Source organism: Hyperoodon ampullatus (genome assembly GCF_949752795.1).
Source record: "Hyperoodon ampullatus genome assembly, chromosome: 7".
Classification (NCBI taxonomy): domain Eukaryota; kingdom Metazoa; phylum Chordata; class Mammalia; order Artiodactyla; family Ziphiidae; genus Hyperoodon; species Hyperoodon ampullatus.
In genome coordinates, this window is record NC_136920.1 from 103053294 (window position 1) to 103341651 (window position 288358).

General features: G+C 39.0%; 1 protein-coding gene across 1 annotated transcript; it reads left to right on the forward strand.

Moving 5' to 3' along the window:
- Window positions 1-6863: 6863 nt before the first annotated feature.
- On the forward strand, window positions 6864-152058 carry ARHGAP20 (Rho GTPase activating protein 20; the record flags this gene model as incomplete). The annotated part of the gene is made up of 15 exons (XM_079708326.1): window positions 6864-6968; window positions 24937-25019; window positions 94125-94289; window positions 102070-102219; window positions 115294-115335; window positions 116257-116341; window positions 119366-119443; window positions 123657-123723; window positions 126085-126273; window positions 138535-138713; window positions 140108-140269; window positions 144768-144877; window positions 147645-147834; window positions 149025-149139; window positions 150209-152058. 15 exons carry the CDS (start codon window positions 6864-6866, stop codon window positions 152056-152058), a joined length of 3570 nt encoding a protein of 1189 aa, XP_079564452.1.
- Between the last annotated feature and the right edge of the window lie 136300 nt (window positions 152059-288358).

Here is a 288358-nt window from a genome sequence, read left to right on the forward strand (position 1 = left end):
AAATACAATTATAAAAAGCTCCCAAGGTGGTTTCAATGCTTGAGACCCAAGCTTAAGAACCGCAAGCTTAGGTTATGCTCCTTTCCTTCTTTGGTGACAGTTGGTAATTTTTTTAAACACCCTTTTTGCTCATTTTGTGATATGCTTTGGGAGAGAAGTTCTATGGTAAAATTTTAACCTGCCATCTTCCTAATAACTTCTTAACAGGAAATTGAATAGTTCTCAATAACTATTTGCTTACATTGTCTTTTTCCTATGTATGATACAGTCCTCTGAAATCCACTTCTGCCTTTCCCTCACTCAACACAGAACTATTTATGATGGGGGCAAAATACCTCCTCCTCATTCCATTTGTGGGTAATATAACAATCTACATTTTGAATAAAAATAACAGTATAAATGCTATAATTATATTCAGTATTAGGAAAATCATAAATTCACTTATCTGACAAACATTTGTGGGATCACAAGTCATTTGTGGGATCAAAAGTCATGACACTTCAACGGGGGGGGTGGCGGGGCGAGAAAGAGAAAGAGAGACTGCGTGTACAAGTGTATGTTGTAAAAAGAGAAATGATAGGGGCTTGGGAGATGCATATATTAAACAGATGAGTAGGAAAAGAGGATCCAGTGAAGGTGACTTAGAGAATTTAGAGAAATAGGAGAGCAACTGGAATGTAAGCTTCAGGAGAGTAGAAAGCATGTCTAAATTGTTCATTTTGTACCGTCCGTGCTTAAGATGGTAGTAAGCACAACTGGATAATTGATATAGATTTGTGAAATGAATGAATGAATGAGAAGTACAGTGTCATAGCTGCCAAGAGAAGAGTGGCCGGTTATATGCTACAAAGAGTTATCCTTGAATTGATTATAGAAGCTATTTGCATTTGATCTTTGGGAAATCATGGAAGGTATCTCATATTTACAAGGAAGGCAATGAAAAAGTGGAGGCAGTTCATACAGATTCCCTTCTCCAAAAGTTGGTAGTGAAGAAAAAAGAAAGTTAGGGGGAAGGGACCGTAGTAAGTGCTAATACACATTAGCAGTGTTTCCAATGAAACCCTTCACTATGGAACCCTTTTTTCCCTAAAAGCATCTTAAGGGACTAGTGTTGCACATAAGATACTTTGAAAAATATGCTTTAAAGTAAAAATTCTTTCAGAATGTTCATCTCTAACTTCTTTTTGACATAAGCACTATTAAAAAATAAGCTATATTTTTGTTTAATTACCAGTACCATTTTCTGTTATTTTATATTGCAAGTATGCAACAGGTGATTTTCATTTATAATTTAAATAGGATTTAAGGTTAAGAATTTAAGTCTCACAGTTTTGAGAGTAACAACTGGACTAGAATGCTGTTCCACCACTTATTAGTCGAGCAATCTTGCACAGCTTCCTGAATCTACTGAGCTCCCTAACTCTACCATATCAGCAAGACAATAATCAACTGTGCAGCAGATCTAGCAGAGAAACAGGAGTATAATTAAAAGAGCTAGTTTCCACGAATCTCCGGAGAGGATTATAACATAAACATGTAGACAGAGCTAAAAAACATTCAGTCAATTGAAATACCTAGGAAAAACAAAAAGAAACAAATTTTTAAACCCAAAGTGATTTGTGAGGGAGAGAAGTGTCACGATTGTGCTTACCTTTGAAGGACGGGCAGGAGCACGAGGCATGTGGTAGACAATAAATGATCATTAGTTAATTAACTTAGTCTGGCTTACAGAGCAACCTAAACTTCGATGGAAAACACCCTTTTCTTCCTTTTTTTGCTACTTATTAAAATATCAAGTTGCTTTGTAAAATACATTTTTTTTAATGATTAAGTTAAGCCTCTGACCAGCAAGCAAGCTTACCATGGACTAAGCAGAAGGGTTTAGGGTCATATCTAGTTTTATCTCACATGAAATTGATGCAACACAATGTATGATGCTCTTCATTCATAAGGAACAAAACTAAGACAATACCATTAAGTGTAGCAGTTAAGAACATAGGTTTGGGGGTCCTGGGTTTGATTCTGGCTCTTGGACTGAATAGCTATATAATCTTTGACAAGTAGCTTTATATCTCTGAGTATCAGGCTCTTCATTTGTATGGTGGGCATAAAGCCCTTAGTTTTGTTTCGAATATTTTGATAATGTGTAAAATGCTTAGCATAGTGGTTGGCTACCTAATCCATATTTCTACAAAGCTCTCAATGAATGGTATTTATTGTTAATAATATTATAATACTGTTCACATCATAAGCATTTGGCCTTTGGATTCAGTCAGATCTGGGTTCAAATCCTGACTCCATCACTTTTTGGTTGTGTGACTTCAGAAAATTGCTTAACAATTCTCTGAGCCTCATCTTCATATTTAAAGTGAGTATAATAATACCTACATCTTTGGTGATGGTCAAGGTTAAATGAGATAATGTATGTAAGGTATACCTAACACATGGCAGGCATTCAACAGATGCCAGTTCCCTTTCTACCACTTTCCCTAGGAAATAACCACATTTTTACCATAGAGTCTAAGGTCCTTCATGGTCTGGTCCCTAGCTCTTTTTCTAGCCTGAACTCCTAACATCCTCTATCTCTTCCTTCCTCCCTTCCCTAACTCCCACGTCTTCCACTTCATAAGCTTCCACTCTTAGAACTGGGATTATGTTCTGTAAGGAAACAGCCCCTTTTGAGATTCTAAACAAGGATGATAAAGAAAGCCCCACATCTGATCTTGATAATAAGTAAAGTCAAAAGCTCTCTTCTATCAAGGCTCCTAGTTACCTCAGAGAGGACTTGATCTCTTACAACATTAGACACTGTCAATCTTTTCTATTGTTGAAAACCTCTTATTACCTTTGCTTTAAACACACACACACACACACACACACACACACACACACACACACACGGTGTTTCTCATTTTTCTCTGCCCTGTTCTCTCCCTCTCTTGCCAGTTTTTCATTTTCCATTGCCTTACCTGTTAGTGGCTCCCCAGCATTAGGGACAGTAGTGACAGGACAATCATAGGGTTGTTGTGAGCATGAAATGTAATAACAGCTACAACTCAGTTTTAGCTGATTGTTGCCTTGCAGAAATTGAGCTGAGTGTTGCCAATATTTTCTGATTTTTATCAAGAGGACAGAGATTTTTATGTAAACTATCTTGATTTTTAAGGTTGGCAACAAGTTTGAAAAAAAGAGTGTATACGTTGAAAAACATGCCTGAATTCACTCTGTGGGCCATCTGTTTGCAGCTCGGCTCTAGGATATTTGGATACTCAATCATATTCCAAGTGCCTGGCATGGTGTCTGGCACATAGCAGGCGCACAATAAATATACATTGAATGAACACCTTGCATAGACATCTCCCTTTACAGCTAACCTTGTTCACTGTTATTCAATCTAATGGTTGGCAAAACATTTTGGTTTCATTCTTAGATTGGTTCCTGTTAAAGGTCTGCTATTGGTATTTCCCAGCTGTTAAATGTTGCTATTCTTAGTACTTTGCTTAATGGTTTGTTTCAAAATCTTCTGGATACATCCTGCTTGTGTCAGACATGGTCATCACACTCCTTCAACTGCCTTGTCATCACTTTTGTTTTTTGGCATCACCCTTTTCTACAACATAACATTCCCAGTGCAGGGAAAATGGTTTTTACTATCTAAGGGATGACAGGACTAGCCTAGGACTGTTTCTTCCCTATCAGAGCATCTTCCTTATTACTGTACAGCATAATGAAGATGGTTGTTTCTAATACTTCATTCATTCATTCCTTCAAAGGTAAGTCATTGAAAAAAAATCATTGAAAGCATACTTCTGTGCCTGGCACAAAGAAGACAAATAAATATAACCTTTAATTTCAAGGAGCTTACAGGCAAGTAAAACAGATAATAATAGTATAGTGTAATACATGGCTATAAAGAGAAGAAACCACACACAGGAGAGACAGTACAGCCAAGTGGTTAAGAGCACTGGTTCTGGAGCAGACTCTCCAGGTTCCAAGCTTGGCTTCACTACTTCACAGCTGTTTAACAAGTTATTTAACATCTCTGTGTCTCGGTTTTCCAATTTGGAAAGTACGGTGTGAGGAAATCTACCCTGCAGGATTATTATGAAGATTTAAGTAAATTAGTATGTGTAAAATGCTTAGAGTAGTGTCTGATATGAAGCAAGCACTCAATAAACAAGTAAGCACTCAATAAATGTTATCTGTTACTACTACAGAAGGTGCACTTAACCCTTTGTGTGTGATTGGTGTGTGGAGATAGCTAGGTAAAGAGTAATAAAGTCAGGAAGATTTCCCTGATTTAATTATTAACGTAAGTGTTGAAGATTTATTTCCTCAGCAAATATTTATTGGGTATTTACTATGCACCCTGCACTAGATAAGTAAGTATAAAGCAGTAGGTTGGAAAATATAGAAGGAAAATTTCCCAGGCAATGGAAACAGCAGGTTCAAAGCCATGAAGATGTGAGAGGTCAAGACAAGTTCTTGAAGTGCAAATAGTTCAATGAGAGGGAGAAAAGGGTGAGAGGTGAAAAGGGGTAAGAAATGAGAAAAGAAAGAAGTGAGGGCAAGGGTGTCAGATTGTACTGACATTTGTACTATAGCATTTGAAATTTATTCCATAGACACAAGGAGCCAAAGAAGGTTTTAAGCAGAGAAGTGATGTGATCTGATTTGTGTTCTTAAATCATTGCACTGGTAATCATATTAATCTGAGCAAACTCAGTTTTATTTAGGAAGTGAGACCTCCCTCAAAACTCCTTATAGGAGAGGGGTAGGATGGTTTTCTAAGCAAATCAGAACTAATGGATTTTGAAATAAAAGCACTTAGAAATTAAGAAGTGAAAGTGGGTTTTCCATGTATGCATTATAAATAATACTTTGATTTGGAGCATGAGGTATTTATCTCAAAAAGAAACAGCTGTTAATACACGAGGCTCTGAAATAACCAACTCTAGCCTGGCCCTTCTGCATCTATCTCATATCGTTTTTTCATGTCATTCATTCATTGAGTCAACAAATATTTATTGTGCCAGACACTGGTCTAGGCACTTGGGACGAACAACAATGATTCTTGCTCTCTGGAAGACAAAGATAATAAACCTTAAACATAATAAGTAAATTACATGAAATATTCTTAAAAAATATTGAAATTAAAAAATGAAGCAAAGCAAGAGAACTGAAATCATCCATTCATGATAGGAATCACAATAGCATGATTTCAACAAGGAATGAAAAGAGCTGCAAAGCCCTCTGCAGTGTAACATTCATGAAAAACTCTAGGGTGAGTGCAAAGACCTGTCTCTGGGCATGGATCTAAGCAGCAGAGAGTCACCCTGAAAACGTGTGTGTGTGTATATGATTTATAAAATTATATATATATATATATATATATATGTGCATGCATGATTTACAAAGCCTGTGTAAGCCTACTTTAAACAATGTGATATGGACGAGGCTTAAATTGGGCTGGAATATTTTCTCCCCACTACTTCCACAATAAACAATTCCGGGGTTTGGTGGTGGTGGTAGTGTGTGGGTGTGTTTTGGACAGCAACTTCTGCTTGGAACAGAGCTGGCCAGAACCCTATTCTTCTACAACCTGACCTGATAACAGCCCATCCCAGCAGGAGCCTCAATCTGTTATTTCTTACCAGAAAAACAAACCTCTTCCACAAGCTAGTATCATAGAGCGGTGTCCTTCATCACTAATCCGCCATACAGAGTCCTGACTCCAAGGGAAGAATGCCATCTACCGAATCATCCGCCCCAGTCAGCCAGTCCTGCAAAGTGAGGCAATACTCAACTCAGCCCAGGTTGGCTCCAAATCCCCTCCCTCTGATTATTCTTTAGCCTTTAAAAAATTTGCCACTATTTGGGCTGACAGGAAGTTATGCTCTCAGCGCAGATATCTGATAAACACTTCCACATATTGTAGCCTTCTCAATAGCTAAGCCAAATTTCAGAGTCCTCTCTCTGCCACATTTTCCTTAATTGCGCTTGCACGTCTGGAATGCCCGGGTCTCTGCAGCTCGCAGACAAACCGCCGGTGCAAATTGCGCGGGGGCTGCTGCCGGGCGGCTGCAGAGCCACCGCGGGCAAGCTAACGTGCGGGGCCGCACGACAGGTCAGGCGGCGCCGCGGGCTTCCCATGTGCGCGGCCCCGGCCCTCTGCAACATGCGACTCCGTCCCCGGCCTCCCGGGCGGGGAAGGGGCGGGGGCGGGGGACCCCTCGGCGGTCGGCCGAGAGCTAGGCAGGAATCGCTGCCACTCCTGTGTTCAGGCTGAGGTCGCCACAGCTGCGCCGCTCCACGCGCTAACGGGGCGCCTTCCCCACGGGCGCGGCACGGGAAGGGATGGGGTCGGGTGCGAGTGGGCTGGGCAGCTGGAGAGGCGCGCATCCACGCTAGAGGCCTGCGTTCGTGACACCGGCCGGTGAGCTCCTTCGGGCTGGCCCCACTCGGAGGCGCAGACTGAGAAGGTCGGTCGGGCGCCCGTGCCCTAATATATATCTAGGAGGGCGCGCCTCAGGCCGGACCGGCGCGGGGAGGGCCGCGGCCGGAGGAGGACGGCCTGGGGAGGGCCCATCGCGGGGCGCCTGGCGCCGAGGGGCGGGCCCGAGGCGGGGCGGCCGCGGCGCTGACGGGCGGTCGCCGCCGCAATCGCCTGCAGCTGCGGTGCAGAGCGCGGGCGGCGGTACATGGCCCCGACGGGAGGCGCGCGGCTCGCACCCGGAGCCCGGCTTGTCACCTGAGCTCGTCGCCCGCCTCGGCCCCGCGCGTCCTCGCCCGTCCGGCCGCCGTCCCACGGACATGCCCGCGTAGCCTCCTCCTGGGCTGGGATTTGCTTGAAAGTCCTCTTCATGGAAGCGATGTCCCCCCAGCAGGAGACTCTAGGGGGGCAGCCGGGGCGCTCCTCTTCCCTGACAGGAGTGTCTCGGATCGCGGGCGCCCCCGGAACCAAGAAGGTGAGGACGCCGAGCGGGGCCCGGCGCCCGCCGCCGCCGCGCGGGCCGGACGCCGCAGGGATTTAACACTCGAGGCCCGCGTCATTCGTCCGAGGCCATTCCCGCCTTCCCGTCTCCCAAGTCACCCCGTCACCCCCGGGTTTTTCGCGTCTAGAGTCTCAGTCGCTCTCGGAGCGGACCCGGCAGCCTCCCTCCCCGTCTCCATCCGCCGCGGGACCCGCGCCCCCTTCCTCCCTCAGGCGGGGCGCGCAGCCCGGGTTTGGGGCATCGCCCTTCCCGGCCCCTCTGGGTGCCCGGCCCCGGGGTTCCCTGAGGTCCCCCGGGAGCTCACCGTCCCTTGACGGGGTCAGCTCCGAGGTCGTCAGGGCAGCGGCGTCCGCCCGAGTGCGGCTACCGCGCTGAGGAAGGTAGGCGGCCGGGCTGCGGCGCCTGCGGGGCTCTGCGCCTCACCTGGACGCGGCCTCTCCGCGATATTTTGCTGGGGGTGGCCGGGAAGAGGTGCCTGCGCCCCACAGAACGACTCCCGGTCGACGCCCGGGGACGCGGAGGGCCGGTTCGGCTTGGAATTGGGCTGGGTGGGGCGGGTGGCCTGGGGCAGAAGGGCCTTCACCCTACGCTTGTCCCCTGGCCCTCGGGGCTCGGCAGGGCTGGAGAGGGGTCGGGTGTCGGTGTGGGCGTGCGGGCGGCGCGCGTGGCCCCTGACAAAGCTGGAGGGAGGGATGCGGGCAACAACTTGTAGCGTTCCTTTCGGATAAACACGGCCGCCGAGCGGCGTGCCGATTCCGATGGGGTCAGGTTTCTTTGGAACGGTTCCCTCATCAAGTGCACGTGGCCGCGAGCTGCCGGCCTCTGCCGCTCGGCTCTCGGAGGAATTGATTTGGGTGTTTCTAGCCGTGTCTGCTCTCGCTCCTCCCCTCCCCCAAAACCTGATATTTGGCTGTTTTTTCTCTGTGTCCTGGTGGTTCCCTTCCAGCTTCTGTGGAGAAAAATTGGGATTAAAGGGATAACCTAACTCATCCTTAAGAAATGTCTTGAGGCATTGCATTTGCATCATTGGAACCTTAAGGGGCTACGCAGGCTCCCCTGATTGTCCGGATCTTACTGCCTTTCATGACTCTTCCCAACAGGATCCTGGGTTGGCTAGAGGTCGGTGGAAGAGTGGTGAGATCGGTGCTGAGTACAGAAGTGTGTGTGAGCTCCCAAGGACCTTGACCGTGTCGCGGAGCCATCTAGGAGTGTCAGTGAACTTGATGTTGTATTGGCTGTAGTGCTGGTTCAAGCCTTTGATGTATGGAGGCTGCGGTTTGTCCTTGTCGCTTTTCCCCTTCAGAGATGCAGAGAGAGAGAGAGAGAGAGAATTTACTAGGTTAGTGCTATATGAATTTTCAGTAATTAACATAGGTTTTAAAGCAGTTTTTATTCCTGTAAACTTAAGGAATTGGGGGAAATAAAGTATTTGTATTCCAGAACAGATCTCATCCTTTTTGACTAACGGTAATTAAGCGAGAAAGCATGAGAGTAGCTTGATCAATCAAGAAGTACTTGTCCAATAAATGAAGGGTTGCTGTGCATCTCAAGCCATTGTCCTTAAGATGCTGTCCTTCATTATAAAACGTAATGATTTGTCACATTACCAATCTAGTCTTTTCCTTTGCCAGTCTGGTCTTTCTACAGCTTTTTACTCCCTTTAGGATGAGAGTGAGGTTGAAGAACTGTTTTATTTTGCTTTTAATATTTTTTGCCAGAAACGTGCATCTCTGCCTGTTTTAAATGTTAGTAGGCATATCTGTTTGATTTCAGACCTCCATAGAAAATAGAAAATAATAATAATAAAAGAATATTTACAAATTGTAGCTCACAGAATCATTGCCATTATACTCTCATGGACCACAATCTTTTTGTATCCCCAGTACTCAACAGATTGATCTTTTATGTTTCATCTTGCCTTTTTAGTGCTTGGTAGTCCTAGTGAGTCATGAGACATATTTCTTAAAAAGTCTACTATATGGTTGTACTGTTAATTACTAAGACTTGGATCAGTGTTGTTTAAACTGCCAGTTACAATCAACATTTTAAAAAATGAAATAGAACAGAAAATATTGGCACAGTGGTAAGGGTAAAGACTGCTTTGTGTAACTTTTTTCTCTGTTTCATTTATATATATGTGCATTTTGGGTAGCGATGTAAAATGTGTTTCTTACTGAACGGTCAGAATTTTTTTTTAACATCTTTATTGGAGCATAATTGCTTTACAATGGTGTGTTAGTTTCTGCTTTATAACAAAGTGAATCAGCTATACATATACATATTTCTCCATATCTCCTCCCTCTTGTGTCTCCCTCCCACCCTCCTTATCCCACCCTAGAATTTTTACAGTTTCCTATTTGTGAAATGAAAGATAACAATAGTACCTAAGTCCTCAAGATAGGAAAATTAAATGTGAAATTGAGTGAATAGTAATATATAATAGTACTTAATAAGTGATAGCTCTTATTGTTTGTACTTCCCCACCGTGTCTGTAATTCACACTACTATGTCCCAATTGTTCAAGCTAAAAATCTAGAATTTGTTTTCAACTACTGGCATATATGTCCTCAGTCTACAACAACCATCAGAAAGGCCAGTTGAATATCACTTCAAAACATATCTTGAATTTCTCCACTTTCATCTCCATTGCTGCCATTGTAGTCGAAGCCAAACCACCACCATCTCTCATTGAACATTTGCAGAAATTCCCTAACTTGTCTAACACCTTCTTTGCTTTTCCCTGACCCAGTCTCCATTTAGAAGCACCAGAATGATCTTTAAAAATTTAAATTGATCACGTTCCTCACTGCTTAAAATCTTGAGGTGGCTTTCCATCCTATTTAGAATAAACTTCAGACTCCTGTACTTAGCCCTCCCTACTTCATGCCCCTCATCTGCCTTTTCTGCTTTGTTTGTGTGTTCTCCAGCCACATGGGCCTTCCTTTTCACACACTGAGTCATCACATTCATTCTGTTCTGAGGCTTTGGTGTTACTATTCCCTGTTTTTTTTTTTTTTTTTTTTTTTTTTTGCCACACATCTTTGCAGTGTTGATTCTTTCTAATTGTTCTGATCTTAGGTTCTCCCAGAGGCCTGTCCTGACTACCTAAGTGGAAGTTGCCTCTCACTCATGTTCTGTACCTTCTGTTTTATTCTCATTTTAACATTCGGCCTTGCCTTATATATTATTATTTACTTCCTTGTTGTGTTACCTGAACTTCTCACCAGATTGTGAAAACCATGAGAATAGGGACATTATCTGTATTGTTCAAGGCAGCTGCCTCAGTGCCGAGGACAGTGCTACATATTAGGTACTCATTAAATATAAGCTGAGTTACATACGGCAGTGAACAGGGACAGATATGCCCCTGTGTTCAGAGTTTATGATTTAGGCAAGATCAGCAAACCTTTTCTTAGAGAGCCAGCTAGTGAATAATTTAGGTTTGTAGACCATAAGGTGTGTCTGTTGCAGTTACCCACTATGCAATTGTAGTACTAAAGCAGCCATAGACAATATGTAAATGAATGGGCACAGCTATGTTCCAATAAAACTTTATTTAGAAAAACAGGAGGTGAATCCCTGGTGTTGTTTGCTGACCTCTAGAGCATGGCTCTTGACTAGAACTTTCTGCAGTGAGAGAACTGCTCTTTATTTACAGTGTCCAATTTGTTGCTTTGGATAATGCATTATGGATAGAATTCTGGATAATTCTTCAGGATAACATATCCTTGAGCATATCCATGTTTGGGCAGAACAGTTTTTGTGAAATGAAATGGCAGCACATATTAGAATAATTTCAGTTAGGGATGATTTGTGTCGTTTTCAAGCCCCCGACCCTTTGGTTTCACATACTAATTGAAAAGTCTTTAAATAAGATAGGTGTTGGGGAGGGAAGAGAGACTTACAGGCATAGAAAATCAGTCAAAGCAAAAGGATTTTAAAATAGCTCCAACATTTAAAAATGTAACAGATACTATTATACACTTCATTCTGGCGTTTCTTTCTACATCCTCTGGGTCCAAGTCTGTTTATAGCAATTTATGGTACAACACCCTTGAGAGCCAACTTTAAGCCATGTGTGTGTCTTGCAATTGGGGTTTGAATGAAGCATCTTTGTGTGTAAGACTTGGTTTTATTCTTTAATACTGAGAAAAATATTATGCTCATGGTTAGGCCAGTATCCTACTGAATACTTTTCTGATGTTATTCACAAAGTGAGTGGCATAAAATCAGGTACATGAGATTGTTTTGGCTGAGAGCAGTCTGGAATTATCAAAAACTGAATTAGATCAGAAAGAGCCTGTTACCACCAGTGTGACCTCTGAACTTCTGGCTGTACTTTGTTTCTTCATTTGTAAAATGGGGGTAATAATCCATACCCTGTATATCTCACAAGGTTGTTTTTTATGGGTCAAAAGAAGAAAGAATATAAAAACACTTTCGAAAAAAGTGCAGAAGCCATTAGTAATTTTTACCAGGTGATACCTGTAAAGCAATAAAAAAAGTTTTATTTCATTGGATTTAATACAAGAACATTTACATGCAAATGAGTGAATGCTATTTGTCTTATTCAACTTGGGTTGCTGTAACAAAATACCATAAACTGGTGGCTTAAACAAAGGACATTTATTTCCTGCAGTTGTAGAGGCTATGAATTCCCATGATCCGGGTGCCAGCCAATTCAGTTCCTGGTGAGAGCCCTCTTCTTGGCTTCCAGTTCTTGCTGTGTCCTCACATGGGAGACAGAGTGAGAAGAAAGAGTGAGGGAGGTGAGGGGGAAGAAAGGGAGGGAGAGGTAGTGAGAGAGATGGAGGTGGAGTTAGATATCTTTGGTTTCTTCTCATAAAGGCACTAACCTTGTCATAGAGGCCCCATTCTCATGACCTCATCTAAGCCTAATCAACTCCCATAGACCCCACCTCTTAATACCATTACACTGGAGGTTAGGGCTTCAACATATGAATTTGGGGGGGGGACAGGTATTTGGCCCATAACACTAACCATCAAAGCAGTCAGCCTTGAATGTCATAAATATCAAATATCGTAAGGTAGAAACTTGAGGAAAAAGATAAGAGTTTACTGTTTATAATATATGGAAAAGTAAAGGAAATTTTTCAAAAACTTCTTTAAGTAAATGCCTAACTCTACATAATACACATTGATTATAATATATGGAGTAGGCATTATTAATATACTCTTAGAGAGGAAGGAACTAAGCCCTGCCAAGGCTGCATGTAGTAAGCAGCAGAGCTGGAATTTGAACCCAGATCTTCCAACTCTATTTCTCTTTCCAACTAGATTATAGATGTATTTTTTATCATTTATAACATAAGATGTAAGGGAGAGTAGATTTGAATTTTATATAAGCAGTTGAACAAGCCATATTTGAGAAGTTTTTCTCCTGAGAGATAATTTTGTTCTTCAGGGAGCAGAGTCTCTACCTTCTCCGTGTACCACAGAATATTATGTTCACGGCTGCCATTAGAAAGAGAATGTTAGGTAAATGCAGTAGTCAGGGTTCTCCAGAAAAACAGACCAGTAGGAGTCCCATGATTGCCATCTGCACAAAAGTCGGTGGTGTAATTCACCACCATCTTTTCCTGAGGACAGGAAGAAATGAGATGTTCCAGCTGGACAGTGAGGGAGGAAAAAGGGGCAAATTCCTCCTTCCTCCAATTTTGTTCTGTAAAGGTCCTCAAGGGATTGAATGATGCCCACCCACATTGGGGAGGACAACCTACTGTACTGAGTCCACCAATTCAAATGCTGATTTCATCTGGAAATGCCCTCACAGACACACCCAGAAATGATGTGTAATCTGAGCATGCCATGGACAGTCAAGTTGACACATAAAATTAACCATCATAGTAAATATTGACTAATAGTGACAATCAGTGACACAATCATTGCTATAATTTCTTTGGAAATTTGTGATCTTTATGCCTTGGTATCTGTCATCTGTCATTTTCAGGTGTTTTATATAAGGCACTCATATTTCAGGAGCTCTTTAGCCAGGCCTGCTTTCCACGTTGATGTCTCAGTCCTGCTTGCTGTTGGAAAACTTGGCATATTCTCCAAACTCATAGAAATATATTTCAAAGTTATGTGTGGGTACACAGAATCCTATGCCTCAGTTGTTTCCACCGTGGAAAACTGTGTGTGGGAAACCCAGGTGAAACTCTCGATTCAGTAAACATTTTGATATCATGAATCTTGAGTGTAGGAAAAAACTTGCTACCATAGTTATCTTCACTTAAAATGTGAACACAGCAGTGCATTTTAACGTAGCAAAAGAAAAATTAATTTTTGTGACTCTGGCATTCATATATTAGAACAGAATATTTTTTTTATGAAATGAAAGTTAAAGATACTTTATTTTTACAGATTTGTGTAAAAAGTAATTATTAACTTTGAATATTGAGTCCTCCAAGTTAAATAGAGACTTGTAACTTATAGACTGAAAATTCACAATCACAGATACATAAATGGTGCAATTGCTTTTTGGTTCTGAAATGAAATTTGTTGTGAAGCAATTTATAACTCTTTCCCTTCACCATTCTTCTGATTTAGGGTTTGATGAAAGGTCTGCGGGATAAGAGGTGGAAGATATTCAGTAGACTGGGAGAAGTGAGACAGCTGATAGCATCTTCAGAAAGTGAAAACTTGAACTTCAATAATTTGGGTGTCTGAATTCTTTCACTGTTCTTATCCTGCCATCCAGGACTTGGTGGTTCTTCTTTTCAAAGTAAAGATGTCTTGTGCCTTATAGGACCACATACAACTTAACAAACATCTGTGATTATAAAACTTGCCTTCTTAGAAGGTATCAGTAGCTGAAAATACACTGGACTTCAATTTAAGTTGCTGCTAAAACATGTTATAAACTATACAGTGTCACAAAAATAAACAGGTATATAATATCAAGGTTAGATATGTGTCTGTTTACAAACATATATACATACACTCATATACACAGTGCTTTGAGGACATATATGTACATTTTATTATTGTGATTTGATGGAGTTTCATGACTCATACCCCTTAGTCTCCAGAGTATTTGGCAAAAACCTCTGTTACAGGCTGAATGTTTGTGTCCTCCCAAAACTCAGATTTTGAGGCTGTAACCCCCAGTATGATAATATAGTTGACCCTTGAACAATGTGGGGGTTAGGGGTGCTGACCCTCCACGCAGTCAAAAATCCACTTAGAACTTTACAGTGGGCACTCTCTATCCACGGTTCTGCATCCACATATTCAACCAACCTCGTATGGTTTAGTACTATAGTATGTATTTATTGAAAAATTATTCATATGTAAGTGGACCTGCACAGTTCAGATTTGTGTCCTTCAAGGGTCAACTGTATTTGGAGCTAGGGGAAATAATTAGCTTAGAAGAGGTCATGAAGGCAGAATCCCTATGATGGGTTTACTGCCCTTATAAGAGACCAGAAAGCTTGCTCTGTGTGTACCCCATGTGAGGGTACAACAAAAAGGCAGCTGTCTGCAAAGCAGGAAGAGGGCCGTCACCAAGAACTAAATCTGCTGACACCTTGACCTTGGACTTCCTAGCCTCCAGAACCATGAGAAATAAGTTTGTGTCATTTAAATCATCCAATCTGTGTTATTTTGGTATAGTAAGTAGCCTGAGCTTGCTGACTACCTTTATTATTACTTTTTAAGATTTAGTTATTTATTTAATTTACTTTTGGGTGCATCGGGTCTTAGTTGCAGCACACGGGATCTTCGTTGAGACGTGCGAGATCTTTTGTTGCAGCGTGCAGTCTTCTCTCTAGTTGTGGCATGCGGACTCCAGAGCACATGGACTCTGTAGTTTGTGGCATGCGGGCTCTAGTTGAGGTGTACGGGCTTAGTTGCCCAGTGGCATGTGGGATCTTTGTTCCCTGACCAGGGATGGAACTCATGGCCCCTGCACTGTAAGGTGGATTCTTTACCACTGGCCACCAGGGAAGTCCCCAGACTACCTTTAAAATAAACTTTTGGGCTTCCCTGGTGGCGCAGTGGTTGAGAGTCTGCCTGCCAATGCAGGGGACACAGGTTCGTGCCCTGGTCCAGGAAGATCCCACATGCCGCGGAGCGGCTGGGCCCGTAAGCCATGGCCGCTGAGCCTGCGTGTCCGGAGCCTGTGCTCCGCAACGGGAGAGGCCGCAACGGTGAGAGACACGTGTAACGCAAAAAATAATAATAATAATAATAAAATAAATAAAAAATAAAAAATAAACTTTTATTGAGGTGAAAGTTTGCTTCCCTGTTCTGTTGGTATAGCAAGTGTTCTAGATCACAGGGACTCTAAGGTTCTAATGTATGCAGAAAGCCTTCAAGGTGAATGCTCAATTCGTTAGTAGCCACAGCAGCAGCTTTTTGAAGCAGCCTAGGATGAGGTGATGTTTACCTTTTGTTTACTTATGGAAGACTTAGCCACAATGCGGGAGGCTGGAAAGGGACCAGAGAAAACTGCCTTTTGTCAGCCACCAATAATGGGGCTTGTAGGCAACATAGCCAGTTTATTTTATAATTTTGTTTCAGTCTGATTTTCTTTATCCAGGACAAGTTTAGATTAGAAATGTCCAACTGACAGCAGAAATAGCTCTATCAGTATTTCACTGCTGTGCTGAACAGCCTTGACCTAATTTTGACAGACAGCTGTCACATGGCACAACTGAAAGGTAAGGCCTGTTTCTGGATGTCTGGTCACTTGTGTGTGGACTCTGAAAATGGAATGTATGTGTGCCCACATCAGATCATATTTCAAAGATTTGGAAAACCCAACTGCTCTGTGGCCTTTTGCTTTCCCTGTTTACCTTCATCCTAATTTATACTTAGGAGAGTGTCTGTATTTCCTCTTCTACCCCTACATTCACCATCTGGAACCTCAGCTTACACAGTAGGCATTATGAGGTTACAGTATGTCTGAGTCTGATCAGATCTTGGCCTGTTTTTTATTCTTATTTGATACCCTCTGGTTTTTACCATTATGGTTTTTGGATTTGATCACTGTACTCTTCCCCTCTGCAGGAGGAAGTGAGAGGTTGCAGTTTTCCAACAATGTCTGATACATTCAAGCCTCTTAGCCATCATGCAGGTGGATGGGCACTGGGGAACCAGAGAACCCTTTTGTCACAGTGTGCCATGGATTTAGAAATAATAGCACTTCGTATGGACTGTGATGTGAAAAATTTAGTGAAGCCCTGCCCTGTAAGGGAATATTAGAGAGAGACCATTGGTGATCAACCTTGCCTACTCCAGGGTGCTACTAAAGGGAATCATGACAGGAGGTTGAAACTGGTAGCTTTGCCAAAGAAGAAAGTCCAGCCAACTTGAAGGCCCATAGTGGTACTCCAGAAGTCTGCATGGTATGGTAGAGATAGAGGAACAAATAATAATGTAGAAGGGGAGTTCTACTATCCTCATATTTATTACATACAGTACTTATGCACTCTAAAGCATTACTCTGTATGTTATACTATCATGGTGCTTTCCCTGTCAAAGGACTTTCACATATATAATCTGTTTTGATTCTTTGTGGTAGGTCAAACAGTCATGTCGTTTTACAGATAAGACTCTGAGAAGTGATAGAACCAGGATCCAGAATTGAGGTACAATATCTCCTAGCCAAGTGCCGATTCTTCTACATTACATAGATTCTCAGGTTCGTTATTTATTTATTTTTTTTCTGGCACTGATTTTATTTTATTTTTTAACATCTTTATTGGAGTATAATTGCTTTACAATGGTGTGTTAGTTTCTGCTTTATAACAAAATGAATCAACTATACATATATATATATCCCCAAATTTCCTCCCTCTTGCATCTCCCTCCCACCCTCCCTATCCCACCCCTCTAGGTGGTCACAAAGCACCAAGCTGATCTTCCTGTGCTGTGCGGCTGCTTCCCACTAGCTATTTTACATTTGGTAGTATTTATAAGTCCATGCCACTCTCTTACTTTGTCACAGCTTACCCTTCCCCTTCCCCGTGTCCTCAAGTCCATTCTCTACATCTGTGTCTTTATTCCTGTCCTGCTACTAGGTTCTTCAGAACACTTTTTTTTTTTAGATACAATATATATATATTAGCATACAGTATTTGTTTTTCTTTCTGACTTACTTCACTCTGTATGACAAACTCTAGGTCCATCCACCTCACTACAAATAACTCAATTTCATTTCTTTTTATGGCTGAGTAATATTCCATTGCATACATGTCCACATCTTCTTTATCCATTCATCTGTCAATAGAAACTTAGGCTGCTTCCATATCCTGGCTATTGTAAATAGACCTGCAATGAACATTGTGGTACATGACTCTTCTTGAATTATGGTTTTCTCAGGGTATATGCTCAGTAGTGGGATTGCTGGGTCATATGGTAGTTCTATTTTTAGTATTTTAAAGAACCTCAATAGTGTTCTCCATAGAGGCTGTATCAATTTACATTCCCACCAGCATTGAAAGAGGGTTCCCTTTTCTCCACATCCTCACACCAGTCAGAATGGCCATCATCAAAAAAGCTACAAACAATAAATGCTGGAGAGGATGTCAGGTTCGTTATTTTATTTCAAAGTTCTTGTCTCACAGAAAGAGGAAAGATAGCCAAAAGTAGAAACATTTCTTTCTTAATTTCAGAAAGAAATTATATCTTTTTATAATAGTCTGGGCTGTGAGGACATTTGTTTTAATTAAATGCTCAAACTGATTCTGGCTGGGATGATTATGAGTAAATAGAAGATCATACTCATCACAGACAAAAGTGACAATAGTGGGAAGCCTCAGCTCATCCAGTGGTCAAAACCTTGTGATAATAAGACATAGAAGCAAGGGGCAGGGGTAAAAATAATTTCCTTGTTCCCTTGCAGGGCCAATGTCTTTGAGATATGTCTCTGCAAATAAATGCTGCAGACATATAGGGAAGACAAGAAAGAAATAGTTCATTGCTCACTAAATTGTACAGATTAGCCACAAAGGATTAAGAGTCAAATTTGAGTAAGGTAATTTGTAAATTTGATTAAACATTTTCTTCTATCTTTGAAAGTTTAGAGTTCTTAAAAGCTTTCCTCAAAGTCCTTATTTTAACGTTATGCTAATTTTAAATGTTTGAAAGTGACTTTAGTACATTTGACTTAAATTCAACTGAAATGCTTGAATGTTTTTCTTCATAAAGTGACTGGAACAAAGCAAAGTATGAAAAATTGCAGCTCATCTGACTTAACTGTTTCATCCTGGTCCTTTCTTTTGATAGGCTTTTTTTCCTTTAAATCTCTATGGGAACTGAGAATGACCAGATTCAGAGTGATTTAGAGGTTCCAAAAATAGCTCTGTATCTCTTGGTTGACATGAAGTTAAAATTCCAGTGAGAGACTACCTATAGGTTTCCTTAAAAAAATTTTTTTAAATTAATTTATTTATTTTTGGCTGTGTTGGGTCTTCGTTGCTGCACGCAGGCTTTCTCTAGTTGTGGCGAGCGGGGACTACTCTTTGTTGTGGTGCGCGGGCTTCTCACTGCAGTGGCTTCTCTTGTTGCAGAGCACGGGCTCTAGGCGCACGGGCTCTAGGCGCACGGGCTTCAGTAGTTGTGGCACGCGGGCTCTAGAGCACAGGCTCAGTAGTTGTGGCGCATGGGCTTAGTTGCTCCGCGGCATGTGGGATCTTCCCAGACCAGGGCTGGAACCCGTGTCCCCTGCATTGGTAGGCGGATTCTTAACCACTGCACCACCAGAGAAACCCTACATATAGGTTTTTAATATAAACAGTGTTTTATGCGTTGTTGAAAATAAAAGAACAAAACTTTTTTCTTCAATAACCTACTTACAATTTTATTTTCCTACGTAGGCACACTTGCATTACCACCTTAAACTCTCAGGTATTGGTAGCGTTAATTCATTGGTTTAACACACAGCTATTGAGAATTTACTATGTGGAAATACTGAGTAGGGCACTGGAGGAATAGGGAAGGAATAGTGGCAAACCACAGTAGGCAGGTGGGCATATTCCTCAGATCTCTGAGGAATTCAAATGGAGAGCCACTCAGATATTTTGTACAAAAACATGTTGGACAAAAAACAAATAAGTAATTTCCATTTTAATGTAAATATACTTCAGATGATTATTATATGAGTAAGGAAAATTATAGCTTCTGGCTATGAACCAGTTTGCTGGTCTGGAGCCCAGTGGTTTAGTAGTTTGGTAGTTAATTTTTGTTGCTGTTGCTTTTGTTTTTTTCATTTTAACAGCCTTGTTGAGATATAATTTATATACCATTTATCCACTTAAAAGTGGATTCAGTGGTTTTTAGTATATTCCTAGAATTGTGCATTCATTTCCACAATTTTAGAACATTTTCATTACCACAAAAAGAAACACTGCACCCGTTAGCCATTACATCCCAATTCCCTCATCCCCCAAACCCCAGGCAAGCACTAATCTAAGTTCCTATAGATTTGTTTATTCTGGATATTTCATTTAAATGGAGTCATATAGTATGTGGTCCTTTGGGACTGACTTCTTTTAATTAGCATGATGTTTTCAAGATTCACCCATATTGTTGCACATTTCATTGCTTCTTTTCTTTTATTGGCAAGGAATATTCTATCTTATGGATGTACCACATTTTGTTTATGCATTCATCAGTTGATGGACATTGGGGTTGTTTCCACTTTTTGACGATTATGAAAATGTTGCTGTGAACATTCACGTACATGTTTTTGTGTGGACATATATTTTCCTTTCTCTTGGTTATATACCCAAGAGGAATTTCAGGATCACATGGTAACTCTATGTTTAGCCATTTGCAGAACTTACAAACTGTTTTGCAAAGTGACAGTGCCATTTTACATTCCCACTAGCAGTGAATAACAGTTCAGTTTATCCACATCTTCACACTTGTTATTTGTCTTTTTTATTGTAGCCATCCTGATGAGTATAAAGTGGTATTTCAGAGTTTTGATTTGCATTTCCCTGATGGCTAATGATGTTGAGCACCTTTTCATGTGCTTTTTGGCCATTTGTATATCTCCTAGGAGAACTGTCTATTCAGATACTTTGCCCATTTTTAAATTAGCTTACTTGTCTTTATTGAATTGTAACAGTTCCTTAAATTTAAATATTCTGGATACAAATCCCTTATCAGATATATGATTTGTAAAAATGTTCTCCCATTCTGTGGGTTTTCTTTTCACTTCCTTAATAGTGTCCATTGAAGCACAAAAGTTTTAACCTTGATGATGTCCAATTTATCTGTGTTTTTTTTGTTGTTGTTTGTGCTTTTGGTCATATCTAAGAAACCATTGCCTAATCCATGGTCACAGATATTTATGCCTATATTTTCTTCTAAAATTTTTATAGTTTCAGCTCTTTTAGATCGTTGATCCATTTTGAGTTAATTTTTGTATATGGTGTGAGATAGGAGTCCAACTTCATTCTTTTGCATGTGGATATCCACTTGTCCCAGCACCATTTGTTGGCAAGGAATTAACTTGCCAACAAGTTAAAAGAATCATCAGAAAAATGTTTACCATGAAACTCAATGGTAATGTAAATGTCAACACTGTGTCAAAAGATGTAGTTTGCAATGTACAACGATGATTCTACCATCCAGTGCCATAGCAAATGCTTATATTTCCTTAGTGACAGCATTCCAGCAGAACCCCTTTAAGTAAGTTTGTTTATGTTTCTGTGTGTGTGCTTGGGCGCAGTAGTGTAGATGTGAACAATGAGTGGATTTTTAAATTCACTTAAAACCTTCATCTATTGAGTATATAGTTTGTACCAGGTATTGTACTAGGCTCTAGGAATGCAAAGATAGGTCTGCTACAGAGTAGAATTTCAGTAATTTTTGAAGGATGGGAGAAAGTTTGGAAATAAGATATAGTCCTTGCTCTCTAGAAAGGGGCAGAAAGATAATTATAATATAAACTGAAATGCTATAACTGAGGCATAGCTGTGAAGCAAGTTAGGAACACAGAGAACTCAACGTTTAGTTCATCCAACTGATTAAAAAAAGAATTGAGGCTTCCCTGGTGGCGCAGTGGTTGAGGGTCCGCCTGCCGATGCAGGGGGCGCAGGTTCGTGCCCCAGTCAAGAACGATCCCACATGCCGCGGAGTAGCTGGGCCTGTGGTCCGTGGCCACTGGGCCTGCGCGTCTGGAGCCTGTGCTCCGCAAGGGGAGAGGCCACAACAGTGAGAGGCCCATGTACGGAAAAAAAAAAAAAAAAAAGAATTGAAGTGGAAAGCACCTTGCACGTTAGCTGGTAAAGTTGCTACAGTTTTGTGTTATTATTGAAACATGAAAGAAAAATGAAGTATAGGCATTTGGGTCTCATCTTCACTTATGATCTCCATTCATTTACTCTTTGGCAGAATAGTTTTTTTTGCCTCTGATACTGAATATAGCTGCAGAGGAGACAGCTTAGAAAACCAAAGATCTAATTTCTCTCTAGTGCTTAAGTGCTTTGTACCTTGGCAAAAGGTACAAAATCAAGAAAATCATTTCTAAAAGATTAATGCAGTTGATTTTTTCCCTAATGTTTAGTTTGTCAATTTAGAAGATTACCTTTTAAAAATTACTCAGTTTCAGAATGGCATCCAATGTTTATGAGGTAATCTCAATATAGACATCAAGCACTTGGGCATTCTGAAAAACCACACTGTGGATTACGATTTTTAAGCTAACAAAGAAACCTACACTCTTTTAAACCTATTTTCTGTTTCCTGTGAGGCAAAGGATCATAGTTTTCCCTGTCACTGAACAACTGGGAAATCTGTTGGTGCTGGTACAATATAAGTATAGCCTCAGTCTATCCTGACAAGTTTGTAGTATTGTACATTTAGAAAGGAATCGATAGTCTCCTTCTATTTCCATGTATTGTATTTCACACAGTTGTTATAAACAAAAAGAAAATCCAAGTCTTTATTGCCTGAGAACAGATTATTTGATAGATATGTGAATTTTTTTGAAGTCACCATTGGTTCTTTGTTTTGCTATACTTTTGAGCAAAAGAAAGAGATATGTATTTTGAATGAATTAATACCTAGGCTCCCATTATATTGACAACTCTTAAGACTTTTTATTACTTACAAGAGAAATGAATCCTACGAATTCTAAATTCATTTTGTATATAATGTTTATTTTCTAGCATATCCAGGGTGAATCTTTGGTAGACACTTAACATGAGAATATCAGAAGTAGAAGGAACCTAAGAGACTATGCAGTCCAAATTTTCTCATTTTCTAGGTACAAAAATGGAGGCCCAGAGGGGTGTCTGAATTGCCTTAGGCTGCATGTCTCATTAGTAGTGGTGTAAGTCTCAGTACAAACAATAGGACCTCAAATAAAAATAATATTTTGCCTGTAGTTTGACTGCATTCTCTGAATTTGAGTCTACTAGATGACGTAGATACACTCAGCATTTGACTTCTCACACATCTGCCAATTTTATAACTAAGAAAACACAATCTAATTACTATATACAAATATATACAAATGGTACTCTCCATTAGGTCTCCATGAAAAACTCCTATTTTAAAAGAACCTTTACAGAAGACAATTTGTCACTCTTCTTTAATTATCCATTCTCATGTTTAACAGCCATCACTCTCATAAAGATATCCTTGTATGGGAAGGTTTCAAATTTGGAGTCCATGGATCCCTCAAGAATCCATATTGGGGGTTTCTGAACCCCTTGAAGTTATGTTCATAATTTCATTCACAGCTTTTTTAAATATCTTGAGGGATTAACCTGGATTCTCAGTCTATAGTATAGCTGCATTTCTTTTCGCCTTATCTTCTTTGGAAGACCCTTGCTATCCTCTGTATTATAACTGCATTACTTTGGAGATTTACTGTTTCCAAATGAAGAATTTAAGATCATTTTAACTTGTCTTAGGGTTCTTTCTTTTTTTCACATTTTTGAATCATTTTTATGGCTGTCTTTTGAGCCCTTTCCAAATTCTTTGTAAACCCGAAAGCCAAGGAGCTCAGAATTAGAAATCATATGTTAATGAAGATCTTGTTTAGGCACCTGAATCTGCTGAGAGTAGTGTCAGAGGATTAGGAGCAGCAGAAGTAAGACTGCTGAGATAGGTCCAGGAATGTGGCCCCTGCTCAGGTAGGCTAGGCAGACCCTCAAGGTCAAAACGGATCGAGGGTAAGGGGCCCAGGTCAAGCTTAAAAGATTGGGCACATTTCAAAGTTCAAAGCATAGTAAATAGATCCTGAGTAAAGGGATTCAGGATAAGGAGTAGGAATCAAACCTAGACCTGAAGGTGAAACAGAATCCTGCAGAAAATCTGCATAGGAACAAACTGCTACCTTTCTAAGTAAAATCAACTTAATCTTCCAGAATTGAGACTCTTCATATGGGAACAGGCCGCTGGACTTTGCAATACAAATACTTGTCTCCTAGATTTCCCTTCACCCTGCAACCTCTACATTCACACTGGCCTCAGGATGTTAGATTCCTGAGAGTTGGGTTCCCAGGAGATGTGACTAATGGAAAACAGTAGGATAGGGCTTATGAGCTATAATATATAAAGTAGTTTATCAAAATCACTGGAGTTCAGAGGGATTACAGATTCTTCTGGGAATCTGATGAAAACTGTGGACTTTCTCTTCAGAAGGAAGGCACCAAATACTATCATGTGAAAATTTTTATACAATTTAACCTGCCCTGAAACTGATTCATGGTTAATAACTCCTGATTGAGAAGTATGGTGTTCTATATTTCTTACCCATTTGTTTCCTGTTCTTTATTAATGTTTTACATAATTGTTTCTGTTGCTGTCTGAGGTATACTGAGGAGGTTTGGGCATTTAGTTTTCACATGTGAGCCAAAAGATTAATGGAGGGAACAGCAACACTGAGGCCATGGCACTGCTGACAACAATAATGGGAGAGATCCATGGGGGCATGGTGAAATTGGGGGAAAAGAATTGTGCCAAAGGAGTCTAGTATCCCCTTCTCACTAGATGATTTTTCTTCTCTTCCTTAGGATGATCTAGATTTTATTAAGAAGCAGTTCCTAGGCCCTCAGGCAGTGGGTGAAACTTCTGGTCATGAAAGGGTGAGAGGGTAGAGCAGGAAGAACGCTTTGGTGACACAGCCTGAACTTCACTCATGGCTATTTGTGACTGTATTGTAAATTTTCACATTTATATCCAGTGGCAGTTCCTCTGACTCTATCTAGAGGTGTTAAATCTGCAAGATTGAAAATTTAGAGAGTAATTATCAGGTTAACTCAAGTTAAATAAAACCTCACCACAAATTTTAGGTCCTGTAGAACAGAGTACCTGAATTATCCAATTAATCCTATATTTATATACCACTTAGAAAAGAAAAAAAAATCTTTTTTTTTTAAAGTTACAGCAAAAAAAAAAAAAATCTCCTTGGAAAAGCAGATTCCCCAATGTGTAAATGTTTAAATTTAAATGTCTATTAAATGTGTAAGAAATCTAGTCTCCATCTTGTGCTTTAACTACTTCTCTTCTCTGTTTACTTGATCTCTTCAAATTCTGTCTGTCCCTGAAGCCCAGTTTGGGGCCTACCCTACCAATGAAATAGATCTAGTAGAACCTACTCTGATAACGTTTTAGAGTATAAATTAGATAATCCAGTCCTGCCTTTGGCATAGGGCCTGGCATATAATAAGCAGTAAAGCTGCAGTTGATGATAATGGTTATGAGCTGTTTTCCCAAATACTCTAGTCACCATTTAACCACCTTGTTCTCTGACCATAAAAAATACTTACTGCCTGTACCACTTTTTGACACTTACTATCTTAGTTTAGATGTTATTATTTATTTCCAGAATAAGATTGCAAACTCCTTGATAGGTAAGGGTAGGCAATACAAAACTTGCTGAGTTGGATTGAAAATTGGCATTTACTTGCTTTACAAGCCATATGGTCTTCATTGTGATCTTTTTCCTCTACAGAAAATGAAAACACTAGCAGAAAGGAGGAGGAGTGCTCCATCTCTTATCCTGGATAAAGCCCTGCAAAAACGACCTAGTACCAAGTAAGTGAAAATCTTTGTATTTGGTATGTGTTTCATTTCTTTTACCTGTGGGGTTTGTTTGCTTTTTATCAAGACCAGAATTCTCTGTTAAATAATAGAAAATATGACTTCTAAGTTTATTTAATAAGGCCTATTCTTTATGTGAAACTTAAAGCCTTTTAAGAGCTGGTGATCAGTTGCTTTAAAACTGATTCAGAAGTGAATCTTACATCACATGGTACAAAAACATGCATGTTCCACACATTGTTAAAGTTTATTTATGGAAACAATTAGAAATCAGTATACTAAAGATAAGTTATTTTAACCACTATACATGTTCGGTTATGCACAAACTTTTGCTTACTTTTTGTCATAAGGTGATGCCTGTGTATAGGTAAAAGGCAAGTTTTTACCAATTTTAGATATGAAGAAAGAAAGATTAAGATTATTAAAAAATTGAGTGTTGATTTCTTTTAGGCATTATTGATTAGATTAATTAGTGATTAATTCATGAAATTTAAAGTGGAAAAACAGGCTGTGGACATCTTAAGAGAGCCTTTCATAAAAGTTAGAAATTGAATGGCTATTCAATCATTAATTTACTCAATAATTTTTAATGGCATTTTAACTCAGAGGCATTTTATGTTCAAAGAAAACCTGTGATGATTTTCCTCTAATACGTGAATCCTTTCATGTAAAGTGAACTCCTTAGCACTTTTTTAAAAGTGAGGGTATATCTGATATTTCTATGAATGGTGTGCTAATTTAACATAAAATCTATGTGAAGGCATGGAATATTTTTTCAGTGTCCAAAATAAATTACATAGCCAAATCCAAAAGAGTGAAACTTTCAAAATACTTAAGTCCCTCCCCTCAGTACTCAGCAAGTTCTCAGACTCAGGCAGCTCCCCCAGCTGCCCACAAATGACACACACTTTAGTCATTGGGTTGATCAGAAAATGTAAATTACTTTTAATAGATGCCTAATCAAAATTTAATTAGGAAGATATTCTCTGCCAAATGAGTAATACAGTAATATACTTCAGTGCCATATATAAATGACTTTTAGATTGTTTACATTAGTATATCTTTGCATTCATGTGGATAAGAAAAGAATGGTTATATCTTCACAGTTTGAACTTGATTACCTAGAAAACTCAGGAGAAATTATTTTTTAGGGGAGGTAGACAGAGGAGGCAGAATTGTCTTTAATTCTACTGTATATGTAAAAATAGCTTTATTATTCACTTTTTTAAAAACAGGTGAACAGTTTTAGGTAACATTTTTTATTGGAAGTTCCTGGGATGAACATGTGTTAAGCTTTTTAATTAAAAGTAGCCCTTATTTATATCAGAGAAGCTTTAGCCCCAAATCAGGGGTCAAATAGTGGCCCACTCACCCGCTAACCCAGGGTGAGGATTTACAACTGTATGCATGTAGGTACTGAAAGTTCATATAGACCATTGGTTCTCAACAGGGTAGTACTAACCTCCAGGGGGCATTTTGGAATTTTGTGAAGCAAAATGATTTAGGGGCAGTCGCCAGAGATGCTAGACATCACATAATGCACAGGACATCCTACACAACAGTTTTGTGGCTCCTGCATAGTTTTTGAATGTCCAGTGTATGGAATACTTGTGAAGAGGGGGGAAAAACTTTATATAATTATCTATGCCTATAACTATGTTTTATATACAAAGTATTTTATATCCTTTTATGTAGATTTAATAAACACTAAAGTTTCCAGAAATGTAGCTACCTTGCATACCAAGAGATAATTGCACTTTGTATTGTTTGGAATCATTTCAGAAAATCACTTGGCTTTACTTCATTTTCTCGTACTTGTGGCATGGAATAGTTTCTTATCATCCTACTTATCTTAAATCTAAATATATTCATTATAAGTAGGTGTAAGCATCTGACTACTTTATTGTCTTTTAATATAGTCATGAATGAGCATATACATATTGAAATACATAATTTATTATTAATTACTTTCATTTCCCTTTATATTACTATAGTGTAATTTTGAAATTCTGTTAAATATCTGTGAATTTTGTTTCAGGATAGAAAAGGAGGAATTGGAATAAATGTATATTCATTTGTCCTTTATATAACAAAGGGACATTGGATCTAGGATTGAGAATGACTGATAGAGATTAAGTGCCAGGTTAGGGAAAAAGCTAACACTTACTTGACTTACTGGGGTTGTTTTGAGTTAGAGAACCAATATGATAATATACAACCATATCCTTCTCCACTTCTGCCTCCCCATCACCTCTGCAATAATTGGTGCTTACATTAGAGTCAGTTTCCCAAATTCCTGCCTAAGAAATAGGGAAATATGATGGTTTTTTGGCAAAATAAAAAAGGAAAAAAGTATATTTAAGTTGAAGATGGGTATGTTTTAATCTTCAGTTTATTTCCTGTGAGTTTCTCCAGGTCAGTAGTGTGAGTGCATAGTGCAGGGGAACAGGACCTTCACCTATCTTTTAGAAATAATGCTTTTATGCTATGTAGTATTGGGTGGTTAATGTGTGTACCAAAAAAAAAAAAAAAAAAAAGCTATTGGGTGTTGAATGTGTACAAAATATTTGTAAGTAGTATAATCTCAGGATTGGAATGAACCTTAAACATCATCTAGTCTGGTGGTTTCCGTAGCTATTAAAGTCAGTATTCTGCAGAGGGACCCAGGCATCTACATATTTTTCAAAACCTCTTCATAGTTTATTCTGATACACTCTTGGTAGAGAACCACTATGACAGTCTACAAAAGAATCCTTTCATAAAAGAATGCTTTTAAAAAGGGAATACTGAACCAAAATTTTAAGGAAATATAGAATTATAATATGTATTTCTTATAAAACAGTGTAGACATTATAAAACCAAAAGCAAAGTCCCCATCCATCCCCAGGGGTAACCATGATTAATCATTTGTATGTCCTTCTAAACCTTGACTATGCAAGTGTGATTAGAATTTTTATTTGCTTTCTGTAATGTTTAAATTCTCACTTTAATATAGATAAATAGTTATCTGCATTTTCAAGTCTTGCAGTTTTTTTAAAAAATTAGAGATCAAATCCTATTACAACAACCATTCAAGAAAGTCTTTGAATTTTGACCATCTTTATATAATGTACACTCCTGAAAAGTTACATCAATCAGTTAATGAACTTGCTATTTTAAAGAAACTTTGTAGTGAATTGTTTTATAAAGTAAATCACTTCTTTTTTCAAGTTGTTAAAAATAACTCAAATTTTCATAATTTGAATTTTGCTTTTCTATAATTTATACCCAGGAACCAAGGAAAATTTCTGAAATCTAAGCTGAGCACAGCTTTTTGAAGTAGAACTTTATGCAACAAAATTCGAGTACCTAAAAAGAATCTTTACTATCTCTTTGCATGTAATATCATGGGAGCTAACATATAAAAGATTTGTACACAGTGTGTGGACAGACAGCAAAGAAATTGAGTGTTTTATTTATTAACATTGCATATTTCTTGAGTTAAATAAAGCCATCATAACGTTTCATATTTCTTGAGTTAAACCTATATTTGATTTTGGCTTTGCAGTAGAATGTTATTTCTACTGTTGCCCCCTAGTTAAGGTGTTATTTATTAATTAATGACTTGTAGGTGATAAAGCTTTTGTCCAAAGTTTAGCAAACATCCACAGAGGATTTAATGGAATCCTTTCTTTTAACAGCTGTTGCATCTCAATTTTTATTGAATTTAATTAACAAGAGCTAGGTTTAAAAGAGGAGGAAATAGGTTAAGCGGTGACTTAAATGTGTTTATGTGTTAAACACAGTTTTACCTCCAAAATACTTTGCTCAACCCATCGAGTTCATAAGGAAGGGGCAATTTAGAGATTTTAACTTTTTTGGGGGGGGTTATCTGGACACCATTGATCAGCTGGAGGTGATTCCTCTAAGTAATTATTATATTAGCTGGTATAGCAGATGACATGTATCTTTCACACTAAGAAGGTTAGTGGTTTTCCAACATGGCTGCACTCAGTTGTTTTTACTCTCAAACACAATAGTGTTCAGTTCTGTGTTTAAGGATGACCTCATCTCATGTAATAGCCATCCTCCTGGTAAGACTCTGGGCACCTATATTAGAGGGCTTAGTTTCCTTAAAAGTAAAATGAGATTATTGAAGTTATTATCTGTTAAACCCTTCTACTTCTAGTTCTATTGCTATATAATTATGATTTGTTGAAATTCAATACTTCCTACACTTACTCTGAATTCTAAATCATTCTTAATTACTTGCAGTTTCCTAAACACAGTATACTGTCTAGCATTGTCTCAAATGTCACTTCCTTCAGGAACTCCTCTAAGCCTTTGTAAATAACATTCGTGCTCCTATAGCACCTTGTATATCTTGAACCACAGCACTCATCCCACTGCACTGGCATCACAGTTTATGTCAGGTTCCCATTAATGTCCCTGACATTTTTTAATAAAATAATGCTTTATAAATAATATCTGGTGTTCAATTATTATTTGTTGGATGAATCGGTGAATGCGCGAGTGACTCCATTTCCAAACTACAATAGGAATTTAATAAGTTAGCACAGTAGTTTCTGACTTTCCTGCCCTCCTTTGAGTAGCCAATACATAAAAGACCTTCCTTGCTCATTGGTATTATTTGTGAAATTCTGGCTAGGGAAAAAGGAAGATTACTTTTAACAAAATGATTCTGAATTATTGTTAAGAAGTTATTTCATGCAGCAGAATACCACAAGAACTCATGTATGTGGTCTGTAAATACCACATATAGTGGCATTCTTGTGGTACTTCTTCATCGTTTACTTAGGGATAAATTCATCATACAAACTTTTCTTCCAGAAATTCACTTGTTTTGATGTGGTATTCAGCCCCACCTTGTAGAAAAATACACAAAAATATACCCACTTTTGTTTTAAGTTACAGTGTTAGCATTTTCAAGTTAGTATTCACCCATCTCCATCCTTACCTCCAAATCAATTTATTGTGGGTGTGCTGCTTGAAAGACTTTGTAGTGGGTACTTTACATATATTACGTTTTAAATCTCTGCTTGTTGCTGCTGAGAGGAGAGAAAGGCAATGCCAAGGAAGTGTTGTGGTGCAGCAGGAAGTGCTTTGGGCTTTGGCTGCATTCTAATGCTGCCTCTCCATCCTGATTTTCTGTGTGACCTCAGGTAAATTACCTAATCTCTGAGTCTCAGGGTCTTCCTCTGTAAAATATGAATCTAATGCTTTCATAGAATATGAAATGAGAAAATAAGTGAAGATGTTTAAAAGATTGACTTAGTTATTATTAGTCGCCTCTTTCCTTCCCTTAGATATATTTCATTTTCAAGCTTTAAACCTCCTGAATTATCCAGTACCATTTGTTAATGAAAAGCACCTACTTTATTATCACAGCATTGTATGACTAGAAACGAATCATTGAGCCTGGCTCATTATATAGCAGAAATTGAGTCAAAGACTTGCCCTAGGTCACACAATTGATTAACATTAGAGATAGGAATGGAAATCCAGGTCTCTGATCTTGATGGAATATTCTTTGCATTACACAAACAAAAGGAATATGATATAGTATCTAAGAGCATGGATTCTGGAGCCAAACTGCCAGGTTTGAATCCCAGTACTGCCCCTTACCAGTCATGTGATCTTGGGTAGGTGTTTAAACCAGGGATAATAATAAACCCTACCTCATAAGGTTGTAAGAAAGACTAAATGGGTATTATATATGTAAAGCTTTTAATGTAGTCTCTAGCACATAATCAGTGCTTTTATATTTGAAGTCTATGTTGTTGTTGTAGTGGTAATAGTAGTAGTAGTAGTAGTAGTAGTGGAAGCATTAATAAAGAAATAGAAGTTCATATTATCCTGGTAAAAAGACTCTTTGAGGACCATAATAGATGGAAAATTTTAAAAGATGAAAGATGCAATCTGGAAGCCAGCTAGACTCTAGTATTAAATTCATTTTAGCAAGATAATTATATTTCTAGGCCTGGCCTGAAGCAATATTAGCTCAGAATATTTGGGATTTATTCCTGGTAGACCCTGACAATTCTTGAGGTCTCCCTAAGCAAAAATTCAAAGTATACCTAGGATGATTCCGCGAAATAAGGGCTTGAGACATGGAGGATTGACCTGCTTTGCTTGGCCACTTGAGATGAAGGGGCCCCAGGAGCATCATATGTGCCAAAGCTATGAATCAAGATTAGACACATATAGAATTAGCTAGTTTGGGGTAAGGATACTAGGGTGAGAGAGTCGAAGCAGAAGCCATTTGAGACTCGGAAAACAGCTGTTTGCTAACTGACTTCGTCCTTTTGGTCAGTTCACTCCTGTTATGTATGACTCTACACACACACACACTCACTCACTCACTCACTCACTCACTCACTCATATACACGCTAACATCGTCCTACTCAGAATGTCCCACACTGTGTTCTGCAAATTCCTCATTATTCCATTTCCTTTTTCTCTGTCATGTTAGCATCTAACATCTAATTAGTCTAAAGTGGATGATAACTTGCTATACTTTCAAATGCAAGGAGAACATTTATACTGTGGAGTAGTTTACTGAGGATTGTGGTCAAATCTACTTTCATAAGAGAATGAAAACCTGCTTCTACCTGTGATAAGTGTAAACTTGACAGATATGGTCATTGAAATGAACTGAATGATCTCATAAAGGCCACCCTCATGCTGAGACTCTAATATAGTTATGGTAACTGTTTGATAGAATTTAAAGGAAAAGTCAATTTAAAAGGGAAGTTACTAGACTTTCCTTTGGAATTCTATAAACCTTCTGTACCTAGATACAATTTTTTGATATGAGACTTTTAAATAAAATTTTAAATTTTAGAGGAATTTTAAAAAATCTTTAAGGCCTTTTCAAAATTACAATAAACTATACTGTTATATTACCTTAGATAAAAACCTGTATTCAGGTGTTTTTTTTAAGAAAAAAACACTATTCATTGTGCTGCCTTGCATTACATGACAGTTGGCTGTAAATAAGGCCTATTCCTACAGTTTTGGACAATGTGTTCTGAGGTTTTAGGACCTGTAGATGATTCAAGGTATGGGATAAGCAGAACACCAAGTAGAAATTTAATACACGAAGATTACCAGCAGTATACAGGGTCCCTTCTTTCCTTGCTAGGAACATTTTCCAAAGTAAAAATCAGATGTAAAGGAAAGAGATGGAAGCAATTGCTTTGTAAAGTGGCGAAGTTGGCAAATTTTTACCGAAATGGAATTCATTGCTTTGTTAAGCAAAAGGTTTCCCAGGCCCACATATCACTTTATTCTCTTCAAACTACTTTTCTTGTTTGTTTGTTTTGCGGTACGCGGGCCTCTCACTATTGTGGCCTCTCTTGTTGCGGAGCACAGGCTCTGGACGCGCAGGCTCAGCAGCCATGGCTCACAGGCCTAGACGCTCCGCGGCATGTGGGATCTTCTGGACCGGGGCATGAACCCGTGTCCCCTGCGTCGGCAGGCGGACTCTCAACCACTGTGCCACCAGGGAAGCCCCAAACTACTTTTCACATTCTTTAAAAATGATCAAATACATCTGTTCCTGGTGTAGTATGCTATTTTCCTATCGTATGATTCTGGGAGGAAATCTTTAGAAGATGTAAGTCTCTCCACATTCTAGTGAGCTTTGACAGGGTCAAATTAATTTATTTCTGCACTTGCAAAACAGTACATCTGTTTAATTTCTTTATTCCAACTATAACCTAATTTGTTAATTGCAGTTATGATTCAGTTTTATCTTTCATTTTGGCACCAGGAAAGCACTGTCTCATTAGTGAATGTTTATTCACTTTTCCTCATCCCTCTCCATGGGGTTAGCAGGATGTCCTAAGACATCCTTACTATACTGGGCTAAATACTGCCTTACCGTGTACATCTTGAAAGATTTCTCAGAGGAGCTTTGGAATTTCATGATTGACTTTCCTTCAAAACCTTTAAAAAAGCAGAAGAATAATTGTTAGTATTATTGAGAACCTTCCTACTATTATGGTTAAGAAAGTATGGACTATGGAGCCATTCTTCCTGGGTTTGAATCTGGCCCTCCTTATTACCAAGCATGAGAACTTTGGCAAGTTTCATAACCTCTTCAGGCCTCGCTTTTCTCATCTGTAAAATGGGGATAACCTCATAGGGGATTAAGGGAGTTAAAATTGTAATATATCTGGCACATTTTAAGCATTATATAAGTTTTTTGTTAAATAAAATTATTAAAAATATATAAATCCTTGTGCTGCCATGTCACATAATGTCTAATTCTCTTAGTGTTCCAGGTATAGGTTTTTCTTCTACTTGACTACCTGCATTTTGAGTGAAGGGACCATGTTTTCTGCTCTTATATCTGCATGTTTAGTGCTAGGTATAGAACAGATATTCTATAAATATTAGCTGAGCTGAATGAGTGATTCTTCCCCTAGCTAAGTAAGTCAACTTTCAGTTGGAGTAGAAAGAAGGATAAGAGTCCACTGCTGCCTGAGAAAGTGACACAGCCAGCATCGAAAAGCTACACAAAGAAATGCCACTTCTGGAGTGACCAGCAGTTTAATGTTTGTTGATTTAATGCTCACATGTTTAACATCTCAGCTGTATAATGAGTCACTGCCATTGATTCTCTGATGCATAGCTCCTGGTGTAATGAGAAGACACAGGGAATGGATTCTAGTTTCTGCTCTATCACTAATGACCCTGGTGGAGTCACCTAGCCTTTCTTCAACCAGGACTCTTTCCTTACCTGTCAGTGGTGGGAGGAGGGGGAGGGTGCAGTTGACTAAATCCTTTATATACTTTCTCCACCAGCCCCCAACTGTACAATTTTTGTTCCTTTAGGCTAACCATAGCTCAGTCACAAGGAGAATGGAAAATGGTATGAATGCTTCTTACAAATCCTTTTATCACAACTCTTAAAACATCTCCAAGTGTGTGTCTGTCACACTACTAAGAAATGAGTACCCTCCTTATGCTCTTTTAGTGCAGAGGTCAAGCATTTGCTTATGTGGGATCTTTGGTCAGTTTATTGTCATAATGTCATTTTGGTAGCCAGTCTCCATAATGGCCCCAATGATTCCTACCTCCTGGAATTCACATACTTGTCCAGTCCTCCCACACACATTGTATCTGAATTGATCTCTGTAACCAATAGGATATTGCAAAAATGATGATTTATCACTTCTGAGATTAGGTTATAAAAGACCAGCCTTCTGTCTCGATTGCTCTCACGCTTTCTCCATCTCTGTAATCATTTTCTCTGGGGGAAGCAATGTCCTAAGTAGCCGTCTACAGAGAGGCCTATAATGGGAGGAACTGAAGCCTCCAACCAACAGTCACGTGAATAACCTTGCAAGTAGATTTTCAAATCCCAGTCAAGTCTTCAGAGATTGCAACCCTAGCTTGACTGCAACCTTGTAAGAAACCTGAGCCAGACTCACCCAGCTAAGCTACTCCCTGGTTCCTGACCCTTAGAAACTGTGTGGGATAATAAATGTTTGTTGTTTTAAGTGGCTATGTTTTGGGGTAATTTGTTATGTAGCAAGTGATAACCAATACAATCGTCTTCAAGTCATGAAACTAGCTTTCTAGAATGCTTCTCCTATATATCTTTTATGTATTCTTACTGCTAGAAGTGGAAAGATGGAAACAGATACTGTTCCCATTTATAAATGAAAACGCTCATTCCCCAGATCATGAAATTTGTTGGAAAAGGGGCCAGTTGACATTCTTTCTTTAAACAGCTTTATTGAGATACAGTTCATACCATTTAATTCACCCATTTAAAGTGTACAGTTCAGTGGTTTTTAGTATATTCACAGAGTTGTGCAGCCATCACAACTTTTAAAGCATTTTCATCCCTCCTAAAATAAACCCCATAGCCATTAGCTGTCATTCTTCATTCTCTCCCATGTCCCTTCTTTCCCTATCTCTAGCTTTAAGCAGCCACTGACTTCCTTTCTGTCTCTATAGCTTTGCCTCTTCTGGGCATTTCATATAAATGCAGTCATGCGCTATGTGGTCTTTTGTAACTGGCTTCTTTCAGTTAGCATGATATTTTCAAGGTTCATCTATGTTGTAGTTTGTATCAATACTTCATTACTTTTCTTTGTTGTTAATATTTCATTATATGGATAGATACAACAGTTTTGTTTATTTGGTCATCAGTCGATGGACATTTGGGTTATTTTCACCTGTTGGCCATTATGAATAATGCTGCTGTGAACATTCATGTGCAAGTTTTTATGTTTCATTTCTCTTGCATACATCCAGGAGTGGAATTGTTGCATCATATGGTAACTCTATGTTTAGCTTTTGGAGGAGCCAAATATTTTCCAAGGTAGCTGCACCATTCCTACCAGCAATATATGATGGTTCTGACTTCTCCACATCCTTACCAATCCTTGTTATTTTTCGTCTTTTTACCTATAGTCATCTTGGTGAGTGTGAAGAGGTATTGCGTGTGGTTTTCATTTTCATTTCCCTTATGACATTGAGCATCTTTCATGTGTTTATTTTCCATTTGCATATCTTTTGGGTGGGAAATTTCCATTTAAAACTTAGAGCATTTTAATTGGGTTATTTGTCTCTTTATTAGTGAGTTGTAAGAGTTCAATATTCTTAATATTATGTGTGCATATGCAAAGAAAATACAGGATTGTAGCATTAATTTGTAGCTTCCAAGGCTCCCAAAGCACTTGAGCCTGAAACATCTGGAAGATCAACCAAGTTTCAGTTGTCTAATTCATTTTGTATCTGTATAACTTTGGCTTGGTCTTTTTTTTTTTTTTTTTTTCCATTGAGACTAACCCTTCAGTTTTTGGAAAAAAAAAAATTTCTGTGAGGTGAATCCAAAATGGTCCTGTGGCAGGTTTCTGTGATGCATACTCTATAAATTAACATTAATTTAGGACATTTAATAATCCTAACTTTTTTGATAATTATGGTTTTCTAGAATAGCTGCTTTTTTGTTTATTTTCTACAAACACATGTTTTAATAATTATAAAGTTAATATACGTGTATTTTAGAAAATTTGGAAAATGCAGAGAGGTACAAATAAAATTTTGGTCTGCATTCCTAGATATCAACATTGACATGTTTTTCTGGCATTTGACTTCAAATTTTATGTATCTTATGACTGAATCATCAACATGATCATAAATAATGCTTTATACGGTAGAAACATTCCATACTTACCATATTTGCCTTATATATGTAAACATTGAAGTAGAAAGAGGAAAACAAAGCAGCTGCTTTAAGGCATGAAAGAAAGCTTCAAAGAAGTGATACAGTATATGCTGAGTTTTAATGGATGAGTAGGAGTTCTTTAGCATAGGAAATGGGTGACATAATATTCTAGCAATGAGAACTTAAGTTAGAGCTCAAAGTTTCCAGAAAGGAGTGGAGATGGGGCTAGTACAGTAAATAAGGATCAGACTGGGAACGACCTTTGTCAGGCTGAAGACTTTAGATTTCTGGGTATTAGGGAAATAATATAAAAAAATCAGTCAATTATGTGATTTAACTTGTGTTTTTGAAAGAAAGTGCTATCAAAGAATTGACTGGAAGAGAGAGATGGGCAAGGCAGGTAGAGAGACTATTTAAGAGACAGTTGAAAATAATTCAGGTAAATGATAATGAAGTACTTATACAGTGAAGAGGAAATTTTTAGAGACATTTAGGAATGAGAATCAGTAAGATTTGGATGTAAGGAAGTGAAAGGAGTTAAGAATGAAGTCTCTAGCTTTTGAATACTGGATAGATGGTTTTGAACATGGTAAATTTTGAGGTGTATGACAAAGTGTTAGTATTAGCAATACTGATAAAATGTATAATTTAAACTGAGTGCTTACCAGGTACCAAGTTCTTAGTTAAGTATTTTATGCATACATTTTGGGGTAATTTTTTTTCATTTTACAAGTAAGGATATTTAATCTTAGAAGTTTAAAATAATTTACTTTAGATCTCACAACTATTAAGTAATGGAGTTTAAATTTAAATCTACTTCTCTCTGACTTTAAAATTCATGATCTTACCCAATATATTATACTGCCTCAATAAAAGCGATTCAATTTTGAGAATTTCCTATCTCATAAGGTATATAAAGAACATTTCTAGAAGCTAAGTTTATAAATTTCATTGTAACTATTTTAATCTCATTGTAACCATTAGGTTCTGTCTGGTGTGGCAGATCAGAGATTATCACTTTAAATGAAAATTATAGAATGGTTCCGAAATTATTCTGCCACTTAGCAAACATTGATTTTTATCTAACTCATAGAGGCTAAAAATTCCTATAAATTACAAATTTATAAATTTGTAAAAATTATAAATTATGTTATTCTTTTTTTACTTAATGTTGGATATTTTCTAGTGTAAAGCAGGAAGTTGAAATGCTATATATTTTATTTTGTATTACTTGTTTTTGTTTTCATTTGGACTCTAATTTTTAATGTTAACTTGTTTATGGCTTGTACCAGAGAATATGGTTGTATGGTGTTTGATTTTTAAATTTTCTTTATGATTTGACACATAGATTTTTAGGAGTTTTACGTGTATGTTGAAAAGTATGTTACCAGTTATGTAAATCATCAATACCTTCCTAATATTTTGTCCTCATCTTCTGTCACCTGCTAAAAGAGGGATGAAATGTTTCCCACTTCAATTGTGAACTTATAAATTTCTTCTTGTTATTCTATTAGTTTATTGCTTTATGTATTTTGAACCTGTATTGTGAGGTCCGTAAAGCTCAGGTAGTTATATCTTTTTGGTATATTGTACCTTTTATCAAGTGGAAATATCTCTGTTTTGTCCTTTTTATTTCTTTTGGGTCTGTATTCTTTAGCTAAGTGAAATGTTTTTGAGATTCATCATTGTTACATTTATTAGAAGTTTGTTCCATTTTCTTGTCAAGTAGTATTCCATTGTATGGATATACCACAGTTAGCTTATTCACTCATGTGTTGATGGACATTTGAGTTGTTTGCAGTTTGGAGCTATTATGAAGAAAGCTTCTATGAACGTTTGTGTGTAGGTCTTTATGTGGGCATATGTTTTCACTCTGTTGGGTAAATACCTAAGAGTTGAATTACTGAATCATATAGTGTTTGTCTAACTTTAAATTGCCAGACTGTTTTCTATAGTGGTTGTACCATTTTACATACCTGTCAGTAATGTATGAGACTTTGAGTTGCTCACCTCTTTCCCAAAACTTACTAAATGACAGTTAAAAATATCTTTGGTCTTTCTAGTGGGTGTGTTGTTGGTATCTCATTATGGTTTACATTTGCATTTTCCTGAAGACTAATAATATTGTGCATCATTTCATGTAATTATTGCCTATTCATATATTTTTCTTTGTGAACTGATCTGTTTAAATCTTTTGCTCATTTCTTTATTTATAAACCTAGAGAGTTGAAGGAGTTCTTTATATATTCTGGTTAAGTGTTTTGTCAAATATATATATGGTGAAAATATTTCCTCTAAATCTGTCGTTTCATTTTCTTAACATTGCTTTTTGAGGAGCAAGAAGTTTTTTATGATGCAGTCTAATTTTATGAAGTTTTTTTCTTGGTTTATACATTGTGTCTTATCTAAGAAATATTTGAATACTTGAAAGTCTCAAAGATAGTATCCTATGTTCTCTTCTCTTAAGCCTGTGATCAAGTTGGATTAAATTTTTGTATATAGTATATAAGGGTAGAGGTTTATTATTTTTCCTAATGGATATCCAGTTGTTGCCATACCAATGATTGAAGAGAGTTTCTTTTGCCAGTTGGATTGGGAAAAAGGATATGTTTTCATTCTGGAACCTTTGTCAAAAATCAATTTGCCATATATGTGTAAGTCTACTTAGACTTAATTTTGTTCCATCAATCTATATGTCTGTCCTTACCAGTATTATAGTATCTTGATTCCTGAGCTTTCTAACAGGTCTTTTATGATTTTTATTGATATTTTAACTCTTTTTATTACATGTTCCATTTGGTCATTGATAATATATAGAAATACAGTTGAGTTTTTGTTTATTGACCTTTAATCCCTTGATCTTATAAATTTACTTATTAGTTCTATTAGCTTTTTTAAAAGATTCTGTTAGCTTTAATGTAGACTTCTCAGGATATTCTGCATACACACTCATTTCCTATGTGAATAAAGACATTTTTACTTCTTCCATTCCAATCCGTTCAATTTTTTTAAAAATTTCCTTTCCTTGCCCTAATGTACTGGCTAAAACCTCTGGTATATTGTTGAACAGAAGTGGTGAGAGCAGACTTACTTTTTTGTTCCTCTTCTTAGTTAGGAGAATACTAAGTCTTTCATCATTAAGTTTGATATTAGCTAGCTACAGGGTCTTTTTGTAGATGTCCTTTATTAAATGGAGGAAGGTCCCTTTAATTCCCAGTTTTTGAGTGTTTTATCATAAATGAGTGTTGAATTTTGTCAAATGCTTTTCCTGCAACTTTGAAATGATCATATATTATGATTTCCTTCTTTTAGTCTTAATGAGGTGGACTACATTGATTTTTTTAAATGAACTTTTAATTTTAGAATATCTTTAGATTTACAGAAAAGTTATAAAAACATTACAACATTTCAGCATATCCTCCAACCAGTATACCCTATTGTTAACATCTTACAGTACTACAGTGCATTTGTCACAAATAATGAGTCACCATTAATACATTGTTATTAACTAAAGGCCATACATAATCAGATTTACTTAGTTTTTAATTAATGTCCTTTTTCTATTCTAGGATTTCATCCCAGATACCATATTAGATTTAGTCATTATATCTTCCTTAGGCTCCTCTAGACTGTGACAGTTTCTCAGACTTTTCTTGATTTTGATGACCTTGACAATTTTGAGGAGTATTGGTAGACAATTTTGAGGTATTTTGTAGAATGTTCTTCAATTTGGGTTTGTCTGGTATTTTCTTGTAGTTAGAAAGGGGCTATGGGTTTATAAAATATTTTCAGTCCATATGCATGAGGGATAGGGTCTGCAGTTTTCCTGTCTAGTTTGGGCATCAAGGTGATGGTGACCTCATAAAATGAGTTGAGAAGTGTTACCTCCTTCTTTGAAAGGGCATGTAAAGGAATGTCATTATTTCTTTCTAGAATGCTTAGAGTAGAATTTACTAGTAAAGTTACCTAGTATTTGAGTTTTCTTTCTAGGTTTTAAATTATGATTTTAACTTTTTAAATAGATGTAGAACTATTGGGGTATTTCATTCCTTCTTGAGTCAGTTTTGATGATTTGTTTCTTTCAAGGAGTGTGCCCATTTCATCCTAGTTGTCAACTTAATCACAACAAAGTTATGCATAATATTCTTTTATGTTTTTAATATCTGTAAGTACTGTAATGATATTCTTTCTTTCATTCTTGGTATTTGTAATTTCTAGATTCTTTTTTTTTCTTAGATTAGTCTAGCTAGAAACACATCAATTTTATTATCTTTTCAAAAAATCAGCTTTTGGTTCTATTGCTTTTCTCTGTTGTATGTTCACTTTCTATTTCACTGATTTTTTGCTTTTGTTTTTGTTTTTAAAGATTTATTAGAGTAAAATTATGTACAGTAAGGTACCCAAATTTAAAGTGTGCAGTTCACCCATTAAACCATCACTACAATCAAGATAATGAACAGTTCCATACCCTTCAAAAGTTTCCTTGTGTGCTTTTGTAATTCATTCTTTCCTGCTACCCTACCAACCTGTCCTCAGGCAATCAGTGATCTATCAATACTTGATGTCACTATTAGGTTAGTTGGCATTTCTGAGAATTTTATATAAATACTATGTTCCATTTTTATTGCTGACTAGTATTGCACTAGTATTGTGGTATGTGGGTATACCACAATTTATATATTCCTTTTACCTGCTGGTAGGGTTTTTTCCAGTCTTGTGATGAAAAATAAAGCTGCTTTATACATTCATGTACAAATATTTACGTGTACTTGTATTTCATAGTTTTTTTATTTCTTGGTAAGTATCAAGAAGTAGAATAGCTTGATTGTATGGTAGGCGTATTAAGAAACTGCTGAATTATTTTCCAAAGTGGTTGCACCATTTTATATTCCCACTAGGTTATGAAAGTTATCATTGCTCCACATTTTCACCAACATTTAGTATGGTCATTTTTTAAATGTTCAGCTGTTTTTGTATGTGCGTTATATCTCTATAGTTTTAATTTGTATTTCTCTGGTTACTAATAAATTTGAGTGTCTTTTCATGGGCTTATTTGGCATCTATATATTATCTTTGGTAAAGTGTCAGTTCAAATCTCTTGTTCTTTTTGTATTGGGTTGTTTGTCCTCATTGTTGAGTTTTATGTATTCTTTATAAATTCCAGATCTGTACTGCTTAGTATGTTAGTCAGTAACCAGTGGGAATTTACATTTAAATTAATTAAAATTAAATATTCAATACTATAAATTTGGTTCCCTAGTTACACTAGCCACATTTCAAGTGCTCATTTAGTCATATATGAATAGTAGCTACCTATTGGACAGTACAGATATAAAATAGTTCCATAATCTCAGAAAATCCTCTTGGCAGTGCAGTTCTAGATATAAGTTCCTTTTTGAGCATATGTTTTGTGAATATCTTCTCCTGGTATGTAGCTTGCCTTTTCATTATAATAACAGTCTTTCAAAGAGCCAAGTTTTAAATTTTAATGAAATTATCATTTTTTTCCTTTTATACATTTGTGCATTCTGTGTTCAATTAAAATATATTCTTTTTAGATCCAAGGTCAAGATTTCCTCCTATGTATTATTTTAGAATTTTTATAGTTTTAGATTTTATATTTAGGGCTGTGATCCATTTTGAGTTAATTTTTGTATGTCAGATGAGATCAGAGTTGATGTTTATTTTTTTGCATATGACCAACCAGTTGTTCCAGCACCATTTTTGAAAAGATTATCCTTTCCTCACTTACAGTCTTTGCACCAGTGTCAAATAATCATTTGGTTATGTAAATGTGTGCCTACTTCTGGATTCTATTCTGTTCTCATGATAGTATCACACTATCTTATTGTAGCTTTAAAATATGTTTTTAAATCAGGTTGTGCAAATCCTTCAACTGTTTTTCTTATTTTTCAAAATTGTTTTGATATTAGGTCCTATAAGCTTCCGTATAAATTTTTAAATCAGTTTAACAATTTCTTCAGTAACACTGCTGGGAATTTAATGATGATTGCATTTCATTGACATCAGTGTGGGTAAGACAGATGTTTTAGCAATATTGACTCTCCCCATCTGTGAACATGGTATCTGTTCATTTATTTCATCAGCTTTTATTTTCCTCAACAATATTTTACAATCTTCAGTATCTTGCACATATTTTGTCAAATTTATCCCTAGGTATTTTATATTGTTTGATGGTATTGTAAGTGGTACAGTTTTTAAATTTCAACTTCCAATTGTCATTGCTAATATATAAAAAAATCATTTATATAGATATATATATATATACATATATGAGAGAGAGATTGTATCTAGCAACCTTATTAAATTCACTATTAGTTCTAGTAGTATTTTTTGGTAGATTGATTAGGATTTTCTACATAAATAATCATATCATTTTACACTCAATGTCCCTTATGTTAATGAGGTTTCTCCATTTTGGCTGTTGGAAACATGAACTGTTTGCACCCCTCTGAATTCAGGGTATTGTTCTACCTGCCTTTTCCTGGTGATTATTTCCCCAGCCCCGGGTCCTTTCCTCACACATATACACTGATCAGTTCTCAGATGAAACCCTTTGCAGATCTCTAAGCTCTGTCTGTGGATAGCTCTTTCCTCATTGGTACTCTGAATTCTAGCTACTCTGGCCTCTTCAAATTCTCAACTCCGTCTCCTCAAGCTGGGCTGTATTTGGTTTCCTCTTCTCTGCATTGTGGAGTGGAATATCTCTCTAGGCAGCAATCTGGGACGATCTCAGGGCTCACTTCATTTGTTTCTCTTCTCTTAGGGAATCACTGTTCTGTGTTCCTGTTGTCCAGTGTCTGAAATGGTTGATTCCTTTTTTCTTTATCTTTTCTCTTCTCTTCCCTTCTCTTCTCTCTCTTTTATTGTTTGTTTGTTTGTTTAAACTATTCTAGGCTGATTGGGAACAGAAATCTCTGTTTTGATGACTTCTGCTCTTATCTTTATTATTTTCTTCCTTTCACTTATTTTCAATTTTATTTGTTCTTTTCCTAACTTCTTAAAATGGAAGCTCAGCTTATTGATTTTAAGCCTTTCGTCTTTCCTAAAATGAGAAATTTTTTCTAAGCACTGGTTTAGCTGCATTCCACAAATTTAGATATGTTGTGTTTTCATTCTCATTTAGTTCAAAATGTTTTTCTAATTTCCCTATGATTTCTTCTTATACCCATGGTTATTGTTTCGTGTTGTTTAATTTCCAAATATTTCAGGACTTTCCTGATGTCTTTCTGCTATTGATCCTAATTTAATTCTGTCGTAATTAGAAAACACACTCTGTATGATTTCTGCAACTTATCTATTAGGATTTTAAGTGGTATTGTACTGGGTTTATAGAGATCAATTAGAATAGAATTGATATCTTAACAATATTGAATCTTCCAATACATGTACCAGATATATTTCTACATTTATTTACACATTCTGTAATATCTATCAGCAGTGTTTTATAGTTTTCAGTGTACTAGTATTTTACATATTTTTTCATATTTGCCCCTAAATATTTCATATTTTAATGCTATTTGTAAACAGTATTTTTTATTTCTTTTTTCAAGTGTTTGTTGCCTGTGTGTAGAAATACAACTGATTTTTGTAGATTGTACATTGCCTATCCTGCAACCTTGCTAAACTCATTTATTAGTTTTAGTAGATTTTTGTTGATTCTGTTGAACTTTCTACAAAGACTACCATGCTGTCTATGAACAAGATAGTTGTACTTCTTCCTTCCAATCTAGATGCCTTTTATTTCCTTTTCTTGCATGATTTCTCTGGCCAAAACCTGCAGTACAATGTTGAAGACAAGTAGTGATGGTGGACATCTTTGTCTTATTCCTGATAATAAGAGGAGAGAGGAAATTATCTTCTGTTCCTAGATTGCTGACTTTTTATTGTGAATGAGTATTGAATTTTGTCAAATGCCTTTTCACCATCTATTTCAATGATCTTATGATTTTTTGTTTTTAATTTGTTAATATGTGAATTGTATTGAGTGATTTTAAAATGTTAAAGCAACTCTGCATTCGATAAACCCCACTTTGTCGTGATATAATAACCTTTGCATAATATAATAATATAATATCCTAAAACTACTGGTCTGTAGTTTTCTTTACTTGTAATGTCTTTATGTGGCTCAGGTATCAGGGTAATGCTAGTCTCTATGAATGAGTTGGGAAGTTCCTCCCCTTCAGTTTTCTGGAAGAGTTTGTGTAGGATTAGTATTCTTTCTTTCTTAAATTTTGGTAGAATTCACCTCTGAAGATGTCTGGGCCTGGAGTTTTGCTTTGTTTTGTTTGTTTGTTTTATGGGAAAGCTTTAACTACATTTTCAGTTTCTTTAATAGGACTATTCATTTATTTATTTTATTTTTAGTAAACTGTGGTAGATTATGTAGTTCAAGGATTTTTTCCATTTCAACTAAGTTGTCAGATGTATAGCCATATTATTTTTCATAGTATTCCCTTATGATCTTGTAGAGACTGTAGTGATATTTCCTCTTGAATTTCTTATACTAGTAATTCTAATACTAGTGCACTATATAATAGGAATATTAGTGTCTTTTCTCTTTTATTCTTGGTCAGTGTAGAAAAGGTTTAACAATTTTTATCAGTATTCTCAAAGAACCAGCTTTTGGTTTCATTAATTTCTCCTATTGCTTTTCTGTTTTCTGTTTCAATGATACCTACTTTGGTCTTGAGTATTACCTTTCTTCTGCTTATTTTGGATTTAATTTGCTCTTGTTTTTCTCAAGTTTCTTAAGTAGTTGTGTTAAGGTCTTTCTTCTTTTTCTAATATAGACATTGAATAGCATAAATCTCTCAAGTGCTACTTTAGTGGCAACCCACGAATTCTGGTATGTAGTGTTTTTCTTTTCGTTTGAAAACACTTTCTAATTTCCATTTTGATTTATTATTTGATATATAGGTGGCTTAAATGTATAATTTTAAGTTATGCCAAGATGTTCTTGGTTCGACTTAAGTACTTCCTTCCTCAGAACTGGAACCAGATATTTCTCCAAGACTATAATCTAAGCACTAAGGGCATTCACTGCTAGTAGGTTGGTCATCATTTCTGGGTCTTTTCTAGTGGATATCATAAAGAGAATATACCCTCTTTAGACACAAAATATGTCATAACTGAATATAAATTTATTTCCAACTCAGGTTCAGGACTACAGGTGTTTTACTTAACCTAGTCTATGTTGATATCTATGTTTCCTTTCATGCTGAGAATACCACTTTCAGTGACTGGGAATATGAAATGGAATATCATATAATTATATTATCTTACAATATATACACAACTGTTTCAGAATAACATGAACACTACTACCCTCAATATGATTACTGGAAATAGTTGGATTTTTTTAAGCAATTATCTTTTTCTCTATGGCATATCCCAGTAGTGATGTACAGTAATATTACTGTTTTTTAAAGTCACTTGGAATAGTTTTTCTCTATGTGATTATTTTGGCTAATTTGTTTAGATTTTCCTTTTATAGTTTTATAGTATTTAAAAACTATACAGTTTTATAAAAGTTTTATAGTTTATACTTTATAATTTTATAGTTTATAGTTTTGTAAAATTTTTAAATAAAATTTGTACAGTTATGTAAATATTTACATAGTACAAGTTGAATCTCTTTTAAAACAAGATATATTGAAAGAAGCTTAGTTTCTGTTTCTGTCTCCTCAACCTTGTTTTTTTCTTCCCTTTACCATTGGTAACTTTTAAAACATTCAAATTTTTATATAAGCAGATATGAATATATATGTATATATCCTCTTTCTTAAACAATAATATATACTTTCCACCCCACTTTTTTTATATAACACTATATCTGTGTGGTTGCTTTATACTAGTATATAGAGATATTTTTCTTCCCTTTCTATACTTTCCTAGTAATCCATTGCTTACATATGCCATGGTTTATTCAGCCAGTCCCTTACTGATAAATGTATGATTAGTTTTTACTCTTTGCTGTAATTGATACTCCAGTGATAAACTTGTACTTATCAGAAGTGGGATTACTGTATATAATTTTGCTAGATATTGAGATATTTTCCCATTGTAAAGTTGTGCCATTTCCATTTTCACCACTGATGTAGAAGAGTTCCTGTCTCTGCCATAGCCTCACTAACAGATTATGTTGATAAGATGTATCAGGGTACTTTTTTTTTTTTTTTTGCGGTACGCGACCTCTCACTGTTGTGGACTTTCCCGTTGCGGAGCACAGGCTCCGGACGCTCAGGCTCAGCGGCCATGGCTCACGGGCCCAGCCGCTCCGCGGCATGTGGGATCTTCCCAGACCGGGGCACGAACCCGTGTCCCCTGCATCGGCAGGCGGACTCTCAACCACTGCACAACCAGGGAAGCCCTCAGGGTACTTTTAATATAAATTTCTATTGGTGTGAAGTAAAACTTATATTTTAAATTATATACTATTCTAAATAAATGTAAACTAAATTTTAAAATATTTACTAGGCTCTGAAAACATAATCAGAAATGCATGACAAAACAAAAACTCATCAGTGCAATGTAGAAATATAAAATGTTCTTTACATAAAAATAAATGCTGAATTATTGTTTCAGCTATGTCAGTTTTTTAAAAGTATAATTTGGATGTGTTAATGATGAGAGTGTCACTGAATTTTTCTTAAACTGAGAACTTACACCCAGACAATATTTCAATATCAGTATTGCAGTAAGAAGTAAAATTTTACTAGACTTTCACATTAACTCATTGGTTTTAAAGGACCTTTTTCAATTAACTTCTGGACGTGAATTCCTTGTCCTCTGCTGTTGTTTTTCCCCCACTGCGTTTTTCCCCCACTGCGTTTTTCCCCCAGTGTTTTGGATAAACACGTTTTTTATTTATTACATAAAAATGAGCTTATCGTTATGTTTGTGCACCTGGATACTGAAGTGGACTCATTCCTCTTGGACTTAGTAATTGTCTGCTTTTTATGAAGAAGAAAATAAGATGAAAACAGGAAAAGAAGACAAAGGAATCAGTATCAACTTTTTTTTTTTAACCTCCCACAAACACTGGATAAATAGGATAACTTTTAAGTGGAACTACTGGTTTAACAATGGCCCTCTGATATATTTGTTTCAGAATTGTGCAAACTTCTGAACTGAATATCAGCAATCTGTAGTGTAGAAATTTGGACTCAGTTTTCACTGGGCTGAAATTTTTTAATCTAATGACAATTAGAGATAACACTAATCTGGTGGGGGTAATATTAAATTGTCTTCTAACATTTTAATTAGGAAAATTTTTAACATAAAGTTATAGAATCGTACACATATTCACTAACTATACTTTATATGTAATTGTTGACATTTGCCCTATTTGTTTCATCTGTATTCATCTAGGTATTTCCATATCTATAATTTTTCTGAAACATTTGAAATTAAAGTGCAGTCATAGTGCTTTCACAGAATACTTCATATACAACTCCTAAAAATAGAGAATTCCTCTAGACAAGAAAACCATTATCACATCTAAGAAATTTTAAATTTTCTTAATATCATCTAACACATGTTTATATTCAAATTGTCCTAATAATCCCTACATTTTTTAATAGCTGTCATTTTTAAAACCAGGATTTAAATCAAGGTTTACAATTTCATTTGGTTGTTATGTCTTCTTAGTCCCTTGGAGACAGACTAAGAACAGATATAGGACAGTCCCTACAACTTTTGTTTTTAATCCTTAGCCCTTAATTTTTTAAGAAACTAGTCCTAAATCCTGGATATGTCTGTAGAAGAGCTGACATATTAGTTATCTGTGTCTATATAACAAATTATCCCAAACTTAGAAGCTTAAAACAAGTAACATTTATTATTTCACACAGTTTCTGAAAATGAGAAATTTAGAAGCAATTTAGCTGGATGGGTCTGGCACAGATATTCTCATAACGTTGCAGTCAAGATGTCAACTGGTGCTGCAGTCATCTGATGTCTTCACTGATGCTGGAGGATCCACTAACAGTAACACTCACTCATGTGGCTCTTAGCAGGAGGCCTCAGTTTTTTGGCATGTGGATCTCTCTATAGGGTAGGTAACAACATGGCAGCTAACTTGCCCCATCCAAGAGAAAGACACACACAGAGAAACTGACCAAGATGAAAGCTAGAGTATTTTTATAATCTAATCTTGCAAGTGACATGCTGTCACTTCTGCCATATTCTCTTGATCATAAGGACTAACACTAATACAGTGTGGGGGGATATAGGGTATGAATAACAATAGGCAGATATCATGGTGCACCAACTTAGGGGCTGGCCACTACAGCCCACATTCTGGATTTGTCTGGTTTCTTTGTTTGTCATTTAATGTGTTCATTTATTTCTCCCATATTTCCTATAAACTGGGAGTTGTGTCTAATTGCTTGACTATATTCAAGTAATCATTATGTGCAAGAATGCTTCTTAGATAATACAGTGTATTTCATATTGCATCACTTCAGGATGTACATAATGTCAAGTTGTCATACTTGGCTAAGGTGATCTGATATCCTTTATAAAGGTATTTTTTTCCCTTTGCAATTAGAAAATAACATGTGAGTTGATGCTTTGACACCAGATATCCTGTTTTGGGGACAAGAATTTGAAATTCCTGTGATCTTTAACATTAGTAGCTAACTTTTTTGTGCGTTTGTTATCTGCTAAGTGCTTTTAAATACATTTATTCATTTTAACTTTCACAGTGCCATGAAATAAGTGCTCTTAATTATCCCCATTTTAATAGGTGAGAAAAGTTTAAGCTCCTAGAGTTTAAACGTTAAGGTACACAACTAGTAAATGACAAAGCTGATATTTCAGTTCAGGTATGTCTGACTCCAGAGCCCATGTTGTTGACAGTACTGCTTATAGAAAGAATGGGAGCACTTATACATAGTGTAAAAAGGAGATCTCTTGAAAATACAGGTAGGAACCCAGGAATACAAGGGATAAGCTAGCGAGTTTGGTAGCTATGCTTCAACTACCTGACATTTTAGACAGAATTCCGTAGCTTAAAAACAGAATCATACTTAAACTATTCTAGGCAAATGAGACGCTATACTATTTAAAAGATTTCTAGAGGCTACTATACTACTCAAGAACTCATTCCTTGGCAAAAATCATTTTCTATTCTAGAAATAGAATTTTGTTGTATATATTCTCATATATCTGATGCATAGTTGTTGTTAACAACTATAACATAAAATTACGGTTAAAGCAAATATTTAAATGATTCCAGACAGAGTTTTATTGGTGGGGGCGAGGTAGTAGAGGGGGGAGGGGAAAAAAAAACAAGCTTCAGTGGAAAAGGAAAGAGAATTGTTTACTCTTTTATGGTTAGACCTCTAAAGCAATGCTGATAAATAGTGTTCTTTCAGTAGTGGAAATGTTCTATCTGTGGACAGAAGCTACTGTATTGAGCTATGCAACTTCAAAGGGTAATTGTAAATTCAAGTAGAATTTAAAGTTCCTTTATTGTATTTCTTTATTTCAGATACAGATATTCCTCTTTTTGTACTAGTAAAGAAATGTGGAATCTTAAAAATCATGGAGAAAAACAAACAAACAAACAAACAAATCATGGAGAATTGGAAAGACTTTTCTAAAATAATCATATAGATCTTTCCACCAGTCTTTTTATTTTATGAACAAGGAACCTTAAGGTAAGAGAGATTGAATGCCTAAGGTTACAAAGCAAGGGAGGGTTAGAACTAGGGCTAGGGCCCAAGTGTTCACTGTCCCCACTCTAGCCTCAGTTTTTCTCTCATATCTGACCTTAAATATAAGAGAGTGGTTAAAAAAGAGGCCATTATAATCAAGAACGGGACATTCATAAAGAGAATAGCAGAAGTGCTGCTTGTTTTCTAAGGCAATGAAAATAGGCACCTAGAAATGTGGGTAACCTCTTTTAATTCTGAGAGGGAAAGATCAGGATAATTGTTCTTAGAGATTGTGTTCCTGAGAATATCTACTCCCACTGGTGTAGGAAGTAGAGAAGTAGGGTAGAGCTACTGTTGATGGGTGTGGAATAATTGGCTCTGTGCTCCCACAGGCTAATGAAGATATTATAATATGAAAACAGGCTGACCTGCCGGCACTCTCCACTTACCCCCAAGTTAAGCCTCAGGATTCAACCCCTTTCAAAAACTTATGGCAGAATAGTTCATCGCTCTTTCTTTTTAGCCCTTCCCACTCCCTGTTATTATTTATTCACTTTTCTCTCATTCTCACAGTTCCCTCTATAAGCCGACAACAGTGGTGTCTTCTAACACATACCTCAGGTAACTAGAAGGTATACTGCTCTGTGAAAACAAAAACCTCTGAGGACAGTGGTTCACAAAGTCTGCTCCTGGAAATCACCTGGGAATATGTTAGAAATTCTGAAAAAATGGTCCTACACCTTATTGAATCAAAAATTCCAGGACTAGGGCTTCCCTGGTGGCGCAGTGGTTGAGAGTCCGCCTGCAGATGCAGGGGACACAGGTTCGTGCCCCGGTCCAGGAAGATCCCACATGCCACGGAGCGGCTAGGCCCGTGAGCCATGGCCGCTGAGCCTGTGCGTCCAGAGCCTGTGCTCCACAACAGGAGAGGCCACAACAGTGAGAGGCCTGTGTACCAAAAAAAAAAAAAAAAAAAAAAATCCATGACTAGAGCCCGGCATACTCCATTTTAACAAGTCTTAAATGTGACTCAGATACAGGCTAAAATTTGAGGTTATTCTCTAGATGAAGTCTTATTCTCAGAAGTAATTAAGCCATAGTCAAGTAGCATAGCCCAAAGAGTGAAATTCAGATAACATAGTTAATCCTTAAGCAATACTAGAAGGGCAGTTTCCAGGCCTCTTCAGGATTACTGAATGTCTGGAGAGAGCTTCTGCAGACTCTGGTAGCCCAAAACAAACAAACAAAAACAATAAATAGCAACAACCTGAGCGTAGAATGTTGTAGACATGGGCCAAACCTGAGTCCTCTGACAGAAATGGAGTCATTACTGAGCAATATCCATGTTTCACTGTATTGCATTACATGAACCAGAGTTTAACTCTGCCCTGTAAGTAAGAATGTTTTTTCAGCACCTAATTTTTTTTAATCTGCTTTTCCTCCCACATAGGAACCGTGAAACAGACGAAGTTAGTAATTCTTCCTATTGCCAGGTATAAATTGTTACTAGATGTCTCCAGTAGGAGGGACTCTCTGCTTGAGCTACTTTTAAATACGTTTTCTAGTTTTTATGCCAAGGAGGAGATAGGAACTGTAGTGCCTTAAGGAAGAAGAGGATTGTACAAAGGCTACAGTGAGACAGTTGTTTTCCTAAAGCAAGTGACTGTTTAGGCTTTTTAAGGTTTCTACAGAAGTCCCAAATGAGTATTGCTGCAGAGGATGTTGGTGCCTCTGCTGTGATGGGGAGCCACTGCTACTAGTAGTAATAGCCATTATGTATTGAGCACATGTATTCCAGTTGTGCTTAGCTAGTGCCTTAGGTGGATTATCTCATTTAATCTTCACAACTACTCTGAGAGGTAAGCATTAATACTTCTATTTGACAGACTGGTAAAATACAGTTTAAAAGGCTTAATTAACTGGCCAAAGCCACATAGTCTTGAAGCAAGCAGACCAGGTTTCAAACTCAGGTCTGTCTGACTCCAGAGTTTATGCTCTTAATCCTCACCTCTTAGCACTCCTTCCCCACACCTTCAGCCCTAAACACTTCTATGGTTTATTTACCTCTCTTTGCCTTAAATATATTTCCCTTCTGCTTCTCCACTTAGAGAACTACTTCAGGGCTCAGTTGAATTTGTGCTTTCTTACACCTTTCCTGGCCAGATTTTCCTATCTTCCTTCTCCAAGCTCCCCTGACTCCTCATACTAAATTCCCATCATGATTTTTCATTTAAACTATGTTATATCTCTCTCACCACACATTGTATTATAATCATATCTTATCGTCTCTCTCAATGGCCAGTGACTACCTCACAGACAAATTTAATTTGTTATTCTTTTTCCCATTGCTCCAGCCTACATTTATAGTTTCCTTCTATGATATTCTAAAAATCTTAGAAATTTAGAACTGTGATGGACTTAGCACAAAAAAAGAAGATTTAACTCACATCTTTGAGGACCAAAAGTTGAAAAACGATTACATGGCTGGTAACTGCTGCTTTCCTTAATAAAATAAATCCTGAGGAGACTATCATTCCCATTATAACAATGAGTAAAAGCCATATAATCTCCATAATTATAACTTTTCTTGAACCCATTATGAACTGAGTTTGTAAGACAACCAAGTGAACTAAACTCCAAAGAGTTACAAGTCCCTCTGAAAAGAGAGAGGACTCACAAATTGTTTCACTTTTAAAAGAGCATAAGATGAAGATATTGGCCATCATCAAAGTGGGTAAGAAGAAATCTACTAAAAGTTTAATGCATTTCTTAAAGGCCAAGTTTGGGCTAAAGTATCAGTTTAAAGAACACAGAGGGAGTTAACATTCACTTGTACACTCTTTTTCTTGAGCCTCCACTAGTTTTCTCACAAGAAAGATTAGAGGTAGGTCAGGAGATGGAAAAGAGCCCACCTTAGTAGCACAGGCATACAAAAATTGATTGGTTGCCTCTAGGAGACAGGTATGAAATACTGCCTTCTTCCTCAGAACCTTTTTTCATATTAAGCAAAAGCCTTAAGCCACCAAGGGAAAGATAGAAAACCCTCTCACCCTCAGGGACCAGGTGAAATTCCATTAGTTCCTGGGGAGGGATATAAGCAAAACCCATCTGCCTCTTAGAATTGAACTTCTCCCTCACCTATGGGACTCAAGCAGATATCCACTGCTTCTGGATCATCTACCCATATGGAAAAGGCAGAAAAACCTCTTGGTCCCAGGATTCTGCACCAATACAAACCAAAGGTCTGCTGTCACTGAGGGAGAAGCTGGGAACTTGTTCAAGAGCTATCACAGATTCAAGGCAGAATTTGGCTGCTATAGGGATTGAGGAGGGGCAGGAATATGAGAAGATCCTACCTCAGAGGCCCGGGTGCATAGACTTTGCCTAAAATTGAGACAAATCAGAAGGACTGAGAATCCCGCATGCTCTTACCAAGAGCCTGATGCTGAGTAACAAGCAATAGGAGTCTACTGCTAGGACAAGAACAAGAGCTGGCAAGAACCCCGCCCCCCCCCCACCTGCCACAAACTGCAGGCATTCAGGGACTGCTAAAAGATGACAATGGAGCAGGAACACTGAGAAAAACTCTCCAGTATTCCAGGCCTCACACTAAGCACAAGGCAATAGCAGTCCATCACTGGAAGAATCTGAAGTCTGTGGTACACTGAGTTTAAAGATAGCAACAACAAAACCCAAACCCAGCTCTATGGCTGACTAAATTGACCCAACCTCCCATGCTAATGGCCTAACAGAAGAAGAGGCATGCCCATTTATTTCCATGAGAAAACTCTAATTCCTCAGTCTCTATTGTTCTTCTATTAAAATGTCCAGTATTCAATCAAAAATTTTACAACACATTAAGTAGCAAGAAAAATAGCCACTGTTGAAAGATGAAGCAGTCAACTGGACTTAGAGATGAACCAGATGTTGGAACTATCAGATAGGGACATTTAAAACAACAATGATTAATATGTAAAGGATCTAGTGGAAAAGGTGGACAACATTCATGAACAGATGGGAAATTTTAGCAAGGAGTTGGAAACTGAAAAAGAGTCAAGAGGAAATCTTGAAGATAAACATGTGATATCAAAAGTGAGGAATTCTTCAACAAGTTTATCCACAGACTTGACATAGCTGAAGAAAGAATCAGTAAACCTGAAGATAGATTAATAGAAATTTTCCAAAATGAAACACAAAGAAAACACATGTGAAGCATCCAGGAGCTGAGGAATAATACCAAACATCCTAACATACATGTAACTGGTCCCATAAGAAGAGAGAGGAAAATGGGGCTGAAAAAATACTTGAAGATACAAATGGCCAAGAGTTTTACAAAATTAATAAAGAAGCTCGGAAACTCTTAAGCTGAATAACTAAACCCAAATCCTTCTACATTGGTAGTCAAAGGAGAATATCCAGGCAGGGAGGGATGGCTGGAACTCTCAATTCAGTGTCTTAACCCTTTACTTGCAAAACCATTGAGGATCTTTCTCTAGTTATCACTGCTATCATCACATTGTCAGTTTAAGATTCTGAGCCATTTGTACATGTAGAAGTCTTCCTTTAGTGCCAGCATCACATCAAGGGCAGACTAAATGGCATTACCTAAGCATGACACAGGAATTCATTTCTCAATCTGTGTTCAATGTAAATGGGAAACATTTCTGCTGTCAGATGTTCACCTGAGGGGAAGAAATGTTCTTCATCAGTTTTCACTGTACATACAGCATAGTAAAAGCTCTGGAAAATAAGGAAGTAAAGAAACCTCTTCAATCTCATATTTCCCTTAGGTTCCTTTTTCCTGATCTTCACAGAACATAAGCTCTAGTAGGGATAGATATTTTGTTTGTCTCATTCACCTCTTAGAACAATGCCTGGTAACTGTTAATATATTCCAGAAATATTTAAGTGACAACTATGTGTCAGGCACTTTTCTAGGCATTTGGTTATATAGTTATCCTTGCTTTCATGGAGTTTACATTCTAGTGGGGAGATGTGGATAGCAAAACATAGGGTATTGGAAATTAGTACCTAGTATAGGGGAAAAAAAAAAAAAAACAGGGCAATTAGAGAGTGACTAGGTAGGATAGCAGGGCAGGCCTCCCTGAGCTGGACACCTGTTAACGTCCCATGGAAGATAATCAGAGAAATGCTGGGCCCTAAGAGAAATAACATAGCATTAGAAAATATCATTTCTAAATTAGAACTTTTTCTTTCCTCCCTTTCTCCTGGTCATCTCAGTGCCAACCCCAAGGAGCTCCACGTTTTTATAAGGCACCAGATCAAAGAGTGAGAAGTCAGAGTCAGGAATTATCATCCACTTCAGAGACCTGACTCTTCCCATGTCACTAGCCTTAACAGTATCTGCCACCTTCAGAGAAGACCCATGACTGTCTATAAAGGGCTTTACAAGACCATAACAAAATAGACATTCATCATCATAATTCATTCAGCAAATATTCATTGAGTTTTCTGTGGCCAGGAACTGCTAGGAACAGAGCAGTGAATAAAGCAGACAAAACCCATTGTCCTCATGGAGGGCGGGACTCTGATTTTGTTCTTAATATCTGGGGCACTTTAAGCTCTGGTTCTAGAAGAGAAGAAGGCTTGCTCCCCACCTTTCCTTTTGTTTTCTTCTCTTTCCAAAGTCTGTCTACTTAACTTCCTGGTTATAGAAAGAACAGAGTATAGATAGCTCAAATGTAGTTAGTTCGACTCTGTTTTTTATGGGATATTGACACTCCCCATAGATCTCCAGAGCTGAGGTCACTGGGGGAGCTTTTTCTGAAGAATGAGAAAGGTGAAACTTCCATTGGAATTTGTGCTCTGCTTAAAGCTTTATTCTCAAACCTTCTCTGAACCCCTATAGACAGAAACCTCTGGAATTTATTTCCAATATAATTTATTGGGAATGATAGAAACAGTAGAGCACTTTCCCAGTAACCTCTTTTTCAGTGAGGCCTCTATGACAGGGAGCATTGTTTTAGCACTTGTGCTGTATGGTCAGAGAAAGCAACTTTAGCAGTGCACTAAAATTTTCACAGTCTGGAAATAAATCAGGCCACATGTGTGTTTGCTCAGCTCTACCAACACAGATGCAATACGTGCTTTCTGCTTTGTTAAGGCAATGATGTCATTTTCGCTGTGTGAAAAATGACTTTAAAATGTGGTTTGGTTTTAGTTGAGCTGTCGAATTTTATTTTGTCTGGCTTTTAGCTTGTGTGTTTCACACTTGAACATGCATCAGCAGTTATTTATAAGTATTCCATTTATTACTAACATTTTGAAAGACTTTGAATAAAATATAAATTAAGACATTTGTTACTTAGCATTAATTTATTATCATTGTGATTAATCTCCTGATGATTTGATCATAAGAAAAAAAATTTGAGAATGATGAAAGGATTTTTAATATGATGATTTCAATATGATGGTTCCCATTAGTGTCCAGTTGGTGAGTACTTTAATGCTTCTTGTTTTTCTTTAGTCCAGTTTGGATTTCAATTCAGTAAACATTTGTTGAGTGTATGCTAGGCTTTGTATTTTGTAAGGAGCAAAACTGAAAGATTCGCCCTTGAATGGGGGATTAGAATTCCAAAACCATGCTGGGCATCTTAACACATGCTTTTGTAGATGTGCACACAGACGAAGTCTTCAAGTCTGAGTTAGAGTCTGTTAATTTGGTCAAGAAAAACAGTTGGTTAAGGCTTTTTCTAATATCTTTTAGCTTTTTCTCAATTTTTGGAATGCTTTGATCACTAGAAGCCCCTATGACTGAAATTGCGTGAAGTCAAATATTCATCTTTCTGGAATTCTCCTCCCTTCGTCTTTTATTTTTATTTAAGAACATTGATGGAAAAGAATTCCAAAAATAGAGTGATGTGGATATAAAAGTGAGACTACAATCATATAGTAGGTAGGGAACAAGAACATAAAGTAGGGAACAAGAACAAATAATCAGATGGGTCTGCCTTCCCTCGGGAGAGTTAGTTATTTTATGCAGTGCTCCACTGGGTTACTGGAACTATGGTAATCATCCGTCAGAGGAGAGGAGAACCTCTCTTTCCCATTCCTACCCTACTCCAGCTAAAGAGTATTAGTATCAACACAGATTCAGAGAAAAGTGGCTTTAGGGTTTGGTTTTGGTTCCTGAATGGTCCAGGTAAATTCAGTGATTGCTCCACTTTACTTTTGTTGTTGGAGAAGAAATTAAAGACACTGTTTTGTTTGTTTAGCTGTTCATTCCACACACATTCGAATTCTCTGTACCAGGCACAATTCTAGAAACAGGGGATTAGAAATACGACATGGAGAGCGGGCTGGGAAGATGATGGAAGAGTAAGACGCAGAGACTACCTTCCTCCCCACAGGTACATCAGAAATACATCTACACGTGGAACCACTCCTATAGAACACCTACTGAATGCTGGCAGAAGACCTCAGACCTCCCAAAAGGCAAGAAACTCCCCACGTACCCGGGTAGGGCAAAAGAAAAAAGAATAAACAGAGACAAAAGAATAAGGACGGGACCTGCACCAGTGGGAGGGAGTCGTGAAGGAGGAAAGGTTTCCACACACTAGGAAGCCCCTTCGTGGGCAGAGTCTGCGGGTGGCAGAGGAGGGAAGATTCAAAGCCGCGAAGGACAGCACAGCAACAGGGGTGTGGAGGGCAAAACGGAGAGATTCCCACACAGAGGATCGGTGCCGACCAGCACTCACCATCCCGAGAGGCTTGTCAGATCACCTGCCGGGGCGGGCGGGGGCTGGGAGCTGAGACTCGGGCTTCAGTCAGATCGCAAGGAGAGGACTGGTGCGTGAACACAGCCTGAAGGGGTTAGTGCACCATGGCTACCCGGGAGGGAGTCCGGGAAAAAGTCTGGAAGTGCCGAAGAGGCAAGAGACGTTTTCTTCCCTCTTTGTTTCCTGGTGCGCAAGGAGAGAGGATTCAGAGTGCTGCTTAAAGGAGCTCCAGAGACAGGCGCAAGCCGCCGCTAAAAGCACGGACCCCAGAGACCGGCATGAGATGATAAGGCTGCTGCTACGGCCACCAAGAAGCCTGTGAGCAAGCACAGGTCACACTCCACACCTCCCCTCCCGGGAGCCTGTGCAGCCGGCCACTGCCAGGGTCCCGGGATCCAGGGACAACTTCCCCTGGAGAACGCACGGTGTGCCTCAGGCTGGCGCAAAGTCATGCTGGCCTCTGCCGCCGCAGGCTCGCCCCGCACTCCGTACCCCTCCCTAGCCCGGGCCTGAGAGAGCCAGAGCCCCCGAATCAGCTGCTCCTTTAACCCCGTCCTGTCTGAGTGAAGAACAGATGCCCTCAGGTGATCTACACGCAGAGGCAGGGCCAAATCCAAAGCTGGACCCCCGGAGCTGTTCGAACAAAGAAGAGAAAGGCAAATCTCTCCCAGCAGCCTCAAGAGCAGTGGATTAAAGCTCCACAATCAACTTGATGTACCCTGTATCTGTGGAATACCTGAATACACAACGAATCATCCCACATTGAGGAGGTGAACTTTGAGAGCAAGATATTTTTTCCCCGTTTCCTCTTTTTGTGAGTGTGTATATGTGTATGCTTCTGTGTGAGATTTTGTCTGCATAGCTTTGCTTTCAACATTTGTCCTAGGATTCTGTCAGTCCATTTCTTTCTTTATTTTATTTTTTTTTACTTTTTAAAAAAAATTCCTTAATAATTATATTTAATTTTAATAAATTTATTTTATTTTATCTAACTTTATTTCATTTTATCCTCCTTCTTTCTTTCTACTTTTTCTCCCTTTTATTCTGAGCTGTGTGGTTGAAAGGGTCTTGGTGCTCCAGCCAGGAGTCAGTGCTGTGCCTCTTAGGTGGGAGAGCCAATTTCCGGACACTGGTCCACAAGACACCTCCCAGCTCCACGTAGTATCAAATGGCGAAAATCTCCCACAGATCTCCATCTCAAAACCAAGACCCAGCTTCACTCAACGACCAGCAAGCTACAATGCTGGGCACCCTATGCCAAACAACTAGCAAGGCAGGAGCACAACCCCGCCCATTAGCAGAGAGGATGCCTAAAATCATAATAAGTCCACAGACACCCCAAAACACACCACCAGACGTGGACCCACCCACCAGAAAGACAAGATCCAACCTCATCCGCTAGAACACAGTCACTAGTCCCCTCCACCAGTAAGCCTACACAACCAACTGAACCAACTATAGCCACGGGGACAGACACCAAAAACAATGGGAACTACGAACTGCAACCTGCAAAAAGGAGACCCCAAACACAGTAAGATAAGGAAAATGATAAGACAGAAAAACACACAGCAGATGAAGGAGCAAGGTGAAAACCGACCAGAACTAACAAATGAAGAGGAAATAGGCAATCTACCTGAAAAATAATTCAGAATAATGATAGAAAAGAAGATCCAAAATCTTGGAAATAGAATAGACAAAATGCAAGAAATATTTAACAAGGACCTAGAAGAACGAAAGATGAAACAAGCAATGATGAACAACACAATAAATAAAATTAAAAATACTCTAGATGGGATCAATAGCAGAATAACTGAGGCAGAAGAAAGGATAAGTGACCTGGAAGATAAAATAGTGAAAATAACTACTGCAGAGCAGAATAAAGGAAAAAAGAATGAAAAGAACTGAGGACAGTCACAGACACCTCTGGGACATTACATGCACCAATATTCGAATTATAGGAGTGCCAGAAAAAGAAGAGAAAAAGCAAGAGACTGAGAAAATTTTTGAAGAGATTATAGTTGAAAACTTCCCTAATATGTGAAAGGAAATAGTTAATCAAGTCTAGGAAGCACAGAGAGTCCCATACGGGATAAATCCAAGGAGAAACATGCCAAGACACATATTAATGAAACTGTCAAAAATTAAATACAAAGAAAACATATTAAAAGGAGCAAGGGAAAAACAACTAATAACACACAAGAGGATCCCCATAAGGCTAACAGCTGATCTTTCAGCAGAAACTCTGCAAGCCAGAAGGGAGTGGCCGGATATTTAAAGTGATGAAGGAGAAAAACCTACAACCAAGATTACTCTACCCAGCAAGGATCTCATTTAAATTTGAAGCAGAAATTAAAACCATTACAGACAAGCAAAAGCTGAGAGAGTTCAGCACCACCAAACCAGCTTTACAACAAATGCTAAAGGAACTTCTCTAGGCAAGAAAGACAGGAGAAGGAAAAGATCTATAATAACAAACCCAAAACAATTAAGAAAATGGGAATAGGAACATACATATCGATAAATATCTTAAAGGTAAATGGATTAAATGATCCCACCAAAAGACACAGACTGGTTTAATGGATACAAAAACAAGACCCATATATATGCTGTCTACAAGAGACCCACTTCAGACCTAGGGACACATACAGAATGAAAGTGAGGGGATGGAAAAAGATATTCCATGCAATTGGAAATCAAAAGAAAGCTGGAGTAGCAATTCTCATATCAGACAAAATAGAGTTTAAAATAAAGGCTATTAGAAGAGACAAAGAAGGACACTACATAATGATCAAGGGATCGATCCAAGAAGAAGATATAAGAATTGTAAATATTTATGCACCCAACATAGGAGCACCTCAATACATAAGGCAAATACTAACAGCCATAAAAGGGGAAATCTACAGTACAAATTCATAGTAGGGAACTTTAACATCCCACTTTCACCAATGGACAGATCATGCAAAATGAAAATAAATATGGAAACACAAGCTTTAAATGATACATTAAACAAGATGGACTTAATTGATATTTATAGGACATTCCATCCAAAAACAACAGAATACACTTTCTTCTCACGTGCTCATGGAACATTCTCCAGGAAAAATCATATCTTGGGTCACAAATCAAGCCTTGGTAAATTTAAGAAAATTAAAATTGTATCAAGTATCTTTTCCGACCACAATGCTATGAGACTAGACATCAATTACAGGAAAAGATCAGTAAAAAATACAAACACATTGTGGCTAAACAATACACTACTTAATAAAGAAGTGATCACTGAAGAAATCAAAGAGGAAATCAAAAAATACCTAGAAATAAATGACAATGGAGACGCGATGACTCAAAACCTATGGGATGCAACAAAAGCAGTTCTAAGAGGGAAGTATATAGCAATACAATCCTACCTTAACAAATAGGAAACATCTCAAGTAAACAACCTAACCTTGCACGTAAAGCAATTAGAGAAAGAAGAACAAAAAAACCCAAAGTTAGCAGAAGGAAAGAAATCATAAAGATCAAATCAGAAATAAATGAAAAAGAAATGAAGGAAACGAAAGCAAAGCTCAATAAAACTAAAAGCTGGTTCTTTGAGAAGATAAACAAAATTGATAAACCATTAGCCAGACTCATCAAGAAAAAAAAAAAAGGGAGAAAACTCAAATCAATAGAATTAGAAATGAAAAAGGAGGAGTAACAACTGACACTGCAGAAATACAAAAGATCATGAGAGATTACTACAAGCAACTCTATGCCAATAAAATGGACAACCTGGAAGAAATGGACAAATTCTTAGAAATGCACAACCTGCCAAGACTGAACCAGGGAGAATTAGAAAATATGAACAGACCAATCACAAGCACTGAAATTGAGACTGTGATTAAAAATCTTCCAAAAAACAAAAGCCCAGGACCAGATGGCTTCACAGGCAAATTCTATCAAACATTTAGGGAAGAGCTAACACCCATCCTTCTGAAACTCCTCCAAAATATAGCAGAGGGAGGAACACTCCCAAACTCATTCTACGAAGCCACCATCACCCTGATACCAAAACCAGACAAAGATGTCACAAAGAAAGATAACTACAGGCCAATATCACTGATGAACATAGATGCAAAAATCCTCAACAAAGTACCAGCATACAGAATCCAACAGCACATTAAAAGGATCATACACCATGATCAAGTGGGGTTTATTCCAGGAATGCAAGGGTTCTTCAATATATGCAAATCAATCAACGTGATACACCATATTAAGAAACTGAAGGAGAAAACCATATGATCATCTCAATAGATGCAGAGAAAGCTTTCGACAAAATTCAACACCCATTTATGAGAAAAACCCTGCAGAAAGTAGGCATAGAGGGAACTTTCCTCAACATAATAAAGGCCATATATGACAAACCCACAGCCAACATCGTCCTCAATGGTGAAAAACTGAAGCCATTTCCACTGAGATCAGGAACAAGACAAGGCTGCCCACTCTCACCACTCTTATTCAACCTAGTTTTGGAAGTTTTAGCCACATCAATCAGAAAAGAAAAGGACATAAAAGGAATCCAAATCGGAAAAGAACAAGTAAAGCTGTCACTGTTTGCAGATGACGTGATACTGTACATAGAGATCCTAAAGATGCTACCAGAAAACTACTAGAGCTAATCAATGAATTTGGTAAAGTAGCAGGATACAAAATTAATGCTCAGAAATCTCTGGCATTCCTTTATGCTAATGATGAAAAATCTGAGAGTGAAATTAAGAAAACACTCCTATCTACCATTGCAACAAAAAGAATAAAATATCTAGGAATAAACCTACCTGAGGAGACAAAAGACCTGTATTCAGAAAATTATAAGGCACTGATGAAAGAAATTAAATATAATACAGATAGATGGAGAGATGTACCTTGTTCTTGGATTGGAAGAATCAACATTGTGAAAATGACTCTACTACCCAAAGCAATCTACAGATTCAATGCAATCCCTATCAAACTACCACTGGCATTTTTCACAGAACTAGAACAAAAAATTTCAGAATTTGTATGGAAACACAAAATACCCTGAATAACCAAAGCAATCTTGAGAACGAAAAATGGAGCTGGAGGAATCAGACTCCCTGAGTTCAGACTATACTACAAAGCTACAGTAATCAAGAGAGTATGTACTGGCACAAAAACAGAAATATAGATCAATAGAACAGGATAGAAAGCTCAGAGATAAACCCACACACATATGGTCATCTTATCTTTGATAAAGGAGGCAAGAATATAAAGTGGAGAAAATACAGCCTCTTCAATAAGTGGTGTTGGGAAACTGGACAGGTACATGTAAAAGTATGAGATTAGATCACTCCCTAACACCATACACAAAAATAAGCTCAAAATGGATTCAAGTCCTAAATGTAAGGCCAGAAACTATCAAACTCTTAGAGGAAAATATTGGTAGAACACTCTATGACATAAATCACAGCAAGATCCTTTTTGTCCCACCTCCTAGAGAAATGGAAATAAAGAAAAAAGTAAACAAATGGGACCTAATGAAACTTCAAATCTTTTGCACAGCAAAGGACACCATAAACAAGACCAAAAGACAACCCTCAGCATGGGAGAAAATATTTGCAAATGAAGCAATTGACAAAGGACTAATCTCCAAAATTTACAAGCAGCTCATGCAGCTCAATAACAAAAAACAAACAACCCAATCCAAAAATGGGCAGAAGACCTAAATAGACATTTCTCCAAAGAAGATATACAGACTGCAAACAAACACATGAAAAAATGCTCAACATCATTAATCATTAGAGAAATGCAAATCAAAACTACAATGAGATATCATCTCACACCGGTCAGAATGGCCATCATCAAAAAATCTAGAAACAATAAATGCTGGAGAGGATGTGGAGAAAAGGGAACACTCTTGCACTGCTGGTGGGAATGTAAATTGACACAGCCACTATGGAGAACTGTATGGAGGTTCCTTAAAAAACTACAATATGAATTACCATATGACCCAGCAATCCCACTACTGGGCATATACCCTGAGAAATCCATAATTCAAAAAGAGTCATGTACCAAAATGTTCATTGCAGCTCTATGTACAGTAGCCAGGACATGGAAGCAACCTAAGTGTCCATCAACAGATGAATGGATAAAGAAGATGTGGCATATATATACAATGGAATATTACTCAGCCATAAAAAGAAACAAAATTGAGTTATTTGTAGTGAGGTGGATGAACCTAGAGTCTGTCATACAGAGTGAAGTAAGTCAGAGAAAAACAAATACTGTATGCTAACACATATATATGGAATCTAAGGGGGGGGAAAAAGGGTCATGAAGAACCTAGGGCTAAAATGGGACTAAAGACACAGACCTATTAGAGAATGGACTTGAGTATATGGGAAGGTGGAAGGGTAAGCTGTCACAAAGTGAGAGAGTGGCATGGACATACATACACTACCAAACGTAAAATAGATAGCTATTGGGAAGCAGCTGCATAGCACAGGGAGATCAGCTAGGTGCTTTGTGACCACCTAGAGAGGTAGGATAGGGAGGGTGGGAGGGAGGGAGATGCAAGAGGGAAGAGATATGGGAACATATGTTTATGTATAACTGATTCACTTTTTTATGAAGCAGAAGCTAAGACACCACTGTAAAGCAATTATACTCCAATAAGGATGTTAAATATATATATATATATATATATATATATATATATATATATATATTTTTTTTTTTTTTTTTTTTTTAAAGAAGAAATAAGACATGGATCCTACCTTGCTACACAGTGTAAAGTGCTCATTGGGAGCTCCATGCAGTTGGGGAAACATGGCTTACAGATACAAAATAAGTAGAGAACATGAAGGCTAATATATAATTAAGTGTTAAGTAGCACATTTGTAGTACTTCAGTCAACAAATAATAATAACACCTGTTATGAGTCAGATACTGCTAATATACCAAGATACAGATTTTTTTTTTTTACTTTTCACATAATTTCTGTTTAGAGAGGAGAAAGATCAAGTAATATAGGTAATTTAAACATAAACTGTAAAAATTTTCCTGTTCTCAGTGACCTTTTAGCAAATAGTGTTTTCATTGTGACTCTTTTCAACGAGAAAAATGTAAAAATAGACAAGGATCATGTACTATGAGAAAAACTAGATGAAAAGTACTGCCCAAACTGGCACTTCTGTCCAAAATTTAATGCCTAATCCAAAACCTACTTGCTTTTAGGCATCAGGATACCATTGTTCCAGGCCTGACTTTTATTAAGTAATTTTGTGACCTTTAGCAAATCACCTGATCTTTTTATGCTGAAGTTTTTCTCTTTTGTCCTAATCCTAACTCTCTGAAAATCTCAGATCAAATGCTGACTCCTCTGTGAATCTTTTTCAGATCTCCTCTCTTCCTCCTTGTCCACCCTCTTCTTCCCACTTCACCACCTACTTGTTTTGAAGGACACTTTCTGACTCCTAAATTCCCTTAACATTTGAGTTATGCCTCTTTTCTGTGATACATACCACTTGGGGCCTTATAGTGTATAATTTTTACATCTTATTTCACTATTTTCAATACATCTAGATCCCAACCAATGGGGCCTGGTCAACTTAAAGGATTTTTTGTGTTTGTTTTGTTTGTTTTTTGTTTCAGTGACAGATGCCAAAGTTTTACAGGGTAAAAAGAGTGTTATATTTCATTCAGGTATTTGCACCAGTGGTGAAAGTCCCAGTTAAAAAAATAATAATAATAAAAAATAAAAGTATTAATAATTGGAAATTAGACAATTTCTTATACAGCAGTATATATAAAAATTGTTTCCCTTAACAACTAAAAATCTGTATCACAAGATTTGTTGACAGTATATATTATATATGTTCCATATAAAGCTTTTATTTTAAGGCTTGGGTTAACTTTGTTTGAAATTGGAAAGTGTATTAGATTTTCATGCTTTCAAGAGTTAATGTCAGGGGACTTCCCTGGTGGCACAGTGCTTAAGAATCCTCCTGCCAGTGCAGGGGATGTGGATTCGATCCCTGGTCCGGGAAGATCCCACATGCCACGGAGCAACTAAGCCCCATGCACCACAACTGCTGATCCTACGCTCTGGAGCCCACAAGCCACAACTACTAAGCCATGTGCCGCAACTACTGAAGCCCATGTGCCCAGAGCCCATGCTCCACAAGAGAGGCCACCACAATGAGAAACCTGTGCACCCCAATGAAGAGTAGCTCCTGCTCACCACAACTAGAGAAAGCCCATGCACAGCAACAAAGACCCAACACAGCCAAAAATAAAAATAAAACTGAAAAAAAAAAGAGTTAATGTCAGGATTAAATATCCTAGCATAGGCTTTCTTGAAGCACTTGAGGTATATTAAGTCAACCCTATCTAAAACAAACTGCAGCATTTTTAAGTGTTATTGTTTTTATTCTACCTACAATAAGTAAATTTTAGCACAGTAAGACAAACAACCAGGTTATCTGGAAAGCTCAGAATTTGGGGCACTTTTATCAAAAAGTGAATTTGGGGCACTTTTATCAAAAAGAGACAAATGAGAAGATTGCGACTGACAGCAGAGATTTATTTATTTATAAAGCATTTGTGTTGTGATATGGGACCTAAGAGCATATTCCTTTGTCTGGAATCTTAATTACTGGTGTCCATAACAACTGCTGGATCCTATTATCAAGGATTTAGTCATATATATGTACATATATGACAGAGTTTGGTAGACAGGATGGTTGTTCAGTCACAAAGATTGGAACAAAAAGCATGTTGGGCTTTTTGGTAGTTTATTCAAGGCTTTCATGTACAATGTACTTTTAAAACATATTCTTTTTGAAAACTGAAATAGACTGGCTGTCAAAGAAAGTGTTCCGACATCTTTTCCCTATAACATATTAACTGATTCTTCACTTCAACGTTGATTTTATGAAAAGCTGCCAATGTTTGATAAAAGATACTGCTGCTGAGCATAAAAAAACATACTTTGCATCCTCAGAGGGCCTTCCCTTACTTTATTAGCACTGTGGGGAGAATTTTCTGGAATATATGAAAATATCTGCTCTAATTATGATAGCTTTTATGTTCTACTCAGTTTAGTTTTTATCTGTTATAGTGAGATAATACTGTTAGAACTTTTTAATACCTCTGCCAAATAATGGCTAAGACCATTTTATTAGCACTTCTTTGGATATGTTTCCAATTTTATCTGGTATCTTTTTAACAGTTTTTTCCCAAAAATTGTATATGGTTTTAGACAAGTTATATGATGATTCTTGCAGAATCATCAATTACCTAAAATTTGATGTAAACCAAATTGGAATCATTTCTTCATGAATATCCACCAGAATTGTTCTTAACAAGGTCACTGGTGACTGCCGTAATGCCAAGCCCAATGGTCAAATCATCTTCCTTGACCTTTGTGATGTTGGATAACCCCTATCTCTCCATTCTTCCCTGGGCTTCTTAGCTCTATTTACTGACAGCTAGGTTTCTCCTTTCCCAACTTCTAAATGTTGAGGTGTCCCAGGGCACAGGGCTTGAACTTGTTCTCTCTATATACTAACTCCCTACATGACCCGATCTCATTCATAGCTTTAACATCTCCATTTTATGTCTAATTGTTATTTGAAATTTGTATGTCTAAAACAGATTTTCTTATCTCCACCCCTACCCCCATTACTCGTGCCAGAAATCAGTCTATCATCAAATCCTATTAAGTTCTACCTTGAAATATATCCAGAATAGAACTATTTCTTACCACCTCCACAGCTAGCAAACCACCATTATTTCTCTCCTTAGTATATTTCAAAAAGTTTTTGCTTAAGGAATTTTAGTCAACTCAGTACTGTGATTTTCCTTTAAATTTTCTTTAAGCAATTATTTATTACATGCTTCAACTTTTTCCTCCTTCCATTCTGTTCACCATATAGATCCTGTCACTTCTCTGTCCAAACCACCACCTCCTCTTCTTATCCCACTCAGAATAAAAAAGGTGAAATTCTTTGCATGGCCCCTGGCTACTTCATTGACTGCTATATCCCCAGTGCCTTGAATAGTGCTTAATGCATTGTCGGCAATCATTTGTATGTAAGTGACTGAGCAAATTATATGTAAATATGGACTATGATTGGGATTTTAAAAATAAAAGTTAAACTTCTTCAAATAATTTATCCATCTCAATATAGGAAAACAACACATTGGATTAAAATACTCCTTTAATATTCAACTTTATATTTAGCATCCACTAAAAAGTTTATTTTCTCTTTTATTTCCCAAATGATTTAAATTGAAATAAATTTATCAAAACCAAGAAGGTGCTTAAGAATGTATTTCAAAGCCTCTGAGTTTTTTGAGACTTCAACCAACTCATCGCTATGATTATTATTTTTTTTAATGTCTTAAAGTAAGTCTTATGTTTTTCTTCCTTGCTCTGAAATGTATTAGTAGGTAATTTGGTAAAATTGCACAGCTGACCCTTGAACAAGGTAGGGGGCTTAAAGGGCACTGACCTTCCATGCAGTTGAAAATCTACATATAATTTATGGTTGGCCCTCCATATTGGTGGTTCCTCTGCATTAAAGGTTTCAACCATGGGTCGTGTAGTACTGTAGTGTTTACTATTGAGAAAAATCAGTGTATTAGTGGACCACCACAGTTCAAACCCATGTTGTTCAAGGGTCAGCTATAAAGTTTCCCGTCAATGGTAAGTCTTCTCTATTACTTATGAATCAACTAATTGAATCAACTCATTTATGCATCAGCTTTAATATTGACATTTTGTTGTAAGTGAGCTGTAGGTAGTGGATAACTTAAGTCACTACCTTGAGTATATGGCCTTGAGAACTTTATAATTCATAAGTATATTTCTTAATTTCTTAATTAGAAGTTATGAAATAATATTTTTAACTTCAGCAGATCCAGAAACTATAGATAGAACTACCTTTAATCAGGTATGCTCCTTTTGTTCCTTCCAATATACCATTATATAATTATTACCTGAACCAAACTACTCAAACTACAGGAGTGCCAAGTTGGCATATTGGTGACTTGGTTCACTGTTGAATCAGTAAACAAACTAACATATAACCATATCACATTGTAATCACTACACATAAGTTTCCTTGAGTAGGTAAAATATATTTGCCATCCTTATCTGATTCAAGAAGATGAACCAAACCAATTTTACTTAGTTGATAATTAAGATAAACAATAGTTTTAAGTCAACAAGCCGCACAAGTGACTAAATTCGTTTGGGGGCTTCTCCATGCTTAGTTGGAATCTGTCTGTTCCTACTCATTCTTTCATAATGAAATAGAGCTGTTCTTCTTGAGGAGGTGTCATTTTCACTGGAATGTTTCAAGTTCTAAAGCTCAGGTTTTTCTCTAAGTGGATTACCTTATTGTATATAATTTGTATGTATTTTTTTAAGTTCTCAGAGACAGTGCTCATAAGACCTTGTTCTCTCCTTTCTTACAATGTTTCGACAAGTGTTTTGTACTAAGCGAATTCCTAATAGATGTTGTTGAGCAATTTCTGTGTCGGGGCTATGAAGAAGTTATGTAGTTTACTCACTTCTTTGGAGATAATATCCCTTAGTGTGTGGATTTTGCTCTGTTACTGTAACTGTTCATTACAGTAAGTCCCCCACATACGAGCAAGTTCCATTCCAACAGCGTGTTTGTAAGTCCAATTTGTACGTAAGTCCAACAAAGTTAGCCTAAGTACCCAGCTAACACAATCTGCTATACAGGACTGTACTGTAATAGGTTTATAATACTCTTCACACAAACAGTACATAAAAAACAAACACAAAAAATAAAGAAAATACTTTTAATCTTACAGTACAGTACCTTGAAATGTACAGTAGTATAGTACAACAACTGGCATCCAGGGGCTGACATCGAGTGAACAGGCAAGAAGAGTTACTGACTGGAGGGAGGGAGAAGAGGTAGGAGATGGTAGAGCTGAAGGATCGTCAGCAATAGGAGATGGAGGGCAAGCTGCAGTTTCACTCACGCCTGACGTTGATGGCACAGGTTCTGGTTCCTTGCTGGATTCAGTTCTATCTACCCTCTTGAAAAAACGATCCAGTGATGTCTGGGTAGTAGTTCTTTTTTTCTCATCATAGATGATACAGTAGCACTGGATTGTGCTCTGAACAGCTGCTTCAGCCTTTATGTACTGTTCTACGTTCAGGTTCTGTGCTTCAAAAACTAATAGTGCCTCCTTAAATAAAGAAAATCCCCTTGCCATTTCCTGTGTCATGAATCTCCGGTTCTTCAGTTACTTCTTCTTCCTCTTGCCTCTCTTCGTCCTTTCTCTGGGCCTCCAATTCCATCAGGTCTTCATTAGTAAGCTCCTGGTGTTGCACAGCAAGGAGTTCAGTGAAGTCGTCCCCTTGCAGATCTAGCTCCAGCTTCTCGCTGAGGGTCACTAAGTTAGTGAAGACTTCTTTGGACTCCTCATCCACCTTCTCAAATCCACGAAAATCACGAACAAACTGCTGACAAAGGTTTTTCCAAACCCCATTCATGGTGATGGCCGTAACCTCACGCCAAGCAGTCAATTTTTTTTATGGCATTATAGATGTCACAGTCCTTCCAAAATTGTTGCAAGATTGTTCCTGACTCATCACTTGCCTTTACTGCCTGACGAAAAGTGTGACATAAATAATATTTCTTGAAAGTTGCTATAACTCCCTGGTCCATAGGTTGGATGAGCAACATAGTATTTGGTGGCAGATGTACTACTTTGACGTTGGGTTGAAAGTCGCCCATGAATTGGGGGTGGCCCAGAGCATTGTCGAGCAGCAAAAGAATGTTGAATGGGATGTCCTTCTCCAAGCAGTATTTCTCTACCTCAGGGATAAAGTGGTGGAAAAACCAGTCCTGGAAAATAGCCTGTGTAACCCAGGCTTTGGGGTACTCTTCCACACAACAGGAAGAGAGCCCTTGGCTATGTTTTTAAGGGCTCTTGGGTTCTCTGAATGATAAACTAAGAGAGGCTTCAGCTTCATATTGCTAGAAGCATTGCCACCAAACAACAGAGTTAGCCTATCCTTTGCTGCTTTATAGCCTGGCATCAACTTTGTCTCCTTACTGATGTAACTTTGGTGTGGCATCCTCTTCCAGTACAGTCCTGTCTCATCCACGTTAAAAGCTAGGTCGTAAATACACGCCTTCATCAATAATTTATCGAAGCGTTTCAGGAAATTTTGGGGCAGCTACGATATCTGCACTTGCTGCCTTGTCACTTACTTTTACATTTTTCAGTTTGGCTCTAGCCTTGAACTGATGAAACCAGCCATGGCTGGCATTAAAATATGCGCCATCCGATTCTTCGCCGTGTTTCTTCTTCAAGTCTTAACAAAGGCTTTTAGCTTTCTTTTGAATCAGCATTAAGTTGAGTGGGACTCGACACTGATGTTGGTCCTGCATCCGCACACTGAGAAGTTTCTCCATTTCCTCCATGACTTTTCCACGCTTCTTCGATATTATTGTCGACATCATCAGCAAAGCAGACTTCACATGTTCCACGATCTTGTCCTCGTTCTGTAGAATCATGCCAGTGGTTGAACGATGCATGTTATAAGAATGAATGACATTTACCATCTTTTCACCTCACTCCACTTTCTCAATTATTTTCACTTTTGTTTCCATTGTTATCACTTGGCACTTATTAGCAGTATCACCTCCATCACCACTGCTTTTATGCTTGCTTCTGGACATCCTAGGCTTGAAATAAAGATGCTGTACTCTATACAGTACTGTACAAAGTACACAAAAGCACAGCCACTTCACATGTGACAGTATGCGCCGGACGTGTGAACTAACTTACGTGATTGGACATGCGAATACACTTTTGAGTCTTTGAAAGTTTGCAACTTGAAGGTTCGTATGTAGGGGACTTATGGTAGTGCCCTCTGTGTTTCACTCTTCCCTTCCATATAGCTATTCTGTGTTTGCTTATTTAATGTTTACATTTTCCTTGCTCTTTAAATATTAGCATCATTGATATAAAATTGTTGTTCTCACTATATCACTTATGCTGCCTGTTCTAATCAGCATTTTGATAATTAAAAGTGCTTCTTTGTATATTTCTTAGCCTCACTCACTTTGTTTATCCAACCATTCATTGATGTATCCTATAAGCCCTTATCCTAGCTTAGTTCATTTTGATCCTGGTATTATCACTATCACTAAGTTCTGTTTTAATAGCAAGTCAGAATTCAGACTGTATGATATGAACTATGTGATGTGTCATTTAATCATCGATGTTAATTTGGAAGTGGAAATAATAGCACATATTGTGTACAGCCACATCATATACACTTTTCTTTGGTAATTTGGATGTAATTTTACCTACATGATGACTATTGAAATGTAATAGTACATTCTCACATTTTATCCAATCAATAAGACAGATAATTGCTTTAGACTAGATTTCCTGAAAATGTGCTTTTAATGTCTGAGATGTTTGAGATAGTCATGAATATTTAATGGACAGATTGGTATTGTTGAATAAGATAGAATTTTGATGTTGATAGTGTTTTGTTTTGTGTTTTTGGTCACACAGCTTGTGGGCTCTTAGTTCCATGACCAGGGATCAAACCTGTGCCCCCAGCAGTGCAAGTGCAGAGTCCTAACCACTGAACCACCAGGGAATTTCCTTGGTAGTGGTTTTTTGTAGCTTCATTTCAGTAGTTATTTCTTTTTGTTCTAAATTACTTCTGGACAAATTTATTCTCTAAGACTCACCAGGGTTACCTTTACACAGGCAATATAGAGATTTCTAACATGATATAGCATCATAACCAGGTAGGGTACAATAGATGCTAGAACTTGAATGCTAGGTTAATGAGTTGGGCTTACTCTTTAGACAGTGTACATGGCATGCATTGATAATATACATCAGGAAGATTAATATGATAGAAGAAGGAAGTAAGTAGTATAGATTGAAGAAGTGAGAGCATGGAAGTAACAAATCCAGTTAAGGAATTTATTACAAACTATAGGAGAGTTTATGAGGATCTAGACTAAGGAGATTATCTTTTTTTAGTTAGAATACCCTTAAACATAAGATGTGATTATATGTGGGGAACAAAAGAGAGAGGAATCAAAGGTAACAATAGGACCTTTATACATTGCTGGTGGGATTGTAAAATAATACAGCCACTGTGGAAAACTGTTCGGTGGTTCCTCAATAACTTAAACATAGAATTACCATATGATCCAACAATTCCACTCCTGGATATATACTCAAAAGAAAAACAACAGATGTTGAAACAAAAATATACACATGAAGTTTTGTAATAGCACTATTCACTATAGCCATAACGTGGAAACAGCCCAAATGTCCATCAACTAATGAATGGATAAACAAATATGGTATATTCATACAATGAAATATTATTTATCAATAAAAAGGAATGAAGTACTAATTCATACTACAATATTGATGAACCTTGAAAACATTATGCTAAGTGAAAAAAAACAGACATGAAAGGCCACATATTATATGGTGTAAAATATTCAGAATAGGCAAATCCATAGAGACAGGAGGAGGTTACTAGTTGCCAGAGACTGGATGGAGTGTGGAGTGTGGAGTGACTGTTTAATAGGTACAGCTTTTCCTTTGGGATGATGAAAATATTCAGGAACTAGGTCATCGTGATAGTTGTACAACATTGTGAATATACTAAATGCCACTGAATTATACATTTTAAAATGGTTAAAATGATAAAATTTTATTTTATGTGTATTTTACCATAATTTAAAAAAATAACTTAAAATTAAGCTTTTTTTCCTTTAATTTAAAAAAAGAGTAACACTGGGACAAGAATCACCAACTTAAATGCTTTCAGGTCCCTGGGAGGTGCAGGAAACAGAGTAAAGAATTAGCAAGAGAAGGAATGTGGTGAACTGAACAATCAAAATCACGTTTTTGAAACCTCTGTGTGGGCCAAATAAAACATGACTGTGGGTTATGGTTTTCAACCTCTGTTACAGATTGAACAGAGCAACAATGACGGGTGATGTCAAGCAGATAGCTGACAGTAGAACTAGACTCATGATTCCATAGAAGTTAGGAAGAGGATAAATCTAAATTGTTTATCTCATAAGTTCACCATTTAGTGTGATACCAAACCAACACATATAGAGGCTCACTAGGCATTTGTTGAATGAAAAATAAATTAAAAATAAGTAAGTAAATAAAGGCTGGGCAGTACATCTGTATTCCTTTTCTTAGTCAATTCTATCGCCATCTACCCGCCCCCACAGCTAATCAATTTGCAAATTTTAACAATCTTTATTTTTAATATCTCTTGAATATGTTTTTTCCTATATTTTCTACCCTTTTCTCACTGCCAACTCAGGTCCATGACACTTCTTGACTTAGATTACTGCAATAAATTCCTAAAGATCTCCCTTCCTCTAAGCTTGCCCTCCTCTAGTCTCTTCAACATATCGCAAAACACAGTATCCTGCTTAAAATCTTTTAGTGCTTTCAGATAAAGGCTAAATGTGCTAGGAAAAACATCTCTAATATGGGCCCTTCCTCATCTGCTTCTGCTCTTCTTCAGGACTTCGTCACTCCAGCATTTCTGAACTACCACAGTTCCTGAAACATACCATGCATATTATGTTTGGCATGCTCTTCTTTCTGTAGACAATGCCCTTCAGGCTTCATTGTTCTGTCCATCCCTTAAGACTTCAATTCCTCCAAGAAACTTTCCTAACCAATTCAGTCTCAGATAGGACCTCCTATTTATGTTCCTCCCTGTGCCCTCAATATGCTACATTTTTTAATTGCACTTACCTCACTGGTTTATCACTGTGTTTACTGTCTGATTCCCCTATCACATTGCTAGCTCCTTGAGACTAGGGACCACATCTATCTCCAGTGCCTGGTGCGTGGTAACCACCCAGCAAAGGCAACACTTATCACTACTACAAATAACTAATTTATTATATGGTGATCATATACTCAATATATCTTAAATGAGGATATTTAAGAGGTACGAGGTAGGATGTAAGTGCCAGATATATGAGATACCAATCAAGGATTCAACTGAGAGAAAATTTTCATGGAAGAGATGGTATTTGGAGTGAGCAGTGACCATGTGCTAGGCTTTGAGTTTATCAAGATCCTATCTAGTACTTGTGATGATAATCACTAATTGATTGCCACTTATAAACATAGACATTTCCAGGAATCATTCTGAATTTTAGTTTATTTTCTTTTGTAATTTAAGATCAAGCAACAGTACCTCTAAAACTGTACCGAAAAGTTGACTCACTTTTACAATGAGCCTTAGTAATAAATATTTTAAGACTATTTTATTTTGTTTTTCTATGCAGCATGTTCTTATTAGTTATCTATCTTATACATATTAGTGTATATATGTCAATCCCAATCTCCCAATTCCTCCAACCACCACCACCACCACCCTCTGCTTTCCCCCTTTGTGTCCATACATTTGTTCTCTACATCTGTGTCTCTATTTCTGCCTTGCAAGCTGGTTCATCTGTACCATTTTTCTGGATTCCACATATATGCATTAATATATGATATTTGTTTTTCTCTTTCTGACTTACTTCACTGTGTATGACACTCTATAGATCAACCCACGTCTCTACAAATGACCCAATTTTGTTCCTTTTTATGGCTGAGTAGTATTCCACTGTATATATGTACCACATCTTCCTTATACATTAGTCTGTTGATGGGCATTTAGGTTGCTTCCATGACCTGGCTATTGTAAATAGTGCTGAGGTGAACATTGGGGTGCATGTGTCTTTTTGAATTATGGTTTTCTCTGGGTATATGCCCAGTAGTAGGATTGCTGAGTCATATGGTAGTTCTATTTTTAGTTTTTTAAGGAACCTCCATACTGTTCTCCATAGTGTCTGTATCAATTTACATTCCCACCAACAGTGCAAGAGGGTTCCCTTTTCTCCACACTCTCTCCAGCATTTGTTGTTTATAGATTTTCTGATGTTGGGTATTCTAACTGGTGTGAGGTGATACCTCATTGTAGTTTTGATTTGCATTCCCCTAATGATTAGTGATGTTGAGCAGCTTTTCATGTGCTTGTTGGCCATCTGTATGTCTTCTTTGGAGAAATGTCTAATTAGGTCTTCTGCCCATTTTTTTTTTTGATTGTTTTTTTTTTTTTATGTTGAGCTACATGAGCTGTTTATATATTTTGGAGATTAATCCTTTGTCCGTTGATTCATTTCCAAATATTTTCTTCCATTCTGAGGGTTGTATTTTCATCTTGTTTATAGTTTCATCTGCTGTGCAAAAGCTTTTAAGTTTAATTAGGCCTCATTTGTTTATTTCTGTTTGAATTTGCATTACTGTAGGAGGTGGGTCAAAAAAGATCTTGCTGTGATTTATGTCAAAGAGTGTTCTTCCTATGTTTTTCCCTAAGAGTTTTATAGTATTTGGCCTTACATTTAAGTCTTTAATCCATTTTGAGTTTATTTTTGTGTATGGTGTTAGGAAATGTTCTAATTTCATTCTTTTACATGTAGCTGTCCAGTTTTCCCAGCAGCACTTATTGAAGAGACTGTCTTTTCTCCATTGTATATCCTTGCCTCCTTCATCATAGATTTGTTGGCCACAGGTGCATGGGTTTATCTCTAGGCTTTCTATCCTGTTCCATTGATCTATATTTCTGTTTTTATGCCAGTACCATATTGTCTTGATTACTGTAGCTTTGTAGTATAATCTAAAGTCAGGGTGTCTGATTCCTCCAGCTCCATTTTTTTCCCTCAAGATTGTTTTGGCTATTCAGGGTCTTTTGTGTCTCTATACAAATTTTAAGATTTTTTTTCTAGTTCTGTAAAAAATGCCATTGGTAATTTGATAGGGATTGCATTGAATCTATAGATTGCTTTGGGTAGTATAGTCATTTTCACAATATTGATTCTTCCAGTCTAAGATCATGGTATGTCTTTCCATCTTTTTGTGTCATCTTTGATTTCTTTCATCAGTGTCTTATAGTTTTCTAAGTACAGATCTTTTGCCTCCTGAGGTAGGTTTTTTCCTAAGTATTTTATTCTTTTTATTGCAATGGTGAATGGGATTGTTTCCTTAACTTCTGTTTCTGATCTTTCGTTGCTAGTGTATAGGAATGAAAGAGATCGCTGTGTAGTAATTCTGTATCCTGCAACTTTACCAAATTCACTGATTACCTCTAGTAGTTTTCTGGTGTCATCTTAGGATTCTATATGTATAGTATGTCATCTGCAAACAGTGACAGTTTTACTTCTTCTTTTCCAATTTGTATTCCTTTTATTTCTTTCTCTTCTCTGATGGCCGTGGCTAGAACTTCCAAAACCATGTTGAATTAGAGTGGTGAGAGAGGACATCCTTGTCTTGTTTCTCATCTTAGAGGAAATGCTTTAAGTTTTTCACCATTGAGAATGATGTTTGCTGTTAGTTTGTTGTATATGGCCTTTATTATTTGAGGTAGGTTCCCTCTATGCCCACTTTCTGGAGAGCTTTTATCATAAATTGGTGTTGAATTTTGTCAAAAGCTTTTTCTGCATCTATTGAGATGATCATATGGTTTTTATTCTTCAACCTGTTAATATGGTTTATCACATTGTTTGATTTGCCTATATTGAAGAATCCTTGCATCCCTGGGATAAATCCCACTTGATCATGGTGTATGATCCTTTTAATGTGTTGCTGGATTCTGTTTGCCAGTATTTTGTTGAGGATTTTCGCATATACATTCATCAGTGATATTGGTCTATAATTTTCTTTTTTGTGTGATATCTTTGTCTGGTTTTGGTATCAGGGTGATGGTGGCCTCATATAATGAGTTTGGGAGTGTTCCTTCCTCTGCAATTTTTTGGAAGAGTTTAAGAAGGATGGGTGTTAGCTCTTCTCTAAATGTTTGATAAAATTCACCTCTGAAGTCATCCAGTCCTGGACTTTTGTTTGTTGGAAGATTTTTAATCACAGTTTCAGTTTCATTACTTGTGATTGGTCTGTTCATATTTTCTATTTCTTCCTGGTTTAATCTTGGAAGGTCATACCTTTCTAAGAACTTGTCCATTTTTTCCAGGTTGTCCATTTTGTTGGCATAGAGTTGCGTGTGGTAGTCTCTTAGGATGCTTTGTATTTCTGCAGTGTCCATTGTAACTTCTCCTTTTTCATTTCTAATTTTCTTGATTTGATTCCTCTCCCTCTTTTTCTTGGTGAGTGTCTAAAGGTTTATCAATTTTGTTTATCTTTTCAAAGAACCAGCTTTTAGTTTTATTGATCATTGCTATTGTTTTCTTTTTTCTATTTCATTTATTTCTACTCTGTTTATGATTTCTTTCCTTCTACTAACCTTGGATTTTGTTTGTTATTCTTTCTCTGCTTCCTTTAGGTGTAAGGTTAGATTGTTTATTTGAGATTTTTCTTGTTTCTTGAGGTAGGATTGTATTGCTATACACTTCCCTCTTAGAACTGCTTTTTCTGCATCCCGTAGGTTTTGGTTCATTGTGTTTTTCTTGTCATTTGTCTCTAGGTATTTTTTTATTTTCTCTTTGATTTCTTCAGTTATCTCTTGGTTATTTAGTAACATGTTGTTTAGCCTCCATGGTTTGTGTTTTTTCCCTGTAATTTATTTCTAATCTCAGCGTGGTTGGAAAAGATGCTTGATATGATTTCAGTTTTCTGTAATTTACCGAGGCTTTCTTTGTGACCCAAGATGTGATCTATCCTGGAGAATGTTCCATGTGCAATTGTGAAGAAAGTGTAATCTGCTGTTTTCGGTTGGAATGTCCTATAAATATCAATTAAATCTATCTGGTCTATTGTGTCATTTAAAGCTTGTGTTTCCTTATTAATTTTCTGTCTGGATAATCTGTCCATTGGTGTAAGGAGGTGTCAAAGTCTCCCACTATTATTGTATTACTGTCGATTTCCTTTTTTATAGCTGTTAGTATTTGCCTTATGTATTCAGGTGCTCCTTTGTTGGGTGCCTATATATTTATAATTTTTATATCTTCTTGGATCGATTCCTTGATCATTATGTAAGTTTCCTTCCTTGTCTTTTGTAACATTCTTTATTTTAAAGTCTATTTTATTTGATATGAGTATTGCTATTCCAGCTTTCTTTTGATTTCCATTTGCATGGAATATCTTTTTCCATCCCCTCACCTTCAGTCTGTATGTGTCCCTAGGTCTGAAGTGGTTCTCTTGCAGACAGCATCTATATGGGTCATGTTTTTGTATCCATTCAGCAAGCCTGTTTCTTTTGGTTGGAGCATTTGGTCCATTTGCATTTAAGGTAATTATCGATATGTATGTTCCTATGACCATTTTCTTAATTGTTTTGGGTTTGTTTTTGTAGGTCCTTTTCTTCTCTTGTGTTTCCCATTTAGAAAAGTTCCTTTAGCATTTGTTGTAGACCTGGTTTGGTGGTGCTGAATTCTCTTAGCTTTTACTTGTCTGTAAATCTTTTGATGTCTCCATCAAATCTAATGAGCTCCTGGCTGGGTAGAGTAATCTTGGTTGTGGTTTCTTCCCTTTCATCACTTTAAATATATCGTGCCACTCTGTTTTGGCTTGTAGAGTTTCTGCTGAGAAATCAGCTGTTAACCTTATGGGAGTTCCCTTGTATGTTGTCATTTTTCCCTTGTTGCTTTTAGTAATTTTTCTCTGTCTTTAATTTTTGTCAGTTTGATTACTGTGTCTCGGCCTGTTTCTCTTTGGGTTTATCCTGCCTGGGACTCTCTGCACTTCCTGGGCTTCAGTGGCTATTTTCTTTCCCATGTTAGGGAAGTTTTCAACTATAATCTCTTCAGGTATTTTCTCAGGTCCTTTCTCTCTCTCTCCTCCTTCTGGGACCCCTGTAATGCAAATGTTGGTGCATTTAATGTTGTCCCAGAGGTCTCATAGGCTGTCTTCATTTCTTTTCATTCTTTTTTTCTTTATTCCATTTGGCAGCAGTGAATTCCTCCATTCTGTATTCCAGGCCACTTATCCGTTCTTCTGCCTCAGTTATTCTGCTATTGATTCCTTCTAGTGTATTTTTGATTTCATTTATTGTATTGTTCATCTCTGTTTGTTTGCTCTTTAATTATTCTAGATGTTTTTTCTTTAATTGTTCTAGGTCTTTTTAAAACATTTCTCACATCTTCTCAGTCTTTGCCTCCATTCTTTTTCCGAGGTCCTGGATCATCTTCACTATCAGTATTTTGAATCCTTTTTCTGGAAGGTTGCCTATCTCCACTTCGTTTAATTGTTTTTCTGGCGTTTTGTTCCTTCATATGGTACATAGCCCTCTGGCTTTTCATTTTGCCTCTCTTTCTGTGAATGTTGTTTTCTTTCACAGGCTGCAGGATTGTAGTTCTTCTTGCTTCTGCTGTCTTCCCTCTCATGGATGAGGCTATCTAAGAGGCTTGTGCATGCTTCCTGATGGGAGGGACTGATGGTGGGTAGAGCTGGGTGTTGCTCTGGTAGGCAGAGCTCAGTAAAACTTTAACCTGCTTGTCTGCTGATGGGTGTGGCTGAGTTCCCTCCCTGTTGGTTGTTTTTGGGCTGAGGTGACCCAGCACTGGAGGCTACAGGCTCTTTGGTGGGGCTAATGGTGGACTCTAGGAGGGCTCATGACAAGGAATACTTGCCAGAACTTCTGCTGCTAGTGTCTTTGTCCCTGCGGTGAGCCACATCCACCCCCTCCTCTGCAGGAAACCCTCCAACACTAGCAGGTAGGTCTGGTTCAGTCTCCTGTGGCATCACTGCTCCTTCCTCCAGGTCCTGATGCACACACTACTTTGTGTGCCCTCCAAGAGTAGAGTCTCTGTTTCCCCCAGTCCTGTCAAAGTCCTGCAATCAAATCCCGCTAGCCTTCAAAGTCTGATTCTCTGGGAATTCCTCCTCCCATTGCCAAACTCCCAGGTTGGGAAGCCTGATGTGAGGCTCAGAACCTTCACTCCAGTGGGTGGACTTCTGTGGTATAATTGTTCTCCAGTTTATGAGTCACCCACCCAGTGGTTATGAGATTTGATTTTATTGTGATTGCGCCCCTCCTATTGTCTCATTGCAGCTTCTCCTTTGTCTTTGGATCTGGGTATCTTTTTTGGTGAGTTCCAGTGTCTTCCTGTCGATGATTGTTCAGCAGTTAGTTGTGATTCCTGTGGTCTTGCAAGAGGGAGTCAGCACACGTCCTTCTATTCTGCCATCTTGAACAAATCTCCTTAGTAATAAATATTAAGAGATATTACTGTGGCCCAGTTTCAGGAAAGCTATTATCTAGTTTTAGTGAAAAATGATTAAGGTCCTAAAACTCCTTTTTGCCTTTCTGAAGTGGCTTCACAAACCTATTTGAAAATAAAATGTTGATACATAAGATGCAGGCAGCAAGTTAATTCTTAGACTCTGATTGTATTTGTTAGATCATTTTAGAGCTTTGCTAATTATAACTTGTAAAACTTAATCAAGCTATATTAAGAGGCTAAATAGAAGGTTATCATCTTGCCCTCCCCATTTCCATACTCAAAGAGACTAAAATAAACACATCTACATTGCACTCGGGCTAAAAATAAACAGTTCAGAGTTACATAATTGAGAAATACATTTTTAAGTAGGAAACATTGATTCAGATTGTAGTTTTTAAAAAAACAAAGGTTGTTTGTGTTTTTGTTTCCTTCTACAAAAGATTTTTTTTCTTTTTAAATTATGTGAGTACTGAGATGTTTATTTTTCTGTAGAGTGCTGTCAGAATGTTGGGTTTTTTTTAACCAATGCTTAGCTTGCTAAAATCATGAGGCGTCTCTTGCCATACTTATATGTAGACCTTTAAAATGAAAGACTGTAGACATGTACATTGATAAATCTACACTGAAAAAGCAAGATTTTTAACTTAGTTGTGAGTTACCCCCCACACCATCGTCAGATCTATTTATTTGAAAGTATTATTGTGAGATGGAAAATGAATTATTATGTACTAAAATCCTCTGGAATTGCTTTAAAACACAAACCATTTTTGAAATAACCTAATTAACCTATAGTCTATGCTAACCCCAAGCAAAAAAAAAAAAAATTCCTTTTAACTCCCTAATTACTTCAGATTAGTCTTTATTTATAAGCATTTAAATGTTTTAGAAGTAATATTGTTTCAACTAGGATCAGCAAACTATGGCCCAGAGAGGCTGCCTGTTTTTATAAATAAGGTTTTTTTGGATCATAGCCACACCTGTTCCTTTAGGTATTATCTATGGCTAATTTTGCCATACAATGGCTAGTTGAATATTTGACAACAGAGATCAAAAAAGCCTAAACTATTTACTATCAGACCCTCTGAGCAATAGTTTGAGGATCCCTGGTTTAAACGCTACTACTATCTAATGGTTTATCATTGTCATCAGAAAGCAGTTATTCATTGAATACTAAAGCCAAAATGCAAAAAGAAAATGATTTTCCCCTTGCAAAATTTTCCTGCCAGGAAATTAAGAAACTAGAGCTATGTAAAATGCTGTTAGCCATTTCTTCATTCATTCATTGCTTGCTAGCCTTGTCCTTGCTCCGTTTTCACAAGAGTAAGTTAAATTTTATTCTTGTTTTCTATAAATTTGAAAATCACTACGTAATACAAGATGTTATTATGCCTTCTCCTATTCCCCCACCTCAGAAGATTTTGAAATAGGAAGGATTTTTCTGTGTGATGGTGAATCTGGGTCTTTCTCTCTGTTCAATTCCAATCTATAATATTAAACATAGTAACTCCATTTCCCTTTTATTTCAAAGGACTTCAGTTGATTTATTTGCCTTGTTATTCACTTCTGCCTCTCTGCAAATTATACATAGTATGTGCTTAATTAGTAATTAGTGAGCATAACAGAATTCACTTATTTGGCATGTTAACTATAGCTCAAAACACACAGGAAATGATGGAACAAATCTTAAAAGTTCACTTTACCTTAAGTAGAAATAAATGCTATTTATACTTAGTTTAAAAACACAGTTGTAGAATTTTAGAATGTTAGAACCAGTCTTAGAGAGTTGGAAGAGTAGTTTTCAAACTTCAGCGTGCATTAGAATCATCTGAGTGGCTTGTTAAAATACAAAATGCTCAGGCAACCCTCCAGAGTTTCTGATTCAGTAAGTCTGAGGTGGCCCTGAGAATCTGCATTTTTAAGAAGTTCCTAGTTGTTGCTGATGCCACTTGTGAGGAAACCACACTTTAAGAACAACTGTAACAGAGGAAGTAATGGCTGATTACTCAGATATTACCTCAGAGAGTTATCAAGATAGTGTGTGGTTCTCAGCCCTTTAGTATACCCAGGAGAGATCAGACACTGAGACCCATACTATTCAAATCCAAGAAACATCTCCATTTGTTGCAGCTGCCATGTTAACCAGATACTTGGGATGACAGAGCATGGTCTCTTATACCCTATACTTTGATGGAGACCCTGACAAATTCTTGTTCTTTGAGCTCCTTTAAAAATTAGACTAATACAAGAAATATCTCTTAGTTCTTGTCATTATTGTTATTACTGTTGCTTGGATTTTACACTGGCTTGTTTCCCTGAGGCCACTTTAATGTATGCTTATCCTTGCCTTTATAAACTATACTTTAGGATAAAGTTGTTTTCACGGAGTTTCCCTCTCATCAGTAATCTTATTGTTTTCTTTTTAATTTTCTATTGACACATAGTTGATGTATAATATTATGTAAATTACAGGTGTACAATATAGTGATTCATAATTTTTAAAGGTTATTATCCACTTACAGTTATTATAAAATATTGGCTATATTCCCTTGTTTTACAGTATATCCTTATATCATATTTTATACATAATATCATGTACCTCTTAATTCCCTACCCCTATGTTGCCATTCTCACCTTCCCTCTCCCCACTAGTAACCACTAGTTTGTTCTTTGTATCTGTGAGTATGCTTCTTTTTAATTATATTCACTAGTTTGCTGTATTTTTTAGATTCCACATATAAGTGATATCATACAGCATTTGTCTTTCTCTGTCTGATTTATTTCAATTTACATAATACCCTTCAAGTTATTTGATGCTGTTGCAGATGGCAAAATTTCATTCTTTTTTATGGCTGAATAGTATTCCATTTTATATATATACCACATCTAATTTATCCATTCATCTGTTGACGGACACTTAGGTTGCTTTCATATCTTGGCTATTGTAAATAATGCTGCTGTGAACATTGGGGTGCATGTATCTTTTGAATTAGTGTTTTTTCATCTTTTTTTGGATATATACTCAGGAGTAGAATTCCTTGGTCAAATGGTAGTTCTATTTTTAGCTTTTTGAGAAACCTCCATAATGTTTTCTACAGTGGCTGCACCAATTTACATTCCTACCAATGGTATATGAGGATTCCCTTTTCTCCACATCCTCGCCAACATTTGTTACTTGTGTTCTTATTGATGATAGCCATTCTGACAGGTGTGAGGTGATATCTCATTGTGGTTTTGATTTGCATTTACCTGATGATTAGCAATGTTGAGCATCTTTTCATGTGCCTTTTGGCCATTTGTGTGTCCTCTTTGGAGAAATGTCTGTTCAGGTCTTCCGACCTTTGTTTTGGTTGGTTTTTTTGTGTGTGTGTGGTACATGGGCCTCTCACTGTTGTGGCCTCTTCTGTCTTGGAGCACAGGCTCCAGACGCACAGGCTCAGCAGCCATGGCTCACGGGCCCAGCTGCTCTGCGGCATGTGGGATCATCCCAGACCGGGGCACGAACCCATGTCCCCTGCATCAGCAGGTGGACTCTCAACCACTGCGCCACCAGGGAAGCCCCTTCTGACCATTTTTTAATCAGGTTATTTGTTTCTTGATGTATGAGCTGTTTATATATATTGGATATTAAACCCCTTATCAGTCATATCATTTGCAAATATTCTCTCCCATTCAGTAGGCTGTCTTTTTGCTTGTCAGTGGTGTCCTTTGCTGTGCAAAAAATTTTAAGTTTAATTAGGTCCCATTTGCTTATTTTTGCTTCTATTTTGTTTGCTTTAGGAGATGGATCCAAAAGATTATTGCTACAATTTATGTCAGAGAGTTCTGCTTATGTTTTCTTCTAGGAGTTTTATGGTTTCCAATCTTACATTTAGGTCTTTAATCCATTTTAAATTTATTTTGTATATCAGTGTTAGACAATGTTCTAATTTCATTCTTCAACATATAGCTGTCCAGTTTTCCCAGTACAACTTATTGAAGAGACTGTCTTTTCTCCATTGTATATTCTTGCTTCCTTTGTAATGGATTAATTGACCAAATACATTATTATTGACCAATACATTATTAATTAATAATTAATTAATCTGGTCTGTACAGTTCCATTCACCTATGTGTATCTTTTTGTGCCAGTATCATACTGTTTTGATTACTGTGGCTTTGTAGGATAATCTGAAGTCAGGGATCATGATTCCTCCAGCTCTCTTCTTTTTTCTCAAGATTGTTTTGGCTATACAAAGCCTTTTGTGTTTCCAAACAAATTTTTAAGTTATTTGTTCTAGTTCTGTGAAAAATGTCCTTGGAGTTTTGATAGGGATTGCATTGAATCTATAAATTGCCTTGGGAAGCATGGTCATTTTAACAACATTGATTCTTTCAATCTAAGAACATGATATATCTTTCCATCTGTGTCATCTTTAATTTCTTTCATCAGTGTCTTACAGTTTTCAGAGTACAGGTCTTTTGCCTCCTGAGGTAGGTTTATTCCTAGGTATTTTATTCTTTTTGCTGTGATGGTAAATGGGATTGTTTCCTTAATTTCTTTTTCTGATTTTTCATTGTTAGTGTATAGGAATGCCAGAGAATTCTGTGCATTAATTTTGTATCCTGAAACCTTACCAAATTCATTGATTAGTTCTAGTAGTTTTCTGGTGTCATCTTTAGGATTTTCTACGTATAGTATCATGTCATCTGCAAACAATGAGAGTTTTACTTCTTCCTTTCCAATTTGGATTCCTTTTATTTCTTTTTCTTCTCTGATTGCTGCGGCCAGGGCTTCCAATACTGTGTTGAATAAAAGTGGCAAGAGTGGGCATCCCTGACTCGTTCCTGATCTTAGAAGAAATGCTTTCATCTTTTCACCATCCAGTATGGGGTTAGCTGTGGGTTTGTCATATGTGGACTTTCTTATGTTGAGGTTTATTCCCTCTATGCCCACTTTCTGGGGAGTTTTTATCATAAATACATGCTGAATTTTGTCAAACGCTTTTTGTCAAAAGCATCTATTGAGATGATCATGTGGTTCTTATTCTTCAGTTTGTTAATGTGGTGTATCACATTGATTGATTTACAGATAATGAAAATTACTTGCATCCCTGGGATAAATCCCATTTGTTCCTGGTGTATAATACTTTTAATATGTTGTTGGATTTATTTTGCTAATATTTTGTTGAGGGTTTTTGCATCTGTATTCATCAGTGATAGTGGTCTGTAATTTTCCTTTTTTGTGTGATATCTTTGTCTGGTTTTGGTATCAAGGTGATGCTGACCTCCTAGAATGAGCCCAGAAATATTCCTTCTCCTGCAATTTTTTGGAATATTTTGAGAACAATAGGTGTCAACTTTTCTCTAAATGTTTGGTAGAATTCACCTGTGAAGCCATATGGTACTGGACTTTTGTTTGTTGGGAGTTTTTAAGTTATTGATTTAATTTAATTACTGGTAGCTGGTCTGTTCAAATTTTCTGTTTTTTCTTAGTTCAGTCTTGGGAGATTTACCTTTCTAAGAATTTGTCCATTTCTTCTAGGTTGTGCATTTTTGGCATATAGTTGTTTGTAGTAGTCTTTTGTGATCCTTTGAATTTTTGTGGTGTCAGTTGTAACTTCTCCTTTTTCATTTCTGATTTTAGTGATTTGGGCCCTCTCCCTTTTTTTCTTAAGTGTCTGACTAAATGTTTATAAATTTTGTTTATGTTTTCCAAGAACCAGCTTTTAGCTTCATTGAACTTTTCTATTGATTTTTTAATCTCTATTTCATTTATTTCTGCTCTGATCTTTATAATTTCTTTCCTTCTACTAACTTTGGGCTTTGTTTGTTCTTGCTCTAGTTCCTTTAGGTGTAAGGTTAGATGGTTTATTTGAGATTTTTCTTGTTTCCTGAGGTAAGCTTGTATTGCTATAAAATTCCCTTTTATAACTGCTTTTGCTGAGTACCATCAATTTTTGGATCATTGTGTTTTTGTTTTCCTTTGTCTCTAGGTATTTTTTGATTTCCTCTTTGATTTCTTCAGTGATCCATTGGTTGTTTAGTAGTGTATTGTTTAGCCTCCACATGTTTATGATTTTTTCATTTTTTTTCTTGTAGTTGGTTTCAGTATCATAGCATTGTGATCAGAAAAGATGCTTGATCTGATTTCAATTTTCTTAAATTTACCAAGCCTTGTTTTGTAGCCTATCATGTGATTTATCCTGGAGAACATTCTGTGTGCACTTGAAAAGAACATGTATTCTGCTGCTTTCAGATAGAATGTTTTACATGCATCAATTAAGTTCTTCTGCTCTAATGTGTCATTTAAGACTAGTGTTTCCTTATTGATTTTCTTTCTGGATGATTTGTCCATTGATATAAGTGGTGTGTCAAAGCCCCCTATTATTATTGTGTTACTGTCGATTTCTTCCTTTATGCCTGTTAACATTTGCTTTATGTACTTAGGTGCACCAATGTTATATGCATATATATTTACAATTGTTCTATCTTCTTGGATTGATCCCTTCAGTATTATGTAGTGTTCTTCTTTAACAGCCTTTACTATATAATCTCTTTTGTCTGATATAAGGTAGCAATGCTTACATTACTTTCTTTTGATTTCCATTTGCATGGAATATCTTTTTTCATACCCTCACTTTCAGTCTGTGTGTGTCTTCAGATCTGAAGCAAGTCTCTTGTAGGCAGCACATATTTAGGTCTGGTTTTTGTGTCCATTCATTTACTCTGTGTTTTGATTGTAGAATTTAGTCCATGTACATTTAAGGTAATTATTGATATGTATGTTCTTATTGCCATTTTGTTACTTGTTTTGGGGTTGCTATTGTAGGTCTTTTTTTTCTTCTTTTATTCTCTTCTCTTGTGATTTGATGACTGTCTTTAGTGTTATGTTTGGATTCATTTTTCTTTTTTTGTGTATATCTATTATAGATTGTTGGTTTATTGTTACCATGAGGCTTTTACGTAGCCATGTGTGTGTGTGTGTGTGTGTATACACAATTATTTAAAGCTGCTGATCTCTTAAGTTTAAAAGCAGTTTAACAACCCTGAATTTTTACCTGCCCCCCATGTTTACTGTTTGTGACATCATATTTTACATCCTTTTGTGTATCCCTTAACTACTTGCTGTGTATATAGATGATTTTACTACTTTTGTCCTTTAACCTTCCTACTAGCTTTATATGTGGTTGGCCTACTACCTTTACTGTATATTTGCCATTACCAATGAGATTTTTCCTTTCATAATTTTCATATTTCTAGGTGTAGCCTTTTCTGTTTAGAGAAATCACTTTAACATTTTTTATTATGTTGGTTTTGTGGTGCTGAACTCTTACCTCTTACTTCTCTGTAAAACTTTTGATCTCTCCTCCAAATCTGAAGGAAAGCCTTGCTGGGTAGAGATTTCGTGTTTGTAGGTTTTTCTCTTTCATCATTGAAAATACATCATGTCACTTCCTTCTGGCCTGCAGATCTTCTGCTGAAAAGTCAGCTGATTGCCTTCTGAGAGTTCCTTTGTAGGTAAGTTGTTGCTTTTCCCTTGCTGCTTTTCATAAGTAGTCTATCTTTATTTTTAAGCATTTTAATCACAGTGTGTTTTGGGGTTGTCCTCTTTGGGTTGATTCTGTATGAGACTGTTTCTTTTCTCAACTTAGGGAAGTTTTCAGTTTTCAGTTTTCATGTCTTCAAATATGTTCTCTGCCCCTTTCACTCTCTCTTGTCCTTCTGGGATCCCTGTATTGGGAATATTGGTGCACTAGATGTTGTCCTAGAGCTCTCAAACTGTCCTTATTCCTTTTCATTCTTTTTGCTGTTCAGCATCAGTGATTTCCACTACCCTGGATACTAGCTTGCTGATTCATTCTTCTGTATGATTTAGTCTACTGTTGATTCCTTCTAGTGTATTTTTCATTTCAGTTATTGTATTCTTCATCTCTGTTTGGGTGTTCTTTAAATTTTCTAACTCTTTGTTAAAAACGTCTGACTTCTCACTCTGTGCATCCATTCTATTCCCAAGTTCTTTGATCACCTTTACAGTCACTACCCTAAACTTCTTCTCATGTAGATTTCCTATCTTCACTTCACTTAATTCTTCTCCTGCAGTTTTTATCTTGTTCCTTTGTCTGGAACATTTTCCCCTGTCACCTCATTTTGCCTAAGTTGCTCTATTTTTATGTACTTGGTAGATTGGTTATGATTCATAACCTTGGAGAAGTTGCCTTTTGTAGGGTATGTCCTATGTGTTCCAGTAGCACACTCCCCTCTCATCACCCAATCTATATGCTCTAGAAGTTCCCCCTATGAAGGCTGCATGTATCCTTCTGTTGTGGCAGGCTGACTGTGTAGATGGTCTGGAGGCTTGGACGGCCTAGGATCTTACCTTGTGCAGAGGCTGCCAGCCACTGGTTGTTGGGACTGGGTCACAAAGTGGCTGACTGTCGAACCCCGGGAGGCCCCGGTGCTTATGCTATCTCACTGGTTTGCAGAGTCAGGGTCCAGAAGACTCCAGGGCTATTGCCCACCCACTGGTAGGTGAAGCCAGGTCCTGGGGTTCATGCTGGACTATTGCCAGGCAGAGCTGGGTCCTGGAAGCTGGTTGCAGAGCCCAGGGATCCCAGAGTTGGTGTCAGGTCACTGTTTGGGGGAGGGTTTCCTGATAGATTTGGGTATGGGGTCCAGGGTGTCTCAGAGCTTGTGCCAGCCTGCTAGTGGGCAGGGCTGAGGCCCAGCTGGTCTCACAGCAAGGTCTGGCCTGCTGTGAGTAGGCCGGGTACCATAGGCTGCAGGATAGTGGTTTACTTCTGTCTGCCCCTTGGTGGCTCAGACTGGTCTAGAGGCTAGTGCAGGCTTCCTATAGGGCAGTGGGGGACCCACGGTCTTCCAGAGATGGTGCCTGCCCAATGGTGAACGGAGCTGTGTCCAGGGCCTTCTGGTGTGCAGGGCCATGTCTAGAGGCATGTCTAGAGGTGGCTGTGTACTCAGGAGGTCTTCAGGCAGCCTGTCTGCTGATGGGTGGAACTTTGTTCCCACCCAGTTAGTTGCTTGGCCTGAGGCATCCTAGCACCGGCATCTACAGGCTGTTGAGGCTATGTCTTGGCACTAATGAGCTAGAGGGAGCATCCCACAATGTCACCTGAAAGCACCAGCTTCCACATAGTAGAAGAAGCTTCCAAGAATGGTTGCCGCCAGTGTCTATTTCCCCAGGGTGAGCCACAGCCACCCACCCCCTGCCTGTCTGGGGAACTCTCCAAAACCAGCAGATAGGTCTGTCCCAGGCTTCTATCAAATTACTGCTTTTGCCCTGGGTCCTGGTACATGTGAGATTTTGGGTGCACCCTTTAAGAGCGAAGTCTCTATTTCCCCCCAGTCCTGTGGGGCTCCCGAAATTAAGCCCTGCTGCCTTCAGAGTCGAATGCTTAGGGGGCTTGTCTTCCTGGTACAAGACCCCTGGGCTGGGGAACCTGATGTGGGGCTCAGAGCTCTCACTCCAGTGGGAGGGCCTCTGCAATGTAATTATTCTTCCATTTGTGGGTCACCCACCCTAGGGTATGGGACTTCACTATATCACGAGTCCACCCCTCCTACCTATCTCATTGTGGTTCCTTCTTTATGTCCTTAGTTGTAGAAGATCTTTTCTGATAGGTTCTGGTCTTTTTCAGTGAGAGTTGTTCTGCATATAGCTGTGATTTTGGTGTGTTTGTGAGAGGAGGTGAGCTCAAAGTCTTTCTCCTCTGCTGTCTTGGCCCAACCTCTCTCATCAGTAATCTAAATTCCACCTTTTGAGTACATGTTAGTATAGTTAGTCACATATACAAATTATAAAAGGAATTTAAGGACCTTCTACTCCAACTGCCTTACTTTACAATGAGGAAACTGAGGCAGCCAAAATAACTCATTATGTCACACTACTTAGGAAAAAGTCTTAGATTAGCCCACACCCTCTCCTAACCTCCATCAAGTCCTAAACTACTGAGCTCAACTGCCATGGGTGGAGGAGGAATCTGAGTCGGTATGAATGAAGTAAGTTCTTTTCCTTTTGAAAGGCATGGAATTTTTTAAAGTAAGTGTTTTGAACATACTTAACTTGTAAGTCCCCTTCACTTAATAGCAGTGTGTTTTAACTGCTATGAACATCAGCTTCCAAATCTGTAAAATGAGGGATGATACCTAGCTTCAGGGCTTAAGTATTGTTTCTCTCTTCTTCCTCCCTTTCCTCTTAAAGTCACCTTCTAGTGTTGAAAAATAACCAGATTTACTGCCTTTAATTCTTCACTATTCTTTTCACCTGTCACCTCAAACCCTAGACCATTTGAGTTCTGCCCTCACCATTTTCCTGGAACTGCTTTGTTGAAGGTCTTAATGAACAACTGATGACTTTTTTCCCAGACATCTTCTCAGTCTTCAACTTGTTATCCCGTTCACCAGTTTCAGTACTACAGACCACCACTGCTTTTTATTCTTCTTTTTCTGCTGCTTTATTCACTACTCTCCATCTTGTTCACAGATTCTCCTCCTTTCTTCACCCCTTCAGATTACATTTTTTTCAGGGATGTGTTTCTGCCTTTTTTCTTATTCTTTGCCCCTTTGGGCAGTTCTAGTCATTCCCATAGTATTATTTATGGAACTGTCTTTGTATGATAACAAATATGACATCTCTTTTAAGTGCTGGCTGCCTGCCTTCTATCCCCATGTCACCTAGTCCCCTGGTAATTTCACACTCAGTATATTTGAAGCTGCACTCATCTCTTCTACCCCAGCCACAATGTGTTTTCTCTACTGTGTCCTTCATCTTCGTTAATCTCAAAAATGTGTATGTGAATACAGGAGACTTAGATTATCCAAAGCAATTTTAAAAAAGAAAAAGTTGGTAGATTCATACTACCTAATTTCATGATTTACTGTAAAGATAGAATAATAAGGCAATGTGGTTCTGGCATAGATTAATTCTTAAAAAGATCAGTGAAACAGAATAGACAGCCTAGAAATAGACCCATGGTCTTACAGTCATGTGATTTTCAACAAAGGTACCAAAGCAATCCACTGAAGAAAGGAAAACCTTTTGTGCATATGGTGCTGGAACAATATGGTATTCGTATAGAAAAACAAAATGAAGCTTAGCCCCTACCTTATACCATAAACCAAAATTAATTTAAGATAGATCATAGACTTAGATGTAAAAACTAAAATCATACAGATTTTAGTGGAAAACATAAGAGAGTATCTTCATAACTTGGGGGTAGGCAAAGACTTCTTAGAAAGGACACAGAAAACAAATACCATTTTAAAAGTGATAAATTAGACTTCATCAAAATTAAAAACTTTTTAAGTTTTAAGAAATGTACAGGCAAATCACAGACTGGGAGAAAATATTTGCAAAACATTTGACAGAGGTTATATATATGTGTATATATGTATATGTGTATAGGTATGTATGTGTATATGTGTGTGTATATATGTATATCAAGAGATAGATAGATAGATAGATCCAGGATATATAAAAAATTCCTACAACTAAATAATAAAAAGATACATAACACAACCTTTTTAAGTAGGCAAAATATTTGGAGACAGTACACAAATTAATATATACAAATAACCAATAAGAACATGAGTGTTCAACATTATTAGTCATCAGGGAAATGCAAATTAAAATCTTAATGAGACGCTACTATATATACACTAGAATGGCCAAAATTTAAAAGATTGATAATGCAAATGTTGATATGGTTGTGAAGTACCTAGAATTATCCTTCACTATTGTTGAAAATATAAATTGGTACAACCACTTTGGAAAACTTACTGGTAGTTTTTTTCTAAAAATAAACATGACAACAATTCTGTGACCCAGCAGTTCCACTGTGAGATATTTCTCCAAGAAAAATGTAAACATAGGTCATAAAAACGACCAATAAAAGTTTAATAGCAGTTTTATTCATAATAGCTAAAAACTGGAGAGAACCCACGTGTCCATCAGTAGGAGAATGAATAAGCAAACTGATATATTTATACAGTGGAATACTGTTCATCAATATAAAGGAATGGATTACTAATAAACGTAATAAAAACATGCTGAGTAAGAAATATCTTACACTAAAAGAGTACATACTAAGGTTTTGTTAATATGAAATTCTAGAATAGGCAAAACTAATCTTCAGTGGGAAGAAAAATCATGATAATTGTTGCCTTAGGGTTGATGGAGTAGGGATTGATGGTCGAAAGGAATTTGAGGGACTTGGGGGCTGATCAATGAAAAAACTATGACCCTTGGACAGGTTTGCATAAGAAAGGAAGTCCCTTACAGCATGAGACAATCTAGCAGTTTATGGCCAAAGGACCACCATCCAAAAAAGGAGGAGGGCAAGGGAATTCCTGAGGTGAAGGAGATTGGAGTGGGTGGCTTTGGAGATTACTTGTCTAAATGATATTGCTCAGTAGCATGGTGGGGAGTCTAGGTCAGAGAGCTCCAAAGGCAGTAGTGACTTGGGTCTTGTAACCACAAGGCTCTGTCTTATCAATGGCTAGCAGGTGTTGGATGTCGTTTTGTGGAGTATACAAAGCAGGCAAGGTATAAAATGGTTAAAAATCAGCTTGTTTGGGGTTATTTTTTAAATAATTAGGTGTATAAAAATGTTGGTTTAGTTCCAGCAGATTTTGGAGCTAATGGATCTCCGCCTGCAACAAAGAGATAAACAACTTGAGCCAATACATAGAGGCCGTCTTCATCTAATTAATATAACAACTGAAAAGGGATGAGGAAATTTTTTGAAGTGATGATAATGTTCTATATCTTGATAAGGGTTTAAATTACACAAGTGAATACGTTTGTCAAAATTCAGAAAATATACAGCTAAGAATTGTGCATTTCATTGTACATGATATGCATGCTGAAGTATTTAGGGGGAAATGTACTGCTGTATGCAGTTTTTACTGAACTGTCAAAGATAGAATGGGTTAATTGAGAGAGAGTTAGATAGTTATCTGATAAAGCAAGTACAATAAAATTTTAATGGTAGAATCTAGTTGGGATATACATATATAATAAACATAAGTTTATTATAAAACTTTTAATTTTGCTTTTTGTTTAAAAAATTTTATAATAAAATATTAAGGACACCATGTGGAGACGGACTGAGGGACCTATTAGAAAACTATGCCATTGCATTAAAAAAATTATAGAGCTTTATATTTCTTGACCAAATTTAACCTATAATTTTTTGTAGAAACTCAATCCTGTATTTGATCATTTGACTAAAGATCTGTGGTGTTTGGTCTGTTACAGGGAAAGTCCTTCTGCTAGCGTGGACACATGTGCATTTCTGTCATCATTTTTGTGCTCCAATAGGACTCTGCTAATTGATGGCCGGGTAGAACTGAAAAGAGGTCTGCAGAGGCAGGAGCGCCATCTTTTCCTGTTCAATGATCTGTTTATCGTGGCCAAAATCAAGTAGGTATAGTGGACACTCTCTCCTGGTTATCATTATAAAATTGCATTTCCGCCAACAAAGGTAACCTTTCTATTCAATGTTCACTGTAAGAATATCTGGCCTCTGTTACCATAACTAATATCTGAAGTGAGTTTTATGTTTGTTTTGTCTTGATTTGGTTTTGAAAAGATGTTTCAAATATTTATTCATTCAACAAGTGTTCATTTAAGTCCCACTCTGTGCCATGCTCTGAATAAATAAAGGGGATACAGTGAAGAATGTGATGAGTACAGTCCCTGCTTTTTGATGCTTTCATTCTAATGTGTGTAGGGAGAAATGACAAATTGTGCTTAATGCTGTGAAGAAAATACGGTGAAGTGAAATATGGGATATATGTTAGGTAGGTATAGTCGGGGGGGGGGTGGAAATCAAGGAAGAATGAAAAACAACTAGCCATGCAGATATTAGGAAGATGGGTATTCTAGGCAGAGGGAACAGCAGGTATAAGGGTGGTAGGGAAAATTTGGCCCTTTGGAGGAGTTAAAAGAAGGCCAGCATAATAAGCAGGAAGAGAGTAATATAAATTGAGATTGGAGAAATAGACAAGGATCAAGTTATCAGGACCTTTGTGGGCTGCATTAATTATCTATTAATTATCTATTGCTGTATAACAAATTACCCCAAAACATAACAGTTTATGACTACAAACATCTTATACATTTTCTCTGAGTCAGGAATCTGGGAATGGCTTAGCTAGTGGTTCTGGCTCAGGGGCCCTCATGAGGTTGCAGTCAAGCTTTTGAACCAGGGTTATAGTCATCTCAGAGCTTAACTGGAGAGAATCTTGAAACTTCCCAGATCACTTATGTGGATCCTGGCAGGCCTCAGTTCTACAATGGCTGCTTTCCAGAGTTCTCCATGTAAGTTTTTCCACAGGTCTGCTTGTAACGTGGTATTGTTTCCTTCAAAGTGAAAGATCCAAGAGAGTGAGGAAGAAAGTATTAAAGGGAGAGAACACCTAAAATAGAAGCTTCAGTCTTTTATAACCTAACTTTAAAAGTAGCATACCATCATTTCTGATGTAGGCTATTGGCCACACAGATCATCCTTGGTACAATTGGAAGGGAACTACACAAGTGTGAGTATTAGGAAGCCAGGATCATTGGGGGCCATCTTGGAGGATGGGTACCACAAAGGCTATGATAGGAGTTTGGATTTTATTCCAAATGGTTTTAATTAAAGGAGTAGAATAATGTACATATTTTTAAAATATTGTTCTGGATATGATATGTAATGGATTAGAGGACAGAAAAGAGTAGAAGCAAGGCCACTGGACAGGAGGTTATTATAGTAGTCCTGATGAGATATAATGAAGGCTTTATCTGGGGAAATGGCAGTTAAAGGAAGGATGCAGACATATTTGGAATATACTTTAGAGGTAACCAAAAGAATTCACTTTTCGCTCAACACTAAATGCCAGTGCAGTTATCATCCAACCTAGAATACGATAGTTACAACTTGCTCCATCCCCCATTCTCACTGTTTATGAAACATCATAAAAGAGTAGTTTAACAAATCCAATCTCGTCAAGAGATTTTTTGTCACTAGAGAAGAGTAAACTTTTTTCTACTATCCATACCTTCACACCTAAGTTATGCCATGTCACAAATAAGATGCGGGTGGGGAGGAGATCAAGATTGTGGAGTAGGAGGACGCTGAGCTCACCTCTCCCCAAAAACACATCAGAAGTACATCTACATGAAAATAAATTCTTACTGAAAACAAACTGGAGACTGGCAGAAAGACTCTTCAGCAACCAAGTCTGTAAAGAAAGATCCACAGGGAGTCAGGAAGGAAGGGAGGAGAAGCAATCAAGTCAGGACTCACAACCCTAGGAAGGGAAGAGAGGAGGAGGGAAATATCATGGGCTTGCAGATCCTTCCTGGGGAGTGAGGGGCTTGAACCACATATTGGGCACCCCAGACAGCACTGGGAAGACAGGTCCCCTTAGTTGGTTTGAAAACCACTGACTGACAGGAGGGCTGTAAGAAACCGAGACTCCACCCATGAAGAAATGGACACACTCTTGCTTACTCCCAAAACAAGGCAGAGGAAGCAGATTAAAACTGCCCAGGGCTCTGACAATAGTGAACACCCCAGCCTCACCTCTAATTCTGGTGCAATTACCAACTAGGATGAAGGCTAATGTTGCCGAGGCAAGTGTGCACTTGCAGGGGATGGAGCCAGCTTAGACCCAGCACTGCAGTTAAATGCAGCAAGGATGTTTATTGCTGGCACTCACAGAGGGCAGCAGATCAGGGGCTGTCTGAAGCTCTGACTGACATGCTGGAACCATCTCAGTGTGCGCCCTAGCTGCACCAGGTGCCTGCTCCAAATCCCTCTTGCTGCATTGCTACTCCCCTCTGGGGTGAAGGTACCATGGCTGGGAGAGGGGAGAGTGCATACTTAGAGGAAAAGAACCAGCTTGTATCTGACCCTTAGGGTTTCTGCTCCAACAGTATGGACCTGACCCTGCCACAAATAGGGTGGTGATAGCTACTGAACATAGGAGAAGCTTAGTTTACACCTGGCTCTGGCTCTAGGCCTCTGTCTCCAGCCCTACCTCTCACCAAGGTGATAGCTGCCAGCACACCCTGGTGGAAGATATGACCCATGCTCAGTTCAGATCCAGCTCTCCCACCAAAGCCACTGAGAACACACTTGAATAGGAATACTCCCACACAAGGACACTGCTTCAAGACTGGGATAGGTAAGTATTCACCTAATTTCACAGAGACAGAGAAAGTTAAACAAAATGAGAAGAAAGAGGAATTTGTTTCAAACAAAAGATTAAGAAAAAAACCTGAAAAAACAACTAATGAAACAGATAAATAACTTACCAGATAAAGAGTTCAAAGTAGTAGTAATAAAAAAGCTAATTGAACTTGGGAAAAGAATAGATGAACACAGTGAGAATTTTGACAAGGAACTAGAAAATATAAAAAGTACCAGTCAGAGCTTAAGAATACAATAACTGAAATGAAAAACACTCTAGAAGGAATTAACAGACTAGATAATACAAAAGAATGCATAAGTGTTCTAGAAGATAGAATAATGAAAATCACTAATCAAAAAGAAAGTGTAGGACAACATCAAGCATACTAACATTTGTATTATACTGGTTCCAGAGGAGAAGAGAGAGAGAAACAGGCCAAAAAGGTATTTGTGGACATTATGGCTGAAAACTTCCCAAACCTAAAGAAGGAAACAGATAACTAGGTGCAGGAACCATAGAGAGTCCCAAACAAGATGAAACCAAAGAGACCCACACCAAAACATACCACATTAAAATGGCAAAAGTTAAAGATAGAGAGGCTTCTAAAGGCAGCAAGGGAAAAACAAAGTGTCACGTACAAGGAAACCCCCATAAGGCAATCAGCTGATTTTTCTACAGAAACTTTGCAGGCTAGAACAGAATGGCATGATATATTAAAAGTGCTGAGAGGGAAAAACCTACAACCTAGGTTACTCTACCTAGCAAGGTTTTCATTCAGAATTGAAGGAGAGATAAAGAACTTCTCAGACAAGCAAGAACTAAAAGAGCTCATCAATACTAACTTGACCCTAAAACATGTTAAAGAGTCTTCTCTTAGTAGAAAAGAAAAGGCTACAACAAGAAGTAACAAATTACAGAAAAGGAAACATACAACTAATAAAGGAAAATATACAGTAAAGGCTGTGGATCAATGACTTAAATAAGACAGTATGAAGTTTAAAGGACAAAGATTGTAAAAATCAACTATAACTAAAATAAACAGTTAAGGGATAAATATGAACTTGTGAAATAGGACATCAAAAACACAAAATATGGGGGAAAGAAGAAAAAATGTAGATTTTTTTAGAATGTGTTTGAACTTAAATGACTATCAGTTTAAAACAAGTAGATATACGTCAACATATGTGAACCCCATGGTAATCACAAATAAAAAAACCTACAATAGATACACAAAAACTAAAAAGAAAGGAACACAAATATTTCACTAAAGAAAATCATGAAACCACATGAAAAAAAGGAAACAGAAGAAAAAAAGGAACAGAGAGGAAAACAAAAACACTGGAAAACCAGTAACAAAATGGCAATAAGTGTACCTATCAATAATCACTTTAAATGTCATTGGAAAAAATATATCAAAAAACATTGATTGTATTAAAAAATCCAAGATCCATCTATATACTGCCTACAGAAGACTTACTTCACAGTTAAAGACACATACAGCCTGAAAGTGAGGGGATGGAAAAAGATATTTCATGCAAATGGAAAAGACAAGAAAGCTGGAGTAGCAATACTCGTATCAGATAAAGTAGACTTTAAAACAAAGGCTATAAGAAAAGACAAAGATGGGCAATAGGTAAGGATAAAGGGATCAATACAAGAAGAGGTATTATACTCATTGACATACATGCACCCAGTACAGGAGCATCTAAATACATCAAGCAAATGTTAAAAGAGAGAAAATGTTAAAAGGGAGAAACTGACAATAATACAATAATAGTAGGGGATATGAGCACCCCACTTACATCAATGAACAGATCATCCAGACAGAAAATCATTAAGACAACAGTGGTCTTAAATGGCATAATAGACCAGGTGGACTTAATAGATAGCTACAGCACACTCCAACCAAACCCAGCAAAATACACATTCTTTTCAGGTGTACATGGAACATTCTCCAGGATGGATCACATACTAGGCCAGAAAACAAGTGTCATCAAATTTAACAGGATGGAAATTATATCAAGCATTTTCCACTCACAACTGTATGAAACTGGAAATCAATTACAAAAAGAAAAATGGGAAAGTCACAAACATGTGGAGACTAAACAACATGCTACAAAAAAACCAATGGGTCAATGAAAAAATCAAAGAAGAAATCAGAAAATACCTTGAGACAGATGAAAGTGGAAACAGAACACTTCAGAGTTTATGATATGCAGCTAGAGTGGTTCTGAGAGGGAAGTTTATAGCAATACAGGCCTTCCTCAGGGAACAAGGAAAAATCTCAAATAAACAACCTAACCTACCATCTAAAGGAGTTAGATAAAGAAGAACAACGAAAGCCCAAAGTCTTTCTTTGGCTAAGGTATTTTATTTGCTCCATTTTATGCTGAATGTTGACAATGTTTGCCTAAACTTGTTTTGAGTTTATTGTCATTCTTTTCCATACTGAATTAGAACAAGTATTAAAGCTGGATGCGACCTTAGGGACCACTTTTGATATTCATTAGAAAGCTGAATTAAAAGTTATTCTTCCTATAGAATTAGGGCTTTACATTTTTTAAAAGCAATGTTTATGAGCATCAGAGTATTTAGAAAGAAGCTGATATTATCTCTGTTAATAGCCATAGAGCACCTATTTGGAATTTACTAAAAGGAAATGAAAGTAGTTATTTCATACCCTCTTAAGCCATCACTATTCTCATATTTTATTTCCTAAACAAATAGGGAAGTAATGATGAATTCTGTGTAGGTCAAAAAGATGAGGAGAAAAACAAAGTTCTGATTATTAATTCATTACCAGTAGAATTACCATCAGATACTTGTGGAATATACCATATTCTCTACCCCAAAACATATTTAATAGACCATCTCCATCTTAGAATGGAGGGATATCTCTCTAGAATCCTGTGTATTTCAACGGTTAACTGGAATTCATACTTTTAAATTTCCATTGGAATAGTCTAATACTTTTGGAAATTGAGAGTGAAAAATCTGAAGATACACACTGTGACCCTAATACTATCCATCTTAATATAAAGCTTTATTGGAACACTTGTTTTAAATATTTTTAAACTAGTACCTCTAGCTTTATGGACATAAATGTTCATGAGATTTCTCCCCTACTTCCAAAATAAACAGTCCCATCAGAAAGCCTTGTAGGTGAGGAGATTTGAAAAAGTAAGTCTTAAGATAGTAAAGCTGAAGGAAACTTCATGGATACAAAGTCACCTCCAGGTGCTTTGTAAGAATGGCTATATCCAGGGCTTTTTATAGATACCTAATGGTTATGAGCATAAACAAGCTCAAGAGTCAACCCTACTCAGGTTCGGATTCTAGCTCTGCTAGTTAAGCTGTTTGATTTTTTGGCAAATTACTTAACCTCCTTGTAACAACATTTCCTCATCTCTAAAATGTTTGAGGATTAAACTTTAAAATATGTGTGAAGTGTTAACAGTGACTGGCAAATGCTAAGTTCTCAGTAAATATTGACCATTAGAATGGAAGTATTGTTTACACTTTTGGACAGTTCCTTGTTTTTTGTATAATGAGGTGGAAATCTTGGTACTTTATTGATCTAGGGAAGGAATCGTTGGAATGACTTTTTCCAAATCAATAGGTATACAAGTTCCCACATGGTATTTGAAGTATCTAATATAAAGAGAGGCCTGCATTAAAAAACTCAAAATGTATGAAAACAGATATGGAAACATACTTTTCCTTGGAAAAGATTCATAGTTTCAGTTTTATATTACCTAGATAGCTGCCATCAAGAAATAAGATTTTTAAAAGAAAAAAAAAAAAAAGAAGTAGGATTTTACTTTTTAAAAAATCGAATGATTTATAGCAATACGGTGAAAAATACTGAAATGAAATATAGAATGAAGGCATTGTGCCTCAAGGCACTTTTCTATTGTACTTAACATTGTGTGCCCTACAGGAAGCATAGATGAGGCTTTGAATCTAGATTATTCTTCATGCATAGTTCCTGAAAAATCCCTTTACATTTTATAAATCCTACTGAAGAATTTTAGCTTTAAATGTTCCATGAGAAGTTTTAGGGATACTTCCATATGAAGCATCTTTGATTTCATTTTAGCTTTTAATGTTTCCATAAATGGCTCTGAATAATAGGAAGTACCGAGGTTTCCCTGGGCATTATCTTTATCCTTACCAGTGCCTTCTAACTATTTAAGTCTCAGGTCCATTATAAGCATTAAATCTGTAAACTAGGTCAAGAGATATGATAGTGTCAATATCAGGGTTGTAAGAGGGATTAGATAGAAATTGTCAAAAAGCAATTTCATTGCCAGCTTAAAAGTAAATCACCTTCTCTCTACCCAGAGATAAATACTAATTGTATCAACTCTACTTAAATATAATACTTCCTGGCATCTATTTTTTTCAGCTTAGTTTAGGGTCTATTTTTAAGATACAGTTTTTTCAATTTTAGCCAAAATATAAGGGGAAATGGTTTAAAAAGGAAATTTAAAATAATCTTTGCTTCTAAAGACTAGAAAATCATAACCACTCAGTTGGAAGTGCATTGTAAATTTCTCTAATTAATTCCAGTTCATATATTTAGTGCATATAAAGTGAAAATTTTATAAATATTTTAATAAATAAAGTTTAATGTTTTATTCAGCCACTCAAATATTTTTGGAAATAAGCAAGTTGTAAATAATAAAAGAATTAATTTTTTATAACAGCAGTAAGTTTAAAATTAGGTTTTTGATCCAAATGCAATGCTCAACGTATAGAAAAATAAAGTTGCCAGTTTATGGCTATTTGCTGCCATAAATGCAAGCATAAGGACCAATACACCAAATGTTACAACGGCCTTTTTGGGCTAAGGTAGCCAAACATTACAATTTACTGTGGTAGGCACTGAAGGTAAGAAAAATGAATAAGACATTCTTTGCCCATGATTAGTGAAAACTGTCCTCTTATCACAAGTATAGAAGTTCTTATAAAATTTAAGAAACAGAATAACAAAAAATCATGTCTGGTTTTTATCTTTCTAGATATAACAACAACTTTAAGATAAAAAATAAAATAAAATTAAGTGACATGTGGACGGCAAGCTGTGTGGATGAAGTGGGAGAAGGCAACACCAATGACCTGAAATCCTTTGTCTTAGGCTGGCCCACAGTGAACTTCGTGGCCACTTTCAGGTGAGAACCATAGCTTGTCCTGTATTCACATGGGTTGGCTACTGTGAAATACAGTCAGCTATGTAATTTCTAGGATGGAGAGAAAAAAAGTTAATGCAGTTTTGTTCCCCTAATTTTTTTAAGAAAAAATATTTTATTCTGATTGATCTGTTCTATTTTGTCAATAAGTTCATTTGTATTCTGAAGCCAACAACTCATCTTTTGGCACACCCCCAATAAAGACACCTGTGTGCCTTATGTTTCTCCCAAAGAATTTTTTGTTAAAATATGTGAAATGTAATGGTAAATATTGAGAACTCTTGGAATCACTTACCTTGGTTTGAGCTGTGATTTTTAAAGGGGCTACTGAAACACCTCAAAGACCATAGAAGAGGAACAAAGTGGTCAGAGCTCTAGGACCCCCCTCTCCAACATCCCCTTCCCTCATGTTTAGGTATTTTCTTTGTATATTGAGCTTTCAAGTTGGCTTTTTAAACCACTGAAACAGACCTTTTACTGAAAACAATTTTATAAAATACCCCAATTAAGCTTGAATAACTGGTTTACACTCCCAAATTTCTTAAAAACTAGTTTTTAATTATAGAAATAAATTTAATGTCATGAAATAATGTGGTTCCTAAATTGCTATCTATAGAGATGTGACAATCAAAAGCAAATTTATGACTCAAGGAGTGAAAGTCAGTTTCCTAAGACTCACTCCTTGGCTGGGATGGAGTTGGAGAATGTACAAATAGAGAATCTTTGTGCTCTTATCTGAACATGCTGATTGGTACTTTTCAGTTCAGAGTGAGCATACCAAAACTCAAACTTGTGATTTTGAACAATTGCACCCTCAAGTCCAATATTTGTTTTACACTTAAAAGAGCTGGTCTTTATTTCATGCACACATTTTTCTTTCTACTTCTTCTCTTCTCACTACCATCAAACTCCTCAGGCACCATCCTAAAGCCAGATAACTAAATGTTTTAAGCTGTTAATTTTCTAATAAAGGAAAGGCATGCCATTAAATTCTATTATGCACTATTGGCCTACCACAAGATATTAAGAAATTATTTGGAAGAAACATATATTTGTATCATTCTCTGCATATCTTCTTTTCCATGACAGACTTCTCTAGATAGTATCAATTCCTATTGTTTAATCTTAGAATTTACAGCTGAAAGGAAGTGATTTCAAGTGAGGGGTGGGACTACATGACGTCTTTAATCAAGGAGTTTCCATAAAACTTTTTTAAGCAGAAGGGAAAATGTAGAAACAAGTTTTGCATACACTGTAATTCCTCAAAAAGTATAGTACTTTAACTGAATGATTAACATCACTAGTGATGTTGTGTGAATATCATCTATGCTTTGATAGAATGTAATGAGGAGCAATTCACTTCTGTGGTATTTCTCCCCCAAACCCATAACCCCAGTCTAATCCTGAGAAAAATATCACACAGGCCCAAATTGAGGGATGTTCTGTGGGGTTACCTGACCAGTAAGCCTCAAAATTGTCAAGGTCAGAAAAAAAAACAACCAGAAAAAGACACAAAAAAGGTCACTAAGGAGACATAATAACTAAATGCTATGTGGAATCCTCGAATGCATCCTAGAATAGAAAAAGGACATTAATGGAAAAACTGGTGAAATCTGAATAGTCAATAGTTTAGTTAATGGTAATGCACCAATATTGGTTTCTTAGTTTGACAAATGTGCCATGATTATGTGAGAGGATAACATTAGAGGAAACTAAAACTGGGTGTGAGGTATACAGGGATACTCTGTACTCAACCTTTGTAACTTTTCTGAAAATCTAAAATTATTTCAAAATTAAAAGATTACTCTTAAAAAAAGTAGTGTTGAAGAGTTCGGACTCTGGTATGGCAGAGTGAGGTCTTAACAGACTGACCACTCTATAGATAACAACTGTAAACTCTGAACAAAACACAAACAACAACTCCCTGAAGGTTCTGGAAAGTGAATAAAAGTTGGCAGATTTTGGAGAAGAATTGAAACTTTTTTTAAATTTTATTATTTATTTATTTTTGGCTGTGTTGGGTCTTCATTGCTGCACGTGGGCTTTCTCTAGTTGCGGCAAGTGGGGACTACTCTTGTTGCAGAGCGCAGGCTCTAGGCACGTGGGCTTGCCCAGTAGTTGTGGCTCACGGGCTCTAGAGTGCAAGCTCAGTAGTTGTGGCACACAAACTTAGTTGCTCCGTGGCAAGTAAGATCTTCCCGGACCAAGGCTCGAACCCGTATCCCTTGCATTGGGAGGTGGGTCCTTAACCACTGTGCCATCAGGGAAGCACCAGCACTGGGCAAGTTTTCTGTTTTTAAGGCATTATTAGCCTGAGGAAAGGCTGCAGTCAAATCATGGTGCAGAGCAACTAAACTGATGAAAACCCAGTCTTTCTGGGCTGAAACACCAAAGTACAGAGTCTGGGTCACAGGAACGTGAGGGAGGAAATCTCAAAAAGAAGAGTATCACAGAAAGGAAGCTCCAAATTTTTTGTTTAGACTCTGCCTAAGTCTCTGGCTGAATGCTGAACCACACATGCATGGAACAGACTTTAAAGGGGTTTGAAGCTAAGGCTAAAAGAATTGAACTGAGGTGCTGCTCAACACAGGTGAAATAGGTTTGCAGCTTGAATCTAATAAAGTTAGTTGTCTGTTAAAACAAAAACATTATTTTGCAAATATAACAAAACACAGAGTCTCTAAAACACAACATTTGTAATGTCTAGAATATAATCTAAAATTTTTTAACATATGAAGAACCTGAAAAGGAAAAAGATAACAAATAGAAGCCAATCCTAAGATGATCTATTTGTTGGAATTACTGTAAAAGAACTTTAAAGCAGCTCTTATAACTATGCTCAGTAGGTAAAAGGAAAAGCCAATTGAAATGAACGAAAATATAGGAAATCTCAACAGAGAAATAGAAAATATTTTTTAAAAGCCAAATGAAAATTCTGGAACTAAAAATTGTATCTTAAATTTTTAAAAATTCCCTCTGTGGCTTTAGTTGCAAACTGGAAATGAAAGAGAAATGAGTCAGTGAAATTGAATGTATATCAATAGAAATTGTCCACTCTGAGGAAGAGAGGAAAAAAAAGATTTTTTTAATGAAAAATACATCAGAGACTTGTAGGAAAACCAAAATGTATAACATACATGTAACGGAAATTCCAGAAAGAGGAGAGACAGGGAATGTAGCAGAATAAATAATGGTTTGAAAACCTCCCAAATTTGGTGAAAGACATAAGTGTAAGCTCTGTGAACCCTAAATAGGAGTAATGTGAAGAAAACTTCACCTATTCATGTTATAGGCAAACCGCTATAAACCAAAGATAAGAGAAAATCATGAAAGCAGCCAGAAAAAAAACACATTACATATAGTGGAACAACAATTTGCCTCACTGTGGTTTTCTTCATCAGAAATTATGGCTGTTTCAGAGGTCACTGAAATGACATCTTTAATGTGTTTAAAGAAGACTCAGATTGATCAAGATGGCAGAGTAGGAGGATGTGGAACTTACCTCCCCCCACGAACACATCAAAAATACATCTATGTGTGGAATAATTCTCACTGAAAACTAACTGGAACTGGCAAAAAGACTTCTGTACAACCAAGGCTGTAAGAAAGATCCACACATAATCAGGTAGGAAGGGAAGAAAAGTGATCAGGCCGGGACCTTGCCACTGGGAGGGGACTCAGAGGAAAAGGGAGAGTAAACAGGCAGAGACCTGCCCTGAGGAGTCAGCAGTTCAAGCCACAGATTGGGCATTCCACTCCCGGCGTCCTACACAGGGGAGACCAACCCCCTTGGCTGGTTGGAGGACTGCTGGAATTAACAGGAAGGCTGTGGAAAACGTAGACTCTGCTTGCACACCCATTCCCAGAAACACACACACACACACACACAAGCTGGCTTGCCCCTGAGGCAGGTTGGAGAGGGCTGATAAAGGATCACTCTAGTGGCTGCCAGTTTCCTGTGACAACCTCAGTGTGTGCCTCGGCTCTGGCAGAGTGACTGTTCAAGCCCCGCTTACTCCATGTTGCAACTCCCCACTGGTGCAAGGGCTGCCACGACTAAAGACAGAGCTTGGACCACCAGAGGCAACTTGATCCTGGGGTGGCATCTGGGTGGGTGGCATCTGGGTGGGGTGGCAGTGTCCATTGTTGGTACTTACTTTAGTAGTGCATCCGAAGCAGCCCAGAACTCTATACAACAGCCAATCCACCACTGCTCATGCCCTGTATATGGAGAGAGTTCACATGGACCCCACTTGCCCTGCAGTACAGCTCCCCAGTGAGGTGGAGAGGAAGGAGAAGGACAAAGAGAACTTGGACCCAAGGCTGCCTGTGAGCAGATTAAGGAAAACAATTGCAGATTCCTGCACAGGCAGCAGATTAGAGACAGCTCAGATATCTGTCTGAGGCCAACATTAGCCAAGAGCCAACACAGGGCCCACTTGCATCAGCACTGCCCCCTCTGGAGCAAGGGTCGCAGTGCTTGGAGAATTGAAAGCACACACTTAACGGGAACAGAGCCAGCTCAGGACTGAATCTCAGGGCTTCTGCTGCAGCAACTTGAGACCCACTGGGCAGAGAAGAAGTCCTGCCTCACACGTAGCTTCAGCTCTAGCCTATCCATCTCCAGCCACACCCACTACCAAGGCTATAGCTGCCAACACACACTGAGGAAAAATGTGACTTGCAACCACATCAAATCCAGCTCTCCCACCAAAGGCACTGGGCACACAGAATCTGTATAGAGATGCTCCCACATAAGTGCACCAGTTCTAGAATATCATACATAAGTGTTTCACCAAAATTCATAGAGGCAGAGAACATTAAGCAAAATGAAAAGGCAGAGGAACTGGTCTCAATTGAAATAAGAAAAAAACCCTGAGATAAATAAATAATGAAACAAATAAACAATGTATCAGACAAAGAATTCAAAACGTTTATAATAAAAGTATTAGCTGGATTAGGGAAAAATAAATGAACACAGTGAAAATTTTTAACAAGAATCTAGAAAATATGAAAAGACCCAGTTAGAAATGAAGAATTCAATAACCAAAATAAAAAACACACTAAAAGGAATATCAGACTATGTGACCTGGAAGATAGAATAATAAAAATCACCTAATCAGAACAGAAAAAATATTTTTAATGAGAAAAGTTTAAAAGATCTCTGGGATAACATTAAGCTTACCAACATTCACATTATAGGAGTCCCAGAAGGAAAAGAGATGAAGAAAGGGATTGAAAGTATATTTCATGAAATTATGGCTGAAAACTTCCCAAACCTGAAGAGAGCAACAGATACCCAGGTACAGGAAGCACAGAGGATCCCTAACAGGACAGGAAGGAGTGACATGATGTATTCAAAGTGCTAAAAGGGAAAAACTTTCAACCTATGATACTCTACCCAGCAAGATTATCATCTGGAGTCTTAGGAGCGATAAAGGACTTCACAGAAAGCAAAAACTGAAAGAATTCATCAGTACTAAACCTACCCTAAAATAAATGTTAAAGGGTTTTCTCTAAGTGGAAAATAAGTAAGAATCTATAGGAAAGGGAAAATTCCACTAGGAAAAGCAAATAATAGTAAGAGCTGAGGATCAACCACTTAAGTAAGCTAGTATGAAAATAAAAAGACAAAAAGTTGTAAAAGTAGCTATAACCACAATAAACAGTTAAGGGATAAACATGAAAATGTAAAATATGACATCAAAAACACAAAATGTAGGAGGGGGAGTAAAAAATATAGATCTTTTAGGATGTGTTTGAATTTAAATGACTACAGTTTAAAATAAGTAGATGTAGTTGTAGGTCAACATATATGAACCCTGTGGTCACCACAAATCAAAAACCTACCATAGATACTCAAAAACTAAAAAGAACACAAGCATACTACTATAGAAAATCATAAAACCACAAGGAAAGAAACAGAAAGAGAAGAAACGACAAGAGAAGAACTACAAAAACTACAAAAACAACCGGAAAACAAGTAATAAAATGGCAATAAGTACATACCTATTAATAATTACCTTAAATGTCAATGGACTAAATGCTCCAATCAATAGACATATCTGGCTGATTGGATTTTTAAAAAAAAAAGCAAGACCCACCTATATGCTGCCTACAAGAGACTCACTTCTGAGCTAAAGAAACACACAGACTGAAAGCATGGGAAAATATATTTCATATAAGTGGAAAAGGCAAGAAAGCTGGAATCTCAATACTCATAGCAGACAAAATAGATTTTTTAAAAGGGTATAACAATAGACAAAAAAGGGCATTATTTTATGATAATGGGATCAATAAAAGAAGAGGATATTATACTCATTAAAATATATGCGTCCAATACAGGAGCACCTAAACATGTAAAGCAAATATTAAAAGACATAAAGGGAGAAACTGACAGTAATACAATAATAGTAGGGGATGTTAACACCACACTTACATCAATGGACAGATCATCCAGATAGAAAATAATTAAGGCAACAGTGGTCTTAAATGGCATAATATACCAGGTGGACTTAATAAATAGCTACAGCATACTCCAACCAAAACCAGCAGAATACACATTCTTTTCAAGTGTACATGGAACATTCTCCAGGATGGATCACATACTAGGCCAGAAAACATGTGTCCGCAAATTTAACAGGATAGAAATTATATCAAGCATCTTTTCCAATAACAACTAGAAAACAATTACAGAAAGAAAAATGTGAAAAGCACAAACACTTGGAGACTAAACAACATGCTACTGAAAAGCCAATGGGACAATGCTAAAATCAAAGAAGAAATAAGAAAATACCTTGAGAAAAATGAAAATGGAAACACAACACTCCAAAATCTGTAGGATGCCGCAAAAGCAGTTCTAAGAGGAAAGATTATAGCAATACAGACCTTCCTCAAGAAACAAGAAAATTCTCAAACAACCTAACCTACCATTTAAAGGAATAGAAAGAAAAGAACAAAGAAAGCTAAAAGTCAGCAGAAGGAAGGAAATAGTAAGGAACAGAAAGGAAACAAGTAAAATAGAGATCAAAAAAAAAAAATAGAAAAGACCAATGAAACCAAGAGCTGGTTTTTTGAAAAGATAAACAAAATCGATAAACATTTAGCTAGGCTCACCAAGAAGAAAAGGGAGAGGACCCTAAGAAATGAAAGAGGAGAAATAACAACTAATACCACAGAGATACAAAAATCATAAAAGAACTCTGTGAACAGTTGTCCAACAAATTGGCAGCCTAGAAGAAATAGACAGATCTCTAAAAATATACAACTTGCTAACAGTGTATCAAGAGGAAACAGACAATTTGAACAGACTGATCACTAGTACTGAAATTGAATTTGTAATTTAAAAAAACCTACTAGCAAACAAAAGTCCAGGACCAGATGGCTTCACAGGAAAATTCTACCAAATATATAAAGAAGAGTTAATTCCTATCCTTCTCAAACTATCCCAAAAAATTGAAGAGGAAGGGGCACTCCCAGACTCATTCTACGAAGCCACCATTACCCTGATACCAAAACCAGGCAAAGACACTACAAAAAAAGAAAATTACAGGCCAATATATTTGATGAATATACATGCAAAAATCCATAACAAAATATTAGCAAACGGAATCCAACAGTATATAGAAAGAATCATACACCATGATGAAGTGGGATTTATTCCAGGGACACAAGGATGCTTCAGCATTTGCAAATCAATCAGTATGATATACCACATTAACAAATGGAAAGATAAAAATCACATCATCATCTCAATAGATGCAGAAAAAGCATTGGACAAAATTCAACATCCATTCCTAATAAAAACCCTCATCAAAGTTGGATTAGAGGGAACATATCTCAACATAATAAAGAGCATTATGAAAAACCCAGAGTTAACATCATATTCAATGGTGAAAAACTGTTGTTCCTCTAAATTCAGGAACAAGACAAGGATGCTCACTCACACCACTTTTATTTAACATAGTATTGTAAGTCTGTGCCACAGCAGTCAGACAAGAAAAAGATATGAAAGGCGTCCAAAGTGGAAGAGAAGAAGTAAAATTGTCACTATGCTGATGACATGGTACTATGGATAGAAAGCCCTAAAGTCTCCACCCAAAACTATTAGAACTAATAAATGAATTCAGCAAAGTTGCAAGATATGAGCTTAATATACATAAATCTGTTGCTTTTCTATATGCTAATACTGAACTATCAGAAAGAGAAAGCAAGAAAACAATCCCGTTTAAAATCACATCAAAAAGAATAAAATGCCTAGGAATAAACTTAACCAAGGAGGTGAAAGACCTATACACTGAAAACTATGAAACACTGAAGGAAATTGAAGATGATACAGAGAAATGGAAAGATATCCCATGCTCTTAGATTTGAAGAATTAATATTGTTAAAGTGACCATACTACCCAAAGCAATCTACAGATGTATTGCAATCTGTATGAAAATACCCATGACATTTTTCACAGAACTGAACAAATAATCCTAGTATTCATTTGGAAATACAAAAGACCCTGAACTGCTGAAGGAACCTTGAGAAAAAAGGACAAAGCTGGAGGTATCACCCTCGCAGACTTCAAACTGTACTACAAAGCTACAATAATCAAAACAGCATGATACTGGCACAAAAACAGATACATAGATCAATGGAATAGAATAGAGAGCCCAGAAATATACTCACACACCTACAGTCAGTTAATCTACAACAAAGGAGGCAAGAATATAGAATGGAGAAAATAAAGTCTCTTCATTAAGTTGTACTAGGAAAATTGGACATCTACATGTAAAACAATGAGATCAGAACATCCCCTCATACTGTATACAAAAATAGTCAAAATGGATTAAAGGCCTAAATGTAAGACCAGAAACCATAAAACTCATAGAAGGAAACATAGGCAGAACACTCTGACATAAACAGTAACAATATTTTTTGTAATCTATTTCCAAAGGTAAAATAAATAAAAGCAAAAATAAAGATATGAGATCTAATTAAACTAAGAGCTTTTGCATAGCAAAGGAGACCACTGACAAAACAAAAAGACAACCTACAGAATGAGAGAAGATATTTGAAAATATGATCAACAAGGGGATAATATCTAAAGTATTTAAACAGCTCATGCAACCCACTATCAAAAAAAACAAACACCCAATCCCAAAATAGGCAGAAGACCTGAATAGACATTTTTCCAAAGATGATTTACAGCAGGCACATGAAAAGATGCTCAACATCACTAATTATTTGAGAAATGCAAATCAAAACAATAATGAGATATCACCTCACACCTTTCAGAATGGTTGTCATCAACAAGAACACAAATAGCAAATGTTTTCGAGGATGTGGATAAAAGGGAACCCTTGTACACTGTTGGTGAGAATGTAAATTGGTGCAGCCACTGTGGAAAACAGTATGGAGGCTCTTCAAAAAAAACTAAAAACTACCACAGGATCCAGCAGTTTCACTCCTGGAAAAAAAAACAGAAAAAAAAAACGAAAACACTAATTCAAAAAGATACATGTACCCAATGTTCATAATGGCATTATTTACAATAGCCAAGATATGGAAGCAACCCGTGTCCATCAACAGACGAATGGATAAATATGTGGTGTATATTTACATATACATACACACACACACACACACACACACACACACACACACACACAATGGAGTATTACTCAGACATAAAAATGAATGAAATTCTGCCATCTGCAGCAATGTGAATGGACCTTGAGAATATTATGCTTAGTGATGCATGTCAACAAAAGACAAATACTGTATAATATCACTTATAAGTGGAATCTAGAAAGTAAATCAAATGAATGGATATAGAAAAACAGAAACAGACTCAAAGATACAGAAAACAAAGTAGTGGTTACCAGTGAGGAGAAGGAAGGAGGGAGGGGCACGTTAGGGGTATGGGATTAAGAGATACAAACTACCCTGTATAAAATAAATAAGCAACAAGGATATATTGAACAGGATAGGGAATTATTATTTTATAATAACTCTTAATGTAATATAATCTATAAACATACTGAATCACTATACTGTATACCTCAAATATAATACTGTAATTCAACTATACTTCAGTTTAAAAATTAAGTGTTTAAAGAAAAAGCTTTCAACCTAGAATACTATATCTATCAAAAATATCCTTCAAAAAAACTTTTAAACTCTAAGAATTTATCACCAGCAGAACTGTACTACAAAAAAATAAATGCTGACAGAAATTTTTCAGCCTGAAGTGAAATGATATAAGAGAGTGGCTCAGATCTTTTCCAAGGAGTAAAGAACATCAGAAATCATTTATATATCAGGAAATATTAAGAAAATCTAGTTCATGATCACTTTAAAATGCTGTGCCAGGCTAGCAGCTCAAGAAGCAGTCTTTCATAGACAGTCACTCTAATATCTATAAAGAAACAAAAATGTAGACTAATAGCCTTGAAATCTAAGACTGACAGTCAACTGTCAGAATCTGTAAGGAATTCCCAGTTAAGTCAGATTGGGGGAAGAGCAACCAATAAATGTGAACTTCCCATGCTTTACCTTTGGAAATGGGGTAGATACCACATCTTGAAAAAGGCTGAAAGGAATGTCATATCTCTATCATTACTTGGACCCTGATTCACAAACCTAGGATCTATATCTGTCAGAAAAATAGGAACTGGACCTTAATTTTAAGATAACTATACAGTAAAATGGAAACGTTGTTTAGAAGATACAGAAAGTATTTAAATCTGACAATGATATATCTACAGGAAGAATCAGAAGAATAATATTTTAAATTAGTTACCTAGTATGAATCTTATTCTTCAAACTTGGGTATGCAGCAAAAGCCTGTTTATGTATAGATCAAATTAAAACCTACCTTGAGCCCCCCATTTTGCCAGGCTTTTAGGAAATTAAATTTTCTTCTTTACTGGAACCCCTGTTTTCTTAAGGTAGAACCAGGATATGGGAGACTTCTGTGATGTCTTCAAAACAGATGAAAAGTCTGACCTTCAGTCTCTTTGTGGACACTGCTGACATTATCTCTGCTATGCCCAGAGTTGTTCTTTGACATCCGAGATGCTCTGATTCCTTGCCACTTGTAAGCTGCAGGTATCTTAGCTGATGTAAAAACCTTGGTGCCTAGGAACAACAAGCCTCCCCACTTGCTCCTTATAACCATTTCCTCTGGGGACCTTCTGTTTCTTTAGGCACCTCAACTGAGTGACATTGGTTCCCAGCTAACTCTTAAGGATAACAGACTCTATCTCCTCCCAAGTTAGAGGGAATCTTTCCAATCTGTTTTACCCTTTTTCTTTCTCTAAGATGTGCGGCTTTCTTCTCTCCTGGCTCTTATCATAGGTGTTTATTAAACTCAGAGCTAGCCTTGATTTTGGAGTACTTCCATTTTTAGTTCTGTAAAAATGCCTGAGATGAATAATTACTAAGGAAAGAGAAGTCCTGGATTCTTGCATAGAGCAGGAGATGGGGAAAATACAAGAAGATTACCAAATCAATGTCAATGAATTAACCTGATGAACTTCATAATTTGTTTATTTTAAAGTAATTGTACGCTACATATTCAAACAATGGAACACTATACAACAATGAGAATGAACAAGCTAAAACCACATGCAGTAATATGGATGTCTCACAAATATAATGTTGAATGAAAGAAGCCAGATCCAAATAGTACATACTATATGGTTACATTTATATAAAGTATCCAAACAAACAAAACTATTCTATTTTGTTAGAAGTCAGTATAGTGGGAACTAGTGCCTGAAAAGGAACACAGGGAGACCTTCCATGGTGGTTTTCTGTTTCATAATCTGGGTGCTAGATCACATGGGTGTGTTCAATTTGTGAAAATTCTTCAAACAGTACATTTAAGCATTGTACAGTTTGTGTCTTACATATCAATTAAAAGTTCAAAAAATACTAAGTGTTTAAAGGGATAATTTTCTTTAATTGCTTTGAAAAAAGTTTTAATGTCTAAAGAAAACATCTATTTTTCAACACAGATTTTTGCCAAATAAGTATAATATTTGACATAAATGAACCTAGAAAATCTTCTCTTTATGAAAGGAGAAGACATCAAAGATTGTAAGGAGTTGTGAAAGATGACAATTGGTCAGTGGCAAAAGAGATATAATGCACTTTCTGATTACCAATTCTGGGAGATTGCTTATGGAGAAAATGGCTAAGCTACAAAGAAACAAATTACAAATATTTGTTAAGTATATTTTTCTGGAACAAGAAAATAACTAGGGTTTCCAACTTCTTTGAGAAGATTAGAAACATGATTTTAAAAGCTAATGAGCAATAAGGCCGTATAGAAATAAACTTTATTTTTAACTTTAAGAATTAAATGCAGCAGTGACTTCAGCAGTAAAATTAATAACAGTTATTTAGTTGTTAATGAATTGATCTTAATCATAGGATTATAGTAATTAAGAATAAGTTCTATGAACTCATTGGCTAAATTATAGTTCTGCCATATGTATAGAGAAATAAGTGTTTCTTTTCCTGACAACCAACTGGTTTCTGGGCCAAGATATTTCCATCAATGTGCCAGATTTCTCCTTAACCTCTTTAATCTCAAATGAAGCATATTTTCTATTTGCATGGCACTTAAAACTACAAAAACACTCTGAGATAATTAGCCTAGTTTTACAGATGTGGAAATCGAAGCTTAGCAATGTTAAGTGATTTGCCCATGATGATATATCTTGCATATATTTTTGAAACAAGGTGTTTGGATTCCAAATCAAGTACTCTGTCCACTATCAGGATACCACTTGTAAAAGAGCCATAAAGTAAGAAAGTGGGTCTGTCTTGGATCTGTCCAAGAGGTTTTAATAAAACTATGCTTAACTGTGTAGTTCTGCCTAATGGGCATTTTCACTTCAGGGTTCTTCAGAACACAATCATGCCAGGGTTGCAGTTGTGTGTACCCACATCAATAACAACAGGTTGTTGATATTTCATTTGGACTGACAATCTTAATTTGTTAGAAATAAGTATTTTATGTGGTTTAATTTTGTCTCCCATTTTCTTTGATTGTAGTTCTCCAGAACAGAAAGACAGATGGCTCTCTCTCCTTCAGAGGTATTTTTTCCAGTATATATATATATATATATTTTTTTTTTTAATCTTTAAGTTGTAGTTGAATGAATTAAATTTTTCTCTGCAGGGATGTGCCCCAAACTATACCCCTTTGCCTTAGTAGAAATTGTTCATTTGTCCTCAAAATAAGCTGTTTAGACTGTACACTAGCAACTACTTACTGTAAGTAATGTTCTGTCATTACATGTATTTCTTTCTTACTAGAAAGGAGAACACTGAGGTCTGCTTAGATCATTTCTAGACAGAAATTAGTCAGTAATCTCTCCCATCTCTTTCAGTGTCTCCAACCTACCATGTGGAGCTAACAGTTTCCTCAAAGCATGTATTAAGTTTCCATACATGGAGGTTTTCTGCTGAGGACCTCAAAATTCAATTATTTTCCCTACCTTTGAGCATTAAGACTAAAATGGTCAATTGAGGTTCATCTCTTATTCCCATAGTCCTTCCCTGTTCTCCTTTCCCAAGCATGGAGACGACCAAGTTATATACTGCACTGGAGAGCTCAATGAGAAATAAAAGGCCATTGTTTTGGTTTGGTCTAGTAAAGTATTATATATGGTCCTGTACTTATCACTAAGATTCTGGGCCTGTCTAGAGAAGGTAGGGAAGCTTTGAGGATAAAACACCACCCAGAGGTGCCTTAACCTGACTGTACTTCTCAAGCCTCAGTTGAAATGGATCTCCTCTTCTTTTTTGTGCCCATGCCTAATGTCCTGAGAATTTTTTAAAATTTTCTTCCAACCCATAATGTAATCTGACTTTGCTGAGTCTCTCCATCTGTCTTTTTAAAAATAGCATATAAGTATATTGAAAATATTAGCAAAATAGATTGATTTAAAAATAAGCCATTGGCAAAATCCATCTGACTCAGTGTTGTTTTGGGTTGTTATTGCATTTGATTAGATACATCAATCTAGAGAAAGAGAAGGACTACCCGAAGAGCATTCCCCTCAAAATCTTCGCCAAGGACATTGGGAATTGTGCCTATGTAAGTGTTTCTAAGCCAGAAAATTAAATTCCAAGTCCCTGCATAAGGCAGAACACCATGGATAAAAAGAGAGACAGGCAGGCAGACAGACAGACAGTCTGTGTATGTGCTGTGGAAGGTAGGCATTTAGAAATACCATTATGAGAAAGTGCATTTTCTGGGGTATCTGTGTATCTTTGTTCATATGAAAAGTAACCCTAGAGAAAATGAAGCAAGAGAAATTCATATTAATTACAGTATTTAACATTTACACTTGGAAAGAATATAGCCTGTCAGATGTCTCTTTCCTCCCTCTGGCATTAATGTTTCTCTGGATCCTTTCAGTAGCAGCTGCAGAGGCTTGTAGTAAAGACATTTCTACAAGGAGATATTTCCTATTAGTATTAAGCACTTTTTTCAAACTTGTCACTTCTTAAGTAGAGAATGGGTTTTGGAAAGTTCTTCATTCTTTGAGTTTTTAAGTATTGAATTCCTCAGGTTAATAAATGGATGAGCTGGGAGAGATAACATTTTTAATGGATCAGCATATTCTACCTCATGGTTTTTATCATTTTGGTCAATAAAAATTAAGTTTGTTTAGCCCTAGTTATTATGTGGAATTTTATGACTGAAATATCATGCCCAAGATGTTATCAATGATGCACAAAATGGAAATGAATATCTTTATGATACTGTGGTTTGCCACACTTCATAGCAGCCCGAGATCACACAGAATAGTTTTGTGTGTGGAAAAATATGTAGTACAAAACAGTTACATTTTGGGCAAAAGTCATGCAAATGTTCTGACATGAGTGCTAGATGTCACTGCCTGAGGGAAATGCTCAAATGTGTATGCTGTGAGACTACAAACATCTTCTGTAGCAAAGTAAAGAGGAAAAAAAGCACCACTGTTTTTCTGCCGGCTTTGATTCAGTTGTTATGGCAGTTGGTTACATTCAGGATTTTCATGGAAAAACCCTTGAATTTTTTCCAACACTCTCAGTGTATGGAAAGTGTGTGCTTGAGAAAGGACTGGTTTTTGGAAAAGAAGACGAGGTGTGGTTGAATTGGATGCTCTGTTTTATCACTAGTACCCTGGTTAAAGGCCATGATGAAATGACACACTGTCCTTTGCTCTCTGAAGTTGTTTCGTGGCAGGAGTCTCCTTTCAGGGAGCCCTGCTTGCAGCGTGATTCCCCCCAAATAACAGTGCATGTATGAGAAGCATTCTTTATCCTTGGCCTCTAGTTATGCACAACCTGTTAGTGAATTCTGCTAATATGTGAAAAAAAATAGCCACATTCTCAGTTTTGTCTCTTTATTTTATTTGTTTACTAGGCAAAGAACACTTATCTGCTAAAATTCATTTGTTTTGTTTACCCAAGAGGCACGCAGAAAAAAAAAACACATCCTATAATTATTATTTTGAACATACATACCTAATATTAAGAAAAATCATTATCTTAGAAACCAGGTACATTGGGAGTGATTATTAGTATTACAGGATAGATCCTTCACTTTACAAAAGACTTTATAGAGTGTTTCTTTAAATTAAATGAAAGGATTTTCAGACTCAAAAGAAAAAAGCCTTTCATGATATTCTATCTGAAGTTAAAGCCCAGTATGTAAAACGTCTCTGCCATTCTGGTAGAAGACAAACACTGAGCCTTCCCTGTTCATTTCTGAGATACTTTTGCTTAATCCTTGGAGCTATAAGGAACACCATTTGAAACAGTTAACAAACTTGAGACAATTTGTCATGTCAAGTAATAGGCTTATAGAGAATAATACTGTAATGTAGAGATAAGTGATGAGTTATCACTAGATTTCACTTAGCTTTATTTTTAGATCATTTTGTTTCCGTTTATGTTACTTGTTTGTGCCATTTAAGCCTTATCAGGGACACAGCACTAATCGCTCATTTATCCAATAATTATAATATGTAAAACCTACCCTATGTGCATAGTAAATATTTCTTTTTTAATTTTTATTTTATATTGGAGTATAGTTGATTAACAATGTTGTGTTAGTTTCAGGTGTACAGCAAAGTGATTCAGTTACACAGTACATATACATGTATCTATACTTTTTCAAATTCTTTTCTCGTTTAGGTTATTACAGAGTATTGGGCAGAGTTCCTTGTGCTATACAGTATGTCCTTGTTGGTTATCTATTTTAAATATAGCAGTGTGTACGTATCAGTCCCAAACTCCCAATATTTCTTTTTTGATAGCATAGCATTGTCTTATATTTAAATAATGTTTATTTATATCTTGGAATCTCATTAATTCCATTTCTCTTGTGAACTCTTTATTTTTAAATAGTAATTTCTCAATGTAGTTTAGCATTTAGCATAGGGCTATACCCTATTCAGTGGCAGAGTTGGTAACAGAATTGAGCTTTCTAAAATTTTCAATTTGTTTGCTAGGCTCATTGGTTTTAAGGCCTCTAAAGATTTCAACAACGAAAATCTCAGCAGCCACAGTGTCTGACATACAGAAAGTGCTCAATAAATAGTGGGGTTTTTTTTAAAGATGTCTTTTGTAACCATTTCTTACTCTGATTTTACCTGAACTGACTTTGCCATACAAAGAAATGAAAACCCACACTGTGAAAACAGTACTCAGAAAGAAATAGAAAGTAATCTAATGCTCTCCCTTTTTTACTGCACAATGCTTAATGGAAATAGTCATGGACATGATGCAGAGGACCAACCTCACTGATTTTTTTTGTTTGTTTGATTGGGAGGGTGGTCCTGTCTCTCTGAAATATATTTATTCTTTTTATTTCTCGCTTAAGTTCTTATATTTTTGAGTCATATATTCTTTATTTTAAGAAGAAGAGATGTTTTATTAAAAGGCATAATATATAATGTAATGAAAGTAAATTATTAAGGGTTTGTGTTCTACTTAAGTTGTGCTTTACTCTGTCAACACTTGAAATCAGGGTTTGCCTATGGATAATCACTTGACAATAATTATTTGTTCACCTGTTTTAAAATTCTTTATTTATAGCTGTATTTCTTATTTCTTTTTTTCCCCACAGTCTAAAACTATAACAGTAACGAATTCAGATACAGCAAATGAAGTTATCAACATGTCACTGCCAATGCTAGGGATAACTGTAAGTTACTCTGCTAGATATTCTTAATTAAAAACAAACTTTGATACTTTGATTCTTATAAATATTATCCCTTCCATCATAAGACAGCTGATTATTAGAGATACCAGTCATATTTTGTCCCCAGAAATGTAGAAAATAAGGACAGTAAAGTTTTTTATTCTTTTTGTGGGTTTTGTTTTGTTTTGTTTTGTTTTTAATTAAGTGTAGTTGAATTACAACATTGTTGGGTTGGCCAAAAAGTGTGTTTGGTTTTTTCAGTAACATCGTATGGAAAAACCCAAACTAACTTTTTGGCCAACCTAATAGTTTCAGGTGTTCAACATAGTGATTTGATGTTTTTATAGATTATACTGCATATAAAGTTATTATAAAATATTGGCTATATTCCCTATGCTATACATTACATCCATGTATCTTATTTATTTTAGACCTAGTAGTTTATACCTCATAATCCCCTTCACCTATCTTGCCCTTCCTCCTACCCTACAACTCATTGGTAAGACTAGTTCTCTGTATGTCTGTTTCTGTTTTGTTATATCTGTTTGTTTGTTTTAGTTTTTAGAATGTACATATAAATGAATATATACAGTATTTGTCTTTCTCTAGTCTATCCATGTTGTTGCAAATGATAAAATTTTCATTCTTATTTATGGCTGAGTAGTGTTCCACTATACATATACACACACACACACACACAAATACACACACACACCACATATTCTTCATCCATCTATCTGTTGATCGACACTTGGGTTTCTTCAATATCTTGGATATTATAAATAAGCCACTGTGAACATTGGGGTGCGTGTATCTTTTCAAATTAGTGTTTTTGTTTTCTTTGGGTATATTCCCAGGAGTGGAATGGCTGGATCTTATGGTAATTCTATTTTTAGTTTTTTGAGGAACCTCCATACTATTTTCCACAAGGGCTGTACCAATTTACATTCTCACCAACAGTGTACAAGGGTTCCCTTTTATCTACATCCTTGAAGATATTTGTTACTTGTGGTTGTTTTAATGATAGCCATTCTTAAAGGTGTGAGGTAATATCTCATTGTTTTGATTTGCATTTCTCTGATAATTAACGATGTTGAGCATCTTTTCATGTGCCTGTTAGCTAGCCATCTGTAAGTCACCTTTGGAAAAATATCTATTCAGGTCTTCTGCCATTTTGGGATTGGATTGTTTGTTTTCTTGATATTGAGTTGTATGAGCTGTTTAAACATTTTGGATATTAACCCCTTGTCGGTCATATCATTTGCAAATATCTTCTCCCATTCTGTAGGTTGTCTTCTTGTTTTGTCAGTGGTCTCCTTCACTATGTAAAATCTTTTACTTTAATAAGGTCTCATTTCTTTATTTTTGTTTTTATTTGTTTTGCCTTGGGAGATAGATGCAAAAAAATATTATTACTGTTTATGTCAAAAAGTGTTCTGCCTGTGTTCTCTTCTAGGAGTTTTATGGTTTCCAGTCTTAACATTTAGGCCTTTAATCCATTTTGACTTTATTTTTGTACATGGTAGGCGAAACATTCTCATTTCAGTTTTTATGTGCAGCTGTCTGGTTTTCCCAATACCACTATTGAAGAGACTTTATTTTCTCCATTGTATATTTTTTCCTCCTTTGTTGTAGATTAATTGACCATATACATGTGGGTTTATTTCTGGGTTCTCTATTCTGTTGCATTAATCTATGTGTCTGTTTTTGTGCCAGTATCATACTGTTTTGATTACTGTAGCTTTGTAGTATCATTTGAAGCCAGGGAGCATGATACCTCCAGCTTTGTTCTTTTCTCTCAAGAATGCTTTGGCTATTTGGGGTCTTTCATGGTTCCATGCAAATTTTAGGATTATTTGTTCTAGTTCTGTGAAAAATGTCATGGGTATTTTGATAGGGATTGCATTAAATGTCAGTTGCTTTAGGTAGTATGGACATTTTAACAATATTAATCCTTCCAATCAATGAACATGAGTTATCTTTCCATTTATTTGTCTCATGTTTGGCTTCTTTCATTAATGTTTTATAAGTTTTGGAGTATAGGTCTTTTGCCTAGGACAGTAAAGTCTTAATATTAGCTTAATATTGAGTCCTCTTCTTTCACTCCCATTTTATAACCTGTGTGAACTGAAAAGCATAATAAGATTAGACTATAATTTTAGAGAGATAATAATATGCATTTTAATTTTATATGCTATACATATACAGTTAGGGGGTCTTTTGGTATAAAATTCTCCTTTCAACCTCCTTCCCCCCTTCTCACTTGTCACTATATGACTATTCTTTCCCAATCTCCTCTCCTGGTTCTTCCTCCTTACCTAATTATTCACTTATCCCAAGAGTCAGTCAGTCTTAGGATGATGAATTCTGAAGGATTTGCTCTACAGTAGAATTTTTACATAAAGAACATACAGCTAATAACCATATTCACTGGCTGCAGGTCTAGAGGATAAGGTAGATGGTACCTCCTACTGAATCTGTAAATTTAAAAGTAAGCTTTGAATTAGACCATGGATTTAAAGATTTTTATTATGGACACCACATTTTCCCCAGTTTTGCTTTTAGCTTCTGCTTCTTTCTGTTTCACGGGGCAATGATGAGTTTTCGAAACTTTATTAATAGGGAAGATTGGAATGTTTGAGGATGAGGTAGGGAAAAAGAATCGGAAAGTTCTTATGTCCTCCCTACCAATATATAAAAACCACACAGTAGGTACTTGTATTAAAGGGAATGACTTTCAGAAGGATGGAACTAAAGGAAGCACTTGAACAACACCATATCTTGAGTGAGATTCTCTATAAGTATGAAAACATGGTGTTACTAAGATGTGACATAACATATATTTAAGATATGCCATAATCTTAACTGTGTTTCAGTTTGCTTTTACACATTGCTATTATAAGCCCTTAAGAACTCAGGGCAACCACAATTTAGAATAATAAATCTGATTTATTTTAGTGAAATTTAATAATATATTTAAGATGTAAATAAATATATATGCACTGAATAAAGCAGGCACCTCTGCATTGATTTCTAAGCTTATATAATTATACATTGGAAGAGAATGAGTAGTTTAAGGGAAGGAAGAGAACTTAATTAATGACATGACTCATTTTCTTATTTATGCTTTCCTTTTGGATAAAGTGATCAATCTCATCACACCAAAAATATTTCTGTTCAATATAATTAGGAATTGAGGCTGTTTGGTTGTACTGTTCTAAGGGATTATTAAGGTGTTTTCAGACACTACAAAAAAAAAGAAATGATCATTGTTAGATTGCTCTTCCTGTTTGCAATAAAAAATTTTTGACTAGGGGAAGTGACAGAGTAGGGGAGGGTATTGGGAGAGGTAATCTCCTAGCCAGGACCCTCCATTATAAGGTCAGGGTCCTGATTTTTAATCAGAAGATAAAGGCAAGAATATTAAATATTGTCAGTCTGTTGTAATTTCATTTAAAACATTTTTGCTTTATCTTCTAGGGGATACAGCAAAGTCTGTATAATTTAGTATTATTTCTTTCAAGTGGGAGTTTCAATATTGCTGGGTTGTAATTCTGCTAGTGAACAGTTTCATTGTTCCCCATAACTGGGCCTATTCTCTAGACAGAATTCTTGTCCTTTCTGTCACTAGGCCTGGACTTGCCCAAAATAAAGCCAGTGTGGATTGTGCCAGCTACCTGTCTCCTCTCCTCAAATCAGCCTTTGAGACTTTACTTTTTCATCACAGACACAGCAGTGTAGTGGCTTTCTGGATAACAAGGTTGTCTTTGCAGGGACATGTTGGAGATTAAGTCCAATATTCTCTGAGGAGTTTAGAGATAGCAGAAGGCAGGACTCTGAAGAAGATAAATTTACCTTTTAGAAAACCAAGAAGTTTCTGCTTACTTTTTAAAAAGGCATATATATGATTTCATATTCTGTGGGCTACCCATAATAGTGAGGGCCTGATTCTATTGCAGTTCATGGATCCCTAGTCATCCCTAGGGAAAAAGGGCAGGATTCCTTAGTCCTCTGTTGGGGATTAGAGAGGGAGAGATGGTTTGTAGGAATCAGCACTGCCATCTTCAAAGGCCATATCCACCCCCATGGACCTGAAAAGCATTTATATTGTCCCTGGTTTTTCTTTTTTGCAAAACATAAAATTGCCAAAAAAAAAAAGTATCCTCATTCATTTACCAAATGTGAAAGAATTATTGTTAATTTTTTTATCTCCAAGGGCTCTGAGAGAGAGTATCAGTTATGGGTCAATTCTGGCAAAGAAGAGGCACCATATACACTTATTGGTAAGTTTCTATGAAAATATAAGATAGGATTGATTGTGTTTTAATTATAATTCTAAATGTCTCAGAGAATTGGTCATATGGTCCTAAATTTCAATACTATTAAATATTAATCTTCTATAATATTCATATATTAATTTAATAAATATCAAATATTTCCTATGTGCCAGACAAATAATAGCTCTTCTTTCAAGAAGCTAATGGTATAGTTGGGAAGAGAAATGTAAATTTTCTTCTTTTTTTTTTCACTTTACAAAAGCACTATCTTGTCAACCTTTTAAAATTTTTTTCCAAAATAAAGCAATATGTATTGGTATTCCTTTTTCCCCTATATATTTATTTTTCATATTTAGTTTCTGAATTCCCTGTTCCCTTTCTTACCTACTACTTGTCTCTATGGAAGACTACCTATAATCCAATCATGCCTCAATCTATCAATATCAGTGAGTATTTAACACCTGCCCTGCGCCCAGCACTTTCCTAGGCATCATAAAGACAATGAAATTAAACCATTTAGATTCTTAGTTAGTCTTCACTGACTAACTTAGCAATAACTACTACTTTACTAACTACTTTGCTACTTCTCTAGCCAAATTTTCCAGCATTTGTTTTGAAAAATTATTGGTAAATAGGTTACATCTCCACCTTATTTAAATCATTTAGCTAAAAAATATTCTTGATCAGTGAGGCCATTCAGTGTGGTTAACAGAAATAAACCAATTACAATAAGGGACACTATCTGTAGCAGATCTTGAGATGATGACATTGATGATTGATGGTGATGATGATGATTTCTCTTAATAATTTTTAAATGATTACTATCCTGCCAGAATTGGGCAAAGCATATCATATGAGTTATCTCATGGAATCCTTTCTTTTACCTGTGAGATCACTACTGTGTAATTAAGGTTTCAAATAATCTGAATAATCTAAAACCAAACTTTTCTATGAAATGTATATTCTCAGACTTAAAGTAAAGCTAGTCATTGTGCACATGGCTGGGGACAAAATTCACTGCATTTCCAGTTTCTTAATGTTGTCATTTTTGTAAAAGTCAATGAGCAACAATGAAAGCTGTGTTTAAAAACCGAATGAGTACATAAAATAATTGTTTTAATAAAATATATTAATTTAATTAAAACTATATAGATGGTAACTCTCAGACTTAAACAGCTTCAAGCTCATTTCTAACTCCCACTAAAAAAATACATGGGATATGGGACATAGGACATGATTGTTACTTAGCAGCCATTCTCCATTGCATATTTTAACATGCCTTGCAAAATTCAATTGTAGATTAGCTATTGGCTATTTTGATAAATTGATTTTGCTTTATTGCTGTCATAGAAGTCCTTTTTTTGCCTTAATCCCTGCAAGTTGTTATAGAACTTCATGTTAATGGAACATTGACATTGTATGCCTATGCCAGATGGAAAGGAAATGGAAGAGTTCACTGAATTACATTCAGTGATAAATCAGGAATAGAAGAGAATTTACCCTCTTTAAAACATAAACTAAGTCTATGGCATAATGGTATGTGAGGATTAATTTAAAAAATGCAATTACTTAAGAGTACTAAAGAGCAAAAAATCATGTTGCAGTCAGATGTCCAGGGTTTAGTTTTTCTAGTTTGAAAATTCCTTTTTGAATCTTGTCTCTTTTTCTAATGCCCTGCAGTCTTTCTTCAAATTATTGCCTATGAATAACAACCTCACAGGGCAGTGGTGGGAGGGAAGCGTAAATCAAACAAACCAGTCCTAATGAGTCTTGAGTAACTCTAATTATATAACTAGTAAACAGTATAAAATGTCTTTTTCAGAAAGATATCTTGTGTTGAATAATAGTAATAATAGTGATGCTTGAAATATATAGTTTTCTGCCCTTATTATTTAAATAATATTAACTACTAATATTTACTTATTTGATCCTTATAATGCTGTGTGATAGATCGGGTAAATATTTTAAATCAGAGGTCAAGGATTGGCTGAAGATTTACAGATATAGTTAGTGTCAAAGGAGAAACTAGAATACCTTTAAATACTCTCAGATGTGAACATAGGAAAAGTCAACATTATGCAACTTAAAGACAATCTGTGCATTCCCAAACAAGATATTCTTTAAAGATTTTTTTCCTTTTTGGTTTTTTTTTCTCCCCTCTCCAAAAAAAAAGACTACTCTGGTTGGGCTGCTGCATTATGCACTGGTCTCCAACTGTAATAGTGTGCATGGTGATCATTAAGTCAAAGAAAAGGATTCTTTATACCAAAAGTCCCAGGAGCAAATTGCAGTACATTCCAGTATGTAGCACACACGGTCTTGGTGTCAGTCAGCCTAAAGTCTATGTTTAGATTTTTTCTCGTGTAGGGCATGAATATCCCTATGGAATTAAAATGAGCCATCTTCGCGACACTGCACTCCTGACGCAGGGATTAAAGGATTCCCCCACACCTTCCAACTTCCAAGAGCCCTTCCTCATGGAACAGCTGCCCCGAGAGATGCAATGCCAGTTCATCCTGAAGCCCAGCCGCCTGGCTGTGGCCCAGCAGCTGAGTGGTGAGTTTTCTCCTCCCTCATAGAGCCTTTTTTCAGCAAAACTTTTCATTCCTGAAAGCAAAGTTTTCAAAGTTCTTTGCCTTTATACAGACAAAGACCCAAACTTCCAGCCAAATGAAGTATTTTTTCTTTTGAATTTGCTAAGTGTTTTGAAAGGAAAGATGGAGTTTTAGAAGATGGTTTTATAAATCAGCAGTAGGAGTGACTGACTTGAAATCAGCAGTTACTGACTGCAGTAGAGTCTGTTCCTTCTTTCTTCACTATTCTTTCCCCTTTAACCTATGCCCACTGCAGTCAAAGGCACCAGGCAGTGCTGCAGGTGCTTCAATGCTTTCTTTGTACTGTAATACATTGCATTGTGTGTTCCCCCTAAATGGTCACATTATAAAAAGGAGTCTGTCAGTGATGGGTGTCAGGAGACTCTGATGCCCTACCTGGATCCTGGTACTGGTAAGTATGTTAAGATTAAGATGATTTCCACAGAAATCTGTCCTTTGTCTACTAATCTATTCTGATCCCTGTGAACGCAACCATCCCTTACCCACACCATAATAAAGACTCCAGAATGATAAAAGTGATATTCAACATAGGACCATCATTAATTACCCTAACCCAAGTTTGAGCTTCATGCCCTCAGTCTGAGAATAGATTGTGTAGAAAATAGAAGAAAATATATCACACCAAAAAGTGTGAGTGGGGTAGTAGAAAATTGATGCTGAATTTTTGTAGCTGCCTTTGTCAATTTGAACAAACTGGGGGACCCAGTGAACAGTGGCCATTGTTTTATACTCATCCCCCCACACATGCATGTCCAACCCTGTCACTTTCTGTTGATGACTTAGCCTCACACTTTATACTTTATTGAAGTCATTGGTCAGGACTCCCTAATCTTGCTTACACCAGCTATAAAAACTTATCTTACATTTGCACTAGTCCTCCTCTCTCCTGTAGTGGTAAATTGAGGTTTTGAACCCTAAGTTTATTTACTCACATCTTTGGACCATTTGGGAGGGGTATTATAGAGATGTTATAGTTTTCCATCCACTAAAATGTGAGCTCCATGAAGGCAGAGAGTTTGGTCTGTTTTGTTTACTGCTATATTGCCAGCACCTGGAACAGTGTCTGAATATATATTTTAAAAATCCAATAAATATTTGTTGAATTAATTTATTAATAGGTCTGTTGTTAGTATTCATTAAAGATATAAAGGGAATGTTGCCTTTATAATTAAGCTGAGGAGAATAATATTTTACTCTTCTACCTTTATACTTATGTTTTTCAAAATTGTTTCTCTGGGTCCCTTGTCAATAAAATAAAATAAATGTATTTTAATTAATTGGACCAAAATAATCAGAGATCAAGAATCCTAAGGGTCTTACCCAGTTTATTAAATTATAGGCATCCTCTACTTATTAATCCTCTGTTTCTCCCTGTTAAAAGTTAAGATAATAATGGTTGCAGCTGTAAGATGATTCATGATAAATGGGATCAGGGATGGAGTAACTATAGACCAATGGTGACAACCTACCTGTGTAGCTGAAAAATTAACAGATGAACCAGTTTTGTATTTTTTTAATACAGGGGATTTTGGTGAACAACTGCTTTGGAAACCACTGACTTAGATCAGGGGTCAACAGACTTTCTCTGTAAGGGACCAGGTAGTAAAATTTGCAAGTCAGCAGACAAAATTGAGGCTATTACGTATGTACTTACATAACGAGGGAAAACAAATTTCCACAAATTTTTCACTGATGATGTTCAATATGTAGTAGTAATTGAGTACCATTTTATGTAATACAGATATACATACTAATGAGAAGAATTGAATTCTTTTTCGGAAATAAGATTTTGCTTAATTGAGGTTCAAAATTAGTATTCCTATGATAATAATTGAATGCAAAATGTTCTGATCTGTAATGAGATTTTATATATTTCATGATCTTTGAAAATATCTTTTCACACAGATAGGTACTGCCAAATACTAATATATCATTCTACAAGCATATAATTTTAATTGAGCATATTCCTCTCTTTGGAGGCATTTGTAGAATTTTGTTAGATTCCTCCTTTGATTTTTGCCTTTTGGCATGTCGTTTCATTGCAAATTAATCACTTCCAATTGAAGGTTAGGTGGAAGTTAAAGGATTTTGGAATATGGAAATTTCTTTTTGCACAGTTCAGTTGCACAAATGATTTTGAAACATAGAAAATTCCTTTCACTTGCATTAAGGTTGGTAAATACTGCTGGAACTGTAGTCTGAGCCCAGGAAATACATCTGCTATAAGTTTTTATGGAAATGGAGATCTCGCTTCTTGTTTTAACTTTAGACAGGAGGAGAAGGGTAAAAGTAGCTTGACATTACTTGTCCATTAAATGTCTTAAATGTCAAATTAGTGTTTTCGTTTTCTTCAGATAATTACCCAGAAATGGAAATGCTGCATCCTATGGTTGTACTATTTTTAGTTTATTGAGGAACCTCCATACTGTTTTCCATAGTGGCTGCACCAAATTACATTCCCATCAACAGTGCACATGAGGTTTCCCTTTCTCCACATCTTCACCAACACTTGTCATTTTTTGTCATTTTGATAATAGCCATTCTAACAAGTGTGAGTTGATATCTCATTGTGGTTTTGATTTGCATTTCTCTAATGATTAGTGATGTTGAGAATCTTTATATACGCCTATTGGCCATCTGCATTTCCTCTTTGGAAAAATGTCTTTTCAGGTCCTCTGCCCATTTTTTTAATCAGGTTTTTTGCTATTGAGTTGTATGAGTTCTTTATATATTTTGGATGTTAACCCCTTATCAGATACATGATTTGCAAATATTTTCCCCATTCAGTAAATTGATTTTCTATTTTGTTGATGGGTTCCTTTGCTGTGCAGGGGCTTTTTAGTTTGATGTAGTCTTTTGTTTATTTTTGCTTTTGTTGCCTTTGTTTTTGGTGTAAAATCCGAAAAATCATTACCAAGACCAGTGGCAAGTAGCTTACCCTCATGTTTCCTTCTAGGAGTTTTATAATTTCAGTTCTTACATTCAAGTCTTGATCCATTTTGAGTTAATTTTTGTATATGGGTGGTCCAGTTACATGTTTTGCATGTTGCTGTCCAGTTTTCCTAACACCACTTATTGAAGAAAGTATCCTCTCCTCATTGTATGTTCTTGGCTCCTTTGTCATAAATTAATTGACCATAAGTGCATGTGTTTATTTCTGAGCTCTCTATTCTGTTCCATTGATCTGTGTATCTGTTTTTATGCCAATATCATACTGTTTTGATCACTATAGCTTTATAATATAGTTTGAAATTAGGAAGCATGATGCCTCCAGCTTTGTTCTTCCTTCTCAAGATCACTTTGTCTGTTTGGGGTCTTTTGTGGTTCTATACAAATTTTAGAATAGTTCTATTACTGTGAAAACTGCCATTGGAATTTTGATAGGGATTGCACTGAGTCTATCGACTGCTTTGGATAGTATGGAGATCTTAACAATATTAATTCTTCCAATCCATGAGCATGGAATGTCTTTCCATTTATTTGTGTCTTCTATTTCTTTCATCAGTGCCTTATAGTTTTCAGTGAACAGGTCTTTCAGCTTCTTGGTTAAATTTATTCCTAGGTATTTTATTCTTTTTGGTGTAATTATAAATGGGCTTATTTTCTTAAATTCTCTTTCTCATAGTTTATTATCAGTGTATAGAAACACAACAGATATCTATATATTGATCTTATATCTTGCAAATTGACTGAATTCATTTAGCAGTTCTAAAAGTTTTTTTTGGTGAAGTCTTTAGAGTTTTTTGTATATAGTATTATGTCATCTGCAAATAGTGACAGTTTTACTTTTTCCTTTCCAATTTGGATACCTTTTATTTCTTTTTCTTGCCTACTTGTTTTGGCTAGGACTTCCAATACTATGTTAAATAAAAATGGTGAGAGTGGGCATCCTTGTCTTGTTTCTGATCTTAGAGGAAAAGCTTTTGACTTTTCACCATTGAGTATGATGTTAGCTGTCATATATGACCTTTATTATGTTGAGTTACATTTCCTCTATTCCCACTGTCTTGAGAGTTTTTAATCATAAATGAATGTTGAATTTTGTTAAGTGTTTTCTTTATCTATTGAAATGATCATATGATTTTTATCTTCTGTTTTGTTAATGTGGTGTATCATGTTGATTGATTTGCAGAATATGAACCATGCTTATATCCCTAGAATAAATCCAACTTGATCATGACATATGATTCTTTTAATGTACTGTTGAATTCAGTTTGATGATATTCTGTTGAGAATGTTTGCCTATATGTTCATCAGAGATATTGGCCTATAATTTTCTTTTCTTGTGGTTTCCTTGTCTGGTTTGGTATCAGAGTAATGCTGACCTTGTAAAGTGACTTTGGAATCTGTTTTTTGGAAGACTTCGAGAAGCATTGGTATTCATTCTTCTTTGAATGTTTGGTAGAATTTACCAGTGAAGCTGTCAAGTCCTGGACTTTTGTTTATAGGGAGTTTTTAAATTACTGATTCAATCTCCCTATCAATAATCAATCTGTTCAGATTTTCTATTTCTTCATATTCAGTCTTGGAAGTTTGTATGTTTCTAAGAATTTATCCATTTCTTCTAGGTTGTCCAAGTTGTTGGCATATAATTGTTCGTAGTAATCTCTTATGATCCTGTATATTTCTGTGGTATCAGTTGTAACATCTCTTTTATTTCTGATTTTATTTATTTTAGCTCTTTCTTATTGAGTCTGGCTAAAGGTTTATCAATTTTGTCCATTGTTTCAAAGAACCTGCTCTTAGTTTCATTCATCTCTTCTACTGTCTTTTAGTCTCTATTTCATTTACTGTTGCTCTAATATTTGTTATTTCCTTCCTTCTAGTAACTTTGGGCTTAGTTTGTTCTTTTAGTTCCTTGAGATGTAAAGTTAAGCTGTGTACTTGAGGTTTTTTGTTTCTTGAAGTAGGCATTTATTGATATGAACTTCTCTCTTAGAACTTTTTCTGCTGCATCCATAAGTTTCGTATATAATATTTCCATTTTCATTTGTCTCAAGGTATTTTTCTATTTCACTTTTGATTCTTTCATTGACCCATAGGTTGTTAATGGTAGCATGTTGTTTAATCTCCACATATTTGTGAATATTCCAGTTTTCTCGTGTAATTGGTTTCTAGTTTCATACCATTGTGGTTAGAAGAAATGTTTGATATGATTTCAGCCTTCTTAAATTTGTTAAGACTTGTTTTGTGGCCTAACGTATGATCTATCCTGGAGAATGTTCCATGTGCACTTGAGAAAAATGTATGTTCTGTTGCTTTTGGATGTAATGTTTTGCATGTGTGTATGTATACCTTAGTTCATCTGATTTAACTTGTCATTTAAGGCCAATGTTTTCTTACTGTTTTCTGTCTGAATGATCTATCCATTTATGTAAATGGGTTATCAAAGTCCCCTACTATTATTTATTGCTGTTTATTTCTACCTTTAGGTCTGTTAACATTCGCTTTATATGTTTAGGTGCTCCTATATTGGGTGCATAAATATTTACAAATGCTATATCCTCTTGTTGCATCAACACCATTATGTAATGCCCTTCTTTGTCTCTTATTACAGTCTTTGTTTTAAAGTTTATTTTGTCTGATATAAGTATAGCTACTCCAGCTTTCTTTTGGTTTCCATTTTCATGAAATATCTTTTCCCATCCCTTCATTTTCAGTCTGTGAATATTCTTAGGTCTGAAGTGAGTCTCTTGTAGGCAACATGTAGATGGGTCTTGTTTTTTTATCCATTCAGTCCCTCTCTGTCTTTTGATTGGAGAAATTACTCCACTTATATTTAAAGTAATTATTGATAGATATGTTATTTCCATTTCTGTTGTTTTCTGGCTGTTTTGTGGTTCCTCTGTTCATTTCTTCTCCTCTTGCTTTCTTCCTTTGTGGTTTGATGACTTTAGTGATATGCTTAGGTTCCTTTGTTATTATCTTTTGTGTATCTACTTTAGAATTTTGCTTGTTGGTTACCATGAGGCTTACATGTAACAACTTGTATTTGTAACATTATTTTTATGTTGATACCAACTTAAGTTTGAACACATTGTAAAGTTCTACATATTTATTCTCCCCCCGACCAACATTTTGTTTTCTGATGTCACATTTTACATGTTTTTATCTTGTATACCCTTACTTAAATATTGTAGTTACAGTTATTTTTTTACTATTTCTGTCTTTTAACCTTCATATTAGCTTTATAGTAATTAATTCACTACCTTTACCATATATTTACCTTTACCAGTGAGATTTATACTTTTATATATTATTAACTAGTGCCCTTTCTTTTCAACTTAAAAAAGTGCCTTTAACATCTCTTATAAGGCCAGTTTAGTGGTGATGAACTCCTTTAGCTTTTGCTTGTCTGGAAATCTCTATCTCTCCTTCAATTCTGAATGATAACTTTGCTAGATAGCGTATTCTTGGTTGGAAATTTTTGTCTTTCAGCACTTGGCATATATTGTGCCATTTCCTTCTGACCTTTAAAATTTCTGCTGAAAAATCTGCTGATAGTCTAATGGGATTTCCCTTGTATGTAATAAGTTGTTTTTCTCTTGTAGCTTTTAAGATTCTCTCCTTGTCTTTACCTTTTGACATTTTAATTATAATGTGTCTTGGTATAGATCTCTGGGTTCATCTATTTCGAACTCTCTGGGCTTCCTAGATCAGAATTTCTGTTTCCCCAAGTTAGTACACTTTTCAGCCATTATTTCTCCAAATAAGTTTTCTTCCTCTTTCTCTTTTTTCTTTTTCTGGGACCCCTATAATGTGATGTTTAATACATTTGATGTTGTCCCATTTAAACTATCTTCACTTTTTTTCATTCTTTTTTTTTTTTTTGCTTCTCTGATTGGGTGAGTTTCTGTGCCCTGTCTCAAGTTCACTGATCCTTTCTTCTGCTTCATCAATCTGTTGTTGACCCCTCCCCCCAGGTATTTTTCAATTCAGTTATTCTTTAGTTCTGTGACTTCTGTTTGGAACTTTCTTATATTTTCTATCTCTGTTGAAGTTCTCACTGTGTTCATCCATTCTTCTCCCAAGTTCAGTGGGCATTTTTATGACCATTGCTGGAAATTTTTATCAGGTAAATTACTTATCTCCATTTCGTTAACTTTTTTTCTGAGGTTTTATCTTGTTCTTTCATTTAGAACATATTTCTCTATTTCTTCATTTTTCTTGATTCTATATTGGTTTCTAAGCATTACATGAAACAGCCACCTCTTCCAGTCTTGAACCATTGTCCTGTGTAAGAGATGAACCTTTTCATTCAACCCTGCCCTATCTCTTGGTTTTCTCTCAACCCTCTGTAATTGTCCAAGCAGCCTATTTTATTTTTAATAGTTCCCAGTAGTTGAGGATGTACCAAGATCAGTCAGTGTCCCAAAGGGGAGAGAGCTCAGTCAGTACCTTTATTCAGGCTGATTGGAAACCATGTCCTCAGGCAGCAGCTTTTCAAGAATACAAATATATGCAGTCCTCTAGGACTGCAAACAAGCCTGCTGGCCCCCAGAGCCAAGCTATCTGGAGGTGTCCCCTGGCAGCAGTCACAAAAATTGGGACTCCAAGTGGGTGTATAAACTCCTTTCTGGGAGATACCACTGTTCTGTAGTCATGCATAGGGGAGTGCAAAGATGGTGTCCCCTGGGTACCTTCTTTGAGAGCACCTCCATAACCTCTAGGTGTGTGCCAAACCTGAAGCCTTCCCCCAGGGCTGAAGTTCCTGGATGAGCAAATAGGCCACTTTTACAAAAAGACTGGGGGTGTATTTCAGTCTGCTGTCTGTGCAATACCCTAAGGATGGTAGTCTTCTAAGAACTGTCTCTATAATTGTTACAGTCCTGTGGGACCCAGGAATGCAAGACCCCCTGGCCAGGTGATCAAGGGGCATTCCCTGGGTGACAGCTGCAAAAACTGTGTCACCAAATGTAAAAACCAGTGCACCAGAGGTGTGTAACGCCTCCCCTCCAGGAGATAGAGGCACTCTGGAGCACAGAAGAGGGAGAGCACAAAAATGGTGCCCACTAGCTGAAGCAGGGCAGAGGAGGAGTACAAAGATGGCATCCACTGAAAAAAGGAAAAGAAGAGAAAGAAAAAGAGGACAGGAGGAAAAGGAAAGAAAGAAGAAAAAGAAAAAGATGACACCCACCAGAAGTGGTGGAGGGAGATGGTGCCTGCAGGCTTTAGCAGTGCAGAGGAGAGTAGGAAGATAGTGTCCACCAGCATCTGTCCTGGGGAGTATCCCAGCAGTCCCCTGCCCCTTAGACCAATGCTTTAAAATTAGTAAATTAATCTCTTTCACATGAAGTCTGGGTGCTTTTCAAAGGGTGCTTGTGGACTGAGCTCTGGGGTGGGTGAGGCTGGGCATAAGCCCTTTAAGAACCCTCCTTCAGGGCTTCGCTGGTGGTGCAGTGGTTAAGAATCCACCTGCCAGTGCAGGGGACACAGGTTCAAGCCCTAAACCAGGAAGATCCCACATGCCACAGAGCAACTAAGCCCGTGCACCACAACTACTGAGCCTGTGCTCTAGAGGCCATGAGCCACAACTACTAAGCCCATGCACCTAGAGCCCATGCTCCGCAACAGGAGAAGCCACTGCAGTGAGAAGCCCGCACACAGCACTAGCCCCCACTCTCCACAACTAGAGAAAAGCCTGCGTGCAGCAACAAAGACCCAGTGCAGCCAAAAATAACCAAAAATAAAATAAATTTTTAAAAATTTAAAAAAAGAACCCTCCCTCAGTTCCACAAAGCCCCACATGTCTCATGGCATGAGACATGTTGGTCTTCAAAGTGAGATGTTTTGGGGGCTCATCCCTCAGATTCCAGATCTTAAAAGTTGGGGTGTCCTATGTGGCGTATGAACCCTTCACTCCTTCTGGGGAAGCTCTGGGTTTTGAGTTTCTTCCAGACTATGGGTCATTGCACGAGGGGTGGGGTTTATGGTGAGATGGTGTCTCAGCCTTTTCTACCCACTTGGATGTAGTTTCCTTCTCATTTGCCCAATGTAACAGGGTCTCTTCGCCAGTTTTGAGGGGTTTTTCAGAGGAAATTGTTCCATATATAGCTGTAGATACAGTGTATCCATGGAAGGAGGTGAGTTCAAGATCTTCCTACATCACCATCTTGCTAAAATTTCTAATTAAGGGGGTTTTGTTGTGGTTATTTTTTACTCTTTAATAATCTATAAGCACAAACTTTTAAGAATTACAGTTTTTAATATTCAGTTCCATAATTTAAGCACGAAGAAACTCTAGCTTGAATCTTGCCAGAATTGTTTAGGAAAGCTGGATGTACATGAATTTCATTTGCTCTGCATTTACATCATCCTAATCTTTTTTATAACAATTGCATGTTTTTTCATCAGCCTTTGACATTTAGAAAGTAAGAGCTATGCATTAAAACCTCTGCAAGAAAGTAAACTTTAATGAAATTTTTTTTCTCTCAGTCCCAAAGGGAATACGAACTCTAAAATTGACTGTTGTACATTATAAAAGCCATGGCTGCAGCTGAAAGCATTTATAATAAAGTACAGAACTCAATTTCTACTTTATCCTCTGTCTACATTCATCAAATAGCTGGGTATATAACTTTATGATAGAGCATTCTTCCTAAGAAGTGTGTGAAAGCTAAAAGATCAAATAAATCTTGTTTCAAAATAGTGAAACCAGATTAAATGTGAGGAAACTAGACGTAGTACAACTACTCAACATATATAAAGATATATGTTAAACAAACATTTGCACAGATTGACATTGCTGGCATACAGGACCCCCCTTCTGGATTTAAGAATAAGTTTCAGTTTCCTTTTCTGTTTTTTAAAATGGTGGAGGTTGGGAGTGTCAGGGCAGAAAGGAAGTGCTTTAGTTAAGCAGAGTCTGGTATTCCTTCCTGTCTGCATACTTCCTGAAGGCTGTTACACAGATGGAGAAAGGGTGTGGGGAGGAGGTCCTCTGTGGAGAGGAGATTGGTGTTTTAGCAGCTTTAATCAAGATTGCTATGACCTATGCCCTGAGCAAAGTAGCACTTGTCATACACTATCCTATTTAATCCTCTCAATAAGGCTTTGAGGTGTAGGTAATTTTCTCATTTTAAAATGAAGAAAAAGGGTAAGTAACGTGCACAAATTAGAGTTTGAGCCAGGAGTCTAAGTGGGCTCCTGACTTCAGAACCAAAGACCTTTACACCTGGATGTATGCACATTAATGATGCACTGACTGTATCCTGAGGAAGCCAAGGGTGGATGATGGTCTGAAGGCTTTTCAGTAAAATGTCACTTATTTGATTATCCTCCCACGATTTGGCTTTTTTAGTATTTGGTTTAAGTTGATTATGCTAAGGAAATAAACAGTATAAAACACTTGTTTGAAATGAGCATTTGACACTGCCGATCTCATGTCCTCCCTGAAAAGATCATCTCCTTCATTGTTCCATTGTCAGGGAGTGCTGAGTAGCTGAACATTATCTCTGGAATCTTGGTGGCTTGTCAGGACCACACAGCTGAAGTGTATTGACTAATTTCATGCACTGTCCCTAGAGAAAATGGAGTCTAACCCTGTGTGGTCGCCACCTGGGAGTTATGGCCTTTCAAATCTCAGCCCTATTAGCCTTAACTGCAAGCTGTTTTGAATCTGCCCCACACAGGTGCATGCTTCGGGGATCATCCAGAGATTTGGGCAGAATTTATACACAATGTTTGGGGCTCCCACTATTCAGTTTTCTCCTTTCTGGGATCCCCCCCACTCACTTTCCAGCTGCTCTGGTTACCTCCATCTCTATTCTCTAGTTTTTTCAAGCCAGTAAGAGTGCAGGTTTCTCTCCCAATTTTAGTCACCCCTACACCCTGGGACCCATCCTCTGGCTGAAAGCTGTAAAAATAGGAAACTTACCCAGTGCCATGCCATTCCCTTCTTCCAAGCATCAGACTTTCACCTCCACTGTCTGTCTTCTTTTGGTTACTCTTTAGTGCCCTCAGGTAGGCTTTTATATGTTTTTATTTTGTCCAGAGTTTATAGTTGTTACCTGTGCGTATGTGTTGAGGGCCAGAGGGCACACACGGCAGAAAGGTCCAAAAGGAACCTTAATGAGCTGTCTTTTTAAGTATCAAATTCTGTGCAAATCAATCAATTTTCATGTTAAAATTAGATACAGCTGACATCAAAAATGTCTTAGAATTATGATCTCACAGAATCATGATTCACTGTTGATCTTTCTTACTTCTGCCTGTTTTGTTCATACTATCTTTTACCACCTAAATGTCTCCTCAGTTCAATTACTGTTTGAGAATGATTTATTGAGTAGTTAACGTCACGTGAGTCGTGGTGCTAGATCCTCTACCTATTGAAGTCGTGTTCATTCAAAATTCACATCAAATGCACATGACTCCAGGATCACTCTCTCGCTTCTAATTGGTAGATAGATGTGCTTTATTGTTCTTCTGAATACCTTTGATGCTTTGTTCCCCCCTTATGACATTTTATTTATTAATATACTTGCTTTCCCCTCACCCCCCATCACCAGCCTTGTTCCCCCATTAGATTGTAAACTTTACCATGGCAAGGGCAAGTCTCACTCATGTTTGTATCCATCCATGCTTCCTTAACCATGCTTTTGAAATTCAGGAACCAAAAAGATACATGAAAGTCTTTGCAGTTGGAAAAACGGGTGGAATATAGAACACTAGCTTCCTATATCTCTATCCTCAGTAGTAGAGTGGAACATCAGATAATAAAGCATTCTTTTTTCTAGAGAGCAACTTAATAGAGACAACTCTTCTTCCCCTAATTCTTCTTCTTCCTCTTTGTTTACCTCCTCCTCCTCCTCTTCCTCTTTCCTCTTCTCCTCTCCTCTCTCCTTTTCTCCTTCTTCCTTTCTTTTTCTCACTATTTAATTGTGATCTAATTTAATCTTCAACTTTTTTTGTATGCTTAGTCTCCACTTCAAAATGGGATATGTGTTGGTATGAAACCCTTTTGCTTTAATTGTTATAGTTCAGTAAGGGATTCCTCTTTTACCTATGAAAATTTAGTGCCAGAACTTAACTAAATAGCACAGTGATATCTCCAAGATAGATAGGCGAATAACCCAAATGTTTGATTCTTCCTTAATTTATAAACTACTGAGCCATAGTAATGAATGTACTGTAAAATGAGAACTATAGAAATAAGATTAAGTGAATTAAATTATTTTCCCTAATAATCTCACTTCTTCCTTAGATTCAGGTCAGAAGACATTTAAAAGGAGAAGATCCATCATAAACTGGGCCTTCTGGCGGGGCTCTAGCACTCACCTGGATAACTTGCCCATGTCACCAACATCTCCTGTGCCCGGACAGCTCTTTGGGGTTTCTCTACCAGATATCTGTGAGAATGACAATCTGCCCAAAGCTGTCTTGGTAAGTCTCATTTTGGCCTGTAACACTAACAGGAAAGGAGGTTTGGGAAAAGAGAGCTCGGGGAGGTAAATCTATCCCCAAATGGAAAATTATAGACACCCGTGGCTCTGGCTGAGAATCTTTATCATTACTTCAAAGAATAAAAATCTGATTAAGCTATTGCAGAGTCATAAGGCAGACATAATGGGGAGACATGATCTAGTCTACTGGTTTCAGGGAAAAGCCACATAAACCTGCTCAGATAAATTAGAATCTGCTCTGTAGACAGAGAATCCACATTAGCCCTCACATTTCTCCCACACCCTTTCTTGAACCCTACATTGTTCAGAAAGTCTCCTTTAATCACTTTAGCAACAGAGACTAAATCTTATATTTCTATACTAAATCTTATATTTTTATTTGTATTCCAAGCCTTTAAGCGTAAAGATACATCTGCTGGCATTTAATTATCTTTTGTATGTAGAAGACATCAAATGAAAACCACTGAGTATTATTGTCTCTGGTTAATATAGTAAATGATCACTGTTAAGCAATATTTATTGAGTGTCCACTATCCTCCAAGCACTATGCTAGATGCCTGGCACTCTTTCCTGTATTGTGCATCTATTGTACTAGTCTAGCCACTTTATTGCTTATCTGTCACAACAGATTTAGAGGGTAGTTACCATCATCATCATCATCATCACCATCATTCCTACTTTACAAATTAAAGGAAAAAAAAACCCTTGAGTTTACCAAAGGTCACACAATAAATACGTGTCATAGCTAGGTTCCAGATCCCATAGGTTGCTCGTCTCCAACACCTATTCCCTTCCTACATGGCAAGCAGAGGACACACAGAAAGAAAGAAAGCAAAATGAAAGATTGAACAGAATGGAATGGAATGGAATGAAGAAAACTTTCTGGAAGAGATGATTTTGGAGGCTGATTTTAAAAGAAGGAAGTAAATACAGAAAGTAGAATAAAATGTAAAGTCACATGAAAAGAAAGACAAGCAAGTGGAGAGTGAATTTGGCAAGAGCCTTTCCATATTAGGGGAAAAGAGTCCGTATTAGAGAATAATGGGGAAAGAGTAGTTAGGGAGGAGAGAGACAAGTTAACAGGTACCTTGAAGTGAATGTTGGTTCACTGAAAAAAGAGAGTCTCATTAAAGCAAGCGTTTAAAGTAAAGTGTTTTAGATGTTGAATATAGCAAGAATAAATAGGAGAAAGAGATTTAGAGATAGCAAAAAACAAATAGACTTTAAATCTCTAGGAGGCCATCTAACCCCAATCCTTCAGGGCTTCCCCCTGTTATACCCTAGCCTCTGGCAGCTGGAGAGGGCAAATATATGTTCCCTTGCTTGTTATGCATGAAGTGCCATTTTGATTTTTTTTCCCCTTTTTCCCCATAGGATATGCTTTTCTTTCTTAACCAAAAAGGACCCCTCACAAAAGGCATCTTCAGACAGTCGGCCAATGTGAAATCCTGCAGAGAGCTGAAAGAGAAACTGAATTCTGGAGCTGAAGTACAACTAGACTGTGAATCTATTTTCGTGATAGCATCTGTCTTAAAGGTAAGGAAAGTTCTCCCTTCATCCACCCCACAGCATAGCTCTGGAGAAAGACAACTGGTTTCTCTCATTATAACATTATCCCCATCTGCAAAGGACCATAATAGAATTAGAATCTTAAAAAGTGTTAAATAACACTTCACAAAGTCACGTTGGCCTTTAAAAGCCACTGCTAATGATGTGGCATGTCAGATAGGCTTTAAAAATTTTTTTCATCCCACATCACTCTCCTCATCTTCACGTCTGCCAATCCCATGCAAAAAAATTAAATTAAATTAAAATTAAAAATAATCATAACACACAGCATATTTACCAAAGTAAACATCCTGATGACTTTCTCACAATCTCACTATCTTCCTAATAAAGGCAAAATTTTCAAAAGTAAACTTTTATTAAACTTTGAAACAGAGTTTACCAGAGTAAACAAACATTTGCCTAACAACTGAAACAAAAAATTGCTCACTGAGACCACTGAAAACTCCATTCATTTATACAGTCACCCCCTAATGCCTTTTAAAAGTAAAGTTGGAGTAGGAATGACTCCAACATCCAGTCCTTCTTTTATGAAATCCTTACCACATTTGGCATTCTTAAAGTTTCTCACCCTTCATCCCATGTGTGTCTGGTATTTCACAGTAAGCTTCTTTGCTGCAAATATTTTTGCCACATAACTAATTGGCCACAGATCAACTTTGCCATAAAAAATAAAATAACTGGTTAACAGTTTGTTTTGACATACACAATATAAAAATCATGACAGATGATGATGATTGGTCCCAAGAGTTGGTTTCATATTTTGAAACACACTACATTGGAGGTGAAGGAGGCCAAGGGCCTTGAAGGCATAGCATGAACCCACATTTCCCCTAGAACTTAGGAACATTTATCAATGGACAAATGACAGTATGCCAAAAGCATACAGTGGTGTGGCAGGCTTTCACAAACACTCAGGCACAAATATGCATCCTAGTACCTAGTATTTGAAACCTGGTGCCTCTCTTAATGAAGGAAGAAATTTTAGCAAAAAAGAAAAAGTGTGATGCTGAACAAGAGACGAATCAACAAGCAAAAAAAAATGTATAAAATACTATGAACGAAAGACTTGGAAGGCAAGTGCTTAAGTACAACCCACAAAATAATGTCAGTTAATTGCTCAGTATTGCCATGAATCTACACACATTTTAAATGTGTTCAAATATTTTGCATTTTACAATAAAGACTTTAATTTTGTTATTCTCATGTTTCATTATATCCTTTTTAATGTCCCTCATTTATTTTTTGTTATTTTACCTTTTATGGTAGAATTGCCTTACAGCCAATTCATTATTTGGTAAAAGTTTTTGCAACAAAAATGCTTGTGGCAGATAAGCTTACTTATGGCAAAAAAAAACCTAGAACCCACCCCTGTGGTTACTTAACTCACATCCACAGTTGAGTTAGACTTCTAAAATGTTTTCCTCCTCACATTCTTGAAAATGCCTCACATTTTTGGAAAACCTAGAGTCAAAATGAGCTTTTAGCAGAGCTTTTGACCTCAGCAATTGTTTCTGCACACCAGCATCAGGCTCCCGTCTCCCAGCAGGGTTGGAATGAACCAGAGTTACAGGTGGAGAGAGTGCCCCAGCCTGCATCCCAGGGCCTGAAGCATAAAAACCAAATTAAGGAAAACATGGTGAAGAAGACCCTTGCATATCTCTACTGCTGGTCAGTTGCTTACAGAACCATACTTCATGACTTAATGAACAATCACATGTCTTTTGGTAAAAGGTCCATGTCTGCTCTTAAGCAATCCCTGCCATGGACTTTCACAATAAGGTATCACTCAAAAGAACTGGAGAAGTGGAGCTAGGGTCATCTAATTTATTTTACACAGGATTTGTGATTACCCTTCAATCCTGGAGTACAATAAAAGTATGTATGGTGTGCTTAGCTACATAACATGTCATACGTGCAGATATATGTATGATGAATTTTTCTTTTTTTTTTACCATATAATTAGGCTTTCTCCCATCTCTTAATTTAAGAAGTTAAAGCCTATGTTTTAGGAAATTTTCCTTACTATGCTATTCATCACAGCACTATGCTTCTTAAAATTTTGTACTAAATTGTTGAGGCTATTACAAAGAAGCATGGTTCTAGAAGAGTAAAACTGTATTTCAGATTGAAGAAATTGTACTTATAGAAGAATCAACAAAAGACAGAAAGTAATCCAAATGATTGAAAAGTCTGGTTAGATAGGTTCCAACTAATTAAAGTTTCATAATCATATAACTGTGTTTTACTCTCATTTCTTCCAAGAGGTTGCAGGAAAGGGAAACTTTTTACCGAAAGTTTTTGAGCGTTTGTTTTGTTTTTTTTTCTTGTTTTTAAGACTATTTGGAAGTGATACTTAAGTTTTCCTTTAATATTTTGCTTACACTGGTTTTGTTTAAATATAAGCTTAACCTTCAAACTACAATTGGAAGAAAATTGCTTGAGATACTGTAATTTTGATCCATCAGACCTTTGAGGAAAAGTTCATTTTTAATCCTAGGAATCTCATCTCAAATTAATATGGGCATTCTGCTGATGGCCTGGGTTCTGGTTTTGGAGGGGAGGAGGCTTTCCGTTGAGTGCTAAGAGTTGGTGATTGTCATTCAGAACCAGCTCTCACATCCTTTCTCAGACCGATGGTGGTTGTTATTTCGTAACTTGTTATTCCAGCTGTGGAGAGTTCATTGAGACGTTACAAGTTATTATCTTTCAAGTGTAGGTTTTAAGATTTAATGATGTTTTTTTCAAAACAGACCATAAGTTTTTTTTCCACTGAGATTTAAAAAGAGAGACATTGTCACTGCCCTAATTTGAAATAACAGATTTTGGCTCTTCTGACTCTGACTTTTAAAGTATGTGCAGCAACTAAAATTAGTCTGAAATTGTGAAAATTTGGTAGCTTTACCCAAAAGAAAGAGGTAACTTTTGTGATGACACATCTGAATCACAAGTATCCAGGTACATTTCTACTGAAAAATATAATAGAACCGAGAAAGACTTTGTATCATTCATCTTCCTACTTGTTAACTACTCTAAAACAAATGTATGATAACAGGTAACATGACTACAAAGAGGTTTATAAACATTATTTTAGAATCTCAGTTATAGTTAGTTGACCTTCCCTTGTCCTTCACTAATATTTGACCATATGACAAATAACAACAGCTCAGTAATGAACTCGACTATGTCTGGGACTGTGCTTGGCATTAAGGTGTATGATGTAGAAGGTGAGGGTCTGATCCTGCCCTGAAGGAGCTAATAAGCTAGTGGGGGACATGCTCATCTAATTAGCTAACTGCAACACTTAGGTATCACAGCTTCTATCTTAGTAATAAAAACATGACATATAAGTAACAAGTTGTGCACTGCCATTTTAAAACACATAGATGAAGTTGCTGATTTGATTTTCCAGCAAGGATTAAAATTATTCAATTGCAGACTTTCACCTATCTCCATGTTGTAGGCAGGAACTTGCAAGAGGATAGTCGACCATGGGTACAGTGTTTAGATATGAAATTGAGTTTTGTCTGCCTGAAGTTTACTAAGGTGGAGATCAGACTTTGCAAGCTTGGCTTGTTAGAACCATGCCAAAAGCAGCAGAGAGGGTTGGCCTAGCTCAGAAAGGAACATAGGACCAGGACCAAAATTAGTTCATTTTTAAGCTTTTTATTAACATATGTCAAACAACAAACTCCACTGATTATATCCTACTTGTGTAATAGTCTGGTTTCACCACACCTAGCCCTGCCAGTGGTCTCAGCATAAAAGGCTCTCAAAGGCCAGAAAGGATAATGTACCAGGGACATATTATTTATTTAATGTACATTAGGCATGGGGTGCTGTCCTAGGCTCCCAGAGCCCAGCCATAGCCTGGAGTGCTTTCTCCCCATGATACATGAGAGCCCTTCTTTGGGGAATATAAGGAGAAACTCTAAGTACCTCTGGATGGAATTATTCACCAATGCCACTGGAATATAAAGTTCTAACAGGGACTTGGTTTTATTTACTACTCTATCCCAAGTACCTTAAACAGTGCCTGACACATATGAATAAATATGTATAGAATGATTGGACGACTGATTACCACATTATGAATCTCACAAATATCTTCATGCATTTCTTTTAACTAGTGAAATAAAAAGGATTTAGGATGGTTTGCCAGACCCTGCCATGTTATACTAATTTGCTGAAATGTACACACACAGGAAGTTTCATCCCAAACAGGTTGTTCATTATCTTTACCACTATAGTCCAGAATCCAATTTCCCTCTGGTTTTTGTTAGAAAAATAACAAAGCGTGCATCTCTATGTGTGCACATCATTGAAGGGTTGGCACAGAGCTCTGTGTATTCCAAAGAAGGGACAACTTAACTGTACTTTCCAATAACGTGTCTTCTTTGTAATTTCTCTAATACATAATTAGCATGAGAATAACAATTTAAAATATTTATTTTTCCCTCTATATAAGGATTTTCTACGAAATATTCCAGGAAGTACTTTTTCGTCAGATCTCTATGATCATTGGGTCTGTGTAATGGATCAAGGAAATGATGAAGAGAAAATAAATGCAGTTCAAAGGTAATTATTCTAATTTGGTCATTTCTCAAAAATACTTTTTAAAAAACATATTTTATAAGCTTGTCTATTAATGTAATATGACTATCAAAGTCAAATCCATGAGGACCAGTTTAAAAATAGATTTATGCTAGCTACTGTCATTGTTATTGTTTTTTCCCTAACCTTATTAACATGGAATACTCTACCATTGTACACCTTCTGTATATCTGAATCTGATAGGAGCTGAAACCCATTAGATCAATAGCTAACACAGTAGACCCAATCTACAATTTATGACCTTAGTTTTGGTAAATATTTAACTAACCAGACAATTCCTTATATACTTCACTTAGCAACTGAATTCATATAGAGAAAATTCCTTCCCCTCAAGGAACTAAGTCTAGTCGAATAGATAGAATAGATGAAACAAAGAATAACAGTGTAGTATAATCAGTGCTATGAAAGAAATATATAGAGAAGGGTATGTGGGAATACTACAGAGGGAAAAGTGTATTGTCTGTATTCATGCAAAGAATGCATTGTCTGTACTCATGCAAAGGTAAGATGCTGGCAGGACTCGCCACCCTGATTCCTGAATATTTTCTGCATTATAAGAGAAGCAATACTTCCAGTTCTGTGAAAACCTAAGAATCCCAATATCATTTATTTGCCTATGCTTGTTTAGTACAGGTTTTTAATTGAGCAGCTTTCAAATACAAATTATTATATACACACTGCTATTGGTAGACACCTTTTATCAGTAGAAGAAAATAGTATAACTGTTGAAGACACCAGAATCAAAGCCATGTAACAAAATTCTATCTCTGCTTCCATTAAGGTTTGGTGGAAACCATTCAGACGTAGTGAACATCATCAGATTCTGTATTTTGTTGCTCGTTGTCTAAAACTTTATATTCTACAAAGTGTTAAATGGGCATTTTTTTTTAAAGAGGTTAGACGTATGGCTTTCATACAAATACAGAATGAACACATGTGAAAGATCTTATTTAAGACATTAATTAATGAGAGAACTAGTAAGATATTACTGCCAGTTCAAAGGAGATTTCAAACTATCAGTACCACAACTTACATAGTTAAATCAGAAATGCTGAAATGAATTTACAAGTAGATGCAAAACTGACTTTTACTACTGGGGCACGGGGTGTATGTACAAATAAACCATTTATCTCTCCACCAGACAGAATTTTCCAGTCTATAGACAAGTGTTAAGTGCACTGCTGTCAGTAATCTACAATTTTCAGAGTTGTAAAATAACTCAAAGGTTTAGGGCCCCCATAGAATCAGGTACCCTAGAGCAGGGGTCCCCAACCCCTGGGCCGTGGACCAGTACCAGTCTGCGGCCTGTGAGGAACCGGGCCACACAGCAGGAGGTAAGTGCGTGGCGGGTAAACAAGCGAAGCTTCATCTGCTGCTCCCCATCGCACCCCATCGCTCGCATTACCGCCTGAACCACACCCCCAACCCCACTGTCCATGGAAAAATTTTCGTCCAGGAAACCGGTCCCCGGTGCCAAAAAGGTTGGGGACCACTGCCCTAGAGTATGATAGACAGTGCCTCACTTTCCATTGAATACATTCAGTAATCTTTTGGCCCATTTCAGTATCTTTCTTAATTTGTCCCTACAAAACTGTACTCATTGTCAGTCCATAGTGCTGAAGAAACACCTCTCTGCTGTTTTTGCAACAAGAGTCAGATTACCCAATGTAACCCCAGGTTACACATTCTTGTTGGAAAAAAGCAACAAGCATGACTATCAACATATGTTTTCTGTATGGTAGTAAAAATCATTTTTAGTGAATGATCATTTAAAATCCCTTATCGAATAAAGACACAGACCTACTTGAGAATGGACTTGAGGATATGGGGAGGGGGAAGGGTAAGCTGTGACAAAGCAAAAGAGAGGCATGGACATATATACACTACCAAACGTAAGGTAGATAGATAGCGGGAAGCAGCGGCAGAGCACAGGGAGATCAGCTCGGTGCTTTGTGACCGCCTGGAGGGGTGGGATAGGGAGGGTGGGAGGGAGGGAGATGCATGAGGGAAGGGATGTGGGAACAGATGTATATGTATGACTGATTCACTTTGTTATAAAGCAGAAACTAATTAAAAAAATAAAATAAAATAAAATAAGTAAAAAAAAAAATAAATAAATAAAAAAAAATAAAATAAAATCCCTTATCAATTACAAAATAGGAACAGTAGGAGAAATACTATCGTAAGGATGACTTATGTGTGAAAGTAACACCAGTGAGATAAAGAGATGTGAGACAAAACTGACCTCGGAAGCCGTGGGAGCAGAGCATAAGCTCTCAGAATGGACCTGGGAGTCTTCGTAGCTGAAGTTTGGGTTTTTACCAAGAGACAGAATCCTTGTGTTGCTACTTGGAAGTAAAGGAGCATATTAAATATAACTTTAATTTCATCAGAAAGTTTTTTGGGGTTTTGGTTGAGAATATTCTGGAATGTTACAGGATTTGCATAAGACACATTGTACCAGTTTCAGGTAAATATTTCAGGCAGCATTTTTTTATGAACCATTTTTCTGCATTCTTTCACATTTTCATTGGATTGTGAAGGCAGTGTACAAAATAAATAAATAAATCTCCAGTGCTCACTTTCTCTCCTATGTACAGGCAGTCCTCACTTTGCATGTACCATGTTTACACACTTTCCCATACATCTCAACTGTGAAAAGCAAGGGCTGCCTGGCTATACAAGTTTTCTATGAAATGTTTGCTTAAAGAGTGCATTTTTCTGTCTTTAGGCTATTAGACCAGCTTCCAAGAGCCAATGTTATTCTCCTAAGGTATCTTTTTGGGGTATTATACAACATTGAGCAACATTCCTCATCCAATCAGATGACTGCATTTAATTTAGCAGTGTGCATCGCTCCAAGCATTCTTTGGCCTCCTACCTCCTCCAGCCCAGAACTAGAAAGCGAATTTACAAAAAAGGTAATGAAGTTTTTCATTTTTATGCTGTGAGGGACCAAGTCCCCATTTTGAACCTAACATTCAGGGTATTAATTCTGAAAGATATTTTCTTAAATAACTTCAGTACATACCCTTATAAAATTTGAGTTCATTGAGTGTTTTATCCTATCCTGGTAGACTGTAGAAAGGTGATTTCTTGAGCAAAAAATGTGATAGCAGTTGGATTACTTCCTTTTTCCCTTTCAGGAGGAAAACCAACTATGACTGACTGACTTAAACCATAGAGTGATAAGAAATCAGTTGATATGATTTTAAAAAAAATAAGGACTTTGGAATTTGACAGGTCAGGGTTGGATCCTCAGCCCTACCACTTGCCAGATGTACAATCTTGGGCAAAATTAGTTACATTGATCCACAGTTTCCTCATCTAAAAAATGGAGGTGTTGATAATATTGACATAGTTCATACAGTAGTTACTTGAAATCACACTCGTGTAGGGCCTGATGGTTAGTACAGGGGTGGGGGCATCGGTTCCCCTTGCTCCCAACATTCTGCCTGTTCCTTTGCCTCAGCTATTGGAGCAAGAAAACTATGTAAAGGTTCCAGTGTATCCCATGGAGGCACAAAGCTCCCTAGTAAAATCTTACCTCTTCCCCCAAGCACCTCCAGTTAAGGAGCCTAAGGGAAGGAAATGCATAGGAAGAGACTAGTCTGGCAAAATGCAAGTTTTCTCTCCAGCTGTCTCTCTCCTTCACAATGACTTCGCAGAGGATACCTACCCACTTCCCACGCTTATGACACCTGCCTTTTACATAAGAATGCATTTTATAAGTGTTCGTCTAATGATGCTTCATGAATTTTAATGAGAAGGTATATTTCTTCACCCCAAATGCCCTATAGAGAATACTTAAAATTACTCTAATTTTAAAGAGAGAACTATTGGCATAAAAATGTTAGCATTAAGCCAAGGTCACACATAATAACAAATAATAACTATAGTCCACTGATTACAGTTAATTTCTATGCTCAAACTACTCTTGAAAGTATCAAGTTTGTTAGAGGAAACTGTATTGTATACTTTTAAAGCAGCCATGAATTTTTCTCAGGATACTTTTGCATTTTTTGTTAGAATCAGGATTCATATATGAAATGTGATTTCTAGATATGCTATATGAGAAGTAGCAGTTCATTTTTGTCCCTTTTTTGTACAGGTTTCTCTTCTCATACAATTTCTGATTGAAAATTGCTGTCGGATATTTGGAGAAGAAATCACTTCCCTCTTGGGAGAGGTTTCAGTGAGATGTGATACTAGAGAGAATGCCTCAGGTATTGTGAAAAATTGGATTGTTTTTTGTGGGAAACAGACACACATCTGTGAAGATCAGCTGGGACAGTGGTTATCCTGGAGCCCACAGCAGCTCAGTTGAAGGGGGCCTCTCACCTGGGTTAGTGGGCCTAGGACTTCTGATCCTTCCTTAGAAGGCCTGCTAATAGGTCAGAGTATGTTAACACTGTGGTAGGGTTAAGAAATGTATAAGACAAGGTCCCAAACTCCAAGAAGTTGTTAGTGGCAGCGTTATATGGTATGATGTTTTTAACCTTTCTTTAAATAAAACTTTACAAGGAACCCCAGTATGAATAACACAGCTGCTGTGGTTGAAACTGGAGTAGAAGGCCCAGAGGCAGTAGAGGCAGCCCTGGTTTTTTTGCTCCTCACCTTCCTCCTAGAGGTCCCTGAGACTTCTCAGAATTCTAGTGCACTGCAAAAACACTTTAAAAACAACTAGCACCATGGGGCAGGCCAGGGTGTGTTAGGGGTAAAGACGTTCAACGTTCCAGATTATGAATTCCTGTACCACCAATTACTAGTTATGTTACCTTTGGCCAATTATTCTATGCCACTGAAAATCATTATCTTCGTTTATAAATATGGATGACCATAATATCTAACTGTGATTGTCGTATTAAAGATTAAATAAAGGATAGTAAAAAAAACTTTGTCAAATAGAAATTGTTAGGATTAGTAAATGGTATCTCTGAGACTAGAGTTAATTATGTATATCCACCAGCTAATCCACTTAAAAGACAAGAGTCTTCTTCAGAACCTGGGTATATCTGGCATTAATTCCTTTATATTTTTAACTGTTTCTTGGTATCTCCTCATTGCTTGGAGGAAATCTTACTTAAGGAAAGCCCATTTCTTCAGGAACAGAGGTAAATCTAGTGTACCCCAACAGTTTATTTTTAATTCTGCACTTACAACTGGGAAGATTGTGAAAGATCCTTTCTTGCTTTAGAGTACGAATTTGAACAATCTGCATGAAAACAGAATTAAGCTAAACATCATCACAGTTGGGTAAGTAAAAACAATAATCATGATTCGCTTTTTCAACAGATATCTCTTGCTTCCAACTGAATGACTCCTCCTATGACAGCTTGGAGAATGAGCTGAATGAGGATGTTGACGCCCCGTGTAGTGACTTGGTAAAGAAACTTGGTCAGGGTAGCAGAAGCATGGACTCCGTGTTAACCCTCAGTGACTACGACCTCGACCAGCCTGAGGTAGAAGGTCTTTTAACCCTGAGCGACTTTGACTTAGACCATTCTAAAGATGAAGACATTCAAATGGAGCAGCCTCTTGAATCCAAGCCAGTGAACATTGCAGTGTACACAAAGGACCCCCTGCAGGATCATGCCAGGGCCCCCTCTGGCATGAGCACACCCAGCCACCTGTCCACAACTGCAGCAGATGCTCCAAAAAGCTTGAGGCGACACCGGCGCTGCTCAGAGCCCAGCTACGACTATCTAGATTCAAAGCTTTCCTATCTCAGGGAGTTTTATCAGAAAAAGCTACGCAAGTCCAGCTGTGATGCAATTCTCTCGAAAAAAGATGAGAGCCATCTGAATCAGAATCAGCCCCTCCAGGAAGAGGGTAAGACATGTTTTAAAAAGAGTTTATTCATAGGCACTGATGTCAAGAAAAATGCCACTAATAAAAATGTTAAGAAAAAAAGCTTGTCTGATAATGAAGGAAATCATGTAAAACTTTTTCCTAAATCCAAACCAGTAGCTATTTCCATGGCATCTTATAGTCACATGTCCTCATGTGATCATCCCAGGAGCCAGACCTTTGATACAGATACATCTGGGTACTCCCCACCACACACAACAGATGCCCTCAAGAGTTCAAGGAGGCACCGGCGATGCTCAGAGCCCAACATTGATGACCAACACTGCAAACTGACCTATCTCAGGGGGATTCATTCAAAGAAACAACATAAAGCCAGCTATGAAACCAGTCTCTTGCATGGAGAGGAAGATTATCTCAAGCGGCACAAGTCTTTGCAAATGGAGGGGCAAAAGCTTATTAATCAGAGTTTGGTCATGGGGATTGAGGTGGGCAAGACTAGTGCCACAAACCAAAACACTGATAAGGTTTTACCCCCAAGATTAAACATTTGCTCAAGGACTAGCTATTCCAGCTTGTCCTCCCCAGGCACTTCTCCATCTGGCTCATCAGTGAGCTCCCAAGACAGTGCTTTTTCTCAGATTTCTGAACACTCTGTGTTTACACCCACTGAAACTTCCTCTCCAATAGATTGCACTTTTCAGGCTCAAAGAAAACAGGAAGAGCTTTCTTCTGACTTTAGCAGTTCCAGCCTCATTTCTGGAATTCCTGGTCCCTCATCAGGGCAGGCCAGCGGCCGCCTGGCTTATACAAAAAAGGACAGTGTAGAGTGGCATTCACAAATGCATTCTGTAACTCTTCACCCCAGCACATGGTTGAGAAATGGAGTAGCCAGTTTGAAAAACTGGTCCCTCAAAAAGAAGGCAAGGGCACCCAGACCAGAGGAAAATAAAATAGGTTCTCTAAAAGGACACACGGAGCCTCCTCCACATGCTTCTGGTGTTCCAGAAGCCAACGCACTGCATGAGAGACAGAAAGACACGCCCCGAAGGGCGGCTGAAGGACTTGGAGCTGTGCAAACAGCCCGGTGGTATAGTTCTTACCCCAGCCAGGACTCAGAGAAACACTGTAGCTCTCCAGTCAGCCTAGTGGAAGACAGACTCGGGCTTTGTATGAAGTCACCCAAGGAAGGAGAGATTAGTGGGCAGTGTTCTGGTACTCTGCCTCATGGAAGATCCTCACCCAGCTCTTTGACTGTGGATCACGTGTGCAGCCCAGACTCAGGGCCTACAGTGGTTTGTGATGTTGAGGACAGACATTTGACCAAAGACATTTAACCGCAATAAGAATCTGATGTCTACAAGAACAGAAACTGGGCTAATCATGATATAAAGATAATAATTATTATGACCTCTTTGTGTAAAATACCTGGGATGGGTAGCATAAGGACAATCATTGCTAATACTTAGGACAACAAAAGAATTCTCTTTATTGAGACTATTTGGCAAAAAGTTTAGACTAAAAAATTTTGTCACCTAAGTGTTTGGGAGGCTTTTCCTTATTAGAGCATGGTTTGATTCTGTCATGCGTTTTAAGAGCTACGAGCAGAGGGCTAGAGAAAGCATCTTCTGTAGAGGAAACATGCCATGTATGATGAAATTAGTAACCTGAGAAAGCCAGGATGTCAAAAGTGAAGAATAGGAACTGTAGAGAGAGAGGGAAGGGTGCAAAGAAACCATCCACGTTCCATGGAATGTGTTTAATAAGTAAGCAAGAAAAATACCACTAATCAAAGCTACAGAAGGAAAACAAGTTCAATAATAAAGGAAATTATTTGAAACTTTTCCCCAAATCTGAACCAGTGGCCATTTCTGTGACATCTTATAGTCAGTCACATGTCCTCACAACATCATTTCAGGTATTAGCCCATTGATGCAGGTAGAGAGGAAGAAAACTACAGTGATTCAAAAGCCATGAGTACCATGATATAATAGTTTTTGTTTGTTTGTTTTGGTTTTTTTGGTTGTGTTGGTTGTGTTTTTCCATTAGTGTTTCATTGCTCCGCAGAGGTTCCAGGACACAGAACTGTGAGGAGAAAGAAGGAGATGGTTGCTCATTTCAGTGTCCTTGAAAGGTGCCTGAGCTAGAAACATTCTCCAGAAATGCATTTTTCCTGTTATACGATGACCTTCTGACTGTGTTTGCTGTCTTAGTGTGGAGGAAAAAACTGCCACAGCAGTCCTTTCACTATTACATGATTGTTATTGCCAACATGTGATCAAAGCATGGCTCCTCTTTGCTGAAATGTTTTTCTGCTCCTTACCTCTTAGATTAGTCAGCCAGAAAAAATTACTGGTAAATCATCCCTTTTCTGATTGTCACTTGGCATTTGAGAACAGTTTTGAGGTTGGCAGGTTATAAAGAGTCACAGAAAAGAGGAGCCATAAGAGTGGCTGTCAGGCCTTCTTTCAGACAGTCATCGGCTTTGGATTTTCTTACCTCCAGCAGTTTTTACATATTCTTTGTCCTAAATGATTCATGGTTTATACCCCATTGGTTTATTTCATATCCATGGGCATTTCTCCTCTCTCTTGCCTTAAAGTTTAGACCAGTACCTCTCCTGGATTATTTCCATGGATAATTTGGCCTTGCCAGCCAGTGTGAAGGGGAAGAATCAGAAATGGATGTGCATCTTCCTTCATTTTAAATACTTACTTATAAGAAGTTGCTTAGAACCCATTTGGTTTCTTTAGTTCAGTATCAGATGGACCTTCCTCCCACAAATTCGCTTATTCCAAATTATTTTTCTCAGTCAGCCAGAAACTTTCATGTCAAAATGTTCTTTCACTGTTGTCCTAAAGGTTGCATTTTCCAGTTATAGAAAAGGAAATAATGTTTTCTGTAAGATAGAAGAAGTCCTTTCAGTATTAGCTATAGGTGCTACCTACCTCTAGGGGATAGGGCCCTGTTTGTCCTAAGCATTATAATTAACTTTCAGAACTCTCTCCAAAGAGCTCCTTTATGACACTGGCCATCTCAGTCACAGATGTGAAGTAGATTTTACCTTATAACTAACCACTCCTATATTTAGACTCCTAAGTGTCCATAGGCATCTTTTGTGGTATAATATATAAAGGCAACAGGGATTCCCCTCACCCTTAGGGCATACTACTGCAGAACCACAAGATGTGAATGAAGCTCTTATAGCTTGGAGTGTCTTTCCAGAAGAAATTGCTTCTCTACTTAACAAAATAATAGTTCTATCCTTTTTGCTTTCATATTGATGGATAGGAAATCATCCACTCAGTTTGAAGCATAGAAGAAAATAGATGCTGAGGTTCTTCAATAACCATTCCTACTCTCTGTGTTCCCTTAGATACTCCTGTAACATTTAATGTGAATAGTTAATATTGCTGTAAAGTATTATATTGTATGATTTGAAGACAGACTACATGTCATTTTATTATACTCTGTCAATCTATAATATATTAGACCAATGCTTTATCTAAAATCCTTTTGAGTTTGTATAATATATCTTGACAAATTTTACTACCATATGTTATGTAATAAATGTGTATTTTTGTACTTGCAGAAACTGCTGCTAAATTTTAAAGTTGTTTGGTTTTAAAGGCACTGATAATGGATATGTATGAAGTCCATTTTGTCTATTAAATAAAACACCATTCTTCAGAGTTAACAGTCCCACCAGAGCAATATTGCCCTTTGTAGACTCGTTTTAGCTAATGAGCCCAATTTCTGCCTAACATTGGAAATTTCATAAAATGTAATTAATGTTGAATTGGAACTTTGAGCTTTTAGTCATAGGCCATGGTCAGTCTCTCTAGAAAAAGAGGGTTTTTTTTCTTTTATAGTTTTCTAATCTTACTGTTTACCAAACAAGTTATGCTTCAGACACAAAGTCTTCATTTTTCTTAGATATTATATTTACACTGTTCTCCTAGAATCAGATACGTATTAAGTCTATATTCTCATATCAGAGAACCATCAACTCAGTTTAATTGATTGTATGAGATTTTCTTGTCTAAATTTGAACCATTCTGACCAGACTATCCAGTTGACTCCAGACACGTCCAGACATCCCAAGATGTCTGGATCCACATACTACAAGACATCAGTACTTATGAAGTCATGTAAACTTATCAAATATTCTCATTTCCTATGACTGCTGCATCTTTGCCTTCTCAAAGTTCATGGAAGTTCACCCTATGTAAGTTTAAGCACCATTTCAAGCAGATTCAAAAAAATATATTACCTTAGTCCAGAAAAAAAATGGTTTGCTCTGAGCAAAATACAAAGATGATTTTTGCTTTTAAAGAAGAAGCTTAATCTACTAAAAACGTTGGATTCAATAAATTATCTCACTTTGTGTTTTTCTACTTTTCATGGCATGGCATCGAATTGAAAGGATCTAATGTATCCTTGAACCACTGGCATATTTTGTCTTTGAAAATAAGAATATTATGTATCTTAATCTAAATTATGGTAGTAAGTGTTTAACTGATCTTTTCCTACCTGGTCATGTTTTAATGACTTGAGAGGAAGTCTTTGCAAACTGTTTATTTCAACACAAAGAAAAAAATGAATAATAAAGCTGGGTAAAATGTTAAGTTCTTTAATATCTAGTCTGGTTACAAGGATATCTCATAAGCTAAGTTTCCTGCTGAAAGGAAGAGAACTCTTGAGTTCTGTGCTTTCTACCCCAAGTATGAGTCTACTCTGTTCCTAAGCCACCTATGAGTATAAATCCTTCATTTGTATTATTTTTAAAAAGGGGAACTAAGTAAACTTTAGCTCTGTATAATGTCAGATATGTGGTAGAATTGGAAGAAGGCTCTGAGGTATAATTTGGAAAATTTTGTTTCCAAGTCCCAAAGAAATATGCACAGGGTGGTAATAGATGTATATTGTTTCTTAATTTGTACAGTGTGTGTTCTCATTGTGCAATGTCAGAGGGCATGTGCATTTGTAGATACTTCAAAGTGTTTTTCTAACCTATTTAATTTCTTAAGGCAAAGTAAATATGTTTTCAGGAGTTTGATTTTATATGACAATAGAAGATGTGGGTTTGGGAGACATTAAGATTTAAGTGCTAGTTGTTTTAATTCATCTAGCTTTAATTTTTAGATTACAGTAACTTGGAATTAAATTTAGAACATCTTACAGCCTCTTGATCTGCCAGTGAATAAATTAGCTAAAAACCTGTACTTGTGAGGTAGGCCCATTACTCTGGGCCAGCAAAATGGATGCTGTAAATAAATATTCTGGAGGAGAGGGGGAAGATGGCGGAAGAGTAAGACGCAGAGATCACCTTCCTCCCCACAGATACATCAAAAATACATCTACACGTGGACCAGCTCCTACAGAACACCTACTGAACGCTGGCAGAAGACCTCAGATCCCCCAAAAGGCAAGAAATTCCCCATGTACCTGGGTAGAGCAAAAGAAAAAAGAATAAACAGAGACAAAAGAATAGGGACGGGACCTGCACCAGTGGAAGGGAGCTATGAAGGAGGAAAGGTTTCCACACACTAGAAAGGTCCCCTGTGGGTGGAGACTGCAGGTGACAGAGGGGGGAAGCTTCAGAGCCGTGGAAGAGAGCGCAGCAAGAGGGGTGCGGAGGGCAAAGCAGAGAGATTCCTGCACAGAGGATTGGTGCCGACCGGGACTCACCAGCCCGAGAGGCTTGTCTGCTCACCCACCAAGGTGGGCAGGGGCTGGGAGCTGAGGCTTGGGAATCTGTCGGATGGCAAGGAGAGGACTGGCGCGAGAACACAGTCTGAAGGGGTTAGTGCACCACAGCTAGCCAGGAGGGATTCTGGGAAAAGTCTGGACCTGCTGAAGAGGCAAGAGACTTTTTTTTCCCTCTTTGTTTCCTGGTGCATGAGGAGAGGGTATTAGGAGCGCTCTTTAAAGGAACTCCAGAGACGGGTGCAAGCCACAGCTAACAGCGTGGACCCCGGAGACGGGCATGATACACTAAGGCTGCTGCTGCCGACACCAAGAAGCTTGTGTGCGAGCACAGGTCACTATCCACACCTCCCTTCTGGGGAGCCTATGCAGCCTGCCACTGCCAGGGTACTGGGATTCAGGGACAACTTTCCCAGGAGAACGCACGGCGTGCCTCAGGCTGGTGCAACGTCCCACCAGCCTTTGCTGCCGCAGGCTCACCCCGCATCTGGACCCCTCTCTCCCCCCAGCCTGAGTGAGCCAGAGCCCCCGAGTCAGCTGCTCCTTTAACCCCGTCCTGTCTGAGAGAAGAACAGACAGCCGCCGGTGACCTACACGCAGAGGCAGGGCCAAATCCAAAGCTGAGCCCTGGGAGCTGTGCGAACAAAGAAGAGAAAGGGAAATCTCTCCCAGCAGCCTCAGGAGCAGCAGATTAAATCTCCACAATCAACTTGATTTACCCTGCATCTGTGAAATACTTGAATAGACAATGAATCATCCCAAATTGAGGAGGTGGACTTTGAGAACAAGATTTATGATTTTTTTTCACTTTTCCTCTTTTTGTGAGTGTGTATGTGTATGCTTCTGTGTGAGATTTTGTCTGTATAGCTTTGTTTTCACCATTTATCCAAGGGTTCTCTATCCGTTTTTGTTGTTGTTTTTTGTTCTTTTTTAATTTAAAATTTTTTTCTTAAAAATTATTTTTTATTTTAATAACTTTATTATATTTTATCTTACTTTATTTTATTTTACCCTCTTTCTTTCTCTTTTCCTTCTTTCTTTCTTTCTTTCTACTTTTTCTTTCTTTCCTTCTTTCTTTCTTTCTTTCTACTTTTTCTCCCTTTTATTCTGAGCCATGTGGATGAAAGACTCTTAGAGCTGCATGCAGGACTCAGTGCTGTGCCTCTGAGGTGGGAGAGCCAACTTCAGGACACGGGTCCACAAGAGACCTCCCAGCTCAACATAATATCAAATGGCAAAAATCTCCCAGAGATCTCCATCTCAACACCAGCACACAGCTTCACCCAACGACCAACAAGCAACAGTGCTGGGCACCCTATGCCAAACAACTAGCAAGACAGGAACACAACGCCACCCATTAGCAGAGAGGCTGCCTAAAATCATACTAAGCCCAAAGACACCCCAAAACACACCACCAGACGTGGACCTGCCCACCAGAAAGACAAGATGGAGCCTCATGCACCAGAACACAGGCACTAGTCCCCTCCACCAGGAAGCCTACACAGCCCACTGAAGCAAACTTAGCCACTGGGGACAGACATCAAAAACAACAGGAACTACGAACCTGCAGCCTGTAAAAAGGAGACCCCAAACACAGTAAGATAAGCAAAATGAGAAGACAGAAAAACAAACAGCAGTTGAAGGAGCAAGACAAAAACCAACCAGACCTAACAAATGAAGAGAAAATAGGCAGTCTGCCTGAAAAAGAATTCAGAATAATGACAGTAAAAATGATCCAAAATCTTGGAAATAGAATAGAGAAACTTCAAGGAACATTTAACAAGGACCTAGAAGAACTAATAATGAAAAAAGCAATGATGCACAACACAATAAATGAAATGAAAAATACTCTAGATGGGATCAATAGCAGAATAACTGAGGCAGAAGAACGGATAAGTGACCAGGAAGATAAATTAGTGGAAATAACTACTGCAGAGCAGAATAAAGAGAAAAGAATGAAAAGAACTGAGTACAGTCTGAGAGACCTCTGGGACAACATTAAACGCACCAACATTCAAATTATAGGAGTTCCAAAAGAAGAAGAGAAAAAGAAAGGTACTCAGAAAATATTTGAAGAGATTATAGTTGAAAACTTCCCTAATATGGAAAAAGAAATAATCAAGTCCAGGAAGCACAGAGTGTCCCATACAGGACAAATCCAAGGAGAAACACGCCAAGATACATATTAATCAAACTGTCAAATATTAAATACGAAGAAAACATATTAAAAGCATCAAGGGAAAAGCAACAAATGACACACAAGGGAATCACCATAAGTTTAACAGCTAAACTTTCAGCAGAAACTCTGCAATCAAGAAGGGACTGGCAGGACATATTTAAAGTGATGAAGGAGAAAAAGCTACAACCAAGAATACTCTACCCAGCAAGGATCTCATTCAGATTTGATGGAGAAATTAAAAGCCTTACAGACAAGCAAAAGCTGAGAGAGCTCAGCACTACAAAGCCAACTTTACAACAAATGCTAAAGGAATTTCTCTAGGCAAGAAACAAAACAGAAGGAAAAGAACTACAATAACAAACCCAAAACAATTTAGAAAATGGGAATAGGAGCATACATATTGATAATTACCAAAAATGTAAATGGATTAAATGCTCCCAAGAAAAGACACAGACTGGCTGAATGGATACAAAAACAAGACCCATATATATGCTGTCTACAAGAGACCCACTTCAGACCTAGAGACACATACAGATTGAAAGTAAGGGGATGGAAAAAGATATTCCATGCAAATGGAAACCAACAGAAAGCTGGAGTAGCAATTCTCATATCAGAAAAAATAGACTTTAAAATAAAGATTATTAAAGAGACAAAGAATGACACTACACAATGATCAAGGAATCGGTGCAAGAAGAAGTTATAAAAATTGTAAATATTTATGCACCCAACATCGGTGCACCTCAATACATAAGGCAAATACTAAGAGCCATAAAACGGGAAATTCACAGTAACACATTCATAGTAGGGGAATTTAACACCCCACTTTCACCAATGGACAGATCATCCAAAATGAAAATAAATAAGGAAACACAAGCTTTAAATGATACATTAAATAAGATGGACTTAATTGATATTTATCAGACATTCCATCCAAAAACAACAGAATACACATTTTTCTCAAATGCTCATGGACCATTCTACAGGATAGATCATATCTTGGGTAACAAATCAAGCCTTGGTAAATTTAAGAAAATTGAAATTGTATCAAGTATCTTTTCCGACCAAATGCTATGAGACTAGATATCAATTACAGGAAAAGATCTGTAAAAAATACAAACACATGGAGGCTAAACAATACACTACTTAATAACAAAGTGATCACAGAAGAAATCAAAGTGGAAATCAAAAAATACCTAGGAATAAATGACAATGGAGACAAGACGATCCAAAACCTATAGGATGCAGCAAAAGCAGTTCTAAGAGGGAAGTTTATAGCAATAAAATCCTACCTTAAGAAACAGGAAACATCTCGAATAAACAACCTAACCTTGCACCTGAAGGAATTAGAGACAGAAAAACAAAAAAAACCCCAAGTTCGCTGAAGGAAAGAAATCATAAAAATTGGATCAGAAATAAATGAAAAACAAATAAAGGAAGCAATAACAAAGATCAATAAAACTAAAAGCTGGTTCTTTGAGAAGATAAACAAAATTGATAAACCATTAGTCAGACTCATCAAGAAAAAAAGGGAGAAGACTCAATACAATTAGAAATGAAAAAGGAGAAGTAACAACGGACACTGCAGAAATACAAAATATCGTGAGAGATTACTACTAGCAACTCTATGCCAATAAAATGGACAACCTGGAAGAAATGGACAAATTCTTAGAAATGCACAACCTGCCAAGACTGAATCAGGAAGAAATAGAAAATATGAACAGACCAATCACAAGCACTGAAATTGAAACTGTGATTAAAAATCTTCCAACAAACAGAAGCCCAGGACCAGATGGCTTCACAGGCGAATTCTATCAAACATTTAGAGAAGAGCTAACACCCATCCTTCTCAAACACTTCCAAAATATAGCAGAGGGAGGAACACTCCCAAACTCATTCTAAGAGGCCATTATCAACCTGATATCAAAACCAGACAAGGATGTCAGAAAGAAACAAAACTACAGGCCAATATCACTGATGAACATAGATGCAAAACTCCTCAACAAAACACTAGCAAACAGAATCCAACAGCACATTAAAAGGATCATACACCATGATCAAGTGGGGTTTATTCCAGGAATGCAAGGATTCTTCAATATACGCAAATCAATCAACGTGATACACCACATTAACAAATTGAAAGAGAAAAACCATATGATCATCTTAATAGATGCAGATAAACCTTTAGACAAAATGCAACACCCATTTATGATTAAAGCCCTGCAGAAAGTAGGCATAGAGGGAACTTTCCTCAACATAATAAAGGCCATATATGACAATCCCAGAGCCAACATCATCCTCAATGGTGAAAAACTGAAAGCATTTCCACTAAGATCAGGAACAAGATAAGGTTGCCCACTCTCACTACTCTTATTCAACATAGTTCTGGAAGTTTTATCCACAGTCATCAGAGAGGAAAAGGAAATAAAAGGAAACTAAATAGGAAAAGAAGAAGTAAAGCTGTCACTGTTTGCAGATGACATGATACTATACATAGAGAATCCTAAAGATGCTACCAGAAGACTACTAAAGCTAATCAATGAATTTGATAAAGTGGCAGGATACAAAATTAATGCACAGAAATCTCTGGCCTTCTTATACACTAATGATGAAAAATCTGAAAGTGAAATCAAGAAAACACTCCCATTTACCATTGCAACAAAAAGAATAAAATATCTAGGAATAAACCTACCTAAGGAGACAAAAGACCTGTATGCAGAAAGTTATAAGACACTGATGAAAGAAATTAAAGATGATACAAATAGATGGATAGATATACCATGTTCTTGGATTGGAAGAATCAACATTGTGAAAATGACTCTACTACCCAAAGCAATCTACAGATTCAATGCAATCCCTATCAAACTACCACTTGTCTTTTTCACAGAACTGGAACAAAAGCTTTCACAATTTGTATGGAAACACAAAAGACCCCAGATAGCCAAAACAATATTGATAAGGAAAAACGGAGCTGGAGGAATCAGGCTCCCAGACTTCAGACTATACTACAAAGCTACAGTAATCAAGACAGTATGGTACTGGCACAAAAACAGAAATATAGATCAATGGAACAGGATAGAAATCCCAGAGATAAACCCACGCACATATGGTCACCTTATCTTTGATAAAGGAGGCAGGAATGTACAGTGGAGAAGGACATCCTCTTCAATAAGTGGTGTTGGGAAAACTGGACAGGTACATGTAAAAGTATGAGATTAGAACACCTCCTAACACCATACACAAAAATAAACTCAAAATGGGTTAAAGACCTAAATATAAGGCCAGAAACTATCAAAATCTTAGAGGAAAACATAGGCAGAACACTCTATGACATAAATCACAGCAAGATCCTTTTGGACCCACTGCCTAGAGAAATGGAAATCAAAACTAAGATAAACAAATGGGACCTAATGAAGCTTCAAAGATTTTCACAGCAAAGAACCCATAAACAAGACCCAAAGACAACCCTCAGAATGGGAGAAAATATTTGCTATTGAAGCAACTGACAAAGGATTAATCTCCAAAATTTACAAGCAGCTCATGCAGCTCAATAACAAAAAACAAACAACCCAATCCAAAAATGGGCAGAAAACTTAAATAGGCATTTCTCCAAAGAAGATATACAGATTGCCAACAAACACATGAAAGAATGCTCAACGTCATTAATCATTAGAGAAATGCAAATCAAAACTACAATGAGATATCATCTCACACCAGTCAGAATTGCCATCATCAAAAAAACCTAGAAACAATAAGTGCTGGAGAGGGTGTGGAAAAAAGGGAACACTCTTGCACTGCTGGTGGGAATGTGAATTGGTACAGCCTCTATGGAGAACAGTATGGAGGTTCCTTTAAAAACTACAAATAGAACTACCATATGACCCAGCAATCCTACTACTGGGCATATACCCTGAGTAAACCATAATTCAAAAAGAGTCATGTACCAAAATGTTCACTGCAGCTCTATTTACAATAGCCAGCAGATGGAAACAACCTAAGTGTCCATCATCGGATGAATGGATAAAGAAGATGTGGCACATATATACAATGGAATATTAGCCATTAAAAAATACGAAATTGAGTTATTTGTAATGAGGTGGATTGACCTAGAGTCTTTCATACAGAGTGAAGTAAGTCAGAAGGAGAAAGACAAATACTGTATGCCAACACATATATATGGAATCTAAGAAAAAAAAATGTCATGAAAAATCTAGAGTAAGATAGGAATAAAGACACAGACCTACTAGAGAATGGACTTGAGGTTATGGGGAGGCGGAAGGGTAAGCTGTGACAAAGTGAGAGAGTGGCATGGACATATATACACTACCAAACATAAAATAGATAGCTAGTGGGAAGCAGCTGCATAGCACAGGGAGATCAGCTCGGTGCTTTGTGACCACCTGGATGGGTGGAATAGGGAGTGTGGGAGGGAAGGAGATGCAAGAGGGAGGAGATATGGGAACATATGTATATGTATAACTGATTCACTTTGTTATAAAGCAGAAACTGCCACACCAGTTTAAAACAATTATATTCCAATAAAGATGTAAAAAAAATAAAAATAAAAAAGAAATACTCTGTCTCTACCAGGTCACAGGGACTCGTGGTTACTGCCTAAAATTTTCAGAAGGAAAGAAGTCATTTTATATCTTTGCCCCAAGAATGGGATGACTGAGAAACGGAGAATCATCAAAATACATGCACACAGAGAAGCTTACTGCCTGAAGCTTACAGCAAATGAACAGAGGGGAAGGAAAGCTGTAGATGATCTAATTCACCGAGTCACAAAATGTTCAAGGAAAATTAAGAAAAGAGAAAGAGTATGGCTAGGGAGAGATAGAGATATTACAAATGATATGTATGCTAGTCAGCCAGTTTAATTTTTATTGCCAGGTACTATTCTAGACCCCAGGATAAAGTAAAAAATGATAGATTGTTCCTGTCCTCAGGGACCTTAAAGAACAAAGGAAAAATTTGGGCTGTGTAGAAGAAGGGGAACAGTAACATTGGGCATTCACTGTTGCCTGCATGCACTGGCAACCAGAGCATTATTAGTTTTATTTCATTTAGTGCTCACAATAGCCCTATGTTCTTGGTACATTCAGCTAGAAACTCATTCTAAACACAGGCTCTTTTTTTTCACTTTCACCTTAAAATAGGGACGATGATAATACCTCTTCCATAATAAAGCAGATACAAGTTATGTATGAGGACCAATACAAACTTTGCTAAGTTATTGTGTCTCAGCTAGATCTCTCTAAGAGAATCATTCAGTATCAGAAATAATTCAGAAACCTATGATAAATGCAAAAATAGTTGGGCTGAAAGTTGGTCCAAACAAAATGGTATAGACTTGTGTCTCCCTTCTCCTTCTCTTTAAGTACATCTATATATCCTGGAGACAATGCAAAGGACAACCAAAGGAGAACCCAAAAGATGGGTGAATTGGTTCAGAACCCTAGGACTGGAAAAAAAACACAGTAACAGAGCATCTTTCCTTCCCCTCAGCCAACAGAAGAAGGAAAGCCAGGCCCGGCCTTTTCCAACCTAGCAAACGAAGGCAGCAGAGATATATGCATTCCTCTCCCAGTTCAGAGCGAGTCCTTCTGACACCATTGGGTAAGCCAGGCCCCACCAGCAAGAGGGAGAGTTGAGCCACACTAAGTGGCCAGGCCTGAGACTTCCCTCCCCCACTGGGAGATACTGGAGTGACCAGGCAATAACAGAAAGGACTAAGTCACAACAAGAAGTTCAGCCTGGGAAGAATCTTTGTCCCAGCAGGCATAAGATTCCCCACCACCCAACCACCCAAAGACACTAGGATGGCCAGAAGCCATGGAAGGGAGGGATTCTATACCACAAGAGCACTCAGCCTGGGGAGTCTCAGGGCAAAGAACAAATAGGTTTCTCTGGCTGAGAACAGATCAAAGTAGCACCACAAAGCCTCTGAAAAACTATCAATGGGCCTACAATACCTGGTAGGCCAGGGCCTATGTGCTAAAGCTAAACAAGGTGACTGCCTACTAAAATAAAAGATTTAAATAGGGCCCAGAGTCTCCTAACATAACAGAAAAAATGTCCGGGATACAATTGGAAATCACCTGTCATACCAAGAACCAGGAAAATCACAACTTCAATAAGAAAAGAAAACTGACACCAACATCAAGATGATTTAAAAGCAGCCATCTTAAAAATGTGTCAACGGGCAAATAAATACAAATTATCTTGAAACAAATGAAAAAAAGTCCTACCAAAGAAATAGAAGTTGCACAAAAGGGCCAAATGAAAATTGTAGAACTGAAAAATACAATAACAGATTTTAAAAACTCACTGTGTAAACTCAGTAGCAGAGTGGAGATGACAGAGGATAGAATCAGTGAACTTGAGGACAGATAGAATTTACACAATCTGAACAACAGAGAAAATAGACTAAAATAAATAAATCAGGATGAACAGAGCCTCAGAGACCTGTGGAACAGTAACAAAAGATCCAACATTTGTATCATCAGAGTTTCAGAAGGAGAGAGGATGGGGCTGAAAGAGTATTCAGAGAAATGATATCTAAAAACTTCCCAAATTTGATAAAATATACAAACCTACACATTCAAGAAGCTGAGTGAAACCCAAACTGGATAAGTGCAAAGAAAGACACATCACAATTAAATGGTTGAAGACTAATGATGAAAAACTGTTGAAAGCAGTAAACAACACCTTACCTATAGGGGAACACCAACTTAAATTATCATCTGAAACTATGGAGGCCAGAAGAAAGTGGCACATTTTGCAAGTGCTGAAAGAAAAGAACTGTCAACCCAGAATCCCATATCCAGTGAAACTGTCCTTTGTAAATGAAGGAGAAATAAAGACCTTCTCAGATGAAGGAAAACTTTAAAGAATTTGTCACTAACAGACAGACTCTTAAAGACTGGCCAAAGGAATTTCTTTAAACAGAAAGTAAATGCTAGAGAAAGGGAATTTGGAGCATCATGAAGAAAGGACAATGGAAGGGAGAAATAATAGTATATAATGGTTGACTGTCCACATGAGTTTTGGAAGTCATATTTGATGCTTGAAACTAAAATTATAACACCATTTGATACTCAAGACAATGATATTTAAAAGTGGGAAAAATAAAGGGGCCTAATAGAAATGAGGTTTCTATACTTCACTTGAAGGGGCAAAATGTTGATAACAGTATAATGTAATACGCTATATATGTATATTGTAATAATTAGGGCAACTACAGAAACTATATATTTGGAGAACATTTCTTTCCAAAACACTGTAAGTAAATCAGGATGGAATCCTTAAAAAATGTTTAAGCCACAGGAAGACAAAATAGAGACAGAAGAACAAAAAGTAGAGGAAAAAACAGAAAACAGACAATAAAATGGCATGCTTAAGCTCCAACATATATTACCTTAAATATAAATAATCCACATGTATCAATCAAAAGGCAAAGATTGACAGAGTGGATTAAAAAAACAAAAACAAAAAGAACCTTACCTAACTACGTCCTATCTACAGGAAACTCACTTCAAATTCAATGACATAGATAAGTTGAAAGTAAAAGGATGAAAAAGATATACCATGCAAACATTAATCAAAAGAAAGCAGGAGTGGCTATATTAAAATTGGATAAGGTAAACTTCAGATAAAGGAAAATAACCAGAGACAGAAACGTATATCATATAACAATAAAAGGCTCAATCCATCAGAAGATATAACAACCCTAAATGTGTATGAACAAACAACAAATCTTCAAAATAGGTAAAGCAAATAATGACATAACTGAAAGGAGAGATAAAACCACAATTACAGTTGAAGACTTCAACACTCCTTTCTCAACAATTGATAGAACAACTAGACAGAAAACCAGCAACTATATAGACCTCACCAGCACCATGAACCAAAAGGTTATAATAGGCATTTATAGAACACTTCACCCAACAATAACAAAATGCACATTCTCTTCAATTGCCCATGGAACATAAAACAAAACAGACCATATCCTGGGCCACAAAACAAACATCAACGTTTTTAAAAGTCAAAATCATGCAGAATGTTTTCTGACCACAATGCAATCTAAATAGAAATCAATAACAGAAAGATAACAGGAAAATCTTCAAACACATGGAAACCAAACAACATACTGCTAAATAATCCATTGGTCAAAGAGGACGTTTCAAATGAAGTTTTTTTAGATGATAGAAGTAAATGAAAATACAACATATCAAAATATGTGGTATACTGCTAAATCAATGTCAAGAGGAAAATCCATAATACTAAGTGCTTACACTAAAAAAGAGGAAAGGAGAGGAGTCAAGATGGTGGAATAGAAGGACATGGAATTTGTCACTCCTCATGGGTACAGCAGGCATTCATCTACGGATGGAACAATTCCCACAGAGCACCTGCTAAACATTAGTGGAAGACTCTGGACACCTAAAAAAACGAAAGAAAGAAAAAAAAATGAATCAGAAAAGGGACCAGCAACCCCAGCAGGAAGCTGAAGGTGAGTGGAGGTCCCCAGACTCAGCAAAACTCACTCACGGTGGGAAAATCAGCAAGGACAGAAAAGGACCTTCATGGGGATCAAAGGAGAATACAGTACACGGTCTGTGGAAGGCAGGAAAAAGTAAGAACTGCAGGCAGGGTCTACACTGCAGCTCTGTACCTTCCCGAATAGAGTTGTCAGTTGTGAAAAGGAGCTGGGCACTGGAAACTAGACTTTGGAGCACAGACTCAGGGAAGGGACAGCTGTTGGCTGTGAAAATACAGACTGAAGGGACTGGAGTAAGAAGCCCCACACCTGGGAAAGTCTTCAGAAAAAGCCTGAGATACCATAAAATGAGACATTAGTGTTGAGTGACACGCAAGGGACAGAGCCGCCATTATAACCCCTTTTCCCAACCGCCTGCTTCTTCAGCCTCCGTGGTCACTGGGAGGAGCTCCCACCTGAGCAAACCCACTCCCACCCTCTGATCAGGGCCTCCTCTGCCCATGTGGGTTCTGGGGACCTGAGTGTCAACCATCCCAAAGCCTCCTTGGGAATCAGCCCTGGGCACCCCTGCCTGGGACAAGAATCTGCCGATGCTGCTGGGCGCTGAGTTCTAAAGCATGGGGCTGGGGGAAAGTATCCAGGGAGAGGAACACTGTGGGCTATGTGGATACAGCAGAGGGGATGGGAGGCGGCACATGGCTGGGAATGCCTATAAAGGAAACTTAGTCGGCCTAGAAAGGGAGTCACCATTGTTGAGAGGTGCATGAGGGACAGGGCCACCACCACTCCCATTCACCAGAGCCACAGTCTGTTCCAACTATCTGCTGGACCCACTGCTGCAGGCAAACTTCAGACACTCCAATTGTGGCTGCAGTACTCAGGCCCTGGCATGAGTGAGTAAGTGTGACCCAAGCAGCCTCTGCTTTTGCTCCTTCCCATCTGGGCAAGGAAAAGAGCCTGAGGGCAGCACACACGCAGAGGTAGGGTCAAAACCAAAGCTAAGCCCCAGGGATGGTGCGACTAATGAAGAGGAACAGAAATCTTTCCATGCAGCTGCACAAGCTGTGGATTAAATCCCTGAGATCGGATGGACAAATCCTGCATCTGTAGAATACCTGAATAGACAAGTGTTTCAACATTTGAGACCAGTCTAGCCTTCGCAACACTGGACTCTGGGGACAAGTGCACCTGGGAATCGGGCCAGGTCAGAGTCTGTGCTGGCTCCACAGTGCCCACAGCAGTTCCAGAGACCTACCTAGAAGTATTGGGGGCTTCCTGGGGAGGCAGGATTGGCTCTGGCTCACTGTGGGAGCAAGGACACTGAAAGAGGAGGCCCCAGGAAAATATTCTTCTTACTATCATTCTTATTTTGTTTGTTTTATGTTTCTCAGTTGTTGGCATTGTTACTTTTATTATTTTTTGCCTTTTATTTTTGGTATTTATTCTTTTTAATCTTTTTTCAATATATGAAATTTTTTATTTCTCTATATTTAATTTACTTTTTGTTTCTTTGTGGTTTTGTTCCTTGTTTTTCTTCTTCCTTATCTGTTTTTTATTTTATTTTTCTTCTTTACATTGTTTTTATGTGTATATTTTATGTTTTCTTCACTTTTTATGTTGTCTGTTTGCATTCTGTTTTGCTTTATTTTTCATTCTTTGTTTTTGTTAGTTTAGCCCTTATTGACTGTTCTCATATTAGAATTCTTTTGTTTGTTGGTCTCTTCCCTTCTTTTTTTAATTTTATTTTTCTATTTTTTTATTTTTTCTCTTTTTTTTCTGAGTGTGTGTGTTTGTGTGCTGTGTTGTTGTTGGTGCTATTTGTTTGATGCTATTTTTGTTATTTGTCTTGGGTTTTGTTCATGTTTGTTTTCTTTTCATTTTTTTTTTTCTTTTCTTTTCTCTCTTTTCTCTCAGGTCACTGTGTGGCTTGTGGGCTCTTGGTTCCCCAGCCAGGGGTCAGGCCTGGGCCTCTGATGTGGGAGCGTAGGCTCCAGGATGCTGGACCACCAGAGAATTCCCAGGTCAGGGAATATTAATTGCTGTATGTGCTCCTAGAGATATCTGTATCAACAACAAGACCAAGACCCACAAAACTGCCTTCAGGCTCCAGTGCTAGACACTTCACTCCAAACATCCAACAAGACAGGAACACAGCCCCACCCATCAGTAGAAAGGTTGCATAAAGTCATACTAAGCTCACAGACACCCTAAGACACACCACATGATGAGGACCTGGACTTCAAAGGGAAAAGACTCACTCCACCCCCCCATAGCGCAGGCAAAAGGCCTTCCCACCAGGAAACCTGCACAAGCCCCTGGAACAACCTCACTCACCGGGGGCAGACAACAGAAGCTAGAGGAACTACAACCCTGCAGCCTGCAGAAAGAAGAACATAAAAACTGTAGGTTAGACAAAATGAGATGACAGAGAATTATGTTGCAGATGAAGGAAGAATATAAAATCCCACAAGACCATATAAATGAAGCGGAAATAGGGAAATAGGCAATCTACCTGAAAAAGAATTCAGAGTAATGACAGTAAAAATGATCCAAGATCTTGGAAATAGAATGGAGGCATAGATCAAGAAGATTAAAAAGAACCTAGAAGGGGCTGCCCTGGTGGTGCAGTGGTTGAGAGTCCACCTGCCAATGCAGGGGACACGGGTTCGTGCCCCAGTCTGGGAAGATCCCAGATGCCATGGAGTGGCTGGGCCCGTGAGACATGGCCACTGAGTCTGTGCATCTGGAGCCTGTGCTCCGCAACGGGAGAGGCCACAACAGTGAGAGGCCCATGTACAGCAAAAAAAATAAAATAAAATAAAGGAACTAGAAGAACTAAAGAACAAACAATCAGTGAAGAACCACACAATAACTGAATTGAAAAATACACTAGGGGAAATCAACAGCAGAATAACTGAAGCAAAAGGACAAATAAGTGAGCTGGAAGATAGAATGGTGGAAATAACTGCCAAGGAGCAGAATAAAGAAAAAGAATGAAAAGAATAAGGACAGTATCAGAGACCTCTTGGAAAACATTAAATGCACCAACATTCAAATTATAGGGGTCCCAGAAGAAGAAGAGAAAGGAAAAGGGCCTGAGAACATATTTGAAGAGATTATAGTTGAAAATTCCCTAACATGGGAAAGGAAATAGTCAATCAAGTCCAAGAAGCGCAGAGAGTTCCATACAGGATAATCCCAAGGAGAAACATGCCAAGACAAATATTAATCAAAGTAACAAAAATTAAATACAAAGAAAAGTTAAAAGCTGAAAGGGGAAAGAAACAAATAACCTACAAGGGAATTCCCTTAAGGTTATCAGCTAATTTTTCAGCAGAAATTCTGCAGTTCAGAAGGGAGTGGCAAGACATTTAAAGTGATGAAAGGGAAAAAGCTACAAACAAGACTACTCTACCCAGAGAGGATCTCATTCAGATTTGACAGAGAAATCAAAAGCTTTAAGCAAAAGTTAAGAGAATTCAGCACCACCAGATCAGCTTTAAAACAAATGCTAAAGGAACTTCTCTAGGCGATAAACACAAGAACATAAAAAAGGACCTACAAGAACACATGCAAAACAATTAAGAAAATGGTAATAGGAACATACATATCTATAATTACCATAAATGTAAATGGATTAAATGTTCCAACCAAAAGACACAACTAACTGAATGGATAAAAAAACAAGACCCGTGTATACACTGTCTACAAGAGACCAACTTCAGGCCTAGGGACACTTACAGACTGAAAGTGAGGGGAAGGAAAAAGATATTCCATGAAAATGGGAATCAAAAGAAAGCTGGAGTAGCAAAACTCATATCAGACAAGATGGACTTTAAAATAAAGACTATTACAAGAGACAAGGAAGGACATTACATAATGGTAAAGGGATCAATTCAAGAAGAAGATATACCAATTATAAATATCTATACACGCAATATAGGAGCACCTCAATACATAAGGCAAATGCTAACAGCCATAAAAGGAGAAATTGACAGTAACATAATAATAGTGAGGGATTTTAACATCCCACTTACACCAGTTCACAGATAATCCAGACTGAAACACAAGCTTTAAATGACACAAGAGACCAAATAGACTTAAATGATATTTATAGGACATTCCACCTGAAAGCAGAAGATTACACTTTCTTCTCAAGTGCTCATGGAATATTCTCCAGGATAGATCACATCTTGGGTCACAAATAAAGCCTTGGTAAATTTTAAAAAATTGAAATCATGTCAAGAATCTTTTCCAAACACAATGCTAGGAGAGTATAGATAAATTACAGGAAAATAAGTGTAAAAATACAAATGCATGGAGGCTAAACAACACGTTACTAAAGAACCAAGACATTGCTGAAGAAATCAAAGGGGAAATCAAAAAATACCTAGAAAAAAATGACAACGAAAACACCATGACCCAAAACCTATGGGATGCAGCAAAAGGAGTTGTAAGAGGGAAGTTTATATCAATACAATCCTGCCTCAAGAAACAAGAAGAACTTCAAATAAACAACCTAAACTTACACCTAAAGCAACTAGAGAAAGAAGAACAAACAAAACCCAAAGTTAGTAGAAGGAAAGAAATCATAAATATAAGAGCAGAAATAAATGAAATACAAATGAAGAAAAGAACAGCAAAGATCAGTAAGACTAAAAGCTAGTTCTTTGAGAAGAAAAACAAAATTGGTAAAACTTTAGCCAGACTCATCAGGGAAAAAAAGAAGAGGACTCAAATCAATAAAATTAGGAGTGAAAAAGGAGAAGTTACAACTGACAACACAGAAATACAAAAAATCATAAGAGAGTACTACAAGCAACTAATTGCTAATAAAATGGACCACCTAGAAGAAAAGGACAAATTCTTAGAAAAATACAACCTTCCAAAACTGAACCAGGAAGAAATAGAAAATATGAACAGACCAATCACAAGTAATGAAACTGAAACTGTGATTAAAAATTGTGCAACAAACAAAAGTCCAGGACCAGATGGCTTCATAGGTCAATTCATCAAACATTTAGAGAAGAGCTAACACCTATCCTTCTCAAACTCTTCCAAAAAACGGCAGAGAATGGAACACACCCAAACTCATTCTATGAGGCCACCATCACCCTGATACCAAAACCAGACAAAGATACCACAAATAAATAAAACTACAGGCCAATATCACTGATGAACATAGACGCAAAAATCCTCAACAAAATACTAGCAAATTGAATCCAACAACACATTAAGAGGATCATACACCATGATCAAGTGGGTTTTATCCCAGAAATGCAAGGATTCTTCAATATATGCAAATCAATCAATGTGATACACAATATTAACAAATTGAAGAATAAAAACCATATGATCTCAGCAGATGCAGAGAAAGCTTTGGACAAAATTCAATACCCATTTATGATAAAAACTCTCCACAAAGTAGGCATAGAGGGAACCTACCTCAATATAATAGAGGCCATATATGACAAACCCACAGCAAACATTATTCTCAATGGTGAAAAACTGAAAGCATTTCCTCTAACATCAGGAAAAAGACAAGGGTGTCTCACCCCTTGTCTCACCACTCTTATTCAACATACTTTTGGAAGTCCTAGCCACAGCAGTCAGAGAAGAAAAAGAAATAAGAGGACTTCAAATTGGAAAAGAAGAAGTAAAAGTCTCACTGTTTGAAGATGATGTGATTCTATACATAAAAATTCCTAAAGATGCCACCAGAAAACTACTAGAGCTAATCAATGAATTTAGTAAATTTGCAGGATACAAAATTAATACATAGAAGTCTCTTTCATTCCTATACACTAAAAACAAAAGATCAGAAAGAGAAATTAAGGAAATAATCCATTTACCATTGCAACAAAAAGAATATATCAAAATATTTAGGAATAAACCTACCAAAGGAGACAAAAGACCTGTACACAAAATACTATAAGATACTGATGAAAGAAATCAAAGATGATACAAACATATGGAGAGATATACCATGTTCTTAGATTGAAAGAATCAATTTGTGAAAACGACTATACTACCCAAAGCAATCTACAGATTCAATACAATCCCTATCAAATTACCAATGGCATTTTTCACAGAACTAGAACAGAAATTTTTACAATTTTTATGGAAACACAACAGACCCCGAATAGACAAAGCAATCTTGAGATTAAAAAACAGAGCTTGGTGAATCAGGCTCCCTAACTTCAGAATATATTACAAAGCTACAGTAATCAAGACAGTATGGTACTGGCACAGAAACAGAAATATAGATCAATGGAACAGGATAGAAAGCCCAGAGATAACCCCACACACCTTTGGTCACCTAATCTATGACAAAGGAGGTAAAAATATATAATGGAGAAAAGACAGCCTCTTCAATAAATGGTACTGGGAAAACTGGACAGCTACATGTAGAAGAATGATATTGGAACACTCCCTAACACCATACACAAAAATAATCTCAAAATGGATTAAAGACCTAAATCTAAGGCCAGACACTATAAAACTCTTAGAGGAACACATAGGCAGAACACGCTTTGACATAAATCATAGCAGGATCTTTTTGACCCACCTCCTACAGTAATGAAAATTAAAATTAAAATAAACACATGGGACCTAATTAAACTTAAAAGCTCTTGTACAGGAAAGGAAACCATAAACTAGATGAAAAGACAAACCTCAGAATGGGAGAAAATACTTGCAAATGAAGCAACTGACAAAGGATTACTCTCCAAATTATATAAGCAGCTCATGCAGCTCAATATCAAAGAAACAAACAACCCAATCAAAAAATGGGTGGAAGACCTAAATAGACATTTCTCCAAAGAAGACATACGTATGTTCAAGATGTACATGAAAAGATGCTCAACATCACTAATTAGTAGAGAAATGCAAATCAAAAGTACAATGAGGTATCACCTCACACTGGTCAGAATGGCCATCATCAAAAAATCTAAAAATAAGAAATGCTGAAGAGGGTGTGAGCCCTCTTACTGTTGGTGGGAACGTAAATTGATACAGCCACTATAGAAAACAGTATGAAGTGTCCTTAAAACACTATAAATAGATCTACCATATGAACCAGCAATCCCAATACTGGCATGTACCCTGAGAAAACCATAATTCAAAAAGGCTCATGCACCCCAATGTTCATAGCAGCACTATTTACAATAGCCAGGACATAGAAGCAACCTAAATGTCCATCAACAGAGGAGTGGATAAGGAAGATACGGTACATATGTAGAATGGAATATTACTCAGCCATAAAAAGGAACAAAATTGGGTCATTTTTAGAGACGTGGGTGGACCTAGAGAGTATCATACAGAGTGAAGTAAGTCAGAAGGAGAAAAACAAATATCGTATATTAATGCATATATGGAGAATCTAGAAAAATTGTATAGATGACCTTATTTGCCAAGCAGAAATAGAGATACAGACATAGAGAAAACGATGTATGGATACGAAAGGGGAAAGGGGTGGAGTGGGAAGAATTGGGAGATTGGGATTGACACATATACACTACTGATACTATGTATAAAATAGACAGCTGATGGGAATATATTGTATAGCACAGGGAACTCTACTTAATGCCCTGTCATGTCCTAAATGGGAAGGAAAGCCAAAAGGGAGGGGATATATGTATATGTATGGCTGATTCATTTTGCTGTGCAGTAGAAGCTAACACAACATTGTAAAGCAACTATATGACAATAAAAATTAATTTTAAAAAATTTAAAAAGAGGAAAGATCTCAAATCAATTAACTAACTTCCTACCTCAAGAAACTATAATAAGAAGAGCAAAATAACCCAAAGCAAGGAGAAGGAAGGAGGCAATAAGGATTAGAGCAGAAATCTATAAAATTGAATTTAGGAAAACAATAAAGATTATCCATAAAACAAAATGTTGGTTCATTGAACAAAATTAATAAAATTGATAAACCTTTACGTAGACTGATGAGAAAACAACCCCATAAACCACCAATATCAGGAATAAAACAGGATATCATCATAGATCCTGCAGCCATCAAAAGGATAGTAAGAGAATACTACAAACATTTTTAACACTCATAAATTTGACAGCTTAAAAGAGATGGAAAAATTCCTCAAAAACCACACATTACCAAACCTCAACCAAGGTGTAATTGATAATCTGAACAGTCCTAAGGCAGAAATAGAACCTCAACCTAAACCTCGCATCTTATACAAAAATTAATTGAGGGCTTCCCTGGTGGCACAGTGATTAAGAATCTGCCTGCTAATGCAGGGGACACAGGTTCAAACCCTGGTCCTGGAAGATCCCACATGCTGCAGAACAACTACGTGCATGCACCACAACTACTGAGCCTGTGCTCTAGAGCCCACGAGCCACAACTACTAAGCCTGTGTGCAACAACTACTGAAGCCCATGCCCCTAGAGCCCATGCTCTGCAACAAGAGAAACTCCCACTATGAGAAGCCCATGCAGCGCAATGAAGAGTAGCCCCCGCTCACTGCAACCAGAGAAGAGCCTGCACACAGCAACAAAGACCAAATGTGGCCAAAAATAAAATAAATAAATTTTTTAAAAAATTAATTGAAAATGGATCATGGATCATGGACTTAAATGTAGATTTTAAACTAGAAAATCTTCAGGAAAAAGACAGCTGAAGATGTTTAGGATCTAGAGCTAGGTATAAAGTGCTTAGATTTGACACTAAAAGCATGATCTACAGAAGGAAAAAAATGATAATTTGGACGTCATCATAATTAAAAAATTTCCTCTGTCATACAACACATGAAGAGGATGTGGTGATAAAGACTGGGAGAAAATATTTGCAAGCCACATATTTGACAAAGGACTGGTATCTAGAATACATATGAAAAGAACTCTCAAAACTCAACAGGAAAAAAAAAATTTTTAAGTCTAATCTGGCATGTAAGGAGCTTGAAAGTTATCACTCATCCTCACGAGGAAAAAGCTAAACAAACAAAACCAAGAACTCTTCTCAGATTCATCAAAGAGTGGAGGTTACAGAGAAAACTGCTGACAGGTAGATACAGAGAATCACAGCTTACCAGAGCAGAAGTCTCTGCTGGAACCGGTCCTGAATAGGAATGCTTAACCTACAGTTGATGGACTGCTGAGGGCTCAGGGCAGACAAGAGCGAGAGTTAAGAGCTCCAGGGTCCCCAGACTTGAGGGACACCACACTTTTGTCAGTTTTACCTCCAAGAGCCCTAACAGGTTCTCACAGTGAAGACCAGACAAGATCCCCTCAAACTCTCATCAAGGAGAGGAGAAAAGTAGCCATTTTGAAATATGCCCAGAGCATTCTGTTCTCTTCCTGTTAAAATCCTGTCCTCAAGGAAAACTATTTTACCAGAGCCTAACAAACAGAGAGGAAAGGTTATACTCAACTCCAGCCCACTCTAGACTTCCATGTGGAGGAAGGGAAATACCTAACTTCAGCACTCATAGTCTTCCCGTCTCACTTGAGGGAGATTTAAAAAAAAAACAAAACTGAGAATCTTAGTCATCAGAAATATTTCTTTTTCAATTGTTTTGTACAGTGTTAGGAAGTGTTCTAATTTCATTCTATACACATAGCTGTCCAGTTTTCCCAGCACCACTTATTGAACAGGCTGTCTTTTCTCCATTGTACATTTTTACCTCCTTTGTCAAAGATAAGGTGACCATATGTGTGTGGGTTTATCTCTGGGCTTTCTATCCTGTTCCATTGACCTATATTTATGTTTCTGTGCCAGTACCATACTGTCTTGATTACTGTAGCTTTGTAGAATAGTCTGAAGTCCTGGAGCCTGATTCCTCTAGCTCCGTTTTTCTTTCTCAATATTGCTTTGGCTATTTGGGGTCTTTTGTGTTTCCATACAAATTGTGAAATTTTTTGTTCTAGTTCTGTGAAGAATGCCATTGGTAGTTTTATAGGGATTTCATTGAAGCTGTAGTTTGCTTTGGGTAGTATAGCCATATTCACAATCTTGATTCTTCCAATCCAAGAACATGGTCCAAACACTATACAATTCTTAGAATAAAACATAGGCAGAACACACTTTGACATAAATCACAGCAAGATCCTATTTGACCCACCTCCTAGAGTAATGGAAATAAAAACAAAAGTAAATAAATAGGACCTAATGAAACTTAAAAGCTTTTGCACAATAAAGGAAACCATAAACAAGACGAAAAGACAACCCTCAGAATGGGAGAAGATATTTGCAAATGAAGCAACTGACAAAGGGTTAATCTCCAAAATATATAAGCAGCTCTGAAGCTCAATATCAAAAAAACAAACAACCCAATCCAAAAATGTATGGAAGACCTAAAGACATTTCTCTAGGGAAGACATACAGCTGGCCAGCAAACACATGAAAAGGTGCTCAACATCACTAATTATTAGAGAAATGCAAATCAAAACTATAATGAGGTTTCACCTCACACTGGTGAGAATGGCCATCATCAAAAAATCTACAGGGCTTCCCTGGTGGTGCAGTGGTTGAGAATCTGCCTGATAATGCAGGGGACACGGGTATGAACCCTGGTTTGGGAGGATCCCACATGCCATGGAGCAACTAGGCCTGTGAGCCACAACTACTGAGCCTGCACATCTGGAGCCTGCGCTCCGCAACAAGAGAGGCCACGATAGTGAGAGGCCTGTACATTGCGATGAAGAGTGGCCCCCACTTGCCACAACTAGAGAAAGCCCTCACACAGAAATGAAGACGTAACACAGCAAAAATAAATAAATTAATTAATAAACTCCTACCCCCAACATCAAAAAATAAAAAAAATAAATGCTGGAGAGGGTGTGTAGAAAAGGGAACCATCTTGCACTGTTGGTGCAAGATACAGCCTCTTTGGAGAACAGTATGGAAGTTCCTTTAAAAGCTAAACATACAGCTACCATATGACCCAACAATCCAACTACTGGGCATATACCCTGAGAAAACCATAATTCAAAAAGATAGAGAGGAATGAAGATGGTAGAGTAGAAGTATGTGCTGTCATCCCCTCTTGGGAGAACACCAGAATCACAACTAGATGCTGGACAATCATCGACAGGAAGACACTGGAACTCACCAGAAAAGATACACCATATCCAAAGATAAAGGAGAAGACAAAATGAGATGGTAGGAGGGATGCAATCACAGTAAAATCAAATCCCATAACTGCTGGGTGGGTGACTCACAGACTGGAGAACAATTATACCACAGAAGTTCACACAATGGAGTGAAGGTTCTGAGCCCCACGTCAAGCTTCCCAACCTAGGGGTCCGGCAACAGGAGGAGGAATTACTAGAGAATCAGACTTTGAAAGGTAGTGGGAATTGACTGCAGGATTTCGACAGGACTGGGAGAAACAGAGACTCCACTCTTGGAGGGCACACACAAAGTAGTGTGCACATTGGAACCCAGGGGAAGGAGCAGTGACCAAGGGGAGACTGAACCAGACCTACGTGCTAGTGTTGGAGGGTCTCCTGCAGAAGTGGGGGAGGTGCTGTAGCTCACCGTGGGGACAAGGACACTGGCAGCAGAAGTTCTGGGAAGTACTCCATGGTGTGAGTCCTCCCAGAGTCTGCCATTAGCCCAGGAAAGTCCAGGTAGGCTCCAGTGTTGGGTTGCCTCAGGTGAAACAACCAACAGGGAGGGAACAGAGCCCCACCCATCAACAGCCAAGTGGATTAAAGTTTTACTGAGCTCTGCCCACCAGAGAAACAGTCAGTTCTACCCACTACCAGTCCATCCCATCAAGCCTGTTAGATAGCCTCATCCAACAGAGGGCAGACAGCAGAAGCAAGAAGAACTAAAATCCTGCAGCCTGTGGAATGAAAACAACATTCACAGAAAGATAGACAAGATGAAAAGGCAGAGGGCTATGTACCAGATGAAGGAACAAGATAAAACCTCAGAAAAACAACTAAATGAAGTGGAGACAGGCAACCTTCCAGAAAACGAATTCAGAATAATGATAGTGAAGATGATCCAGGACCTCGGAAGAGGAATGGAGGCAAAGATCAAGAAGATGCAAGAAAAGTTTAACAAAGACCTAGAAGAATTAAAGAACAAACAAACAGAGATGAACAATACAATAATGGAAATGAAAACTACATTAGAAGGAATAAATAGCAGAATAACTGAGACAGCAGAACGGATAAGTGACCTGGAAGACAGAATGGTGGAATTCAGTACTTCAGAACAGAATTAAGAAAAAATAATGAAAAGAAATGAAGACAGCCTAAGAGACCTCTGAGACAACATTAAACGCAACAACATTCTCATTATAGGGGTCCAGGAAGGAGAAGAGAGAGACAAAGGACCAGAGAAAATATTTGAAGAGATTATAGTCAAAAAGTTCCCTAACATGGGAAGGAAATAGCTACCCAAGTCCAGGAAGCACAGTGAGTGCCATAAAGGATAACCCCAAGGAGAAACACACTGAGATATATAGTAATCAAATTGGCAAAAATTAAAGACATAGAAAAATTATTGAAAGCAGCAAGGGAAAAATGAAAAATATCACATAAGGGAACTCCCATAAAGTTATCAACTGATTTCTCAGCAGAAACTCTACAAGTAAGAACAGAGTGGCATGATATACTTAAAGTGATGAAAGGGAAGAACCTACAACCAAGATTACTCTACCCAGCAAGGATCTCATTCAAATTTGATGGAGAAATCAAAAGCTTTACAGACAAGCAAAAGCTAAGAGAATACAGCACCACCAAACCAGATCTACAGCAAATGCTAAAGGAATTTCTCTAAGTGGTAAACACAAGAGAAGAAAAGAAAAGAAACCCAAAACAATTAAGAAAATGGTCACAGGAACATACAGATCGATAATTACCTTAAATGTGAGTGGATTAAATGCTCCAACCAAAAGAAACAGGCTTCCGGAATAGATACAAAAACAAGACCCATATATATGCTGTCTACAAGAGACCCACTTCAGACCTAGGGACACATACAGACTGAAAGTGAGGGGATAGAAAAATATATTCCATGCAAATGGAAATCAAAAGGAAGCTGGAGTGGGAATTCTCATATCAGATAAAATAGACTTTAAAACCAGGACTATTACAAGAGACAAAGAGGGACAGTACATAATGATCAAGGGATCAATCCAAGAAGAAGATATAACAATTATAAATATATATGCACCCAACATAGGAGCACCTCAATATATAAGGAAACTGCTAACAGCTATAAAAGAGGAAATCGACAATAACACAATAATAGTGGGGGACTTTAACACCTCAATTACACCAATGGACAGATCATCCAAAATGAAAATAAATAAGGAAACAGAAGCTTTAAATGACACAATAGACCAGATAGATTTAATTGATATTTATAGGACATTCCATCCAAAAAGAGCAGATCACACTTTCTGCTCAAGTGCACATGGAACGTTCTCCAGGATAGATCACATCTTGGGTCACAAATCAAGCCTCAGTAAATTTAAGAAAATTGAAGTCATATCAAGCATCTTTTCTGACCACAACACTATTAGATTAGAAATGAATTACAGTGAAAAAAAGAAAAAAACACAAACACATGGAGGCTAAACAATATGTTATTAAATAACCAAGAGATCACTGAAGAAATCAAAGAGGAAATCAAAAAATACCTAGAGACAAATGACAATGAAAACACGATGATACAAAACCTATGGGATGCAGCAAAAGCAGTTCTACGAGGGAAGTTTATAGCTATACAAGCCTACTTCAAGAAACAAGAAAAATCTCAAGTAAACGATCAAACCTTACACCTAAAGGAATTAGAGAAAGAAGAACAAACAAAACCCAAAGTTAGCAGACAGAAAGAAATCATAAAGATAAGAGCAGAAATAAATGAAATAGGAACAAAGAAAACAATAGCAACGATCAATAAAAATAAAAGCTGGTTCATTGAGAAGATAAACAAAATTGATAAACCATTAGCCAGACGCATCAAGGAAAAGAGGGAGAGGAACCAAATCAATAAAATTAGAAATGAAAAAGGAGATATTACAACAGACACTGCAGAAATACAAAGCATCCTAAGAGAATACTACCAGCAACTCTATGCCAATAAAATGTACAACCTGGAAGAAATGGACAAATTCTTAGAAAAGTATAACTTCCAAGACTGAACCAGGAAGAAATAGAAAATATGAACAAACCAATCACAAGCAATGAAATTGAAACTGTGATTAAAATCTTCCAACAAACAATAGTCCAGGACCAGATGGCTTCACAGGTGAATTCTATCAAACATTTAGAGAAGAGCTAACACCCATCCTTCTCAAACACTTCCAAAAAATTGAAGAGGAAGGAACACTCCCAAACTCATTCTATGAGGCCACCATTACCTTGATCCCAAAACCAGACAAAGATAGTACAAAAAAAGAAAATTACAGACCAATATCCCTGATGAATATAGATGCAAAAATCCTCAACAAAGTACTAGCAAACCAAATCCAACACCACATTAAAAGTATCATTCACCATGATCAAGAGGGATTTATCCCAGGGACGCAAGGATTTTTCAATATACGCAAATCAATCAGTGTGATACACCATATTAACAAATTGAAGAATAAAAACCATATGATCATCTCAATAGATGCAGAAAAAGCTTTAGAGAAAATTCAACACCTATTTATGATAAAAACTCTCCAGAAAGTGGGCATAGAGGGATCCTACCTCAACATAATAAAGGCCATATTCAACAAACACACAGCAAACATCATTCTCAAAGGTGAAAAACTGAAAGCATTTACTCTAAGATCAGGAATGAGAAAAGGATGTCCACTCTCACCACTATTATTCAACATAGTTTTGGAAGTCCTAGCCATGGCAATCAGAGAAGAAAAAGAAATAAAAGAATACAAATTGGAAAAGAAGAAGTAAAACTGTCACTGTTTGCAGACGACATGATACTGTACATAGAGAATCCTAAAAATGCCACCAGAAAACTACTAGAGCTAATCGATGAATTTGGTAAACTAGCAGGATACAAAATTAATGCACAGAAGTCTCTTGCCTTCCTATATACTAATAATGAAAAATCGGAAAGAGACATTATGGAAACACTCCCATTTACCATTGCAACAAAAAGAATAAAATACCTAGGAATAGAGGCTTCCCTGGTGGCACAGTGGTTGAGAGTCCACCTGCCGGTGCAGGGGACACAGGTTCGTGCCTCGGAATGGGAAGATCCCACATGCCACAGAGCAGCTGGTCCTGCGAGCCATGGCCGCTGAGCTTGCGTGTCCAGGGCCTATGCTCTGCAGCAGGAGAGGCCAGAACAGTGAGAGACCCACGTACCTCAAAAAAAAAAAAAAAAAAAAAAAAAAAAACCTAAGAATAAACCTACCTAGGGAGACAAAAGACCTGTATGCAGAAAACTATAAGACACTGATGAAAGAAATTATAGATGATACCAACAGATGGAAAAATATGCCATGTTCTTGGATTGGAAGAATCAATACTGTGAAAATGACTCTACTACACAAAGCAATCTACAGAGTCAATTCAATCCCTATCAAATTACCAATGGCATTTTTTACAGAACTAGAACTAATCATTCTAAAATTTGTATGGAGACACAGAAGACTGCGAATAGTCAAAGCAGTCTTGAAGGAAAAAAACGGAGCTGGAGGAATAAGACTCCCTGGCTTCAGACTATACTACAAAGCTACAGTCATCAAGACAATATGGTACTGGCACAAAAACAGAAATGTAGATCAATGGAACAAGATAGAAAGTCCAGAGATAAACCTACGCACCTATGGCCAACTAATCTATTACAAAGGAGGCAAAGATATACATTGGAGAAAAGACAGTCTCTTCAATAAGTGGTGCTGGGAAAACTGGACAGCTACATGTAAAAGAACGAAATTAGAACGCTCCCTACCACCATACACAAAAATAAACTCAAAATGGATTAGATACCTAAATCTAAGACCAGACACTATAAAACTCTTAGAGGAAAACATAGGCAGAACACTCTGACATAAATCACAGCAAGATCTTTTTGATCCCCTTCCTAGAGTAATGGAAATAAAAACAAATATAAACAAATAGGACCTAATGAAACTTCAAAACTTTTGCACAGCAAAGGAAACCATAAACAAGATGAAAATACAACCCTCAGAATGGGAGAAAATATTTGCAAACGAATCAATGGACAAAGGATTAATCTCCAGAATATATAAACTGCTCATGCAGCTCAGTATTAAAGAAACAAACAACCCAACACAATCCAAAAATGGGCAGAAGAGCTAAATAGACATTTCTCCAAAGAAGACATACAGATGGCCAACAAGCACATGAAAAGCTGCTCATCATCACTAATTATTAGAGAAATGCAAATCAAAACTACAATGAGGGGGGCTTCTCTGGTGGCGCAGTGGTTGAGAGTCCACTTGCCGATGCATGGGACACAGGTTCGTGCCCCGGTCCTGGAAGATCCCACATGCCATGGAGCGGCTAGGCCCATGAGCAATGGCCACTGAGCCTGCGTGTCCGGAGCCTGTGCTCCACAATGGGAGAGGCCACAACAGTGAGAGGCCCGCATACCGCAAAAAAAAAAAAAAAAACTACAATGAGGTATCACCTCACACCAGTTTGAATGGGCATCATCAGAAAATCTACAAACAACAAATGCTGGAGAGCATGTGGAGAAAAGGGAACCCTCTTGCACTGTTGGTGGGAATATAAATTGATACAACCACTATGGAGAACAGTATGGAGGTTCCTTAAAAAACTAAAAATAGAATTACCATATGATCCAGCAATCCCACGACTGGGCATATACCCAGAGAAAACCATAATTCAAAAAGACACATGCACCACAATGTTCATTGCAGCACTATTTACAATAGCCAGGTCATGGAAGCAACCTAAATGCCCATCGATTGATGAATGGATAAAGAGGTTGTGGTACATATATACAATGGAATATTACTCAGACATGAAAAGGAATGAAATTGAGTCATTTGTTGAGATGTGGATGGATCTAAAGACTGTCATACAGAGTGAAGTAAGTCAGAAAGAGAAAAACAAATATTGTATATTAACGCATGTATGTGGAACCTAGAAAAATGGTACAGATGAACTGGTTTGCAGGGAAGAAGTTGAGACACAGATGTAGAGAACAAACGTATGGACACCAAGGGGGGAAAACTGTGGTGGAGTGGGGATGGTGGTGTGCTGAATTGGGCGATTGGGATTGACATGTATACAATGATGTGTGTAAAATTGATAACTAATAAGAACCTGCAGTACAAAAAAAAAAAAAAAAAAGAACCAATTAATACTAAACTTTCTTTGGGTTATTTGTATGGAAATATGTTAATATAAATGTTTCAGACATGAAATTTCTAAAAACCTTATATGTTCTGGTATAATGTTATAAGTCATAATTCTAGTTATTACTTTAAAATGTATATCTCAGAAATAACTAAATTTCCTTGTCAATTACATTATTATGAACTTTTGTCAAATCTTTAACCGTGATCATTTTTAAGTCTTTTGTCATTTCCAGACAGTTCTGGGTGTCCTCTGATGCTTTTGCAAAAATGTTCCTATAAAAGGGTTTCATCTTCAAGGGATTCATGGAAAAGACTCTGACAAGTACAGGTTTCTGGTAACTGACTATACTGCTGAACTGAATGAATAAGCATTTTCAGAACTCAGATGGAAAACTGATGAATTCATAAAAGTGCTAACAGAAGATCAAGATGAAAAAAAAATTAAATACATGGAACTGAAGGAACTGATGAGGATGATTATAATTTTTGTGACTTTCTGTTTGAATTAAAAAAAAAAAAAATCATGGGCTTCCCGGGTGGCGCAGTGGTTGAGAGTCTGCCTGCTGATGCAGGGGACACGGGTTTGTGCCCCGGTCCAGGAGGATTCCACATGCCGCAGAACGGCTGGGTCTGTGAGCCCTGGCCGCTAAGCCTGCGCATCTGGAGCCTGTGCTCCACAACGGGAGAGGCCACAGCAGTGAAAGTCCCGCATACCACAAAAAAAAAAAAAAATCACACAAGGACTTAGAGGCAAAAAATATAGAAATCAATTTTCACTGCAAAGTAAAGGAGCTGTTACAGTGGAGGATTACTTGACTGAATGTCAATATTATGACATAGTATGAGTGTGTTTCGTGTTTGGTAATTGCAATCTTTGTTGCTTTTGTTGTGGTCATCCATTTACAATGCTTGGTGTCAGTTGTTTTATCTCTTGTAAAAATAAAATACAGTGTGTGTGTGTGAAAAAAAAAAAGATACATATACACCAATGTTCATTCCAGCACTATTTACAATAGCCATGACATGGAAGCAACCTAAATGTCCTTCAACAGATGAATGGATAAAGAAGATGTGGTGCATATACACAATGGAATATTACTCAGCCATTAAAAGGAATGAAATTGTGTCATTTGTAGTGATGTGGATGAACTTAGAGAGTGTCATACAGAGAGAAGTAAGTCTGAAAGAGAAAAACAAATATCATATATTAACGCATATATATGGAATCTAGAAAAATGTTACTGATGAACCTATTTTCAGGGCAGGAAAAGAGATACAGACACAGAGAAGGAACTTGTGGACACAGTGGGGGGGAGGAGAGGGTAGGACAAATTGATAGAATAGCATTAACATATACAAACTACCATGCATAAAATAGATAACTAGTGGGAAGCTGCTGTACAACACAGGGAGCTCAGCTCGGTGATCTGTGGTGACCTAGAGGGCTGGGATGGGGGTGGGAGGTGGGAGGGAAGCTCGAGGGAAGGGATATATGTATACATATAGCTGATTCACTTTGCTCTACAGAAGAAACTACCAAAACATTGTAAAGTATTTATACTCCAAGAAAAAAATAGTCTTTATTTTGCAAGAAAAAGAAATATTTCTTTTTCAAAACCCTGGAGGTCAGGAGCATGGAGACACTCTGCCTCAATGTCCTCAACTGTAAAATGGAGATATCTGCTCTACTTAGAGGACAGAAAGAAATTACTAACTCATTCAACAAATACATATTGATCATTCACTCTGCACCAGGTGCTGTCCTAGTTGCATACAGCAGTGAACCAGCAGGGCGCATGGAAATACTCCCTGCCCTCCTGGATTTTACATTGTAGTCGGGGGGAGGCAGAAAACAGATAAGACAAATAAGTAAATATTTAGTGCGTTAGATGATGGTAAATGCCAAGGAGAAAACTAAAGCAGGGTAGGGAGATGGAAGTGGCAGGAGCAGAGGGTGATGGTGAAGTTTAGACCAGGTGTCCAGGAAAGTCTCTCTGAGAAGGACCACTTAAGTGGAATTGAAGGAACTGAGGGGAGGCAGATGGTAAGTTTGTGGGTATCTAAGGCAAGAGTTTAACTGGCAATGTGATGACTGGGAAAACTGTCAGAAATTTTAAAACACTGTGTGTGTGCAGGAGAGGGAAAATTTGTCTGATGTCTTAGATATTTTGTGATCTTTTTCCTTGTTTTCTCTAGCTTTTGTCAAAAGATTAAGAACATTATCTAAAATCAGAGTCATTTGATGGGAACCAAGAAATCAAAAGGCCAACCTCAAATGACCGCCAGAGAGGCCACACCTGGCACAGGTTCCATAGCAGGAAGTGGCAGGTGTTTCTCTGTGTCTCCCATGGTCCACATTCATCCCTGGCATTTGCCTACCTGAGAAGCTGCTCATTCGAGACTTGCTTAGAACCCACAAATGGGTTAAGCCAAGTCCAGGTTGTGATTAGCTTCCCTAAGCCATTTCTCAAATGCCAAACTGTTAGCTGAGCATCTGTCCTTGTTCAGCTCTGGTTTCCATCCTCTTGGTTGCAAGCACAGTGCGTTGTTCCTTCACCTCTCTCCCGTCTGTGATGTGTTCCATTCAAGGACACCTACTGATACCACGTGTACACTCAGAGCTGTGGCAGCGGACAAAGCAACACTTGGTCCTGTAAGAGGGGGACACACATACAGAGCCCGTCTCAGTCGGGCTGGGTCTGAGACGTGCTCTGACCTACTGCTCTAACCTTCCCTCCACGTGGTGTGACATGCAGGCTAGGGGCGATGCACAAAGTCAGAGGAGCTGATTTCAGTCAAAACAGCTCTTGGCCCCATGTGGTACCAGTGTAAACAACTGGTTGTTTTGGTGTCACATAGACAAAGCAGCTCTTTGATGGACTGGTTTTTCACTTTTCACCCAGCTCAAGTTGGCATGAGTCTAGGGTGATGCCTGCCAAGTATGTGGGCAGGTTGCGGCCTCATATGCATTGCTGTTGAGGTACTGGCAGCAACCCTATTTTCCCACTGTCCTCTCAGGTGCTTGGTATGGAGTTGGGGGCAACAGAAGGGAGCTAAGTTTGGGAAGATGATAACTAGGATAGGGCTGAGTGTGTCAGTTCACTAACCTGAAAAAGTTTCAGATGTTTCCCAAGTTTACCCCCTTGTCCAGAGTAGGATTTACCGGGACTTTGACATTCACCCCAGCTTGTGACTGTGTGTGACTGATCAGGCTACAACAAAGGCTTTCTTGGAATCTAAGGTTAAGAAAGATGAAGGGCCAGTGCCGCCTGTCTGTCTGCAATGGGCATATTACATAATAATAGCTCTCTCTGATCTTTCTTTTGCCTGTTCTTGGTTTCTCCACTTCTTCCTTTCAGCTTTGTAATGTGACCCCCAGCCGCTGGCTTATCTTTGCTGCCTCCTCTGACCTTCCAACTCTCCTCTGTCAGATCCACACAGAGAACAGAGACCACTCCTGCTTTGAAGCCTTGAGGATCATGCCACTTCCCTTAACACCCTCTGTTTGCTGGATTCATTGTTTAGTGATGCTGTAGCCAGGTGAGGACCATTTATCCTGCCTTCATTTCTTCCCTCTCCCAATTTAGTCTCAGGTGACTTAGGCAGGTCACATGCCCTGGTAAGCCCTGGAAGTCCTATTTCAGAGTGGGGAAAGGGCCTAGATTCAAAAGTTTGGTCTGGAGCTTTTCCACTCCTCCATAAATTCAGGAGATGAAAAACAAGACTGTAGACTTTCTTAGACAGCTTTATGCTTTAAGCATCTTTTGGAGGAAGATAACAAAGATTGACCTCTGTGCTATCAGGCCCAACCCAGAAGAGACAGCATTTTCCATTTTTGGAGAAGCTTCCAGGGTTACCACAGTCTGGTGGGCCCCAGGTTTGGCCAGTGGGTGGTCACGTGAGGAGCTCTGGTGTGTATGTCCCAGCTCAACACTTCTGGGTCTAAGGAGCCCTAAGCCACCAGCTCAGCAGGTGTGTAATAAGGGTGTTTTCCAAGTATCCCAAGCTTGGAAGTAGATCATTACCATCACAACTTAACAGATTACTTCATAAAGAGATTCCCTGCCTGCTTCCTTTGCTCCTTCTAAGAAGGAAAACTGTGCCTTGAAGAAAAAAAAAATTCCCTCCACGTAGCTTTTCTGAAAGACACTAACTGCAACGAGCAGGAACTCCCTGTCAGGGTCCCCAGCTGCTTGGACCCCTCAGAAGCAGGAATGGAGATACCCACATAATTTCAACATTTAAAAAGCCAATTATAAAAATGCACAGGCTAATGGCAACAGCAGCAGCAGCATCCTTTACTTTTAGTTGTAATTCATGAATTTAGTATGTTAACTTAGGGGGAAATAAGGTCTGTCTCCTGACAAAATAATTACCTACAATCACATAAATGAGATTTTCTTTTGGTGGAAAAGTATGTTAAAAATTGAGATGTGCAGGCGGAAAACAACGAGAGGAGACATTAGAGGTGAAAAGGCAAGATGGCATGGCAGCTGCTCGGGGTTTGCCCCATGGGAATCTCCATTATTTGTCAGCCTCTCAAGCCCTCTCATGACCCTCCTATTGCAGAGCCCAGCACAGCCCCATGGGACTAACAGACCTCAAGGACTTTTCCTGGAAATGCAAACAAGAGATGAGATGGGTTTGAGTTTTGCAATCTTGCCTTCCTGCCTGTCCCCTAAGAAAGATGCTCTTGAGCAATGAGGTGCTCAGGACTGAGGGCTGGATGGAGAGGAAGGATAAGATAACACAAGCAGGGTAATGGGCTACGGGAGGGCTGAGGATAGTAATAGTGGTAATTATTGATATTGATATTATAATACTCATGACCACATGTGGAGTACTTTATGGCTTTCAGAGTTTATTCAAATTCCACTATTCAAAGCCCACTATGATGTCATGAGCAATCATGATTACCCCCATTTTGCAGATGAATAAATTGGTTACTCAATTAGTAAATTGCTGAGCCAGGGCTTGAACCCAGATCTCCTTATTACTCACTAACCTGGTGCCTTTTCAAAGCAGCAAGCTGTGGGGCTGTTGTACCCTTAGTAGGTGAAGGGTCTATATCTCCCACCCACTCCCAATTATCCAAGACTCTTTTTGGGCTCCTAGACATACCATGTCTCATGGCTAAAAACAACCTCTCACATGAAAATTAAACCAACCTGCACTAACAATAAAAGAAAAAATTGATTTCATCAAAACTAAACCATTCTCATCAAAAGAAACCATCAAGAAAATTAATAGGTAGTCCATAGGCTGGGAAAAAATATATACAGCACATATCTTACAAATCCAGAATATATAAAGAAATCCTACAAATCAGGAATAAAAAGGCAAGTAATTCAATTTATAAAATGGGCAAAAGATTTGAAAAGATACTTCACCAAAAGAGATATAAAAATGGCCAAAATGGGGTTCCCTGGTGGCTCAGTGGTTGAGAGTCTGTCTGCCGATGCAAGGGACACGGGTTCGTTCCCCGGTCCGGGAAGATCCTACATGCCGCGGAGCAGCTAGGCCCGTGAGCCATGGCCGCTGAGCCTGCACGTCTGGAGCCTGTGCTCCGCAACGGGAGAGGCCACAACAGCGAGAGGCCCGCGTACCGCAAAAAAAAAAAAAAAAAAAAAAAAAAGCCAAAATGCACGTGAGAAAGCACTCATCCTCATTAGTCATAAGAAAATGCTAATGAAAACTACAACGAGGTAACACTACATACCCACTAGAATGGATAAAATTTAAATAACTGACATCACTAAAGGATGTGGAGCAACTGAACGCACATACATTGCTCGGGCATGTATAAATGGCTCATTCACTTTGAAACTGTTAGCCAATTTCTCCTAAGGTTAAAATACATTCACCGTTTTTCACTACCTAACAGAAGTTGCAACTTTTATTGCAGCTTTTATTCATAATAGCCAAAAACTTTAAACAACACATTGATGGGAGAATGGATAATATATATGACCTACTCATGAAATGGAATACTATTCATCATTAAAAAGGAATAACCTACTGATATACACAACAATATGATAAAATTTCAAACACATTATGTTGAACAAAAGAGGACACACACAAACATGCCTACTCTGTGATTCCAGGTATATGGAGTCCAAGAACAGAAAATACGAGCTGATAGTGATAGAAGTCAGAAAGTGGGCAGGAGGGTGGTGGAGTTGATTGCAAAGTGACACAAAGGAAATTTGGGAGCTAATGGAAATGTTCTATCTCTTACTTTGAGTAGTGGTTACACAGGTGTCAAAAACTATCAAAACTCTTCTAATTGAATTCTTAAGACCTATGTATTTTATTGTACGTTAATTGTATCTCAATAACTTTTTTTTAATGGACCTCGTTGGGTTAGCTACAGGGTTACGGCCTTGCTCTCTGGAGGCCACTTTCTTTCCCTCTGACTGAAACGTGAGATCTGCGTAATGAACTCCCCAAGTAGTCTGGCCCTGAGAGGTAAAGACAAAGGAGAGTTTCAGCAAAACAACTTCAACCATTCTGCATAGTGGTGCTGAGAAGGCTGCGTCTCTCACCCACACCCCAGGAGTATACTGACCCCTTATTTATTATCTTCATCTGTTAAAACTCAAACGGGGAATACTAGAAGTACCTGCCAGTCATCTCCCTCTGTTGTCCAAAAAGGAATAAAGTACAACTCTCTGAAGAGTGCAGCTTGTTTAACAGGCCCAGGGTCACCGTCATGCTGGGCAGGGAGGTGCCTTATTGTTGGCACAGAAATCAGCTCCAATGACAGACTCACTCCGAATTTTAGGGTTCACTTGATATAGACGTCAAGTGTATAGACGTCACAAGAGGCTGGGTTTTAATACAACGTGAAAAGGACCTTTGCAACAGCCAAAGCTGCTTAGCATTCTACTCACATGTCCATTCATTCAGCCTGTGTTGTGCACACACCAGGATAGATGCAGACTTGGTCCTGAAGAATATTCACTGCAAGACAGAGACAAGATGTGACTGTAAATAACTCAGACACAAGGCAGTCAGAGACGAGTGCAGGTGAGAGGGTCACTCAGGAGAGGGAAGGATTACTTCCAGCCTCAGCTGGGCCCTCTGTGGCTCTCACCAGTCATTCTACTCCTCCTCTTTCATCCATTCAATAAATAGTCATTGAGCCCTACTATGTATCAGACACTGTTCTAACTTCTGGGGATAAAAAGTGAATAAGAACAACCTGTTGTCTGCATGGAGTTTATATCCCACTGAGGAAAGAGAGCCAAAACTCAAACAGATACAGTAGTAGTTCAGTTGATGGCTGGTACTATAGAGAAATAGGGTTGCTCTGGATCATTATCACTCTCTTCAAGCAATCAAACAGCCCCTCTTCTCTTGTTTCTGACTGCAATGACCGCCTACCTCACTGAGAAAATTGTGGCCTCAGACCCCTCCCTGCACATCCCAACCTCTATCATCTCTCCCCACCTTAACCAATTACTTTCTAATTCAGAGGAAAGGAATATTCTTTCTCCAAGACTGACCTCTCCATTTAATGCTCTCCCCCACCTCAGGGCCCTTGCTCCATCAGCTATGCCAACACTCATGCTCCCCACCTTTTCTCTCCTCGTTCATTAGCTTGTCCTTAACTCACAGACCTGTTCATTTCTCAGAGTCCTAAAGCAACATTCCTTGGTGACCCCCAAGTGGCAAGTAGGTGTTAGTCAAGAGTTATTTGGATAAATTGGTAGCAGCTTCTTGAGCACAGTGGCAAGAGGAGTTCCCAGGATCGTGTGTGGATGCACAAAAAAAGATATACCCGAAGGGTAGTATGTGTGCCCATGGTCACAGGAAGAACCAGGTGTCCTGGGGCTCTTGATGAGTACTGCAGATGCTGTCCCACCCTGACTCTCTCTCAACCTTTGTTGCCAAACTTCTCAAAGGCTCATGTTATGCTTCCTGCCTTCACTGCTTCTCCTCTCTTTCTTTACCTCACCTGCCCCACCAAGCTTCTGTCTACTGACCTACTTCTGCAAAGATCACACAGTGAATACCTTACTGCTGTACAATAAGTTTCCCTCTCGTGTTTCATAACTTGGCAGCATTAAATGTGAATGTTCCCAAGGTTATGTCTTCAGCCTTCTGTTAAGCTTTCTGTCACTTCTTGGACAATTTCATCCATCCCATAGATTCAAATATAACTTGTATTCTGGTAGCTTCTCCATTTGATCTCCTGCCCAGAATGCTCTCCTGAGCCACTGCTCACCTCTACTTGGATCTATTGCTAAGCCTCTCAAACTCTTGGTGTCTAAAATAGGACTCATTATCCTCTCCTCAAATGTCTTTTTCTCCTGAACACCATTTTATAGTTTGTAGGATTGCTGATCTTGCAAGCCCCCAAGCCAGATAGTTGAAGTGATATTTGAGTCTTCCTCTCCCTTCCCTTCTACATCAAATCCATCACAAACCCCTTTCTGTCAAGTCTACCTCAGCAATATCTCTTGAATCCATTACCTCCTCTTCACTCATTGCCACTTCCTTAATTCCAGCCCTCATCTCTCTCTCCTACTATTAAAATGACTTCCTATTTGTCCTCCTTTCTCTTCTTTATGTTAACGCTCATTTCAGCCCAGTTCCTCCTCCTCCTGCCACTAGAATTCTTTCCTTAGAAGACAAACCTCAGCATGCTATTATTCCCTTAGTTAAAAATCTTCTGGAAACTGCAAATGTCTTATGAAAGCAGAATGGTCAAACAAACATACTGTGGAACACTACTCAGCAATGAAAAGAAATGAACTTCTTAAAAAATTATTAAGCATTATAATCTATTTACAGTTATTACAAAATATTGGCTATATTGGCCATATTCTAAATATTGGGTATATTCTGTTGTACAATACATCCTTGCAGCCTATCTTACATCCAATAGTTTGTACCTCCCACTCCCCCATCCCTATATCACCCCTCATCTCCCACTGGTAACCACTACTTTGTTCTCCATATCTGTGAGTCTGCTTCTTTTTTGTTATATTCACTAGTTTGTTTTATTTTTTATATTCCACATATAAGTGATATCATACAGTATTTGTCTTTCTCTGTCTGACTTATTTCACTTAGCATAATGCCCTCCAAGTCCATACTTGTTGCTGCAAATGGCAATATTTCATATGTGTATATGCACATGTGTGTGTGTGTGTGTGTGTGTGTGTATACCACATCTTCTTTATCCATTCATCTGTTGATGGACACAAGTTGCTTACATGTCTTGGCAATTGCTGTGAACATTGGGTGCGTGTGTATTTTTGAATTATTGTTTCTGTTTTTGTTTTGGATATATACCCTGGAGTGGAATAGCTGGATCATATGGTAGTTCTATTTTTAGTCTTTTGAGAAACCTCCATACTGTTTTCCCCGGTGGCTGCACCAATATACATTCCCACCAACAGTGTACAGGGTTCCCTTTTCTCCACATCCTCACCAACAAATGTTATTTTTGTTCTTTTTGATGATAGTCTTTCTGACAGGTGTGAAGTGATATCTCATTGTGGTAGCCCCTTTATTCACCAAAGATGTTTCAGCTGGCCAATGCAAGTACTAACACACAAACAAATAACAAACACATGGTCCCACAAACAAAGAATCAGATGAGGTGTAGTTTAGAAAGAATGGACCATGAGTGGCTCACCCCAAAATGATACACACAAAAACACAAACAACAACTAAGCTATGGTCACGCAGAAAATCAGAGGTGTAGTCTAAGATTCCATTTCCACTCCCAAACGGAGGCCTCCAAACAAATTGGCAAGCCTGTCTCTCAAAAAGCAAATGAACTGGTTCCCAAATCAGGTACAGTCCAACAACAATTTCCTTCTCCAACAGGGTACCGCAATCAAATGCAAAACAAATTGGTTTTTTCCATAGAAGGAAAGCCCAAATTGAGGGGGGAATATGTTCCCGGTGTGCACACTGGAGCGATTTACCCTAAAGTGGCTCACTTCCCACAAGGGAAGCAGCCCAGACGGAGTGGAGAGAACTCCCTGCCTGTGCAAGCTGGAGCGACTCACCCAGCGACACCGAATGTGGACCACAGCTCCAGACATTTTTCGGCTCCAACAGCCTCGTGCCATGGGCGGCCCGGGACAGTCCCTTTGAGATACCCAGAGTGAAATGGGCTCTGGAAGCTGCTGGGGACTTGGGGAAGGGGCTGACCCAGGCCAGGGTCGGCCTGCCATGGACACGGACTCCTAGATTGGCTTCGCCAAAATTGTTAACGCAAGTTCGTGTGCCCGACACACAGTGAGGCCAAACAAACTGAAACTTCTGAGTTTGGAGTAGAGAAGGCTTATTGCAAGGCCATGCAAGGAGGCGAGGTGGCTCAAGCCCTAAAAAGCTTCAAGCTCCCTGAAAGTTTTCAGTAAAGCATTTTTAAAAACCAGGTGAGGAGCGGGGTTGTCGCAGGGTATGTGATCAGATTGTGCACAATTCTCTGATTGGCTGATGATGACAGAATAGGTTGGTGTCACAGGAGTTAACTTTATCAGTCCTTAGGCTCCAGGAGGCCTGGGGCTATGTGTTCATGGTCATCAAGTAGTTAACATCTTCCCTTTGGTGGGGACAGGGGGGGTTCACATCTGCAAAACAACTCAGGAAATTGGCATCAAATACTATTATCTTGGTACCTCAGAGAGGAGTTAAGCAGAGGATATGGGGGGGAGAAAAGGCCCCGTAGGTTCCTGCTCGGTTACAGTATGAAATTTTCAGGGGTGTTGTGGTGAAAGATACACTTGGATGACCAGAAACTCAACATGTTGCAGGAAGGGGGGCCCCTTCCAGGGACCGAGAGTGGGCTCTTGTCTAACACTCAGAAATGAATTGTCCGAAGAGACACGTGCTGACAAAGCAAGAGATTTTATTGGGAAGGGACACTCGGGTGGAGAGCAGCAGGTAAGGGAACCCAGGAGGACTGCTCTGCCACTCGGCTCACAGTCTCGGGTATTACGATAATGGGGTTAGTTTCCGGGTTGTCTCTGGCCAATCATTCTGACTCAGGGTCTTTCCTGGTGGCACGCGCATCGCTCAGCCAAGATAGATTCCAGGGAGAAGGATTCTGGGAGGTTGGTAGGAAATATAGGCTGGCAACTCCTGTCTCCTTTGGACCTTTCCCGAATTCTTCCTGTTGGTGGTAGCTTGTTAGTTCCGCATTCCTTACCAGGACCTCCTGTTGTTAAGATAACTCATGCAAGTGGCTACTATCTTGCCTGGCCAGGGTGGGCAGTTTGAGTCAGTGGTTCCCCTAACAAATGTGAGCCATCAATGGGTTGTCTATTCCTAATAAAGAGGTGAGTGACATCTGTACCAGTCAGGGTTCTTTGGTTGCAAACAACAGAAACCAACTTTGGCTAACTTATGCAGAAAAGGAATTTTTTAGAAAATCATCTCTGCTCAGGAAATTGGCAGGAAGGCTACAGAGCCATGTTCAGAAATGGGCAGAAGCCTGCAGGACTTAGGAAGCAGGAAACACAGGAGAAATGTGACAGCAGAAATGGCAGGACCTGAACCCCCTCTGTAAACATAGGCCTTGGTACAGGCTGAAAGACACATTATTCCTAGTATGTTCTAAGCTGGCCAGGTCAGATCCCTCCTTGCTTTTTAAATCATTATACACAGTTGAAAATGGAACACATTAAGACGAGGCATCTCTGGGAAACCTGGCTTTCACAGAAGATAGTCTAGAAGCCACTGCCAAGGGCACTCAGTAGTGATAAAATAGACCTGCCTCCTGTTGCCCCACAGAATAGAACTAGGAACAATGAGTAAATGTTTCAAGGAAACAGAGTTGAGATCTGTATGGCCAGGGACTTTCTAATAAACAGAGCTATTCAACAATGGATTTAACAGACTTCCATGGTGGTGAGCTTGCTGGCCACTGCAATTTTTCAAGGAAAGACTGAATTCCCTATGGCAAGATATGAAAGGGAACCCTGCCTTAATAGGAAATAGGTTAGGATCCCTCTCAACTGCTTGATTTGTGATTTTAAACAAGACTTTTACAGCTGTTTGCTGGAAGTGAACATTCTTTATAGCCATTCCCCATCCCTTCCCCATAATGTTATGGATGCAAAATCATCTATGTTAGTATTATCCACTTAGAACAATTTTTTATTCATGTTTCCTATTGTAAATTGCATAATCACACCATAGAAACTCTGGGGGAGAAAAAAGGCATCTATAGTCCCAACAACAACAAAAAAGTGACCATTTGTGGGTTTTCTTCCAATTTTTTACTTGTGTGCATTTTTCAAAAATGAAAATAGTTAATTTCTTCTGATTGTAAAGATGACACAGTTGGTATGTTCAATTAATATGGAAAAGTATAAAAAAGAAAGTAAAAGATTATCTAAAATGTTGAACATCTTGGAACACATCCTTTGTGATATTGCTCTATGTATAAATATGCATATGTTACGTATATTTAACATTTTACATAAATGGGATCCTACCATAAAAGGGGGGTTATTGTGACCCTATATCACTCAGTGTTATGTTATAGAGCTCATCTTATGCCAGTGAATATATAAATATTGTCTTCTAAGTGGCCACATAACATTCCTTATATGGCTGTTTCATAATTTAATTGATATCCTATTAATGGATATTTTGAACATTTAGGTTGTGTCCAATTTTTACTATTATGAACAATACTACATTGAACACCCTTGTACATATGTCTTTAGGTATTTTTCTGCTTGACTTAGGTTATATTTTCTTCAAATAATTCTAAGGGAATAACAAACCAAAGGCAGATTAAAGTTGTTAGCTGCATAAGAGAAAGCTGGCTATCTCCTGAAGTAGATGTAAAAAGGGTACATTTTTGTATGGGCAAAAAAAACAGCAGTTCCCTGACTGGCACAATACCCACCCATAAAATGTTCTCTGACATATCCCCAGCAGAAGACTTACAAAACTCACCACTGGTTATCCAGACTGCTAGAGCTATTCCCGCCTCCCACTCCTAACCCTAACAAAGCTCTGCCTTTCCCTCCTCAATCCTGCCCTACCCTGTTTCTAGCCCTTCTTTCCCTGTAAGAACCTGTCACTGTTACACATGTTTTTTCTTCTGTGAAATGTGAATAAAGAAACCTGCTTTCTGCCCTCAAGTCCAGTTTGTCTCTCTATCCAAAGAGCAGAGAAACCTCACACCATGTCAGGCTGGAGCTTGGTGTCATCTGGGTTAGCCCAGGTCAGCACATCTGCCCTCCAGGAGTTATTAGCAAGTCAGAAACACCCAGGAGGACCTAAAGGGCTGTGAGTTAACTTTGGAGATCTACTTTACATGGAGGTTGAATTTTGAAGTCAACTCATAAGCAAAAACTCACCATGGCAGAGATGGCTATTTGCCTCCTCAACACTTATTCTCCCCTCCTTCCACACTAATAGAAACCTAATTTTATTCTGAGTAACAACATGCTAAGCTAAAGGATTATATTTCCCAGTCTTCCTTGTGTCCAGTGATATATAAGCTAAAGTCATTGAATGGGGCTGTAGGGAAAGCATTTTAGAGGATTTACCTGGCTGGGAGGGTCACCTTTTTGCTCTTTCCTCTCTTCTTCCTTCTTCTTGCCTGGAATGTGGACTCTAAGATGTTTTTGTAGTCCTCCTGGGTCTTGAGGTGACCTTGAGTTAGAAATGTGTGCCAGTAAGAGCCAAAAGATAGGCAGAGCCTGGGTCCCTGATGGCCATGGAGTCACCAGCCCTGGACCACTTTTATCTCTGGACACTTTTTTGGTTGGAAAGAGGTAATCTTGTTTAAGTCACTTACTTGCTTTTTCTCTTATATGCATCTAAAGCTAAACTTAGAGAAGGAGATGAAAATTGCAGAGTAGGAGGACATGGAGCTCTCCTCCCCCTATGAACACATCAAAAATATATCTAGATGTGGAATAATTTTCACTGAAAACTAACTGGAAATTGGCAGAAGGATTCCTGTACAACTAAGGCAGTAAGAAATATACATGTGTGTTTAGGTGACAAGGGAAGAAGACCAACTGGGTCTGGACCTGTGCCCCGGGATTGGACTCAGAGGAAAAGGGAGATTGCATAGGTGGACACCTGCCCTGGGGAGAGACTGGTTTGAGCCAGAATGGACGCCCAGGTCCTGGGATCCTATGCAAAGGAGACAAGCTCCCTTAGCTAGCTAGAGGACCACTGGGACAGACAGAGGGTTGTGGGAAGCATGGACTCCACTCATGAGGAGTGCACACGTGCCAGCTAGTCCCCAAGGGAGGGCAGAGAGAGGTCTGCTCTAGCCACCACAAGGTTTCTTATACCCTATTCCATGCTGAGTATATGGTCAGCACTCACTCCATACCGCAGTACAGCACCGGATCTGGGGTGGACACGATGGTGGGTGGGGATGGGGGACTCTATTGTGGAATGCAGAGGTGAACTGGTCCTGGTGTGGAGCCCAGGGTAGGTGGAATTGGCCACTGTTGGCAGCTCCCCAGAAGTCACCCAGTTCTCTGAGGGTGGCCCCTCCACCATTGCTCTGATACACACAGAGAGCCCACATAGGCCCTACCTGCCCTGCACAGTGGTCCCACAAGATGGCAGGAGTGGCAGAGGCTGGAGACAGTGATCAGCTGTGAGACACAAAGAGGACTTGCCCCTGAGGTAAGACAAAGAGAGGCAACCTGGTCCCAGGTCGGAGCCCAGGTGGGGCAGCAGCGGCCATTGTTGGTATTTACTCAAGTGGCACCACAGAAGTGGCCCAGATCTCTGACACCAGTCACTCAACAATGGCCCACCTCCCAGTAAACACTAAGAGTTCATGCATCCCCTGACAGCCCTGCTGAATGTTCCACAACAGCATAGGGGTGGTGGAGACTGAGGGCAGTCATCAGGGGTAAGGGAAAAAGGGGACTTGCACCCAAGGCTGCATCTGAGTGGAGACATGGGCACCTACACAGTCACTGCTTTGGATCACTGTCTGTGCATGAAACCCACACTCTTCAGCAACCCCCTTCTCTGGGACAAGAGCCTGGTGTAGGGAGAGGGGAAAAACACACTTAAAGGGATCAGAGCCAACTAGGCCTGACCCTCAGGGCTTTTGCTCCAGCAACTTGGGAGCAGACTCTCCCACCAATAAGGTGATGACAGCCACTGAGCAGAGAGTAAGTCTCACCTCACACCTGGTTCAGCTCTAGCCCATTCGTCTCCAGCCACTCTCCCTACCAATGTGATAGCTGCTAGTACACCCTGAGGAAAGACATGACTTGTGTCCACATCAAATCCAGCTCTCCCAGCAAAGGCACTGGGCACATGCAGACTGTATAGGGATGCTCCCACATAAGAACACTCCCTCAAGACTGTAGGAAGTAATTGTTTCACCTAAATTCATAGAGGCAGAAAATCTTAAGCAAAATGAAAAGACAGAGGAACCACTTTCAATTGAAAGAGCAAGAGAAAAACCCTGAAAAAACTAATGAAACAGAAACAAACAATTTACCAGATAAAGAATTCAAAATATTGGTAATAAACATGTTAACTGAATTAAGGAAAAGAATTGATGTAAACAGTGAACACTTCAACAAGGAACTAGAAAATATAAACAGACCCAATCAGAAACAAATAACTGAAATAAAAAATACACAGGAAGGAATGAATAGCAGAATAAGTGATCAGAAGAACTCATAAGATAAGAACTCATAAGATAAAGTAATGGAAATCAAACAATCAGAACAGCAGAAAGAAAAACAAAATTTTAAAAAGTGAGAGCAATTCAAGAGATCTCTGGAATAATATTAAGCATACCAACATTTAGATTATAGGGGTCCTAAAGAGGAAGCAAGAGAGAGAAGGGGATCAAAAAGGTATTTGATGAAATTATGGATGCACATGTCTCAAACCTGAAGAAGGATATATATCCAAGTACAGGAAGTTCAGAGGGTCCCAAACAAGATGAACTGAAACAGACCCACACCAAGTCATATCATAATTAAAATGGCAAAACTTAAAGACAGAATTCTAAAGGTAGCAAGAGGAAAACAAAGAATCATATACAAGGGAATTCCCATGAGACTATCAGCTGATTTCTCTGCAGAAACTTTGCAGGCCACAAGTAAGTGGGTGAAAGGGAAAAACCTGCAACATAAGTTAGTCTATCCAGCAAGATTATCATTTAGAATAGAAGGAAATAAACTTCTCAGACAAGCAAAAACTAAAAGAATTCATCAATACCAAGCCTATTCTAAAAAGAAATGTTAAATGGTCTTCCCTAAGTGGAAAAAAAATAAGACTGTATAGGAAACGCAAACATATAGTAAGGGCTGAAAATCAAAACCTAAATAAGGCAGACAATAGATTAAAAGACAAAAAAAAAATTGTAAAAGCAACTGTAACTACAATAAACAGATAAGGGGTAAGCATGAAGATGTAAAATATGACATCAAAAACAAATGATGTAGGGAGAGGGGAGTAAAAAAGTGTATCATTTAGAATATGCTTGAACTTAAATGACTATCAGTTTAAAACAAGTAGATATAATAATAGGTCAACATATATGAACCCCAAGGTAACCACTAATCAAAAGCCTACAATAGGGGCTTCCCTGGTGGCGCAGTGGTTGAGAGTCTGCCTGCCGATGCAGGGGACACGGGTTCGTGCCCCGGTCCAGGAGGATCCCACATGCCGCGGAGCGGCTGGGCCCGTAAGCCATGGCCGCTGAGCCTGCGCATCCAGAGCCTGTGCTCCACAATGGGAGATGCCACAGCAGTGAGAGGCCCGCGTACAGCAAAAAAAAAAAAAAAAAAAAAAAAAAAAGCCTACAATAGATACAGAAGAACTAAAAAGAAAGGAACACAAGCATACTACTAAAGAAAATAATCAAACCACAAGGGAAGGAACAGAAAGAAGAAGAAATGAACAGAGAAAAACTACAAAAATAACTGGAAAACAAGTAATAAAATGGTAATCATATCTATTAATAATTACTTTAAATGTCAATGGACTAAATGCTCTGATCAAAAGACACAGGGTGGCTGATTGGATTAGAAAGAAAACAACTTTCAACATGTTGCCTACAAGACTCACTTCTTAGCTAAAGATGCACATAGACTGAAAGTGAGGGGATGGAAAAGATATTTCATGCAAACAAAAATGACAAGAAACTGGGGGTAGCAATATTCATATCAGACAAAATAAACTTTAAAACAAAGGCTATAATAAAAGACAAATAAGCATCTTACAATGATAAATGGATCAATAAAGAAGAGGGTATTATACTCATTAACATACATGCAGCCAATACAGGAGCACCTAAGTATATAAAGCAAAAAATAACAGACATAAAGGGAGAATTAACAATAAAACAATAGTAACAGGGGACTTTAACACCGCACTTACATCAATGGACAAATCATGCAGACAGAAAATCATTAAGGCAACAGTGGTCTTAAATGACACAGTAGACAAGTTGGACTTAATAGACATCTATAGGGCATTCCATCCAAAACCAGCAGAATATACATTCTTTCAAGTGCACATGGAACATTCTCCAGATTAGATCACATATTAGGTCACAAAACACATCTCAACAAATTTAAGAGGATTGAAATTATATCAAGCACTTTTCCCAACCACAATGCTATGAAAGTATAAATCAATGACAGAAGGAAAAACTGTGTAAAGTACAAACACTTGGAGACTAAACAACATGCTACCAAAAAACCAATGGGTCAATGAAGAAATCAAAGAAAAAAATCAGAAATTATCTCAAGATTAATGAAAATGGAAACACAACACTCCAAAATCTATAGGATGCAGCAAAAGCAGTTCTAAGAGTGATTTTTATAGTGATACAGGCCTTCCTCTAGAAACAAGAAAAATCTCAAATAAACAGACTAATCTACCACCTAAAGGAATTAGAAAAAAGAAGAACAAATAAAGCCCAAAGTCAGCAGAAGGGAGGAAACAATAAATATCAGAGAGGAAATAAATAAAATAGAGACAAAAAATTAGAAAAGATCAATGAAACCAAGATCTGGTTGATAAACAAAACTGAAAAGCTTTTAGCTAGGCTCATCAAGAAGAAAAGAGTGAGATCCCAAATAAACAAAATAAAAAATGAAAGAGGAGAATAACAGCCAATAACACAGAGATACAGAAAATCATAAGAATACTAGGAACAGTCCTATGCCAACAAATTGGACAACCTAGAATAAATGGACAAATATATAGAAACACACAACCTGCCAAGACTGAATCAAAAAGAAACAGACAACTTGAACAGCTCAATCACTAGTAGCGAAATTGAATTTGTAATTTAAAAAAAACCAAAAAACCTCCCAACAAACAAAAGTCCAGGACTGGACAGCTTCACAGAAAAATTCTACTGAACATATAAAAAAGAGCTAATACCTATCCTTCTTAAACTATTCCAAAAAAAACTGAAGAGGACAGAACAGTCCCCAATTCATTCTACGAGGCCACAATTACACTAATACCAAAACCAGACAAAGACAATACAAAAAAAGAAAATTATAGGCCAATATTTTTGATGAATATACATTCAAAAATCCTCAATAAAATATTAGCAAAGCAAATCCAAAAATATATAAAAAGGATCATGTACCATGTACCATGATCAGGTTGAATTTATTCCAGGGATGTAAGAATGGTTCAACATTCACAAATCAATCAATGTGTTACATCACACTAACAAATGTAAGGTTAAAAATCACATGATCATCTCAATAGACACAGAAAAAGCATTTGACAAAATTCAACATCCATTCATTATTTTAAAACTGTCATCAACGTGGGATTAGAGAGAACATATCTCAATATAATAAACCCACAGCTATCATCATACTCAATGGTGAAAAGCTGAAAGCCTTTCCTCTAAATTCAGAAACAAGACAAGGATGCCCACTCTCACCACTTAACATAGTATTCGAAGTCTGAGCCACAGCAATCAGACAAGAAAAAGAAATAAAAGGCATCCAAGTTGGAAGGGAAGGAGTAAAACTGTCACTATTTGCAGATAACATGGTATTTTATATAGAAACCCCTAAAATCTCCACCCAAAACTATTAGAACTAATAAGTGAATTCAGCAAAGTTGCAGAATACAAGATTAATATACATAAATCTGTTGCTTTTCTATACACTAATACTGAACTATCAGAAAGAGGAAGCAGGAAATCAATCTTATTTAAAATCACGTCAAAAGAATAAAATGCCTAGGAATAAATTTAACCAAGGAGGTGAAAGGCATACGTGTTCAAAACTATAAAACATTGAAGGAAATTGAAGATGATACAAAACAGTGGAAAGATATCCTGTGCTCTTAGATTGGAAGAATTAATATTGTTAAAATGGCCATACTACCCAAAGCAATATACAGATGTAATTCAATCCCTATGAAAACACCCATGACATTTTTCACAGAACTGAACAAATAATCCTAATACTCATATGGATATGGAACCAAAAAAGACCCTGAATTTCCAAAGCAATCTTGAGAAAAAGAACAAAGCTGGAGGTATCACCCTCCCAGACTTCAAACCATACTACAAATCTACAATAATCAAAACAGCATGGTACTGGCAGAAAAAGAGACACATAGACCAATGGAACAGAATAGAGCCCAGAAATAAAACCAGACACTTATGGTCAATTAATCTATGATAAAGAGGCAAGAATATACATTTGAGAAAAGACAGTCTCTTCCATAAGTGCTACTAGGAAAACTGGAGAGCTAAATGTAAAAGAATGAAATTAGAACACTCCCTAACACCATACACAAAAATAAAGTCAAAATGGATTAAAGACCTAAATGTAAAACCTGAAACCATAAAAATCCTAGAAGAGAACATAGGCAGAACACTCTTTGACATAAATCGTAGCAATATATTTTTTGGATCTGTCTCCCAAGGCAAAATAAATAAAAACAAAATTAATAAATGGAACCTAATTAAACTTAAAAAGCTTTTGCACAGCAAAGGAAACCATCAACACAATGAAAAGGCAACTTATAGAATAGGAGAAAATATTTGCAAATTATATGACTGATAAGAGGTTAATATTCAAAATAGATAAACAGCTCATACAACTCAATATCAAAAAAAAAAACAACCAACCCAATCCAAAAATTAGCAGAAGACCTGAATAGACATTTTTCCAAAGAAGACATAACAGATGACTAACAGGCACATGAAATGATGCTCAACATCACTAATAATTATAGAAATGCAAATCAAAACCACAATGAGATATCACCTCACACCTGGCAGAATGGCTATCATCAAAAAGACCACAAATAACAAATATTGGAGAGGATTTGGAGAAAAGGGAACCCTTGTACACTGTTGGTGGGAACGTAAATTGGTAGAGCCACTGTGAACAACTTCATGGAGGATTCTCAAAAAACTAAAAATGGAACTACCATGTGATCCAGCAATCCCACTCCTGGGTATACATCCAAAAAAAACCAAAAACACTAACTGGAAAAGATACATGCACCCCAATATTCCTAGCAACACTGCTTACAATAGCCAAGATTTGAAAGCAACCCAAGTGTCTATCAACAGAAGAATGGATAAAGAAGATGATTACTAGGTAATATTGTTTATATATATATATACATATATATGTATATATATATATATAAAGCAATATTACTCAGCCATAAAAAAAAGTCTGAAATTCTGCCATTTGCAATCACATGGAAGGACCTTATGCTTAGTGAATAAGAGAATATTACGCTTAGTGAGATAATTCAAACAGAGAAAAGCAAATACTGTATGATATCACTTATATGTGGAATCTAAAAAGTAATACAAATGAATGTATATATCAAAACAGAAACAGTCTCACAGATATAGAGAATAGTGGTTACCAGACCAGAGAAGGAAGAGGAGAGGGGCAAATTAGGGGTATGGGATTAAGAGATGCAAACTACTATGTATAAAGTAGATAAGCGCTCCCGGAGGAAGATGGCGGAAGAGTAAGACGCGGAGATCACCTTCCTCCCCACAGATACATCAGAAATTCACCTACACGTGGAACAACTCCAAAGAACACCTACTGAACGCTGACAGAAGACCTCAGACCCCCCAAAAGGCAAGAAACTCCCCACATACCTGGGTAGGGCAAAAGAAAAAAAGAATAAACAGAGACAAAAGGATAGGGACGGGACCCAGTGGGAGAGAGCCGTGAAGGAGGAAAGGTTTCCACACACTACAAGCCCCTTCACGGGCGGAGACTGCAGGTGGCGGAGGGGGAAAGCTTCGGAGTAGCGGAAGAGAGTACAGCAACAGGGGGGTGGAGGGCAAAGCGGAGAGATTCCCGCACAGAGGATCGGTGCCCTCAGGCACACACCAGCCCGAGAGGCTTGTCTGCTCGGCTGCCGGGGCGGGCGGGGCTGGGAGCTGAGGCTCGGGTATCGGCTTTCAGTTGGAGCGCAGGGAGAGGACTGGGGCTGGCGGCAGGAAGAGAGCCTGAAGGGGTTAGTGCACCACGGCTAGCCCGGAGGGAGTCCGGGGAAAGGGTCTGGAGCTGCCAAAGAGGCAAGAGACTTTTTTCCCTTTTGTTTCCTGGTGCGCGAGGAGAGGGCATTAAGAGGGCTGCTTGGGGAAGCGCCGGAGACAGGCGCGGACCTCGGAGACGGGCGTGGGACGCTGGGGCTGCTGCTGCCGCCGCCGCCGCGGGGCCTGTGTGCGAGCGCGGGTCACTGTCCGCCCCGCCTTCCGAGGGGCCTGTGCACCCCGCCACTGCCGGGGTCCCGGGACCCGGGGACGGCTTTCCCGGGAAAGCGCACGGAGCGCCTCGGGCTGCTGCAACGTCACGCCGGCCTCTGCCGCCGCAGGCCCGCCCCACACTGCGCGCCCCTCCCTCCCCTCTGCCTGAGTGAGCCAGAGCCCCCGAATCAGGGGCTCCTTTAAACCCGTCCTGTCTGAGCGAAGAACTGACGCCCTCCAGCGACCTACGCGCAGAGGCGGGGCCAGGTCCAAGGCTGAGACCCGGGAGCTGTGAGAGCAGAGACAGGGAAATCTCTCTGTGCAGCCTCGGAGGCAGCGGATTAAAGCTCCACGGCCCATTTGATGTGCCCTGCGGCTGTGGAGTGCATAAATGGACAGCGAATCATCCCAAATTGAGGAAGTGGACTTTGAGGACAAGATTTAAGACTTTCCCCCCTTTTCCTCTTTTTACAACGAATTATCCCAAATTAAGGAGGTGGACTTAGAGAGCTAGATTTCAGACTTCTCGCCCTTTTCCTCTTTTTACAACGAATTATCCCAAATTGAGGAGGTGGACTTGGAGAGCAAGATTTTTGATTTTTCCCCCTGCTCTCTTTTTGTGAATGTGTATGTGTAATTTTCTGTGTAAGATTCTCTCTGTATAGCTTTGCTTCCACCATATGTCCCAGGGTTCTATCTGTCCGTTTTTTTTTCAATAATTACTTTTTAATTTTAATAACGCTACTATATTTCATACTTTATTCTATTTTACTTTACCTGCTCTTTCTTTTTTTCCTACCTTCCCTTCCTCCCTCCCTCCCTCCGCTCCTCCTTTCCTTCATTCTTTTTCTTTCCTCCCTCCCTCCCTCCCACCCTTCCTCTTTCCACTTTCTTTTTCTTTCCTTCCTCCCTCCCTCCCTTCCTCCCACCCTTCTTCTTTCCACTTTCTTTTTCTTTCCTTCCTCCCTCCCTCCCTCCTGTCTTTCTTTCTTTCTTTCCTTCCTCCACCCCTCCCTTCTTGCATTTACTCTTCCTTTTGTTTTCATTCCTCCCTCCCTCCCTCCTTTCTTTCTTTCTTTCTTTCCATCCTTCCTCCCTCCCTCCTTTCTTTCTTTCTTCCTTCCTTCCTTCCTTTCTTCCCTTCTTCCTTTCTTTCCCTCTCTCTTTCTTTCTTCTACTAATTCTTTCTTTCTACTTTTTCTCCCTGTTATTCTGAGCCAGCTGGATGAAAGGCTCTTGGTGCTGCAGCCAGGAGTCAGTGCTGTGCCTCTGAAGTGGGAGAGCCAACTTCAGGACACGGGTCCCCAGGAGACCTCCCAGCTCCACATAATAGCAAGCGGCGAAAATCTCCCAGAGATCTCCATCTCAACACCAGCACCCAGCCTCAGTCAACGACCAGCAAGCTACAGTGCTGGTCACCCTATGCCAAGCAACTAGCAAGGCAGGAACACAACCCCACCCATTAGCAGAGAGGCTACCTAAAAACATAATAAGGCCACAGGCACCCCAAAACACACCACCAGACGTGGACCTGTCCACCAGAAAGACAAGATCGAGCCTCAACCACCAGAACACAGGCATTAGTCCCCCCCACCAGGCAGCCTACACAACCTACTGAAACAACCTTAGCCACGGGGGACAGACACCAAAAACAACGGGAACTACGAATCTGCAGCCTGCAAAAAGGAGACCCCAAGCACAGTAACATAAGCAAAATGAGAAGGCAGAAAAACACACAGCAGGTGAAGGAGCAAGATAAAAACCTACCAGACCTAACAAATGAAGAGGTAATAGGCAGTCTACCTGAAAAAGAATTCAGAATAATGATAGTAAAGCTGATCCAAGATTCTATTTCCAAGATCCAAAATCTTGGAAATAGAATAGACAATATGCAAGAAACAGTTAACAAGGACCTAGAAGAACTAAAGATGAATCAAGCATCGATTAAAAACGCAATAAATGAAATAAAAAATACTCTAGATGGGATCAATAGCAGAATAACTGAGACAGAAGAACGGATAAGTGAGGTGGAAGATAAAATAGTGGAAATAACTGCTGCAGAGCAAAATAAAGAAAAAAGAATGAAAAGAACAGAGGACAGTCTCAGAGACCTCTGGGACAACATTAAACCCACCAACATTCGAATTATAGGGGTTCCAGAAGAAGAAGAGAAAAAGAAAGGGACTGAGAAAATATTTGAAGAGATTCTAGTTGAAAACTTCCCTAATATGGGAAAGGAAATAGTTAATCAAGTCCAGGAGGCACAGAGAATCCCATACAGAATAAATCCAAGGAGAAATACGCCAAGACACATATCAATCAAACTGTCAAAAATTAAACACAAAGAAATCATATTAAAAGCAGCAGGGGAAAAACAACAAATAACACACAAGGGAATCCCCATCAGGTTAACAGCTGATCTCTCAGCAGAAACACTACAAGCCAGAAGGGAGTGGCAGGACATAATTAAAGTGATGAAGGAGAGAAACCTGAAACCAAGATTACTCTACCCAGCAAGGATCTCATTCAGATTTGATGGAGAAATTAAAACCTTTACAGATAAGCAAAAGCTGAGAGAGTTCAGCACCACCAAACCAGCTTTACAACAAATGCTAAAGGAACTTCTCGAGGCAGGAAACACAGCAGAAGGAATATACCTACAATAACGAACCCAAAGCAATTAAGGAAATGGGAATAGGAACATACATATCGACAATTACCTTAAATGTAAATGGACTAAATGCTCCCACCAAAAGACACAGAGTGGCTGAATGGATACAAAAACAAGAGCCATATATATGCTGTGTACAAGAGACCCACTTCAGACCTAGAGACACATACAGACTGAAAGTAAGGGGATGGAAAAAGATATTCCATGCAAATGGAAATCAAAAGAAAGCTGGAGTAGCAATTCTTATATCAGACAAAATAGACTTTAAAATAAAGACTATTAGAAGAGACAAAGAAGAACACTACATAACGATAAAGGGATCGATCCAAGAAGAAGATATAACAATTGTAAATATTTATGCCCCCAACATAGGAGCACATCAATACATAAGGCAAATACTAACAGCCATAAAAGGGGAAATCGACAGTAACACAATCATAGTAGGGGACTTTACCACCCCACTTTCACCAATGGACAGATCATCCAAAATGAAAATAAATAAGAAAACACAAGCTTTAAATGATACATTAAACAAGATGGAATTAGTTGATATTTATAGGACATTCCATCCAAAAACAACAGAATACACATTTTTCTCAAGTGCTCATGGAAGATTCTCCAGGATAGATCATATCTTGGGTCACAAATCAAGCCTTGGTAAATTTAAGAAAATTGAAATTGTATCAAGTATCTTTCCGACCACAATGCTATGAGACTAGACATCAATTACAGGAAAAGATCTGTAAAAAATACAAACACATGGAGGCTAAACAATACACTACTCAATAACGAAGTGATCACTGAAGAACTCAAAGAGGAAATTTAAAAATACCTAGAAACAAATGACAATGGAGACACGACGACCCGAAACCTATGGGACGCAGCAAAAGCAGTTCTAAGGGGGAAGTTTATAGCAATACAATCCCACCTTAAGAAACAGGAAACATCTCGAGTAAACAACCTGACCCTGCACCTAAAGCAATTAGAGAAAGAAGAACAAAAAACCCCCAAAGTTAGCAGAAGGAAAGAAATCATAAAGATCAGATCAGAAATAAATGAAAAAGAAATGAAGGAAACGATAGCAAAGATCAACCAAACTAAAAGCTGGTTCTTTGAGAAGATAAACATAATTGACAAACCATTAGGCAGACTCATCAAGAAAAGAAGGGAGAAGACTCAAATCAATAGAATTAGAAATGAAAAAGGAGAAGTAACAACTGACACTGCAGAAATACAAAAGAACATGAGAGATTACTACAAGCAACTCTATGCCAATAAAATGGACAACATGGAAGAAATGGACAAATTCTTAGAAATGCACAACCTGCCAAGACTGAATCAGGAAGAAATAGAAAATATGAATAGACCAATCACAAGCACTGAAAATGAAACTGTGATTAAAAATCTTCCAACAAACAAAAGCCCAGGACCAGATGGCTTCACAGGCGAATTCTATCAAACATTTAGAGAAGAGCTAACACCTATCCTTCTCAAACTCTTCCAAAATATAGCAGAGGGAGGAACACTCCCAAACTCATTCTACGAGGCCACCATCACCTTGATACCAAAACCAGACAAGGATGTCACAAAGAAAGAAAACTACAGGCCAATATCACTGATGAACATAGATGCAAAAATCCTCAACAAAATACTAGCAAACAGAATCCAACACCACATTAAACGGATCATACACCATGATCAACTGGGGTTGATTCCAGGAATGCAAGGATTCTTCAATATACGCAAATCAATCAATGTGATACACCATATTAACAAGTTGAAGGAGAAAAACCATATGATCATCTCAACAGATGCAGAGAAAGCTTTCGACAAAATTCAACACCCATTTATGCTAAAAACCCTGCAGAAAGTAGGCATAGAGGGAACTTTCCTCAACATAATAAAGGCCATATATGACAAACCCACAGCCAACATTGTCCTCAATGGTGAAAAACTGAAACCATTTCCACTAAGATCAGGAACAAGACAAGGTTGCCCACTCTCACCACTCTTATTCAACCTAGTTTTGGAAGTTCTAGCCACAGCAATCAGAGAAGAAAAGGAAATAAAAGGAATCCAAATCGGAAAAGAAGAAGTAAAGCTGTCACTGTTTGCAGATGACATGATGCTATACATAGAGAATCCTAAAGATGCTACCAGAAAACTACTAGAGCTAATCAATGAATTTGGTAAAGTAGCAGGATACAAAATTAATGCACAGAAATCTCTGGCATTCCTGTACACTAATGATGAAAAATCTGAAAGTGAAATCAAGAAAACACTCCCATTTACCATTGCAACAAAAAGAATAAAATATCTAGGAATAAACCTACCTAAGGAGACAAAAGACCTGTATGCAAAAAATTATAAGACACTGATGAAAGAAATTAAAGATGATACAAATAGATGGAGAGATGTACCATGTTCTTGGATTGGAAGAATCAACATTGTGAAAATGACTCTACTACCCAAAGCAATCTACAGATTCAATGCAATCCCTATCAAAATACCACTGGCATTTTTCACAGAACTAGAACAAAAAATTTCACAATTTGTATGGAAACACAAAAGACCCCGAATAGCCAAAGCAATCTTGAGAACGAAAAATGGAGCTGGAGGAATCAGGCTCCCTGACTTCAGACTATACTACAAAGCTGCAGTAATCAAGACAGTATGGTACTGGCACAGAAACAGAAAGATAGATCAATGGAACAGGATAGAAAGCCCAGAGATAAACCCACGGACATATGGTCACCTTATCTTTGATAAAGGAGGCAGGAATGTACAGTGGAGAAAGGACAGTCTCTTCAATAAGTGGTGTTGGGAAAACTGGACAGGGACATGTAAAAGTATGAGATTCGATCACTCCCTAACACCATACACAAAAATAAGCTCAAAATGGATTAAAGACCTAAATGTAAGGCCAGACACTATCAAACTCTTAGAGGACAACATAGGCAGAACACTCTATGACATAAATCACAGCAAGATCCTTTTTGACCCACCTCATAGAGAAATGGAAATAAAGACAAAAATAAACACATGGGACCTAATGAAACTTAAAAGCTTTTGCACAGCAAAGGAAACCATAAACAAGACCAAAAGACAACCCTCAGAATGGGAGAAAATATTTGCAAATGAAGCAACTGACAAAGGATTAATCTCCAAAATTTATAAGCAGCTCATGCAGCTCAATAACAAAAAAACAAACAACCCAATCCAAAAATGGGCAGAAGACCTAAATAGACATTTCTCCACAGAAGATATACAGACTGCCAACAAACACATGAAAGGATGCTCAACATCTTTACTAATTAGAGAAATGCAAATCAAAACTACAATGAGATATCATCTCACACCAGTCAGAATGGCCATCATCAAAAAATCTAAAAACAATAAATGCTGGAGAGGGTGTGGAAAAAAGGGAACACTCTTGCACTGCTGGTGGGAATGTGAATTGGTACAGCCACTATGGAGAACGGTATGGAGGTTCCTTAAAAAACTACAAATAGAACTACCATATGACCCTGCAATCCCACTACTGGGCATATACCCTGAGAAAACCATAATTCAAAAAGAGACATGTACCAAAATGTTCATAGCAGCCCTATTTACAATAGCCCGGAGATGGAAACAACCTAAGTGTCCATCATCGGATGAATGGGTAAAGAAGATGTGGCACATACATACAATGGAATATTACTCAGCCATAAAAAGAAATGAAATTGAACTATTTGTAATGAGGTGGATGGACCTAGAGTCTGTCATACAGAGTGAAGTAAGTCAGAAAGAGAAAGACAAATACTGTATGCTGACACATATATATGGAATTTAAGAAAAAAAAAGGTCATGAAGAACATTGGGGTAAGACAGGAATAAAGACACAGACCTACTAGAGAATGGACTTGAGGATATGGGGAGGGGGAAGGGTAAGCTGTGACAAAGTGAAAGAGCGGCATGGACATATATACACTACCAAACGTAAGGTAGATAGCTAGTGGGAAGCAGCCGCATAGCACAGGGAGATCAGCTCGGTGCTTTGTGACCGCCTGGATGGGTGGGATAGGGAGGGTGGGAGGGAGACGCAAAAGGGAGGGGATATGGGAACATATGTATACATATAACTGATTAAATTTGTGATAAAGCAAAAAATAAAAATAAAAAAATAAAAAAATAAAAAAATAAAAAAAAAATTCAACAATAAAAAACCAAACAATTCAACTAGAAAATAGGCAAAAGACATGAACAGACATTTCACCAAAAAAGAATATACAGATGGCAAACAAGCATATAAAAAAATGTTCCACATCAAATGTCATAAGGGAAATGTAAATTAAAACAACAATAAGATACCACTACGCATGTGTAACAATGGCCAAAATCCAGAACACTGACAACACCAAATGCTGATGAGGATTTGAAGCAACAGGAACTCTCATTCATTGCTGGTGGGGATTCAAAATGATACAGCCACTTTGGAAGACAGTTTGGCAGTTTCTTATAAAACTAAACATACTCTTACCATACAGTATAACAATCATACTCCTTGGTATTTACTCAAAGGAGTTGAAAACTATGTGTACACAAAACCAACACATAGATGTTTATAGCAGCTTTATTATTAATTGCCAAAACTTGGAAGCAAGTACAATGTCCCTCAGTAAGTGAATGGATAAATGAACTGTGGTACATCCAGACAATGAATATTATTTAGCATTAAAAAAAATGAGCTATGAAGCCATGAAAAGACATGGGGAAAACTTAAGTGTATATTACTTAGTGAAAGAAGCCAATCTGAAAAGGCTATATACTGTACGATTCCAACTCTATGACATTCTGGAAAAGTCAAAGCTATGGAGACAGTAAAAAGATCAGTGGTTTCCAAAGACTGGAGGGAGGGAAGGGATAAATAGGTGGAACACAAATGATTTTTAGGGCAATGAAACTGCTCTGTGTGATACTGTAATGGTGAATACATATCATTATATATTTGTCAAAATCCATAAAATGTAAATTCATCAATTGTAATAAATGTACCACTCTGATGGGGGATGTTAATGGTGGTTAATGATGTTATGTATGTGTACAGGCAGGGATATATGGGAAGTCCCTGTATCCTTTCACTGAATTTTGCTGTGAATCTAAAACTGTTCTACAAAAATAAAGTCTATTAATAAAAATAAAAAAAAAAAAAAAAAAAAAAAAAAAAAAAAAAAAAAAAAAAACAAATAGATGGAGAGATATACCATTCTCCTGGATTGGAAGAATCAATATTGTGAAAATGACTCTACTACCCAAAGCAATCTACAGATTCAATGCAATCCCTATCAAACTACCACTGGCATTTTTCACAGAACTAGAACAAAAAATTTCAAAATTTGTTTGGAAAAACAAAAGACCCCGAATAGCCAAAGCAATCTTGAGAACGAAAAACGGAGCTGGAGGAATCAGGCTCCCTGACTTCAGACTATACTACAAAGCTACAGTAATCAAGACAGTGCGGTACTAGCATAAAAACAGAAAGATAGATCAATGGAACAGGATAGAAAGCCCAGAGATAAACCCACGCACATATGGTCAACTTATCTTTGATAAAGGAGGCAGGAATGTACAGTGGAGAAAGGACAGCCTCTTCAATAAGTGGTGCTGGGAAAACTGGACAGGTACATGTAAAAGTATGAGATTAGATCATTCCCTAACACCATACACAAAAATAAGCTCAAAATGGATTAAAGACCTAAATGTAAGGCCAGACACTATCAAACTCTTAGAGGAAAACATAGGCAGAACACTCTATGACATAAATCACAGCAAGATCCTTTTTGACCCACCTCCTAGAGAAATGGAAATAAAAACAAAAATAAACAAATGGGACTTCATGAAACTTCAAAGCTTTTGCACAGCAAAGGAAACCATAAACAAGACCAAAAGACAACCCTCAGAATGGGAGAAAATATTTGCAAATGAAGCAACTGACAAAGGATTAATCTCCAAAATTTATAAACAGCTCATGCAGCTCAATAACAAAAAAACAAACAACACAATCCAAAAATGGGCAGAAGACTTAAATAGGCATTTCTCCAAAGAAGATATACAGACTGCCAACAAACACATGAAAGAATGCTCAACATCATTAATCATTAGAGAAATGCAAATCAAAACTACAATGAGATATCATCTCACACCAGTCAGAATGGCCATCATCAAGAAATCTAGAAACAATAAATGCTGGAGAGGGTGTGGAGAAAAGGGAACACTCTTGCACTGCTGGTGGGAATGTGAATTGGTACAGCCACTATGGAGAACAGTATGGAGGTTCCTTAAAAAACTACAAATAGAACTACCATATGACCCAGCAATCCCACTACTAGGCATATATCCTGAGAAAACCATAATTCAAAAAGAGACATGTACCAAAATGTTCATTGCAGCTCTATTCACAATAGCCCGGAGCTGGAAACAACCTAAATGTCCATCATCGGATGAATGGATAAAGAAGATGTGGCACATATATACAATGGAATATTACTCAGCCATAAAGAGAAACGAAACTGAGCTATTTGTAATGAGGTGGATAGACCTAGAGTCTGTCATACAGAGTGAAGTAAGTCAGAAAGAGAAAGAGAAATACCGTATGCTAACACATATATATGGAATTTAAAAAAAAATGTCATGAAGAGCCTAGGGGTAAAACGGGAATAAAGACACAGACCTACTTGAGAATGGACTTGAGGATATGGGGAGGGGGAAGTGTAAGCTGTGACAAAGCGAAAGAGAGGCATGGACATATATACACTACCAAACGTGAGGTAGATAGATAGTGGGAAGCAGCCGCAGAGCACGGGGAGATCAGCTCGGTGCTTTGTGACCGCCTGGAGGGGTGGGATGGGGAGGGTGGGAGGGAGGGAGATGCATGAGGGAAGGGATGTGGGAACGGATGTATATATATGACTGATTCACTTTGTTATAAAGCAGAAACTAATAAAAAAAATTTTTAAAAAAGTAGATAAGCAACAATGATATACGGTATAGCACAGGGAATTATAGCCATTATCTTATAATAACTTTTAATGGAGTATAATATGTAAAAATACTGAATCACTCTGCTTTACACCTGAACTAATATAATATTGTAAATCAACTGTACTTCAATTTAAAAAAGAGAAAATGTCATATATCCATAAATGGAATAATATTTGGCTATAAAAAGGAATGAAGGAACGTAGCACTGAAACATGATACAACATAGATAAACGTTGAAACCATTGTACTAAATGAAAGTGGACAGTCACAGGAGATCGTAAATTATATCATTCTGTTCAAATAAAATTGAGATGTAGTTCACATACCATACAGTGGGCCAATTTAAGGTACATACAGATATGTGCAACCATAACCACAATTATAGAGCATTTTTGTCACCTCAAAAAGAAACCCTGTACCCCTTAATTATTATTCTCCATTTGCTCCATGCATTCGTAAGCAACCACTAATTTACTACGTCTCTATAAATTTCTCTATTCTCAATATCTCAATAAAGCTGTTAAATTTTTTTAAAAATTAAAATAAAAGTATACAATTACAAGTGATTAAAAATACTTTTGAAAATTCCAAGGACTGCTCCCTGTGGGAGCCCACATCTCTCAGTAAGTCCAACAGAGCCAGGTTTCCCCCATGGTTACAACAGATCTATTTCTTCAGTTGAGTTTGAAATGGATGGGTCATGTTAGAAAAATATATATACACACACACACACACACACAAAGAAAGAAACAACAATACGAAAACAAAAACAAAAAACATTTCAACACCAAGTAAAAAAACGCTCCCTCTCTGTAAGGCTTATAAACACTGTTACCAACTGAAGAAAGGACACTCTCTTATTTCCCATATATGCTCAGTAGGTCTGTAAACACTGAGTAGATTGGCAGGGAGAATGGCCCAGATCATTTAAGTGTGTATTTGTGTGTTTGCATGTGTCTGTGCATGCACACACAGGCATCTTTCCCTCCTTCATCTATCAAATTGTTGAATTTCCATATATTAAATATGTGTTTGATGAAATTACATTGTTTTTGCAAATCATTTATTCATTTAGTCAAAAGGTTGTTTTTTGAAGTCCCCTGACAAACCTCTTAATATCTGCTCTTCATAGGTACTCAGCAGCTATAGTTTTTAAGATGACATCTCCCAGTAGTCGATTCCCAGGCACTGAACTGGTGGCCTTGCAGCTGAGACCCTGGCCACAATGGTGAGCTGGGAAGGGTCCAAATCTCCATTCCAACAGAGTAGTCTAAAAAGTATGACCACAGCACAAGAAGAATTCCCATCATCAGATCTAAGGGGTACATTTAAAGCCTTGCTCAGGCCATGAAGCAAGGGGGTAAGAGGAGCTGAGAACCCCAAGAACTGACCTAGAAATGGCGCCAACATGGGAAGAGGTACCTGGCAAACCAGGCACAACACAGTGGTCCCAGGGCTGGATGTTCCCGAGGCAAAAGCCATGCCAAATACTGCTCTGAATTAACGTAGGCCTATAATGACAAAAATAATGATGATTAAAACCATATTTTCCTAAGAGTTCATTATGTAGCAGGCACTGTGGTAGGTGCTTTACAAACATCACCTTTATTCCTCAAGACAGAATTGGAACCTAATTTTCAGGTAAGGAAACGAGGCCAAGCCAAAGGACACAAGTGCTTTTCAAGTTTTGCTGTGTCCTGTCAGGGGACCAAGCTCAACAGGGATGGGGAGGGGAGGAAACTTCTCCGAGCCAGAGGCACCGAGCTGCAGGACAGCAGGTGTGAATGTATAATCCTGATACTAGGGAATGAAGAACTGGAACCATTATTCCAACCTACCACATTTCCTATCAAACAATAAAGTCAGTAAGACCGCGAGCTTAAAGGCCCCCATTTAAGAAACACTGCTCTACACAAGGTGCTACTCAATACTAAGGTGATATAAAAGTAATTAGCATAGCCAAAAATAAAAATGACTCATCTTCACTCTCTTCCCTGAGAGCACAAAATGCTAGTTTATACAGAACTGACATTTTTGTTTATATTTGTTTTGTTAATAAAAGTAAGTTTCCATCTCCACAGAGAGGAGAGTATTGAAACATATAAAATCTGAATGCATCGTCACCAGCACTTCCCTTTGCTTGCCTTCCCCAGCCAAACATTTTGCCTTAACTCCCTTTTCCAATACCCTCGATTGTACCAAGATGCGATCTTTTTGAAGATACTGAATGAACGTACTTCAAAACCACTGAGAGGATCAAATGAGGTGATACATGTAAAGCACTTATCAGGATACCAGGCCCAGCTCCCAAGCTCAACACCTGAGAATGGACCAGTCAGAATGGCCAACATCAAAAACGTACAAAAAACAAATGCTGGAGAGAACGTGGAGAAAAGGGAACCCTCTTGCACTGTTGGTGGGAATGTAAATTGGTACAGCCACTATGGAGAACAGTATGGAGGTTCCTTAAAAAACTAAAAATAGAGCTACCATATGATCCTGCAATCCCACTCCTGGCATAGATCCAGAGAAAAACAGTTCGAAAAGATACATGCACCCCAGTGTTCATAGCAGCACTATTTACAATAGCCAGAGATGCAAGTAACCTAAATGTCCATCGACAGCTGAATGGATAAAGAAGATGTAGTATACACACACTCGCACGTGCACGCACACACACACACACCACACACACAATGGAATACTATTCAACCATAAAAAAGAATGAAATAATGCCATTTGCAGCAACATGGATGGACCTAGAGATTATCATACTAAGTGAAATAAGTCAGACAAAGACCAATACCATATGATATTACTTATATGTAGAATCTAAAAAAAGGATACAAATGAACTTATTTACCAACCAGAACTACACTCACAGACATAAAAAACAAATTTATGGTTACCAAAGGGGAAAGGGGGTAGGGAGGGATAAAGTAGGAGTTTGAGATTAAAATATACACACGACTATATATAAAATAGATAACCAACAAGGACCTACCGTATAGCACAGGGAGCTATATTCAATATATTATAATAACCTATAATGGAAGAAAATGTAAAAAAGAATATATATATTTATATATGTATAATCACTTTGCTGTACACCTGAAACTAACACATTATAAATCAACTATACTTCAATAAAAATAAAAAATCAGCCTCTCCTTTCCATTCCCCAACAGCCCAGCACAGTGTTGGGCCCATGGTTTCATTTAATAAATGCTCACTGAATCTACCTTATCATCAACTGCATGTTCATATGACCTCTTCCCCTCTCTGCCCAAGAAGGTGCTAAGAGGCCAGAGGTAGGGTCCAGCTAAGTGGGGGTCAGAGGCAGTTGCTCATTAAAACTCTAGGTAACAAAGTCAATCACAAATGCCTGGGCCTTATTCACTTTATCTTTGCCTTTGTTTGACCCCATCAGCAAAGACAAGGAAAGGTTATCTTCATCTCACTCATTTGGCAAACTATACTAAATGTTAGTATTTACCAAGCCAGGAAAAGCATTGAAGAGTGGAGAGACCATTATGATGCCAAATGAACAAAATCCAATCTTTTTCCTTGTGTTGTTCACAGGCTAGTAGGAAAGACCACAAACAGTCTCAAAATAACACAGTGGGTGCTCAACAGAGGGGCATGAAGGGGTGCTCTGGGGGCCCATGTGACATATGCCTTGACTGTATTTGTTTTACAAATAATAGAACTTGAAAGCATTGTTCAGTATCAGCATGTATCATTAAGTACCTTTTTAAAGCAAGTCTTTGTTGAATAAATAATTGATCTTTGGGAGCCTCTATAGGTCTTGGTCTTGCTCAGGTGACTACAAATTCTGGGCTATCTATTCCCACATGGAGGGGCTTGGTAAATATTTGCTGCTGAGGTGAAGGTGGCTTTGTCAAGTAGCATCCATTCTACCGAGTGCTGGTGACCACACAGCTGTTCCCCAGACTCTAATTTTGTGGATTTCACCTGCAGCGCCTGAAAGGGGCAGATGATGCTTCACTCTGCCTTCGCCTTCCCGCCTACCCCAGATTTGGCCCAGACTGTGTCCCTAAATCATACGCTTCTCTCATCTCCCTGTTGTGGGTGCCTGCTCCCCACTTTCCATCTCCCCTCTTAGGAGAGAGAGGTGCTGCGTTCTGCTCTGAACAGGAAGCAGCCCACATAGCCAACATGAATTGGCTGCCCTTTCCCAGAGCACTGAACATCTTGAAGATATTTGTAATTTTACTCTCAACTGGAGGATATAATTCATTGCTTGCTGAATCAAAGTCCACCGGCTGCCAGAGGATTCCAGAGACCGTGTGTATGATACTTAAAGTAAAAATAAAATGAAATGGTTCTACTCTCCCCCTGCCCTCTGTCACACACATATAGACACACTCACAACCAAGTCATGGGCTCTTGCTCTCAGACAGAATAAGCCCACCACCTCCTGTTTGCCCCTTCCTCCCACCCCTTGATCTCTAAGGAGAGATGGTTCAACTCATATTTGGGATAGAGAGATTTTGTGATGCAAATCAGGCCTAGGCAGATTGCAAGTTTAAGAATGAATTACTGTCAGCTATAAGGGGCTCAAGGGATAGAGGGAATCCTGGCCAAGGAGAGGGATGCAGACTTGCTCTCCTATGCAGTTAATCATCTGTCAGTGCAAAGGGATGGCCGCTGGGAGGATCAGGTGAGACTCTGCAGCTTGCTCATCTCTGCTTTCCAGCTGGGCCACACTATCAGAGAGGTTTGACCAAGACCTCCCCCTGGTCTGGACCTTGGGGGACAGGGAAAAAGCAGCTTGTCGTCTGCCAGGTGGGACTGTGGGGACTGCCCGTCCAGGGCCAGCAGGCCCTGTCCCGGGCACAGGTACTCTGGCCTTGACTCTCCCCATGGTTTCTACCTGCAGAAGCTGAGTGAATGCCAGCACCCAACGACATTCTCCAGACTGTTCAGTAGTGACAATTCCTGCTATTGTGTCCTGTCCCTTGTTAACCTATACACACAGTCTTATTTAATACTGCCTGCAGCCTTTTGAGGCTGGGCACCATGCTTATCCCATTTTGCAGATGAGGAAAGTAAGGCTCAGAGAGACTCAGTGACTTGCCCAAGGTCACACAGTTGTTGAGTGACAGACACAGGATTTGAGCTCAGGCCTGTCTGATTTAGAAGCCACTATTTGGAACCATCAGACTGCTGCCTCTCCCCAGAAACTGAAGGAAGCCTCATGAGATAAAGTCTTTCTTGAAATGAGAACAAGAAAAATTTATTCTCTGAATACGTGGTAGATTGTCTGTGCTTCAGTGAAGAGAACTCTAAAAATAACTGGAAGACAAATGTATGGCTCCACTGTAACAGCAACCAGCCATGTTTTTCCAACATATTCTGAGTTTGATTTCCCTACACCCATTCTCAACCTCTTGGCTTCCTACACTTTCCTAATCTTGTGTGTGTGTTTGCTTGTTTTTATTATGGTGGGTGTTTTCTGCAAATCTTTTGTAGAATGAGATGGGAAATAGAAAAATGGAAAGAAGTTCAGGTGGATGCACAGATAGATGGGAGACAGATGGCTGGACTGATAGATGGGTGGACGGATGTACACAGATAGATGGATGAAGAGATGGACAGACAAATAACAAACATGTGGGCAGATAGACAGATGGACATGCAGATGGATAATTGGGTGGACAGAAAAACAGATAGACAGATGGACAAACAGGGAAATAGAACTGCCCTGACCCATGTATAGACTGACTCTGACTGACACCCACACCAGCTGCCTGGGCTCTCTGAGAATGACAGCTGACCACAAGGAACATCACCCTGAGGGCAGAGAGGTCCAGAAAGTCCTCTGGAGTCATATCAATTTGGCACCTGTCACTAAGAGTTGACCCTCTTATACCTGGTCGGTAAGGAGGGTTAGGAATGGCTGAATACAAACCCAGGATCACTGTTCCATCCATCTCCTCTGACAGGCCTTGCTCTGCTGCCCTTGTTTTTGTCTCCCCAATTCTTCATACACCAAGGGGACCCATGTGGCCAACATGATCTCATCTGGTTTTTATCTTTTATGCATGGATTTTTGCATTCCTTCCCCACCTGCCACCCCCAGCCAGATTGCAGGTACCCTGAAGGCAAGAAATACGTCTCTTACTTTTGTTCATCCAGCACTTACCTCAATGCACTTCAGTGCCAAGATGGAAAGTTATCTCATGGATCACATCATAAGTAAGTACAAATCACCAGCTTCTATACTTAGGGAAGCTTCTTTAGCCTCTTCAAGCATGGTCACAAGTACATGCAGTGCTCGGTAGCACCCTCAAATAGCACCCACAGTTTATGAAAGTATCTCAGCATCCCCACAATGGCTCTTTACTGAGTGTTCACTAAACACATGATATAATAACAATTAATAACTATAGAGTGCTTAGTACTGATGTAAGCACTTTACACTGAATGACTCAATCATCATCAGTAATAGGGCTTAGACCCACATTTTCCAGATGAGAAGACTTAAAGCTAGGAAAGGTTAAATAACCTGCTGGAATCACTTTAGGTGGGAGCAGTGGAGTTAGCCCACGTGACCTTTGTGCAGCCATTAGACAGTGTTAGCAGGCACCTTCTGACAAGTCCTGACCACACAGCCCTCTTCTCTGGTCAGACGAGCACTGCTGGAGTCCGGCACAGAGACCAAAGATGGCAATGGCTCGTGGGGGCATCTCCCAACCAGTTAATGACCTGTCACTCCTGCTCAGCACCCAGAGCCAAAGGAGGGAGGGCACCTGACTGAAAAGTTAAGGCTGGGTTTGTGGCAGCCATTCAATGCTTTTCGTGACTTTGCCCAAGTCACTTAACCTCTGTGAGCTTCAGTTTCCTCATCTGCCAGTGGGAATAATAACACTGACCTGGGATACTGCACAGGGCTGTTGTGAGAATCCGATGAATGACACTGCCTTGTAGAGGGGGAAGGGGGCTTTGCTCAGCTCTGCCAAAGCGCTTGGCAGTATTTCTGAATCGAGGCCCCTTGGAAAACATGATCTAATTGGATGATTCCAATGGGCTTCTCAAATGCATTATAGATTATTGCTGGGAAATACCAGGCGGTGTCTGAGAGTTCAACCATCCCCAGAGGTTATTCTCAAGGCTGGTGAGTAAACCACTGTTATATCACTTTGGGCTTCTGGCCATTTGGCTGCAGTGTTAGAAGTGCTTCAGGCTTGCTCTGTTCGGACTTTGTTTGACCATAATCGTATTAAATATTAAATCATCTAGTGGCACTGGCATAGAAAAGCACTATGTCAGGCGTCAGCTATTCTGTCTTTTGTTACTATCCATAACAATTTCCTAAGCATTTAGAATGCTCCAACTTCAAGTCCAAGGCTTAAAAATAAATTATATCTAGCCTAAAGGAATTTTGTCCCAGTTTCACTGGAAATTAAAACTCAGCCCCCGGACACTGACACTGTGTTTCTTCATGATCTTGAGAAGCAGACGCCTCCATGACAAATGCAGGCCCTCTGCCCTCGAGGGAGGCGGTGGATCTTCAGGGCTGGGACTCAGGCCCCCCACATGCCAGCCCCGCAACACCTCCCTGTCCCATTCATCACAACAGTAACTCCGGGCCCTGCCTCCTCTCTTGAAGCCCTCAGTCTACCCCTCTGGCAGCTGATGGCACTATCTTCTAGTTCAACTAGAGCTGTGCTTTTCAGATCGTGGGTCATCATTGTAACCAAGAAATCCAACTCAGCCTCACCAGTAGAGGGACAAGCTGACATGAGCCCTCTCCTGTTAGCAAAAGGAGTACTCAAATCACCCTGTGGGGCAATCCTGCAAAAAGGTTTCACCAGCTCAAATCACGAGGAAGCAATCAGACAAACCTAGAACGTGGAACATTCTAGGAGACAATTGGCTTGGCATCTACAAAAGTATCAATGTCATTTTTTTCAAAAAAGGTGGGAGACTATTTTAGATTAAAGAAACTAAAGAGAGAGACATAACTAAATGCAATGTGTGGACAAACCTCGATTGGATTCTGGTCCTCTAAAATGGCTCTTAAAATTCTCGAGGAAAATTAATGAAGTTTGAATATCAGATGATATTATTGGATGAAAGTTAGTTTCCTGGGTGGCATAATGTTAATGTAGTTCTGTTGGAGAATGTCCTTACTCTGAGGAGATGCATTCAGAGGTGAAGAGATAACAGTGTCAGCAACTTTCAAAAATGTATACAGTCAGTCCTCAATATTTGCAGATTCTGTATTTGCCTACTTGCTAAAATTTATTTGTAATTCCAAAGTCAACACTTCTGGTGCTTTCATGGCTACTTACAGACATGCGAAGTGGTGAAAAATTTGAATCACTCTGCATGCACATCCCCAGCTGAGGTCAAACAAGGTGATACTCTGCCTTCTTATTTCATTATTTCAGACTGTAAACAAGTGTCCCTTTCATGGTCTTTTTACTGCTACTTTTTTCACTTTTTTTGGAAATTTTGCTTTTTAAAATGGCCCCAAGCACAGTGCTATCTATTGCTCCTAAGTGCAAGAAGGCTGTGATGTGCCTTACAGAGAACACATATGTGTTGGATAAGCTTTGTTCAGGCATAAGCTACAGTGCTGCTGGCTGTGAGTTCAATGTTAATAAATCAACAACATATAGTAAATATGGTATCTTTAGACAGAAACATGCATAAAACAAGGTTAATGAAAATGTGGTCAAAAGCTCACAGGAGCCTAACCCTGTATTTCCCCTAGAAACAATGGTTTAGCATTTGTTAATTCAGTGTTCACTGCAACTTTATAGCATACAACTACTGTGGTTAATGGGAATGGATGATGTGTGTGTACATATACGTGTGTGTTATATTCACACACAGAGGGTGTGCACTAATGTAGTAAAATGTTAACAACTGGTGAATCTAGATGAAGAGTACAGTCCTTTATTTTTCTGTGGATTTAACTTTTCCTAAAAACGTTGGAAAAGAACATATATACACAAACTGTGGCTGGTGGCATATTAATGGTAAGATCAACTTAGAGAGCCCAGTCAGCATCTTTTTAATGAAAGAAAATAGAGTGGAGTGGAGTGGCGTAGAGAAGGTTGGATTACAAAAGAAAATATCATTGCTTCATGTGCATATTTTGTGAAACTTGTTTTCAGAGAGGCGTGATGTGTGTTTGTTGGGTTGTAAAGTAAAATGTCTGTCTTAATATGAGTTATGGTTCAAAAACACATGCAACTCATGATCCTCTAGAACCAAAGACATCCATTGGCAGCCCTCTTTCACCTTCCCTTCTGTTCAGTGCTTGTGTGTCAGGGTCCAGCTCCGTCTCTAGAGGGAGTACTTTTCCTTCCCAGGCTGGCCCCCTGCAGGCTATGGGTCCTTCCCCTCTGCTCTCACTACATCCGTTATCCTCTGCGTCTCCATCTCTCCACCCCTTCCCACATACCCCTTCTAAGCCATCTAGAATCAGGCGGTAATCTCCCCAGCATCATACCCTAGGCCCTGGTACTTTTCACTCTATGCTTCTGCTAAGGCACGACTCCTCTATTATCAAGCCCTTGAACTTGCTTCTGATCAGTGTACCATGGGGGTGGCTGTGGAGTCTGTGAGAGTAGACGGGAAGCACGTGGAGGAGGGGGATGGCAGGGAATGCTTTGAGGGGGAGGTGCTAGCTCAGACATTAGAATTTTCTTTTACTAAGTGACTAGCAGAGTTCTGTATGGAAAATAAAGCATTTAGTCATGTCCAGGAGAATAGACAGGAATCAGCATAGTAAAAAGTTTCAAGGACAAGGGCATTCAAGGTAGCAGGGACAACTAGACTAGAGGCAAGATGGAAGGAAGCAGCAGCAAGAAGTGAGTGGAATAATCCAAGAATCAGAAATGTGTGTCACAGAGAGCAACTCAAAAGGATACTGTAGCTTCCTCCTTGTTACAGAAGCCACGGGTTAGTAGGACAGAAATCTCAGGCTGAGTGGTTTCTGTGCTCACGGCTCTGAGGAAATAGAAGGTGTCTTGCTAATTAAGGAATCTTTTCTTTCTCATTTAGGCTTGAGATGATACCAGCCAGCTTCCCTGAAAAGTGCCCATTCTTGAGACAGGTGTTTTCATTAATTATTGGGCTCAAAAAAAAAAAAAGTGAGCCTACAGCTACAAGGAAAATTGGACAAAATGAATGCATCCAGGAACCCCAGTTTCCCTGGAACTCCTGTCAACAGAGTCCTCCATCCTTCAGCAGAAACCCAGGATGCTCTTCTAGTCTAAATGACTCAGAGTGGGAGAGACAGGTGGAGAGGAGGGGAGTGAGGTCTTCCCTGTTGGAAAAACTGAGGACTTCAGGGGTGGGTGGAGCTTCTCAGGGAAACAGCTTGAGGAAGGAAACACAGGGGAAGGGGCAGGGGTGGGGGAGGACCTGACATGGCCCCTGAGAAAGGCTGAATTCTTCCTGCTGTCCCTTTGAGACCCAAGGAAAGTCCAAGGTGTAAAAACCAGACCATTATTTCTTCCTCTCTGTGCTAGGATGCCTTCTGTTTTGTCCCAGCTCCTCAAGAAAAACTCCTGTATATACTGATACGAACAGAGGTAGTCTTGGGGCAGAGAAAGGACAAGTCGTCAATGGGAAGTGGAGGGATTGTGGCCTGGGAGAGAAACTGTGCTGAGTGGTGGTATCAGGAGGGGAGGGGGCACGTGTAGCTGGCAGCAAGAGAGTCTCCCCTGAGGACACCCCTGGGGGGACACCATGCTGCTACCCCTGTATTTCAGAGACAGTCTCTCTCTAAAAGGGTAAAGTTTTGACAACAATATCTGGATTTCAAAACCATGAATTCCGAGGCAGGACTTGGGGAAAGAGAAGGATAATGAAGGTGATATGGACCTGCAAGGTGCTGGGACTTACTTACTTGGGGCAATTTTCTTGGCTGGTCTTCAGAATTGTGAAGGGGAGTCTTTTAAAATACACCATTCTGGAAATTCCCTGGCAGTTCAGTAGTTAGGACTCGGTGCTTTCATTGCCAGGACCTGGGTTTGATCCCTGGTTGGGGAACTAAGATCCCACAAGCCACGTGGCATGGCCAAAAAAAAAAAAAAAACCACACCACCACACCATTCAGTTCCTTTCCAGACTTGCCAAATTAGAACCCACAGGTATTCAATTACATATTTTATCTCCACTGTTAGGTTGTGAGCCTACTCAGGGAAGGCGCTATGCCATATGGGTCAGTTGGTTATGAGAAACAGCTGGTTCAAGTAGAGAGGGATCATCCAGGCCCCAGACAGCTGTGCTCTCCTTCACCTAATCTGAGCCATAAGATCTCTGCTGCTGCTTCCTTCTATAGGCTGACTCTCCCCCTTTCCCAACTCTTTTTTTTTTTTTAGTTATTTCTGAGATATACATTTTAAAGTAATAACTAGAATTATGACTTATAACATTATACCAGAACACATAAGATTTTTAGAAATTTCATGTAATGTCTGAAACATCTATATTAACATATTTCCATACAAATAACCCAAAGAAAGTTTAGTGTATTAGTTGATTTTTTGTTTGTTTGTTCTTTTACACTGCGGGTTCTTATTAGTCATCAATTTTATACACATCAGTGTATACATATCAATCCCAATCGCCCAATTCATCACACCACCATCCCCAATCCCCGTGGTTTTCCCCCCTTGGTGTCCATACGTCTGTTCTCTACATCTGTGTCTCAATTTCTACCCTGCAAACCGGTTCATCTGTACCATTTTTCTAGGTTCCACATATATGTGTAAATATACAATATTTGTTTTTCTTTTCTGACTTACTTCACTCTGTATGACAGTCTCTAGATCCATCCACGTCTCAACAAATGACTCAATTTCGTTCCTTTTTATGGCTGAGTAATATTCCATTGTATATATGTACCACTTCTTCTTTATCCATTTGTCTGTTGATGGGCATTTAGGTTGCTTCCATGACCTGGCTATTGTAAATAGTGCTGCAATGAATATTGCAGTGCATGTGTCTTTTTGAATTATGGTTTTCTCTGGGTATATGCCCAGTCGTGGGATTGCTGGATCATATGGTAATTCTATTTTTAGTTTTTCGAGGAACCTCCATACTGTTCTCCATAGTGGCTGTATCAATTTACATTCCCACCAACAGTGCAAGAGGGTTCCCTTTTCTCCACACACTCTCCAGCATTTGTTGTTTGTAGATTTTCTGATGAGGCCCATTCTAACTGGTGTGAGGTGATACTTCATTGTACTTTTGATTTGCATTTCTCTAATAATTAGTGATGTTGAGCAGCTTGTCATGTGCTTCTTGGCCATCTGTGTGTCTTCTTTGGAGAAATGTCTATATAGGTCTTCTGCCCATTTTTGGATTGGGTTGTTTGCTTCTTTAATATTGAGCTGCATGAGCTGTTTATATATTTTGGAGATTAATCCTTTGTCTGTTGATTCATTTGCAAATATTTTCTTCCATTCTGAGGGTTGTCTTTTCATCTTGTTTATGGTTTCCTTTGCTGTGCAAAAGCTTTGAAGTTTCATTAGGTCCCATTTGTTTATTTTTGTTTTTATTTCCATTACTCTAGGAGGTGGATCAGAAAAGGTCTTGCTGTGATTTATATTAAAAAGTGTTCTTCCTATGTTTTCATCTAAGAGTTTTATTGTGTCTGGTCTTACATTTAGGTCTTGAATCCATTTTGAGTTTATTTTTGTGTATGGTGTTAGGGAGTGTTCTAATTTCATTCTTTTACATGTAGCTGTCCAGTTTTCCCAGAACCACTTACTGAAGAGACTGTCTTTTTTCCATTGTATACCCTTGCCTCCTTTGTGATAGATTAGTTGACCATAGGTGTGTGAGTTTATCTCTGGGCTTTCTATCTCGTTCCATTGATCTATGTCTCTGTTTTTGTGCCAGTACCATATTGTCTTGATTACTGTAGCTTTGTAGCATAGTCTGAGGTCAGGGACTCTGATTCCTCCAGCTCCATTTCTTTCCCTCAAGACTGCTTTGGCTATTCAGGGTCTTTTGTGTCTCCATACAAATTTTAAGATGATTTGTTCTAGTTCCATAAAAAATGATATGGTAATTTGATAGAGATTGCAGTGAATCTGTAGATTGCTTTGGGTAATATAGTCATTTTCACAATATTGATTCTTCCAATCCAAGAACATGGTATATCTCTCCATCAGTTGGTATCATCTTTAATTTCTTTCATCAGTGTCTTATCATTTTCTGCATACAGGTCTTTTGTCTCTCTAGGTAGATTTATTCCTAAGTATTTTATTTTTTTTGTTGCAATGGTAAATAGGAGTGTTTCCATAATTTCTCTTTCAGATTTTTCATCATTAGTGTATAAGAATGCAAGAGATTTCTGTGCATTAATTTTGTATCCTGCAAATTTACCAAATTCATTGATTAGCTCTAGTAGTTTTCTGGTGGCATTTTAAGAATTCTTTATGTACAGTATCATGTCAACTGCAAACAGTGACAGCTTTACTTCTTCTTTTCCAATTTGTATTCCTTTTATTTCTTTTTCTTCTCTGATTGTCATGGCTAGGACTTCCAAAATTATGTTGAATAATAGTGGTGAGAGTGGATATCCTTGTCTCGTTCCTGATCTTAGAGGAAATGCTTTCAATTTTTCACCATTGAGAATGATATTTGCTGTGGGTTTGCATATATGGCTTTTATTATGTTGAGGTAGGATCCCTCTCTGTCCACTTTCTGGAGAGTTTTTATCATAAATGGGTGTTGAATTTTTTCAAAAGCTTTTTCTGCATTTATTGAGATCATCATATGGTTTTTATTCTTAAATTTGTTAATATGGTGTATCACATTAACTGAGTTGCATATATTGAAGAATCCTTGCATCCCTGGGATAAATCCCACTTGATCATGGTGTATGATCCTTTTAATGTGTTGTTGGATTCTGTTTGCTAATATTTTGTTGTGGATTTTTGCATCTATATTCATCAGTGATATGTGTCTGTAATTTTCTTTTTTTGTAGTATCTTTGCCTGGTTTTGGGATCAGGGTGATGGTGGCCTCATAGAATGAGCTTGGGAGAGTTCCTTCCTCTGCAATTGTTTGGAAGAGTTTGAGAAGGATGGGTTTTAGCTCATCTCTAAATGTTTAATAGAATTCACTTGTGAAGCCATCTGATCCTAGACTTTTGTTTCTTGGAAGATCTTTAATCACAGTCTCAATTTCATTACTTGTGATTGGTCTGTCCATATTTTCTATTTCTTCCTGGTTCAGTCTTGGAAGGTTATACCTTTCTAAGAATTTGTCCATTTCTTCCAGGTTGTCCATTTTATTGGCATAGAGTTGTTTGTAATAGTCCCTTAGGATGCTTTGTATTTCTGCGGTGTCTGTTGTAACTTCTCCTTTTCCATTTCTTATTTTATTGACTTGAGTCCTCTCCCTCTTTTTCTTGATGAATCTGGCTAATGGTTTATCAATTTTATTTATCTTCTCCAAAAAACAGCTTTTAGTTTTATTGATCTTTGCTATTGTTTTGTTTCTATCTCATTTATTTCTGCTCTGAGGTTTATGATTTCTTTCCTTCTACTAACTTTGGGTTTTGTTTGTTCTTCTTTCTCTAGTTCCTGTAGGTGTAAGGTTAGATTGTTTATTTGAGATTTTTCTTGTTTTTTGAGGTAGGCCTGTATAGCTATAAACTTCCCTCTTAGAACTGCTTTTGCTGTATCCCATAGGTTTTGGATCATCGTGTTTTCATTGTCATTTGTTTCTATGTATTTTTTGATTTCCTCCTTGATTTCTTCAGTGATCTCTTGGTTATTTAGTAATGTATTGTTTACCCTCCATATGTTTGTGTTTTTTACGTTTTTTTCCCTTTAATTCATTTCTAATCTCATAGCATTGTGGTCAGAAAAGATGCTTGATAGGATTTCAATTTTCTTAAATTTACTGAGACTTGATTTGTGACCCAAGATGTGATCTATCCTGGAGAATGTTCCATGCACACTTGAGAAGAAAGTGTGATCTGCTCTTTTTGGATGGAATGTCCTATAAATATCAAGTAAATCTATCTGGTCTATTGTGTCATTTAAAGTTTCTGTTTCCTTATTTATTTTCATTTTGAATGATCTGCCCATTGGTGTAAATGAGGTGTTAACGTCCCTCACTATTATTGTTACTGTCGATTTCCTCTTTTATAGCTGTTAGCAGTTGCCTTATGTTTTGAGGTGCTTCTATGTTGGGTGCATATATATTTATAATTGTTATATCTTCTTCTTGGATTGATCCTTTGAACATTTTGTAGAGGCCTTCCTTGTCTCTTGTAACATTCTTTATTTTAAAGTCTATTTTATCTGATATGAGTATTGCTACTCCAGCTTTCTTTTGATTTCCATTTGCAGGGATATCTTTTTCCATCCCCTCACTTTCAGTCTGTATGTGTCCCTAGGTCTGAAGTGGGTCTTTTGTAGACAGCATATAAATGGGTCTTGTTTGTGTATCCATTCAGCAAGCCTGTTTCTTTTGGTTGGAGCATTTAATCCATTCACATTTAAGGTAATTATCGATATGTGTGTTCCTATGGCCATTTTCTTAATTGTTTCGGGGATTTTTTTTGTAGGCCCTTTTCTTCTCTTTTGTTTCCCACTTAGAGAATTACCTTTAGCATTTGTTGTAGAGCTGGTTTGGTGTTGCTGAATTCTCTTAGCTTTTGCTTGTCTATAAACCTTTGGATTTCTCCATTGAATCCGAATGAGATCCTTGCCAGGTAGAATAATCTTGGTTGTAGGTTCTCCCCTTTCATCACTTTAAGTATATCATGCCACTCCCTTCTGGCTTGTGGAGTTTCTGCTGAGAAATCCGCTGTTAACTTTATGGGAGTTCCCTTGTGTGTTATTTGTCATTTTTTCCCTTGCTGTTTTCAATAATTTTTCTTTGTCTTTAATTTTTGCCAATTTGATTACTGTGTCTCGGCATGTTTCTCCTTCAGTTTATCCTGTATGGGACTCTCTGCACTTCCTGGACTTGGGTGGCTATTTCGTTTCCCATGTTAGGGAAGTTTTTAGTATAATCTCTTCAAATATTTTCTGGGGTCCTTTCTCTCTCTCTTCTCCTTCTGGGACCCCTATAATGTGAATGTTGTTGCGTTTAATGTTGTCCCAGAGGTCTCTTAGGCTGTCTTCATTTCTTTTCGTTCTTTTTTCTTTATTCTATTCCACAGCAGTGAATTCCACCATTCTGTCTTCCAGGTCACTTATCCATTCTTCTGCCTCAGTTATTCTGCTATTGATTCCTTCTAGTGTAGTTTTCTTTTCAGGTATTATTCATCTCTGTTTGTCCTTTAATTCTTCTAGGTCCTTGTTAAACATTTCTTTCATCTTCTTGATCTTTGCCTCCATTCTTTTTCCGAGGTCCTGGATCATCTTCACTATCATTATTCTGAATTCTTTTTCTAGCAGGTTGCTTATCTCCACTTCATTTAGCTGTTTTTCTGGGGTTTTATCTTGTTCCTTCATCTGGTACCTAGCCCTCTGCCTTTTCATTTTGCCTCTCTTTCTGTGAACGTTGTTTTCGTTCCACAGGCTGCAGGATTGTAGTTCTTCTTGCTTCTGCTGTCTGCCCTCTGGTGGATGAGGCTATCTAAGAGGCTTTTGTAAGTTTCCTGATGGGAGGGACTGGTGGTGTGAAGAGCTGACTGTTGCTCTGTTGGGCAGCGCTCAGTAAAACTTTAATGCACTTGACTGTTGATGGATGGGGCTGGGTTCCCTCCCTGTTGGTTGTTTGGCCTGAGGCAACCCCACACTGGAGCCTACCTGGACTTTCCTGGGGCTAATGGCAGACTCTGGGAGGGTTCACACCATGGAGTACTTCCCAGAACTTCTGCTGCCAGTGTCCTTGTCCCCACGGTGAGCCACAGTGCCCCCCCAACTCTGCAGGAAATCCTCCAACAGTAGCAAGTACGTCTGGTTCAGTCTCCCCTTCATCACTGCTCCTTCCCCTGGGTTCCAATGTGCACATTACTTTGTGTGTGTCCTCCAAGACTGGAGTCTCTGTTTCCCCCTGTCCTGTCGAAGTCTTGCAATCAATTCCCACTAGGCTTCAAAGTCTGATTCTGTAGGAATTCCTCCTCCCGTTCCTGGACCCCCAGGTTGGGAAGCCTGACGTGGGGCTCAGAACCTTCACTCCAGTGGGTGGACTTCTGTGGTATAAGTGTTCTCCAGTCTGTGAGTCACCCACCCAGCAGTTATGGGATTTGATTTTACTGTGGTTGCTCCCCTCCTACCATCTCATTGTGGCTTCTCCCTTGTCTTTGGATGTGGGGTATCTTTTCTGGTGAATGCCAGTGTCTTCCTGTCAATGACTGTCCAGCAACTAGTTGTGATTCTGGTGTTCTTGCAGGGCAAGTGAGAGCACGTCCTTCTACTCCGCCATCCTGGTTCCTCACCCCTCCCAACTCTACTTTTCAATGAAAACTTCTGTAGCTCTTACTGCTTGCCCTGTAGCTGTCAGTTGGCAAAAAAAAAAAAAAAAAAAAAGTGGCTATTACTCCATATAACCTTTTCATTCAAGTGTTGATTGTCATCTCTCCGTGGTTTCTGAGTGGGGGTAACATGTTTTGAGAGAGAGAATCATTGGTTTCTGTTCAGTTGATGGACTAGCTCTCCTGGGTCAAATACATTATGAATCAGAGTGGAGTAGGAAACAGGACCAAATGTGGCCACATAGGCCCATACCCTTCAGTAGTGGCCATCAGAACTGGAAGGCAATGTAAAATATTTCCATGACAGTCCTACACAGATAATATAATATGAAAATGAGCAGAAAGTTGTGGTTTAGAAAAATTCAGGACTCTTAGAAAACTATGCTATCTTCACATACTATTGAAGTCTTGAAGAAGGATATAAACTATACTCTGAAGATCTTTATGTGAAGTCAAACAGGAAGCTGATAAAAGCATGGAAGAATGAGTTGATTGCACAATAGCAGTCAGGCAAGCTGAGCTCCAGTCCCAATTGTTCACTGACTGGCAATGTGACCTTGGGCAGGTCCTTGTCCCTCTGTGGACCTTGATTTCCCAACCTATAAAACAAAGAGGCTGAATGATAAGCTCTCTCCTTGTTCCAAGACTTAGTGTGTTTATGAATGACCCTCATAGTGTGTTTATGAATGGCCCTCACTCTTGGTTATCTATAACTGATGGGCAATTTCATATAAACAGATTTCCCAGTCCTAAGAACGACTGGAAACAAGCTATTCACAGGATGAACTGGGCCTGCCCAGGCAGGAGTTTGTTACATATCACCCTGAGTCCACTCAGCCTTATTTACGTGGATTCTATTGTGATGGCTCAGTATCCTTAGGACATTGGCCTCTATCTTGTCCAACACAGTGTTTTTGCACAACTAAACCTGAGAAAACTCAGCAGTTGGCTGCTCCCAGGCAAAGGAGACACAAATGAGACCCTCCAGACAAGTTCCCTGCAGGGAGCAACTATTTGGTATTTGTGAATTAAAAATAGCTATTAGTGGTTTGCTAGAGTGGATTCCAAACAGCCTAAGTATGTGGTGCACAAGAAGCCAACGTATTCCAGATTGGTCAGTGTTCTCTGGCCTCTCAATAAGAGCCCTCATTTATTTAACATTCACTTTTTAAAAACCTGCAGTAATTCTGGGTACCCCACTAAGCACTGTGCCTGCCACCTCTCTGCAAGACATCTCTGCATTCCCTGCTGGTTCTCTTTCAGTCTCATTTGTCATCGACTGCCTACCACTTATAATTCCTCTACATTGCAGTCTCACACTAATGTCCTATGAGACAGATTGAGCGATTGCATTTGGCCTGCATGATACTGGCCAGCAGAGTTGCATTGCTGTTGTTGTTTTTAAGTTTTTAGTTAGCTGTGACATTTAAAATTTAGGAGAATCTACCAGGTTCTGGTTATCTATTGCTCCATAACAAACCACCCAACTTAGTGGCATAAAACACAACCACTGGTCATGATCATGCAAGTCAGGAATTTGTGCAGGGCATGGCTCAAGACAGGGGGTGAGGGGTGGGGGCTGGACTCTGAACCCTGATGTCTGGGACCTCAACAGGGAAAACTCAAACAGCTGGAGTGACTTGAAGAGCTTAGGGATGCTGCTCAAACTAATCCTATCACCTGCATTCCTAGGATTAGTCTAGATGAGTCCCAGTTTATTTAAAATGTACCTATTGACAGATAATATTCATTTAAGAAAAGATCCAAAATTGTGTGTCTTAAATGGGAAGGGGATACAATGGTGGCAACCATACAAGGTTGTAAATGATTTCATTCACCACCACCCTCAAAAGGGAGCACAGGTGAAAACCCTTCTTTTCAGGGCTTTCTAGAGGCATATTGTAAAATTTACCTGAGAAATAGCCCAGACTGACTCCAAGCTCCTGGCCTACACAAATGAAAAGGAAGACTTCTCGACATTTTAAAGGTATTTCACACTTCTCCTGGACCTGGTTCCCCAGCTCACTTCCTCCTGGTTGTTAATTATATTTTTATGGTAATTTTCTGGGTCCCTTGACCTTTTGTGACAGATGTTAAAGAATATTACCAAAAAAATGCAGAAAGTAATGCTCGTGTTTGCTCAAAATCTTCATTCTCATCCTCAAGTATTAGGCCCCAAGCTATTTCATCAGTGCTTGTTGCTTTAATAAATATTTCACATTCCTCTTTTAATGTGTCATGATCTTACGAGTTTGTTGTTTACTTCACATTTCATCCAATGAGATTTAGGAACCATAAATTTGGGGTTGCATAATTATCAGTGGACTCATAAGACTTTTATTTTCTTAAATGCAAAATGCTTTACATAGCTTCAGTGAGCTGAAATTGCTCTTGTAATACAGTACCAGATTAAACAAATCCCTCATAATTTTTATGCTTCCGCTTGATTTAAATTTCTTTTACTAAATGGACAGCTGTTGTCAGTGTTATTAAAAATGATTAAAAGTCTTCAGTAATCAGGGACCATAAAATTCCACTTGTGCATGCCTGTCCTGAGAGAACCTAAGACCGTCCTCTCCTTGTCTGTTGCAGAGAAGGAGCAGGGTATTGCTTTCACACAGGCTCTGACATGAGACAGACCTGGGCTCAGATTCCTGCTGGAAATCGTTGGGAAAGTCTGGGTCTTAGTCTCACAGGAGTAAAAACTGGATGATGATGCCTACCCCTCACAAGGCTATTGAGAGAGCTGATGACTCATATGGCTTAGTGGTTTTGTGCTTAAGCTGTGAAATTAGAAAGACCTAGATTCAAATCCTGACACTAGGACTTCCGGGTTGGGGAACCTTGGGCAAGTCACACAAGCTCTCAGCCTTAAATTCATCTCTAAAATGGGTTAGTAATAGTGCTTACTTCATAGGGATGTAAATGAGATGCAAATACATGTAAAATGCTAAAGCAATGCCAGGCACATTGGGGGGCCTTATGTATGTTAACAAACGTAACTTGGGTCCACTCATCTGAGCGCAATAAAGACAATCTACTGACACTGGGTTGTAGTGAAGGAAAGTACAGTGTTTATTGCAGGGCACCAAGCAAGGAGAATATGAGGCTCATGCTCAAAAGACCTGAACTCCCCAATGACTTTCAGCAAAGGGGTTTTAAAGGCAGTGTGAGGGAGGGGGCTGTAGGGTGTATGATCATCTTGTGCACAATTCCCGGATTGGTTGGATCCAGGTGAAGTTTCAAGCATCATCAATCTTCTGGTTTCAACCAGTCTAGGGTCTACATGCTTGCAGTCAGCAGTCTTCATCTGGTGGGGTCAGCTTCCTGTACAAACAACTTAGGAACGTGTGTCAGGCCTTTATCTATATCTTTCAGGGAACTGGGAGTTCAGTGGTTCTGCTGTGTGGCGGATTTATAAATTGTTACCGGTTTCCCAGCCCAACAGCTATTCTTTGTTTCTGTGTCTTCAATTTCCTAATCATTAACTCTTGAGCCAGCCTTTTGAGACTAAGGAGAGGCCTGAGAGACTAAAGCAAAAGCCTTTACTTCAAAGGACAGGGATACTGGGGTTTGTATACAATTTCATATACAGGAGCCCTTTCCCTCTCTCTTAGTTCATGTTCTTCTGGACCCACTCCCTGCATCTCAACGTTATCTTACTGCTGGTTTCCCAGGGCCTGGATTTCCAAGCGTTCTGTCCATGTGTCAGAACTAGGGTCCCAATATCTAACTTAGACACCAGGGTTACCACAGACCCCAGGGCCCAATCCAAGTGGCAAAAGCTCCTTCTCAGCACACGGTGGACGCCAGGCCCTCGGAGGATCTGCTGTTACCAGGGAGGTTGCTGCCACATGGCCAGGAACTCAGGGTCTCTGAGGAAACAAGAAGCCTGGGTTTGGCAGCAGGGCCTGGGGAAGAAGCCGGAGGGGAGGTAAGTTCAGAGCACGGGGCCCTCCCCACCCTCTCCCACAGCTCTTTCTGGATGGCGCACAGCCCCAGCACCCCCGTTCCCCACCTGCTGCCCTCCTAGGCCTCACGGGGCGCCCAGAGAACCTGCTGCCATTGACTGAACATTTCTCAAGTGCTCCATCCCAGTTAAATCTTCACAATAGCACCAAGGGTTTGTTGTTATTACTCCTATTTTACAATTGAAGGAACCAAAGTCCAGAGACATGACCTGCCCAAAGTCACACAACTGGTCAGTAAGTGAGCAGAATTGCAATCCAGGCCTCGGTGTCCCCAAGACTGGCTCTTCACCACCGAGAAGCTCTTTCTCTCAAATTCAGGAATAAGGTCTCTTTGAAAACGGCAGACTGCTACAGGAGAATTTTCTATTTCGATAGGAATTTGGTCATTGTAACCATTCCTGGAAGTTTCTTACAAACTGTGAGAAGGGAGCAGTCAGTGAAGAGGTGAGTGGAGACACCCACGTCTTTGGGAGGTGGGAGCAGCCTGGTGAGGGTCGGTGAGAAGCACAGAGGGCAGAGGTGTGGCCATCAGAATCTGGGTGAGGCTGAGCCAGAGCTCTGAGACAGGGCAAGAGCAGCACAAAGCTGAGCATCTCAGGGGCCTCACAGGAGGAAGCCCAGATGCCTGGAGAGCATGTGAGCAGATGAGAGCCGCAAGACACCAAAGTGGCCCAGGGGCCTTCAGGGCTTGGTCTGGTGCTGTGTGTCCTCTCCCCCATTAGCTGGATGATGAGATCTTATAACTAGCAGGAAGTCAAGTCATCAACTTGCAAGGTTATCATTAATATGGAATGCCAGGAACTGTACTAGGCATATTTTATAAGTAATTTTTTTAACCCAGCGGCAGCTATCTTGGTGGCCATCAGTGCCCCAATGGTATCTGAAGAAACTGGCTTAGAGAGCTGAGACACTTGTTAGTAAGTAGCAGAGAACCGGCCTGTAGGGGAACTACACCACACGATATGGACAAAATACTTCTCATCTTCGGGCCTGAACATAACATTAAGGGCTCTGTTAGTTGTTGACATGTCACCAGTCTGAGTTCCACATCTCATAGGAAAAGAGTTTATCATCGCTGTAGGAAAACCGATTCCACCCTCCCCTTCTTTCTTTATAAAGCTCTCCCTGCTGCCTTTTCTGTGCGGCTCTGCAGTTCCACCCCCTTGGCTGCCCAGGCGGGCGGGCCAGGCCCCAGGCCCGTGCTTCATCTCCCTCCAAGCTCACCAGGCTTCAGTGGGCCAGCCTCTGTCAGGCCCAGCAGTTGATAGATTGGCCTTTTTGCTGGAGTTGTACCAAGAATTTCTCCATCCGTCCTTGCCAGAATGCATGTTTCCAATTATGTGAAACTCTTTGGGAGAGGTTCACTTCTTCTTGAATTAGTTAAATCAAACTGCGGTGTTTGGGAAGCACCTCGGTCGCTGCACAAGCGGGTCCCAGCAGAGGGGAGCAAGGGAGGCCGGGCTAGTGGCCTGCACTGGATTTCCCCCAAGCCAGCAGCAGAGTGCATGCTGTAGGTTTCTATTTTTATGCCCAGTTTTCTCCCATTAGCAAGATAGGCTTGTCTGCTGTGGAGAAATAGGTCTCTGTGGTCAGTGTCTTGGGCACGTGGCTGGAGGAGGGAGGGTGGGTGTGCCACCCCCACCCCCGACACACACACACGCACACGTGCACACCTTTGCTTTTCTGAGGCAACCTGGAGTAGATTCCTGGACTGGTGGGGCAAGGCGGGCAGACCTTAATGTTGAGCAGCCTGGTAAAGAGTTTTTAAATGGGGTGACCCTTTCCCTCCCCTTTCCCACCCAGAGACCTGGTCCTACGCTGCCCCCTGAGGACCGCCTGCTCCAGCCTCTGGTTGCTCAAGAATCTGTCTCCTTCCTCCTTTTCTGTTGGCTGTCCCCCGCTTCTCCCACAGGCACACACATTCGCATTGAGATTTCTACAAACCCCAAAGCCAGAAGCATGGAAGTTCTCAGGGGGCCAAAGAAGGTGTCTGCCAGCCTTTGCTGTCCCAAAGACTGAGTTCTTCCAGCCAGCAGCCTCATCCCTTCCAAGCACACTGCAGTTTCATGTTGGCCGAGGGCCAAAGTGCTAGTGCCAAATCCAGAAGAGTTAATCCTGGATCACCCTCCCTCCCACTGGTGGTTTCCACTGAACAAATTTTTCATACCATTGCCTAACAGACTCAAACTCCATCCCCCATGCACCCTCCCCCAGTCGGCCAGTTGCTGCTGAAATGGGGAACACCCACCATGTAAACACTCATCCAACAGGGAGAGGGTAGGGTGGTAGTAGGGAAAGGCTTCAGAAAGCCTCTGGTGCCTGCATTGCATCTTAAAAGATCTTCCAAAACTTTCTTTTAAGACTTTAAGGTGCTTTTGAGGGAGCGTTTGTGTGGTGGGTGGAACATTAAGGAAGAACTTTCTAGGCAGAGATGATGGTGGGCGAAAAGCCCTGGGTGGGGGTGAAATCTCACAGCCTGATCCAGGAACAGTAGAATAGTGTGGTGTTCATCGTGGCCAAATTGTAGGATGTGAGTTGGGTGCAGGTCAAAGATGAGGCTACGGAGGAATGCTGGGGCCCCTCATCAAGTTCCCTGTGTGCAATGGCAAGGATCTTGGACTCGATCTTATAGACTAAAGGAGTCATTGAGGAATTTTAGTCAGGAGAGATTTGCATTTTCCAAAGATCTTTATGGGGAACGTATGGAGAGAAACTCAGAACCAAGGCAGGAGCAGTGTGGGTAGAAATGGGAAGACCAACCTAGCAGAGATATTTAATGTATAGAATGTACAGGATGTTTTAAATGACTGAAGTTTAGAGTCTGGCTACAGGGTAACACCCAAGTTTCTGGCTCAGGGACTGGGTGGTTAATGACCCCATTAATTCACTGAGATAGGAAATGCTAGAGGAGGAGAAGGTTTGGGAGAGCCCATGATGAATTCGGTTATGGACGTGTGGAGTTTGAGGTGCCTAGAGGACAGGCCAGTGGAAATGCCCCATTGGCAGTTGGCTTTCCAGCCTGGAGTTCAGAAGAAGGGTGTAGGCCACGTGGTGGTCCATGTGTGGGCCCCTCGGTCCCAGAATTCTACCCTGGTCTTCTTTGTGTTCACGTCTAACTTCTCTCACCCACCAACTCCAATGTGCCATAGTTCTCAGTCAGTTGGATTGGTTTTGGGACTCATGTGGACAATATGGTCTTTAATGCCTAGAAACCAAACTGGTGTGTAACTCTCCAACCCCCACCCACTCGCCTCATGTCAGTTATCTGCCATCTAACTGAAGGAAATTCCTATTAATCTTTGGAGCGTCTCCTCCAGTGAATGGTAGGATTGTATGCAGCCACAGCAAATCTGGGATGAGAGAGCTGTGGGGTTTTGATGGTGGTGGTGTTTTGGGAGGACTTTTTGGAACTTTGTATGTTACACAATCTAAAGCAGAGAGAAAATTGTATGCAAAGCTCAGGAGACTAGAAAAAAAATTATCATATGCAGAGCTACAAATAGATACGTGTGGGGAGGTGAGACCAGAAGGATGGGTAGGAACCAGATTTTTTCAGGGTCTTACAAATCATGTTAAAGAGCAGGGAGGTGACATAATCAAATTTAAAGTTTAAAAAGATTGTTCTAACTGCAATAGTAAGGCATGTTTGCAGGGAGATGGGAGCAATCCTGGAAGAGAGGAAGAAGGTATTGCGATAGTTCAGTTGAGAGATGATGATGGCCCGGTCTGCAGTGGAAGCTGTGAGGACAGACACAGTGGAGAGATTTGAGAGTTTTTCAGGAAGTGGGAGCTATAGTATTTGAGTATTAAGCCCCCTAAAGCTCTAGGTCATCACTGTCACCTGCGATCTCCACCTACTCTTACCTGGCAAGATGGCATCTGTGACTCTGAAGTATGGCCATGTAAGGTGACCAGTGCCCACACGTGGCTGTAGGATGAATGTAGTGGGGCAGTGGCTATCATCAAGCTCCCCAAAGAAGACTCCTCCAGGACACAACAAAACAAGCCTTTAGAGAACCCACTTATTATCCTCTATATTATGAATCTAGAAGATTGTTCTCTAGGTGTTGTCAGATGAAACAGAAGAAATGAAACACAAGGAGATTTCCATCTACTTGGAACAACAAATATAATCATAAATAGTGAAAATGATACAAGACGTTTTAAGGGGATGGAAACTAAAAAGAATGTTCAGTATGGAAAAGAGTTGATAAAAAACAGCTCCCAATTACTGATAATATGCTATAGGTCAAGCATTTCCTCCTTTAAAAATTAGCACAATAACCTTATGAAAAAGATACTGTAATGCCCAGTTTGCAGGAAACTGAGACACAAAGGTAAAATCTCCCAATATACTGGATATATATATATATATATATATATATATATATATATATATATTGCACAATAACAGACTATTTCAAAACATCATGGATTAGAACAACAGTAAACATTTACTATCTCTCACAGTTTTTGTGAGTCAGCTTAGCTGGCACTTCTGTCACAGAGTGTCTCATGAGGTTGCAGTCAAGATGTCAGTCAGGGCTATGGTCTGCTGGAGGCTTGGCTGGGACTGGAAGATACACTTCCAAAGTGGCTCACCCACAAGTTGGTGCTGCTGTTGATGGGAGGCTTCAGTTCCCTCCAGTGTAGACCTATTTACAGAGCTGCTTGAGTGTCCTCACATCATAGTGGCTGTCTTCACCCAGAGTGAGCTACCCAAGAAGATAAGGCAGAAGTCACACACCATGGCTCATACAGTGTTACACTGGTCACACAGGTCAGCCCTGGGACTGGGAGGGGGCTACACAAGGGCATAAACACCAAGGGTGAGAGTCATTGTGGGCCATCTTAGAGACTGGGTAACATACTAGTAAGTGCTTCACTCAAGATGCAAGCTCGGGTCTGTGGAACACCTCACTTCTCTCCCATGAACACAAAACAGTGTTCTGTGGTTAAATAAGCTTGGGAACCACTAGATTTAATAAAGTTACATGCTATATTTATCTCCTCAGAGCCGTAAACTGTGATTCACCAAGAGTAGAGTAATAGGACCTTGAGACCACTTTGGGAGGTAATGTCCCCCCTGTGCAGTTGGGAGCTCTTAACAGAAGATTTGTTTTCAGGTAGAAAGAAAAGAAGGTAATGATCATGTTACAGAGCAGGGCGGGGAGGGAAATCCAGAGGAGAATGGCAAGACACCAAATCTTGAAATTTGGGACAATCCACATTATGCCAAACTGCTATGGGTTGGATCCTCACTGTGTGTTTTAGTTTTGACCTTGGCTCTAGGGTACGTAGTTAAATTCAAATAGATAGTAGATGGCTTTATCGAGATACATGAGGGGAAAAAACATTTTTATTTTTCACTTTACTCTCTGATAGCAAAGTAAATCAATCTCTATAATGTGAGACCTGGGCTACACAAGTTGTAATCACACACTTTTGTATCTCAGTGTGATTCAGGGTAAATATTTTGGTCTCTAATGGCCCCAGCATAGTGCTTTGACACCTGGCTACACAGTAGAATCACTGTGAGAATGAAGCTTTAAAAACACAGTCATACCTGGGCTCCACTCCAAATCAACTAAGTCAGAATTCTAGGATGTGATGCTTGGGGACTGATAGTTTTTAAAAGCTCCCCTGGCTGATTCTAGTGTGTGGCCAGAGTTGAAGACTGTCCTTCCTATTGCTCTTTCTCTCTTTCTTTTCCTCTCTTTTACTTTCTCTGTCTCCCACGCTCTCTCTATCTCCACACCTCACCCTCACAACACACCCACTTTCAGCCAAAACATCCAACTTTAGAACTACCTTGAAACCACTGCTATCCCCTTCACAGAACGCAGAGAGCACCTACTATGTGGTGGTGCTCGGGCCACATTTATTGATCTCAGCTGAAGGCATTTCCCAAGGAGGCCATTGCCCCTGACATCTCTCTGGTTACACACTTTGAGACCCTGAGTGGACAAAGGGCATGACTCGCCAGCGATTCTTCTTAGGGCTTTTAATATTTGAGTGCCACTGTGGATAAATTTTCCATGGTATTGGTCATTGACTACATGTTCTTAAGATTCAACACTCAACAAGTCTTTCTGAGATTTTGAGACACAAAACTTCCTATCAGGTCATCTGAAGTCAGTGGAGACTCTCACTTGTAAAAACAACAGAGACAAGAATTTCAAAGATGGCAACACAAGTCTCGGTTATGTAACACACACATTTTATTATTTTTAAAGCAATGATCATCTTAGAAGATAATGTGAGAAAACAGTTTCTTTTTTTAATCTGTCAGATAAAATTAAGTTAAAACTAAGCCTAAGGGAGAAAAAATATTGGTTTGAAAGGTAGATTTTAGTCATTTAAAAACATTAAAATTTGTTATTTATGGGGCAGGGCAGATGAGGAACAGGTTGGGAGGGAAACTTATCTCTGCATAAGTTTTTATAGGTTTGTAAACCACGTGGATATTCAAAAAGTAAATAAAAATACATGAATATAATCAATTATATAGTGTATCAAGTGAAAAGAAATGGCATCATAAGATTAATGAATTGATTGCTTCAGCCTATTAGTATTTATTTTCCTTTTCAAGTTTAAAGTAATTGAGAACTAATCTCTTCCACATTGCTGCATGAGTTCGCTGAATCACAAATCCTATGCCTTTTTTTCTCTTGAAGTAAGTAGGGTTTTTTAAAAGTTCCATTTTCTATACTGGTCCTCGTTGCTGGCTTCCCAGGACACTGCATGCAGGACTCCAGGAAGCCTGCTACTCAAGGGATGGGCCAGAGAACCATGTAACAAGCCAGGAAAAATAGGAAAAAATTCAGAGTTAGATGGAAGAAACTCAGGCTGGGCAAGAAAACACACCAGACTGGAAAACGATCAGGCTGGCATTTTCCTGACCAAATAGGCTTGCCTGTGAGCAGTTCCAGCCAGTTGGGCAGAACAATATTTAGAGGAATCAGAGAAGCCAACACAAGTGGAGAACACCTGCACAGCGGCCGCCATCCTGGGAGGACCATGACCAGCCTCTCATGGACAAGTGTAAGTGCAGCACCAACCACGCGGGTCTCTCACCTGCTTCCTGAAACTTCACATTCCTTTACCTGGGAACTAAGCCTTCCGTCCAGGGCAAAGGGAAGAGAGGAAACTGCTGACCACAGAGGGCACCACAGCACACCTTAGGAGCTGGAGAGAGGGAGCAAAGAAGCCGTAGGGAAGGCAAGTCAGAGTCGAGAGTTGGGGAGAAGGTGGACTGTGGCTGTGGCTTCCAGGAGCTACCCTAAGGGCCTAACTCCTGGCCTGAGCAGGGCCACGGTCATCAAAAGATGGGACCAAGGTCACCAGCTCTGTGCTTGATTCAGAAGATGTAAATGGGACGGTGAGCACGAAACTTGGAAACCTGGAATCTTATCTCTCAATGCACACTGATGGGCAGAGCAGCAGTGGCTCTTGGTCAACTCTCTGTGGGTCTCCTTGGCCTTTGCACAGTCCCTCCTTTCCATGTGAGGCTTGCACAGAGGCGGCTCTGTGCTGTGCTGTCCCTGGGCACAGTCTGGAGCCATCGAGAGGGCAAGCTCTGGAGCCAGACCACCTGGATCCAAATTCCCAGTGCTTCTGCTGACCAATCTGTGGTTATCAGCCAGCACTCAACAGCTACAAATGACAGAATTGTTAACTTTAGCCCAAAGGAAATGAATTAGATGGGTGTTGGATAGTGGCTAGAGAACCAGGACAGGAGCCAGGATGGCCCCTGACATCTATGCCCTCTTGTCCCAGAGCTGCTACTGGAGAGGATCCGGCTCCCCCATCCCCCATCGGTGTGTTTCTCGTGACACTGTGAGGAAGAGGAGACTGGGGCTTCGGGCTCCAAAATCCCAGAACGTACTTACTTTGGTGACATAGAATAGCTACTTACCTTATCTCAGCCTTAGTTTGTTCGTGTGTAAACTGGGGATGCCAGTAGTTTTACCACAAAAGGTAGTTCTGAGGAATCAGCAAAATCAGGGAGGACAGATGTTTGGCCAGTGCCTAGCATGTAATTGGTACTCAATACGCCTCAGCCATCATAGCTCTCATTCGTGGATGACCCAAACCTTTGTTCCAAGGTGCCACCCCCTTTGTCTGGCCAGGGTGGCTGTTTCCCTGCAGGCTCTGCAAGGGCGGGGTTGTTGCCAGGTGACCGGGATCATTCTGACTGCTCTCAGGACCTGTGGCCACCATACCACCGGGTGCCTTCCCAGCAGGGGCAGGGACTCCTGCTCTCAGGAAGCCACTCTCACCATCCCTGTCCTTTCCCTCAGGACACCCCCAAAGGACACTCACAAATTCCTAGGAAAACTTTCTGTCTTCAAAAACATTTCACCACAGTAACTGAATTTTAAGTGTATTGATCCCCTATTGTCAGCAGGAATAAAAAACATGAATTACGTCTGTCACCTTCTTACAATCTGTCTCTTCTCACACATGAGATCGCAAATGTCCCCCAACCTCACCTCTACCCCACCACCTGTGACTTCTGCTGATCCTAGTCAGGCTGAACAAATCTTCTTAGCTGTTCCTCAGAGGTGTGGTTTCTTAACTTCATAACTCAGCAGCTTGAAAATCATTCATCCGAGGAGTACAGATTGACTTGGGCTCCGCCCCGACACACACGCACATACATATACACGATGTGTGACACCCACGGCCCCTCTCACTCACCTCCCAGTGAAATGTGCAGTGCCAGATTGCTTGCCTTTGGAGTATTGACATACATAATTTATTTAAGCAGTTTGTGGATTAGATCAGATTTGTGCAGCTGTTTGTTCAGTTAAAAGTTTAAAAAGCCTGTTAGGATTCTGGCCACGGCAGCAAAGAAGGAGCTGGATTTTCAGGCTCTCCATATAAGCAAACCTGGTCTTCCAAAATCCGACCTACAAAACTTGTCTCTGTCCTCCAGACTTTCTCTCTTCCAGTCCATTCCCCCATTTTGCAGTAAAAGTCAGCTGTCTACACTGCAAATCCAGTAGTGTCAACCTCCCAACTCTTTCCCATATATGTTACCCCCGCCCCACCCTTCCCCCACACACACCCCAGCTTCCACATTGTCCCAGAATGAAGTTCAGCTTCCCCATCAGGCCTTACAAACGGCTTTGCTATCTGGTCCTGCTCACCTCCCCAGACCCTCTCTCCTCTCCTCCAGTGCACCCAGCAGCACTCAGCCACGCCATCCTCTGCTCAGGGACTGTGTCCTTCTTAGCTGTTCCTCCACCTGTTAACTCAGTGCCTGATCCAAATAGGCTCTCAATAATGATGGATTGAATTAGTGTGTGTGAATGAATACAAAGGGTCAGGGGGCATCACTCAACTGAAAGCTGTCTTGTTTAACAGAAGGACTTGAGGCCAGTTTCTCTGGAATAGTGAGGCAAGCCCACCTAGGAATTAATTAGTTATTGACAGGATATGGATATGATGGGCAAGGAAGCCAGTAACAAGTGAAATGAATGAGTTATAAGGACGAAATAATGGGAATTGGAGTCAATTGAATCATCTGATTTGTTCGCTCAACAAACATTTACAGAGCATCCATGGTGTGCCTGGACCACACCAGGTCCTAGGGACAAAAGAAAATAGGAAACAGTCCCCACCACCAAGGAGCTCAGAGTTTAGTAGGAGGAGAGAGATGTTTACAAAAATTAATAATAAAAATAAATAACACTAATGATAACAACAACTACCTTTGTTGGGCATCCCCGACATTCTGCTTCCTGTCCTGGGCATTTTACAGACATTGTCTCATTCTCATTTTCCTGGCACATCACTGAGAAAGGATGGGGAGAGGGAGGAAGGGCCTTCAAGTGAGGGTTGCAGATAGAGCCGAGACGGCGCGCTAGGCGGGGCCGGCCGCCTCTCGGCTTCAGTTGGGCCCCCTCGGGCAGCCCTGTGCTGGCCAGTGTGGCCTTCCTGCAGCTGGACCTGAGGCCTGAACCAATCAATCTTGCAGTCCAGGTTGTCTCACGGGGGCCTCGGCAGAGCCCGTAATTAATCTGGCTGGAAACAGAACTTATTTTTACACCTCTTCACATCAGTCCCTATAGACCAGGCTTGAGCACAAAGTGAGAAAACATGAATTGATCACAGCTGTGGAACCATGCTAATTAGTGTGAAGTGCTGAAACCCTCGTTTCTGAGGCTGGAACCCCTGGCTTCCTGGCCACAAGTGATTAATACCACAAATACCTCTCTCTGCCCCAGCCTTCCAAACCTTAGTGGCCAAGCCCCACCAGCAGCCCCCTGCCCACCTTCTGCCTAGTAACAGTTCAGCTCAAGTTCTACAATGGGCTTTGTAGTCATTAAATGGAAGGACTCTGCCCAAAGTTGCTGCAGCCACAACCAGAGTCCAAATGATTGTCGATGGGGTGAGGTGCAGCATCTTAGGGCTCACAGCACAGTCCCTGAGAACTTAGACTTGAAGTCAGGTCACCTGAATTCAAATCCCAGCACCTACTTGCTAATTGTATAACCTGGGGCAAGTAATTCATCTTTCAAACTACCTGAAGTAAAGGACCAATTTTTTTGTTTCTGGGATTTTTTTCAAACTTGGACTGATGCTTTTGTAAAATACAAGGACAATAAAATGCCAGAACAATGATCACGTGGTTGGAAGTTGCAGCAATGTCCAATTGCTGTAAAAATGTTTAAAAGCTAATTTTCCTTTTCTATACTCATTGTCATAAACCATTAACAAAAGGATCATGGATGAACACTAATCCACAGATCATACTCTGAAAAGGAGAGTCTGGCACAAAGTAAGGGTGAGCAAGTGTTAGCTGCTATGATTATGAGTCCCCTCCTACATGCCCAAGGCTCAGGTCCACCATTGCACACACATAGTGCTGGTCAACTCTAGAGAGACTTCTGGAATTTGTACAGTCTCATCAAGCCAATGCATTGGGAGAGAGAAAAATTGTCTTCTAAGTAAGTATTTGTTTATTTATTTACTTTTTGCTGGGAGGGCTCTGACTAAAATTTGTTCTTTAAATTTACTGGATTTTTTGTTTAGAATTTTTTATTTAATTTCTACATTTTTAGTAGTCTTAAGAGACTCATTTTCTTTCCTGAGGATCCCTGGATAACAGGGCTGATTCAGCTATGGGTGGGTTTCTAAGGGCCTATGATGTTGGCTTGATTCTCTCTTAGTGCTTAAAAGCTCTGTGAAGGTTATATAAATGAGCCAAAGATGACCTCTGTATATTGGCCCTTAGGTTGTTTACTTCTGCAAAGAAGGCTGGAACCCATTAACTCAAAATCTTAATAACTCATAACTCAAATTTGTACACTTCCAATTGTCTTAAACATAGCTCAGATAAGCAGATTTTTAGCCATTTAGAACCTGTCTGCTTTGCATAGCCTGTGAAACTTGCCCAACATTAACCAGCCACGGATAAGATAGATCCTGTGGCTATAAAGCCCCCAAGCTATTGCTGTCCTTCCAAGTTCTCTGACCCAGAGACCCCTGAGTGACATCATCTCGATGTGTAAGCCTCTTCTCTGACCCACTCTCCCATGGGGGTTCCCCTGCCCGAGTGGAGGTCTCCACACTATAGCCCTGAACGGTCTCATATTGTGAGGAAATTCCCCCACAGGCAAACCTGTTAAAATATCACCCAAAATAAAGACTGTGTGTGATACTGCCACCTCATGGTCATATCTTTTTCTTGATAAGCCCCCAAATCCTTCGCATCTCCTACACTGGGAGGACAGTCAGGGTTCTATGCTTTGAACTTGAGCACACAGTGCCTAAGGCAGTAAAGCTGACCCTGAGCAGCTGTGGTAAAAGGAAAAATCTGTTGGTTGCATCTTCCTACTGCAAGAGGCTGGAATATGAAGTTGGAAAATCTGCCTTCAAAGTCCTTACTCTGTGTCTTACTGGCTGTGTAATCATGGGCAATTGCCTGCTCTTTCTGAGCTTCAGTTTCCTCAGTGGGGAAATGAGAGATATAACATCCACCTCACAGGTTGTCACAAGGATTAAATGAATTAATGCATGTGATGTGTATAACACATCACAAATAGTAAAGACTCAATAAACGGTCACCATCATCATTATCATTACTGCAGTTTCTCCTTATGTAGGCAATGTCTCAACCTCCAGGCCTGGCCCTTTAGCTTGCCTCCATCCCTAACATACTTCTTCATTTATTTATTCACTCTTTCAACAAATAACTAAACACATACATACCTGGTTATGCTCTGTGATGAATCATGAAGAAATAGAAAAGTCTAATAGACCTGTAACTAGTAAGGAGATTTAATTAATATAAAAATATCCCAACACAGAAGAGCCCTGGACCAAACTGCTTCACTAGTAAATTCTACCAAACATTTGAAGAAGAATTAACACCAAACCTTTTCAAACTTTTACAAAAAATTGAAGAGGTGGGAATACTTTCTAACTCATTCTATGAGGCGAGGCCCAGCATTGCCTGATACCAAAGCCAGACATATTACATTAAAAGAAAACTGTGGGCCAATATCTCTATGAATATTGATATAGAAATCCTCAAAAAATACTAGTAAACTGAATTTAGCAGCATATTAAAAGGATTATACACCATGACCAAATGGAATTTATTCTTGGAATGCAAATATAGTTACAACATACAAAAATTAATTGATATAATACACCACATTAACAGTATTAAAGGGGGGAAATCACATGATCATCTCAATTGTGCAGCAAAAGCATTTGACAAAATTCAACACGTTTATGATTTTAAAAAATACTCAACAATAGGAGATGCCTTCAATATAATAAAGGTCATATGTGAATAACCCACAGCTAACAGAGTACTCAATAGTGAAAGTTTTTCCTCTAAGATGAGGAATGGGACAAGGATGGCTGTTTTCACCAGGTCTATTTAACAGAGTGTTGGAAGTTCTAGATAGAGAAATTACACAAGAAAGAGAAATAAAAAATATCCATGCTGGCTTCCGGGTAAGATGGCGGAAGAGTAAGACGCGGAGATCACCTTCCTCCCCACGGATACACCAGAAATACAGCTACACGTGGAACAACTCCTACAGAACACCTACTGAACGCTGGCAGAAGACCCCAGACCTCCCAAAAGGCAAGAAACTCCCCACATACCTGGGTAGGGCAAAGCGGAGAGATTCCCGCACGGAGGATCGGTGCCGAGCGGCACTCACCAGCCCGAGAGGCTTGTCTGCTCGGCCGCCGGGGCGGGCGGCGCTGGAAGCTGAGGCTCGGGCTTCGGTCAGAGCGCAGGGAGAGGACTGGGGCTGGCGGCGAGAACTCAGCCTGAAGGGGGCTAATGCGCCACAGCTAGCCGGGAGGGAGTCCGGGAAAACTCTGGAGCTGCCGAAGAGGCAAGAGACTTTTTCTTCCCTCTTGGTTTCCTGGTGCGCGAGGAGAGGGGATTAAGAGCGCTGCTTAAAGGGGCTCCACAGACGGGCGCGAGTCGCGACTGAAAGGACGGAGCACGGTGACGGGCATGGGACACTGGGGCTGCTGCTGCCGCCGCCAAGAAGCCTGTGTGCGAGCGCAGGTCACTGTCCACACCGCCCTTCCGGGAGCCTGTGCAGCCCGCCACTGCCGGGGTCCCGGGATCCAGGGGCGGCTTCCCTGGGAGAACGCACGGCGCGCCTCGGGCTGGTGCAACGTCACGCCGACCTCTGCCGCTGCAGGCTCGCCCCGCACTCCGTGCCCCTCGCTCCCGCCCGGCCTGAGTGAGCCAGAGTCCCCGAAGCGGCTGCTCCTTTAACCCTGTCCTGTCTGAGCAAAGAACAGATGCCCTCCGGCGACCTACACGCAGAGGCGGGGCCAAATCCAAAGCTGAGACCCAGGAGCTGTGAGAACAAAGAAGAGAAAGGGAAACCTCTCCCAGCAGCCTCAGAAGCAGCGGATTAAAGCTCCGTAATCAACTTGATGTACCCTGCATCTGTGGAATACATGAATAGACAACAAATCATCCCAAATTGAGGAGCCAGGAGTCAGTGCTGTGCCTCTGAGGTGGGAGAGCCAACTTCAGGACACTGGTCCACAAGAGACCTCCCAGCTCCACATAATATCAAATGGCGAAAATCTTCCAGAGATCTCCATCTCAACACCAGCACCCAGCTTCACACAACGACCAGCAAGCTACAGTGCTGGACACCCTATGCCAAACAACTAGCAAGACAGGAACACAACGCCACCCATTAGCAGAGAGGTGGCCTAAAATCATAAAAAGTCCGTAGACACCCCAAAACACACCACCAGACGTGGACCTGCCCACCAGAAAGACAAGATCCAGCCTCATCCACCAGAACACAGGCACTAGTCCCCTCCACCAGGAAGCCTACACAACCCACTAAACCAACCTTAGCCACTGGGGACAGACACCAAAAACAACGGGAACTACGAACCTGCAGCCTGCAAAAAGGAGACCCCAAACACAGTAACATAAGCAAAATGAGAAGACAGAAAAACACACAGCAGGAGAAGGAGCAAGATAAAAACCCACCAGACCTAACAAATGAAGAGGTATTAGGCAGTCTACCTGAAAAAGAATTCAGAATAGTGATGGTAAAGATGATCCAAGATTCTATTTCCAAGATCCCAAATCTTGGAAATAGAATAGACAAAATGCAAGAAACAGTTAACAAGGACCTAGAAGAACTAAAGATGAATCAAGCATCGATTAAAAACACAATAAATGAAATAAAAAATACTCTAGATGGGATCAATAGCAGAATAACTGAGGCAGAAGAACGGATAAGTGAGGTGGAAGATAAAATAGTGGAAATAACTGCTGCAGAGCAAAATAAAGAAAAAAGAATGAAAAGAACAGAGGACAGTCTCAGAGACCTCTGGGACAACATTAAACGCACCAACATTCGAATTATAGGGGTTCCAGAAGAAGAAGAGAAAAAGAAAGGGACTGAGAAAACATTTGAAGAGATTATAGTTGAAAACTTCCCTAATATGGGAAAGGAAATAGTTAATCAAGTCCAGGAGGCACAGAGAGTCCCATACAGAATAAATCCAAGGAGAAATACACCAAGACACATATTAATCAAACTGTCAAAAATTAAACACAAAGAAATCATATTAAAAGCAGCAAGGCAAAAACAACAAGTAACACACAAGGGAATCCCCATCAGGATAACAGCTGATCTCTCAGCAGAAACTCTACAAGCCAGAAGGGAGTGGCAGGACATAATTAAAGTGATGAAGGAGAAAAACCTGGAACCAAGATTACCCTACCCAGCAAGGATCTCATTCAGATTTGATGGAGAAATTTAAACGTTTACAGACAAGCAAAAGCTGAGAGAGTTCAGCACCACCAAAGCAGCTTTACAGCAAATGCTAAAGGAACTTCTCTAGGCAAGAAACACAACAGAAGGAAAAGACCTACAATAACGAACCCAAAACAATTAAGAAAATGGGAATAGGAACACACATATAAATAATTACCTTAAATGTAAATGGACTAAATGCTCCAACCAAAAGACACAGGTTGGCTGAATGGATACAAAAACAAGACCCATATATATGCTGTGTACAAGAGACCCACTTCAGACCTAGAGACACATACAGACTGAAAGTAAGGGGATGGAAAAAGATATTCCATGCAAATGGAAACCAACAGAAAGCTGGAGTAGCAATTCTCATATCAGACAAAATAGACTTTAAAATAAAGACTACTAGAAGGGACAAAGAAGGACACTACATAATGATCAAGGGATTGATCCAAGAAGAAGATATAACAATTGTAAATATTTAGGCACCCAACATAGGAGCACCTCAATACATAAGGCAAATACTAACAGCCATAAAAGGAGAAATCGACAGTAACACAATCATAGTAGGGGACTTTAACACCCCACTTTCACCAATGGACAGATCATCCAAAATGAAAATAAATAAGGAAACACAAGCTTTACATGATACATTAAACAAGATGGACTTAATTGATATTTATAAGACATTCCATCCAAAAACAACAGAATACATATTTTTCTCAAGTGCTCATGGAACATTCTCCAGGATAGATCATATCTTGGGTCACAAATCAAGCCTTGGTAAATTTAAGAAAATTGAAATTGTATCAAGTATCTTTTCCGACCACAATGCTATGAGACTAGATGTCAATTACAGGAAAAGAGCTCTAAAAAATACAAACACATGGAGGCTAAGCAATACACTACTTAATAACGAAGTGATCACTGAAGAAATCAAAGAGGAAATTTAAAAATACCTAGAAACAAATGACAATGGAGACACGACGACCCAAAACCTATGGAATGCACAAAAGCAGTTCTAAGAGGGAAGTTTATAGCAATACAATCCTACCTTAAGAAACAGGAAACATCTCGAATAAACAACCTAACCTTGCACCTAAAGCAATTAGAGAAAGAAGAACAAAAACATCCAAAATTTAGCAGAAGGAAAGAAATCATAAAAATCAGATCGGAAATAAATGAAAAAGAAATGAAGGAAACGATAGCAAAGATCAATAAAACTAAAAGCTGGTTCTTTGAGAAGATAAACAAAATTGATAAACCATTAGCCAGACTCATCAAGAAAAAAAGGGAGAAGACTCAAATCAATAGAATTAGAACTGAAAAAGGAGAAGTAACAACTGACACTGCAGAAATACAAAAGATCATGAGAGATTACTACAAGCAACTCTATGCCAATAAAATGGACAACCTGGAAGAAATGGACAAATTCTTAGAAATGCACAACCTGCCAAAACTGAATCAGGAAGAAATAGAAAATATGAATAGACCAATCACAAGCACTGAAATTGAAACTGTGATAAAAAATCTTCCAACAAACAAAAGCCCAGGACCAGATGGCTTCACAGGCGAATTCTATCAAGCATTTAGAGAAGAGCTAACACCTATCCTTCTCAAACTCTTCCAAAATATAGCAGAGGGAGGAACACTCCCAAACTCATTCTACGAGGCCACCATCACCTTGATACCAAAACCAGGCAAGGATGTCACAAAGAAAGAAAACTACAGGCCAATATCACTGATGAACATAGATGCAAAAATCCTCAACAGAATACTAGCAAACAGAATCCAACAGCACATTAAAAGGATCATACACCATGATCAAGTGGGGTTTATTCCAGGAATGCAAGGATTCTTCAATATACGCAAATCAATCAATGTGATACACCATATTAACAAGTTGAAGGAGAAAAACCATATGATCATCTCAATAGATGCAGAGAAAGCTTTCGACAAAATTCAACACCCATTTATGATAAAAACCCTGCAGAAAGTAGGCATAGAGGGAACTTTCCTCAACATAATAAAGGCCATATATGACAAACCCACAGCCAACATTGTTCTCAATGGTGAAAAACTGAAACCATTTCCACTAAGATCAGGAACAAGACAAGGCTGCCCACTCTCACCACTCTTATTCAACCTAGTTTTGGAAGTTTTAGCCACAGCAATCAGAGAAGAAAAGGAAATAAAAGGAATCCAAATTGGAAAAGAAGAAGTAAAGCTGTCACTGTTTGCAGATGACATGATACTATACATAGAGAATCCTAAAGATGCTACCGAAAAACTACTAGAGCTAATCAATGAATTTGGTAAAGTAGCAGGATACAAAATTAATGCACAGAAATCTCTGGCATTCCTGTACACTAATGATGAAAAATCTGAAAATGAAATCAAGAAAACACTCCCATTTACCATTGCAACAAAAAGAATAAAATATCTAGGAATAAACCTACCTAAGGAGACAAAAGACCTGTATGCAGAAAATTATAAGACACTGATGAAAGAAATTAAAGAGGATACAAATAGATGGAGAGATGTACCATGTTCTTGGATTGGAAGAATCAACATTGTGAAAATGACTCTACTACCCAAAGCAATCTACAGATTCAATGCAATCCCTATCAAACTACCACTGGCATTTTTCACAGAACTAGAACAAAAAATTTCACAATTTGTATGGAAACACAAAAGACCCCGAATAGCCAAAGCAATCTTGAGAACGAAAAATGGAGCTGGAGGAATCAGGCTCCCTGACTTCAGACTATACTACAAAGCTACAGTAATCAAGACAGTATGGTACTGGCACAAAAACAGAAAGATAGATCAATGGAACAGGATAGAAAGTCCAGAGATAAACCCACGGACATATGGTCACCTTATCTTTGATAAAGGAGGCAGGAATGTACAGTGGAGAAAGGACAGTCTCTTCAATAAGTGGTGCTGGGAAAACTGGACAGGGACATGTAAAAGTATGAGATTAGATCACTCCCTAACACCCACACAAAAATAAGCTTAAAATGGATTAAAGACCTAAATGTAAGGCCAGACACTATCAAACTCTTAGAGGAAAACATAGGCAGAACACTCTATGACATAAATCACAGCAAGATCCTTTTTGACCCACCTCCTAGAGAAATGGAAATAAAGACAAAAATAAACACATGGGACCTAATGAAACTTCAAAGCTTTCATACAGCAAAGGAAACCATAAACAAGACCAAAAGACAACCCTCAGAATGGGAGAAAATATTTGCAAATGAAGCAACTGACAAAGGATTAATCTCCAAAATTTATAAGCAGCTCGTGCAGCTCAATAACAAAAAAACGAACAACCCAATCCAAAAATGGGCAGAAGACCTAAATAGACATTTCTCCACAGAAGATATACAGACTGCCAACAAACACATGAAAGGATGCTCAACATCTTCACTCATTAGAGAAATGCAAATCAAAACTACAATGAGATAACATCTCACACCAGTCAGATTGGCCATCATCAAAAAATCGAGAAACAATAAATGCTGGAGAGGGTGTGGAAAAAAGGGAACACTCTTGCACTGCTGGTGGGAATGTGAATTGGTACTGCCACTATGGAGAACAGTATGGAGGTTCCTTAAAAAACTACAAATAGAACTACCATATGACCCAGCAATCCCACTACTGGGCATATACCCTGAGAAAACCATAATTCAAAAAGAGATATGTACCAAAATGTTCATAGCAGCCCTATTTACAATAGCCCAGAGATGGAAACAACCTAAGTGTCCATCATCGGATGAATGGGTAAAGAAGATGTGGCACATATATACAATGGAATATTACTCAGCCATAAAAAGAAATGAAATTGAGCTATTTGTAATGAGGTGGATGGACCTAGAGTCTGTCATACAGAGTGAAGTAAGTCAGAAAGAGAAAGACAAATACTGTATGCTGACACATATATATGGAATTTAAGAAAAAAAATGTCATGAAGAACATAGGGGTAAGACAGGAATAAAGACACAGACCTACTAGAGAATGGACTTGAGGATATGGGGAGGGGGAAGGGTAAGCTGTGACAAAGTGAAAGAGCGGCATGGACATATATACGCTACCAAATGTAAGGTAGATAGCTAGTGGGAAGCAGCCGCATAGCACAGGGAGATCAGCTCGGTGCTTTGTGACCGCCTGGAGGGGTGGGATAGGGAGGGTGGGAGGGAGACGCAAAAGGGAGGGGATATGGGAACATATGTATTTGTATAACTGATTAAATTTGTTATAAAGCAAAAAATAAAAAATAAAAATATCCATGCTGAAAAGGAAAAATAAAACTGTCTCTTTTCACAGATGATATGATCTTATATGTAGAAAACCCTAAAGATTTAACCAAAAAAAAAAAAAAGAAGAAGCCCTGTTATTGAAATGTAGCAGGACCCTATTGTCCTTCCTCCCCATGTCCTCCACCTGCCTTCTGTCTGTGAAAAAATCTTAGCCAAAGAATAAGTTTAATTAGAGAAGTGAGAAAATGCAGAAACAAAGGAAAACAGTTCAAAAAGACTAAATATTAATACTTTAGTCATTAAGCATAGTCAAGGACCTTTAGTTCCTTCTCAAGGGCTATAGATAATATTCTGAGCTGTATCCTGTGAGCTGTCTTGTATATACTGAAACCCCCACCAGGTGGAAGAAGTTAACTACATGATGACCAGACTGTAGCCATGACATAAGCTGCCACAATTCTGAGAATTGGCCTCATGGAAAGGAGAACAAACTGTCCCTGGAACTGAAGATTAACTGTACTTAAAACAAACAAGATGACGCTGGTCAGGCCACTGCTTGACTTGTTTGAAGATGACTGTCAGAGTTGATTGTGCTGTTTCTACATATAACCCACTCCTACCGTCTATAAAAATTCTTGCCCACTGATTGTCAGTGGTGGGGAGTTGGCCTTTGGGCAAGAGTCTGCCCATATCCCACCCCCACACCCATTGCCAGCATCCAAAACAAAGCAAACTTTCCTTTCTACCAACCTTGCCTCTTTATTGGCTTTTGAGCACAAGCAGCCAGACCCCCACTTTTGATTACATTATTACTAATAAACAAATTCAGCAAAGTTGCAGGATAAAAAAATCAACACACAAAGGGCGGTTTCATTTCTACACACTAATAATGAACAATCTGGAAAACAAATTATGAAACTAATTCCACTTATAGTAACATTAAAAAGAAGAAAATATTTAGGAATTCACATAACCAAGGAGGTGAAAAACTTGAACACTGAAAACTACAACATACTGCTGAAAGAAATTAAAGAAGACATAAATAAATGAAAAGCTATCCATGTTCATGACTTAATATTGTTGATTCAACACAATCCAAAGTGACCTACAATTCAGTGCAATCCCTACCAAAATTAGGTCTTCTTTTTATTCTTTCTTTCTTTTTTTTTTTTTTTTTTTTTTGCAGAAATAGAAAAGAAAACTCCATCCTAAAACCTATATGGAATCTCGAGGGACCTCAAAGAGTCAAAACAGTCTTGAAAAAGAAGAACAAAGTTGAAGGATTCACACTTCCTGATTTCAAATTTTACTACAAATGTACAGTAATAAAAACAGTGTGGTACTGGACTCAGTGTGGATCAGGGCAAACATATAGACCAATGGAATAGAACTAAATGCACAGAAATAAACCTTCACATATATGGTCAAATTAGTTTTGACAGGAGTACCAAGATCATTAAATGAAGAAAGGACAGTCTTTTCAACAAATGGTAATAGAAAAACTGGACATCACATTCAAAATAATAAAAATGGACCTGAAGGTGTTCAGAGCAAGTCACCCCAAAATGTATCACTTGGCATAAAGATTATTTTGAGCTGAGAGCAATCGAGACCCAGAAGCTCAAGAAAAACTTTTACTCCTCCCTTAATTACCTAAAAGAATTTAGATAGGGAGTCTGGTCCAGAAAGAGAGATAACTTTTTATCTGAATGACCTATCTGTATGGCAGAACATCTGACTACTAAACATCTGCTCTTCTTATCATCCTGTGAATTACTCTCCTCCCCACTGAAGCCCTAGGCCCCTACCTCATTCCTTAACTCAAAATAGCATGTAAATCTCAACTCCCCGACTTGTCCTTAGGTCTCACTGTCTTTGTGGGACCCCTATACATGTGTAATTAAGCTTGTCTTTTTCTCCTATTAATCTCTTATGTCAATCTGATTATTAGACCAGCTGAAGAACCCAAGAAGGGTAGAGGAAAAAATTTTCCTGTCCAATGGACCCTTACCTAGTACCATATACAAAAATTAATCCAAAACAGATCAAAGACCTAAAAGTAAGAGCTAAAATTATAAAACTCGTAGAAGAAAACATAGAGGAAATCTTCATGACACTGGATTTGGCAAAGGTTTCTTGAATATGACATCAAAGTCATTATATAACAAAAGAAAAAATTGACAAGTTGGATTTCAACAAAATTAAAAACTTTTGTGCATCAAAGGACACTATCAACAGAGCAAACAGGAAACTTACAGAATGTGAGAAAATATTTGCAAATCACATATCTGATAAGGGATTACTATCCAGAATATATAAAGAACTCCCACAATTCAACAACAAAAAAACCAACTTATTCAAAAATAGGCTAAGGACTTGAATAGACATTTCTCCAAAGAAGATATGCAAATGGCCAATAAGCACATGAAAATATGCTCAACATCAATAATCATTAGGAAAATGCAAATCAAAATTACATGAGTAATTTTGAGATATCATTTCATACCCATTAGGATGGCTATATATCAAAAATTCAGAAAATAATAAATGTTGGTTAGGATGTGGAGAAACTGGAACACTGGTGTGTTGCTGGTGGAAATGTAAAATGGTACAGCAGTTGTGGAAAACAGTATGATGGCTCCTCAAAAAAAATAAGCATAAAATTGCCATACTATCCAGCAATTCCACTCATAGATATATACCCAAAAGAATTGAAAGCAGGTACTCAAACAGATACTAGTACACCAACATTCATAGAAACATTATACACAATAGGCAAAAGGTGGGTGCAATCCAAATACCCATCAGCAGGTGAATGTATAAACAAAATGTGGTATATTTATGTAATGGAATATTATTCAGCTTTAAAAAGGAAGGAAGTTCTGATATATGCTGCAACATGGATGAACCTTGAAGACACTATGCTAAATTAAATAAGCCAAACACAAAAGAACAAATGTTGTATGATTCCAATTATACAAAGTACCTAGAATAGTTAAATATGTTAAATGGGCACAGAGTTACAGCATGGGATGATGAACAAGTTTTGGAAAAGAATAGTGGTGATGGTTTACATAATAATGTGAACGTACCTAATGCCACTGAACAATACACTTAAAATAGTTAAGATTGTAAATTGTATGTTATGTATATTTTACCACAGTTTTTTAAAAATAGGCAAGGTAAAACAATATCAATGAGAAAACTTAGTCCCTATCATACTTAGTTGATAAAACTATGAATTAAAGAAATTATTATTATTTTAAAAAGAAATTAAGTTCTGATTCATGCTACCACATGAATGAAACTTGAAACAAAACTAAATGAAAAAAGCTGTAAAACAAAAGGTCATACTTGTATGATTCCTTTTATATGAAATGTTCAGAATAGACAAATCTATAGAGACAGAAAATAGATGAGTGGTTGCCTGGTGCTTGGGCAAGGGAGAATGAGGAGTGATTGCTAACGGGCATGAGTTTCTTTGTGGGATATCAAAAGTATTCTAAAATTAGAATCCTGAGTATTCTTGATGCATGTGTTATAACGGTGAAGGAACCTAACTAAAGTGAACCAAAAAACAAAACAAAACAAAACTATAATCCTCTGACATCCCCCCCTTAAACTTAATTCCTCTGTCTTGAGGACCTAGTTAATTCTATCTTTGATGTGACTGGAAATATATTTCCTCTTCAAAGTCTTGACCATAAAAAAGAATGACCTTTTAAAGATAGTTTGTTCTGAATTTTCCAGAAAGAACGTTATCTGGTTCAGATGTGCAGTTTCTTTAGCCTAATTAAAAAAAAAAATCCTATCTAATGTACCCTCATAAACACCCCATGGGGATTTCTGCTAAATTTGAAATGGAGGCTTTCACGTCATGCCTCAAATATTTATTGAGTGACTGCTCTGTGTGGCTGGTGCTAGGAATATAGTGACATACCTGATAATGTCTTGTTCCCCACCTTCATCAAGCTTGCTGCCTAATTGGAGACTCCCAGTGGAGGTTTTCAGGTTTTGAGGATAAAGACTGCCGTCTTCTCTTATCTATTCAGTTCCCAGAACAGGAGCTTGGAGTTGCCTCAATGCTCATCTTGGTCCTTACTGGCAATTCCCCATGCTCTTGCCTTTTTTGTCCCTTCTCATGACATAAAAATTAAACGTGACAAGAACCTAGTACCGGGCTTCCCTGGTGGCGCAGTGGTTGGGAGTCCGCCTGCCGATGCAGGGGACACGGGTTCGTGCCCCGGTCTGGGAAGACCCCACATGCCGCGGAGCGGCTGGGCCCGTGAGCCATGGCCACTGAGCCTGTGCTCCGGAGCCTGTGCTCCGCAAGGGGAGAGGCCACAACAGTGAGAGGCCCGCCTACCGCAAAAAAAAAAAAAAAAAAAAAAAAAAAAAAAAAGAACCTAGTACCTTCAGTTCCCTGTTAGGTGGCTGGCTCAATTGGTAAACTCAAAATTTTACTAAATTTTGCTTGTCATTCTTCTTAGATAAAATTATTTAGCCCAAAGCAATCAGTATTATAAAGTCCAAGGCAGGGACATGGGGCTATTTAGAGACAGAGAGAATATTTTAGTGTTCTCCTAATCACACCATTGTTGAAAAGGTAAAATAATAATAATTATAACCACTCATGTTCTTGCTCTATAGCGTAAAAGTGCTTTCAAATATATGACATCACCTTGTGAGGTAGGTAGTTATTCTTCCCATCAGAATGTCAGCTCCAGGAGGAAAGGAATTTTACATTTTGCTCACTGTTGAATTTCCAGCATCTAGACAATGCTTGACACATACTGATACTCATTGAATATTTGCCAGTTGCAGGAATGAATGAATGAATGAATGATCATAAATTTTATAAAAATAAAATTGAGGTTCAGACTCATCACAAAGTGATGAGTTCAAAGTCAAAAGGCTAATGAAATAAGAACCCAGGAAAAATCTTGGAAAAGTACACAAAAATACAATTTTCCAGAGAATACAGTCAGCAGTATTATGAATAACTGTTAAATCTTATTAGTCATCAGAAAATTCTTATTAAAAACAGAGACTTTTTATGACTCAGGTTTATTTTGGTAAACGTTTCATGTGCACTTGAAAATAATTTGTGTTTTTCAGTTGTTGAATATAGTGTTCTGTAAATAACAATTAGGACAAGTTGATTGATACTGTTGTCCAAATCTTCCATTTCTTTACTAATTTTTTAAATCTACCTCTATTATTTACTAAGAAGTCTCCAACGATAATTATGGATGTTTTTGTTTTCTCCAGTTCCATATGTTTTTATATTACATATTTTGGTAGATGCATACAAGTTTAGTATTTTTATGTCTTCTTGATGAATTGACCCTTTTATCATTATGGAATGTCCCTTTTTATCTCTAGTTATATTACTTATCTTGAAGTCTACTTTTTTATAGTCACGCCAATTTCATGGTAGACAGTTTTTCCACTCTTTCACTTTCAATCTATCTGTGTCTTTTTGTTAAAAGTACATATCTAAAGGGAACCTTTGTGCACAGTTGGTGAGATTGTAAACTGGTGCAGCCACTATGGAAAACAGTATAAAGTTTTCTCAAAAAATTAAAAATATAACTACATATGATCCAGCAATTCTATTTTTGGGACTATATCTGAAGGAAATCAAAACACTATGTTGATCAACATCAAAAAAACCAAACCACCCAATCAAAAAATGGGCAGAAGACCTGAATGGACATTTTTCCAAAGAAGACATACAGATGTACAACAGGCACATGAAAAGATGCTCAATATCATTAATTATCAGAGAAAGGCAAATTAAAACCACAATGAGATATCATCTCACACCTGTCAGAATGGTTATCAAAAAAGATCACAAATAACAAATGTTGGAGAGGATGTAGAGAAAAGGGAACCCTTGTACACTGTTGGTAGGAATGTAAATTGGTGCAGCCACTATGGAAAACAGTATAGAGGTTCCTCAAAAAATTAAAAAAGTACTACCATATAACCCAGCAATCCCACTCCTGTGTATTTACCCAAAAAGGCTGAAAACACTAATTTGAAAAGATACAGGTACCCTAATGTTCAAAGCAGCATTATTTACAATTGCCAAGATATGAAAGCAAACCAAGTGCCCATCAACAGATGAATGGATAAAGAAGATGCAGTGTATATGTATACAATAAGATACTACTCAGCCATAAAAAAAAAGAATGCAATTTTGCCATTTGCAGCAACATGGATGGACTTGGAGGGTATTATGCTTAGTGAAATAAGTCAGACAGAGAAAGATAAACACTGTATGATATCACTTATATGTGGAATCTAAGAAAATACAACAAACCAGTGAATATAACAAAAAAGAAACAGACTCACAGATACAGAGAACAAACTAGTGGTTACCAGTGGGGAGAGGGAAGGGGGAGGGGCAAGATAGTGGTAGGGGATTAAGAGATACAAACTATTATGTATAAAATAAATAAGCTACAAGGATATGTAGTATAACAGGGAATATAGCCAGTTTTTTATAACTATAAATAGAATATAACTTTTTTAAAAATTATTTATTTATTTGGTTGCGCTGAGCCTTAGTTGTGGTCTGAGGGCTCCTTAGTTGTGGCATGCGAACTCTTAGTTACGGTATGCATGTGGGATCTAGTTCCCTGACCAGGGATCAAACCCGGGCCCTCTGCATGGGGAGTGCGGAGTCTTATCCACTGCTCCACCAGGGAAGACCCTAGAATATAAATTTAAAAATTGTGAATCACTATTGTCGTACACCTGAAACACATAATATTGTACATCAACTATACTTCAATTTTTTTTAAAAATCACTAAAAAAAAAAGCCCACTATGTTGAAGAGATCTGCACGCACATGTTCATAGCAGGATTATCTACAATAGCTAAGACATGGAAACAACATACGTGTCTATTAATGGATGAATGGATAAAGAAGTTGTGGTTTTATATACAATGGAATATTATTCAGCCATAAAAAAGAAGAAAATCCTGCCATTTGTGACAACATGGTTGTCAGGCCCTTGAGGGCCTTATGGCAGGCCCTTGAGGACTTTATGCTAAGTGGAATAAGTCAGAAAGAGAAAGGCAAATATTGTATGATTTCATTTGTATGTAGAATCAGAAAGAGAGAGAGAGAGAGAGAGAGAGAGAGGAAGGAGGGAAGGAAGGAAGGAAAGAAGGAAGGAAGGAAGGAAGGAAGGAAGGGAACGAAATGCATAGAAAAGAGATCAGATTTGTTGTTACCACAGGTGTGAGGGTGGGGAATTGGATGAAGGTGGTCAAAAGGCACAAACTTCCAGTTATAAGAGAAATAAGTAGTGGGAATGTAATGTACAACATAATGACTACAGTTAACACTGCTGTATGGTATATTTGAAAGTTAAGAAAATCCTAAGAGTTCTCATCACAAGGAAAAAAAGCTTTTCTCTCTTTTTTTTTGTATATATATGAGATGATGAATGTTAACTAAACTTATTGTTGTAATCATTTCACAATATATGTAGATTAAGTCATTATGCTGTACATCGTAAAATCATACAGTGCTACGTGTAACTATATTTCAATAAAACTGGGACAAAAAGTGTCTCTCTCATAAACAGCATATAACAGATTCTTGCTTTTTTAAAAATCCTGATAATCTCTGCCTTTTAATCAGTTTCATCTATTAATATTTTATTATTTAATATTTTAATATTATAGTATACCCACAAAATTCATGTCTACCCAAAAACCTCAGAATGTGACGTTATCTGGAAATTGGGTCTTTACAGATGGTAATTTGAAGAGGTTATTCTGAATTAGGACAGAGCCTAAATCTGATGCAGTTACAAGCCAAGGAAGAAAGAATTGCTAGCAATCACTAGAAGCTAGGAGAGAGGTATGGAACAGATTTTTCCTCAGGCCCCCTAGAAGAAACCAGTGCTGCCTGGCACTTTGATTTTGTATTTCTGGTCACCTGAACTGTGAGAGAATAACTTTCTGTTGTTTTAAACCACCTGATTTGTGGTAATTTGTTAACGGCAGTCCTAGGAAACTAATACAACATTTATGGCAGTTATTGACATGGTTGAGTTTGTACCATCTTCCTTTTGGTTTTTATATTGCCCATCTTCTCTTTCTTTTTCCTTCTTTCTTGTCTTTTTTAGTTTTAATTAAAATAGTAATTTAGTAATATTCAGTATTCCATTTTATTTCCTCCGTTGGTTTTTTATCTATATTTCTTGGTTGTGTATGTATATTTAAGTGGTTGCTCTATGGCTTCTTATCACATAATTAATATTATACCTTCTCACATATAATGAACGAAGCTTACAACACTGTTGCTTCAGGAACTCCCCTCTCATCTTTTGTGTAACCAGTTTCTGCAGTTTTCTTTCCACCAAACCTCCCATTTTCTCTCCCCATTCTCTTTTCCCACCTTTCCCAGACCCCAATGATCTAACAGTAAGGCCAGATTTTAACCCCATCTTACAGACTTGAGCGTATCTATTAATGTTGGGGTTTTTTCATGAAGTAACTGAGAATTTGCTCAAGAATTTATCTCTTTAGAGAAAAGTATGAGCTTGTGGCAGCATCACCAGAACTCAGAATGATGGAGCTGGGAGGGACTGGGTGAAATTGTCAAACCCAGAGCACAAAGGAACAGAGAAGAAAGCAGGGGTGGGCTGGTGAGGGGATGCTGCGAGCTGGGGCTGGGGGCCAGCAAGGCCTGATGTCAACAGGGGCCCTGGGCCTCCCTTAGAAGGAGGCTGGATTTTATTCTGATCAAGATTTTTAAGCCCACTAATGGAAATTAAGCAGGGGAGTGACATGACATGATTATTGTCTAAAAGATCAGTCTGGCTGAGCTGTGAAGAGCCTGGCTTGTAGGAGAGTAAAAGTGGAAGCAGGTTAAGAGGCTACTGCCTTAATCCAGGAAGAGCTGATGGGAAAGACTGATTTCTCTGAACTTCCCTGAAAGCCTGTTTTAAAACTCCATTTCTCTGAATCAGTATGTGTATTTAATAAGGGAGCCATCTCAGAACATGAGATGAAAGAAGAAATGACCTGTGTGCACCACAGCTGCAGAGCCTGCTGTCAGATGGAATACATTGCATTTACCTGAAGAGCATAAGGGAAGTGGCTGGATGGAAGCAGAGATTAGCTACTTAAGGGCTTACTCCCTGCTCCCTGCAAACCCTCCAGTGGACTTGGGCACGGTAGACATGGGTGAGGCCAAATATTAGGGGTTCTATCAGTTGCCTTGGCTCATTCCATTTTTCTCAAAGTTGAGGAAATCCTCTTCCAAGTTGGAAAAGCAATCCTTGAAGTGTTTGGCTAAACTGCAGACTGTTACCAAGGCCCTGGGAAAGCTTTTAATGTGTGTTTGAAGGAAAAACCTGCCCCTTTGAAGATTTGCTGATTTTTTTTTTTAAACTCTCTTCTGGGGCCTCCCTAACGGGCAGACACTGGGAGGCTGAGGGGAGTGAGAAGCGCAGGAAGCAGTCTGGCCACCCCAAGGATTAGGGGCAGTAGGAACCTGGCCGAAATAGTCCTGCCATCCCCCACTTCCAGAACCTACTCCCTCCCATGTACGTATATATGGATCAACAGGCCCTACCTGTCAGCGTGGCCCTACCCACTGTATCCCAAAGCAGATAAGATGGCCCTTACCATCAACAGGTGACAGGAGCCTCGTGGCTTGTAGACTTAGGATGTGCTAAAACAGACCAGCACCACAGAACCTATTTTTTTTTAATATTTATTTATTTATTTGGTTGCGTGGGGTCTTAGTTGCGGCTCACCAGCTCCTTAATTGGGTCACGTGAACTCTTAGTTGTGGTATGCATGTGGGATCTAGTTCCCTGACCAGGGATCGAACCCGGGTCCCCTGCATTGGAAGTGTGGAGTCGTATCCACTGCACCACCAGAGAAGTCTCAGAGAACCTACTTTTATGCAACAGATTTTGTGCTATGTGCTGAGATAGCGCGGTTGACAAAATTATGTGTGTCTGCTCTCATGGAGCTTGCATTCCAGAAGAGGGACGGGAGAAGAAAATGTTCCCCAGGAATGAATGATCTTACACCCACCCCTCTGCTCAACCCCGCTCCTCCCACACACGGCGCCACCACATAATACTCTTCCCTGACTGACTTTGTGGGTGTGGTAACCTGATCCTCAAGTGCCTGAACACTGCCTGTGTCACTGCCTCGCCTCCAGCCTCTCCATCTACTGTGCCTCCCTGAGTGCCAATACTAGCCGGATTCTCTCCAAGTTTTCCAAGCCCTTTGGCACCCTGCTTGCTGTGTGAGCTAAGCCAGTGTCTCCCACCTCCATCCCACCATTTTCTCTGGAGCTATGATGAAGTTCACGCCGTAGGATGCTTCCTGCTTGAGCTTACATTAAAATACTTCTGGCGCTTGAATATGCTTTATCAAGACTGGGCCATCTATTTCGTTTTCCTTTTCCTTTGGGCGTCCAAAAAAAAAATTTTTTTTTTTAAATAAATAACTTGACTAGGATTTTCATTCCCAAGAATATTTCTCTCTCTAAATGCAACTTGAATCCAACCACCATCTCCCACGAGCTGATCACACCCTCTTTGAAACATTACTATAAAACTTCTCACTACCCTCTCCAAGGGGGGGACACAGTTTTTTGAGTCAGGAGCCCGCTGACACACAGTTTTGAGTGCATTAGCCCACTGTGGCCCCCTTTGCCTGGAAAAGCAATAAAGATATTCTTTTCTACTTCATCCAAATCTCTGTCTCCATGATGTGATTCAGCACCAGTGTACAGAGAAGCTGAACTTTCAGCATCATTTTTGTAGAGATCCAGGTCTGATGAGGGATGATTGAGTTCTACACCTTGAAGTCCTCAAAGGGAGAAGAGCTGGACCAGTGTTCCCACGATCCAGGAAGCTCCAGAAAGTGTCCATAAGAGCAGGGAAGAGGGAAAGGGAATCTCTCCATCCCTCCCCCACAGTCCTCAAACTCCACCAGCTGGATGGGTTTTTTTGTTTCGTTTTGTTTTGTTTTGTTTTTTTGGCTGTGTTGGGTCTTTGTTGCTGCATGCAGGCTTTTTCTAGTTGTGGTGAGTGGGGGCTACTCTTTGTTGTGGCATGCAGGCTTCTCATTGCGGTGGCTTCTCTTGTTGCGGAGCACAGGCTCTAGGCACAAGGATTTCAGTAGTTGCAGCACGTGGGCTCAGTAGTTGTGGCACATGGGCTTAGTTGTTCCATGGCATGTGGGATCTTCCTGGACCAGGGCTCAAACCCATGTCCCCTGCATTGGCAGGTGGATTCTTAACCACTGTGCCACCAGGGAATTCCTGGATGGGAGTTTTAACCTGGAGAGCTGCAGACTCACAGATGTCATAGGTGGTTTCTCTTCAGATCTGGAGCTTAGAGGTAGAATGCCCTCAGGTCAGACAGCTCAGTCATTCTCAAACCTGGCGGTGCAGTAAAATATAAAAGAACAGAAAAGAGGGGAAAAAATTCCCAGTTCCCACTCCAGACTGACTGAAACAAACACTCTGGAATGAAGCCCAAACAACTATGTTTTTTAAAAGTGCCCCAGGTGATTCTAATGTGCAGTAAGGGTTGAGAACCATTTCTAATCCAACACGCTCATTTTGTAAATGAGAAAATCACAGGCCCAGTGGATTAGACAATAAAAGGCATTAGGCCAGTATAGGAGCCATTTTGGAAGAAATCAAATGAAATCCTCATCATTCACTACACAGCAAAATTAATTCCAGAAACTTAAATGTAAAAAACTCAATCCTTAAAAAAGAAAAGTAGAAAAAATATATGTGCATATTTATCTGCTAGAAAAATTATAAAGAAATGCTAACTTCTTTAGTTAGAAATAGAAATGTAAATTCAAGCAACACTGAAATGTCCTTTTCCATATAGTATATAAATAGGATTTTTAAAAGATGAATGCTGAATGGTGTGGGTGAGGCAGACACACACTGTATTTCTCCTCTTTTCTGAATGTCAGCTTGTGTTCTCTCACACATTGCTGGGAGGAATATTCATTGTTAAGTCTTCTGAGAAGCAATTTGAAAATAGCTATCAAAAACTTTGAAAATATTCTAGTGAGAGTCAGGGTTTTCCAGAGAAACACAATTGATAGAATGTGCAAATCTATATATACATAGAAAGAGATATATTTTAAGGACTTGGCTCATGCAATTATGGAGGCTGAAAAGTCCAAAATCTATAGGGTGAGCTGGCAGGCTGGAGACACAGAAAAGAGCCAATGCTGCAGTTCAAGTTCAAAGGTCATTAAGCTGGAGACTCAGGAAAAAGCCAGGGGTTGCAGTTCAAGTCTGAAGACATCTGTTGCAAAATTACCTCTTGCTTGGGGGAGGATCAGTCTTTCCCCCCACCCCCCATCCAGGCCTTCAACTGATTGGATAAGGCCTACTCACATTATGAAGGACAATCTGCTTTACTCAAAGTCTACCAATTTAAATGTAAATCTCATGCAAAAACACCCTCACAGAAACATACAGAATAATGTTTGACCAAATATCTGGGCACTGTGGCCCAGCCAAGTTAACTCATTAAACTAGCCATCACAGATGTATTTTAGAATTAGACCAACCAGTATTTGAATCCCAGTTTTGCCACTTAATAGCTGTGTGACTCTCTGAGCCTTCCTTTATCTGTAAAATATAAATAATAATACAAATCCTGCAGGATTATGAGAATTAAATTATGTAATGAATACAGAGTGCTTAGCATATAGTAAGTACTTAATAAATGTTAGACATTTTTATTACCTTTACTCATAGATTCCTCTTTTGGTACTCTATACTAAAAGAAATAACCTAATATGTGAAAAAGTTTTATCATCAAAGATGTTTATTGATGTACTAGTTATAAGACTGAAAAAATAGGAAATAGGAAATAACCTAAGTGTCTACCCATTGAAGAATGGTTAAAGAAACTATAGTAGGAAAGAATATTAAGCAGCCATTAAAACTGATGAATGCAAAGTATTTTCAACACTACAGGAAAATACTCATGTCATACAAAGTAATAAAAGCAGGAAACAAAATTCATATACATTGTATGTGCTTAACTATGTAAAAAAGGACAATGAAATATTAGTTATTATTTATTCAAATATTAGTTATTTCTTTATTTTCTAATTCAACAATGAGCTTCCATGTTTTAATAATTAAGCAAAATTAAAATAATATAGCTTTAGATTGCCCTCCGTGATGAACTCTCTTTGGTGTGGTGGCAGAGGGGTGACCAAGAACACCTTCTCCCTAGCCTGGACCTTCTCCTTTGAGCTGGGCTTGAGCTGTCCATGGGCAGGTAGGAACATCCCAGGCTGGCTGCCAGGTTCCTTGGATGGTTTACAGCCAAGCTGCCCCATGGAAATTCTCCAAATATTTTTTCATTAGCTGGCTTTCTTGAAGAGTAAAGCCACAGTTCTGACTCTGCAGGCGATATTGTAGTAGTTCCATTTTCTTAATTTCTTGAGAAAAAGTGCAAAGGCATTAGGGCTGACTCCAGTCTCCTAACACTGGAGGTGCAGTTAGCAGATAAAGGTCCATACCCAGAGTCCTGGGCAGAACTCATGTGCTTGTGGCTTGTGTCCAACTGAAGTTACCAACCCCTGCAGGCAACAAAGAGTTGGCTGACCAGAAACCCAGCACCCAAGAACTGAGAAAATGCCTTGCATTGCTTCACCTCATGAGCTCATGTGACCAGGAAAACAAATTACTCACTGCAGAAATCACAAGGTAAGAGAAGATCAGGAAAGGAGAAAAGAGGAAGGTTGTCCTCTCTCTGCAACTAAATACATATAACTAAAGCATAAACTAGGATCAAAATTCTGTCAGTGTGACCAAAACTGAATTTCTGCTGGGGATGGAAAGTCAGGAAATGATTTGTGTGTCATATTAATAATTTAATCATGGTCTCTGCAATTATCAGCATGAATGAGCAATGCCCTTTCCCACAGGCAAGGCCTCAAGCCAAAGAGAAATGTGTGAGTGGACACCACGGCATAACCCATGTCAACTACAAATTGGCATTTTCCATGGGCACTTGCCATCTACCTCTACAAAGATTAAATCAGGTGCTGCTGCAGCAGCCGACTTTCAACACCCCCTGAAAGGAGTTCAGGGTGGAGAGCAGAAATGAGGCCCTCTGTGCTCTGGGAAAAACTAGCAGAACAGGTCTTCAGATATTGATAGATATTTTCAGGAGCCAATTTTATGAGCCCAATTCTTGTATCTCCTCATACCTAGAAAAGCACTAAAATCCTTCATGGTGATGTCTGCTCCTTGTGACTAGCAGTAACCCTCATGAGGCTAAAAAAAACCTTCAGCAAAAGAATATGTGCTTGGGCTTCCCTGGTGGCACAGTGGTTGAGAGTCCACCTGCCAATGCAGGGGACACAGGTTCGTGCCCCGGTCCGGGAAGATCCCACATGCCACAGAGTGAGTAGGCCCGTGAGCCATGGCCGCTGAGCCTGCGCGTCCGGAGCCTGTGCTCCACAACGGGAGAGGCCACAACAGTGAGAGGCCTGTGTACTGCAAAAAAAAAAAAAAAAAAAAGAATATGTGCTTGATTGCATGTACTCCCCTTTCACCAAAATCACATACATCCTGACCTTCCCCCCTGCCACTTTGGAGCAGTTTCTCAGAGCTATCTGAAATGCTGTCTCCTGGGCTACAGTTCTCATTTTGCCCCAAATAAAACACAACTCACAACTCTCACATTGTTCATTTTTTTAAAGTCAGCACCCCTAACTCTACCTTATGGGTTTCGGCATAAGATGGCACCAGAGTGATTTTCAGGAATAAGCTGGCTGGACATGACCACGTGAGGGTAAGCAGGAGAGTGAATGCTTCTGGCTTCAGGTGCAACAGGAAAGCATTTCCCACCTTCCTCACAGTATCCTCTTCCTCTTTCACACATCTCTTCTTTTATCCTCCCCCCTCCCGTTCTAACATATTCTTCCACCTTGGGTTGCACCATGCTGTTTCCTGCTAAGGGCTTGTCTAGATGACAGGTTAACTAGTAAAAGTGTATAGTGGCCACAGAGCTCCTACAGAGATTCACCAGTAATTAGACGACTCTTTGTGAAAAAAACTTTTTTTTTCCATTGTGAAAGATAACACTCAACATTTGTTATAATTCCCTTCCTTCTTTACCCTGTGCATAATTTTCATTTGGACTTTTGACTATAGCTGAGATGATTATGAAGCCTACTTTATTTTCATTTAACAAGTATTTTCCCCCATTTATTATAGACTCATAGGAAGAATCATTTTTTTCAGGTGCTTATAAATATTCCACTGAGTGGATAGGCCAGAAACCACTTAATTCCTTTTCTATTGTCATAATTCCTTTTTTTACATTAAAAAAATTATTGAGGTAAATTGACATATAACCTATTAGTTTCATGTGTTCAACATAATTTTTTGATATTTGTATATATTGTGGAATGATTACCACAATAAGTCTATTTAACATCCATCACTGTACATAGTTATCAAAAAGAATTTTCAGAGAAAGTTTAAGTTTCACTCTTTTAGCAAATTTCAAGTATTCATTATAGTATATTAACTATAGTAACCATGCTGTACATTACATTCCCATGAATTATTTATTTTATAACTAGAAGTTTGTACCTATGACACCCTTTACACACTTCTCCCACTCCCCACCCACTGCCTCTGGCAACTACCAATCTGTCCTCTATCTATAAGCTTGGTTTCTTTGTTTACTGTTACATTCCACATGTAAGTGAGATCATATGTTATTTGTCTTTCTCTGTCTGAATTGTTTCACCTAGCAGGTCCAGCCATGTTGCTACAAACAGCAAGATTTCTTCTTTTTATGGCTGAATAGTATTCCATTGTGTATATATGCCACAATCTCTAACCATTCACCCATCAATGGACATTTAGGTTTGGGGTGGGGGTATATATCTTTTTGAGTTACTATTTTCATTTTCCTCAGATAAATACCCAAAACTGGAATTGCTGGATCATCTGGTGCTTTTATTTTTAATTTTTTGAATTAAAATAAAACTATTACTTTCCAGAATAGATGCTGCATTTTACATTCCCACCAACAGGGTATGAGGCATCTCTCTTCTCCACATCCTTGCCAACACTTCTATTTCTTGTCTTTTTGATAATAGCCACTCTAAGAGGTGTGAGTTGAAAGCTCATTGTGCATTTCCTGATTTGATCAGTGATATTGAGCATCTTTTCAGCTACCTACTAGCCATCTGTATGGCTGTTTTGGAAGAATATCTATTCATATCCTCTCCCCATTTTTTTTTCTTTTTTTTTTTTTTTTTTTTTTGCGGTACGCAGGCCTCTCACTGTTGTGGCCTCTCCCGTTGCAGAGCACAGGCTCCGGATGCGCAGGCTCAGCGGCCATGGCTCACGGGCCCAGCCCCTCCGCGGCATGCGTGATCTTCCCGGACCGGGGCACAAACCCGTGTCCCCTGCATCAGCAGGCGGACTCTCAACCACTGCGCCACCAGGGAAGCCCTCTCCCCATTTTTTAATTGAATTCCTTAAGGAAGAACTGTCTGATCTTATTAAAAAAATGCTTTTAAGTCCTAGAAGAAATAGTAACAGCTAACATGTACTGAATAGTGACATACCCGGTATTCTATATTCATTAACTCATTTGACCCTCACAGAAAATCATGTAAGAATACTATTGATTTCACTGCCATTCGGTAGATAAGGAAACTTGGGCAGAGAGATGGTGAGTAACTTGCTGAAGCTCCCAGCTCGAAAGTGGAGAGCAGAGCTTCCAAACCCACGCACTTTGGCTCTGGACCTTGGGGACTGAACCACCATGAGGCAGATGGTAAAGGTCCAGGTTTGAACTGGAGTCAGAAGTTCAGAGTTAAGGGACAAGGGCAGAACTGCTCAGCATGAGACGAGGAAAGACATTTGTTGTTGAAGCAAGAGAAGGTGGTGGGGAGAAAGAATGGAGGCGAGAAGAGCCAAAGGGTGATGTGGGAAAGGGTCAAGTGAAGAACTCCTCATGCTGGGGAAGCCTAAAACAGGTCCTTGGAGAACAGGAATGTTTACATTGTTTTTAACAACAGCTTTATTGAGGTATATTTGACATACCACGTACATATTTAAAGTATACTATTTGATAACTTGAAACCATCACCACAATCTAGATAGTGAACACATCTATCACCCCCAAAGTTCCCTCATATCCCCTTGTAATCCCCAACCCCCTACCCTCCCAGGTAACCAATTATCTTATCTCAGTCATTATAGGTTAGTTTGCATTTTGTAGAATTTTGTATAAATGAAATCATACAGTATGTACTCTTTTTCTGTCTGCTGTCTTTAACTCAGTGTAATTATTTTGAGATTCATTGTTGTTTTAATGTGTATCAATAGTTTATTTGTTTTTAATGGACATATGCTTTCATCCTACTAGGAGTGAAATACCTGGGTCATATTTTAGGTTTATGTTTAATTTTTTAAGAAATTGTTTTCCAAAGTAGTTATACCAGCAGTGTATGACAATTCCAATTCCTCCACATTCTTGACGATACTTGGTATCATTAGTCTTTTTAATTTTAAACATTCTAAAGATGTGTATCTCATTTCATGTGTTCACTTACCATCCATGTATCTTCCTTTATTAAATGTCCATGAAAATATTTCCCCATTTTTCTTATTGAGTTGTTTTATTGAGTTTTGAGAGTTACTTATATTTTTGGATACAAGTTCTTTATCAGATATGTAGTTTGCAAATATTTTCTTCCAGTCTGTGTCTTGACTTTTCATTCTGTTAACAGTGTCTTTTGAAGCAGATGTTCCCAATTTTAATGAAGTCCAGTTAATTCATTTTTTTTTTCTTTCCTGGATCATGCTTTTGGTGTGATAGCTAAAAAATCTTTGCCTAACTCAAGGTCACAAAGATATTCTCTTATTTTTTCTTCTATAAGTTTTATGCGTCTAGGTTTTACATTTAGATCCATGATCCATTTTGAGTTCTTTTTTTTTTTTTTTTTTTTTTTTTTGCAGTATGCGGGCCTCTCACTGCCGTGGCTTCTCCTGTTGTGGAGCACAGGCTCCGGACGCTCAGGCTCAGCAGCCATGGCTCACGGGCCCAGCTGCTCCATGGCATGTGGGATCCTCCCGGACCCGGACACGAACCCATGTCCCCTGCATCGGCAGGCGGACTCTCAACCACTGCGCCACCAGGGAAACCCTTGAGTTCATTTTTTGACATGGAGCAATTATGGATCACAGATCATATTTTGCATATGGACATTAATTATTCCAGCACCATTTATTGAAGAACTATACTTCTTCCACTGAATTGCCTTTGTACCTTTGTCAAAATCAATTGACCATTTATGTGTGAATCTATCTCTGAACTCTCTGTTCTGTTCCATTGATCCATATATATCTAACTTTACACTAATATCACATTATCTTGATTACTGTAGGTTTATAATACATCTTAAATTAAGGTAATGTAAGTCCTCAAACTTTATTCTTCTTCAAATTATTTTGGCTATTCTAGGTCCTCTGTATTTCCATATGCATGTTAGAATCAGCTTGTCAATTTCTATATAAAAACCTCTCGGAATTTTGACTGGGAGTGTGTTGAATCTATAGATCAATTTAGGGAGAATTGGCATTTTAACAGCATTGAGTCTTCCAATTCACAAAAGTGGAATATCTCTCCATAAAATGTATTTTTTAAATGTTATCTGTTGACTTCAGTAAAGTCATAAAGTTATAAATATATGCTCATAAATGTTTTGTGGGGTGCACGTGTGTGTTTGAAAACTGTTGAAAGAGCTAAGTTTCATGTTTTGTTAACACAGTAGGGGCCAAAGCAGCATGTGTGGAGCCAAGAGCATAGCACTATAGGAGGGTGAGTCCCTACGAATTGATAGAAATTTGGCAGTGGACCTCCACAGGCAGTAAAACTGATGTTATTATGTTATGTTAACATGTTATGGAAAGATATTACCTAGATCTTAGGGGCCAGAGTGCTTCTGGTAATATCTGGGTCATAGGCTGAAAACCCCTTGCAAGAGAAAGAAATGCCCCTCACCATGCCACCTCAGTTCCAACCCCTCTTTCCAGGGTGACAAAAGAAAAAGTCCAACCAGAGCACTTCAGAAAATCCATTCACCTCTACTCTATATGACATGAGGCTCTGTAGCATTGTAATTATATATGTGCACTCAGCCACTTTATAATCCTACTCAGGTTTGGAAAGTTGCTAACTAGAAGTTAAAGTCTCTTTCTTTCTCTCTCTTCCTTCTTTCCTTTCTTTCTCCCCTCATTTTTCTTTCCTTCTTCTTAAATTTAAGTTCTCTTTTGATAAATTAATAAATAAAAAGTCTTACATGTCCCTAACCATTCTCCCTCCAAGGTTCTAATATGCCCTTGGAGGGTGCATTCCTCTTGCTTAACTTCTCATTTATCATTCACAAGAAGTTGATGCACCAGATGGAAAGTTCACCTATCTCTACTTGCTTCCCCAACTCTAGAAGACTTTTGACTTCTAACCGGTGCTAAATTTTTCCCTGTCTGTACTTTTTTATGTGGCCAGTGTCAATCTCACAGTCTCTGGATCTGCCAGGGTACAGTTTGGAATTGCTGATAGGACAAGGATTCTATTTTATTTTTCAGTAGTGTCTTTGCTAACTGAAACACTTTCTGTAGCTACTACCTTCTTTGTGTTCATTAGGAACTGAGCAACAGGATGATAAAATGCATCCTCCAGCTGGTATGAGTTGGAATCCTATCTCAACAGAGTAGCTAAATGAGCATATAAACTTCAGCCACCAAACAGAGAACTGTTATTTTCATAGTTCCTTCCTTCTAGGAATGATGTTTGTTTCTTACAAAAGAACAGCATTCTTCTTGCCTTGAGCCTTGTGCAGAATAACATTCCTTCAGGACTAGGGCCCTGGTGTTCCCTGAAAGTCCTCCTGCCAGGACCCAGAACCTATCCTGAACCCCACAATGGAGCTGGATATTTGGAGTGCAAAGAGTGGCTCTCTCTGAACCAAAACACATGAGGGAGAGCACTTCATGGTGCGTTCAGGGCTCTTGTCCTGGCTTTAATTTATTTGACATTTTTGTCTGTGACTTGCTGGAAAACACAGAAAATCATGGAATTATGATAGTGAACATAATACAGAAAATCAGTGCTCACCAGATATTTCATGTTTCTCAGCCTCCCTTGAAGGTAGGATGGGGTCACGTGACTAATTCTGGCCAATGGGCTATGAGTCAGGCACCTCCTCCATCTTTTCCTTCCCCTGCAGCAGAGACCCTGGGGTACCTGTGCTCCAGATGGCCCTGTCTCAAGATAGAGGGGGGCAGCCAGACCCACATTGGACCTCGTGTAAATGAGAAATAAACCTTTCTGTATAAGTCACTGAGGTTTGCCGTTTTGTCTGTTAGGGCAGCTACTGTTATTATGTCAGTGAATATAGCCAAACTTCTTAAGGCAGTTGAGAAACAGTCTCTTGGCCTAATACTGAATCAGGATGAGTAGAGCGTTCAGCTATCAGGTACTATTAGCTAAAATGGAGGGAGTCACTAGAGCCACCTTTTTGCCTTAGAGGTTTCTGAACTAGCAAGATAAGTTAACTCAGAGACACGGTTCAGAGAACTATGACCAAAGGTGGTGGAAGCAGCCTTTCAGTGGATATATTTAATGATGTCTTGAAACAGGAATTTCAGTAACGCCTAGATGAGAACTTCATCACCTGCTGTTTACTGTGCTTTGAATTGCAGGCATGGAGGTGCAGAAACCTCTGCTAGCCCTTAGGCAGAACCCAGATAAGCAGGCCTTCCTTCCAGAGACCCTCTGGTTTCTCATTCATGCCGAGGGCTGACATCAAAACTTTCTTGCAACAAAAAGAAAAGAAACTGAGTTATTTGTAGTGAGGTGGATGGACCTAGAGTCTGTCATACAGAGTGAAGTAAGTCAGAAAGAGAAAAACAAATACCGTATGCTAACACATATATATGGAATCTAAGTAAAAAAAAAAAAAAAAAAGGGTCATGAAGAACCTAGGGGTAAGATGGGAATAAAGACACAGATCTACAAGAGAATGGACTTGAGGATACAGGGAAGGGGAAGGGGAAGCTGAGACAAAGTGAGAGAGTGGCATGGACATATATACACTATCAAACGTAAAATCGATAGCCAGTGGGAAGCAGCCACATAGCACAGGGAGATCAGCTTGGTGCTTTGTGACCACCTAGAGAGGTGGGATAGGGAGGGTGGGAGGGAGGGAGATGCAGGAGATATGGGAACATATGTATATGTACAACTGATTCACTTTGTTATAAAGCAGAAACTAACACACCATTGTAAAGCAATTATACTCCAATAAATATGTTAAAAAAAAAAAAAAGAAAGAAAGTAGTGTGGTACTTGCCTCCTCACCACTGACAATCTCCAGCTCATTATTAGGAGGAAAGAGAAGTCCTCCTTCACTGAAAGGACTGGGGGTGGTTTTCTCTGATGCAGTGGTTACGTAATGCTGTCTCCATCAGAAATTAAATTGTAATAGGAATATTGGCAGCACTACCAAAAATAAGTAAATAAAGTTCTCTCTCTGGCTCCAAGCTTACCTTAGATTTGCCTTATAGTGATCACAAAGAATACATTAGGAGATTCCATCGGGGTTAGAGTCTCATTCAAGGGGAACTGGTATTAATCTACAGAGAGAATTAGGAAGTGGCAGGTTGATCGTAGTGTCCTTTATATAATGATTGCTATTTTTTTTTTTTTTTTGTACCGGTGGTGAACCAGTCTATTTAGAACTAATTGCTTAAGTAGCAAAGTGAGCTCTGGGAGAAAAGAAGAAAGGGAACTTTTAAACAGCACATTAGTCTCAAAATGGCAAAGACATCCACGTCTAAAAGAAGAAAAAATACTCAGGACAGTTTTCTGCTCACCATAGAGCTCAGGTACTTTAGAATTCTTTCAGATTTGGGGACGAAGAGCTTTGAAAAATTAGCCAAAATGATAGGCTGATGTGACAGGACCAAGTGACAATTTAGTCAAAATGAGATTTTCTTTTTGCAGTCTGCCTATAGAGCTGCTACAGCTCATTGCTGCTACCTAAAGGAGACCAGTTCTCATGAGGTCTCAGTGGCCTCCGAACCATCCCCAGGCGAGCACCCTGGTTTCTTCTAGACAATCGTGGCAGTGTGCCATGTGGACAGAGTTTTAGGTCTGGAGGCAGGTTTATAGAGGGAGAGTCTGGCTTAGCTGTGGCCTGGACCAGTCATCCCAGCCATCCTTATCCAACTAATCTGCACAAGGCCAAGGCAAAAGAGATGGTTTTCCATTATGCTCTCCATCAGCTGGCCTTCTCACTTTGTCAGCAGAGGTGCTAAGCCTCATTCTTTCTCTAACTCCAGGGCCACCTGCAGCCTGACCGGTATCAGCTCATCAGAGGGCTGAGAAGGATGGTTCAGAAGTTGAAAGACAAGAATGGCAACAACAACAGGAAAGGTGTTCGACTGTGTTTCTTATCCAGAACCCAGTTTGTTTACTTAGATTAGAATAACTTCAGATGTGGTGAAGCTATCAAAACATTATAAAACATATCAACATTCTATATCTGGGGTCTGCTTGAAACTAACTAGGGGGTGGGACTGGGGGTAGGGGTGTCAATTAAGGAATGTCACTCACCAACCAGTTCTACAAGAATCGAGTCATTAGCCACTGCACCCACTGACCTACAACACAGCCTGGAAAGAATTCAGGGTGAAGATCATCGATGAGGCCCTCTGTGCTCTGGGAAAACTGGCAGAACAGGCCCTCAGACAGATATTTTCAGGAGAAAATTCCATGAACCCAGATTCTTGCATCTTCCCATACTTAGAAAAGCACTAAAATCATTAACTGAGAGACCCGTTCCTCATGACTAACAGTAACCTTCTACCAAGATGTGCGCTTGGGGGCTTCCCTGGTGGCGCAGTGGTTGACAGTCCGCCTGCCGATGCAGGGGACACGGGTTCGTGCCCCAGTCCGGGAAGATCCCACATGCCATGGAGTGGCTAGGCCCGTGAGCCATGGCCGCTGACCCTGCACGTCCAGAGCCTGTGCTCCGCAACGGGAGAGGCCACAACAGTGAGAGGCCCGCATACCGCAAAAAAAAAAAAAAAAAAATGTGTGCTTGATTGCACATAACCCTTCTCCAAAACCCCACATCTATCTACCGACCTCCCCACCCCCAGCCTCTCTGGAGCAGTTCCCCAGAGCTATCTGAGCGGCATCTCCTGGGCTATAGTCCTCAGTAAGTCCCCAAATAAAACTGAAACTCACGGCTCTCACATTATGCATTTTTATCTCAGTTGACAGGGCCATGGAGGGTGGGGGTTTGAGAAGTTGAGGTTATAGATGGAACAGTCATCAGTGAGAGCTGATACTTGTTGAAACTGGGTGATGGGTATATGGGGGTAGTATTCTTATAGTATGGTTGTTTGGCTCATACAAGTTAATGGATGCAAAGTGCTCAGCATATAGTAAATGCTCAATAAATAGTAGCTATTATCCCCACTTTATACATGAAGATGTGAGGCTCAGAGAAATTAAGTAATTTGCCTGAGGTCACAAATCTGGGAGACAGTGGAGCGAGGTCTCTAAACCACACCTGTTGCATCCGAAAGCCTGAGCTCTTAGGCGCTCTCCTCTGTGTCTCTTTCCTCTACCCTTCTCCAGGTTTCTGTAGTTTCCCATCGTTTGCCTCCTTTCTTCCCTTTCAAAGTTACAGTTGCTTAAACCCCCCTCCACTCAGAGTCCTGAGTGGACCAAGCCTGGTTATAAAGTCAAATTTCTCAATGATTCATTCAACTCACATTTGAGGGACTGGCACTGCACAAGGTGTTGGTGTAACAGAGATAAAGGCCCAGCACTCAGGGAGCTCACAGTCTAGAGCTGCAGACGGAAGTTAATGGACAGAGTTACCGAGCGTCTACCATGTGCCAGGACCTCTTGCAGACGCGTGGGATGGAGCACACGGGAACATAAAACATGCTGAGTCCCTGTGTTCAAAATGAGGAGCCTGAGGTAGAGGTGAGCTAAAGCAAGCAGGACATGGGGTAGTGGCAGGAAAACCACCAACTGTAATAAATGTTGGGAGGTGCTGTTCCTGTGTTAGAAGCGAGAGCTGGATGCTCCAGAAACACAAGGAAGTGATACCTGCAAGGAGTCCTAATGCCAGGAGGCTTGGTGAAGAAGGTGTGCGGTCCCCAGGGCAGCGTTCAGAGCCACAAGAAAAGGTGTGGAGTCGTGCCACAGGGTGGCACATGTGGGTGGTATGGCTGGAGTCAAAAGGGTGTGAGAGAGGGCTTCCCTGGTGGTGCAGTTGTTGAGAGTCCGCCTGCCGATGCAGGGGACACGGGTTCGTGCCCCAGTCCGGGAAGATCCCACATGCCATGGAGTGGCTGGGCCCGTGAGCCATGACTGCTGAGCCTGCGTGTCCGGAGCCTGTGCTCCGCAACGGGAGAGGCCACAACAGTGAGAGGCCCGTGTACCGCAAAAAAAAAAAAGGGGTGTGCAAGAAACAATGGAATCTGCAGCCAGGCCACAGAAAGCCTTGTCTGCAGGTCTAGGGTGCCTGGACTCTACCTTCTTGGCCCCTGTGTTTCCTAAATGTTCCCGATAAGAATCACCCAGGTGCTTGTTAAAAGCTGCTTTTCGGGCTTTCCTGGTGGCGCAGTGGTTGAGAGTCCGCCTGCCGATGCAGGGGACACGGGTTCGTGCCCCGGTCTGGGAAGATCCCACATGCCGCAGAGCGGCTAGGCCCGTGAGCCATGGCCACTGAGCCTGTGCTCCGGAGCCTGTGCTCCACAAGAGGAGAGGCCACAACAGTGAGAGGCCCGCCTACCACAAAAAAAAAAAAAAAAAGCTGCTTTTCAAGTTCTGCACAAGGCCTGATGCATCAGAGTCTTAGAGCAGAGGCTCTGACTGAGGCCTTTTAACAAGCCCTCAGGTGGTTCTTATGACCAAACAAATTTGGAAACAGCCTAGAGGTGATATTGGTCAATGGGAGCTAATTCTAGACCAGTTCTTCACGAAATGAATCCTCATCCCCCCACCCCCGCCCCTGCCCCTTGCAGAAGTGCACACCCTTGAATCTTCCTAAGTGTCTGCAGGGCAAGCAGGGGTTGGTACACTGACCCTGCCTGCAGACTTCTAGACCTCATGACCTGATGAGGCTGTCACCAGCAGCATCACTGCAGAGCAGTATATTCCCACAGGCAGAAATCAAACAGTAGACAGAGAAGCAATAGAATATATTGTTCCTTGTTTTCACTGTTGTTTTTTTCTTTTCTTTTTATTAGGGCTCGTGTTTGCAATGTGCACTAGCTATAGCCTGACTGAATATTGCAATCATAAAAGAAGTAGAAGGGAGAGAGAATGAATCCTGGAAGAGGGGTTGGAGCAGTGAATAGAAATTTCTATGGGTCAGAAAACTATGTTTGTAGCCATCTGGCAAACTGTAATAGAACATGCCTTGATGAAGAGACAAATATCTCCTCCTTCTAGCATTCTCAAGGAGTGCTGGCAAAAGCTTCCTCAAAGAGAGAGTGGTGAGAGCTTTGACAATACAGATTTTATACATGCTGTGCGTAAGTGGGCTAGGGATTAGGTTTCCTAATACCAAGTTAGTGTTGCTAAAGCTTCCCATGATGGAAAAACGCTCTCGATGTTAAATATCTTGGCTTCAGACAGTTCAGAAAGGATTAGTGAGAAATTCTACTGCAATTCATGGTTGATACCAAATAAGGGTGGGGGGAGGAGAGAACAGAGAAAAGAGAGACAATGCCAAAAAATGAAAACTCATTTTAGCTCTTCTATTAAAGCCAGATGTATTTTAGGCCCTGTTTCTAAGCAACTGCATAACGGTAATATTCTTGAATCTTTTTTAAAGACTCAAAACTGTCAGAGTCAGTAAAGGTCAGAAGGTAATTATAAAGTAATAAGGATCACATACGAGAGGCAGAATCACCCCAGCATCGTTTGGGAAGCAGTGACATTTTGTATTTCGCATTCATTTTCAGAAACTCTAAGATCTTCCTTGGGGCACTCAGACATGCCCCTCTGGGAAGACCACTGACCCAATCAAACTTGAGGGCGACATTGGCATTTAGCCTGCCCATCCCATAATCGCCCATCTCCAATCACCCATGGAGACGGATGGAGCTCCCACAGTGTGCACACGCCTCCACTGGTTGCTGAGGGCGTGTAATAATCCTCTCAGACAATGTAGAACCAATAAAGAACTTTCTAACTGGAAATGCCTTAGAGAGCAGTCCAACAGGCGCCATAGATAGATATGGAAACTGAACCCATAGACAGGAGAGGAAAAGGAGAGAGAAGGAAACTAAGATCTATGAAGTGCATGCATGTGCCCGCTTCAGGCTCTCTGAATGCGGAGGCCTTTTATCTAGCATAGACTTTGTTCTTAATTTTGAGAGCGACCTTGGGACAAAGAAGGAAATTAGCATTCATTGTGTTCCTCAAGCACTTTGCTAGGCCCTTTATATACATTAGCGTTTGATTTTCTCAATAACTGCATAGGGTTTAGAGAAATCATTCCTATTTTGCAGAGGATGAATCCAGGGCTTACACAGAGGTCAAGTCTCCCTGACTCGCCCACTTACTGCATGTTTGACTTTGAAAAAGGTCCTACAAGCGCTCGCCTACAAAATGATGACACTACCACGTACCTTGCAGGGTGCTTTACAAGATTAAATGGGGTCGTTTATGTGAACACCTAGCACAGAAAGCTGGGCATACGATGAGTCAGAACATCACACTGCTTTTCTCAAAACCCTCCTGCGGCTTGCATCCCACAGCAATAAAGCCGAGTCCATGCCAGCCTCCAGGGCCTGCTCCCTCTGGAAAGGCACCTTCACTCACAGACCTTTTCTTTGTTTGCTTGTTTGTTTGTTTGTTTGTTTGTTGCAGTACGTGGACCTCTCACCGCTGTGGCCTCTCCCGTTGCGGAGCACAGGCTCCAGACGCGCAGGCTGAACGGCCATGGCCCACGGGACCAGCCGCTCCACGGCATGTGGGATCTTCCCGGACCGGGGCACGAACCCGTGTCCCCTGAATCGGCAGGCAGACTCTCAACCACTGCGCCACCAGGGAAGCCCACTCACAGAGCTTTTAACCCGTCCTGGTCCTCCCCGGCCCCTGCCGCTCTCGGGTCCGTCCACCTCGCTGGCATGCTCTCCACCTTAGGGACCACCTCACTTAAAATTCAGCTCTTCACTCTCCCCACCTCAATGCCTTTATCTCTCCTCTGCTTTGCTGCTCCCCAAAGCACTTACTGCCATCTAAAATATCCTATATTTGCACTTATTTTCTATCCTACCCCTGCCCTGGAAAGTAAGCTGTAAGGACAGGAATTTGGTTTTTTTTCATTTGCTTGGTTTTTGTCCTTGCTGAATCCCCAGCACCTAGTAGGTGCTCAATAAATATTTGCTAAATGAATAAATGGATATTATCTTCCTTTCTCCTTCCCTTCCTTTCTCTTTCAAGGTCACACACCTTGTTAGATCAAAAGTCTCTGCCCTTCCAAAACATGAAAAAGACAAGAACAGAACTTAACCATAAGTAACTATGAAACACGTTTAAAGGGCTCCAAGACAAAGAACATGTCCAAACCAGGGACAAGCCATGTTACCAGGGCTTCTTTATTCATACTAAAACTCCTTGCTGAGTTTGGGATGTTTAGGACTTTATGGGTTTTTGGTTTTGTCTTTAGTGTTCACATGGCTTATTCCCCTAGCATGAAGGCACCCACTCCCTGCCTTCCAACACTTCAGAAAAAGCATCTATTGACTGATGAGTGTGTGTCAGGCATCATGTTCTGGGCACTGTGATACACAGGATGGGGCTTAGTGGCAGACAAACACCAACAGCCGACCTCAGCACATTCTAATATGGCAAATACCCTGGGGGGGCCCAGAAAGGGGGAATTTAACCCCAGCTGGGAATCCGGAGAAGACTTCCCAGAGACATCTAGAAGAGGATCAAGAGGTAGCCAGGACAGGAAGGGGCAGGAGGGTGCTCCAGGGATCAGTCTAAATGCAGTTATGACACTGCATGATGTATTCAGGGAACTACCAGGGAGTTTGTGCTACTAGAGCGTAAGCTATGCGGCTCAGAGTCTCTTACATGCTATATGCAGGGGTATGGACTTCACCTGTGGAACATGAAACGATCCGATTTGCTTGCAGACTGATCATCCTAATGGAGGACAGTTTTTTGGGGGGGGGTGTTTTTTTGTGTGTGTGGTATGCGGGCCTCTCACTGTTGTGGCCTCTCCCATTGTGGAGCACAGGCTCCAGACGCGCAGGCTCAGCGGGCATGGCTCACGGGCCCAGCCGCTACGTGGCACGTGGGATCTTCCCGGACCGGGGCACGAACCTGTGTCCCCTGCATTGGCAGGCAGACTCTCAACCACTGCGCCACCAGGGAAGCCCTGGAGGATAGTTTGAATCCAGGCTTGTGGAATGTTTCTTAGGTCTATGAAAGCAAGACTTGGTGAGATCTTGGATGACACACCTAGCCCTTTCCATATGATGACAGGAGAGGATGCAGACCCTTCAGAAGCCCCTGTAGCCTGGAGGCCTTCTTAGAATCAGGCAGAATACCTAGAGAGGCTGGGTGATCCACTCCAGCCCATGGTCAGTCTGAAGGCTCACCCCAGATCTGGCAAGCCTCCTAACACTGGAGATCCCTTAGCAAGCAAATCAACTTCGAGGCTCCTTGAAAATCAGATTCACTGAAAGAGACCCATATTGACATTTCAGAGCTTTTTGAGTATAATGTAAGTACTAATAGTTAGGACCCAACTGACTCACTTCCCAGGGATTCTTAGACCAGAGGTTGCAAGGTGGCAGCCCACTTTATCTGCTTATGGCTGTTTTATTTATCCCATATAATATTAAAAACAGAGGCTAAAACAACTTAAAATCCTTGCAAACATGTCACAGTCAGGAGATTTCACATGAAAATATGGGTCCCAGCTTCTCTTGGAGGAAAAAAATCTGAAAATACTGGCCTGCCTTCCGACTGGGCAACAACCGGCTGGAGTGAAATAGCAGCTGCCACCACCCTCCTGTCCTCCTTCTCCCTAGACAGGCCATGACCTCATGTGCCCTCATGTGTAGGGGAGCCTACAGGTGACTTCTGAGACTTCAGAAACTGACCCTAAACATTCTTAAATGTCTCCACCTTAGTCAAAATCTTAGCCCCTCATCTCCAGTCTGGGTTTATCAGGTGATCAAATTGAAAAATTCTTTCAAGACTAATGAGTCCTACCAATAAGCTCTCTCCAGCCAAGTACTCGGTGCTAGTATTGGGTTAGACATGGAAGTTACCTTAGTAAAGGAGAACATAATGGGCACTAACAAAGAAGAGGAAAGAGACAAGGTACGGTCAGGTAGGAGTCGGGGAAGGCAGAGCACCCCAGAGAATCAGATCAGAGGGCTTTAAGGAGCTGATTTAAAAAAAAAAGTGGGGGGGGGGCTTCCCTGGTGGCGCAGTGGTTGAGAGTCCGCCTGCCGATGCAGGGGACACAGGTTCGTGTCCCGGTCCGGGAAGATCCCACATGCCGCGGAGCGGCTGGGCCCGTGAGCCATGGCCGCTGAGCCTGTGTGTCCGGAGCCTGTGCTCCACAGCTGGAGAGGCCACAGCAGTGAGAGGCCCGCGTACTGCAAAAAAAAAAAAAAGACATGAAGTGGGGAGGGGCAGGATGGTCTGCAGAGAAGGAGCTAGTGTGGAATTAATATATTGGCCAGAGGTGGGAGTGGGACAGGGAGGGATTCCTCTCCTTCTCAAACCTCATAGTCAAATGTTTAAAAGAAAAGCATTAATAGCCATGTACTTCTAAGTTTTATTATGAATTAGAATTTAACATGCTTGGGAGTTTGGGATGAGGTGATAAGTACAAAGTATGTTAACTTGGGCAGGGGTGAGATTTTTCCAGTTCAAAATTAATGCCCTTACAAAAAATGAGAGCCATGGAATGTTTCACCCAGATGGTTTGGCTCTTTAATATCTACAAACATTTTGAAAACACATAAAATATTTTTCAACTTTTCTGTGCAGTTGCATTAGTTGATGACTGCTGACTTTCTTATTTCCTGTTCAGTTTTTCCTTTCCTCTCTCCCCAAACAACTTTTAGTTTGGAAGGCTGTAGTCTGTCCACAGAATTGGACTTGTGGCATAAAAAACTTGTGTGGGGACTTCCCTGGTGGCACAGTGGCTAAGAATCCGCCTGCCAGTGCGGGGGACACGGGTTCGAGCCCTGGTCCTGGAAGATCCCACATGCTCCGGAGCAACTAAGCCCGTGTGCCACAACTACTGAGCCCGCACCCCACAACTACCGAAGCCCATGTGCCTAGAGCCCGTGCTCCACAACAAGAGAAGCCACCCCAATGAGAAGCCCACGCACCACAAAGAAGAGTAGCCCCCACTTGCCGCAACTAGAGAAAGCCCACGCACAGAAACGAAGACCCAACGCAGCCAAAAATAAAATAAATACATTTATATATATAAAAAAAAAACCTGTGTGGGACTTCCCTGGCGGTCCAGTGATTAAGACTCTGTGCTCCCAAAGCAGGGGGCACAGGTTCGATCCCTAGTTGGGGAACTAAGATCCCACATGCCACAAGGTGCATCCAAAAAAAAAAAAAGTTGTGTAATAATGGAGACACATGAGTGCCAACAGGTGGTTTCACAATCTAATGTGTTGTAATAAATTCTGTTATTCTGCTGCTCGGCATGAATTCTGAGCTTGAGGATGGATGTTTTGAGGTGTGCACATTAACCACATCAAGATGAGGCTCTCACCTGCAGGGGATAGGGTTTCACTGGGGCTATGGAAGAGCTCCAAGACTGCGCATGATGACTACACAAAGGTAACCAGCCGGCTGGCTGAGAGCTGCTGCAACTGTTAGACAAACGTTTTAGTTCCTGGTGGAGAAAGGAAAAGCCAGGGAAGTCAGCTTCCTACTGCCCTCTCTTCGTACTCTACTATAAAAGAAGCCTCCACACCCTAAATGTGTGATCGCCAGGCAGGGCACCCCAGGACACACAGTAGAAGCTGGTAGAGCTGGTTGCCAGGTCCAAGTATGTCCACTCCCCTGCTGGGTATATGAACACTTTATTTTCAGTTTTTTAATTCTGGCAGCATCCTGAAAACAAATAATCATTTTGTCCTCCTGAAGAGTTCAACTGTCTGGCAAAAGTAATAAAGACTAAAAAAAAACTTGAGAGTTTGTCTCCTCATCATCCTGATAAGAGCTATAACCCAAGACTTCAACCTCAAAAGCTGTTGGTGGTATATAACCCTTTTCCTTTTCTGTTTGGCTTAGCAAACTCATTTAACATAATCACGTTTATTTAATCCAAAACTCTAACCCAAGATTTTCTCCTCTCAAGCCCCTCCTATTTTTACCCCAGAAACCTTTCAGGGCACAGGGGTGGACAAAGGAAGTAGGTCCTTTCAGAGGAGCTTCATTCAATAAATTCAACCAATATTGATTGACTACCTATTATGCATCAGATA